The sequence below is a fragment of the Haliotis asinina genome, chromosome 11, assembly GCF_037392515.1.
Source record: "Haliotis asinina isolate JCU_RB_2024 chromosome 11, JCU_Hal_asi_v2, whole genome shotgun sequence".
Classification (NCBI taxonomy): Eukaryota; Metazoa; Mollusca; class Gastropoda; order Lepetellida; family Haliotidae; genus Haliotis; species Haliotis asinina.
This window is the reverse complement of record NC_090290.1, coordinates 33,509,247-33,797,604: the sequence shown is the minus strand read 5'-3', so window position 1 is coordinate 33,797,604 and position 288,358 is coordinate 33,509,247. Positions and strand designations below refer to the sequence as shown.

Below are 288,358 nucleotides of genomic sequence, written 5' to 3'. Positions count from 1 at the left end.
ATCGATTTGCATTTCTACAACATCGGTAATTTCCGTGGATTATGCGTGATTCAGTGTTATTCGAGAATAAGAAGTACTACTTCGGAGTACCGAATGAGTTGCCACTGGCAGCGGGGTACATAGTAGTGTACCTCGCTTGTAAGTGTGGTACTTTGAAAATAATGTAAGAGCGATTAGCCAATCAGAAAACGACATTTATTTGTGAAGTAAGGTAAATTTTAGCACGCCAGTTAGTCCGTTACGCTTTGTCAGTGTGGTGAGGTGAGGGTTCCAAAACAGGCGTCTTGATCAAAGAGGGTATAGATAATGAAACCAGCTTTATCCAAATGCTGCCTTGTTGGTTGTTTGTTAACAGTTTGTTTGACGCAGTTTTCAAGTTGCATAGGTAGCGATCTATAAGTAATTGAATAATTCTAGTGATTCACATCATGAACATTCATCAACGCATTCCAATCAGTAACCTGACGAAGCAGTCCCGTTAACTACTTCTTTTTCGCATGGATGGAATGCTGGCGACTAACCCCGAACGGTGCTGGTGTACCGTAATGAACGTTGTTATATTTGTTCCCTTCTACAGTAAAGTTTCCTGATGACCATTTATTATGCAGTTTTAATAATAATGCATTTCATCATGTTACTTTTCCATGTTGATAGTGTCCAATGTTCCTGTTGTTGTTGTTTTTTTGTTGTTGTTGTGTTTTTATAGGGTTTTGTTTGTTGTTGTTTTGTTTGTTTGTTTGTTTTTTTGGGGGGTTTCTTGTTGTTTTTTGTCTTTTTTTTTGGTTTTGGGTTTGCGTTGGTGTGTGTGTGTGTGTGTGTGTGTGTGTGTGTGTGTGTGTGTGTGTGTGTGTGTGTGTGTGTGTGTGTGTGTGTGTGTGTGTTTGTTTGTTTGGGGTTTTGTTTTTTGTTTGCGTGTTTGTTTGTTGTGTCGGCGGGTGATTAGTAAAGGTGAGTAATGTCTATCAATATCAACATCCCAAGAAAACATAGCTTCAATAACAGTTATGCGTTCCTTTGCACTGTTCATAATTGGAGTCATCTAGTCACTCAAGGCATTCGTGCCTACATGTGACATCCTTCACTAAAGTCTTCCATAGCAGAGTATGCCTGTCACCTTGCACTGCAGTGATTGACATTTGGATCAAGAACAGTATTTTCGTGCGTTGTCAATGACTGTTTGGATAAATAAAGGCATGGAACTCTGTAAGACATACAAGTCTAATTATACAAACCTGCGTTCAGCTGCCTGTCAACTCCTACATGTCCTATAACAGTGTGTGAGGTATCTTGCATTCACATGTGTTATGCACACGGAACGGCACTATGAGCTACTATTTAGGTGAGTATAAACATTTTGATCATCGGGTTATTTTCTGTTCGACTTACACATTGATAAATATATGAAAGTACGAGTATTTACATCGGGATTGCAGTAATGATAGTAATTTAATTTTCATATTACAGATACATTGTACTTGTTAGTCATCAAATACTCGGGAAAAGATGCTTACGAAAAAGCTTTACCACGCAGCTAAGCGTTGTTGTAAGTTAAATGAATGGAAATTTTGAAGTTATTTTTCACTTTAATATTAATAAACGAGACAACATTATTTATGTGGTAACTATCATATCATGTGTACCCCAATGGTTGAAGTTTGCGAACTAATGGGCGAATGAAAGAGCTCAAGTCACATTACGTTATTTGAATTGCTTCTTCCGGCTGGTATCTTTCAGCAGAATCATATGTGAGACATTGGGGAAAAATAAACGGACCTTTAAATATACTGTATCTACATATAGAACTTTTCGTTCATTAATCACACGGTTGGTCGTTACTGTCTGTGTATTTCTCTTGTAAAGTCTAAATGCCACCATTGTCACGTGACTGCCTTTCTTACTAACCAAAACCAATGTTACATCTAACGTAGTACAAAGTTATCGTGCAGACTTATCTGCTCTCCAGTCAATACATTGTCATCATGTTGACATTGACAGTTAGTTGTGTGAAAGATTAATGGAAAAGATGTCAGGGTGAGTGAGTTAATGTTTATCGTCACATCGGCAGTATTGCAGTCATATCGTGACGAGAACAAGCAATAATGACCTTGTAGGTCAGGAATATTAGAAACTAAAACCCTGTTGACAAAGAGAGTAAAACCGCCAGTATATTTCACAGATATACTTTTAAGACTAGTGATTAAATACAAAACGTTTAACCATGCAGGACAATATAATACAAAAATGGGCTATAGATTGTGAACAACTGAAGGTAGACCACTACACTAGGGACCATGGTAGCTTAAAATTTCTTTTGCTACCTGCACTGACCCTAGTTGGATTTACACCATCCCCTCAGCTACTGGCTTTTTTATGCAGAGAATTAACCATACATTAAAATTACAAAAATACTACAATAAAAAACCTGGAAAATGTAAATTTACATCAAATGCTTTGGGACTTACGTACCGTCTCAGTCAGTAATTTCACAGTACTTCCCACCGGTAATCTATAAGATATAAACGATGTTGTGAGCACAAACACTCATACCAAAGATCATTAGATCATTCATTGGAGTATTAAATATATAATAACAGAGTTTCCATTTCGCAAAACGATGATGACTCTCCGTTGACTTGTTTAACAATTCCATTCTGTTCAGTCCTGCATTGGGTGGACCCTACAACTTGTGAATAAGTTATGAAATTCGAATACGAAGTATCATGTGAACCTCGTATAGGTTTGATGAGATCCGTTAAATCCCCAGGCAAATTACATGTATATATTATTCGAACGAGTTGCAGGTACTTGGACAACTTTGATCACTTCTTGACAGGTAGTGAATTTGCAAAATTTGTTGCGTAAATAATCATTTCCTGAATGTATACTGGGAATAATATGCCGCCATACCCATTAAAACACAGATGCCTTAGTCCTCTTTTTTTCAGTATAACCTGCAAAAGTAGTATGTGTTAATTTGGAGAAGATAAAACCTTTCAGGAGTTTTCACTGTCTGGCAATGGTAGTATTTGTTGTATAGTAAATAATATGTTGTAGCCGTCATTCATTCAGAAGTATCACCAACCTCAAGTGTAATCAGTTTGTTATTTTACGCTCCTGTGACTAATATCCAACATGGACCCGACAATTCTGTGCAACAGGTGTACGAGTGAGTGAGTTTAAGTTTATAATCACATCGGCAGTATTTCAGCCATGTCGTGACTAAAACTAGTTATAAGATCGTGATAGATACAGTTAAATCATAAACCATCAGCAACAAGAATGCGTTGACAATCAAAAAGCAGAATTATACTAAATGACATAACACCATTTTTACGCCGAAAATGAGCATACATCGAATTCATACTTACGTTAAAAAGACCTGCACGACGTCGACATATATATGTTCCTGTCTAGATTCAAAGTATCGATACAGTACACTATGATTTATGATGATTTTTCCGTTCAGCTCATGATCCAAGGCGTCATGGCAAATGATGCTTTCAAATATCTATGGAATAGACTCAAATACAACCGGAAAAGCATTCCAGACCTGATCTTGTCCTTTTTAGAATGTATTTATATCATTGAATGTCCTGTCCTTTTTGACAGCAATGTGATTGACAAGATTCAGGAAAAGCATTATGGATATGCGGACCTCGTCTTTGAAATGTCGTATTTGCACCTCAGGTGCACTGTTGTCAGACTCCCCATTGTTCTCGGTGCCCTTGGTTTGGCACCTTCTGATCTTTTGGCGCAGATCAGGAAAGTGTCCGGGTTCTCCACCGGGAGCACAGCCCTCCTGACGCCTTTGGTAATGCAGAAGACTGCAGTGTTGGGGAGTCTGCGTATTCTCCGGAAAGTGTTACTAGGCAGCGTTTCCTGGGAGAAGTCCCATTCGCTGTATGGGCTGCGTGTATAGGGGGGCAAGGGCCCTGATCTGATGATGAACCTCACCAGCCTGACTGTGTCAGGATCACCCGAACCCTCTCTGCTGCATTTTCATTTTAATCTTTAAAAACATAATAATAATGCTATTTTTTTGGGCCTAAGATCCAACTGGATGGTGTTTTCAGGTGTGTCATTACTAACCTTGCGGAAATGAACTTTTAAAGCCACCAGTAGGTGCTTCGCGTGACCCTACCTCCTCTTTTCAGGTACCCTGGACGAAAAGTAGACGAAGTGACTTAGCCAGGGACACAACACAGTATGAGACCCAGGGCACACCAGGTGACTCTACCGGGATTCGAACCCGGGCCTTTGGCGTGAGAGGTTAGCATCCTAACGACTACACCACTGTAGAGTAAAGAGTTTTGGGAAGTCGTGATATTTAAATAATTGTTTGTGTAAAAACTTTCTGTTGGCTAATTCCAGAAAGAAGACAGCTAAATTAGTCAAACTCAACCAGACGATTAATTTTGGGTAGGGTGTACAACCTCACTTATGATGGTATGCTAAATAGGTCAGTTGGAAAGAGATTTTTCGTTGACGCCTCCATAATTACGTCTTTATGCGTAACGTCACCAAGTAACGTCGTTCGAGACAGGACACAGACAAAGTAAGTGTCCAGCGTGAGATCTAACTTTCATGTTGTGCAGCAAATGTTAATCTGGCACTGTTTGTTTAAATTCACATCCAGTCAGGAAATACTACGTGAATGAGTAGAGTCTCCTTTATTTGCTTGGATATTGATCAAACGTTTGAGTGGAGTATGATTAGATGTAATCAGTAGATGCAGTGGTATATAGCCGGTAGGTGTATACCGGTTGATAAACAATTGAATTGTCAGTGATGCCATTAAATGTTTTTGTAAACATGTTAGCATGCTGCAAATAACACAATACATTCAGTACATTTCAGTACATCATTTTCATTCCATGTCATCTATTCTTCTGTACGGGGTTACATTGAATGGGGAGTAGCAGCTAGGATATTGTGTTCGGCCGTTTGGACTCGCTGAATTAGTCGATACATGCCATCGCATATAACATTGACAAAATGTCACACTTGAAGTTTGGATGTGATTTTGTTGATTGTGTGATGTTAAACATGTCAGCTTGTTATATTAAGCATACATTTGATACGTATCTGTCATAAAAAGACTCATCACAACTCGTTTTACAATCTTCATTATGTAAAACTATTCAAAGTAGTTCAAGCTCGAAATCTAACGACTGTTATATTGTCAGTTCTGATATATGTCATGACAATTCTCTACGGCAAGTACTGTTTGATGGCTAGTTCTTACTTAAAGACAAGAATGGATTGCGATGCACTGAATAAATATAAAATAAATACAAAATAAATATAATGACCCTTACTACGGTTTTACTACCACACACAACTAGCCTTCCAGTGGGATCCATTACAGATCGAGCGTGTATGCTTTTACAGCAGAGAGTGACCGTTTATTCTTTGCTGTACTAATCTATTACATACACGTTTGAAAGCAGTGCAATATGAAAATGAAATCAGGCATACTATTGTCAAATGTGTTTATATTCCGTACTTTGCTGAATAGTACAAAATGCACGTTTTTTATCAAAACAATATTGCAAATATCTCAAAGTAAAAATTTGGGACACCATTTGTATGTGTTATTGTCAATTTAATTCTCGACATTTTCATCTCACATACGACGAAATATTTGTGTGTGCCTCATATGTACACTGGTAAAAAAATAATGCAAACGTTTTATTAAATAAATGTGAGGACGTGTTTCCTAAGACAAAATTGTGCACAGGTACACGGAGTTCCACACACACACACACCAGTGTGATCTGGTGGTTAATTTCTACTAAACCAATTCAATAAACACTTATCCAACTATGAGATGCACACCATTCGAGTCCCAGTGGAACTGATATAGGCTTAATGGATTCTGTTGAGCATTTTTATTTCACCAGAGAGAAATGCCACATTTTTTTTCATCTTTGTTTAAATGTCTGTAAACATATGTAAACCTAAAATTACGAAAAGAAAATATGAGATGCACGCCTTTGGAGCCTCTGTAAAAGACACATGTAGGTAAAATGGGTTTTGTACAGGTTTTTTTTAGAAGTGGACAAAGTACACCCCGTGTTGCATGGAACGAACAAGGTGAATAGTACAGCAGCGCTCAGTAAAATCCAAAGCATTTAAATCTATATTGTCGATGCTGCTATACACACTGAGTGAGTGATTAACGTCTCGCTACGAGGAACTAGATCGAATGTGTAAGTTAAAAGTTTATAGTCACACCGGCAGTATTGCAGCCATATCGTGACTTAAAACAGCTATAAATTCACGATAAATACGTAGATTATAAAATCCATTTGACGAAGGGCAGTAAATCCAACTAGTATATCACAATAAAAAGTATTAAAACTCGCATCTATCTCAAAACAGAATTATACATTAGGACAAGGCAATATAGATAAATGACTGAGTACGAGGGAGATGTGGAACTTGTTCCAGAACGATGAATACATCATGTTGTTTTGACTTCTGCACTAAACAAGATTGAGTGGAGTTAAACGAGTTTAGTTTTCTACCCTTTAAAAGGTTCTTTGGTGACTGTAAATTTCGAACTAACAACTGGGTAATTCCGGGGTGGGTTGGGTTGGGGGTGGGGGGTGGGGGGTGGGGGTGGGGGTGGGGGGTGGGGTGGGGGGGCAAATCCAAACATTCATCAACAAAAACGCCAATAGAAATATTTGATGTCACAATAACATATGCCTTTGAGTATGTGTAGAACCATTTATATGAAATGGTTTAACTGATATCCGTTTATGTTGAAATCACAAGCGACTAGTACTTTAAGGTTATGTACATGTAATTCTTTTCTTTCAAATCAAAATCTTAATATTCTGCCATGTACATTGTACTGTAACGCCAGTGTCAATGATGACATTTTCAATATTTCATATTTATTCAATGTTTCCTGAATTTTTTATCAACGCGTATACTTTTGCCATCATGGTAAAAACAGGTGACGTTCATATCGCTAAGGGTATTTTAATCATTAGGAATATTACCGTATGTACATGACCAGATGAATCTCTTGACAGATTTCATATGTCAGATCTCATTTTTTTTATATTTATCGGGTGATTCTAGTCGTTCTAAACATATACTGAGTCAAAAAAGAATCTTCACATATTTGATGGTTAAATTGATATTATTTCAATGCTGAGATCTGCGTGATGTACTCGATACACTGACAGTGCCACAATCAGTTCCACTAGTCTACAAAAACATTCCAAAACAATGGGTATACAGAATGTCAAGTCACAAGAAGAAAAATTCGAATCGAGATTGACAGCCAGCAACAGATTTCGCATGGTCTGTAAGGACAGTCGATGCGAAGATCACGTGATCGACTGCACGTGCAAAAAGATAGAGATCCCATTTCGGATACATAGATGTATCATCAGAGAAAAATTATTCATTATTTTTTAAAATTACTTTTGTGAAGTTTCTTTTTTGACTCAGTATACATTTCAGTGCTGTGTGGGACACCTTGTGACTGTCATAGATGGATGGATGTAGTTTGAAAAACAGACAACAGCGACAAGATCAAGGGTCATGATGGTCCTTTGAAATTAGACCACCAATAAAGCAGACTCGCCAGTGTCAGAAGAACAAAATCTGGTAATTGAACAGAAATTAGTTTATTCAGCTATTTTCAATGCTAGACAAGAGATACTAGAGTAGCATAGGAGACAGCTACAGAGACGCCATAACAATATATCTAAGTGTCAGCTTTTGACCGTAATCTATAAATGTCACTTTCAACAGAAACTGTGTTGGGAAAATGCAGTATGTTCCAAATAGCTTCTGAAGAAAAACCTTCAACTGGTTTTCTCCCCGTAGGAAAATGTTAAAAAAAGCGAAACCGGTTTATGATGATAACCTCCGATTCTTTGCAAGGTTTACAGGGTTTACAAGGTTTACAACCCCAATTTACAGGGTAAAGTAAATTCTAACATCAAAAGGAACCAACTCATGTTTAGTAACTGATTTCTTAACATGACGTTCAAGTACTGGTTTACAAGACAACAGTAAAGAGCCAGTACAAAAAGTGTATCACGTGGGAACAAGCCTCAGTCCTTGTATATGAAACAATTATTCTTTATCTCCTGTGCGGCTTATACGAAAGTACATAATGCATTATGTAATATATACACTGTACCTCGTACCTCTTTATTTTCCTAAGATGCCTTTAGCAAAGATGAACGCCTTTCTACTTGTGGCTAGATCGTGTGTGTCAGTCATAATCTCGCCATAATGCCGTTCTTGCAATTCTGAGTTATCTGTGTTGATTCCGAGTGAGAATAATTACATGTTGAGATTCCCAGCAAAACACACATGTGCATGCTGAAAAAGGCCGCCAAATTGAGCGTACAATCAAACTTGGTGATTCGGGTAATGCTATCTCAACTGCATGAAACAACAATCAGTCAATGGAAGGCGTCAGTTCCTGACACATATCATTTGCAGACCGTTGTCATATGGGTAGACTTATTTTAGTTCGGCGTTAAACAAAAGCAAACACATTATTCATTGCTATGTCATATCATTTTATATTTCGCATCAATTAATTTCTTTTTTATCCAAATTACGTTAGATAGGAGTGAAACACTTAAACATACAAACGCAAGATACTGTTTCAGCCATCTTATAATTGCAGTTTATTTGATGATGTTCCACTGAGGTGAAAAGGATGCTGCAAAATATACCAACACAAAGGTCACAAATAACAACCACTTTACGTAAATTCCATGTATGTTTATTAACATTTGATATGTGAAATGCAGGAAAGAATAACCACAGACATAGAAACATGATATTCTTCCCATGATTATTACTCACTGAAAACCTTTTCTCCTTATATGTGTTTTTATGTTTTTTAAGTGAAAAAGAGAAAACCATATTGCCGACAACAATGAAGTCAATACGTGTCACCATTACATATATTACCATTGTAAGTAATGTCAGTTCATATAAATGGAAATTAGGTTAAAAGAAATCATTGCAATTTCACATGGGTCACTTGGGAGTCTTAGATCATAACGTGTACAATGAGGCACAGAGCGTGTCTTAGCTTTCTTCCTTTATCAAATTATAACCAGATTTTTCACATCCTGAAACCTAGTAGACATATTTTAAAACACCAGCTATTCCGTTTTGGTCTGTCAATGGCGTGAGTTGATTCCAAAATAGAACTTAGATCGGTGTGTATTTTTAATGAAACCAAATTTATCCTGGCGGAGGTTCGAAAGGATCCTTTTGGGCACATTTTTTTCCAACTTTATGGGGGCGATGTGAGTAACGGACCATGGACCAAACAATTCAGTGACTGGCATTATTAGCATTTATCTACAAAATTAGACACAATGACATGCATCAACTATGTCAGTGACCTGACGACCCAATCCCATTATCAGATTCTTTTTCACATGGATGGGGTGCTGGCGACCTTCGTAGTATGTATACTTGTTCTCCAGGAATGATCACCAATTCAATACCGGATCTTTACAGCTTCAAATGATGCATTTTATGAGATCCAAATCAATGTTGATAGTATTCAGTGGTGTCAGCTTTTAATTATATCTGATCACAACTTGCAAATTATCTCGAAACTGAAAGAATAATTTGTCCAGACAAAATATGTTATACTTGATTGAGTGTGTATAAGTGTATAAGAGATAGTTATCTGCCATATTTTCTGTGCTCAACAGCCATTTACTTTACATTAACCCGAAGACGACATCTTGTCATTAAGTCGAAATATTTTTCAAAATTTGGAATGTTCCAATATATTAAATCTCTTCGTCGATCCATCAGCTATTTATCGCGTAAATGTAAGTGATACCAAGTGAGACGATGTTAGAAGAGGTGCTGTGACGACGGGAACATTGAACACTGAAATGGAATATATCTGTGTTATTAAAACCTGTCGACGAAAACATGGTTTAGATCGCCAACAACTGAAGGTAGATCACCATATTAGAGACTATCGGGACTTACAATACTTAAAGGACCATAAATGATTTGACGGGTGAATAGTAAACTGGATGACTTAGCAAGTGAACAAGGCCTATCAACATTCCAAGAAAAGTAGCTTCAATAACAGTTATGGAGTTCCTTTGTTTATAACTGGAGTCAAAGGAACTAATAACACGAGGCATTCATGCCTACATGTGACATCCTTCACTGCTGTGTTCCGTATCAGAGCATACCTGTCCGTCCTGCGCAGCAGTGATTGACACTTGGACCAAGAACAGTATTCCCATGACTTGTCAGTGACTGTGTGAATAAATAATGGGATGGATCTCTGTAAGACGTACAAGTCTAATTATATAAACTTGCGTACAGCTGTCCGTCAACTCCTTTATGTCCTATTGCATTAACAGTGAGTAAGGTGTATTGCATTCAAATGTGTCATGCACTAGGATCTGCTTTAAGACCTATTTAGGTGAGTAAAAATATTTTGATCATATGGTTATTCATATGTATAAATATTCTTAAAATTGCTTATTAAAAGTCTTTTTCCCACCGTGTTATAAGTGTTCTATAAGTGAAGTGAATGTAGATGTTCACCTCTTCTTCACCTCTTTATATTGCAAAGCGAGGCAATACTTTCCATCAACATGTTTTAGCCCAATCGTTGAACATATGAGATATGAAAGTGTCCAAAACGCAACATGTTATTTCAGTTGCTTCATCCTATCATGAATGGAGACTGGCATGTTTCAGCACAACCATGAATGAGACATTTGAGAACCTTCTTAGCAAACTTATAGAACCACTTATCTACACACGTACTCCGCATTTGTTAATTAATAAGACAATTGATCGTTACTGCCTGTGTCTCTTGTATCCAGCGTTGTGAAAGGCATCTAAGTGTCAGGATTGCCTGAATCACATGGTGATTGACATTTTATAGAATCAAAAGAACAACCGCAGTACAGTGTTATCGGACCTATTCAAACAATACATTGTCAACAAGATGATATTGATTCCTGTGAAATATTCCTCGAAAAGTTGTAAGGGGGCAACTCCATTCTGGAGGAGGTTCAGAACACATTTCACCAAATCACTCACTCACTCACTCACCCACTCACTCACTTAAAAACCATTCATTGTGCATCTGAAATAACGACGGCGTTTGCTTTTTCCAAAATCACGATGAGTCTTCGTTGGCTTCTTTCCCTATTACACTTTGCCTAGAAGTGCACCATATGGGTGCAAGCTATGGGTGAAACCCCGCACAGGTTTGAAGACATCAAGACTAATCATAACATATTCTCGGTCACTGTAAAATTCCCAAATGAATTCCATTTAATGCATGTATATATATCAGCAGGTTCTCGGACAGCAGGTACATGGACAACATTGACCCCTTCTTGATAGATTTCAATTTGTAGCGTCAATTATCATTGTATATGCTATAAATATATACTAGTATATAAATACGCACGAGGAGTGAGACTATAATCGGACACAGATAGTATCTGAGGTTCCAACAGGATCCTAATTAGATCTAAACAGAACAGCATACAGTTAGCTTCTTCATTAAAGGTCCCCAAGCTAACTACTAAATCAAGCTGGGAAGAAGGAACGCCCTGTATTCAACGATTAAACTATTTGTGAACAGTATACTATATTTACTCACAAGACAAACATCATGAATACGTACTGCAATGTTTTTATAACTTACAATTTGTTGTCAGAAGACAGAAGAAGAAAGGCTGTTAAACGGTACATTCAGAGAAATAATAAACTGCAGAGATTGTTCCTCAGCCTGTTTTGGAACCAAAGCAAATGATAAACATTAAATATGAACAACGCTTTTTTCACGAGTCCGTCTATAGCACCAAAGCAGTGTCAACGCATGACAATTATTTTAATTGCATTTAAGACGTCATTCCATTGTCTGCTCGTTCTATTATTTCATATATATGTTCCAGTTTCAGTTGTAAGACCTCGACAGTTCGTACCCATTACATTTGAATTATAAAATCACTAATACTTTGGCTTTAATTTAACTTGCCACAAACTTTACATACCTTAAAACTAATATACCTCGGGCCCTTTGGAGAGGTACTTGGACATTAAACGTAGAGAACTGTCTTCCTTATTCATCTCTCAAATTCACATTGTTTTCCATCTTGCTATGCTGGAGGATCTCAATCGGTACCTACTGTGCGCATGATCCCCGCCTACAGCGTGGGTGTAACAAGGTGTTTGACGTGTGTGGGGATGGTGCAATGTATACCTACTATCAGGACATTTCTTGAACATTGATTGGACAGTTGTCATGTTTAGAACCGTCCTTCACTGGAATCAAATAAACATCACTATACAAACTAAACCTGTGTAGTTCTGACTAGCTATGTGTATGTCTACCTTATCCCCTTTGAATATGCCTAAACCATTTCTTGTCCTGCTATCAGCCTCATGGGAGTGGAAGACTGAAAGGTAACGATTTCTTTTCAATCAAACGTTGACCTGTCTACATTCTGTAATTAGCGTATTAATTGCATTGTGTTTTTACAACAACTGCATCACAATCTCTCTAAAGATACATGTTGGAAATACAAGCATTCTGTTTGCATTCATGACTTAACACCTGTAATGTTTGGGTTTTTTCCGTTTTGTACGTACCTACCTATCTGCATACCTACCTACCTACCTACCTACCTACCTACCTACCCACCTACGTCAATGTACATACATACATACGTACATACCGAAAGCTGAATCTGATATCCAGATTCGGGATTCAAATGCCGAAAACCGAATATGAAGAACAGTCCAACTTGAGACTGAAATATGGCAAAATGTAGGTTTGGGTGTTCATGTATTTAAGATACCCAGGTTTACCACAAGCACGCACGCACGCACATACGCACGTACGCACGCACACACACACACGCGAAAAGCTAAAGACCTGTGCTCGTGCATTTACTTTGGCATAACAGTTTGATAAAATACAGTACGCATCCAAGAGAATCTGTGAACATGTAGCGAAAAGGAATGTAAGTATTTACACATTAAACAGATGAATAGTGTCTTCCGTAGTTATCTTATTGCTTCTGTTTTAAATAACTATTTCGTCTGGTGGTCACACTAATTATTGACTTCAGCTCCACCACACGTCGAGTATATTATATTTTGGAAGAACAGTCAGAGCTCTGTTTTACATAGAAATTTCCGTGTCTCGAGAAAGTTACAGAGTGTTCTTCAACAATATGTTAGCATGTTCCACAGTTATTTCTGTAAATTTTGCTTTGGTTAGGATCTTTTTAAGAATCTGATTTTGTCTTTTGCTACTTATTATTTTTCTTTGTCTTGTTTTTCTTGATTTCCAAATCAATTTTGAAATCTAGAAATGTACATTACACAATGCCATTTTAGAAAGTGGTCAAATGTAACTTGTGCCATATTTGAGGTTAAGCGGCTGACCTTGTGTGCTGGCGATTAGGTGTCTGACTCTGAGGGTGCAGATTCGAATCCCGGATACTACAATTTGTACTTTAATAAGAAGGTGTAATCCAACATATGACATATGTGAAAACTAAAATGCTTCAACCACAGACAAAACTCAGTATCTGTTTTATTGACACCTATGTGTTTGCCTGCCTGTCTGCTAATGACAATATGCAGACCAGAACTTCACTCACTGACCCCACGCAATTTGAATATTCAGATTCGTGATTCAAATGCCGAAACCCGAATATGAAGAAAAGTCAAACTTCAGGTTGAAATATGGAAAAATTTAGGTTTTTATCTTCATGATTTTAAGATACCCTGTACTGCATACACACACACACACACACACACACACACACACACACACACACACACACACACACACACACACACACACACACACACACACACACACACACACATACATACATGCAGTGCAATGCAATTCAGATTCGGGATTCGAATTAAACTTTGAAACAGGAATGCCTTGTGATGGAATATTCGACACAGTCAAGCAAGACATGCTTGAGGGGAGTTTAAGTAACACTATAGGGTGACTACATGTATCTGACTACACCGGGTAATAAAAGAAAAAACAACCTTAAGAGTGACTTTACCTATCTATCTATCTATCTATCTATCTATCTATCTATCTATCTAACTGTCTGTCTGTCTGTGTCGGCGTGTGAGAGAGAGTGAGAGAGATAGAGAATGCCTGGTGTCCCCTAAAAGGAACCGCTTTTTGACAAGTATTTTTTCAGTGGTAGAGAAACTAAATTTACCTTAAAAAGTCACAGTCCCCTAGGGTATCATCAGCAGACATACAGAATAGCTAAGAGATTGCTTGCAAATCATGCGAATATTGTCAAATTCAAAACAGCATGTCCAAAAATGAAATATGGGACTCACATGGGACTCTCCAAAGGAGAAAGTTTACCGAAGAGTGACAGACAAATTGACAGCGAGAGCGTTAAAGGACAGGATAATTATGTCATGGGATATCGGTGGAAGAAATACGTAAAAGCATTTCTGCTTGAAAGAAACGTACGGCCTCGTTTAGTTGTGGAGGAAGGTGGGGTCACATTGAACATAGACTGCAATAAGTGAATTTCCCCTTGAAATAATTACTTTTATTGACATATTGTCTTGAATTCGCATAATTTGCAACCAATCTCTTAGATATTTTGTAGACTCGTTGATGATACGCTAGAGTTACAATGTGAAATATGCACACACTATAAAATATTCACAAGTTCCCGTGTTCAGTCTTGACATTAAAAGGTAACCTCTGTAAAAAAACTATAACAATCTAACAGGATAATTTATTGATATACACGGAAAAAATTACAAATCTCATGATGTCATTACAAGGAACTAAAGCAGGTGGAAGTCCAACATCAACCTTTTGCTTCCCAAAGAAACCGCACTATCAATTCAGACATCGCCATCTCACTGAATTAGTATGCCATTGGATACTGGTAGCTAGTCACTGAACAGAAAACGAGAAACAGTAACCGTAAGCACTAGGGCTCAGTGCTTCAATGTCCTAAGTCGTTTTGTGCAAGGGCGCCAAGATTTATGATTGTCATTAATGATTTGGCATTATTTTTATCTGAACCTTTGTCAAAGCTTTGGGGGAGATTTTTTACAACGTGCTATTTATGGACAATATTTATTGTGGACTGGATGCTTTCAATTAAAGATTCTGTCAAATGAACATACATCATCGAACAGATTTACCAGAGCTAAGGGCTTGTCTGTTTTCTATATATACACGACTGCTCATTAGTGATGAAGGAAACAAAGTTCTACATATAGTCAAGCAAGTGATAACGGTGTTAGAACCTACGCCGTAACTTCGCACTCAGTGCAAACAAGCAGTGGATTAACTATAGACATTGGTTTCTGTCATCTTCACAACTTCTAAAGTGCCCTCCAAAGAAAATCAGCGCTGCAGTCAAACACAGTTGGTAGAGATGAAGTACCCCAAGTACATTATTCGACTTAATTGCGGGTTTCATAGAAACGGAAGACAAATGACAAAGGGAAGATTAGAGGGGAAACAAGCTTGACTTCGACACCAAAGTTCGACACAATTCTGTTTGACTGTAGTATTAGGCTCATTGCCCCTTACCCTAGCATACAGATTCCACTCACTGAAAATGTGAAGTACGCTGTGCACACGAATGGTTCATTCCATTCGTATAGAAACTTCATCCCTTCGGTCACAAAGAGATCATCCTTGTCTTCAGTTTAACATTAGTATTTGAAGAAAAGGAAGAATATAATGTTCGTTCCTACCTATTGTGTGATAATGTATTTTAGAAAATAGTAATATTTGTAATCATTTTACAGTCAGCTTCCTCATTAAACATTCATCATGGAACAAGATGTCACTGGAAATTGTGTAGTCAACATTATCAAACACATATGTTGGTTTACCAGTTTTATGGATTCTAGCCAACACTATCAAGAAAGTCAACAAAATGTACTGTCTTTACAAATAGTTGTTACAAAATGCTGAACGGAAATCCTGGAACCTTTGAATTCGACCAGCAAGGTCAGTTACTGATATTACATTTTCAGCAAGCAGGATTATATATAATACGTATTATCAAATTGACAACCAAAAACAGGAGGGCGAAGACTTACAAATCTGCTATTTTTACAGCATTCATGAACAAATAATATCCATTTCATGCTTCCTCACATAACCACAGTTTATTTAATAGAAACAACAACGTCGTTATTCTCTGTTTTCGCACGCAAAAACACTTTTCCAGACTCCTTGATAATAATGTGAAATGACATCGCGAAGACATTTCGTACACATGACAAACTGCACCACTGCCACTGTACTTCGAGGACACAACATACAAGGCTTGGGACTATCTGCAGTAACTTTAATACCGATATGTGTCATCTCCAGTTGTGCAGACTTGAGCCCTCTCAACGCAGATGTCTGTACCACAAGTCCAATATGGGTGAAATGGAAAGATGTAGGCAACAATTTCTGTAATAAAAATACATATCTACTGAGAACATTGTAACACTCTGACTTTTCCGGGACCATGTGTTCATGAATCCCTGTCGGTTATGATTACAATTCCGAAGGGCATCCATCCTTCGCAGTACAGTGGCCTTAATAAGGCGAAGATGTGACACCCATATGTTCATCAGGGCACAAGGTAACGTTCGAAACTAACTAACTCTAAATCAGTTCGGTTCCAGTGCCTGACATTATGAGCATCGGTTGTATTTTGGGATACGTTTACGTGAAGGAACCAAGTTACCGAGTCCATTTGCAAGAGCATCTGAGGGTCAGTTCTAACCCGCAAAAGCTCGGTTAACCTGCGTACATTGTTCTTTCATTATAATTACACGGAAGTATTTTCACATACCAGATTTCAGTTGGTTTTTATGTTTTGGGGGTTTTGTTAGTTCGTTTGTTTGTTTGTTTGTCATGATAAGTGTTTCTTATGAGCCCAACTTTCTACAAACCATAAAGTTTCACGTCCATATTTTGTGTATTTTACAACAATTATTACCAGTGCTTATTGAACTCTTCAAGACATTCATTACATTCTCAACGTACACAGACTGATTGAAGGGGCGAAACGTCCATGACAAGTGCAAACACATTTTACACAAAATCTTATAATAAGAAATGGTGGAGGGTGTTTTTCTGCATCTCAACAGAACACTGTCCATCGACTTGCTGTTTTTCAGTAATATACTGGTTCCTCCGCATCCCCTACCAATCAACTAGGCCTGGCTTTCATCACGAGGCAGGTCGCGTCACACCTCAGCTAATCCGCTCAGACTTGTCAGTCACGGGACATGGAAGCTTCTCCAAGAGCAAATTAGTGTGTCGAAAAGTGCAAATAATAAGATGAACTTTATCCATGCATATATTCAGGCTCCTGTGACTGTGTAGCTACGAGACAACGTTGAAAAAACTTACCATAATCCTGATTGTGTTCATTTTCGTCTATACCTGTATCAAAACAGCTAGGATCTACTCCAGAAACAGAACCCCGGACTACATTAAAGAATTAAAAAACAATATACCAGGTTTCCAGAATGTGTTTTACAAATAGTAATCAGACATACCCGTAGATGCATACGCTTTTTCAGACGTAGTATGTGTATAACTTAAGGCAGAAGTGGAGGGGTGATAAAACATTTCAGAAATGTTCACCGGCTTGCAATGTGATTTGAACTTGAATGGTAAATAACATGCTTTGTTTGTGAATCCATGTTCAGGTGGGGACATGGAGGCAAGGACCTAGGTAATTCCTTGCCCGTTAAGAGCAAAATACGTGAATACACATGTGCATACCAAGCAAAGTTTAGAGAGAATTTTTTCACAATTTTCATTCAAACATTCACGCTTGACCAAAAAATATGACAGACATACCAAACATTTTCACATAACATTATGAAACATTGTCATGGCTGGACTTTTGTAGTGAACGGAAAGGACGACTGTAATCTGAAGTCAGTTAACCTGAGTCTTGAAAACAGGAGTGTAGGACATCTATCGCCAGTTTATTTTGTTCACATTTATGAGTAAGGAATAAAATATTAACTACAAATTGCGTGCTTTGACAGATGGAGTAAGAAGTCACGATGACTTTCATTCATTCAGATATTTCATCAACCACAAGTTAAATCTGTCTGTTTGTTGTGGCTGAGCAATGCCACCCTCTAAATAATCCAGCATGCACCAGACAATCCAGTGATTGATATTCTGCGCAATAGGTGTCTGAGTGAATGAGTCACATCGGCAATGTTCCAGCCATACCGCGACTAAAACTAGATATTAATTCTAAATAATTCTAATTCTAGATGCTAGATACAGTTATATGAAATACCTGTCGACGAAGGGCAGTAAAACCAGCTAGAATATCACATCAACAAGAATCAAAACTAGCAAAAACTCTCTGAAATTGGATTTCAATCAAGGCAACTCAAAATAAACGTGTGCTGCGTATCACTTGCAACTGTAGGTAGATCGCCATACTAGACACCATGGAGACTTACAATACTTTTCCTACCTGCATGGAAACTATCTTGGATTTCCACCACCCTTCCAGCTTGACGAAACTTCTCCAGCAAAAACTAAAACATGAATCAGTCTTTGAAGTTATTAATTCAAATGAACATGTGTTCTACGATTAAACACGTGGTCACTAACTTACGTACTTTCACTTCTGCACAACAATCCACGCAGTCGGATTAGGTAGACATACAAGTGACAAGCCTCATTGTGAACAGGGGTCTAGTTTCTAAACTCGAATGCCCTTACAGGACAAGGTTTTCACGGCCAGTAACAGAATTATACAAAATCATATAGCACCATCTTTGCGCCGAAAATATGCATAAACTGTATTTATAGTTACTTTACAAATGGTCTGGACGACGTCGTCCACATTCGTTACAGTACACTGTAACCTATGATCAGCTCTCGATCGACTTTTAATGTGATTTTAATATGGTCATGTCAAGCCAAAGTGAAAGTACGCCAGACTCCATACAAAACTAAACTTCTCTGACGAAACGTGTCTGGGTAAAAAGCACAAAGCACAATCGTTCGTTAAGGATTCTCTGCGTAAATAGATATACTTAAGACATCAGATACAGCTAATTAAAATCCGTACGTTTTAACTACTTCGAAAAGGCCAATCATTTTTGACCTAACGACCCTATTTCTGCCACTCTGCTTTGTGCATGACATTAATTGTTGTATGTATGCTCCTTCTGGAACACTGAAATACATGCAGTACCGTATGACATAAACCTGGTAATATGTAAAATAATCCAAAGTAAGCTCTTTACAATCCAGCGTTATATTATAGCTCCTTACAAACTCACATTATGCTATATTTCCTCAACATTGTTCAGCGCTGTTAAACATGTTCTCTTTGTCGTACCTCAATGTACCATTCACCTGATGAAGAAGCAAACATACACCTCGAAACGTCGTCTCTGTTCACAATAAACAAGAAGTTGACATCCACAAATCATCTGTAGGCTTACAAACTGACAGGTATGTTCTGTCCTTAGTAGACATTTGCTTAAAATTACGATCCTCGGGGAAATCAATGACGAAAAAAAACAATCGATAATTTGGGACAAGAAAATAAACTTGATCGAACAAAATATAGTTCGAAACGGTTGAAAATAACTTTACAGACGACTGAATGCTACCAGTGGCTCTGATGAGAAAAGACCCACTTTGGATTCATGCTGAACGTTTGGGTTGCAGTTGTGATTTATAGCCGGCAACTGCCACGTCGATGAACCGTGCATAGAGAACTAGAACGATGAAAGGTCGCCATTTATGTGTTTGATTACACCAGATTTCCAGAATTGATAAGGTAACTGTCAGGTCCGGCTCTGACGGTATTCGATACCAGTAATGAACACTTCCCATGAGTCTTAACGCAATGAGTTGTCAATAGTGAGGAAGGACAATGGCTAAAAGAATAATGTGATTTTGCTTAGTATTCCGATTATTTTACAGTGTGCTTGCTGAAGATTGGAGCAAACTCAAGAAACCCCGCAGAGACACCATTTGATTTGGGCGATCTTGACCTTATCTTCAAGGTCACCTCGCCTCTTTGACCACTTTTCAAACTCTTCTTAACGCGATATCTCATGAACTGTTGTACTCAGTGTCTTCAAATTTAGTGACAGCCAAGCGTTGGGAATGACGCAGATACAAGTCGATTTTAGTGACCTTAACTTTATGTGAGCACAACACTTTGTCCCTTTTTCAAACTTTGTTGCAGCGACATCTCATAAAACCTTGCAACCGATGTCTTCAGTTTTGTCGACAGCCTCCAGTGGATCAATATGCAGGTACGAGTCATTTCATGCATGTTGTGTGTGACCAAGAAGTAAAAAGTAGTGATATGCTATAAATATTTGATTCTTCTTTAGCGGCGGGGAACATTGCCATATCAGTGGCAAACGCCTGTTGACGCTTTTACATTGTTTTTTTTTCTTCGTAGTCTAGCACTGCGTGGTTAAAATACCCAAAGCGCTCTCGAACGAGAATGCAACACACAGACACAGCAAGTGTCCCACACGGGCCCTAGCATTGTTGTTGTAGAATTAGGATGTTAAGCTGGCACTGCTTTCTGACATTCACATCCACTCCTTGAGTTGCGTGGGAAGACATAAACTGTACGACGTGTGGGGAACGAGCGGGGTAGTGTATGATTTGTTGTAAATTATACATACAGTGGTGTATTCATAGACTGATAGCCAACTGAATTGTCATTAAATTTTGCCATAAATAATTTTGGGCAACAGGTTAGCGTCATATAAGTAACACCAATGTTAGTGCTCTCCAGTTTCGATACATCATTTCCATATCATGTCAACTATTTTCTGCTCAGGATTACATTATTTGGGTAGTATTTGCGTTCGATCGCTTGGATTCACTTAATTAGTCGCATGTAACACAAGATGTCACACGAGTTGCGATGTGAATTTGTTGATTAATTCATGTTGAACCTGTCACATAGTTATATTCAGCACACATTTGATAATCATCAGTCATAGAAGACTCATTGCAAATTATTTTACAACCTTCATTACCGTAAAAAAATTTAAAGTACTTCAAGCTAATGATTTAACGAATCGGTTATCTTATCAGTTGTGAAATATGTTTTGGTAATATTGTGATACACAGAATACAAATTAAATATACTGACTATCACAAAGGCACTACTACCCCCACACAATTTAACTTCCAGTGGAATCCATTACAGATCGATAGCATGTATTTTACAGAGGAGTGTGACCGTCAGTTCTTCGTTGAGCTAATCTATTACGTCAGTGTTCGCAACACAATGCAATGTGAAAACGAAATCAGCATATTCTTGCCACATGTCTTCACATTCCTTAATCTGATAATACAAGATTAATGTGTTTCGTGATAAAAAAAAATATTGCAAACATATACATTCTGTCAGTTTGAAGGAGCACCATGTTTATCTATTGTCTTCAAATATTTTCATCATATTTACAGTCGTCGAAATATTTTTCTGTGCCCCATAGTGTATTCTGTTAAAAAATGACATTTTATTTTTAAAAAATAAATATGAGAATGTGCATGAATATAACTAGCATTTAAATTCAGTGCTTATAAACATTCAGGATGAGGTACCCATGCATGCCCGGGTGTTTTATATGGGTGCCCGTTATACCGAAGGCCAAGTTTTGATACCACGTGGGTCCATTGTGTGGTGTCCACTCCCGATTTCCCTTAATAGTGACCTGAGACCCCACTGACTAACTGACTAACTGACTAACTGACCAACTCGGCAGAAGTTAAAATAAACATGGTCTTACGTTCGCCAGCACACCACTGTGATTTAAAACCATGGAACTGATCTGCGGTAATTCGAAATAATCAATGCCCAAAAAAGAATGCCTACCAACCCGAAAGACGTGAAAAGCCTTTGCTAATGTCAAAATATCAAACTACTGTTACTTCAGGGAGTAAATGTGATCCCAAACACAACATTTGTCGACTGCTGTCTTAAAGGTGTTGTGTATCTCCCTTAACGGTGTATAATTATCTGTCATTGATGAAAAGACTTGAAAGAAAGATTGTCAACATCACTCCAGACTGGAAGACTGGGATAACAATACAGGATGAAAAAGTGACATTTCTACCGATGCCCTGCCTTATTGTATGTGCATAATTTTGGCCTCGTGTTTTTACCTGTTTGATTAAAACATGCATCTCCCTTCATAGTAATTTATTTGGATAACAACAGTTCATGCTAAACCACGTCAGTTCTCCCAGACATGAACGTGTTTGTAGACTGTGTTGTAGACTGTTTAACCTCTCTTAGAAAGGCTGATGAACACCATTTCCATACCGGTATCTTTACAAATTCAAAGGATGCAGTTTATTTAGGTACGAGATCAAAACCTAGGTTGACAGTATTTATGGTGTAAGTTTTTACTTAAATCTCAAAGTAACTCGCATCTTCCCGCGAAACTGAAAAGCTGACAATAATAAGTTGCCACTGTGTATGACGTGGTGTGGGTAGATGGATTCATGATGTTCCTCTGTCATATTTTATGAACTTTTTTTTTTCACTCAGAACAAAAGAACATAATCGTCATCTTTTCATTAGTCTTGTTCAAGAGAAACAACGTGCCGGTCAATAAAGTTAGGAACCTCTACAAAACAAACACAAATGGCCCATCAGGAAATGATTAGGCGAGTGATTTCATAGAAATCATTTTTCGAGTTCCTTTGTTCATAATTAGAACCAAAGAATCATGGGCATTGTGATACTCATATTGATCATCGTTTGTTTCTGTTTTCTGTTTCCACGCTGAACATGAATACATGTATTTGCAACGAGATGATACCTTTTAGTATTGTGAACATCAGTTTAATTTATATTGCTCCTATCTGTTCACCATACCACTCGCTATGTCATGCCATAGTATAGATTGGGAGGTGGAGGTAGCCTAGTGCTTATAGAGCTCGCCCTTCGTCACGCCGCAGGCTTTGGTTCTATTCCACGTGCGGTGCATTTCTAGTGTCCCTGTCGTACTATTGCTGGAATATCGCTAAAGATAATGTAAAACCCAACTCACTCACTCACAAACTCATACTATAGATAATATTGACCCGTGTAAAGTAGATCCTAAATGTTAAGAAAATGCTTTTAACCATAACTCTTCGTATCTCTCGTAAAACATACCTACATTAACTTTTCCTGTATTTCTGTCCACCTAATATCCAGACTGTTGTTTTCATACTGTATGCATTATGCGTTTGTTGGTCATCACATTTCGGTGGGAAATGCTTCCACAAAAAACTTTCTGCACACAGGTAAGTGTCGTTATAAGTTAAAGGCATGCACGTTTTCAGTTCTTCTTCGCTTTTATGTTTAAAAGGGATTCAATGATTTCTATATGTTAACTGTTATGATTTGTATATCGTTGAACTATGCGAACTAATAAAAGGGTCCAGTTCACACCGCGTTAATTGATTTGCTTCATCCTATTTCAAGGGATGCTGGTATCTTTCATCGCAAATATGTGTGAGACATTTGAGAGCCTGCTCAGCAGACATATAATCTACTGTATCTACATGGTACGTCACTTCTAGCGTAGACATGAAATGTGTGTTGCATTGGAAACCACCGGACGACAGAGCATTCTAACAATAAATTATTTATAAAAGATGAGGTGATATTTATTGACGGAATTACAGTTTTGATAATCTACTGACACGCAATAATGTCCATGATAATCTTTTGCGCTAAAACTCCGAAAACACGTTACACCATGGTAAAAGTACCGTGCATGCGTATCTCCTGGTCAAGGAAGCTAACTCTTGACTCTCACCTGTCCAATTCGGACTCCTCGTAATTCGGAAACAAAAGTCGGTCCCAGTCGAGTCCGAATTAGACAGCTTCCACTGTATAGACCGTATTTTTTATTAATCAGACAATTGGTCGTTACTGTCTTTTTCTCATATAGCCAGTATAGTGAAGTCAGTGAATGTCACTATTTTCAACAATCAAAACCCAAGTTACAACTGCCGTGTTGGAATGTAATCGTACAGATTTATTCAGTCAATGTAGTGTCAGCTTGATATTCCTGTGAAAGATTCGTTGAAAGGATCTCAGTAGTGACAAAGTCTGCTTCTTAACGTGTTTGCTGGTCACGACCTCTGCTTTTCACTGGGCGCTCAGTCCATTCCTAATGAGGTGAAAAACACTGTGTCACTAGCTCACACACTCAGGCCAATGATCATTCATTGTGCTATGAAAACCTTGATGAGACTCCCATGAATTACTACACTGGTACATTGTGTCTAGTACTTTATTGTATGGGTCCTACAATTTGTGAATTAGGTACGAAATCAGAAAATAATAAATGTAATGTAAATATCATAGATGATTGATGGGATCAAGTCTTAACATATTAATGCTTGTGATTACAATGAAATTATTCTTAAACTACTACATGACTGTCGGATCCCTCAAGACCTGAATATCAGCATAAATCCGGTGGTACATACAAGCGTAAATACATACGAAATCACTGATTACAAGTTAGTTCAAGTAACACTAAAACACTGTTTTCATTTGAACAATGTTCAGAAATGAAATTCTGACAGGTAATGAGACAAATCACTCTCATGTATATGATCTGTTTGAAATATGAAAATATTTCACAGAAGTAAATCCTGTGTCACCTTCCAAAGGCAAAATGTAGCCCTACAATCCCTGGTAATAACACTGTGCGATAACCTTTGTGTTAGTGATGCTTGGCAAGAAATGGGAATATAGGAAATTAGACAGATATATATAAAGTCAGCTGAAATTGATAAGTGCAAAATAGAGTAGCCCAGATACCCGGGACGGGTGGGTAATGGGTTGTACCCGTGTACCCTCTTAATACCCGGATCCGCTTTGACCACGTTTTGACTAATTTATGAACAATTGATTGACAGCCAAGAATGACGCAGATACAAGTCGATTTAGTGACCTTAACTTTATGTGAGCACAACACTTTGCCCCTTTTTCAAACTTTGTTACAGCGACATCTCATAAAACCTTGCCACCGATGTCTTCAGTTTTGTCGACAGCCTACAGTGGGTCATTATGCAGGTACGAGTCATTTCATGCATGTTGTGTGTGACCAAAAAGTAAAAAGTAGTGAGTGAGTGAGTTTAGTTTTACGCAGCACTCAGGAATATTCCAGTTATATGGCGGAGGTCTGTAAATAATCGAGTTTGGACCAGACAATCTAGTGATCAACAACATGAGCATCGATCTGCGCAACTGGGAACTGATGACTGGAGTCAACCAAGTCAGCGAGCCTGACCACCCAATCCCGTTAGTCGCCTGTTACGACAAGCATGGTCGCCTTTTATGGCAAGCATGGGTTGCTGAAGACCTATTCTAACACCGGGACCTTCACGGGTTCCTATGTTTGAGATTGTGGACAAAACCTTGCACTGATAACTAACATGATATAAACTGTTGCAAGTAGTTAATCGTTTATTTTTAGTTAATTTTAAAGGACTCATGAACGCAGACATCCGCTTCCAATAGAGTCTGAACAGAGGAAATGCCCAGCGCTCAAATACCTTATTCAATATTATCAATCTATCAGGTTCAACATGCCTACAGAGACATTTACTCAATTAACATAATTGGGTTAGAGACGAAACTAAACCATTTTGAAACATAACCAAGAAGACAAAGTAATCAATATACCCAGCAATGGCAAATTTCTCTTCATGAATACGTCAAATATAGTTATGGCAATTCACTTATAGTATATTGTTCTTAACACTGATCTAACGAAACCATGCATATGTAAACTATTCATATATTAGCATATTTGTATCAACAACAGACTGCATGGATGTTTCCATTTTTTCAAGTACATGAATAATGTTAATACAGGATATAGAGTGGCACTATACCCACGAAACAGAAGGAGAGTATTGAAAGGTTTAAACGTTATGCCCAAGACAGTAGCACTACCAACAATTTCAGTTAAAGTAAATGTGTTCCCATGGAAATGCAACATAAATATAAAATATTCGGTTCAGAATCCAAAACTTTCAAATTTGGTGAGGAAGCACTGAACGGTTTTGAAGTTCTGCTCCGGAAAAGACTAATTTGCAAGCACGGATGGATTAGTCCAAAATTAAATTCTCCGTCAAACACGTTGCGGTGGATAACAATAGTGCAAATAGGCGCTGTAGTTAACGTTGTCCGTTGAATTCAGTCAAAAACAACGATTGTCTTTGAAACCGATTTTCGTTAAAACATGTGATTGATTTATGACGTTCACGATATCAGTTTCAGTGTCTGTCACTATATATATATCCTGATAAAATAGTATGAATATAAAGAAAAACATAAATTTATTCGATATACAGGAGTGTGCACCTGATGTCAACACTGCTTTCTATGTTTAACCCAGTACTCTTTTCAAAGAATGAGAAATAACATGATATCATTAATACGATAGTGTGCATTGTGTAGTACTTCTTTTCATTACTTTGTTTCTTGTAAGTTAAATGGTATACACGATTTATTTGTACTGTCCATTATATTTTGGCTGTCGGTTGTTAGAATGGTTGTTTGTAGCCCCTTGTTTCTTACAAAGGGATGTTTATCCGGATCTCTCCACATCGATAACGTATCCCATCCATTGTGACTAAGCTGCACTGGGCACAAAATGCATTTTGACTTTGTGACTAAAGAAATATATCCAGACGCCGCTCTTAATCTTGGCCATGACTGGTTTAGTCAAAAAGTTAAGAAGTCACCGAGATATTTCAGTCAAATCGTGACTAAAAGTTCTAAATCCATACATATATAAAACCCTGTCAACGAAGGAGAATTCAACACAGGGCACACTTGACCGTGACTCAATCATCACAAGGGATACATAACGGAAGCAGGAACCCTTTTAACAAGTCTTTGTGGGTATAACGCATATGGTGTATGAGACATCGTCGAATGATGACCTCCTCAAATCTTAGACTGACAATCCAAGTAGGTGAAGACAATATAGGTGGCTTGTATATTGAAGGGAATAACTCGCAGTTAGTGTTATAATATAATGTACCCGGGTCGAGTTGGTTAATAGGGAGTCGGGTATACGGGGAGGAAGTTTGGACCCGTCCAGCCCTATCACTGAAAGTGATAGTCTCACAAAGACTGTTTAGAAATGAAATTGTATATCTGACAAATTGTCTGCTCTAGGTAATGGGAAAAAACAACGGTAAAACTCTTAGTTATGTCAGATTGACCAGCTGACATGTGATCAACTGGTAAAAGATAGTTTGGGTGCACTAAGCGCACTTTCAATGCGTGAAAACTCGTAGGCTATAAAATATTCTCCGGTCTCCGTTTCCATTGTTGACACTGAAAGGCACCCAATACAAAGGCTATAAAATGAAACAGGATAGTTTACTGAGGTACAAGAATACAATTACACATCTCATAGAGTCATTACAAGAAAATGAAACTGGTGGACAATATGAACAATTACCTTCTCACAGAAATTGCAATATCAAGTTCAACATCACTGGCTCATTAAAGGAATCTGTCATTAGACACTGTTAGCTTCTCATAGAACAAGAAACAGTAAAAGCCACCAGGGCTCAGCGCTTTAGATACGGTAGGTTTATGTTAAAACATGGGACTTAGGGTCAAGTAAGTAATAAGATCATTTTGAGCTACTGTGTCGAAGTTGGAGTGACCTAATTCAGTCATTTGCGTTCGACATTACCAGAAACTGAAATCAAATGCAAAGGGAACAATATTTTACATCGAGGAAAACGCACGTCTCACCCATTTAAGTTAGACACAGCATTGCTCAGCTGTATTACTAGGCTGTTTTGCTGATCTTACATTTGCATTTATATTTTAGGAAGGGAAGTTTTTTGCTATATGTCCGTTGTGTGATCATGTATTCCATAAAAATGCAATATTATTTATATTTTACAAACAGTTTCAGAAACGTTGTCTTCATCAAATATTGCCTACACAATCCGTCTCTTGAACAGTCAAATGTCCGTGAAGGATGAACGGTCGTGTTCTCTCCTGACCACGAATCACACCCCATACCAATCTCTGCGACGCCAGTCTGTGGATACTTGAGTCTGTTCCAGGGACTGTCATTATGAACAACGATCTACGTAACTGGGCTAAACCAAGCCTGATCACGCCATCCCATTTGTCGATCCTAACGATAAGCAAGAGTTCCTGAAGGTTAGCTCTATCCCGGAACTTCACGGACAACATTGTTATTTCAGAGGAAGCTATTTCCACGACCATATTTTCATGCCCGATGCTCTTTTTTTTGGTGTTTTTATGTCACAATGTATGCAAAGATCACTGCAATATTCTAGATGTATAACCTGTGAATATAACCTAGACTAGACAATGATCACTGTAAACCACCATTTTCGGAGCAATAACGTTATCACGTGCAAGACAACAACATTCATTAACACGTCTCTTTATTAACCTGATTGTAATTCAAAACTCCTGGCAGGTTATATATATATATATATATATATATATATATATATATATATATATATATGCCACATGCCACCCATCACCACTGTTTGCTCTATTCCTGAAGCGATTCAACATTCACACACAAGGACTGATTGAGGGGAAGCACGTAACATGTACAAACACTTTTCCACACCTTCTTTTAATAAGGAATTGTGGAGAGGGATATTTCTGTATCCTAAGTGAACACTGTCCAACGACATGCTCTGCTTTTCAGCTATATACTGAATTCTCCACATCCCCTGCTAATCACCTGGGCCTGGTTTGCATCGGGAGGCAGGTCGCGTCACATCTCGGCTAATCGGCAGACTTGTCAGTCACGTGACATGTAAGCTTCGCCAACAGCCAATTAGTGCACTGATAATAAGATGAACTTCATCCTTGCATAAATTCAGGCACCTATAACTGTATTTTATGGCTGCTCCGAGACAATGTTGAAAAGACGCGCCCTAATCTCCGTTGGTTGTATTCGTCTTTGTCTATACATCTGTACCTGTCTCAACACAACTAGTATCTTCTCTTGAATTAGAACACCAGACTGCATTAGGAATAACAATCTGACAGGCCGATTAAAAACATAGATATTTACGCTTTAACCGTCAGTCTAAACAGAAGCCAGTAAATGTTTACTCTCTGAGAATGTGACTTTGCGGAATGACAAATTACAGGCTCTGGACTGGTTGTGAAGTTATGATAGCGATTATTCATTCTGAAATATCACCGACCGAACGTTGGTGCATCTGTTTGTTTTATCTGAAAAAAGACAATATCCGCTCTATAGCCTTTAACAGCTTTGGTCGACAGATCAGCGTTGTGCTAATGACATCCTACAAGTTTTGTCCTTAACAATATCAATACACCATTTCCATGTCACTTAGAAGCAGACATGATTTCTTTACATTGAAAAGATTGTACCATTTAGCATCCGCGTCAAGTGTTTTACCAGAGAGTATTCACATAAGACTTAAAATCGATGTTTGCTGCAAAAGTGAAATCTCATCCCCTCAGATGTTTCTGTAGTTAGGATCCAAGTTAGAAATGTTCTTCATTACACTGTGTCAAAGCAGGCACTAACGGTTTCGGCCGGTTGAACTCGATGAATTTTACGATCCTTACGGGATGTCACACTTTTTAGTTGTTGGTTTGTTCTTTGTATCTTTTTGTAAACATTTGAAAAGACTTAATAAATGAAAATATGAAACATTTGACCTTCAACTCTGTGGATACCTTTACCTCCATATTGGCCTCTGTTGTCATTAAATCTCTTCAGGAGGGTATGATGCCGTATACATTGAAAACTGGAATTTTAACTCCACTCCTGAAGAAGAAAATTGTAAACATTATCGGCCCGTCACAATGCGTGTGGTCAGAACACAATTTAAGGAACACATGACCGTAAATGGGTGTTTCGTAGTTATGCAATCAGCTTTCCGGAATTTCCACTCCACGGAAACAGCACTCGTTAAAGTGCACAATGACATACTGAAAGCTGTTGATAAACATGGTGCTGCAGTTATTGGTTCTACTGGATCTGAGTAATGCCTTCGATACTAGTGACCATACTATTCCCATGCATACACTTGAAACCAGAATGGGTATGTGAGGCACAGCTCTTCAGTGGTTTGAGTCCTACATATCACGCAGGCATTAATCAGTGATCACTGATGGTAACATCTGCAGTCCTAAGGATCGTGCTTACTGTGTGCCCTAGGGATCAGTTCTTGAATCTTTACTTTTCAACATTAATATTTCCCCTCTAGGTGATATCTACAAATAGCAATACAGGCTTATACTATAAATTCTACAGGGCGAGTGCTTGATCCCATGTAGTTCAAAGATGGATCCGTAAACGAAAAGGTTCCTTCCATTTGATAAATTTGCATAGCGTCCAAAGTGATTCTGCAAACCTTACCTGATTGAAACCGTTTCCTTTTCTTCCGGAATTACACCTACATTTAGTTTTTCTTCTCATACAACATTGACAATATCTTGGCCTCAGAAAACGGTTTATATGTTAATGGAATAGAGTCTGGTGTGTATAAGTCTTTGTCAACACCGTTCGATTTTCTATGCAAAGATGTACACCTTATCCGTGCTGAGCACACCTCAAGTAATCTAAAATCTGATAAAGTTTTTTATCGTTCGTAGCATTTATTTTGTTTGTAATCCTTTCCACATAAATGTTTGATGTTTTGTCACTGATTGTCCTAAAGAATGATATTTCAAACAAAATTTGGTTTGGAGCAGTTTTTTCTTTTAATGATTTTGTACATTTCCTTTCAAAAGGTTTGACTCGCCAGTGTGGATAATAGCCACTTAGTTCGGCAACTACTACTGTTGTAACTACATTTTGCAAAATATTGTTTACTGTGTAAAGGTACATTTTATACAAGAACTGTTGTATTGTAAATCACATTTGTGAGGTTGAAAATTTTATTGTCATGAGTTCAGTAAATAAAATCAGAGAAAATTAGCGAATTCTCAAACTCTACACTAAATCGCAGCTATTCATATGCACGGCATTTAAAAGAGTGTTAACATTTAAAAGGAAGTATATGTCATCTCATTTTTGCCAGTGGGAACTTTATGAATTTCTTCCAGTGTTCGAGCAGCGGTATACACGCAACAGCTGATGCCATGCACCGAGCACTGTACACTGAATGTGGAAGGAATGAGAGAATTTGACTTGTGCAGTTCACTATGTAGAAATGATTCATTAAATTGTTTGTCAAAAAAAAAAAATCGGTAAGTAGCAAGTGTAATGGTAAAATGCCATGAACCAAATTTATGGAATCATCGCAAAAGATGGGTCAGAATTGATAGGGAAACATGGCACATGTACGGACCTCTTGTACGAAATGTCAAATTGTCCGACTCTCCATTGTCCTTTGGTGCCTTAGGCGGAGTATCGTCCCGTCTCGTGGCTGAGCAGAGTCTGCTGCAAACAACATAGCCGTTCTACCACGCTGGGAAATGCGAAAGGATGTTGGGAGCTTTCACATTCTCCAAAAATCCGCGGAGGCTTCGGCTTGGCCGTACCTCCTTTGTTTCCCTCGGGAGTGTCGCACAAAACCTGTTTGATGCATGCATCTATTGTAATCTGTATATAGTAATGCTTGTTATTAATGTTTCGTGATATTCAAATTTCAAATTATGTAATTACATGTAATACGGTATATTATTAGAAAAGAGTTCACGACGCCGTGGTGACTGACGAAATACATGATCACAGTTTGACATTTAGTCCGTATTCCGCCAGGTATGTGCATGTGCATTATCTGCACCTGCAGCATCACGTAACATTCTTCATTTCCTCAAGCTACTATTCATCAATATCACTGATTCAATTACTAAGCGGTTTTGGGAAACAAGAGGACGTCGTCTTACATCTATCGGTATCTTTGCCTTCCTATTAATATACGTCGATAGACGACTTTCTTGACATTTATTTACATTTGGATGTCTATGATCAGACAACTTAGAAAGACAGCGGGCTATCATAAAGGATAGATCAACTCTCAATAAAACGACATGTTATTACGTCTTTGGTGTAAATATATAATGGAAATGTTGATTATATCAGTACTCATGACATAATCAGTAGACACACAAATGCCCGCAGTTGTTTCTTCCTGATATAAAGGATTGTCATGATGTGCATGGATGTCATGCAGCACGAATATCAGTTACTCACGTGTAAAGCATGAGTACAGCATGTGACGATCTTTGCAAGTACTGTACACGAAAATGGGAGTCTCAAACAATTTCGACAAACGACCGTCCAAGATCCAGAAGACCTATAGTCACCACACCCGCCCAAGATCGGTACATCCGGGTAACCCACCTTCGTGGCCGCCATCGTACCGCCCGGGACACAGCACAAGAACAGTTGGGAACCCGAAGAGTATCCGATCAGACAATCAGGAACCATCTGCGAGATGTAGGAACACGTTCTGAACGTCCAAAAGTTGCTCCCTCCATGACGCGACTACATCGACGTCGACGAGTGAGATTGTGTAACACGGTGCTGCCATGGAACCTGGCAAACTGGAGACGCATATGGTTTAGCGATGAATCCCGCTATCTCGTCAGGCGCCGTGATGGTAGAGACCGTGTCTACAGACGACGTCATGAACGTTTTGCTCCTAACTGCATCAGACAGTTGGACAGATTCGATGAAGGTGTGTTATGGTGTGGGGGGAGATCTCATACACCCGCAGATCGGAACTTGCGCTTCTCCAAGGCAATCCGACGGCCAATCGTACATCGACCAGATTCTCCGTCCGCACGCCCTTCACGCTGTTGACCGTTAACGGCAGTCATTCCAACGGGAAAACGCCAGGCCCCACACAGCACGTCCAACAGTGGACTACCTGGCCAATAACAACATCAGTACCCTCCCCTGGCCCCCAATCTAAACCTAGTCGAAAACCTTTGGGATCAAATCGATCGATATATTTATGTGATTTACTGGCCTTTTCGAAGAAGGGAAAACGTGTGGCATTTGACGTATCTGATCTCAGCTCTGTCTCCGTTGAAAGCCATCCCTACAACCACAGCTGTACCTTAAGCCTTCAAGCCAGATCATGAATGAACAAAGTACTTACAGGTATTCAAATAACATGTTGAAAAAAGGCTGGAAGGAGAACGTCATTGTATAATCACAGTGTGGTCTGACGAGATTTTGTGGGTAATGCTAACCCAGAGGTAACATTCGAGAAATCTAGTATATTTTGTTACATTATTTAATGTCTGGCTTTCTATTTCAAGAGAAAATACGATTCGTCTTGAGATATATGTCTAAATCACGATATACAATTAACGAGAATTGCAGTGCGTCTTCCCTAGATGGTCGTGTAACTACGATGAAACCCAGTTATAGAAGCCTGAATACACACAAGGGTGAAGTTCGTATTATTATCCGAACTTTTCAACGAATTAATTCGCATTTGGGGAAAAGCTTCCTTGTCATGTGATTGACAACTTTGAGCAGAGTTGTGGCGCGGCCGGCTCCCGACGAAAACCAGGTCTAGTTGATGTAGAAAGATCCCGAACATTGCTGAAAAGCGGGGAAAGTGGACAGTGTTCAGTAGATACAGAAATACCACCTTCCATCATTCCTCATTATAAGAGGGTATGAAAATGTGTTTGTACTTGTCGTGGACGTTTCTTCCTTTCAGTCAATCCTTGTACCTTGTGAAAAAGGTATTTGTAATTCTTATGAAAGTTTTTCACTTCAGTCAATACCTATACGGTCAGAATGTCTTAAACCTCTTGAGCCAAACAATAGCGTTGACCGATGCTCAAGATGAGTGGATTGTCTGATCTCGACCAGCGGGAAATTGCGACACATTTTGTTGTGCGGCGACAACACCAACAACAACAACAAACATAAATCATTACTGTAAGGAGCGTCTTCTATATTTCATCTTCTCAAGAAGTTCAGAAGGAAAAACGTAATATCGATTTCATCGGGTAAATATTTCTCTTTCAGAAAATATTTTCTACATGTCTCTGTTTACTCAGTACATATGAATGCGATAATGATCCCGTGGATCAGTGGGAGTTGGAGGGTTTTGCGTGTGTATGTTTATGTGTGTTTCAAAATATCCACAAACGTTCCTGTGCACATGCAAACAGTCGTGTAACATGGCATATCCCATTAGATAAAGTCAAAGAACTATGTATTATTGACCAATTTCAATTTACTGATTCGGACAAAGTAATTTCACCTATAATGTGCAGTTGTAGACACAAGTGATATGGGAATGGTCTGTTTATTTTAATGCTTGTAATAATTGTGTTAATGAAGATTGAAAGAATGTTATCGTGCATCTATTTTTGTTTCAAAATATCCCGGCCCTCTTTATTTGTATGCGTTTAAATTTCTATGTGTCAAATCTTGGCGACCATCGAAAAGCGGGTGAGGTTGTCGACATTTGCTCCGCCTCATTGACGAACAAGTCACTTGTACATCCACGCCTAGCGAATATACACTGCACTGCGTATTGGTCCCTGCAGGTAAATATGGGAATGTTGATTAGTATGTGACGCAGTGGTTGTTTGTTCTGAGCTGGGCGTGTAAACATGTTGTTTGATAGGAGTTGAATATGATTTTATAACGAAGATGAAATACTACCATCAGAGGTTTGGAGACACGTACGTCGTAGAAATGAAACACAAATCCTCAACGCCGTTAGACGCCAGTGGATAATGAAATGTAAGCCCTATCTCTAGTTCGTTTTCTGTAGCATAATGTCTATAATCTTTCACTTATGATTACGATACTACTGACTAAAGTGGAAACTCGTGATCTTAATATAACAATCATTGATATAGTCGGCACATTTACATTACGAAGGATCTTATGGTTACATCCAATGGCAACACAATTTTACGTCTTGCAATAACGGCACACACAACACGACGTATGTACACTTATACGAGAATTCACAATCACTACATTAACTGAGCTTTGAATACCCTTGAACATGTTCCCGAGATTCCCTGTGCTCAGATAAGACACCCCATTCGGGGATAGGACGGAGTGAAGGAGGCGTGAATGGGAGGTAAGAATGTCGATATCACAAGCTGCTATCGTGTTATTCAAGTCAAGAAGTGTAATTTTTCTACACTGGGACAAGTACTGTCAGGGGAGTGGGGAACCTGAACAGGTCTAAACCACCCACTCCTGGACACGAACATTTCATGTAGGCGAACATCTGCCCTTTAAGACCTGAAAGCAAGATGTCTGAAGAAGCGTCTGACCCAGCAGTGTTTCACAGGGCATGTTTTCACCCGCCAGCACGACACAGATTGAAGAACAGTGCAAGTGGAGTGACAAGAAAGTATCTCCATACGTCATGGGCTACATACTGAGTTACTCACCCTAAATGAATTTTACAGACATTTGCAATAACGCCTTCACATACATTTCATCAGTTTATGTGTAGTTATAATTTAAAATGAGCAGGGTATGAATGGGTTCTGATTGCTTGTTGATTCGCTATACAAACACAAACGACTGGCAAGCCTCTGATTGGTTTACGATTTGACGTTCAGGTGCAAACAAGTGGATTAATTAGCTATGTATCTCTGGAGTGTGTTGTCTGAGTGAATCCGGTTGTGGAAAGGAAACGTTCAGTTGTCCTGACATGACAGAGACATATTTCTTATTCTCTTCTTTGACTGGAAAGTATCCTAACCTTAATATTTCAAATTACAACGGCATGATTATATTCGTAATTTGAACCTAGTTTTACCATTCTGACTGAATCCTGCACATTAATTCAAAATCAGTTTATTTAATCATACCAGAGGTTCGCTAAAACGTCATCATATCATATATGTTAGTGCGACGTATATACTGTAAGTTACTGAGGCAATGAGCGTTATAATCTGAGGACAAAATAACATAGAATCCCCAAAACAAACATGAACCAAATGATGAATAAATATAACGTTTTATGAAGCCTTGGATGGTACAAGGATAATCTGAACAAATGTTTCGTATTTCTTCTCATTCACGTGATAGAAATAATACTGACCCCACTATTCTTGATTTGAAAGACTCTTTAATATTTATGGTATAAAAATATAAAGATCGGCAAAGCACTCTTGAATTGATAAAAATTGGTTCAGTCCACACGGTTAAAAGCTCGTATATAGACAACGCAGTGTAATGCAAGCGGAAGGCTTAAAAGTACAAGAACATTTGAAACATAAATTGCTTTGTGGCTTGGTGCAAATTTGTTATATATGTTATTCATTATATTCATTAATTTTACAGTCTTCAAGAATCTTTCCTTCACACTTTGGAGTATATGACGTGACTTTTGGAAGCTTTAACGTAGCCTCGGTAAGGGGTCTTATAACATAACATTTAACAGTTGCTCAAATACTCATGTTTTGTTGAAAAGTTATCGCATTATTCATTACTCACTGTTTTACTATGTGAGATAAATTAATTGTTGAGAAGTACCGTTTTCTTCGATGGAAATAACAAAGAACAGAAAGGTAACTGATGAACATGTAGTGTCACCTTGGTCGTAAAATCCAATTTAGAAGGGTCAACATGAACGTCACGTCACAGTGGCAGCTGATACCCCTGACACTTTCTATATTACGTTGCCAGCTTCTGTAACCAGTTTAACTCAATGAAATCACATTCCACCAACATGTATGAAAATGCATGTATTGGGAAATAAGAACGCTTTCCTTAGGACATCTTACACATGGTGAACCTTGCATGAATCAAGTGTAATCAAGTGTTGAATGTGATAGTATAAAAACGTGTGAGAGATATCCGGTTGCCAGAACTGTGATGTTGCCTTGTGTGCTTGGGGCGGAATAATTCGCCTTCTTGTTTACAGATGGGATGAAATAGTGAATTGATTTAAGAAGCATGCATCTTTGCTTAAGTCAGTTTATTTGATTAAATACAGGTTAAGGACACTCTTTATCTCTGTAGACGTCACCGTATAAGAAGTGAGATATTTACCGCATCAGAAATTGTATGGGTCGCCTCGTGGTAAGTGTATTCAAATTAACACACGAAGCAACCGTTCAATTTACATACGGCCGATTCTGTTTTCAAATTGTACACAGACTTGACGAGTTGGCGTACGATGACTTTGAGTTCATACTTAGGACTTCAGTCGAAAAGTGAATAGTGAGGTGTGTACATAGAAGGAATGCCTGCCAATGGGCACGACCTGTGTAGATGCCAGTTAAAACTATTCTCAGCGACCCATGTCTGCCAGGTGCTCATATTTCCTGACATATATTGGCGCCCATCATGTTAATCGTTAACTTGTCGATTATTTACAGAAAGATGAATATTGGAATGTTGCTGAGCACAGCGTGAAACAACAGACAAATGCAAATTAAATTTCTTTTTTTCGAAACTAATTTCCAAATGCGTACTCAGTTAATAATCTAATGCAGAACAGTTACAAGTAAGCTGCTCAACCTAATGCAAGATAATAAAACCAAGCAACTGTTTGACACAGTAATCCTCCAGACTGTGAAAACCTTTATTGTTCACGACGCTACGGTCGTGCAGTAATAGGAACAAGTTTTAATTGTATTTGCTAATGAAGAACTACCAGAAGCGTGTTACGTTTGTTTTTGTTGATTGATGTTTTGAGTGAGTGAGTGAGTAGTGAGTGAGTTGTAGGTGTACGTCCGCTTTTAGCAATATTCCAGCAATATCACGGCAAGGGGACACCAAGTTGGTGTTTGGAGATAAATCTGTTAGGAGTGGCCGTGTGTCTCTTTGAAATCTCAATTTGTAGTGAATTACGAGCAATGTATTTTAACTGGTAATAGGTAATCATGTGCAATGTATTGCACCTTTACTCACCAAGCAGATTCTGTTCTGTGGCATGCAAATGTCATAAAGATGTCGATGAAACCCTCACAATGATATGTTTAAAGGGTCAGCAAATTGGAGGAACAAGTAGCAATAAGCTATGGTTGTGGTGAATGTTCTGGTGTTTCGAGTTCTTGTCACAACTCAGTTGAAGTTAAACAGCGTTGCCTTGTTTGGCAGCTTACCTCTGGGGAGTTTCTAGGATTTCAGTCCTACCACACAACGAAGCACACGTGATACATGTGGTCTTACCTCAGACAAGTGGGTTTGTTCAAAATCTCCTCTGTTCATTGTGCAGTAAAAGGGTACCCGGTGGGATAAGTCATATGACTTATAACCTAGCGTCTCACTGGCAGGTGGGTTATCCCTAATAATAGTCAGATTGTTAGCACTATGAGTGTTCACGTAGTGAATGGAGTTTAGCGCACTATAAATGCACATTTATTTTTTACAGATTAAAATAGTATGGAGCAGGGAGGGTTTGGGTTATTGTCTTATTATTTTAGGTTCGCTGAATGCTTGCTATATCGAACGTCAAAAAAGATTGGAAGGCCACATCTCCAATTACAGATTCGGAATGCTGAATGTAGCTTTCATCGGATTCGAGCCAAACATGTGTTGCTGTTGTGAAACGTTGGATACGTCGCGACAGAAAGCTTTAAGGATCTGATTACATGCCACACACACGCACGTGTAACAAGATGTCGAGAGAAACCCTAGCATTGATATGTTTAAATGATCAGCAAATTGGAGGAACACGCAACGATTAGCCATATGTAAGTATTTCACCAAGTAAACATAGAATACAAGGCATTGTGGCATTTTGGCTTTGAGGCGCCCCCAGATGGCCCAGGGGCTGACAGAATGGCAAGGTCCACTGGGTCCTGATAATGGCGTTACACATACTTGAGTCCCCGAAGAGCCAGGGCTTAATCGGATCTGGGTAACTGCCACACACTCACAGGACAATCCTTTAACTCAAAATGTCCAAACCGATATTGTCGTATGTCATGGTATGTTGGGTTTATTTTCTGTCAGACATATGACAGTAATTGATACTACAACCATATCTGAATGTTTCCAGAACGGTGTGATATATGTCTCCGTACACCGATACAGAATCTGTGTCAAGAAAATATTAATCACAGAAAGAACGATGTTTCTAAAGAGTAAATGTATTATTATGCATCGTTTGTGCTGCATGATTCAGGTTGGATGAGAGAAGCGTTAACCGTTTATACGAATGATTGGAACATACGGATTTTGACATATGAAATTATCCTTTCACACTGCACACATATATGGTGGGACATTACATAAAGACACAAAAAGAAACCTGCACTAAATGTACGTACAGAGGTACATCATTCCACAAGTCCAGAATTACAGACTGGGCAATGTTTTTCATTCACTGGGATATCAAAATACCTGCCAGTTTTAATTCCTGGGACCTGCAGCGAAACTGTGCAGGTATCGTTCTAAATTTATTTATGGTTATAACAGAAAAGAAAACCTCAGGTTTGGAAACCGTCTTAAACAAAGAGAAGTTATATCATTTATTATTTAAGTTATAGAATTTATGGTTGTTAACGATATTGTCCTGTTTGTTTGAACATTTTTAGCGTGTGGGAAAACTCGTTGTCTTTCCCAAACGTAGCCAAGACCACGATTATAAAGTAGATATTTTAGGATGCATAAAAATTATGTTTCTCGGGCACTTTCTTGCAAAAGTGACGAGGGCGGTAGGACTTCCGTCACATTCGTTCTTACAGACACCCATTCTTATAGTGGACAAATGAATGACCGGGACGCGGCCAAGTTAAAATTAAGGCAATATAAATTGTTACGTGCTTAAATAAAAATGACGAGTCCATGCCCCAGAAATATTTCATTTTTCAGTCTTATTTCACATTCAATTGTAAAAGCATATTCTTATCACAACTGTTTGGGGATAGCGGTAATCGGACATACTAGTAAGTTTTAAACAATACCTAATGCAGTGATACAGGTTGTGACATAAAGAGGGTATCTGCCCCATTCCGCGTGGGTTTTGTGGATAACTTTTAAAGGGAAATCGGCTGAAGCAAGTTTAAGAACGCTTTATTCAGGTCGTTGTAACACTAATTCATTTTCTGTGATATCAAACCATGATGTGTTTGATTCTGTTCAGAATCTAGAATCTAGACAATGTCTCAGTTGCAACAATGCACCACCAGCAGCGTTACGTGTAACCGGATACACTTCCATTACCCGTTTGGCATACAGACTCTGACGAATGAAGATCCAACATAAATATATCTACGATATATGACCCCAGGATTCGTGAAGATCCGGGTTGGTAATGGCCTTCAGTAACCCTTGTCGTAACAGGAGGGATCTGGTGGTCAGGCTTGCTGACTTATTGACACATGTCACCGTATCTCATGTCATGCTCCTGCTTTTAATCACTGGATTTTCTGGTCCATACTCTAGCATTTACCATAAAGCGGGAATATTACTATATATTGTTGAGTAACAATCCAACCAACCAACCAAAGTGACTCCAGGTCAAATTGCATATTATTAGGATACTGTGTTTCGCCAAATGATTTATGTAGTTAATTAATCTTTATTTGGGACAGTTTCACTTTTAATTAGCGTCACTTTTATGTATTTATGTTTACATACGTCGAACGTGTTCTCTGCAAACCAGCCTTAGCCAAATATTCTGGGAGGTTTTCTTTGTGTCTTAACGACATACCTCACGTAATACTGCTACAGATCCGATTCAATTGTTGACATCAACAGTATTTTGAAATCATATCTTTCAGATTGGAAGACATTGTTTTTAGCGACTGATTCTTTCGAATAAGCGCAAATGGGTTCCACCGGGTTCACGTCACAGTGAGTGACATGCGTTTTACGCCGCACTCAGCAATATTCCAGCTATATGGCGGCGGTCTGTAAATAATCAAGTCTGGACCAGACGATCCAGTGATCAACAACATGAGCATCGATCTGCGCAATTGGGAACCGATGACATGTGTCAACCAAGTCAGCGAGCCTGACCACCCGATCCCGTTAGTCGCCTCTTACGACAAGCGTAGTCGAACTAAAGACATATAGAGGACAAGAAAGTAGTATAAGAAAAACAGATACAGAATAATGTCCATATGCTACTCTAATCGTTTTGTCTCTCTAAGGAACGATTGCACTATGTTGAATACATTTGTTTTTTCACATGAGGGTGCGTTTCCTTCTTTCCTTGTCTAATTTCAATCGAGTATTTTCATAGGGGACTCCAAGGCTGTCATGGTTTGATGTCAATCATAACTGTACTCGTACATGAGAGTGCAGGAAGAAACTGTTTCATAACATATTCAGTGAGTGAGTCAAGTGGGTTTTACACCACCTTTAGCAATATTGCAGCAATAACATGGGTTGGGGAAGGGGGTGGTGACACAAGACATGCATGGATCTGACATATGTGGGGAACAGAACCGTCGAGTTCTAATCTTCCCCCACATGCGTAGTTTCTGTAAACTGAATGTTTTATGAGTGTTCAATAAAGTGTTTCAATTGGATTTTACTTAGATATGCAAACATTTCTTCATCTGTAAGCATGATAAAAATAGAATGATTTTTTTTCAAGGCGTTAAACAAAGTCGGTACATCCTTTTGACACGAATTTTAACATATTCGGCTTAAAGTGATAATTTTCATGAAACAAATCATATTTAGCGCTTTAAAATAAGTTAAACGAAACATTGATCAAATGTCATCACTTGCAAGTGGCGCAATGGACATTGTAAAACTAACAACACCTAGGTTTCTAAAAAGAAATTCAAGGTAATCATAAGTTTTATTTCATTTTGATGATAACGTTTTCATTTTGCTTTTCTGTTTTAATGTAATATCAGCGATGAAGTGACGGACACTCCCAGCTGAAATAATACACGTCATGATCTGTAATGGTTTTCACTCGTGTGTGGGTGCTACTGGTTTTATGTATATTTGACTGCATTTGTATTCTGTGTATCGCAATTCATGCTTGTATTAAGCAAGACCTGACCGCCAAACACTACTTGCTGTAGAGATATACTAGTAAGTTAACTTTATAAAAGTAGGCATTTTCGACGATCATCTGTCACCGCATACCAACTCGTCACACAGTTCTAACAATTTCGACTGAATCAACTGTGAGTGGTGGCGCCGTGTGTTTATTTAAATATAGTTACCAGGAGGCGACCTACACAATTTTTGTTGTGGTAAATATCTCACTTCTTTCACCGTGGCGTCTGCGGAGATTACGATCGTCCTTAACCTGTATTTAATCAAATAAAGTTACTTTGCAAGCTTCTCAACCGAAACCCGTTGCTTTTATTTGCGTCCAATACGACATAAGAATCAATTCACTATTTCATCCCTTCTCTAAACAAGAAGGCGAATTATTCCGCCCCAAGCACACAAGGCAACACCACAGTTCTGACAACCGGATATCTCTTATGTTTCTTTATACTATCACATTCAACATTTGATTGACATGATCAGTGTAAGGTTCGCCATGTGTAAAATATCATAAGAAAAGTGTTCTTATTTTCTAATACGCGCATTTTGCTTCCCATTTCATACACGTCGGTGAAATATGTTTTCATTGAGTTAAACTGGTTACAGATACAGACAATGTAATATTGAAAGTGCCATGGGTGTGGGCTGTAAAATGAAGACGTTTGCCATGGTGACATGACGTCCATGTTCACACATGAAAATTGAATTTTACCACCAAGGGAAAACTAAATGTGAATCTATTCCCTTTCCGTTCTGTGTGATTTCCACCAGAGATAAATGATTATCTCATATAGCACAACACAAAAGCGGTTAAAATATACTTTTTAGTGCGGCATGTGTATGATAATGATTAATAATCCAGTGTAATCAAGTGTGTGTAAGGTATATTCTTAAAGACTGCAAATGAATAACATTAATAACACTTTATGACAAATTTTCAAGTGTTCTTGTATATTAAAGAGTCTCCCTTTCATTGTCCATATACCTTTAAACTATGCTTACAAAAATGAGAAAGGATATTTTGTGATTCACGTGTATCCAATCATTTAAACTGAACCAATGTTTTTTATCAATTCCAGTGTGTATTGCTGAAATTTATCTTATTTAACTAAATGCTCCTTTTTAAGAGCAGTTCCTTAAAGTCAGGAGCGGTTGGGTCATTGTTATTTCTAACACATGAACATAAAGAAAAACGAAATAGTTTTTCCTGATTATACTTGTAGCGTCCAAGACAGCTTTAATTCAGCTGTTATTTCTCTACGTGTCATTCATCATTTTGTTTAGGGGATTTTATGAAATCTTAGTGTAATTTCGTCTCCTCATTACAGCATCTATGGCATCACTGACTCATGGTTATGTGTTGCAATATCATGGAGATGATGACCTTTACGCCAATCCCTGGTCTAGTACATAAAGTGATTTTAAACTCATGTTGAAGTCAGATTCATATGATCGGCTCCAATTACGGACATGCTAATGCCGCTTTTTTTAGGAATATTTGGTTGCCGTGTGTGTTCTGGATATTTCCGCCATGGGGTCATTAACAGATATGCAAATTATGCCTCAGTTTTACAGTTGTAGACTGTAATCATTTTGCCTTTGCCACCTGATTTAATCACATGGCATACTCCTCAGAAACATACCAGTTACACCTTTGCTTTTTAAGTGGTCTGTACAGCGACAGTGTAACAACAGATGTTAAACTTCGCTCTTTTTTATTATACGTTAAAAGAAGAATTACACATATTGTCTTTAGTAAATTATATTATGACGCGTTCTTATCTGGATGTGGGAGGGCAAGGGTCGCCCAGATAGCCCAGAATGTTTGCCAGTACGTATCACAGGGTCGTTTAATTACTTTCTGGCAACATGGGATTGTGATATCAGTGCCTCCCACCCCCAACCCTCCGCTGTTTTCAAGTCAGTTGTACGTTAAATTAGTGATTGTGAATTCCCAGAATAACCTACAAACTTTGGTTTCTGTATTCTGTTGATGAAAGACGTGAAATGTCACTGTGATAAGATTCTTCGTATTTTAAATGTACCGTCTATATCAATGACTGCTATAGTAAGATCATGAGTTTCCATTTTGGTCAGTAGTGTCGAATTTATAAGTGAAAGATTATAGACATTATGTTACAGAAAACGAACTAGAGATAGGGCTTCCGTTTCATTACCCACTGGCGTCTAACGGCGTTGAGGATTTATGTTTTATTTCTACGACGTACGTGTCTCCAACCCTCTGATGGCAGAATTACATCTTCGTTTTAAAATCACATTCAACTCCTATCAAACAACATGTTTACATGCCCAGCTCAGATCAAACAACCACTGCGTCACATGCGTACCCACATTCCATATCGTCCTGCAATGGTCACTGAGCGTGTATTCCGTAGGCGAGCACGTGAGTTGTCAGCCTTGAGTAAATATCGACAACCTCGCCTCCTTCAGAAAGGACTTAGAACATTCTTGATATGTTTTCTGTGTTTAGGCCATCAAGTGCTTCAACGCATTCTGTCCTTACAAATATTGACTGAAGGGAAGAAATTTCCGTAATAATCACACATACCTTTTACATGGAATACTATAATTTGTTAGACATTGTGAAAGGCGTTATATCTGTATCTTAACTGAACTCTGTCCAACGACTTTCTCGCTTTTCAGTAATATTGTGGATCCTCCACATTTGCCAATCAAAGTGGCTTGGTTTATGTCGGGAGGAAGGTCGCGTCATATCTCAGCTAATCCGATCTGACTTGTCAGTCACGTGACATGGAAGCTTCGCCAACAGCCAATTAGTATGTTGAAAAGTGCGGAAAATAAGATGGACTTTATCCTTGCATATATTCAGGCGCCTATACAACAGTGTTTTCTATCAGTTCCGCGACAATCTTCCGCGAGAAGACGCACTATAATCCCGGTTGATTATATTCATCTTTGTCTACACCTGTCTCCAACTACTGGGATGTTAGTTGCGTGACGAAGCACTGTAATCTTCTTTGATTGTATATAGTTTTGAAGACATTTATCTCCAGACACTCAGATCTTCTGTTGAAACAAAAGACCAGACGACGTTTAAGAATGTGGCAAATATATAATAATAGATTATAATAGATTTCTCGAATGTATTCTCTGATTAATAATCCGACATTCTCACCAACAAGCATGTACGTAGACGCTTTACCTCTTTTAAACGTAACTATCAAAAACCCAGTTCACTGTGATTTTACAATAATTGTTTCTTTAAGCCTGTGGTCTACAACGTTCATCACATGTACATTGGCTGTCTGAAGATATACCTTCTTCAGAAAGGGCCCAAACCCAGAAGAATACTGATCTGGGACAAAGTAGAATCGTTGTTGTAGAATTCGCTGTACACGGCGGTTCCCAATTGTGCAGATTGATGCTCATGTTGTTGCTCACTGGATTGTCTGGTCCAGACGTGATTATTTACAGACCGCCGCCATATATGGCTGAGTGCGGCGTAAAACAGAACTCACCCACTCACTCGCTGTAAACGAAATACAGAGTTCGAAATACAGACATCAGTCATGTCACACTTCGCACATTATTCCTTCTTCGAAAAGCCTAATAACTGATATAAAAACATATTATATTCTTATCCAGTTTCTTAGTCTCGTTTAGTGATTACAGTATTTATACCATTTGCTATGTGGTATAGAAAAATGTGTAGGAATATATTTTGAAGGGACTGTGATCCTAGTCAACTCATTAAATTCACTGCTACTATCACAGTTAAAATAGATCATACTGAGAACAAAGATTTGTTATGCAGCTTTGTGGTGTCTTTTGATTGTGTGTGCGTACACTGATTACATTACATGACGAAATAGAGGGGGTAAGTAATTCCAACTGAGAGGGAGCAAGTATTACAGATTTTGAAACATTTGCCAGTGCTGTTAACTCATGGAAGCATGCAGACGCTAGCAGTGAAACGACAAAGACACTTCCCTTTTCTATTGAGTACGGGATTAACTCTCTCAAAAGACCGACAATTTGTGGGAAAAGGAACGATCAAGTGATTGATGGGAGCGCCCCGTAAGACATAATTTCACAGGTGATGACTGGAGAGAAAATATCATGATGACAAAAGCAACATTTATGCTTGTTGTGAGGAACTGAGACCAGTTTTGGAAACTACAGAGAAGCCTGTAAGGCAAAGTTTGAAGATGGAGCATAAGGTCGGAATAGCAATATACTGACATTATGTCGGTTTAATGTGTCAATCATATTGTATGAACTCAAATGATCACAAAACCATTTTTACTTACAGTTAAAGTCTGACATTTAAAACTATATTGTCAACAATGTCAACTCAAAATGGAATTGTAACACACCACATATGTTTCCTAATAAAAGTGTTCAGAAGAAAAGAACAAATGTATGCAACTGAATATGTTTTCAAAATAAAGCAAACATCTATTTTGCGTGATGAATCAGTTATGCAACCGACATACATGAAATCATGTAAAGAAAAAATATATCAAACTACAAACTTCCAGAACAATGAACATATTCAGCTCTGATAATCTGAACAATTGCCAACAGTTACTACAGTTTGTAGTATGTTGGGTCCTCACTACAGTTTGCACAAGCTGGTTGTGGAGAAGTGGCAGAACGTGAATATGCATCGCAAGGGGGGCCCCGTCTGCTTGGATCTTGTGGATGTCCAATGGGTGGTCCAGATGGTGGACGAACTTACCCAAGAATCATTTCCATCGTTTTAAACTGATGCTCTCGCTCCTCTCTCTTTTGTCTTTCCTCGGAGTCAATGCGATGTCGTTCCAGCTCAATCCTCTTCGGCTCTGCCTCAGCTTTCATGCCTTCAACCTTCAAAAACATGCCTTCAAACTTTTCATTACCCTCCGAATAAGCCTTCATTATTGAACCAACTGTACTTTCTAAGTTTGATTTCCGCACTGGCTTCTTTTTTCTCTCCTTTCTTCCTCTGTACGCTGTTTCTGCATCGTTCTTCTATCTGACTGTACACTTGAATCCTCGTCTGGAATGACATCATGTTTGGGGAGATCATCACTGCCTTCAGTTGGTAAAGGCACGATGGTGTCCTCAATATTTTCGTCATCATCCGTTGATAACTCTGATTGATCAGAATCCCTGCTTCTCTTATGACCCATGCAGGTCTATTACCTAATATTTCATCAACCTTCTCATAAAATTTACAAAGCTGTCGACCTTTGCCACGTTTTCCAAGTTGTTTTTCGCAGGATCTGTCATTTCTTTTCAAAGTGTGCATTCTAACTGGAGACTCGACTTTTCAAAACCATTCTTTCTTATCTCGTCAGAAATCATCTTATAGATTGATAGATTATTCTTTTTGGGGTCATCTGTTTGCTCTTCCAGAGTTTCTTCGGTCCAGATTGCAAGAAGGTGGCTGGTTTCATCATCACTCCAAGCTTGGCCTCGCTTTTTCTGTCCTGCCATGACTGCTATGAGACAGGCTTATACGAAATACACACTGCTGGTTTATAACTGGGAATGATGAAATACCTTTCCCGCCCAAATCGATGCTAAATTTAGCAATGATGAAATTCTCTATCTGTTTTCTTAGAATATACTCACATGTGCATTTATAATAGCGTTTCCATGACAACATTACTTACGTGTGCAGAAATACATGTATGCAAATATACTTTTACATGACATCCAGAGGTAATGTGTATATACTCCTAGTGTATATTTATTCACATATATAATTGTGTTTATATGCACAATATACATATATACTGGGAGAAATTATACACATGTGAGTATATTTATACACACGTATGTATAAGGCTGCATGTACACGGGGTATTATTAATTTAAACGTATATATCAACATTTACACCAATGACGTAATAACATCTCGTTTCATTGCTAAAATGATCTATGCTTTATGATATCCAGCTGCCTTTGGTAATTGTCTGAACAGGGGAAATCTTATGATTAAATGTTAATAGAGAACATCACCTATTAATAGGAAGCTAAGGAGTCCAATACAAGTAACATGATGTCCTTTCTTTCCAATTCTCGTGTGATATCTCACTCAATAAAATTAATTAACTCTGCCATCAATCACCATATGGATTTATTTCATCTTCATTATTTTCAGACCCATGAACATCTGGTGTTAAAAGTTGTCTTCAGGAACTCATGCTTGGAATAAGAGGCAGCTAACGGGATCTGGTTGACAAATGTCATCGTAACACAACAGCGTAGATGTATGCTGGAAACGCCTTTTCCCTTTTTTCAGGTACGGCCATTTTTCTAATCTGTTTCCATCTGCCACTCTACTTCATCATTTTCTATAAAAAGTGTGAAATGTTCTTGAAATAATAAAAGTACAACAATAAAAGTAATATTTAATTGATAATTATATACATTAAGTTGAATATATCAGTTAAAAACCTGGTGTAAAATTTAAACAATTTAAACTGCTTACAGTTTGTTTCAAATTGCAGTATCTGTTACCTGGTATTTGAATTAATAACATGTTTTAGATAACATATCTTAGCATTATTTACTGTCATATTTAAGCCTATTCAATATTTGTAAAAATTATTTACTTTATTAACTATTTTACCACTCCGCTTGCTGTAGTTGAGCTGGAGACACCTTTTCCCTTTCTCAGGCTTGGCTCAACAACACCTTCATCCTTCAATTCAATAAAACGATCTTGTGTTACGAGATTGTATTTTCTGTATTATTAATCAAGTAATACGTATTATTGGATCACAACGTTTATTGTTTTGAATAATAATTATTATGGATCACATTTCATATCATAAATGTTCATTACTTTATCGGCATGCACTGAAGGTAGTTCTCTAGAGTTACCTCCCTTTTTAAAAAGGTAAACACTAGACTTACTGTACTAGAGCATTCCACGTTTGTGGAAACATACGATGGTCGTATGTGCTCAAACTTTCAAGAAATGACTGAATGTATATATATATAGGCTAGTTGTCGACACGGAAATACACGGAAAATACACACAGACAATTGGAGTATATATCTTCCTACCTCCGTCAACGCTTGATCTTCATAACCGCTGCCTGAACGCTCGCCGTGTTACATTCTCCAGAACTGTTTCTGACTCTCACATCAAGACTTCGGTGAGTTGACATTATATTTTCTGACCCATTAGCCATTACTTTAGAACTGACTCAGTTGTATTGTACATGAAACCTCTCTTGTGAATCTATATATTTTTTACTTTGATTGCGGAATACAAAAATATTGAAAACCTTAGACTTGTCAGTGTTATATTTTGCTGGTTCTGTGGGGATTTCTTACACCTTTTGTCACGGCAGATTTATAACCGCAACACTTGTCATCTTGAGAGGGAGCCCAGATCCGAACCATAAACACACGGGTACAGTTGGTTAATCTTCCTTTGGAACAATGTTCCTTTCATTAATTTTTAAACTAATTGAATGTCACGTAATCATGTTTACATACGTCAAACGTGTTTGTGTTCTCTGCAGACCAGCCTTAGCCTAATATCCGTTTTGTGTCTTGAACGACATGACTTGCATAATGCTGCCACATGTGTCATCGGATCCTAAATACGTGGATCGACGCTCTTGCTTTTGATCACTGCATTACCTGGTCAGGACACAATTATTTACAGACCGCCGCCATATAGATGGAACATTGTTGAGTGAAGCGTTAAACAACAAACACAACGACAATCATAAAGTTACATAATTCGAAAACTGGGTGATAGCATATCAGTAAATACAGGGAAGCAAAGAGGGTTGGGTGATCCTGGCTAACCAACGTGACAGTTCGTCATGTGTCCCACCTCTATATTGCCAATGAGCTCTTTCAGGATACAAGTTTAATTGTCATGTTATAATAAAGCCACTGATTATCAATGTATAGAAGGTCAGATAAGCAATTTAACACACAATGTTTTATACAGAACTAACTACAAAATCATATTACGGTATTCCTTCCACTTTCAGTGGCGAGTGCTCGGTGCATGGCATTGTTTTGCATGTATGCTGCTGCTCGAATACTGCATGCAGTGCTCACTGAGAAAAAGCAGGTAATATACAAAATCATCCAAAGAAAAACCTGTTCCAAACTAAACTGCTAACAAACTAAAATGTTTCAAATAACATTCCTCCGGGCAATCAGTGACAAAACGTGAAAAATCGATGTGGAAAGGATTCAAAACAAACACCACGAACGATAAAAAATTCAACTAATCAAATATTGGATTCCTTGAAGTACATCTTTGCATGGAATTGATCAATATTGACAAAGATATACTAGCATAATGTATCAGTTTTATATAAGGCAATGGTAGCATATATCTTTACAGGAAATAGTTAAGTCCCTTCCCACACTCCCACCATCTTCACCTCATGCTTGAACACTCTCCTTCTTGAATCTATAGTATAGATCCTTGTAATGTTTATGCTTGCTGTTGGAACGACCACAACAGCTCCTGCAATTTTATGCACATTCCGCTCTCTTCCATTAACATATAAACCACTTTTGAAGCCGATATATTGTCAAAATTGTTTAAGAAAAAAAAACTGTCAGTTGCTTTAATCCCGGAAGAAAACAGACAACAAATAGAGAAAGTGTCAGACTATTACCTTTGGATAAGGTTTGCAACCTCAATTTGTACTCATCAAATGAAAATAGGCTTTCCGTTGACGCATCCATCTTTCGTGTTTTTACATGTTGATTAATTAGCATTAACTGATCCACTGTACGAGGCTGCAGGAACCAGACACAGCAGGTGCTTCACAAGGGATCAAGCACTGGCACTGTTTCTTTTGTCAGTTCCCTTTGTTTTTCATCCTACACGTATAATATAGGCTGAACTCTAAGGGTATAGACAGACTGTTCGAAGCTTACGTATGCATGATAAGATTGTGTGGATACAGAGGCGATGAAACAGTTGAATAGTTGAAATATCACAAGTGCTCTCAATCAAGAAAATATTTTAGTCAACACCTGATGAAAACACAAAACTGCAATATTTGTCTTCTAATGGATCCATATACTCTGCCAATTTCAGTTAGAAGAAACTTTCTGCTCGGGATTTATTAAATGGGTAATATCAGGTACAGAGAGCTCATTTCTATGATAAATTGTAAAATGTACACAAACGAGGTTTATTTGTGAGCAGACTTTTATCTTTCTTAGGTAAAAATAATCAGATCACTCTGACACAAGTACGTTATCGTTAGAAAAAGGAGAGAGATGTATTTTCATCATTATTATATTTATTATTGTTTTTGTTTGTTTGTTTGTGTGTGTTTTGGGGGGGTTGTTGTTGTTTTGTTTGGTTGGTTGGTTGGGTTTTTTTGGGGGGGGACTGTGTGTTTGTTTTGTCTTTTGGCGTGTGGGGTTTTTGTTTGGGTTTTGGGGGGTTTTGTTTGTGGTGCATTTTGTTGATATGTGAACGTCAGTCATTGTACCAAGTCTTGAAGTCTTTGTACAGTTTGAAAACATTGTGAATTAAGTGGTTAATAGGTGTGTTAACTTAAGCACATTTACTAAGAAGCGACCCACACAATTTCTGATGGGATACATATATCCCTGCTTTTACTGTGACGTCTACAGAGATAAAGAGTGTCCGTGACATGCATGCAATAAAAAAAAATTACTTTACCGAGTATGCAATCTTCTCAAAGCCCTTGCTTCAATTTACATCTAATACGATAGTTAAATCAGTTCACTCTATCGTCTCATCTGTAAATGGAAAGGAGAATGAAGCAAACGAAACAACCTCTCTGTTCTGACAACCGGATATCTGTAACGCTTCTTTCACTTACATCACATTCAACACTTGCAACAAGGTGCACCATGTGTAAGATATCCTAAGAAAAGCGTTTTTATGTCCGATAAATGTAATTTTATTCAATTTGCCTTTTCATACATGTTGGTGAAATGTTTTCGTTAAGTCAAACTGCTTACAGAGGCGGGCAATGTAATATAGAAAGTGCTATGGGTATCAACTGTACAATCAAGACGCTGCCCCTGTAAAATGACGCCCATATTGTCCCTTATGAATTTTACGACCAAAGGGACACTGTATGTTCATCAGTTACCTTCTGTTCTCTGTGATTTCTTTCTAAAAAACACGGCAACAATCTTCGTTTATCTCACTATGTATAGGACATTGGGGTAAAAGAATACTTTAAAGAACGAATAAACTTACATTTTTGTATTTTTTTCAGCATTAAATATGAAAGACTTGGGTTTATTCATAAGCGGAACATCAATTGTCCCAGGTGTCAGGTAATGGTGTCACCATTTACAAATTTCTACCGTACCCCTCAGTTCGTGTTAAATATATGGTTGTGAGTGCGAAGCGAGCGTTGTGAAAGCCTGTAGTATTAAATCGGATAGTTCGACACCTACCCCGCTTCAAAGATAAAAGGTACTCTTTACATTTGTTTTCATCGACTTAAATAAAATCAAAATTACTTACTAGTTGTAGTAAATGATTGATGACCAAAAGGATTTTGCATGACACCGCTTGTAACACAACTACAAAACCTTTCTTAGCCATTATGACAACATGCGATTTTGACAGAAGTGTCTATAACAACAAGTTGTATCTCGGAAAACAAGTAAAGCAGATGCCAAAATTAAATGACAGTGGATTGTGAAAATCCAGAGCTTTCATGTTTCTAAACAAAATTGTCATGATTGCAGGTTTAGACAAACCTATAAACAAGATAATCTAACCCCGGAAATGTACAGGAATGCTACAGCAGCCCACATAGGTATACCTCACATTACGTCATGAAAGCACTCCTCTCTGATTGGTTGAAAAATGTTTGCGGGAGAGAATTATGCACTGTTGTAAAAAGGTCGATTTAAGGTAATTAAATGTCGAAATGAGCAGCTGTAATGACGGGCTTTCATGTATAACGATGTGTACCCCCTACAGTACGTGTGATCTCTAATAACCTGTCAATAAGACATGTGCATTGTAGCAATTATTCAAACCTTATTGAGTTTGGGTTAAAGTTTCCAAAAGTCACAAGTCATGTACTCCAAAGTGTGAATAAAATATTCTTGAAGTCTGTAAATGAATATAATGAAACAGATATTACAAATTAGCACCAAAATCACAAAGCTGCTTATGTTTCAAATGTCCTTGTGCATTTAAACCTGTCACAAAGACTAGTTTACAAATATTGTCTTGTCTGTTAACCTTGCAGCTATGCATGTATAGCTTATGACGTAACGAATCACTTGCACTGAACCTATTTTTAACAATTCAAGTGTGTATTGCTGACGTTTCATCAACTAAATGTCACATTCAAAGCGTCTTTGGTGTTAGGAGCAGTGGAGTCAATGTTATTTTCTAACGAAGCAAATTATTCCTCTGTAATGGCCGAACAACTGAAGATTAAAAACATTTCCATCCACAACCTGCTTCGCTCAGACAACACACTCCTGAGTAAAAAACAGTTATTGCACTTGTTTGCCCAATTAAGTGAGTCAACAAACAATCAGATGATGTGTAACATGTGGGACGTGTAGTACAGCATGTGGTATGAGCATGACACCTGGTGATACATGCATGGTACCATCGTTGCACGCTGTTCATTAATTTGAGTATGGTTGCTCTTCAAAAAATGTTTTCTCCCATCTGTGAATGGTACGAAAAACCTCGATTTTCACAACAAATGCCAATTTTTGCACTCCATGAAAAGCTATCAGGCTCTAAGGGTAGATGTTAAAATTCCTTCCTATTATGCTACGATAGGAGCAGTTTTGAATATACTGTCTTCAGCAATTAATGTAGTGAGATCTTGTATAGGTTCATGTTGGAGGTTTAGACCTCCTCTGATAATGATGGCGGCTGTGCTTTGAAAAGCTGTCATAATCTCGCTTTCAAGCGTTCTGTATCGTTAGATGCTACAATTCGGTTTCCTGTTATTCTACGTAAGAAGCAAGCAAGAAGTAGTTTCGAACATAGTGCGGTTATGTAGTAAGACCGGTCTATTTATGTGACTGATTTTTTAAAATCCTGCCATGGTCTCATTGCAACCTTTACCCTAGTACCAGGGTTGGTAAATGACACTTCTGGACGTGCATAACATCCTGGCAACTTTTAATGATGACATCACTAGCTCCACTCACCCCACTTCACTCGATCGGTGTCTGTTCATTGAGATTCTCTCGTGGAGGTATGTTTTAACCTTTTGCGTCACTCAGCTGCCTGTACTGATTGTGAATTCCCGAATAAGTGTACAAAGTTCGTGCTGTTACATCGTGTTGTTTAAATTTACACATCAATGATAGCTATCTTAAAATCATACCTTTCCTTTTTTTCTGTAGCATTCAAAGTGAAATATTATAGCAAGAAAGTTACACAAATCGACTTGTGATATTATTTCCACTTGATTAAGCCCTGTTGTTTATCTGCGCTGAGGATTTGTGTTACAGTTATATTTTTTATTTAAGAATCCATGGTAGTATTTCAGCGTTGTACGTAACACGTTTCAAGAGACAACATGTTCGTACCTCCTCAGAACAATCATCATGCAACAATTTCTGGTAACCTTGGTTGCCGGATCTCCCAGTGATACAATACTCAATCCAGTGTGTGTAGGCGGGCAACCTACAGGCGGAGCATCTATCTAATTCTCGCCTCGTACTAGATGGCATGACTTGACGCAGAGAAAGCCTATCACAAAGAGCAATAGGACTGAGTCATCTTGAAAAGTGCATTCTTAAATACATTGTGATGTTACGAGATCGTTTATGTAAAAACTAATAATTGTATGTGACGAAGCTTGTATCCCAATGATACAATAAAATGGACACAAGTATTCCGAAACCCTTTTTAGCTCAGTGTCCACAGGTCCGTCCATCTACAATGTTATCTATTAATGTACATATTTCTTTAGTGATAATGATATGGGGTACGTTATGTAATATAGAGTATACAGGATGATGGACATTTTTACACACACACACACACACACACACACACACACACACACACACACTCACATGAACACGCGTTTCTATCACTAAACCAATAAAGACTTCTGAAAAAAAGCTTGATTTCAAACATGAGACTTTTCAGGGATAACGTTCTACTTCTGACCCCTTCATTGGGTGCTCAACAGAACTCATATACTACTAGTATATTACATCGCTATCACGTATACATATTTCGTAAAACTCATGCAGTAACATATTTCACAGGGAAAGCGTCCAACCCTTACATAAATAGCCCATGGAAGCTAAGGTATGAATGCTGTGTTACTGAACTTGAAATTTACTACTCTGTACACTGAACGGCAGTTTATTCATATCTGCATGTATATAAATGGTAGTTCGTTGTTTAACACCATGGAGAATTATGAACAGACTCTCTTCGAATTTTGTATGTCGATTTTGTTTCTGCGTTTCTATGGGTTTTTTGGGGTTTTTTTTTGTTTGTTTGTTTTTTTTCCGCCATTATTTATTAGAAATGCCTTTGTGTTAGTTTTGATGAATGTTTATCCCCCGCAACAACGACGTTATCCACGGGCCCCTAACACTTTGTCCGGGGCTTATCTCCTAAACTATTCGTGGTAGCTTAACCAACTAGGTACACATGTCAACAATAATCCATAGATGTGCCTTTTGGGGGTTAGACACAGGTATTAATTTTATATTTTGTGGTTTCCATGGTAAACGTGACTTAGGTTGTGCATATGAAGATGTCAACTTGTCCGTTACCCGTGAAGGTCCCGGGGTAGAATAGGCCTTCAGCAACCCAGGCTTGCCATAAAAGGCGACTATGCTTGTCGCAAAAGACGACTAAAGAGATAGGTTGGCCAGGCTCGCTGACTTGGTTGACAAATGTCATCGGTTCCCAATTGCGTAGATCGATGCTCATGTTGTTGATCACTGGATTTTCTAATTATTTACAGACCTCCGCCATATGGCTGGAATATTGCAGCGTGCGGCGTAAAACTAAACTCACTCACTCACTCATCCTGTCCGCAGCAGATCTCATATATCAAACATGATCCATAGATCCGTTTTTTCCGGAGCAGAACTTAAAATTCTTTCAGTACCTCCCCTCCACTTTTTCACCATCATCGTATCCCATTTGTGTAGATCGATGTTCATGCTGTTGATTCTGTTATTTACAGACAGCTGAAATATCGTTGAGTGTGGCATAAAGCTTAACTCACTCACTGTTGTATACGCGCCAAAGGATTTGACATAGTCATAACTAACTTAAGTGTATCGTGCCATTAAGGAAGAGATTGATGACTTTGTCATCTTCTGTTAATTAAAAGACCGTTTTTATGACTGACCATGGTCAGCTAGTTATGGAAAACATGTTTCGCATATGAAATCCCCACGAACATAGCCACAGTATGGACATGTGTCGCTTAATATGAGAATACGTAGGGTGATTGAAGAAGTTATGAGTTTCACCTTTCAGGGCCTGAACTCAACATATCAAGACTATAGTTCAACCATAATAACCGTCACTTTATCGTCTGGTTCAGACTCCATTATTTGCAGACTGCCTTCATAAAGCTGGAATATTGCTGAGTGCGGTGTAAAACTCACTATGCGCTGTACTTGGTGACCATACGTTGTGGAGCTCACCGGTCGTCTTTCGCTATCAGCTTCAAACAGTGGCGAGTTACCAGACATATTGGTGCGTTTTTGATCAACTGTCATAAGCATAAATTTGGAACACAACGAGCTAATACTCTGTCTACTACAAATGTTTTAGAGGTAATGGAACATACTCTCTCCTGAGAAATGCCTACTGAACAAACAATATGAAGCCAATTTCTGGGGACCACAGGGATTCCATGAAATGTGACCTAAACCCGAAGTCATCCACTCAAATTTAGCTTATCTTCTTATACGAGTAACGCTTATGTTATTCATCCCTGCTGGGATTTCGGGTCAAATAGATATCCGGTTAGTTTTTCGTTAGACCCATATGGTCGGGATCTGTAAAGTGGCTTCGGTGAGTTATCGTGTGGGGAATGGTACCAGCATTGCATCAGAGTGAGGAATCGAACCCTGTGTCTTCCGCGTAAGGAGCGAACGCTTTAACCATTAGACTATTCATCCGCCCCTATATTGCATTAGAACTGCAGAATCTTTGCCGTTTTTCCTGCAAGAGTCATCACGAACGCTTTATCTACACAGTGGACAAGGCTATTTTATCATACGGATGAAGGAGACATCATAAACAACCTGTTTGCAATGTCGGTGTATGTACTTCGTCTTTTATCTACAAGTAATCCTTACTTCTCTGTCCTCTATAGCAATGGTTACAGTGGCTTTCTTGTGTGTTCAACCCACATCTATTGACCCACATCATTGACCCTCACAGTACAATGGAATAACAAATCTAAGCACAAAATGTACACAGAAACATATACTGGGTCAAAAAAGAAACTTAATGTTCTTTCTTCAGGGCACTATAAAAGAACAAGAGATGTTAACATGGTTAAATTGTTATTACTTCATTGCTGAGATCTGTGTGATCTATTCGATACACTGACAGTGCCACAATCAGTTCCATTAGGCTACACTGCCGTTCCAAAACATGGGTATACAGAATGTCAAGTCACAAGAATAAAAATTCGAAATTTCTCAGTTCAGTATTGTGCATGGCCAAACCGCGCATTCACCACTGCCAAACACCGTCTCCTCATCGACTGCCTGATGGTTGTGAACACGTGGTTGGGGATTCTGCGCCATTACTCTTGCAAGTTCCTGCAAATTCTGAGTTTGGTTCCTAAGACCACGAAGCCTTCTCCCAAGCGCATCCTAAACGTGCTGTATTGGATTAAGGTCAGGAGACCTCGATAGCCAGTCCATGACGTTGATTCCAGCAACACGGTTGATTCAACACGGTATGCGACCGAGCATTATCATGCTGGAACTGAAGACCTGGGCCATGAGCCGCCATGAAAGGAACGAGTTCAAGGGTGAGCACCTGGTCGCGGTATGCAGCAGCTGTGAGGTTTCCACGGATGACCAGAAATTGGGAACGTTTGTTCCCACAAAAAGCAACCCACACCATGCAACTTCTGCCCCCGAATCTGTCGACGTACACAACATTGGGCATACCGTTCACGACGTCGTCTCCAGACATTATGTCTGCCGTCCGCGGTAAACCTGGATTCATCGCTAAAGACGACTCAGTCTCTCTGGGTCTATCGGAGGTGACATTGGGCCCACAGCAGACGCTGACATTAATGAAACGGCGTCAGTATTGGCCCACGATATTGACATCGATAATGGAGATTGGCAGTCCGTAACCGATTTCGAATGGTCTGTGAATGTTCAGCCCTGGTTCGTGTAGCCGGCAGAAGTTTGTCACGTAGGTGACGTAGGACGATTTGACGGTCTTCTGCTCGTGACGTCACACGTGGAAGTGGTGCCTGTTTGTTGTAGACGACCTCGCAAGTCATACACAGTACGACGTCTGCATCCCATTGCTCTTGCGACGTCAATAGCTGATCTACCCGCTTGCAACGTTGCACATTTGACAATCGTGACATTTAAAGTAGCGTTAGAACTGTGGTTTTACACTGTTCTTTCAATTCTTGAGGCTAATGCAAAACACATCTAAATAAGGAAAACTTCGATGCGAAGATCACATGATCGACTGCACATGCAAAACTTGATTTGGCACTAACGTCATTTGCACGACGGATGGATGGGTTTGAGTGTTTCTAGAGTCGAAAGATAGGGATCCCATATCGGATACATAGATGTATCATCAGTGAAAAATTATTCATTATTTTTTAAAAATATATTTTGTGAAGTTTCATTTTCTGACTCAGTATAGTTTATTCATAGAAGGAAGCATGGCAAATGAGATTTTGGTACGAATAACTGTGGTTGTATAATACCCCTGATCCTCCTCTTTGACTGTATTGGATGACGAAGTTGACGTCAAGATATTGCGTTCTTTACGGAGGACTTGTTCCAGTACATCAAGAGTTTGTGCTACCTCTCGCCTATTCTGAAACCCAAAGTATATTCTATTGAACTGAGATCTGGACTAAAGTTGCCACCGCCTCTTGACATGTGCACGACGTAGCTTTGCATTGTCATCCATGAGGACTGACCTTCCTCGGACGGAACCAACAGGTCCTCCGCCATGACTGGCTGTTCTGTTTCTGCGGTTTCACCCCGCCGCGACAGATAACAAGGTTTGCGTTTTCAGTGACGATAGTTTCTTAAACAACGTTTTTGGTGGAGTCCGGAAAATGTTCAAATATAAGAAAGGTGTTGGGTATTAGTGGATGATAAACATGTGTACTATTTATAGTTACGTGGCAATTTTTACAATGATAAAATTTGCTATTCACCAGTCAGTTTCTCACTGAAACGGTCTATATGAAGAAGCACCTGTAAACCTGTTCAAAATTTATGTCCGTGATTTTACAGACGCTTCATACTTTACTTATTGGGGATGTGGCTGTCAACCCATGTAGCTACAAAAAGAACGTGTTTATATTCTGTGTCAAGTCCATCTTTCAAGTATCAGAAAACTGTTGGGTAGAAGTAAATGATAAACATGTGTGCTATGTATATTTATGTGGCAATTTTTGTACAATGATAAGTTTTGCAATTCACTCTCCGGTTACAATTGCTGATCCTCTACTTCGTGAATCAATTGCTCCAAAATCTGCTTTAAATTATTGACGATTTGTATTAGTAACCAAAAATATTAGTGAGTTTAGTTTTACGCCGCAAAATTCCAGCTATATGAAATATATAAAAAAGAATATGTAAGGAATCGAGTCTGGATCAGACAATAAAGTGATAAACAGCATGAGCATCCATCCACGCAATTGAGATTACGTAAGTCATGGCGTTAAAGACAAAAAAGGATATTCGGCTAAGACTGGTCTGCAAGAGAACACGAACAGGTTTGGCGTATGCAAACATGATTACATGAAAATGAAGTAGTTTCAAAATACATGAAAAGAACATCATCCCAATGGAAGATAAATTAACCATAAAATCATGTGGGGAAATATACTACTGCTATAAAATAACAAGCAATTGCTTTATTTGCCCTTTGTTAAAATCTGAGCGACCCCGGTAACTATAGTGGTATATCCAGGTGGCGCAATGGGAAATCGATGACATGCGTCAACCAATGGGTTGATACGTCCTCCATCATTGGCGTGGTTGTCAATGTTCCGTGAGAACAAAGATCAGGTACATAATAAGGAGTACCAGAGTTAGGCAATTAAACAATGCCGACGACAAATGATATGAAAAACAAATTTAGTGTTATCTCCCTTCCATCGATTGGTTATATTATTTGTTTTATTAAATTTGACAAATATTATATTATTGTTATATCCCTTCCATCATACATGACACAGTTATTCGAAATGTAGAATTGCTAACACGAAGTACCCAGCTTGTAACAGCTTGACAGCGAGGTGGTACATTGGAAATAATAGAAGAGTGCCAATCAGAAAATTACTTTTATGTGTGGGGTTACATAAGGTATACTGAACATGATGCCGGTGGTATGATATAATAAAATGTGAAATGAGTTTAGTTTTTCACCGCTTTTAGCAATATCAAAACTAGGTATACCGAAAACGGGCGTCACACATTGCACCTATGTTAGGAATCGAACCAGGGTCTTTCGCGAAGGCTTTATTATGATAAAGAATTATCATGATGGCCGTGATATGATAGAATAAAATAATAAATAATGATCATTGCAGAATAATATCGATGTGGTCAATATTTTTACCCCACATTGAAGTCAATTAAATAAAGGCTTATATTTCACAGACATTAACTGTTCCTATAACAAAGTCTTTGAATGAAATCAGACACCTTAGAAAACGCTTGACACCTTGCTTATGACGTTTAACTCGCTACCACTTGGTATTTAAATGTTTAAGTCATAGCATGTAAATACTTGTCATCGGTATGTAACAACATATTTGTGTTTTCCTGTATTCGCGTTAGAGTTATGATATAAATCAATGTGCAACAGTACCGTAATGAGTCTAACAGAATCACGTTGAATATGTTTGATCTTCCTGCGAGCCTGTTGTTGACCGACACATTTGGCACCTCGTAGCACACCGAGGGAATCTACTCTTTTCGTAGTAGACGAACAAGTCACGTATTTATTTTGGATCGTTACTGTACATGTGTTCACAAATTATTTTACATTTTGATGTGTAGGCTAAATTGCTCAAATCGGTTCACTTTTCTTTATAAAAACACACAGGGCAAGTGACTTTCAGAAAGTATCTTGTCGTGTCTACGTAATTATGAGAGAATACGTCAGCGTGGTATTTGATGTTATTGTTTACTGCTACTGCCTGTTTATCGAAATGTGATAAACAGCAAAGAAAGATAACCCTACTAAATCATCATTGCGAAATTTAATAACTGCATTGAAATGCTGCATACAATGAAATCCAAGTTTGATACCATAAGTAGAAATTATCTAGTAACCTAAGGACCATTATTTGATTCCATCATCACTATTTTTACAAGATACCATTGCATGTATGTGATTGCCCGAAATGAAAAAAATGACTTGTCCCGGGCGTCAGGCGATGGAATTTTTGTACCCCTGCAAATCTTTAGATTTCTTAGACGATGACCACAGTGGATCGATGAGAGGTTCAGTATTGACGTAAATAGCAGTCACCAGTTGCTGTTATCTATCGCCCGTTTTTACGTTGTGTTGTTGTTTATTATCTAATCTTATAAATGCTATCGACTAGATGTAAGTTATAACTTTGACAGTCTAGTTATTCAGTTCCCATTGATGTCATTTTCTTTATCCGTTATGTATTTAGTATTCAGATTCAAATTCTCATCACGTTATTGGTGAAATATTGTCGATTTGACGCTAACTTTTAACTCACTCACTCCTGAATACACACTGTCATGGCAAACCCTCAGATATTAGTGTAGTATAAAGGATTAATGTCCAGCTGTGCAAACTTTCATTGTTGATGGTTGAAGAGATTTTCGCTGAGTGTTTCCACAACTGTGTCTACGATGCAGTACACATTAGTCCAGAAATATAACCATGAGCATAGGACCCAGCTCGAGCAAGTGGGCGATGTGTTAGAAGCAATCGTAAAATCCTATCCTCAGTCTCAACGCTTCACCGTATTCCGACGTTTCTCATGTTGCCTCTACTTCACCCTTAACGAGAACAGAAGATGGGTTATATTTATACTGTTCTGGTATGTATATATAGCACAAAGTAATAGGAATGGTTCTAATAACCTGGCATCTTTAAAATTAATTGCCTGACAAATCCTGGAACCCTTGTTCGACGATAACTCGATCCCGAACTTACTTCATAATGAGGGATCTGCTCAATGTTTTGTAGTTCACCATGTGTTTATTTAGAAGTGGGTGGACATATTCGTAAATCTGCATTAGCCTCATTCAGTGCCGTGACCCGTGAAGGTCCCGGGATAGAATAGGCCTTCAGCAACCCATGCTTGCCATAAAAGGCCTCTGTGCTTGTCGTAAGAGGCGACTCGCTGACTTGGTTGACAAAGATCGATGCTCATGTTGTTGCCGGTGTCTAGATTGTCTGGTCCAGACTCGATTATTTACAGACCTCCGCCATATAGTTGGAATATTGCTGGGTGCGGCATAAAACTCAACTCACTCACTCACTCACTCACTCACTCACCCTTCAAATCAAGTGGCAATATTGTCTCCAGACGTAATTTGTCTGAGTTCAGGTGTGGCAGCCGCCACGGGGTAGTCGTTTCCTTCGGCTTGGTCTGATGTTGGAGGTGAGGTGAGGTAAAATTGGAATAAACGCACCTATTGATTGTTTCAATCAAATAGCGACGTGCAAACCCATGTATGCGTGAGACTGACTACATCAAGGTCGCATGGGTATTAAATCAACCCAGAGGTACGACAATGTATCTGGTCCTAATGCTTGTCACCAGGTTAAGATTTATTGGTTGGTTGATGGCTTGGGTGTTTGGTTGCTTGTTGTTTAACGTCACACTCGGCAATGTTCCATCTGCCGGTATATGGTGACTGTCTCTTAATGATCGAATCTGAACTAGGCAACACAGTGATTAGTAGCATGAGCATCGATCTACGCAACTGGGACTCGATGACATGTGTCAGCGAGTTTGACCACCCGGTCCCTTTAGCCGACCCATGGTTGCTGAAGACAACCCGGGTCCACTTCATTACGTCAGTTAGTCGACTAAAGATATCGTTGTTATATGTTATAGTCATAAAATCCTATTTCGAGAATGAGAATGGGTTACTGAAGATCAATGTTAACCTGGATCTTCACAGGTCCAGAGTGCTGCAAACTGGTCATGGTACACACGTAATAGTTTGTATGACTGATGAGTTGTAAAGCCTAGTAAGAAATCAGCATGTGTAATTGTCAATATATCAATATCAAAATGGCTTTCTTTGTCTGAGCACGTTTGGACTTGTCATGAGAGGACATCTTCTCGATAGATACTTGTCTAAATATAATGTTCATGTTTTGGATTTGTAATCTTGATGTCAAGATTTCAACCCACAAACTTATTGTGAAAGTAGCAATATAAGTCAAAGGACTTTACAATGTGTGAAAGCTCACGTCATGTATGCTGATAGTATGTATGCTGTTATGTATTCATCAGCCTATTAGATGGAATTAGACTTAAAGGAAGGACATTCTCTTCCCAATTGCTTGTTTTGTCTTTGTGAAGAGCTTGTGAGCTGACTGCGCCGTTTTGTTAGTTGACTGAAAGTAGTAATCTTATCGAGCATTTAAGACACCATTGCTTGTGAAAGAGGTTCATGTGTGGATGACGATATGTGAAAAAACGGGGGTGTCATATTTGCATTTTTATTCTAAAGAATCATAATTTTCCCATCTCTGCGTGAATCATGTCCAAGTGAGTGAGTGAGTTGGGTTTATGCCACTTTTAGCAACATTCCAGCAATATTACGGAAATGGGTTTCACATGTTGTATCCATATGGAGAACCGAACCCGGGTGTTCGGCGTGACCACTGGGCCACCTCCATATCTTGTACCACTGTCGATACTAAGAAACTGGGACTGTGTTAATAGTCATGTACTATTGTGAACTAATGATGGTGAATGTCATCTGTGTACTAGTAATGCGCATGCCATGTTGCTTTGTGTTTGCTCATTAGTGCTAGGATTACCTATTGCGCCATCAGTGTGCCAGTATTGTGTTTAATAAAGTGTTATTTGTGTAGCATTAATAATTATCTTTAGCTGTTGACACATACTAATATTTGTGTTATTCTTATAATTGAGTGACTGGATTTGAGGTAGGCCAATTCAAAGCCACTCGTAACACTCATAAGCATACATATACAAGATAATTTCAGGAGGTTTATGTGTAAACGGATTCATCAGTATGTGTTCAAGATATCAGGTGCTTCATTTGTGCTGAAGATATATGTAATGTGATATCAATATATTTATGGATCCTAGCCTAAACGAGATCTGAGAGATCGCATCGTTAATTTTACTAACATTCTTCAAGAGTCAGAGTTGTACCAAATCACCAGAATCGAGCGCTTTACTCTCATTAGTTTAGTGCTTTGTTCATGAAAACTCTATGAGGCGTGCTTATAATGTCCCAGATTTCCACACATTCTGTCTAAATGATGGCGGTGTGCGAATAATCGAGTCATGAAGTCAGGAACAGATAGATTGGGTGAATGACATAATGACATGCATCGTGTGTGTGTGTGTGTGTGTGTGTGTGTGTGTGTGTGTGTGCGTGCGTGTGTGTGTGTCTGTGTGTGCGTGCGTGAGCGTGTGGGGGAGAGAGAGGGGTCTGAGGGAAATGAAAAGACATATCTGAATATTCAAGGGGATATATGGATGCTCGTGGACAGCCATGAGCGTTACTTACTTCAGCACTGACCTTCACGATTAAGCCAGTGATAACGGCATTAAGAAATGCCTAAAAAATCTACTTTGAGTTAATCGAGAAATTATTTCCAGGTTGTATGGATGATGCTGTCAGTGGATGGTGAGATGGAGATATCTCCAGGTTGTATGGATGATGCTGTCAGTGGATGGTGAGGTAGAGATATCTCCAGGTTGTATGCGTGATGTCGTCAGTGGGTGGTGGGATGGAGATATCTCCATGTTGTATGGGTGATGCTGTCAGTGGATAGTGAGATGGAGATATCTCCATGTTGTATGGGTGATGCTGTCAGTGGATGGTGAGATGGAGATATCTCCAGGTTGTATGGGTGATGTCTTCAGTGGATGGTGAGGTAGAGATATCTCCAGGTTGTATGGGTGATGTCGTCAGTGGGTGGTGACGTGAATATATCCCATGGGAGTTGGAAGGTGATGTCAGTAGACGGTGAAATGGGTGACTCATCGTCATCTCGTGGGGTATTTCAGCCATATCACGACGAAAGAACCATATACATCAATACAATAGTGTATGAAACATACAACAACTAGTACATCACATTTTATTAAAAAATAGTTTAGGAACATGGAAAAGAATAAACTGTTAATTGACAACATCGTCATTATAAACCTGGACTATAGGTGGCCAGTAACTGGTGATGAAATGAAGACTAGCCCTATCAAGAAGACATTGTTAATGTACATCATGAATGTCATCAATTCGTTGAGATTATTCTTACCTATAACGTACCTGTCAGGGGTGTTGTTTGAAGGGCGTTCATGCTTTTGAATTTATGGGACAAAGTAGTTTTTAGATGAATAGAAAATGTGTTTTTGTCTACTTTCATCAATACCAACAATTCCTGCAATACCTACTCGGAAGGCATAAGATATGGGTTCTCACACTGGAACCAGCATAAGACACGACACGTCTTGTAACTGAACCAAACGCACCAACAAATGCTTATCACCTTCTTGCGCTCCAAAGTGTATATATCGAATGTCAGTGGTGTGTTTTATAGAAATAGTTAACACGCCGTGTATTTACGGCGGCAAAGAAACAAAGAAATACGACATTTATTTACATCGTGTATGTGCTTGGATCCGCGCCAAAGTCTTGACAGAAAACCGTCTTGAAATATAAATTGAATTGAAACAAGAAGAAAAATCTTAGGAAAATGTTTTCATGAACTTCAATGTAAAACAAGAATTTCAATTATACAGTTACATTTTTTCACGTGTTTGGTGATGTCTAGATTGCGTTCGAGATGCTCTGACGGGAACATCACGACATACCTCCACGTCCTCCAAGTGGCTGTGTGTCTGCCCTGATACACACCTTACACTCATTAGTCGTGGCTTGGAAATGTTTTTTTCTGTGAACAGTATGTATTGTTGTAAGTTAGGGCTGTCATGTTTTGAATTTGTCATCATGTCGATATGAAACAACCACTTCCAACACTTAAATTTGTGGAAGGTCCGTAAAGTGGGGTTCTCTCTATCGCCTTTTAGTTTCACATTGATTTATTGTTTTGTTTTGAAGAATTGCAACGTTGGCTATTTGTTGGGAAGTACATAAGAGACGTTTGTAGCAGGCAAGTGACTGGAAGGTACCTAAACCAATGCACCAACGCAGTGTGACAACTTGGGGCAGTGCTTTGGATGCCACACTGATATAATGTGCCATGGGTCTCCTAGAGCATGTGCAGTCACAAACCTCTTCTGTCACTGATCAATTGCAAGAGTTTCTTCGAGTATTAAAAGTTAGGCCATTACGTACCAGTGATATTTATCTGTTTACCTTTTCAAGGTCTCATACGCCCTGTACATCCGAGTGGGACAACCTTTTACCTACATGTACATGCCGGTATTCTGGTATGACACGAATACACTTCAGTAAGATCGAAGATTTGTTTATGTTTTGTGTGCTGTCTGTTTGCTATGGAACGAACCATGTTTTCAAAAGATGTCCAGTGGTACTCTACAAACATATATTCTACCAAATCACATTTACACAACTAAGTGGTATTGATTCTGGTGTTTACTTGATATAGACCCTCAGGACCAGCGGTTGTGTAGTTCCAGGGTCTGTTTGTCAATACAAACATATTAATTTGGGTCGATTCGTTCCCCTCGGTATCTTGCGTGCCCTTGTAACCAGAGGACATGAGAAGTTGTTCATGATATCGATCACTTGTTTGAGCTATCTAGATTCGATCATTTACAGGCCGTCGTGATACAGCTGGAAAAGAGCTGACATCAAGACAAAAAAACATCATCGACACATATTGATACATATTGATACATATTGATACGTACTGATGTTGGATCAAGAACCTACATAAATGAGTGAGTTAGTGCGCTAATGTTACATCGGCAATTTTTCAGACATATCGTGACGAGAATACACTGGACATTTATAAACAATATGTGTATATTATGAAACCTGTCGTCAAAGGACTACCACAGACACAGAAACTAAAACTAGCATCTATCGCTAAAAGTGGTTTTCAATTTAGGACAGCACAATTAAAAACTGGTTATAGATCGAGCACCCTCAGGTATTTGGCTTTTATATGTTTCATTTGTGGCAGAACAGTTAAATGCGAGTCAAAGATGAGACAGTTGAATCACTTAAAACCTTTGAAAGTCTGTTTATTTTGATACTGAATAGCGCGTCAGACAGAAAAGATGCCTCCCTGCGGAACACCCTGATCCTGTTTTTTAGCATTTTTACAAAGGATTCTAAACATATCGATTTTTCCTGAAACCACATTAAATATTTCTTATGAGGTTATTGGTTTCAAGATATCAGATTAATATATTATATGATATTCGTTCCATAGCCATAGAAACACAATTAGACATATGGGTCTGTAATCCGATGGATCAGTATGATCCCGGCCAGGCATTGGATGGAATCATCACCTGCAGTATCATGAGCTTGCGCAAGCGCTGTGTGAAGCTCGTGTAATGAAAACACTTCAGTGTAATCTTCACTGTTATATGAATCAAACTTAAAGGTCACAGGCAACGCAAAACACAACTTTGCAGATTCTGATACCTTTCGGTACAGAAACAAACCAAAAATGCAAATTCAGCTTATATAGCTGAACAATAACGCGATGAAAAAAGCCCACGAAATCGCATTTCTCTAATTTTCCCCCAACGCTGGCGGAGAAGTATCACGCATAAGTCATAATTGTGTTTCAGTTATGTTTATGGTTATCTTGGTTGAATGGGAGCTATGTTTGTCTTTTCCTATTGTTTCTGATAACTTTGAAACTCAGGGACATTATTTTTATAAAGCATTTTTGGCAATAGTTTCGCCAATTTTATTTGCAAAGTTACATTTGTCGGTATTAAGTTGTCACCATCTTTAAGATGATGAACAGCCGATTTTGAGCCTTTGTCTTTTATACTCTGAGTCATGTTCCACATGGGTGTGCGCGATTTAATTGTGGGGACATAGTTTCACCAAGATTAGTGCTAGTTTTGCTAATTTGCCCATCGTACTTTGGCACTGATAATTGTAACATTACGGAAGTGATTAACAAAAATATTTTCCTACCTTCTTCCTGCTGTTTCAGGCTTGTTTGCATTCATTGTTAGATCATGACGCGTTCCAGAGGAACTGTTTCTTCAGCAATTTCAGTCAGTTAAGTGGGGGACAACTGTTTTGGATCTGCTACATTCTGAAAATTGTCCGGTATTATATTTTCCACACTGATGACCGTGGGGAAATTCCACCGTGATGAAGGTGGATCATCATCCGGTTTTATAGCTTTCAGGAAAGTAGAGAAGTGATGGCTTCCACAAAGATCAGTATGAACACACCATTCAAATTCTTTGTAAACATTCGAATCTGCCAAGGGCAGATCCAGTGCAGAATAGTTTCCTGTTGCAGGGTGTAAATAGGCGTTTGACTCATTTCCTAGCACACCTGTACTTCCTCGTAGAGGTTTGTGCCCGGTCAAATCACCCATCATTATACAAGGCTTAGGTAGTTGATCATACAGATTCTGAAGACCAGATTGTAAAAGGGCAGATGAAGGTGGAATGGACAGCGAGCATAGGGTAAATGCTATGTGCAAAGTAATGCGGATCGCTACGGCTTGAAGATTAGTACGCATGTGTGTGCCACTATGGATGACATTATTTCAGACTAATATAGAAGCACTTCCAGTTGTTCAGAAAATGAGCGATGATCAAATGTATCAGTATGTTTAAGATACGTCTCTTGTAGACATAATGGTGAAGGTTTAAAGTATTGAGCTATCAACTATATCTCATTAAAAGTCCTTCTGAGTCCTCTGCAGTTCCACTGAATTATATTGGATGAATGACTCATGGTGATTATAGAGGTGACGATGAAACACTCTCACAGAACTCTGGCGATGGAGAAATGTTCATGTCCAGTACACTAACAGAGGTCAGGACAGGCACCTCTGGCTGCGTGAAATTCCTGAGGGAATGTTTTCTATTTAACTTTTTTCTTTCTTTCCTTGTGCAAGATTTGTCGTGGATACTTGCTCAGAGATTGTCTTACTGTTGACGCTTATGTTGAAGATGATGTGCTAGATCAAGTTCGATGCCTAGCGCAACTGACAAGGGTGGAAGAGATTTGATCCATATCAGCTCAGTCTGACATGACACAGATGAAGTCTGGGGTGACCTTGAAACAACAACAGAATGAGTACTACAAAGGCCACAGGCCTATATTACTTTTATAAACACAACATTAACAACTGAGAAGCAGAAAAACATATGTCTGATATTTACAGATTACAAAATTAAAGCAGAATAAGTATATCTAGGTCAAGTAGTCGACTGAGAGTTTATGACTTTTCTTGCTTCTCCAAATGTGATATTTCTTTCACAGGACAGAGTTTAGTTTATGCTGGCCCTCACAGTTGTCACTTTTCATGACTTGTCAGCAATCAGGATTGTCATGGTTGTCACCACAACATTAACAAACCATAGAACGGGAACTGTTCTTAACACTATAGCCAATTTCGTTTCCATTTAAAACATCGGCGTGGATTAGGGGACATACACCCCCACTCTGATGTTACAAATCCAATTTTGACTCATACTGGTAATTCAGCGCAAAGATGAACAGGTAAGTGTTTGTTGGTTCAATAGTTGAATCCTCATTTTATTCTTATGAAACGTTTCACAGATGAAACTCGTTGATTTTGTAACTCTCCTTGAATTTCTTGTCCCGACGTGTCTGAAAAGGAATGGGTTCTGACCTCTGCAGAAGTCAAGTGTCCGGTGTCCTGGAACAACAACCTCAACATTGACAAAGTGGTGGATTGATAATGGAATGTTGTTTCTTCACACACTCTACAAAGAGGGCACCACAATAACTATGAGTAGCATTAGCAAATGGATTTAGTCAAATAGGAAGATGATCATCAGAAATCGAGCCCAGGAATCCACATTTGGACTAGTGCTATCAGGAGAGTTGATTCTAAATGTCTTCTATTTTAACCAGATTGATTGTAAGCCATGGTGAAAGAAGAACCATTCAGCAAGCCTGGTCCCAACTACTATCCGTCTAGGTGAAGTGAGGGCCAAAGTGGTGTGTTGGGCAAACCCAAGCACAGTTCCAGGCTCCCATTGCCCTCAACTACCAGAGTCCCGTCCTCCACCGACACAGGGGTGCAACCCATGGCAGACAGGTTGCCCAATTTGTGGGCAAATATGCCCCAGGGTCCAGGCGAGGGGTTGAAAAGCTATATACCTATCTAACCACATATGATCCATCTTTCTCTCAAGTCCACAATCCATCGGGTCTAGGCTAACTGCCCCCCGGACAACTGCCCTCCGCCAATTGTCTCCAGGCTATCTGCCCCCGTCCATTGTGCAGCATGGACAACTGCCCCCTAGGCTAATAGCCCCCTGGGACAAGTACTCCCCTTAATAACAACACACCAACTAATACATGTAATTGATAGCCCTATATACCACACAATATATCAGTCTTCAGATTCACTTAGAGTTCATATGTTCAAAATGTTTATAAATCTCATGTTCTCTTGGAGAAGGTTAATCTTGGAGAAGGTAATGTGGCCTTTGCTAGATGAGCTGAAATCATTAATTGCTGTGAAAACTTTCACTTAATCTGAAGTCACATCTTGAAAACCACAAGATATCATAGAAAAAAACATAAATAAAAATAACATCTTAACATATATTTTTTGTGGTTTGTTATGATGGGGCAGTTGCCCGGTTGGAGGGGGGGCAGATAGCCAGGGGGCAGTTGTCGGGGGGGCAGATAGCCAGGGGGCAGTTGTCGGGGGGGCAGATAGCCAGGGGCAGTTGTCGGGGGGGGGGGGGGGGGGGCAGATAGCCAGGGGGCAGTTAGTCTGATACCAATCCATCTTACTCCTCTATGGGTCCTGCACATATATGTACATGTACATGCATGAGTGTATACTTCATGGGCGACAGCGGTTCTCGTTTTTAATTAACGTTGCTGAATAAAGAATACTTCATTCCTATTCAGGGTTCATTGTCTGCTTTTCCTGATCGAAAATCAACATGGCCCTTTACGAGCATTTTGACTTTTGGTCCTTGATGTCCCAGGACGATCAGCAAACAGGCATGAATGATGGGGATTTAGTTTGCTGTTGACAATATATTTCGAAATACATTCTTACTCCCACTGAATGACGCTACATTATGTACACGTCAGGATTCAAACACGATACAATCGACGAAAGTTACACCCGGATGCACCTAACAGTGAAAAAAGGTGCGCCTTTTATAGGATTCTAACAAGCACAGAGAAACTCGTCCATACTACATTTCACCACTGCAATGTGAAACTCATTTCTGAAATATCTGAAGATTTCTGCTTCATACCCTATGAGAACGATTCTCTCGTTTAAACATGCATGTCAATATTTCTTTCATACTTCACAATCCATAACTCTTGTGTACCTCACTTCAGAAACGGGGTACTTCGATTCCCCACATGAGCACAATGTGTGAAGCCCATTTCTGGTGTCCCTCGCCGTGATGTTGCTGTAATATTGTTAAAAGCGGCGTAAATCATTATCCACTCACTCACTTCAAAGTGTGCGGTTAAACTGGGTGCGTCTTTACGTAACGCAACTTCTGGTTCGCGTTAAAAGAAAAGTAACTGACCAACGCATGGGTGGTCCTTCCGTTGAGTACAATTTGTTAACATTATGTGTCCGAATTGTATAAACAACTGCAATACCAGTCCAAAACTACCGTTAAATGTATGAACTGAGTTAAGATTAAATCAATTTCAACAGGAACAGGCTACCACCAACAACGTTGTTAGTGATCATATTACATGTTTCTAGAAGTGTAGAGAGTGTAGACAGCTTGTTAGCTTGATAGCATGTTTTGCCGAACAGAAGCTTTAACTCTTTAAGCATGCACATGGCGGCATTGTGTTGTCTGAAGAGCCCATGACAACACATCGATCATAAATTCTTTTAAAAACAACGAAATCGTTACATCTTCCAAAACTAGGCCACCCTTATCCGCGAAAGTAAATTAGGAGCCAAAATACACCTAAATGAGATTTTAATCTAAACCTACGAACACACATTCATTTCAAAGAACTAACATATACATGTGCGTCTCTGTGATGACTGCTTGCAGATTAAAAAGGTCGAAATAGCTTTGAGCCCACGTCAAGATGCATAATAAATTGTCTCATTTTAACTCAATTTTGCCGTAACCACTTTATCATACAATGTTGGCGTGTTGCTTAATGTCAGCGATATGATGTCTGTGTACCTGATGACACACCCATCACCTCGTTCTCGTCCAAAAATAGATTCAAAAGTCGACTTGACATAAACATCCGGGTCAGGATGACAAGGGAACAAGTTTGCGAGATGTCCAAACGCATGAGCATCGATCAACATTCAAATGCTTATTGCCCTAAAACATGCAACCTCCAAGGTGCAGACAGTCCGCCTATGATGTTGTGTGACAGATTGAATCTGTCTACAAAGACGAGGCTATCAGAAATAATTACCCATATCGGTTGTCTGGACAAGTCATCTGAAGAAAAGAGTGTTCAATGTTTAACAAACGGAACGCCCACACTGGGGAACCTCCGATTTTGTGAAAATATACTGTCATTCCTAGCCTATAGTAAATGGGAGATCATTCGGAAATGCCGACTTAAAAATGACATTCAAATGCAGAGTGACACAATTTTTAAGAGCGTACATGAACATAAGGCTTCAGTGACGCCATCCATTGTGTCAGTGTTTTTGTTTGTTTGTTTTTTCATGCGGGCGTGTTGATATTATTGATTTTTTTTATCTGAATTATGTAATGAATGAGATTATTGTGTCCGTAAAGTCGTTTTAAGCAGAAATGCCTTATTGAAATGTATGCGTTACAAAAATATGCGAAGAGCGTAGAGATCCTTTCTCGCAATCTACCCAGGAATCTGGCACGAAACGTTTTACTTTGCACATTACCTGTAAGTGTGAAATTGCATAAATCAATGCTACTTCATGCTTAAACTAGCTTTTATTTGTATTCATATGAGTAAGTAAACTCTTTTTGTTGACTTGAGTGTCTGATAATAGACGCAGCAATGTTACTCACAGAGAGTTAGACCCAGGAGCGTCAGTTAGCAGGGAGTGCCGACAGGTGAGGGAGTGGCCCAGCTTGACGGAAGTGTGAAGAACCTTATGTTTAAATATGGAGACTAAACCATGATACACATCTCTAGTGACTAACGTGCTAGAGATATACCACTTTAGCTGATACAAGAAAGTAGTAAACTTCTCTTCCCTGTTATATTGAATAAACAACAAGAGAAGTTATCAATACATATAATGGAGCATAAATATATATGAGGAAGCTGGAATGTTACAATCACTGATCACTGTTTATCCGTGCCATAGGAAAATGTTGAATAGTAAATGACAGTAAACAGTCAAAATGTAAGTATGCAGAAACAATAGCTATTGCAACTGAGCTTCAAAGGTTGAGTTAATTAAGTTTAAGGAACATTGATATTTCGTTGAGAGCAATTCAAGATACAGGAATAGCTTTGCGTTGCTATTATGTAGAAAAGACAAAACATCAGAATTGTTCTGCCTATGACCAACAGGTCAATTAAATGCATCACTTCTAGAGAAAAATGAAAAGAACGTTAAATATCGTTCTTTAAGAGATACACAATTACATGCCTTTAGTGCCAGTGCTGAAACACGTGTCATCATTGGTTGCCTACAGCAATGCATACAAGGTCATATGAACTAATTATAACAACCTATCGCTTCAGTTACCCTGGCGGAAAACAGCCGTGACCTCTCCAGTGAACCCTTCCTGTACCGCTGGCACGTTGACTAGGAATGAAGCACACATCAGATGTACACTTATGATTTATTTCTCTATTTATTCATTAACTTATGTTACACTCTGTTTCCCATATGTCAGAAATGTGTACAACAGTTAATGGACCACTAAATTCAATTTTTGGTACTCTTTTTATCACTGCATATGAAAGACTTCTGGTTAGTCATAAACGAAACACCATTTTTTTTAAAATAAACCTTGTGGTTAATTAATACCAAGCTAAAGTAAAGTTGCTAAAACACCGTCTGCTTCTCTCTCGCCCGCAAACGAAACCACAGACACCGTTACGTAACACTGTCGCCAGAGAACCGGACGTGACATAATAGAAGGAACGATTTCCAATTAACTGTATAGAAAATGTGTATCAAGCTCGTCATTTTGCTGATTTCTTGACATCACCAAAGACATGCCGAATTGTTGTGTTGCCGTCAGCTGTTCCTTGGGGTCAGGTGATGGTGACACTATGCACAGATTTCCACCGGACCCCGTAGTTTGTGCTTAAATTGGTTGTTTGTGTGTTCGAAGCGAGCGTGTGGAAGCCTGTGGTAAATGGATGGTTCGCCCCCTACGACGCTTCCAGGACAGAAAATGGGAGTTCAAGTTTCATCCAGTTTATATAAAATAAAGACTGCTTACCACACACTGCTGACCAAAAGGATTTTGCATGAATATAACGCTTTTTTTCCTCGGACTCGAGGTTGTAGTCGAAGTGCCAATATTATCGTAAATAATGTTATATCGGCCACCGCCTCGATTCACTCGAAGAGTGAAATTGTTATGTTATAAGCAATGTCATGTAAACTCGTAATGTCCATCAATAAAATACATATATTACTACCAGTGAAAAGTAATTTTGATTTTGTAAGTCGGTGAAAAGAAACTTAAATAGCATTTATCTTCAGACAGGGCGCCGCCATTTTTGAAAATGGCACGGGCTAAATGGTTAGAATTATTGAGATTATGATTTGTTCTCATCAAGTTAGAAAATCGAAACTACTTTTTACCAGTAGTTAAATGTGTATTTGAATCATGGCCAAAAGGATTTTGCATGACACAACTTGTAACATAACGATTTCTTCCAAGGAAGCAAGGTGAGGGTCGAAGTGACATTATTATTGCTAATTATCCTGCCCTCCATGTCGCTTCCAAGAGTGAAATTGTTATGTTATAAGCAATGTCATGCAAAATCCTATTGTCCATCAATAAAATGCATTTTTTACTACCAGCAGAAAGTAATTTTGATTTTGTAAGTCTATGAAAACAAACTTAGCATTCATTCTCAGGGCGCCGCCATTTTTGAAAATCGTGAAGTCACGGAGTAAAGTCCATTTGAATTAATGAGATTATGGTTTGTTTTCATCAAGTTAGAAAATCGAAACTACTTTCTATTGGTAGTTAAATATGTTTTTGAATCATGGCCAAAAGGATTTTGCATGCCATAACTTGTAACGTAACATAAGCGAGGTCGGGGTCGAAGTGAAAATACTGCGCGATAAATTTCTTCACTTGCTAAATTTACTTGGTTTGTAAAAGTTCACTCACCAGTATGTAGACACTTGTCAATATACGTCTTTATATTTGGTTTCATGATCCTAATTACTTTATAATCATAGTTGTATGGATTTTGAAACTTAACAGAAAGAAGTGATCTGCGAATGTATAACAGGAATGTAATATCTAGACATTTTATAGTTTGCCTAGATGAATCATAATTCGCACGCACGCCCTAGTGTATGTCGTCTGTATCATTACAACTTCACGACGAAAACAATGATTCTGTTGAAAGTTAAGACAACTTAATAAAAACAAAATGCAAATATCAAAATTAAAACAAATTAAAGTTATAGGAGCAATGTCAGGCTATTACCTTGTTAGAGGAATGTGTCCATCAATATCCACAAAACGAGTGATATATAAATCATCTGCAGATTTCCCAAGTGATGTGTCTCATTGGTCACTCAAGATAGCACACCTGGCAACTAATTGCATAATGTGCGTCATTCTTTTAAAAAAGTAATTAGTCAGCCAATAGTCAATCAATGTATTGGCGGTTAATCCTTTGAAAGATGGGTGTTGTTTTTACATAGACACAGATACGACAGAGTGTATTCAGTATACATTAGTAGATGTACATACATAAACACTACCTTTCGACAAATCCCCCATTTAAATCCCCATAAATTAATTAATCAATCAGCGTGTTATCGGTTAATCCATTGATCGATCCAGACACAAGAAATGCCAAATGGGGGCCTTTGTCGGGTAATCTAAGTGGCGTTACCACTAATTATACCTGTTATAAATTCATTAACTGACCATCAAGTGAATGATGACAAATAACGTGTAGGTTTATACCACCTAACACGGATTACAACCTACCGACACCAAGTGATTTTGACAGAATCGCCTATGAAAACAAGGGTTGTAACTCGAAAACTAGGCAAAGCAGGAGACAAAAGTAAGTCATAGTAGATTGTGAGAACATATAGCTTTTATTTTCACAACAGGTTTCACGATTTCAGGTTTGTACAAACCTGTAAACGAAATAATTTACCCCCCGAAATGTAGATGAATTCTGCACAGACCCTCATTTCTATACCCACTATTACGTCACCTAGACGCGCTGCTCTGATTGGTTGAAATTTCGTTTGCGTCTGAGAATGGTGCACTGTTGACAAAAAGGTCGCTTTAAGATAATTAAAGATCGAAATGAGCAGTTTTAATGGCGGGATCATTTATAACGATGTCAGCAAGTGATTTTGCATTTGTACCCTATTAGAGTATATGTGACCTCTCATAAATCATTAATTTGTCAAGTTGGATACATTGTGTATGAACAAGAAACCAATGTATGTTGATAACATTAACGCGATTGTTGTAACATCAAAATATGCATTATCGTAATATGTACTCATACTTTACAAACATATTTATAAATCCCAGAGAGAGACAAAAGTGACCTTTATAGTCATAAATGACAGCGTCAAGTTTTATGGGTCATATTTTACCTAAACGAATATCGTATTGGCTGTAGAAGCATTCATTTTGCAGCCATTTAAAAAGTATCACGATTTTGTTACTGTGTCTGGCTCTTAGTAATATGTAACATATTTGGTCTGCGTAATTCATGAACCCATGAATGCATACATCGACGATGTATCAGGAAAATATATACACCCACAGGTGAACCCATGAATGCATACATCGACAGCGTATCAAGGAAATATATATACCCGAAGGTGAACCAATGAATGTATACATCAACGATATATCAGGAAAATATATACACCCACAGGTGAACCCATGAATGCATACATCGACAGCGTATCAAGGAAATAAACATACCCGAAGGTGAACCCATGAATATATTCATTAACAATGTATCAGGGAAATATATACACCCAAAGGTGAACCCATGAATATATTCATTGACGATGTATCAGGGAAATATATACAGATGAGCCCATGAATGTATACCGGCCAGCAAATGAAGATCAGCCAGCAAAGACACACATATAGGAACATACACAGACAATAGTGCACACAGGAATATATACAGACAATGGTCTATACAGGAATACATACACAAATGACGCACCCATAAATGGAAACAGACAATGATGCATCCAAAAATATATACAGATTATGGTGTACACAGCAATAAACACAAACAATGATGTACCACGAATATATACAGACAATGGTGTACACAGAAATATATACACATATGCTGCACCCAAGAATTCATGCAGAAAATGCTGTACACAGGAATATGCACAGACAAAGATTAGGAATATATACAGGCTAATTAGCAATGGAAGCGCTTTAACGACATATATTCCTTTTCTAATTGGACAGATGAGAATGCAAGCCACCGCGAAAGCCGTCAATTCTTGAATGTGTGTGTGCAGTATGGTGTGTTTCTCGCAAATGGCTTGGGATGTCTGACGTGCCTCAACCACTAGCACTAAGTAAAAAACAAACACATAGCGAAAGCTTACTTTTCCGGGTTGGAATTGATGTTTACATTCAGGGGACGTAATGGCACACTGCCAGAAATATCAAACATGTACCCCCTAAATGAAAAAAATACGCCCAGTGGTTAGTGAGTGAATGATCTGGGGTTTACGTCGCTTTAAGCAATACTTCAGCACTGTTACGGCAGGGGACAGCTACGATGGGCCGTGTGGAAAATCGAACCCGGGCGTGACGAGCGAGTTTCGCGCTTTAACCACTTCGGGGTATCTGGAATCATTGATCTGTTCGAAATATGCCAACTTAGTCAAACAAATACTAATGATTCACTGCTCAATTCCAGTGTACAAGGGAATTATGCTTTTGATGACGAGCGGACGCTTTAACCACTAGACTACCCACTGTTACTAACAACTCACAGGCGGACTTAGGATAATTGGGCGTTAGAGGGGATAAATATGGATATACAAAGACGAGCGTACGGAAGGTCAAATACGGGGACAGATCCCAGGGAGATAGACGGGTTAGTTGAGTAATGGGCATAAAGAAATCAACAAGTAAAAGAACATGTGTCAGTAAATCAGGAGACTTCGTGTTGGATGAAGTGTGCCAGTGAAAATGGAGGAGAACACATACAGATATCGCGCTGTCAGCTAATCAGATGCTGTAATACAGCAGTAAGTGTGAATGTATTTCATACATACAGTCTACGTGTAGTCATGCTAGACCAAGGGAATCCACAATGTATACAATCATCATATATATTCCCGTGATTCATCAAATGCGTTGAAATAACGCATCGTTCTCTGAATCAGTCTCCGGTAAAGCAACTTTGACTTCGTTGCCCCCCTACAACTGGTTACATTAACCAATACAGCGATCATGTATGATATGGGAGCGTGACTGACGACCATCAGCACCAAGTACCCAACATCCCAAGTTATATGTCTCTGTCCGGTAAGGTGTATTCATCGCACCGCTGCATCCGTTATAGCTGCAGATCAACGAACGAGGATACAACACTGTCAGACGAGCGAACACAATCTCACCGCTTGAATGACTAGATGGCATGCAATTCTTCTTAGAATGATAAGAGATCCACATTTCTACCCAGCAGAGTTGTCATAGACAGCGTCGATAACTTCAATTTTCACAGTGTACTGCTAACATGTGTCATGAGTACTAAGTATATATTATCTTTACTGACATAATACTTGCTGTTTAGGTACATGTAATGGTTTCATCTATGGTAGAAATCATTTTTGTTATGTTCCCTTTGTACTCAAGACAGTCCTCAACCAACAAAATGGAAGGGCCTGATCTTCAGTTATCCTCCTCTTTGAAATAAGGGTTCTGTGACTGCTTGTCTTCCTACGTGTATGCACACAAGTTTGTATCAGAATAGACATTACAGTAACATGTATACATAAGTATGTCATAATAACTGTCCAGCGTTAAAGCATTTCTGTCTGTCGTCCCGTCGGTCCAGGATGTTGTTTTTCAGCTGTCAATTTTGTTAAGGCGACACAAATTACTGACAGTGTGTTACCATTGTTGCAACCGTTACCATGAGAAATCTGGGAGTCAAGTTAGACAAAAACATGACGGTGAAGGACCATATCAAGTCAACATGCAGATCTGCTTACGTCCTGCTCTTTGCGATCAAGATCAAGAAATACTTTGACAGTGACAGTCTGAGGACAGTTAAAGCCCTCCTTAACTGAAATCCACGAACATCAAACTACTGCAACAAGTGCAGATCAGTGCTCGATGATGGCCGGTAGCAGGAGAACCGGCTTTATCACCGCCGTCCTGAAATCACACTACCGGCTACCCGTAGAGCACCGTATCACTTTCAAGACTCTTGGCATGTATTCAAAACTAAATAATTGTTACGGTTAATAATTTGCCGTGACAAGAGGTATAAGAAATCCCCTGTGCCACCACATCGCCATGAACTTAGAACTTTCTCGTTCGGCCTCGTGTCAAACAGTCAAACCAAATACTGATATATAGAAGACCGCCCAAAGGGAGGCAAATCTAAAGGCGTGCCGCTAAAATACTATGGCCGTGATACGAAACGTGAACTATAAGAACTATCACTCAGAACACTAAACATTGTGACCGAATGATAACGTTCACTTAAACCATAATAATACAAATTACAAATTATGTGGGGATTTTATGGACAAGATGTTCATATGCTAAAATATTTGAGTTTCCTTGGTGATGCAGTTTGTATATAAATATTTAAATAAGTATTAAAGTAAGTATTTAAATATCTCTAGAGACAATATGCACCGTTTAGTGCAATTCCAGTTTGATTACCTGCTTTTGAAGTGGAATCTTGCATACATGTTCAGTTGAAGATGATCTTCAGTTTGGTGAATTTTGGCTTCATACGTTTGTATCAAACACTTACCAAACATAGAAGATCATATGACCAGCGTGTAAAGTAATGGCGAGTAACTGCGGCAGTATACACGTATGTCCGATAAAGGTGAATCATTCCTGTATTGTGGGAACAGGTGTGCTTTTCGGTTTGTCGGTCGGTTGGTTGGTTTTCACCGCACTCAGAAATATTTTCATTGGTCTTTCATTAGTTCCCCATTGCAGTAACTGATCCTGCTAGAATGATCATCTGCTCATCTTACTGCAAGGGGTCACTACATTATGTGATTGTGCGTAACAGGATGTTTGTTAGTTGGTTTGCAATATTCCCACTTTATGGAAACGATCTGTAGATAGTCGAGTCTAGACCAGTCCGGTGACCAACATCATGAGCATCTATCTGAGCATTTGGAATACGATGACGAGCCGACCAAATCAGGAAGCCTGCCCAACCTATCTAGTTAGTAATCGCACATGACAAGTAAGTGTTACTAAAGACCATTTATAGCATAGCATAGCATCGGGGATGGTAACAGGTTTATACGTTTAGAGTGTAAAATGTCCTGAATTTAATATTCTTAAACGTGCTGCACTGTGTTTCTGTCTGTTTTGTTTTCACCTTTCTATGTAGTTATTGCTTTCAGTGCACACTGCTAGTCGGAGTTTTGTTGACTGGATATGGTTTCGATATAACGTATGTATTTAAGCACATACCTGGTGTATAGTTACGCATTATCCTTCTGTTTTGTCTACTGCGAGTGCAGTTTGACAATGTTGTTTATTTTGTACGTGAATATGCACAGTATGGTAATATGTGTTCGCATATCGTGACAACTGTGAACAGCCTGAATAACAAACTTTTTTAAAATGAAACACACAGGCGAAACATAAGGAATGTATTAAACATGTTTAAGTGTAAGTAAGTCAGTTGAGCTTGACACTACATGATAAAAAGGTAGCTCACGGGTGAACGTATGTTTTGTTTTCATAGTCAGCATTAATTCAGTCCACCCACTGTACTTGGGGAAACAGAAGGGGGCGTTCAAGTCAGTACCTGGTGACACCACGCCTTACAGCCGTCACTTGTATCATGCAACGGCTATATCGAAGACAAGCAGTCACAGAATCCTTATATTAAAGAGGAGAATGATACATTGCACGTGCAATTCATGGAAAACGTTTTACGCGTCATGTATCATTTTCCTTTTTTAAGACAAACGTTTGCAAGCACAATTTGGGACGCTCGCTTTTGCGCGCAAGATGCAGCAACCATGACATGGTCAACGGAATTCAAGCATAGGAATTGTCTTAATGACGAATGCTGTCAAAATATGTCGAAATGAACTACTAAAACGTCGGAACGTTAACCGTTTGTTTTTGTGAACAGTGTACGCTAGTGGCCAGTTTTTTCTGTTTTCTGTTATTATGACAAGTATGAATTGGTGTTAATTTTATAATTTAGCTCACAGTGTTCGGTTGTATAACAAGTCTGATATAGTATTCATTTCATTTAGAGCTCAATGTTCTGTTCTATCGACTAGTCTATAATAGGGCCCATGCCATACGTTTCCTCCACAGTATTCTGTTGTAATGACAAGCACGAAAGAGCTTTCATGTGGTACACTTACATCACATTGTTTTGTTGTAATGACATGCTTGAAATAGCGTTCATATCATGCATTTACATCACACTGTTTTGTTGTAATGACATGTGTGAAACAACGCTCATGTCACATGCATTTGCAGCACAGTGTCCTGTTGTAATGCCAAGTTTAAAATAGCGCTCATGTCATTCATCTATATAACGGTTTCTGTTGTAATGACAAGTGTGAAATAGCTTGTTATTCGTGAAAGTTTAGTATCCTATCCCTTGTACCTAGTACCGTGTATAGTGTATACCTGTGCTATTTAACGTTGGTATTTGGTGTGTACTGTCGCTCATACAATGCTGTTTGAAAATTAGGAACCCGAGTAACTGTTTACAGTGTTACATCAGTATTCTCGTCAGAGTACGGTGTTATATGCAACGTTCGTCTGTACACCTGTGCATCGTGATTTGAATTTGTAATTGGATCACGAACAGTCTGCCATGTTTATTAAAACACGAATGACAATCAGATATAAATGTCCTCAGGTTTTGAAACCAACTGTGACAATCTAGGTCTGTGTGACCTCCCACCCTGGTCGGTGTGACCTACTACCTGATCTCTCGCTCTGCTTGTTGGGTGAATATTAGATCGGTGTGGTTGTCGCACATTAGTCTTTCTTCCCGTCATAATTACTTCCAATGGTATTCCGACAAAACGTTGTGTACGTTCACTTATACTGAAATGTTAATGTGGAAAATATCTGTTTGTAACTGAAAAGTATCACACTTTATACAGAAGCTCTTACATTCACTGTGCAGTTATCGTTTCATCGTGTTATCGTGTGTGTGTGTGTGTCGGTATAGACACATACACACACACCTTTTTAGTTTAACAACAATCTGACTCATTTTACATTTGTGTGTAAACGGTAACTCTAAACAGTACTATAAGTAACTTGTGACATTCCTTGTTATGTTTGTTTGTTTATGTTAACTGAATTAAGTATGAGTTAAAATAGCTTAAGAACGACGGCTTCGGGTGTGTTACCTTCTTTCAAAGTAACAACATGCTCTGAATCCTCTCAGTTCCCCCACTGAGGACTATGATGTTACATTCTCTCACTCATATGCTCCACTATCGATAGGTGCGATGACATAGCTTAGTGGGTACAAGCGTTAGCTCGTCACGATAACCTTGGTTCGATTCCTCACACGCATACAATCACCACATACAATCAACTAACCGTGGTCATCCATACACCGTCACTACTACCAGTCATACCATCATACTGTTACCATGGTGTAGTCACAAAATATCACCATGATACAGTCTCACAGAGTCACCATAGTACAGTCACAGAGTCACCATAATACAGTAACAGTGTCACCATAACACAATCACACAGTGTCACCATGATACCGTCACACAGTGGCATCATAATACATTCACACATTGTCATCATGATGCACTGACACATTGTTGCCATGATACAGCCACACAGTGTCATCATAATACATTCACACATTGTCACCACGATACAGCCACACAGTCTGACCATGATACAGTCTCACAGTGTCACCATGACACAGTGACACACTGTCACCATGATACAGTCTCACAGTGTCACCATGATACAGCCGCACGGTATCACAGTGTCACCATGACACCGTCACACGGTGTCACCATGATAAAGTCACACAATGGTATAATGTACCTCTTCAACCATTAGGTATACAACAATTACATGTGCACACCTGAATGAAACTCGTCAACCATTGTACAGTTATATATATATATTACATTGTACACTTATATTGAATTGTATTCGAATTATTGTACTCATTAGTGCGGATAGGACAACGTATTCATAGTAATTGCTAGCATTGTGAATCTCCATGGTTTATTTATCACATATGTATGAGATGCCACTAGGGTTATGTAGATGTGCCGAACATTCACCTTAAATCACATAACAGAAGTAACGTGATTCTTTGATTATCAGGAGTTAATTCACAAAAAAAGAGTGGGCGAGTGAGTAAAAACAATTGCATCGCTTTGGCAATATTATAGCCATGTCGCGATGAGAAAAAGTTGACTATAATTAAATGTCTGTCGACAAAGGACACTGAAGCAATATTTCAAAATCGCAGTTTATATACCTATAAAATGAACCAAGTCGATATTAAGATATTATATATGTATATTAATAATATTATCTCAGAATATCATTATCAGAGGGTAGTGCTGCATAATGAGTACGTGTTGCATTGATTCACTCTGCACTGAAACTGAGTAGAACTCTTCTGTGAGTGAGTGAGTTTAGTTTTAAGTTGCTTTCAGCAATGTTCCAGCAATATCACGGTGGGGGAATGTACCCATGTGGGAAATGAACCCGTGTCGTCGGCGTAACGGGCGAACACTTTAACCACTAGGCTATCCCACCGCCTCTAGAACGCTTAAATAACCAAGGGCCTAATGAAAGTTTGTGACTTGTCATTGTTGTCATGTCTCACCGGGGAAATAAGCCACCGAGGTATCAGAAATCACTGATCTGTTCGAAATACATGCAGTCAGCTTTGTTAAACGCATGCTATGGATTCACTGCCTAGTCGTACTCAAGGGAATTTTGTTTCATTATACTTATGTAGCGATTATTATATTTATGTATTTCTCTAGATACATTCTGTATGTACTTTTTTAGTAAAGTAGAGATACCAGCACTTTTGTTGGACTAAGTTCCAACAAGGATTCGACCTCACCCTCTGAGTCAGGCACCTAATCGCCAGCGCACACAGTCATTAATTTACGGTAGACTCCAGCTTGCGCTCCTCTGACAAGATCAAAATAGCGTTACGCAAGTTTACTATTTGTGCCGACAAAAGCGGGGATCTGTTTATGAGTCAAGGGTCATTACGTATCATTTACACAGTACAGTAGATTTGAACTCTTGACCGAGAGAGCTATTTAACCTAAAAAGGACTGTCCAAAAACACTCAATAAATATGTTGTGGTCTTGTTAAGACAACAGTAGACACCTCATTTGGTAATCCGAGATCTAATTATCCTAAGGTGTGTGACCGTACATGTGATGTAACCAGAATGTTGTAATACGCGAACTGAAAGTCCCGTTATTGTCCGTCTGGCTCAACAGGCATGTGTGCCAGAAAGGATCGAGATGGCACAGCACAGGTTTATGAATAAACAATTTTGTCAGCACTTGTGCATGTGCTTCTCGGACACCTGGCTGTCCCTTTCTCTGCGCTCCTCCCTCGTAATAAACAGTGAACTGTGTCAATATTTTAATAATAGTTTGTTAAACAACATTTTCATTTCATAGTGCAAGAATTCTGAAAAAAAAACTCACAGAGTTGGTCTGATGATCGGATTATGATCAGCGTTTCATTGAGTATGTTATGTTTATTAGTTTTCGGGTTAGACTGCAAATCATCGGTCCGCCTTTGAGCTAAAAGGACTATAGCTAATCGAAATGCCCGTATTACAGAACTATATATTCCCTTGTCAATGCACAGGGTCTTTTGACATATTCATTCTCATGTCAATATAGTAGAATATACGGTTTTGTTTGTTTTATATCTGCTGTCAACCGTATTGTTTCTTGTAGCAACATGGCCTCGGTAACTTGGCAATCCCATTCTCCTTTTGACGTAAAAAGCACGTGCAGTTCACGCGTGTATACTTTTGGTAGTCGGATGGTAAACAGTGAATGCTGTTTGACGTTGTATCCTGACTTGAACAAATGGAATGAACGAAAACAATTCAAATACACATCCCGTTAGCCGTGAGCATACAGTTACATGAACAAATATCAGAATGTATTTAGTTAACGAATCGATATACAGTTACATGTATATAAACACCATTATCTCGTTAACCATTTGCTATACAGTTACATAAATATTCATGATCACCAGAATGTATCTCGTTAACCATTCGATACACATTTATCTATTCGACATTTGTCATATATAAGCGATTATATAAATCCTGGACGGCTTTGAATTGTTTATATAATTATGATAATTAATTAAATTGTCAAACTTTACAGTTCAACAGTGTGTCCTGATACCCTCCTCGACAAACATACACGTCATAGACACGCAGGATCTATGACTGATTCATTGTCTTACGTCACTGCAGGTCAGGTTCCGGTCAACGGATTACACACTCAGACTGCTTCTCATTTATTCCCAACGAGAACAGAAAGCAATTAGTGAAGGTGTAAATACAAGAATACTTATAGAAACTGAGAAACAAGTTATGCCACCCTCGGCCGTCTGGGAAATAAATAATAATCAGTTGTTTTCCACAAGAAAAATCATATTTAACTAAAGGTATGGTCAGTCCCAATTTGATTCTTACATAATTCTTCATTTCAATGACATTCTTTCTCATTCTTCTTCTGTCGTTCACTTGCTTGACAAAGACATTATAACTTATGTCGAAATTCCGCCTTTCACAGTATAAAGTAAGTGTACATCCATTAAGTAATATAATAATAATAATAGCATTTTTTTTTGTAATGCACATATATCCACGCTTAAGCATCATTCTTAGACTTTTGCTCTCGAAGAAATGGGAACAGACCGAAGATATATTATTTCTGTTGTCGCCCCAGAAAATATTCAGTATCGGACAACAGTTTCGTGAAGGAAAAACAACTTATCTCTGCATGGTGCTAGCAAACCAATTGTAGCGTATCATAATCAGGGCTAATCTTGTTTTCCATTATGCGACAGCATGTTCCTGCCTCGTTTAAGTTACGTAACTCTTACCCATGTCCCTGCGGACAAACGAGAGGGTCGCGTGAAGCTGACGTCACCTGGTTAACGTACAGTGTGACCGACTTCATGACCGCCTAGCCGTTACATGACCACACGACGCGAGATGAGTGTCATTACCCGACTTTACACTGTTAGGTTGGTATTTTCGGTCGTGTTTTCCTTCAGTTTGTATATCGGTCATTTATGTAACGGTCTTGGTGGACGGACCCTACTCTGCTTGAACGCCATTGACCTTTCTTCACCTACTCACAGCACATACACACAAACAAAAAGTTCCAAACTATTCAAACACATACACGGTCGTGTTTTTCTGATTACTATCAGTCAATATGATGTCGTATCATGTCAATCTTTCACTCAGCAGCATAGACCATTCATATGCGTATCCAGGAATTTTCAGGGGAATTTGTGTTTAATCTTAAGTGAAACAGATCAGGATTTTATGACCGTTTGTCATCGCTAAGAGTACAACAAACTTACAATGCCACAGATATCAACAAGTCTAAAACACTCTCAAATGTGGTAAAAAAAGCTAAATTTAACACATATATTTTCTTCCACTTGAATCAGTGAAAAAAATATCCAAGCGGAAAGTATACTGTCGACAAAAAGGACAAATAGAAACCTTTTCTATGGGTTTTACAAACTGAACTCGCTTTACAATGATTGAATATGGTGATGACAAAAATTTGTTGTCGTGATATTTTGTTTAGGAAATAAAAATATTTATAGTTTCTCTTTGTAGCACTTAATCAACTCATCAATTGAAAGAAAGAAAGAACTCCCATTGGATCTTTTACCGTCGCAGAGATTATCATTGTTTGTTATAGATTTGTTTAATACAGCACCAGGCAACATTCAAATTATATGATGGCTGTCTGTAAATAATTGCATCATTCAGTCCAGTGACTGGTGTCATGATCAGCAATCTTTGCTTTTGGGATACGATGTCATGCAACAGAGAGTCTGCAGACTTTATCTTGTCAATCATACTCCTATCATCACATGTCTCATACCCTTGTCCGTCACGAATACTGTGCTAAGGCGTAAAGTGCAATAACACGGTATGATGTAAAAGATGGGTCTTTGTGGTAAATGATTGAGCAGAATCAGGTTTTATCTCTGCTATCAGTAGCATGTCATGCGCGTCTGCTCCATGTGGGATGAACACCCGAGTCAACGTAGATCGATTCTGGAACTCGTTCACCCTTGATGAGTGGCGCTGGGCCGGGCAGACTCATGGTTAAGGCTATCACTCGTCACGCCGATGACATGGGTATTATGTGAGGAACCCTGAGGAACCAGTGCCTAACACAGGAATACGTTCATTCCTAAGCAGAAAATTAACTGAGAATCAGTCCGTAATTGTAGTAGTTATGAAACCAACAAACAAATAACAATGTGCTGTAATAAACCATTGTATTTTAAAATTAACTGAGTTCACAACCCAATATAAATGCCAACAAAGGTATTACTACCTTACAAACTACATTGGAAGTGCACATTCAAAGGTGTTATAATTCCAAAGCAGTAAATTACAGCAATAATCAGAAACAATAATCCAATAATCCAATAATCCAATAATCATGTGCTATAGTGATCATCACATACAATGCTTGTTTTCGTGTAACTCGAGATGCAATGTGACATGAGAGATAACACCTAGATACCCATATATGCAAACGAAAACGTAAGAGAAGATATAGCTTCATTATCCTTTATGATATCAAAACGGCCTGAATATGAATGTATACAAAATTCACACAATAATTACATACACCAAATGAATGCTGGTGATTCCATACAATTAACCACAAAGCTAAAGAGGCTGAGTTAGAAGCTATTACTATAGGATGACTATTCAAAACATTTGTTGTATCAATAACACGAATACTGGATGATATAGCGACTGACGAGCTCTTGTTTCAAGGGAAGGTAATCAAGAAATTTTAGAGAATTGTGCTCTTCGAGGCACAATACTCACACTGTCCATGGATCAGAATACAGTGAAAGCCTCGAGAATGCTGTATAAAAATAGAACACATCACTGCCCCTTCTAATGTCTAAAGCTACAATGTATTACACTAGGAACATTGTATCACAGTAACAATATTGCCTCACAACACAAGTCACCATTATGGATAACGACGTCTTTGTCTTTCTTTATCAAGACGTTTCATGGATAATGCTTGTTCTTTCATCAAGCGAATACTCTTTAAGTTAACGTATAAGCATACCGAGAAGTCTGCTCACTCACACAAGTTTAACATGGAGTAGTAGCAACAATAATATGGGTTAAGAATGGATCTAATATGATGAGGTTTGAAATACACTTATAAACATCTTAACAGTTTATACACCCAAACACAATGCAACTAGCACCCACTGTCACGCTTGAAACCCTTCACTCACATCGTTTCCAAACATACCTTAGGCTGATCTAACTTACTCTCTAAAGTGATTAAGGGAAAGTAGATGTGTTCCTTTACAGACCTCCAGATGAGGCGCGGATTTGCATATTTTACTCAATACAAATCACATTACTCAATTAATTACAAATCTGGGCGAACAAAAGCGTGCCAAAATCTTTTAAAACCCAATAGGTCTATAATATCTTGGGTTCATTGTTCAATTAACTGAATTGGTTTGCGTATGATTCGTCGCGGCGCACAAACTCTACAACAGCATTAGCTAATGATAGGCGATGTCTATATGTGTCTATTATACATATACTATTATAGCCGTAGCCACTGTCCGGAGTTTACTATAATAGTCACATGACTCCCCATGATAAGTATTCTGAAATGGCGGCCAAATGATTAATAATTATGACAATTAATCACTAAGAACTTTTAGTCTGTTCAGATGCATTTAGATATATATAATTAGAAGAGAACCCAATAGGGACAAGAATGTCTGTTTAAAAGTACTCAATTCTTTTAACTAGAGGGAGTATACAAAAAGGCTAGTTACTCCTCAAAAATGCAATTACGCATACACAAAGAGACATGGGAGTAAGTAGCCAATGGCTTGAAAAATTATCTGGAGCTCTGTACTTAACTGTCTTCCATAATTCCAAACCTTGTGAAGAACTTGTTAAATAATAAAGCAACAATTGTACTTTCAGATATTCCCCTATTCGTTTCCATGAGTATATCTACGTTTACATGAACACATTAAACCATCAACACCAGAACGTCAGTATATCAAGTGCATTGTCTCACGCAAATCACTCATCTGTTTCTCATATGTAGCCAATGTACTAAAAGTCACTTTTACATGAAGCTGTTTCCATCATTGCTGTACAAAGAACATTGCTCACTTGTGACGTGAACCCCGCATACGTTATCTATGAAATACAGACGTCATTTTTTGATGCACTTGGCTGTCTGTTGACCTAAGGCTGGCTTCGTAACATCAGTGACAGCGTCAGAACCCACACGTGTGACCCCTCCAAGCTCCTGGTCAATATCTAACCAAAGGCTACATGTCAACATGGTGGTCGAGATGAGACATCACTTTATCACCTTGAATAACAATCGCTACAAAGTGGTAGTATGACAACATTTGATTTAAACATATTTTATTCAAAATGTCTGATTCAAAGGTCTGATGGCAAGCTATATAAAACAAATCCCCTCCCAAATATACACCATTACAAGGGACAGCTACTTCAAATCACGAACTATGAAGGATCTTTGTAGTATTACCAGTTCTCACTTAATTATTGCATTTTAAAAGAATTAAATTTGTTAACTGATTTGTTAACTGATAAATATTCTGGAAATTGGAAGTTTGAATTGGTAACTCAATTGTTAGTGGCTGTACCCTCAAAGGTGGTTAAAGTACTGTGCAATTATTGTGCCCGTGGGAGGGTACGTAAGTCCAAAAACATTTCAGTTTTATGTTTCCCAGATTTGTAATCGTCGTATTTTGGTGATTATAATGTACGGCTAATTATCTGCATAAAAGCCAATGACTGATGGTGTAAATCCAGTTAGGGTCTATGCAGGTAGTAAAAGTAATGTAAGTCCCTATGAGCCCTAGTATGGCGATCTACCTTCATGTTTTTGGCAATAACTAGTCCATTTTTATTTTGTATTGTCCCAAAAATAGTTTTCTACTTTTGAAGTTACGTGCTAGGTAGTTTTAAATCAGTAAGTGATAATCTATTAGTTTTTCTGTCCTTGGTTGTCAGGATTTTGCAAATAATATGTATCTATTCATATTTTAAAACTAGTTTTAGTCGAGATATGGCTGAAATATTGCCGATGTCACTTTAAATCTTAACTCACTCATTCAAATATTTACGTGAGTGCGTTTTCAATATTACACCTGTTAGGAAGCAATAGAAAGAAAGTATTGGAAGTTACACGGTTATCTAAAATAACATATTGTACAGCAATAACAGCACAAACAATATTTTTTTTAAAAAAGATTAAACTCATGACATAAGACCTATTTAAAAAACGACCAAAGAATGCTCATTTGATGTCTGAATGTAACTCACGTTAAATACCCATTCAACCACACAACTCACATAACAAAAGACATTCACTTCTGACTCCAACAATCTTTCACATCTTTCATGTTCACAACGTACATACAGTCAAACCGTTTTGTATGTAATGTTTACAATGTGACCTAAAAGTCACAATTTAACACCACACTTCTCAAAAAATAGACTTCTCCCAATAATACTATCAGCCTTCAGGGAAGCTACCGTATAATGTATTCCAAAAATAAGTACGTAATTACATTACAATATCAAATTCAAAAGTTAAAATACATTAATGCAACTTTGCATTTAATCGATTCTCGCTCTCTCTATTGGTCGAACATTACTGCAAGAGAACCCCTTAGAGTTATGTCCCTTGGAGTATTCTTTACAGATATCCTACGCACAATCTGAGATTGAAACCAGTTCAGGAAACACCGACAACACCTCGACAGTTTTCGATGTACGGACCAATTGCTTACATTCCATATATGACAAGTTTTATCTGTTTGAAAGCTGTTCGCCTCGAAATTTCATTTATCGATTTCAGGCAAGTCGAAAGGGATAATAAGTCTTTTAAATTGTGATGTTTAATGAGTAATGCCTCTTCTCAATAATGGAACCGTGTCGCGTAATATAATCTTGTAAGTCTTTGATACCCAGATACAATCAATTGTATTACAGGGTTCTGAAGTGTGGACATTTCAACGTTGAGAGTGTTTTGAAAAGGTTCACAAATGAACATGTGAAACATTCCTGCGTGCTGGGTCCACTAAACTAAATCGTAACACTTCTGGTAAATGAGGTGCTGTAGATACCATCATGAACTAATTCCCATATCCAGTCAGTAAAATACTGGTTTAAAATGAACAATGTCTCCTTACAATAGCTTACAACATGTTTCTACAGAATATCTATCTAAGAATTTCGTACATACGATTTTGAGTATATTACAATTAGAAATTGGTTAATAAATATCTAATACCATGATTGGCATTTCGCTTTAGAAGGTACTTCATGATATGAATCATGACAAAATTTGCAAGACCTGACACCAACCGGTGAAAATTTAATTGTCTAGAAATAACATTATCAAATATAATGTCAAGGACATGTTCTATGCAAGTGTAGCGGCCACAAAATTTCCGAGTCCCGTGCTGGGATTCGAATGACGGACCTTCCGATCCGAAGTCGGACGCCTTGTCCACATGACCAAAAAGGTTAACCTCGGCAGCAAGCTGACAAGGTAAGGATGTCATCTGTGGGATGACTCCACGCCCTGCTACATACTCCCCCGTCAACAGAAGGCACCTCCCGGGCCGCATAGTTGGGTACTGAGGCTTATTTTGTTCAAATATGATATGAACGTGCTCAGCCCCACGTTGGGCGCCAATGTAGCGGCCACAAAATTTCCGAGTCCCGTGCTGGGATTCGAACGACGGACCTTCTGATCCGAAGTCAGACGCCTTGTCCACATGACCAAAGAGGTTAACTCCGTCAGCAAGCTGACAAGGTAAGGATGTCATCTGTGGGATGACTCCACGCCCTGCTACACAAGCAAGATATTTATGGTTATAATCCCTTCCTGTCTGAAATGACCTCTAGAATATCTGATGGTGAAATCCAGCAAATACTGCACAGTGGTGCAGAAATATGAGTAACAAGTACCACGATGCAGAATTCTAATTGTTGAACATTTGGTCTGCTACAAACGCTATTCCCTGTGAAAGTGTAAGATTTCCAAGTATTAATTATACATCAGAGATATCATACTAGATACGTCTTCTTCGACAATCATATACACGATATTCAAAACGCTAGTGTGCTGAACGTTTCGATGACACAGGAGATGTTAACTGGAAATTGGTGATGCGACAGTTATTTGTAAGTGTGGACTTCTCGTGCCTGGATACGCCAAGATGTTGGGAATCGAAAAATGTTCATGAATCTTTTCGAATTACATTTCTTTTTTAAATTCAAGTTATATGTTACCAGGAGGTGGTCATAAGTGCAGTTAATTTCAAAATGTTTCAGTAAAAGTTTAGCTCTAAAAATAAGCTTTAGTTCCAAGAAATGTCAAGAAATCTTACCTAAACAGGTTTATCTGTAATCCCGAACAACAAAATCTGTGAGTTGAAACTGATATTGCTTTTTAACTGGGTTTTCCAAACATTGGCATCAGTGTGTGTATAAAAACTAATGCCAACACTATCAGCCAATATATTCGGTACTTTAAGAAAGACAATAAAACATAGAACGATGTACATAGACATATTTCCAAACAGGGAAAATATTCTATTATCCTACTATTCTTCAGCCCAGCCTGAGTTAAAACAGTACTAATCTCGAATATTTCCCCTTACTGGGAAATAAAAGATATTGGAAACTAAACTGGAAGCCACTTGCTGGGGGAACCAGTACGTACTGGGTGCCCTCTCCATCAGTTTAGCTAGAGCAGAACGACCTAACCAAACTACAAACTAGTCGTAGAAAAACTCTTGAAATGAAGTTTCTTGGGAAAGTGCAATTAAGTCACGACGCTATCGTTAGGGCCGGAACGTGTAAGTTTAAAAAAACACAGAAACATTTTGTGAAGTGGTTTGCCCAAGAAAACGCCCATCTTCACTTCACAAATGAGTTACATACAGAGTGCTCTTGCTCGGACGTTTTATAGTAAGCACAGTTAATGAACTGGTCAGATATTCAAATGTGATCAGCAACTTTAAAACGAGAACATGCATGGGCATATGACGTACATGAATCTCGATTACATGCGATGGCTCTAATACGTTTAAAAGAGGTTAAGTGTAAGTGTTTTGAAACCTTCTACCCAATGCGAAATGTTCAAGGTTAAACGACATAGAGTCATGTCATTTTACCATGTGAATGTCATTGTTTCCACACTGTGGAAAGTAAATAAGGAGATATAGCCAGAAACTGTTGAAATAATCCGACAATGTTTGCTTTCAATCGAAAAAGGTTATGTTTGGTCATTATTACAATTGGGGGGTTACTGTGAGATGATGAATAAAAAGAAAAGGGCAAAGAGAAGAAAACACCATGCTAGGTGTAACGTAACCTGCCAGAAACACATACAAAAGCATATCACCTATTCATCTGAAAGAATCAAGGGTGCATAACTATGCAACAACTCGATATAAGGAATTACAGCTTCCATCATTTATGCTATTGATTCGTCAGTTTTACGAATGTCCCCCCCCCCCCCCCCTAACGTGGACACCAAATGCAGGATCTGCTAGAATGTTCGCGACATGAAGGATGACAATATGAAGTCTGTTTTCATGTCATAGTTGAGGAGACCGTTTCGTCTTTCTGAGTCTACGCACAGATCTCAAGACAGGATATATGAGTTTTTTTCACTTCTAATACACATATCATATCAGTAAATCGGCATGTTAACCAGTGAATAAAAAGCCCGTGGAATTACAGGTGAAACAGTCAATTCTCTATCCCAAGCGAAATACGTGTAGAAATGTTTCATTAAATAAAACGTACCTCTAAAAGACTTTATTGAATATTTCGCAACTGAGAAAGTGTCCTTGGCGGAACATTAAGCCACAATTTCTAGAAGGAAAAACATAATATACACTGCTGAAACATGTATAGATGTGCCTGGAGAGTGTGCTCCGCTTAAACAAAGAAGAACTATTACGTTAAAACAACCACTCCAAAGCTCAATGCTTTTGAACAGCTGCAAGTGGTTAGTTATGATGAAATATGGCAACACAATTTAGCAACAGCTATCCTATGAAGTAGGAATTTCGACTGAGTATGTTAAGGCCAACATCTTCAATAACCTAAACTTATGTCACTAGATTAAACATAAGTTTGAGCGACTACAACAGAAGCAAACAACTGGCGACAACCACATGATTAGACAGCAGAGGTTTATACTGATATAACGAGGAGGCAGAATTGGTTTCGTGAGAGCTTGATGAGTTTAACAACCAGACCAACATTCAACCTCTCACGAAGTTAAGTACTGGTATCAAACAGGGATATGACCTGGCTAACCATGGGGGTTAGAATTGCAGTTTCAGAAGTTTCTGTAAATTGTAAGTCTCTTTGACCTAGACACATACATATTAGCAATGCCAGTATAATTTCTCAACGAATTTAGATGACGTAAACTTCCTATACACATGAGCGTGAAACAGGGCAGTCCTGCGTTGTAGTACTTGAGTGAAATGCCTACAATATCCACGTCCACTTGTCGTGTTGTGACGTGGTAGGGTATATCTGATGGTCACCACCGTGGTAACATTGGAATTCATTCCAAAACGGCGAAAACCATTCTCACTGTAGAGGCGATGTCATATAATCCACAAAATATCCCTGAACAATCCATCCTGCATGAATCCTTCAAGTGGAGAGGCATGACACTTTGTCAATCATGCTGGTACGTGGTAGTCAAATACCCCGCCACCGTGACGTCCCAGTTTGTTTGTCTCGCATGGAAACAATACGTGATCCTATCGTTGAGCCCCTGCTATGTCAAGACGTAAATGCTGCTAACAGCGCGATAAACGGGACTTCTTTTCGTAAGTTTTTCATATGGTTATTTAACGCTGCAAGATAGAACTTTCTGTCTTCCTTGATAAACTTCTTTGACACTGTTTCAATGGGATTTGGCAATGGCAAACCAATGTTCACACTTAATTATTTCTATATTCATTGTCATCACATTCACCATCTTCTGGTTATTGCTTACCATCATTCTGGCACTAAAGTAGAAACGAATTTATAAAGTATAAACGTATAAAAGTTTAAATATATATTGCTCGACCGAACGTAGGTATTTGCTTATATTTTCGAAAACATTTTGCCTTATTTGGAAATAATATTACTCTCTTTTGTTTAAAAATGGAATGCATTTGTGATGTATTCTCTTATCAATACTCTCCCCAACAATAGAGCAAATAACCTCAGAACAATGAACAAAATAGTCTTAATGTGATTACCGAAAAGATAAAGCAATACCATCAAGATTTGAATCGACTCATTTGTAAACAATATGTACAACGTTGGAAAAGAACCACGACCAAATTGTGTCAAGTCAAGTTTTTCATTCACCTTCTATAGTCCAGGAGGAGACAGGTGAAAAATCTGATGTCGTAGCCTCCCAAGTACTGATTTGCTTTGACACTGTTTTCAGTTAGTATGATGTCTTGGACTCATGAAAATTACTGTAGTACTCTCAGATTGTGGTATCAGTTTTTTCTTCACAGGCAATTTTATGTGATGGGGGTCTGTGAGCATTTTCATGACATTTGGTTTGCTACCCGACAACAGCTCAAAGTTAATCATGGATAGTTTTACTACTATCAATCTGATCACTTTCATTTTGAGTTTTGTGTATTGGTAAAGGATGTATAACTTTTTAAATATATTTTTGCTTTCAAAAATAATCAAAATGGCCGCCATTTTGCCCGCCATCTTGAATTGTAGTGTGTTGCCTCCTCGGCAGTTAAATTTACGTAAAAATAAACACCGAATGTGTCCAATTTACATCCAATGTTGATAATTTGATGTTTTTGACACTTGTCTCTTCTAGATTGGTGGCTTGGGCACAAAACAAGTAATTGTGTATGGTCATGTCGTGGCAATATAACGCTTATTCAGCTTATATAATATACAGCTTATTCTTTGAGACAGGGGGTTTTCCGATTCTCATGTTAATGTGTGGTGGTGATTTATTTATTGAAAGTTTACATTATTCTTGTAACTAGAATCAGTTGTTTTTGTTTCCTGTTTACTTTTAGAGTGACAGCACGTTATATGCAATTATTTCATATTATCCAGAGTTAGAATTCAAAATGGCTGCCAAGATGGCCGCCAAATTAGTTGTACTAATTTATACATAGCAGAGGACTAAATTTGTACTGATCTATAAAACAAATAATTCATTTGGTGTTACATGTTTAACACAGTATAGAAAAAAATAAATTTTAATGTTATGGTTAATGAAAGCTTCGCATTCCTAAAATATTTGATGAAATAACATTATCAAAAGTGTTAGAAAACTATGCTTTACGATCGATAACTGTGTCTAAGATCTTGTTGTAGCTATTCAAATGGTCTGTCACATAACTCTTAATCACTTTTGGTACGTTCAGAAGCTTACAATTAACTCTTCTCTTCACTGTCTTTCATACCATTTGTTACATCATGTCAGAATTGGGGTCATCTACGAGGCAAAGCTGTTCGGGCAACAATCACCTGCCATACTAAAAGACAGGTCTCTGTGCACAATTAATCAGTTCATCTGCATTGACATAGATCTCTCTGCTGGCATACTGACTTATGTCAATTCAACTAATTCACGGGGAGCAGAATCTCTCGACATCAGAACACCAGAAAAAGGATACGCTGACCACCACAAATGCTCCAACCATGGTCAAGTGGTGAAGGAATATGATTGGCTGCAGATACTGTTTCAAAACATGCAGTTGGTAGTTTACTTGCTCAATATGATATTTTAGACTGTTAGTCCGAGCTTTTCATTTAATATCTTGTCTCATCTACAGACATCGCTGGATTCGTTGGTACACACATTGAACTAAAAGTCTCTGAGATGTGATCTGGTAATGTTGATAAGCTTTCGTATTGTTCTGGTGTGTAGATATTATACTACGCCCGTGTACTGATGTTGGACTTGTTTCTTGATGTGTTTCTGTGTTGGCAGAGTTCAGCAGTATATAGCAGAGTATGGCAAACAAGCACTCCTACACGGGACAAAAACAGTTCTTCTGGAGTTCACAACTTTCAGAAACAAAACAACAAAACAAACAGGTACAACTGGACCAGCTGTGTGGATTACGTTTTTAATGTCATCATTCCCAACATGGAACAGTACCAAATCCTTGAACACAAACACCAAAGTTGTTGCCCAGAATGTGTGTCTAAACTGACCATGTTCAAATTTGAGATTTGAACAAGGACAAGGTAACTGAAGCCCGACACGTAAAACCAGAGATAAAAATACTTTTTTTGAGAAAAAAAACACTCTGGAACTGTGTTCCCTCAACGTATGCAACGGTACCCATTCTACTGGAGGATTTACAGTAGTAGACACGCATAGTACATTGTCACAAACTGTACGAAAAGTAAAACATTCACATCCACATCCATGGAATGTCTTCTTGACAGTCGTCCTGCCTCGGGGGGGACTTCAGGGTCCATTTCCGCCCCTGGGACGATGGTATGCCTGCTCCTAATAGTAACGTGAATATATTTTACATCATTGGTACTAACTGTGTATTTAAGCGAAAGTTATATGTCTATACGTGAAAAAATCTCAAACATGAAACTCAAGTTGTAACTTTGCAGTAGACGTCATGGTAAACAAGTTGGCAATGCATTTTATGTTTTCTTCAAAAGAGTGTTTGAAAGAAATAGTTGCTTGCGTAAGCGACGGTTCTAGTAAAAAGGGCAAAGAACATTCTACATAATTCATGCTTCCAACACAAATTATGACTGCGTGAGTGTACTTTTTACAGCGCTTTTAGCAATATACCAGCTATATCACGGTGAGGAAGAACAAATATATGCTTCACACATCATTCCCATATGGGAAATCGAATTAGGGTTGTTTGGAGCGTCATGAGCGAACGCTTTAACCATTCGGTTATTCGACGAACCCCATAGATTTATATACAAAAGAAATATGTCGGGGCGTGAAAACAAAATTTAATCTAAATATTAAATTGAAATATTGAAATACTTTACCAGTAGGTGGCCGCGCAGTCAGCCAGTACACTGACTCTCAAAGTGTCCATCCGGGACTTACTTTGTCTCGAGCTACCTACTGAAGGACGGAATGGTGGGTTAAAACTAAGTTATGCCATCTATAGATAGCATCGTACAGGGCATGCACGAAGGGTCCCTATCTACACTACCACCTAAATCTACCAGTCACGTGCAGTCAGCATTGGGCCTACTGGGGATGCTGAAAAGACCCCTAAACTAGCTGGGTTGTTGTAACAACCATCCTGACTGTACAATCAGGCCCTAACACCGAACCTACTCCATGTACAATCGGCGAGGGGCTACGCGGAGAGCGGACGTACTATGGAGCCACCATGAGACAAAAGCTCATCCTATCGGTCCCTCGGAAAGTCAGGGTACTAAAGTCCATGTGGAAGGGTTTAGAGTGACACAACACCAAATCCAGAGTGTGCCAGGGTTCCTGTGTCTGAAAGAAACGAGTCATGCATAAACATCAGGAATCACATTTCTCGCGTACGTAGATTGGTTTGACAACAGCGAGTAAGTGTGGTTTTATGCCGCTTTGGCAATATTTCAACGACGGGTATTTAAGTGGGGACTCGAACACTGGCACTGAACGTGGCGTGCCAACACTTGAAAACTAGGCTACACTACCACTCCGTTAACATGCAGACACCAATATCAACCTTTCGTATCTATACCTAGATGGTTATATACTATGAGAGAATGAGTGCGCTCTGTATATTAAACAAACATTCATGAAGACGCATATTTTCTTCAAAATATATTTGGAACCACCTGCCTGTCTGGTCCTCTGTAGCCCTTCCGTAGAATATTTGAAGTCGTCCTAGCTCTACAGGATCTCAAGACGTTCTGTCCCCACGACGAATATTTCACATCATTGTGAGTCGGTGCTCAGACTCCAAGCGGACTGTGGTCGCTCGCTTTGTTCGTTCACTTAAAGTGTGGAGCTGGAAACGACAATGGGCAAACCAGCCACCTAACGTAACCTAATCCTAGTCGCCGAACCCGAAACAAAGGGTTAAAGCTATTGAAAACACATGTGTTCTGATTTAGCGTGAGCCAAGAAAGACCTGGTAAAATGTTTTTGAAACAAAACGAAACAAACACTTCTTTCATTATTTACAGACGTTATTTATGTAAGACAATATAATTAAAACATAATCAACGGCTAATGCGATGCAGGTATGTAAATTTAAAATTACAAGTTAAACCCCAAGTGACATAGGTCTATGGATCATTCAATACAAATGAATTAAAACAAACTGTCGTCCGTGGGTGGGAATGTTGAAAACTGTGATGTGCTTATCACTGCTCATCGCATTCGTTCCTCACTCGTGTTATTATGCGGTTACAGCCTGTACCGATGAATGTCTCTTTAAACAAAAAGTAAATCGAATAAAGTGAAATTAAGATTGCAAATTCTTATAATTTTACCTAGCCAGTTGAACATTCAATTCTCAGAATTTTATTCATCTGTTAACAAACGATCGTAATTCAAATCACTCTCTTTGTTTGTACTACAAGGGGGTATGTACATTAAATAAAACGCCGAGAAGAAGTTGGGTTGGTCTAAGTTATCGCTTATCACGTACCGCACGTACACTTGTTTCACTGATCTAACTGTTGCACTTACCCCCTTGCAATACAAACCAGTAATGACGATTTGATTCTATGATCGTTTGTCAAACAACTTTTATCCTAACTTGAATAAAATTCGAAGACATAAATTTTACAATTGGCAAGATAAAATTACGTGGATTCGAAATATTAATTTCACTATGTCTAGTTTACTTTTTTTGTAAAGTCATGGTCATCTCAACATCGGACACAACCATACATGTACATGAGACACCACCATCACATTCACCAATACGTGGCGCACCACCACCGGCATTACATGGGTACACCACAACATCCACCAATGCATGGGGCACCACCACCACATGCACCAATACATATAGACACCACGGCCACCGACACAACATGGGACGCAACACACTCAACACTAATTACGACACAACTACATCCACCACTACACCACTGGAACACCCGAACCACATCTATTACTGTATGCATGTCATCATCAAGATATGGTGCTATGGTGGGCATTGAATTGTTTTAGCCCATCATGTTTAGTGGTGGGTTTGTTCATCCTTTCCTAAGATCTAAAGATGTGTTGTGATGCGACATGCATCCTAGAAAGACAAAGTAGGATAATACATTTTGAATGAATTAAATCTCTCGATCTGGATGAATTTGACGTTATCCAGACGTTATCTGACCAACCTGTCCCTTCTTGCAACACTTTTACGGGGATATCTGGGAGTCCTAGGCAGCTTAATGGTTTTAGCTCTCCTGAATTTGACGGAAGTCCTTGTTTTCCTGTTCCTTTTACCATGGACACCACGTAGGACTGCTTTCTTTGCTTTCAGAGCCTTGTTCTTGGCACTTTTAGGTGGTGGTGCTGCAGCCTTTTTGGCAGGTTCAGCTTTTGGCTTGTCAGCCTTTGCCGCTGGCTTCTTCTTAGCAGCCATGTCAGTTAAAGGGCGTATTCGGTAGACTGGATCAACTGCACAAAATGAGGACATAATAATGTAGGACTTCACTAAACGTGAGAATCCTTGAGAATGGCTTTAAAACTAACACTTTGGGGATCGAACCTACACTAATCGTCAAAACGCTTCACTCACTCACTCACCCAGCTATTAAGGATTTGATGGCTGCTTTGTATGCGTATACAATCTGGAACATTCTCTGACATTGTCTGATATTACACTGAAGTGTTTTGACCTGTTTCCGAAGTGTGTTAATAAGACGCTGATGTCGAGAGATCATGCTCCTCGTGGATTGGTTGAACTGACCTCGAGTAGATGCAAAAGGTCAGCATGCCAGCAGAGATCTATGTCAATGCAGATGAACTGATTTATTGTGCACAGAGACCTGTCTTTTTGTATGGCAGGTGATTGTTGCCCGAACAGCTTTGGCTTGTAGATGACTCCAATTCTGACATGATGCAACATATGATATGAAGGAAAGTGAAGAGGGGAGTAAAGTGTAAGCTTCTGAATGTATCAAAAGTGATTAAGAGTTATGTGACAGACCACTTTGAAAAGCTTTGAAGTTATTTCTCAGTCAAGGGAGCGTTATCAATATTAAAAGAGTGTTATATCAATACGTTTATGCATAGACAGTTACCTGTAAAAAGCTGTACCCTGCTTCCCCGACCCTGTACAGCCAGAGCTTAGACGCAGTTATCGGCCTTGAAGCATAGTTTTCTAATACTTTGGAAGATAATATTTCATCAACTATTTCAGGCAAATGACGCTTTCATAAACCATACCATTGAACTTTTGTTCTTTTTCGATACTGTATAAAGTATTTGACATCAAATGAATTGTTTGTTTACATATCAATACAAATTACCAAGTTACTTGTCTTGTGCCCAAGCCCCCACTCTAGAAGGGACAAGTGTAAAAAAACATCAAAAGTATCAAACATTGGATGTAAATTGGACACATTCGGTGTTTATTTTTATGTAAATTTAACTGCCGAGAAGGCAACACACGACAATTCAAGATGGCGGCCATTTTGATTATTTTTGAAAGCAAAAATATGTAAAAAAAAGTTATACATCCTTTACCAATACACAAAACTCAAAATGAAAGTGATCAGATTGATAGTAGTAAAACTATACATGATTAACTTTAAGTTGTTGTCGGGTAGCAAGCCAAATGTCATGAAAATGCTCACAGAACCCCATCACATATAATTGCCTATGAAAAAAACTGATACTACAATCTGAGAGTATTACAGTCCTTTTCATGAGCCCACGACGTCATACTAACTGAAAGTAGTGTCAAACCAAGCCAGTACTTGGAAGGCTACGAAATCCTATTTCCAGGGCCCTTTTGAAATTCTTCTCCTGGACTACTAGGCCACAGGTCAATATTGTGAACCAAAGAACTGCTGTCTTTTCCCATATGACCGCTTCCGTTGTGTCGTGGGTACAGCAAGGACTGGTCGGCTCGGAGTCAGTATAATATATTTGAATGGGGTGTTCATGCTTAACAGAGGCGAGGTATCTCAGTATGCTAGCGTTACATAATCAGCTCTGGGTCAATACAAACAGTCACATATACACACACATGCACCTCGTCATATGAGCGAAACATTCTCAAGTATGACGTTAAACTCCATGTCGCGACATCTCATCTCCCATATGCTTGCTATAAGCATTCAAATAACGTTCTTAATACTGATATAATATTGTTTGAACTTAACAGTGGTTTTACCGTTTAGTATTTTTTAAATTATTATAATGTACCCGTGATAAATAATAAATTTATTATAACACTATCGTGAACCTTAATGTAAGGTACAATTCTAGGTTTGAAAGAACAGCTTCAGGGTTAAATAGCTTACACATACATCATAAATGATCATTTACGTCTGAAAGCTTGAAAGATTTATATATATATATAACAGATACCATGTGAGAAAAGGATACTAGCAATATTTGCTGAGTATATGTCACATCCACAGCCATTAAAGCACATTTGTATTTTGTAGATTTTGACCCAGACACAATCCCCATTCATTTCAACATGCTTTAATAAATAGGTAAAGCCATGAGCATGACGTTACATCGACGGAGATATCGACTACATTCACCATTGGTAATAACATTCGGTGTTTGAGGATAAAGGCTAAAGAATCTTTCAAAAGAAGAATTTTCTTTCAAGCTGCACATGTGAGCCACGGCGGCCTCATTTAGAGACTGAGAAAACGGATGTCACCAAAGCAGGTAAACGTGACAGTACATTTCCGGTAACAACTGTTCTGAGCAATAGCAGAGCTCCGTTTTAGAAATTCGTTGGTTTATCAAAGTTGTCCTACCAGCGAAGTCTGTCCCTCGTTCATAGCTTTTTCACTGCTTACGCCTTTCAAATATAATAGTACAGAGAATTAGTGTCCTTTAACACCGGGTTCATGTGTTTCTCTCTCCTGTTATAACATTTTACCTGATGGTACTATCTTGGTATTTAACAAAGAATAAAACATATTTAAATATACGTGGAATATAGATCCGGATTAGAATCGATCCTCAGTAACCCATAAGAGGCGGGATGGTCAGGCTCGCTAACTTGGTTGGCTTATGTCATCGTATCTCAATTATGTAGATCCATGCTCATGGTGCTGATCACAAGATTATCTGGTCCTCACTCGATTACTTATAGATCGTCGCCATATAGCTCGTTGCTGAGTGCGGCGTAAAACTAAATTCACTCACTATTCATACATGTTCAAAATCAAAGTGCACCCGTTACGCGGGCTTAAAATCACATCCTCGCAGTGGTTCGAGTCGCTTTACATATACCTCTCAAGTAATCATATGACATTGCTAGTTTCTCTTTTTTCTTTCTAATTTAAACAATTGTATCTCAGAATTTATAATTAATGTTGAGTGCTTACACTTCTTTATTGAGAAACAGTTTATGAAGAATTCTACAGTACATATATCAAAGAAAGAAAAAATTCAAATTCAAAGAAAGATATTAGAATCTATCATGTAGTGGGTGAATACCAAATAGAATATTTATTTAAAATATTTTTTCGGAAAACAAAACATTTACATTTTCGCCAAAACATGAGTGTTGAGCGTTTGGTAAGACCGTATCCCCCCTAAATTTTAACAACGAGGAAACATTTGCTCTAGTGGTATTTCAGAATGTTAAAATGCATTTGAAGAAACGTGTAAAAACTCACTATTATCAGAGGAGGAATATAATTCATATTCAGGTGAAATGATTTGACTAGACTAACATTTACGGGAGCGTACGGGCGGAAGTCTTTCTTGCCTTCTTAACGTGTGTTTGTTACCTACCTGAAGTAAATGTCGTCACATTTTTCTGACCCATCCCCAACTTAACGCTCACCCAAACAACGTCAACGTGAGATAGCATTTACGATAGAAGCGAGATAGCAAACTGAGAGGACATCGCGTTCGTTTGGCCTATCCTTGTCTAAATTGATGAAAACAAACCTGTATAAACATTACATATATACTTAACTGTTATAAACTATCATCTGTATTATGTTGGAATACATACATGTTCATGCTATTCTGGATTATATATTTTCAGTTTGGATTGTGATCCCAGCCCAGTCGTTAGAGCATAGACCACTGTCAGGCATTCTAAATCTACCACCTAAGGATTCTCAGCAGTTTCTGTCTGCCCTGAAGTATTTTCCATGTGACAAAAACACACTTCAGGTCAACTCTAACTCACTACTGAAATACCATAAAAACCTAAGATGGCAGGATTATGATCTTATCAATATCTTAAACATACTTTTAATGTCCAGAAGATATCGACGTTATTCCATAACACAAGCACGCGTATAAGGAGCATCTTGAACCTAACTCTCTGACTCTCTGTCTCCTTGCGCTAGAGTATGAGGTACAATATAACTCGTTTCATTGACCATTAAATTTTGCAAGAACCCCTCCTGCCACTGTGGAGAGGCTGTAAAGCGATTCATATTTCTATTCGAGTCATATCCTGTTGTACACAATTCCATTCGCAACGTCAAAACTTGTACTGCGTGAACCCAGTTCATGTTTCCTTTGTTCCGTGACTGTTGTTGTACATTCGTAAACGACGAGGTTAAATCACCCCATAACGTCAGCTGTTACAACAGATCTTTTCGTTTCCAGAGATTGTACGGAACAGCCTTTCTTCCTGTGATGTAAATCATCGGTCCTAACTGTTGAGTTAAATATGCTGGAAGCCTTGAAGTGGCAAGGTTGTTTTGCACCCTAATTTATTTATTCTTTTGTTTTTGACATATCATTCTTTACGAAACACGGGTGTGTAAGGGTTGCAAGGTGGGGCATTCTGGATTAGAGCATAATGTACGAGATTACTAGCAGGTCACAAGAATGAGTTATGACGTTTAACACATACCATCTCCCTCTCAATACAATACCAGGTAAAAGGTGCTCACCATTACGCAGCTAATTAAACTCACAAACTGTCTTGTTCCCATTTCACTAGTTTAATTTATTTGTTTGTTTTCTGTCTTGCTGCTTGTTTGTTTTTGTGTGCGTGTGTTTCTTTTCTGTTTTTGTTTTTGGTTGTTCTTGTTGTTTTCTCTTATGTAATTTTTCACCATCTGTTATTTGTTGGCCTTAGACATCATTCTTTTCCACACCATTCATCTGCCAATTGTGTACGGGTATATGTATGACACTGGTGCAGGTGATGTTCCATATCAATTTGACAAGACCTGAATTTAAAAATCGGTCAGCCGAAGAAAACACGGTCACACGATTGTCTGATCGTTACGCAATGGGCGCAATGAAAAATTTGCCAGAAGAGGAAAAGTCTTCCTCCACATAATTATCTTTGAAATACAGGAAATACAGTGGAGAAAACATGAGAACATGAAGGGTTAGGCGGGAAGCCTCATATCAACAGCATATGTATGCACGGTATGCGCTCGCCGCCTATCTCGCTGTATCAGAGCGACCTGACATCAAAACATGCCAGGCGTTGACTGATTATTGTATTGAAATTTATTCAAATAGTCCACTTGTGTTCGGTCATCAACCGAAGGTCAATGTCGTATTGTAAGTGCACACTGTAAATGTAGACCTGTCTGCAAGTACTTCGGTAATTTAAATGTCATAACTGTTCAGCTTGTACTTCTGAAAGAATTAACTAAAGGATGTTCTAACTCAAGGAACTATGTTATGGAAGGCGCATTTATCGTTAGAGAAAAACTAGGAACATGCAAAGCATTGAAAAAGGTTCAAATGACTCATTGTCATGTCAAAATGTCAGCGTCTTGAAAATCATGGCTAATGAACGACTGTGTCACAAAGCACAGGAACATGTTATACAAATGAACTAGTTTCCCTTGTGCATTCCATTTTCCGACAAATGGAGAAACTACATTGAGAGTGTACCTGCCGAGGTGTTGTAGCTCTCTGTCACATGAAAGGAAACATTTCACAGATCCGAAGAGAACTACAAGCCTATCAAACAACCGTTAAATTCTGGATTAGAGGATTTCCGAGATGTGTGCAGGTGACAGAAATAACGCTATCAGTTTAAGAAAGCAGGTGGAGGCACACAGACTGTTTTCAGGAAAAGTCGAGTTATTTCAATACTAACAAGTGGCTTACAGTCTATGATAAGTAGCTGAGAGTATATGATAATGTTTTGTAGACATATACATATGACATGAAAGATTAGATCTAATTAGGATGCCATAAAATCTCCCAATCTAAGATTGCGTGGAAGTATCATTTGCCTTTCTCCGTGACTTGCGTCTTATCAACTTTTTCGGTGCGGACGGGAAACCTGTTGGAAAACTACGACATTTGGAGAATGCTACAAATGAAATTACTTCCTTTAAAGACACGTCCCTTTCAGTGTTCTCAAATTCGTACAAAGAATTAAATGTGTAATCTTTGTCATCACGATTCGTTAAACTAAATGGATGACCTTCACCCAAGGCCGGGATTTCCCGGCACTGACACAAACACCGAAGGCAAATGAATTGGAATGATTTAGCGTTTATTGAACCGAACCAAATTAATTCTGTTGATACGGCATATATTGTGTGATCAGCCTCGACAACATGGTTGCTGCAGAGATCATTCTTTTATGACTGGATTCGAGCGTCAGTGTTACGGTACTTGCGTTTTTTGGTATGTTCTGTCTTGTGTATATCGATGTTCTAACATGAGTTATCCCTTGCCAACACACTTCAGTAACCATGCTTGTCGTAAAAGGCAACTAACGGGGATCGGGTGGACATAGTTGACTCATGTCATCGAATCCAATTTGCGTAGATCGATGCTCATGATGTTGATCACTGGATTGTCTGGTCCACGCTCAATTATTTACAGACTGTCGCCATGTAGCTGTAATACTGCTGAGTGTGGCGTAAAACTAAACTCACATACACGCTGTAACAGATACATTCAAGTTTTAAAACGTACTTTAAAAAGATGATTTGGTAATAATTAGTAGAGTATATGAGAGAGAGAGAGAGAGAGAGAGAGAGAGAGAGAGAGAGAGAGAGAGAGAAATTATATGCTCTCTCTGCAGGGAAAGATTGAGATGACTTGTTGCTTCCCTTTTGAGGTGAGGATGTATTGATATATGTATTTGGAAAGCCATGAATAATGTAAATGTACCGTTTGTTGTTTCTTTTTCAAAACATAACATCTCCCTAATTAAGAGGGGCCAGTGTGGTACACTTAAGTGTTCGGGGGACACTCTGTCAAGGGTCGTAACAGGGCGTGAAAACTCAGGGGCCACTGTGGCAAGGGCCACACCGGAAATGCATCAAAAACAACGTCGTTCCTGCAAAAGGCTAACCGCTAATAAGTAATTTCTCATTATTGGCTAACTTAATTGCTTTTGTTATTAATGGGAAATATGTGTGTTATCTTGGGTGATCAATGAAACAACACACCAAAATGTGAGAAACCTGAAACTATATCTCACTTTTCGCACATTAAACTGTTAAAAGACACCAAACATGGAACAGGATTCTTTATTAGCTATAGATGAACGGCATATCGTCCTTTTATGTGGATAATGATGGATACATACCTCGAACAAGGTAACAGGTTGTCATTGTTGCTATAACAATGGTCTGTTGTGATTTTAATATTGCATTCATTTTGTTTTTATTCATTTGTTGTAGCATTCAGCAGAACAGTTTTTTCCCCGAGGTGAAGTGAAATGAGATAGACAACATAGACTTGGTTGCAGTGTGTTTGAATGATAATTCACGCTGGTAAACATTAAATTGTTATAGATTTATTACATACATACATACATACATACATACATACATACATACATACATACATACATACATACATACATACATACATACATACATACATACATACATACATAGCTTTATATGAAATGCATGCACATATGAGTCATATATACTAGTCGGGACTCTACGACAAATTATAAAGACGTACATTGACTTCGATATTTATTAGTCCTAACATTTTTTACCAGTGACAGATGATTAAACTTCAAAATGTTTCATTTGTTATCATAATGATGAAGATGGAAATGTTATCGAGTGAAAACGATTCCGTCTTTGTTGATCAATTTATGGTTATACTTCTAATAGTGCATGCGGGTGGCACAGCAGATCACGAAACAGTTAAGCATGTCATCCGGGTACTCATGGGAGAAAAACAATAAAAAAAGCAACAACCAGTCCACGGAAATTGCTCTTGATCAGAGCCCCTCTCAGTTAAGTACAAAACGAATTTAGATTCATCAACATGTTACCTTTCTTGTGGATTGCATGCGTTGTCTATATAAATGCAAATTGTCCACGTATTTTTTTTTATTCAGTATTTTTTTAGTCTTCGGTATTATTTTTCCTCCTATGTCAGTAAGACATACGAGGCATTTCTTCAAAATCAATCTCACGACGCCTTGTACAACCCCAATATGTAAAATCAAGACAAAACGTAAAACAATTTCTCACTTTATGTGTAAAAAAGTAACGCAATATGTAAAATCTAGAGTCTCACTGTTCCCCTGCTCGGGACATTTTTCTGTCCCACTGTCGCCATGCTCTGGAAAACTTTTTGTCTCACTGTCCCTCTGCTCTGGACCACTTTTTCTCACTGTCCCATTGCTCTGGCCAACCTTCTTGTGTTACGGTTAAGAATTTACCGTGACAACAATTTAAGAAATCCCCCGTGAACCAGCAAAACAGAACAAAGAAAAGTTTAAAATATTCAGATATTATTATTATGCAACGAGAGCAAGGTATACAAAGTTACAAGTCAATATAACAATGCAGATTTCAGGTACGATTCAAGAGAGACAAAATCTAAGTCAGTGGGTCACAAAATACAATATAGCAAACTCACCAAAGTCTTGGTGTGAGAGAGAATCAAATATGGCAGAATGTCAACACAGCGATGGGTGCGACAGCAGATAATGTAGATTCAGGCGTTGACGGGATTTCAAGCGTTGGCGGTATCCCCAGCAAATATGAATGAGTGTGAGCGTCGCCCTCAACACGGCAACCAGCCTTTTTATATATATATACAGTCATTTCCCGAAAGTTCGGGCACAAACGAACATCGTCAACACTGTAGAATGCCCTAGAATAAGTCTCCCGGAAGTAAACATTGAAAACTAGGAGCATATAAATTCCGAAAACCAGAATATTAAAACGAAATGTGACCCATCAATATTAATATTCAAAACACTAAACATTGTGACCCAATGATAATTAATACTGAATTAATAACAAAATATACAGAAAATACACACTCGTAACACTTGTCACACCTGAACTGTGCCACCTCTGTCTTTGCCCATTCCACCTGTTCTACTCTTAAATTGGTCTACTCTCTAACTGGATTTAGACTCGTGTAGTGTTACCTTTCATTTTCAAAGTAGCCAAGATATATAACAGGACGCTGTCCAGGTAAAATTTAGTTAAGTAGAACTTTGAGGGAATTAGTTAATAAGGTTAAATACCCTTTCATTAATTATTCAGCTATCAAGACGTTAAGTGCACTGAGATGTTTAGATAAACAATAGAATAATTGGTTCTCTTTGTACAAATGTTTGATATAGGGTCAATTCATCACATGGATTTTACAACTCAGCGGATGGAAATCTATATGATTAAATGGTTAATTATAAATATTATTTCATAGGCGTTGTTTCAGATTTGTAGCTATGCAGGTACCAATGATCTTGGCAATGGTATTGGTATTTTGTATGGATTCAGCCTTCTGAAACCATGAACAGCGAATCCTCTTACCTATTTACATCCATATTCCATATCACATAAACTAAATCAAATGCAATAACTTCATATTTCACTGATTCTGAGCTATCAACATCGGATCCAATCTCAGAGATCTCTAGCATTGTTCGATTTCATTGTAGCCATATGAGCTGTGGCTTGATTGCAGGAAATCAGATATGATTGGAATGGAAATACACGAATCACTGCGTTGCATCCTGAATGTCCATTATACCTAAAACTGCTTGATGCGTTTACCATTACTAAATCAAAAATATTTGTGACCAGCGACACGTTTATGCTTGAATAGTAATTTCCACAGTTTGGAGTTATATAATGTATGTAAATACATCATGATAATATTTTTACTCAAATTGATTGAAAGTATTTCTGAAACAAAGTACCAAGTGTCTCGTATTTCCTATGGGATGGTTCAATTTTTTATCAGGATTTGTTCCATTTCATTTGTGTATTTTGAGGTTAGATTAAACAAAAAATGTATTTGTCTCTCTATCTGAAAAGTAAGTAATACATTCACCACTAAACAGAACAAATATGAACAGAAAAGGTTTCTACTAAAAATGCATAGAAAATATAATTAAAAAATATCAACAAATTGTCACAACGTGAATGAGCAGTTAAACATCCAAAAACATCCCATGAAACAGGACATGATAGCCCAGCTACGTTGCTCGTACAAAATCCAGCTATCATTTCCTGATATCCAAAAAGCAATACACCTGGGACACATAGCCACACACAAAACAGATATGCAATACACCTGGGGCACATAGCCACACACAAAACAGACGCTCATCATCATAAAAAACATCCTTTGTTCTCCAATTTAAACCACAGAGATGATCCTTGCGTACATCAGTTACGAGCTTTCTTAGGAATAAATCATAGAAGCAATCTGGATCAAGTCACGCGAACCATTGCACATAGCTGTTGAAACCACTTTTCACAACAGTGCTGGGATGAAATTAGTGAATCGCTTGAACTCCGACTTCGCGGGGATTTTTTCCTCATAGGGGTATATTTCAAAGTTATCTGTTGAATTCGAATTTTTGATGATTTGTTTCCATAAGTCCATATCAAAAGGTATCATAATTTCTAAAGCTGCATTTTCCGTTGCATGACACCTTCAATATTTCACATCATTGATACTCACTACATATATATTAAATGCCAAAAGTACATGCATGTGATCGTTTGTGACAAACCCTGTAACCTGAAACACAGTTTGTAACTTGCACATGAGGTCTTCGTGAACAAGAATATCTTTCCTTTTCCTCAAAAGATTGTTTGAAAAATCTTCCCTCTCTGGTCCTCTGTCGTCTTCGTGGGAGTCGTCATTGGTCCTCTTCTGTCCATGGAATGTCTTCTTGGCACTCGTCCTGCCTCTGGGGGACTTCAAGGTCGAATTCTGCCCCCAGGATGATGGCGTCCATCGTCCTAATTGAAAAAGTATATATATTGTTTTACATTACTGGTACTTAATGTGTTTATTCATGCAAGATATATGCTAACGCGTGAAAAAAAACCTCAAAACTGAAACACAAGTTGTAACTTTGCAGCTCACCTATGGTAAACAAGGATGCATTTTGTTGTCTTCAGAAGAATGTTTGAATAAAAACAGTTGCTTGCCTGTGCGACGGTCCTACCAATATAGGTAAAATATAGTTTACATCATTTACTCTTCACACACGGATTATGACTGGGCGAGTGTAGTTTTACACTGCTTTTAGCATATTCCAGCAATATCAAAGCGGGGAACACCAAATATTGGCTTCAAACATTGTACCCATATGGGAAATCGAATCAGGGTTGTTTGGAGCGTCACGAGCGGACGCTTTAACCTCTAGGTTATTCGACGATCCCCACAGATTTAAATGCAAAACAACTGTGTCGGGTCGTGAAAACAAGATTTAATCTGAATATTATACTGAAATATTGAAATACTTTACCAGCAGGCGATCGCAGTCGGCCAGTACACTGTCCCTCAAAGTGACCATGCGGGACTTGCTTTGTCTGGGAACTACTTACATAAGGACGGAATGGTGGGTAAGCACTAAATTATGCCATCTCTAGACAGCGTCATGCTGGGCACGCACGAGTGGGACCTATCTACATTACCGCCTAAATCTACTTTTGTTCTGATAATGATTTATGTATTTATAATGATGGCTCCAATACATATTTACATCCTGGTACAGGGACCTAGTCTGCTCTAGACTTGTCACTCACAAATTCAGAACTATTCAGTCCACGTTGACCTCTGTTGAAGTGACCATTTTCCGACTGTACTAAGATCTGTAACTCCATCTGATGTTCCTCCATCATCAAGGCGGAATTTTAAAAAGGCTAACTGGGCTTTATCTGAAACAAAATGTGCAGCAAAACTTAAACCTGAACGTTTTATTGACGTTCCTGATGCTGTTAAATGTTTTTCTGATGAATTGAATTCCATAGCTGATGAGTGTATACCAAATTCCTCTGCAGTTCCACACATTCGAAAACCATGGTTCAACGATGACTGCAAACAAGCTAGGAAGGCTAGGAAAAAAGCAGAACATTATTTCCGTCTCCATCCTATGGTGCATAATTTAAATAAATTTAACATTTTAAATGCTAAAGTGCGGCGTACGTCAAAACAAACGCCAATCTTGGCAAAATTATGTATTCAAAATAAATGCTCGGACACCCATGTCCAAGGTATGGAACATTTTCCAGAAAATTAAAGGGAAAGGTACTAAATCTGGTGTCAATCATCTTAAACATGGAGATCAATTAATTACAGATAAATCAGATATTGCGAATAAACTGGGTGAAACCCTCGCTAAACACTCTTCCTCTGATAATTATGTGCCTAAATTCCAACAATACAAAAACAACAAGAAAGGAAAAGTACTAACCTCAGTTCTGATAATGGGGAAGACTATAATGAAATATTTTCTATTCATGAGCTCTATACCGCTCTTGACCAAGCCCACGATACTGATACAGGAGTTGATAACATACACTATCAAATCCTGAAGCACTTACCGGAATCCTGTCTTCAAACTCTGTTGACTATTTTTGATGATACTCGGACATCGGGTAACATTCCTCCCTCATGGCGTGACGCCATAGTAATGCCAATACCTAAACCTGGATCATACGGATCCATCAAATTATCGGCCAATTTCACTAACTAGCTGTGTTTGCAAAACCATGGAACGCATGATAAATAATCGACTTGTTTGGTACTTGGAAACAAATAACCTTATAACAGATACAGAATGTGGTTTCCGTAAAAACAGAAGTACTGTCGATCACTTAGTGCTTTTAGAATCATTTGTATACACGATTTAATCAATAAACAAACAATCTTTTTTGACCTTGAGAAGGCATATGATACAACCTTGAAATATGGCATTTTAAGAGATTTACATGACTTCGGCTTGCGAGGTCGTTTGTCAGAATTTGTAGTCAACTTTTTAAATAACAGACAATTCCAGGTGCGTGTGGGTTCTACCCCATCATTACAATCAGGATCAGGGTGTTCCACAAGGCAGTATTTTGTCTGTCGCTCTTTTTAGCATCATGATCAACAGTTTAACTAAAGTTTTAAACGATTTAATAGATGAATTTGTGGATGATTTTAATATTTCTTGTCGAGGGACAAATATACATACTATTGAACGGCAACTACAATTGTGTTTAAACAAAATAGATAAACGGTGTCTTGAAAACGGCTGTGAATTCTCTAAATCAAAAACCAATTGTATACACTTCTATCGTAAATACAAACCCCATAAAGACCCAGAACTATTTCTAAGTGGTACCCCAATCAAAGTGGTTAAGGAGGACAGGTTCTTGGGACTTATTTTCGATTCACATTTGATAATTTTGCCGCATCTTAAATCCCTTAAAGCAAAATACTTGAAGGCACTCGATTTATGAAAAGTTGTTTCTAATTCAAAATGAGGAGGGGATCACACTACCCTTCTTCACTTATATAGATCACTGGTACGATCTAAACTTGATTACGGCTCCATCCTATATGGTTGAGCCTGCCAAAGCAACCTTAAACTTCTTGATTCTTTCCATCACCAAGGTTTAAGACTTTGTCTTGGGTCTTTTAGAACTTCACCTATTGACGGTCTCTACGTTGAGGCTGATGAACCATCTCTTGAGCAGCGCCGTATAAAGTTAGCTTAACAGTGCATTACCAAATTGTACTCTGGTGAATCTAACCCTGCCTATAACTGTGTTTTCAATCCCCTTTATGAGGATTTATACAACAAAAAATCTTCAGATCTGTTGTTCCACCTCTAGGACAAAGAATTAAACCATTTCTTTCTTCGGCCGTCATTGAGCTGGAAAACATAGCTCCATCCGGTCTTCTTTCTTCTCCTCCTTGGCAGTTGGTCAGGCCCCAAGTGGACCTAACATTGACCACATTTAAAAAAAATTAAAAACTAATGAATTACAATATAAACAAGAATATAATCAATTAAAACATAAATATAGCAATTATAAATCCTTATTTACAGATGGGTCCAAGGACGGTGGCGCAGTGACCTGTGCCACTTTCATTGAATCCAGGACAATATCTTCTAGATTACCAGACAACACTTCTATTTTTACAGCTGAATCTAACGCCATACTACCGGCTCTAAACATAAACAGTATATAATCTATTCCGACTCTCTTTCTTGCCTTCACGCTATTAAAACTATTTCTTGTAATCATCCACTTTTAATAGAAATTATTGAATTGTATAATGATCTTGCTGCTGGCCAATACCACATCGCCTTTTGTTGACAAAGCCATGTGGGTAGCACAATGGCAGATTTCCAAGGCAGCACTCAACAAATCTGTGACACAACTTCTTATCCCATACGCTGACTACAGAGCTAGCATTATAGCGTACACTCGTGATCTGATGCAAAAGAAGTGGGACAAACAGGTAGGTGTAAACAAATTAGATAAAATAAAACCGCATATTGGTTACACCTACTTGGGCTGTCAGTCCAGATTGGAAGAGGTTATTTTACGACAATGTCGTATTGGCCATACTAGATATACTCATGCACACCTGTTAAAAGGTGAGGATGCTCCATTTTGTATCCCTTGTGATGAAAGAGTCACGGTCAAGCATATTCTGCTTAACTGTGATGAATTCTCCATCACAAGGGATAAGTATTTTACACTTAAAACAATTAAGGATCTTTTTACCAGCGTTAGTTCTCATTTAATTATTGTTTTTTTTTAAAGAAATTGATATCTTGGTTGAATTTTTAATAATATGTTCTGTAAATAGATGTATTTTAATTATTGGTAGTTTGGATTAGTAACTTGAATTGTTGATGGCTAAACATTCCAAGGGGGTTGAAGTATTGTAAAATTTTTGTCCTCCGGAGAGGGTACGTAAGTCCAAAAACTTTCAGGTCTTTGTGAACTTTTCGGGCTTTTAAAATGTAGAATTCTTGTTGTTTTAATTTTGGCTAACTTTTCCTACAATCGCCAGCAGCTGAAGGGATCGTGTAAGTCCAACTGGGATCAATGTAGGTAGCAAAGGTACTGTAATTCCCCATGGTCCCTAGTGTGGTGATCTACCTTCTGTTGTGGGTGATCTATAGCCTGTTTTTGTATTGCATTGTCTAAATAGTGATATTAGTTTTAACTTTCCATGCTAGTTTTAATTCAAATTGTGAAATTCTAGTTGTTTTACTGTCCTTCGTTGACAGATTTTACCACAAGCATATATTTCATTTAAATGTTAAATGTTCTCGTCACGATATGGCTGAGATATTGCCGATGTGACGTTAAATATTAACTCAATCACTCACTTCCACGCATGGATAATTACACTTATAAAGATTCAATGTGGAATGAGTGTAATTGTGCAGGGAATTAGTGAGACCAAGCAACTGAGAAGTGTCATGGCTTGGCCAGTTAGTCGGTGTGGCCATGCTCTAAAGCTTAATCCTTAACCTGCCTAATAATAATACAGCTAAAAAAAGGAGAGAAGGAGAATAATTAAGAGAATAAGACTAAAATAATATATTTACACTAAAATACGCCTGTCACATCAACATCTACCTCAACATGGGACACCACAACTACATCCACAACCACACCCCCAACGTGGCACAGCACCATAACTGGGACACCACCTCCTCAATTTGACACCACAACCACATCCGCGATATGGGACAAGACCACCACTACACTAGGCACTGCAACTTCCACCACTGCATGGAATACCACAACCATATCCACTACAAAATGGGGCACCACCACAGACACAAAATGGGACTCCGCCACCACTGACACTGCATGGGACTCCACCACCACTGACACTACATGGGACTCCACCACCACTGACACTACATGGGACTCCACCACCACTGACACTGCATGGGACTCCACCACCACTGACACTACATGGGACTCCACCACCACAGACACTACATGGGACTCCACCACCACTGACACTACATGGGACTCCACCACCACTGACACTGCATGGGACTCCACCACCACTGACACTGCATGGGACTCCACCACCACTGACACTACATGGGACTCCACCACCACTGACACTACATGGGACTCCACCACCACTGACACTACATGGGACTCCACCACCACTGACACTACATGGGACTCCACCACCACTGACACTGCATGGGACTCCACCACCACAGACACTACATGGGACTCCACCACCACCACAGACACTACATGGGACTCCACCACCACTGACACTGCATGGGGCTCCACCACCACAGACACTACATGGGACTCCACCACCACTGACACTGCATGGGACTCCACCACCACAGACACTACATGGGACTCCACCACCACTGACACTACATGGGACTCCACCACCACTGACACTACATGGGACTCCACCACCACGGACACTGCATGGGAGTCAACCACTATCGATACTATATGGAACACCATCACATCCACGAGTAGATGGGACACCACAACCGCATCCACCACTAAATGGGACACTGCAACCACATCCACAACTATATGGGACACAACCACCACATCCTCCAGTCCGTTACCACTTCGGGTAAAGCCACCAAAACATGAAACACCGCAACCACATCCTCCACTATGTGGTACATTGTTACCACTGCAGGGTACACCACCACAACATATAACACCGCAACCACATCCTCCACTATGTGGTACACTGTTATCACTGCAGGGTACACCACCACAACATATAACAACGCAGCCACAAGTTACACAATCGCAACTGCATGAGAACCACAACCACCACCTTAATCACTACATGGGACACCACCTTTACCACCACTACGAGAGACACCACAACCATTACAACCACTACATAGAACACTACCACAACCACTAGATGGAACACCAGCACCACATCCATGACTACATATGAGACCAATCCCACTTCCACCACTACATGGGACACCGCCATAACTATATTAGGAAACACAACCACCGACACTACATCCATCACAACACGGGACAATACCACATCTACCACTGTATGGGACACCACCATATCCACCATTATCTGGGACGACACTACCATCACTACAAGGGACACCAACACTACAGACACTGCAAGGGACACCACAATCACATCACTACAGCTACATCCACAAGTACATGGGACATCACAACTAACACCACAATCACATCCAGAACTATAAGGGACACCATCACATCCACTATGTACACTACATGGGACACCAAACCCACACCACCACTACAAGGGACACCGCAACCACATGCATCACTACATGGGACACCACAACCACATGCATCACTACATGGGACACTACACACAACCACATCCACCACTACATGGGACACCAATACCACATCCACCACTACATGGGACACTACACACAACCACATCCACCACTACATGGGACACCACTACCACATCCACCACTACATGGGACACCACACACAACCTCATCCACCACTACATGGGACACCACAGCCACATCCACCACTACATGGGACACCACAACCACCTCCTCCACTACATGGGACACCATCACATCCAACACTACATGGGACACTACAACCACATCCACTACTGCATGGGACACCACTACCTCATCCACCACTACATCTGACACTATAACCACATCCACCACTACATGGGACACTACAACCACAGCCACCACTACATGGGACACCACATCCACTACTACATTGGACACCACCACCACCGGTTCTACATTGGACAACGTCACCTCATCCACCACTACACAGTATAATGCCACCACTACACAGCATAATGCCACCACTACATGGGACACCGCAACCACAACATTACATGGAACACCACCATATCCACCACTGCATGGTGCAACGCCACCACTACAGGGGACTCAAACACAACATGGGACATCGCGACAACTACAATGGAAATCATCACAGCAACATGAGACTCGACCAGGTCCACCGCTACATGGAACAACACCACCACCGTATGGACAACACCACATCATCAACATTAGACACCACCACATCCACCACTACATGGAACAACTACCTCCACATGGAACACTACAACTACACCCACAACCACACGGAACACTACAACTACACCCACAACCACACGGAACACTACAACTACACCCACAACCACACGGAACACTACAACTACACCCACAACCACATGGAACAGCACCACCACTACATGGGTCACAACCACACCCATCACTTCATGGGACACCACCATCGACACAACATGGAACAACAACACCATTACCACTACATGGGACACCAAAACAACTACCACCACAACATGCATATGGGATTCCACAACCACAACCACAACCACAACCACAACCACAACCACAACCACTACACGGGGCAGTACAACCACAACCACAACCACAACCACAACCACAACCACTACACGGGGCAGTACAACCACATCTATGACTAGACATGACACCAATCCCCATCCACCACTACACATCACTGTATGGGACCATGTAGATCTGGTCTCTGCACTCTGTGTCTTGTCATTCAGCTTGAACGCATAGAGCTGAAGGCCCAGAGAAAGCTGTTATTGCAGGGGCCTAGACATAACGGTATTACAACATGGGTGTGTAAGATTACCAATAACTTTGTTTTGAAAGTTGGTTTTGAAAGAGATGGTCGGTTTGTTAGTGGTTAGTGGTTCGTTTGCCTTAAACAACTTCAGTACGTGTGTCTGCAATAGATCAAAGGGACGTATGACCTGTGCAACGTTGTTTGACATGCGGTTTGATCTGTCCGTACACTCTGTGTGTTGTTATATGCATTGTATTGACTCTTGTGGGACACTATAGTTTACCATTTCTTACCTATGTATATTTGTTAGGTATTCCGTTATTTTTGGAAACCGATGCAAGATTATGCATCAGATTATCAGCAGTGTCCTTAATCTAAAACTATGTGTTTATGGGAAGATATCATACACTGTACATTTACCTTGTTGGTGTTGCTGTTTGGATATATCTGTCCCAATTTGTTCGCTTATTCCATTCAAATTATTCCATTCAGAAGAACGAAATACTGACAAGTAATATGACTCATGTCAAACCTTTGCACTGATCGTTTTCAGATAATCGGGATCACCATGGCAGCCTGTCTGTGCAAGCAAGGAGGGAAAGAAGCATAATCAGACTTTCGACGTTTCCTTTGCAGATCGGTGATTGTACAGACAGAATATCATAATCAGTCACAAACATATTCAGTTGATTGTGTATACTTTACAATCTAGGTAAATGTAAAATTAGGAGCAAATATGATCGGCGGTTTAGGATTTTTTTTGTCTGTTGTGTTACTAAACCCAAACTATGTACATATCTCAAATCAGTTTTGGACAATGATTATGGAACGCTGAATATATGTTGTTATTCATAAACCCAGTAACCTTTATCGGGACACGGGTCAAGACTCACGTATCTGTTAACCCGAGGTCCGTATGGACCCCAGCACCACTCCGTCACCACAACACTCAGTTTCAATGAAATACTTCTCTGACCTTAAACAGTTACGAGGCTATGGTGTATATAATAATTTATTTTCAAGGCGATACGAACAAGTAAAAACATAAATAAGACTTTGTTTTCGCATAAAATTGCATTACTTTAAAGTGTGGGAATAGGAATCGTCATATTATGGCACTTTATGGCAGAAAAATAGAACAAGTAAAGGAAAGTTGAAGTTGTTATGCATTTATTTGTAGTATTTTTGCAAAGCTCCGGGCTCCGGGCTCCGGGCTCCGGGCTCCAGTACCCCATCTTTATAACTTGAAGCAAAACGAAACTTTAAGCCTCAGGAGCACCTGAATTTGGTGGAGTGCATTTGACATCATTTAGACACATTCATCATGACAAGCACTAACAGAAGAATGTTTTTTGCATCCTATATCAGGGGCCAGAAACTGTGCTTGCCGTCGCGTGGACGTTGAATATGCATAACCTATTAACATGTTGCACATCGACGCGAAGCTAGTCCCTTGAGCTAACAGGTGGTATCATCAGAAGTGATCCGTCTTTAACAGGTTAGATGTCAGGGGGCCTTTAAGCCTGATTTAACCCCAAGTCCACAGGATCGATGCCGCCAATGTATATTTTTTGGGGGGCGTGGTATTTAGAAATTGGTATGATGCACACAGAGAAGAGTTGTCATCACTTGCTTGTTAACGGTGTTATTACGATTAGACTGAAGCGTCGCTCATATTACCAGTAAAGAAGTTGTATATCCATAGGGCTCTCCTCGTTGCTCAAATTAAGAATCGTCTAGTTTATTCATGCCAAGCTGTAACGCATGGAAACAAGGACTGATACGTTTGTCACACATAAAAAACCCATTCATCGCTACTTTTCGATAGATCGATGTCTGATGAGCGTGTTCTTTGACTATGAAACCATTGTGGTCGTGTGCTTACACTTTGCATAATAATAATAATAATAATAATAAAATCTTTCATTTCCGCAGCCCAGTCAGCCTTCCTCCGGTAGCCAAACCAACCTTACTGGAGATGGGACTTGCCCCAGGGGAAGGCACAGAACCCGACCAAGAATATCTTGGTCACAACATCTAAAATCCACGCTACTTGAGTGTGCGATGGCGACTGGATGGCCTGATAATCCACGCATAAATGGCAAGTCGCTTAAGCTGCATTGGGACAATGCCATGCCCATGTATGCTTACCTGACGGAGCAAAATCTCCGAGATCAACTCCGGCGGCTAAAACACCTTACGCCCCGTGAGACAGTTCAGCCCACAACTGGTGCCCGTCAGGAACCTTTGCAAGAGCAAAATGCTCAAGTGGCAGCAGACCCAAAACTTCTGATGGACGTCCGCGTCAACCTCTTCCCTCTTCCTGGTGGAAACTCTTCCGAGAAAGAGCCAATTGGCCCCGAAATTTTGGACCCTCACTCTTCCTCTTCTTCAGTTGCAGACCTTACCGAAAATCCTGTTTATATTTTGTTTACATCTATTTATGAGGAAATTTGTAATTTACCTTTAGAGAAACGGAGCCCAATTAACCAACTAAACGTGTCTTTTCCCAAAAAGGAAATTGATTTACTTAATGAAATTATCTCTTTAAAACTTCCTGCGGACTGTTCGTTACATGAAGTAAATTGTTGTGTCTATGCTGCCGCTCGAACTTTGGAGGAACTTCACACAGTTTTCAAAGAACAATCTCCCAATACTAAGAACAATAAACGAAAGAAAAACCGGTTTCAAGTTAAACTAACAGAAACAAGAAAACATATTTCCTGGATAGAGCTGTGCCTGAAATTAAGATCATTAGGGAATCCCATGTCTAAACGACAAAAGGCAATTTGGAGAAAATTAAAATTACAGTACAAAACAACAAAAGAAAAGGTACTGCTCCAAATTGTCGATTCCCTTAAGGCAAAAATAAAAGTTTGGACTGAAAGAAAGAAAAAATGGGAAAAGAAAAACAAATTTATCAAACAAAATAAACTTTTCAAAAATAATGAAAAGCAATTCTATAGGCAACTTAAAACAGGTGGTGATGGTGAGCATGATAAACGGCCTCCCATGGCTGCCAATGAAAGGTTCTGGAAACAGTTGTGGTCTGTACCCGGCGACTGTAACCTGGAGGCACCATGGGTTAGTGATTATGACCATGCAATGCATGAGAAAGTAACTAGGTCGTTTGTCTGTTACATCTCACCAGATTGCCTGAAAAGTGTCATTACAAAGTCCAAATCTAATACAGCTCCAGGGCCTGATGGCATTCGAAACCGGTACTGGAAACTGTTCCCTTGTGTCCAAACACCATTACTTCAATGATTTAACTCTCTTGTGGACACAGGTGATGTTCCTCCATGGTTCTGCAAAGGTCGCACAATACTCCTCCCCAAAAAGGGAGACTTGACTGATCCCCAAAACTTCCGCCCTATCACGTGTTTGAATACTCAATATAAATTATTCACAGGGTGTTTGACAAACCTCGTGTCATCTTACTGCTCGTCCAATGAGATAATTTACAGAGAGCAGAAGGGGGCGAGAAAAGGATGTTGGGGGTGCAAGGATCAACTTCTTGTACAGAAAATGATTTTGGAAGAGGCTAAGACATACCACCGCAACCTCTCCATGTGCTGGATAGACTACAAAAAGGCATACGACTCTGTCCCTCACGAATGGATTCTGAAGTCTCTTCAGTGTATTGACCTCCCTGAGCGACTACTTCATTTACTCAAGTCTTTAATGAGTTGCTGGTCGACTCAACTTGAGATGTACTCGCAAGGAGAGGTGCAGACTTCGGAATCTATTCCAATCAGAAGGGGAATATTTCAGGGGGACTCCTTCAGTCCATTGCTTTTTTGTCTGTCTCTAAATCCTTTGAGTTTCCTGCTCAACGGGGAGGAAGGGTACCATCCCGGACCTCCTCAGCACAGATCCCCAACACCTCTTACTCATCTCCTCTACATGGATGACATCGAGCTCCTTGCCAAAGGAGAGACCAATTTGAAAGAACAGGTTCTCCTTGTCGAGTCCTTCTCTAATGATATTGGCATGACATTTGGACTCGAGAAATGTAATACTCTTCATCTGAAACGTGGCAAGGTAACTAATGATGGATCGGTCATGTTACAAGGGGGAGGAGTTATTGAGCATCTTGTGGAAGATCAGGCCTACACCTTTCTTGGAATGCAAGTTCGAGACAAGCTCCAGAATGCCCAGATTCAAGATAAACTTCGGGCCGAGTATAAATCTCGTTTAAAGAAAATCTGGAGTTCAGAGCTAAATGCTCGAAACAAAGTCAAAGCCACCAATACCTTTGCTGTGCCAGTCCTCTCCTATTCCTTTGGAGTAGTGGATTGGACAAAACAAGACATCCAGAATCTTGACCGCCTGACCAGAAGGATCATGTCTGATAACAGAGCACACCACCCTCGTTCCTCTCTTAATCGTTTATATATGCCAATCAATTCTGGAGGTCGGGGTTTGATTAATGTGGAAGCTCTTCATGACAGAATGTTATTGTGTACTTTTGCACATATTTATTTGTCAGATGATCCTCTGGTGATGCACGTCAAGATTCATGATGAAAGCAAGGAATTCCACAGCTACTTTAAGCGTGCCAAGGTTGTTGGACACAATTTGAAATTTGAAGTTGATTTTGTTGATGGCGATGTACTGCTGGACGGTACAGTGATGGGAGTAAACCAGGTGAAGTCTTTCACCAAGTCTGCCCAGAGTCGGTCCTTTGTGGAGAAGCTGTCTGAGAAGCCATTGCATCGTGTGTATATGCAGTGTGTGGAACAGAACAGCAATCCAACCGACTCCTTCGCCTGGATGAAGTCGGCTGGTCTCAAATGTGAAACTGAGGGCTTCCTTTTTGCTGCTCAGGACCAGTCACTTCCCACTCGCAATCGCCAGAATGTGATTCTTAAAGAAAATGTCAATATGAAATGTCGTCTTTGCAATGAATTTACAGAGACTGTCCAACACCTTGTCAGTGGATGCCCTTCCTTGGCACAAACAGCATATCTTAAAAGACATGATGGCATGGCTCGCTGCTTTTATTATCGTCTCCGCCATGCCTGTGGCTTTGACTCTGAGGTCCATCCATGGTACGACCCTGAACATGTTCAGGGCGTCCTGGAAAATGATGCTTTTAAACTTCTCTGGAATAGGCCAATATACAGCCTGAGACGAATTCCAGCCAACAAACCTGATCTTGTCCTTTTTGATAAAGCCAATGAAATTATTTATATCATAGAATTTTCTGTCCCTTTTGACAGCAATGTGATTGGCAAGATTCAGGAAAAGCATGATAAATATGCGGACCTCGCCTTTGAAATGTCTCGCTTGCATCCCAAGTACACTGTCGTCAGGCTCCCCATTGTTCTCGGTGCCCTTGGTTTGGTACCTCCTGATCTCTTGGCGCAGATGAGGAGAGTGCCCGGGTTCTCCACCGGGAGCACAGCCCTTCTGACAATCTGGGTAATGCAGAAGGCTGCAGTGTTGGGGAGCCTCCATATTCTCCGGAAAGTTCTTGGTGGGTTCGACTAGGCAGTGTTTCCTGGGAGAAGTCCCATTCGCTGTCTGGGCTGCGTGTAGAGGGGGCGAGGGCCCTGAGCTGATGATGAGCTTGACCAGCCTGACTGTGCCAGGATCACCCAAACCCTCTCTGCTGCATTTCTATCTCAATCTGTAAAATAATAATAATAATAATAATAATAATAATAAGAAGAAGAATTTACAGAGACTGTCCAACACCTTGTCAGTGGATGCCCTTCCTTGGCACAAACTGCATATCTCAAAAGACATGATGGCATGGCTCGCTGTTTTTATTATCGTCTCCGCCATGCCTGTGGCTTTGACTCCGAGGTCCATCCATGGTATGACCCTGAACATGTCCAGGGCGTCCTGGAAAATGATGCTTTTAAACTTCTCTGGAATAGGCCAATATACAGCCTGAGACGAATTCCAGCCAACAAACCTGATCTTGTCCTTTTTGATAAAGCCAATGAAATTATTTATATCATTGAATTTTCTGTCCCTTTTGACAGCAATGTGATTGGCAAGATTCAGGAAAAGCATGATAAATATGCGGACCTCGCCTTTGAAATGTCTCGCTTGCATCCCAGGTACACTGTTGTCAGGCTCCCCATTGTTCTCGGTGCCCTTGGTTTGGTACCTCCTGATCTCTTGGCGCAGATCAGGAGAGTGCCCGGGTTCTCCACCGGGAGCACAGCCCTTCTGACAATCTGGGTAATGCAGAAGGCTGCAGTGTTGGGGAGCCTCCATATTCTCCGGAAAGTTCTTGGTGGGTTCGACTAGGCAGTGTTTCCTGGGAGAAGTCCCATTCGCTGTCTGGGCTGCGTGTAGAGGGGGCGAGGGCCCTGGGCTGATGATGAGCTTGACCAGCCTGACTGTGCCAGGATCACCCGAACCCTCTCTGCTGCATTTTCATTCTAATCTGTAAATAATAATAATAATAATAATAAGATTTTATTATCGTCTCCGCCATGCCTGTGGCTTTGACTCCGAGGTCCATCCATGGTACGACCCTGAGCATGTCCAGGGCGTCCTGGAAAATGACAGCTACAAACTTCTCTGGAATAGGCCAATATACAGTCTGAGACGAATTCCAGCCAACAAACCTGATCTTGTCCTTTTTGATAAAGCCAATGGAATTATTTATATCATAGAATTTTCTGTCCCTTTTGACAGCAATGTGATTGGCAAGATTCAGGAAAAGCATGATAAATATGCGGACCTCGCCTTTGAAATGTCTCGCTTGCATCCCAAGTACACTGTCGTCAGGCTCCCCATTGTTCTCGGTGCCCTTGGTTTGGTACCTCCTGATCTCTTGGCGCAGATCAGGAGAGTGCCCGGGTTCTCCACCGGGAGCACAGCCCTTCTGACAATCTGGGTAATGCAGAAGGCTGCAGTGTTGGGGAGCCTCCATATTCTCCGGAAAGTTCTTGGTGGGTTCGACTAGGCAGTGTTTCCTGGGAGAAGTCCCATTCGCTGTCTGGGCTGCGTGTAGAGGGGGCGAGGGCCCTGAGCTGATGATGAGCTTGACCAGCCTGACTGTGCCAGGATCACCCGAACCCTCTCTGCTGCATTTTCATTCTAATCTGTAAAATAATAATAATAATAATAATATACCAGCCTGACTGTGCCAGGATCACCCGAACCCTCTCTGCTGCATTTTCATTCTAATCTGTAAAAAATAATAATCTACACCGCAACATTCATGTGTTGAAAACAAGGCTTGTGATAACTGGTTGATCGGTATTCTAGAAGTAGAACTTCTTGTTCATTGCTGTTTACACACTGTTACCGAGCTTTCTACTCTCTCTTTGCAATAAACAAGAAGTTGTCATCCATGAAGGTGTAGGCGTCATTTTTTAGACTTTTGTTCATCGACGTCAAATTTTTGTTTACAATGCTTTGTAGATCTAAATGCTTTACAGAAAACATGTTAATATATATTAATACCAGTAGAAATGATCGACATGTATTTATTGAATTTCATACAAGTATAAATGTGTAATTCAAAAAGTGTATGTTGGTTGCAGTGTACCATAAGTTGTACTGACCCTGGCCTACATCCATGTTGAATGAAGACGCTCATGTCATTTCGTGATGCCGATGCTGTAACGCGGTTGCAATTACGAAGGTCAGTGGACAAAATCCTGCCCATGGCCATCTGTCCATTTCATGCCAGTCCGACAATATTATATAGTGTGTTTCACAAACATTGTCAATGAGTGATGATACCATTAGACGATGGGAATATCCTGTGCTACCAGTGTCACAAACATGTAAAGGCAAGTCAAGTATTCACCCAAGAAACACGGAAACAGATGGTGTACCAATGCAGCCTTTCTGAAACACTGTGACTGTGTTGCAATAGTTAGGAGTTACGAACGTACAGAAATTGTGTCGTTTTCGGACAGATAAAGCGTTCACTTCATATACAGTTAACGTATTTTACTAAGTTAAACGAAATGACATATTTATGCAAAAGAGTTGAACACGTTCCGATTTCCGCCTGTTCATCTACAATATAACCGGAGCGCCGAAGTTAAGGAGTATGCCTCACCGCAAAAGCACACTGGTGCCTTATCCTCTTCCTTTTGACAGTTAAATCGAACGGTTGCCATAAAAAAATGCTCAGCAAGAAGTTAAACACAGATGATGCAAACAGGTGAATGTCTACAATAAAACTTGTCTCACGACGGAGTGAAAAAAAATACTCATTAGTTCATCAATGCCAAAGAACGGTGAAAAACAAGCGTGTTACTGGAGTGGCTTCGATTCCTGGTTGTCTGGTAGGTTGATAAGTACATGTTCTTCAGGTTATAACTGAATAGAGTATGTAATACCCTTTGAGCACTAGGAGAAGTTGTTATACTATCCCCCAAAAGAAACGCATAGGCCAGAAATCCTTTGCGAAAATGTGTTTTCAAACATGTATAACTCGTCCAAAAATAGACTTTAGTGCATGATTTTTACATTAGTTTTTAAGAAGGTAATGTCTATACAACAAGTGGATACATTTAGATAACGGAAACTTTGAGCGCGACGGTGACGACGTCGCACGCGCCCGACGTCGGGTCTCCTGTCTCAAACCAGTCTCTTTCAACCTGTTCCGTTCCGTTTGACCGGATATCCTCGGAAGTCAAGGTACCCTGGCTGTTGTGCTCTCACCTATGGCAGTACGATCACGCAAATGTAGTACCCGGATGTACTAATCTTCGGCAGCAGTGGTAACGCGAGGTCTGTTCGCACGAGGACGGTCATTTGTTGCAGAGAGTTGCTTGGTTGCTTGGTTGGAAAGAGCTCCAAGCCGTAATATCTTGCTCAGATTAACTAATATTCAGACTTCTGGCAACAGAATCTCCGGCGTGCATTCTTTCAATGACGATGTTCCTGTCGCCGAGTCAAGACGTGGCGTAATGATTTCACCTTGAAACTCCTTCAGAACGAATGCCAGATTCCAAGAGTAATCTGGATTGAATGACAGCGCCTGAGGTTTGCCTCACAAATTCAAGTGGGAGGTGATTTCTGTTGCAGTTTGCCTTTTTAATCCTTGTAAGAATTTGTAATCCTTTTGTCACATATTTTGACGGTTGTTTGAACACAGCAGGTAATGAATAGATTTTAAAATACAAATCGCCTTTTGCGTTTCTTTGTTTTTGTTAGTATATAGTATATTCGAATTTAGTCCTGTGTCTTCATCAAATTTACTTTTAACCTGTGTTGATAGAAAACACAAATCATAATGAAATACACTACATGCTCTATTTATCCATCAATTTATGTATATATATACTACCCATCACATCTTTCAGACTCACCAGTGTAAATAGCCGCATGGTTCAGTCCGTCAGTCAACAGTTCTAAACTAGATTTTGTAAAATCCTCCATTCCGTTTCAAGGTACTATTTACACATGCAGTGATGTATTGTAGACAATGAAAAGGTCATTGTCATGACGTCAAGAGAAAATCAATGAAAATTGGCAAATTATTAACACATCTTTACACCAGTTTGTGTGTGTGTGTGCGTGTGTGTGTGTGTGTGTGTGTGTGTGTGTGTGTGTGTGTGTGTGTGTGTGTGTGTGTGTGTGTGTGTGTTACTTTTGAAACCATCATAGTTGTGTCACGTGACAACGATTCTACGGCAATGTCCTTCAGGCAGACATTAAGAGGAGAAAATACCACGAGGTTCATAGCCTATTTCCGAGGGGTGGTACATAAAACACTAAAGCAACCGGTTGTAAATTGAGAAACTAATCACAACAACATTACAAAAAAACGTCCAGTGTATTGCAGAAAGAATATGCATTATGTTACCACTTTTGAAGTGACCATAGAGAACATTCTTACTTAATTCTCAGGGATGCCCAGACCTCAAATCCCAATAACATACCACTCACTCAAAAGAAAACTGAGTACTCGACATTACAGAGTGACATAAACGATTGATGTGACATAGTGGTTGATTTAAAGATTTTCAACATATGATCAAAAGCTAAGGCATGACGTCTTGATTGAATGCATACAACAGTCTCATGATTAATCTCTGAAAATATGCAAATTCTTTTTTTTTCATAAATCTTAATACCAGTGTGACCAATGAGTGTTACTTAGATGTTATAATTGCAACTCTCCTTTCCTTTTGAGACCATTTTTCTTGGAATTTGTAAAGTACCCATACTCAGAATAAAACAACTGCCTTTAACATCGGCACCACGGGATCCAGGGTTAGATTGCTTATGTTTGTAGTCAGAGGCGATAGAATGAACCAATCAATGGTCCATCGTGTTTATTGTTTTAAGACTTTTTACATATACTGAACAGCAAAGGAAACGCAAGTTTCGAAAATATGAAATCTCATGAAAGTAAGCGTTCGTGTTTATGTCCTCTATTTAAAGGCTTGATAAAAAGCCAGAGTTGCGTTTCTTTTGTTGTTGAATATAGATCATGGAATATTGCTAAATGCGGTGTAATCAACACAGGACGAAAAATACTCAAATATCTGTATCAAATCATTTTTGTTTCCTTTCACAATATATATGTCGGAAGCATTCATTTTGCCATAAACTGGTTTGGCTGTAATCCACCGAAGAGTGAAATGACGAATGCTCTTGATCAGTTAATTGAAACTGTGACTTCACTCATTCAATCATTTCAAGATATATATACATTGTTAATTTTGCTATATTAATCTCCTCTTGCTAGATACTCGGTACTGGTCTGTGATCAACTTTGACTATTTCTCTCGGGTTGGCAAGGATAGCCCCTGGTTTCAGCTTTGTAGGATCTGGGACAAGGTTGTGGATGGTGTTCCTATAGGTAGTGATGAGGGTGTTGGCAGCGTTGATTGTGGCAGGACATCACTTGCAACACTTTCAGTGCACAGTCTCTCGTCTTCTGGTTTTCACTCGGAACTTGCATCTGCCATATAGTAAACTCTCACCACCTCGAGAATTCGAGATGCAGGTGTGCTGAACGAGAGCGTTTGTCACAACGCAATGGTTTAAACGTTAGTTTAATTTCTCGCACGTATTAGCGTCATTTTATGGGGTTTTTTGCGGGTTGGAGGGCGGGGGTGTAGTTACTCCTGCCCATCCGATCTTTTACATGTTTGCTTTTAGGGATGAGAAACACATTAAAATGCGGGTCGTCGTCTAACTTGTCACACGGATTGTTTTGCGGCAAGACTTTTCAATGATCAAGTAACCACGTCACAATCTTTGCTATGAGATAACTGGTGCATACTTGCTAGATACCGTTAACGTGTAAGGAAATCTGTAGGTGCCAGACAAACGGTTAAAAAAATGGGGGTGGGGGGAGGTTGTGTATTTTTTGGAAAAGGGATTTATGGAAATGATTAAAGACACACATGCCTTCTACTTTTATATTTATACTTTGAAGAACCTGACCTAAATCTACTGATTTTTGGTGAATCAAATTCTTTGTTGCCTTGGTTTATTGAACATGCGTCGTCATAACCAATGGATCTTACAGGAAACATACCGCCAAACGCTTTTAGAGGAAACCATGGTTACATAACATAATGTAACATTTCGCAGTATGAACATATTTGTCCAGTTGCGTCCTTATTAAACCTGCTGAAGGTAGATATGAGCTGTATGCCAGCCGGTTGCCTTCTATTGGCAGAGTAGCGACGCGCGAGCTGTGTGCTGACGACAGGTAGTGTTTGGTTTGTTGCCCAGACATTCAACAGACGGGCAGGTAGCAGATCTGACATAAGCTGGTCAAGGCTACTGCCGCTGACAGGAAGGGCATAGTGGCCAGCACAGGGTAAGGTAGGCTTTGTAGGTGTCTCTGTGTGCGTGTCTGTGTCTGGATGTGTGCCAGCGTTACCGTCTAACGTCTCTGACTGCAATGATTTTTTTAGCAATTCGTCAATTTGAGTATTAGGGATTGTTTGTTTACTGTTGTTTTGTTGTTGGTATTTTGTGTGAATATTTGTATGTGTTTATTTTTTTTATTTTTTTTAGGTTTAGTTGGTTTTTGGTTTTTGTCGTTGTTGTTTGCCTTTGTACGACTATTTCTGTGTTTCATCTGTTAGCGCGAACATTTGATTGAAAATTTGCCATGTCTTTCTCTGTATCAAACTGCCCGTGGCCCTAGCAGTATATTTGTCTGTCTGTCCGTCAATCCATTCATTCCTCTCACCCATGCATCCTTCCGACTCCCTTTCTGTCTTTTAATGCTATTCTCTCAACGTGTCGATGCGCATATATATGTGTGTGTGTGTCAGAGTGTCTGTCCGCGCATCTTTCCGTATCTTTTGTCCTAAACATGTCTGTTTGTAACACGTCTATGAGAATTCCTACGGTATATTCATGTCTCTGAATAGATGTGTATGGGAGACAGTGTGAGCATGCCTATATGTCTGTCTGTCTGTCTGTCCGCGTTTATGTATCAGTGTCTGGGTATATTCTGTATTAATGATTTTGTCTCTCTAGGGGTGTGTGTTTGTGTGTCTGTCTGTGATTCCACGTGTTTATGTATCCGTGCCTGAGTGTATTCTGCATTAGTGACGTTGTCTCTGTATGGGCGGTTTGGTGTCTGTCTCACTTTGTCTTTGTACGCACGTGGGTGAGTCTGTGTGCCTGTCTGTGACTCCACGTGTGTATGTATGATAATCTGAGTGTATTCTACATTGTGACTCTGTGAGTGAGTTAAGATGTAACGTCACATCGGCAATATTTCAGCCATATCGTGACGAGAACAAATTTGACATTGAAATGAATTATATGCTTTATACAAAAACCTGTCGTCAAAGGACAGTAAAACAACTAGAATATCACAACTGCAACTAAAACTAGCATGGGCAGTTAAAACTGATAGCACTATTTGACCAGTACGGTATAACGGCTGGCTATGGATCGCAACAACAGATATTATGTGACTGTCTCTGGGTCGGTGTCTGTCTGTCTGTCTGTCCACGTGGTTATATATCTGTGTCTGAGTGTATTCTATATTAGTCTAGATGTCTCTGTTTATGTGTGTGTGCACCTGTCTGCGTTTCTGTATTTCTGTCTGTCTGTCAGTGATTTGGCTTGTCTATGTATCTTGGTGTATTCCATATTTATGACTTTGTGTCTCTGTATGAGTGGGTGCTTGTGTGCCTGTGCGTCTGTCTGTATGTATGTCTGATAATCTGTGTCTGGGTGTATTCTGTATTCAACGTTGGCTCTGTATTGCTGTTTGTGTATGCCTGTCTGTCTGTGTGTGTTTATTTATCTGTATCTGTGTGTATTCTGTATTAGTCTCGTTGTCTCTGTTTTGGTATGGTTGGGTGCATGTGTGTGTGTCTGTGATTCCGCTTGTTTCTGTGTCTGAGTGTATTGTATATTAATGACGTTGTCTCTGTTTGGGTGAGCGTGTGCCTGTCTGTGTTTCTATTTGTCTGTCGGTCTGTCTGTCTGTGGCTCTGTCAGTGATTCCACTTGTTTATGTACCTGTGTCTGAGTGTATTCTATATTGGTGACGTTGTCTGTATGAGCTGCGGTGTGCCTGTGTGCCTGTAACCGTATAGGTTTGTCTGGTCACCAAAAATGTATCTGTATATATCAGTATTAATTTTAGAACGTGTCAAAGGCACTGAATATAATGCTCAGTTCATGTTTTAGTAAAAGTCCTCATGAAAGAATTATGAGTTGTCTAAAATGTGTAACCCTTTTAGGGATTTCCTTACAACAGAAGGCAGCTGCTCTGAACTTCAACTTTAACCTGTGGTGTGTTAAACATGCACAGTGTCAGGTCGTTTTTCTTGCGACTGATTTTTGTAATGTCTGTTTGTTTGTGTTTGGCTTTATTTGGTGGTTATAGAGTACCATGTGGTGTTGTGTATGTACACGCGCGTGTGTGAGACAGAAAGAAAGACCTGTTAAAGTTTTTGTAAAGCAGTATTATGTACATGCAAATGTAACATTTTCTGTATCAACCTGTATCGGAGATGTCACTGAAAATGAAGATTTAAGGAGTGCTTTCAGTCATGCTGACCTCGCACTCCTTTGGGGAATAGAAATGTAGCTATTTCAAGTATAATAAGTTCATCTGGAAATATGCAAACTGTTGCAATTATCTCAGGTTATAAATAAATAACTGATCCTTTGGCACTACATCACTGGTGACAGGTACTCCAGAAGTTTAAGAAAGGAGTACATTTTACACTGGAGCTCGCTCGTGAGATAATTCAGACAAACAGCACTTAATTTACATCGTCCAATTTCAGTCAACGAAAGGTTCGAGAACGTGTTAATGTTCTGGGACCGACAACTAGGGTGAATGAGTTTGGTTTTAGGCGTTTTTAGCAATATCCCAGCAACATCACAGAGGACACCAGATATGGACTTTACACATTACATTCATGTGAAGAATCGAACACGGACCTCAGCGTGTCGAGCAGACGTTCTATCCATATGACTATCCCACTAGCCTTGTGCATCAAATGATCTTTGACGATGACTGAAAAGGGGCAAAGCAGCAGATTAGCAAGTACGGTTGTTTCTTGTTGGACCAAATATCTGACAGCATTTTCAAGAACTGGAGTCACTGGTCTCTTATAGTTAATAGATCAGTCGATCGTCGCAGTCTTTTTCATTTCATTCAACGACACTGTGACTTCCTCTTACTTTGTGCAGTTCCAGTAGTGTCTGATGGATAAGCGGCAGGGCCCCTTGTCACAAAACTCTCGTAAGCCTAAGATCTCGTAACCTTTCGTAGCATTTGCACCTCCTATGTTACAGTAGATCAGGTACAAATGCTACGAGAAAAGTTACGAGATCTTAGGCTTTTGAGAATTTTGTGAAACGGGCTCCTGGCCTGTGATATGACGAGACGTTCATCCTTTTAGCGTGTAACTGCATTCTCATAACATTTCCGTATTATATCACGGTCGAGTCAAATTGTTTATGTGCACGTACTGTATCTTCGGAAGCATAAAGGGGTCTTAAACAGATGGTAATACGTTCTCTACTATACTAACGTGACATATCCTTAAAACCCAATATCCTAAGGAAATATTCTTAGGCAGAACTGATATGTTTTGTTGATACATGATAGACTCGTGTCAATGCTTTCTGTTAATTTTCTTTAACATAAAACAATTAACAAAATGTATGTTCAGTAATATTAATGACTTTTATGTTTTACATGAATGGTTTTCAGAATGTTTTCTGCGGTATGTATAAGCCGTACGATATGAACTTAAACACAAACATTGCACAGAGAGGTTCGAGAGAAAACGCCGTTCGGTTTCAAGATACTTTGTAGGTGACGGTAGAAAATTAAACTTTTGCTTGTTTGTTTGTTTGTTTGTTGTCTAAATTGAAGTTACCCTCACGTTGAACATAGTTCATGTCATGCAGAATGCTCATATGAGGACTGCTGTGAAAGCCATAGCACCAGTCCCACCTCACAGAAAGCAGTAAACTACAATGACTACCAAGTTACGATGAGTATGATGAGAATACACTAAGGGGTAGATGACCTAGATAAATAGGCTGGGCAATGTTTGCGTACAGACCCAAACCCGACGTTTGCTGGTCAGATCGTCCAGCATACTAATAACCATGTTTAAGAGACATAACCTAAAATAACATCACATCCATAATGACCTAGACAAATTTTCCCTTTTGACTTGATGGCTGAAACGACATGCCAGAACAAACAATTTGAAACAGACAGTTTTATAGTCGAAGAACCTCTTTGGACCTTATTTTTTAATAAAATAACTTGAGATAGAATTATTTCTCTGCTTTTGCCTTGGAATGGTCGACTCCGCTTTTATCGGACGTGGTTTCCGAAACTGGTGTGTGGATGAACGTTTTTGACTTGCAGTTGGACGAGACTCTTTCTTCATCCGAGCACGCCCGAAACAAAGACGACTGTGTTCTTATGGGTGACAATGCCAGACCAAAGAAGAACATCATTGGAAAACAATGATCACATGGTTTGGTAACTAAATTCCAAACAGACTTGATTTAATACCTGTGATAATATGGGCAAGGGGCCAGCTATAGACCCGCCACGAGCTTCCTTAGAGGTCAAATGTAATGTCATTCCTTGAACTTTGTTTACTGGTAAGCCTTTCAAGAAGTTTCTAAAGTGTGAGTTTATTCCCGGTTTGAACTCTTGCTTGTTTGGGTCATCAGATTAGCATGAGCATGGTGACAAGTCATTTCATGGCGTCTTTCCAACTTCAAACCCTTGTTCCGAGTTAGGGTGAGTGTGAGATAAAATAATTAATACTACCAGTGCCGCGGTGCGGGTATAAGATACTTATCTGTTTGTCTGTTTGTACCGATTGGTTGTCTGTTGGGGTGCAGTGCAGTGTCTTGGTCCGTTCACGTTAAGGCTGAACAAACACGTCGCTGAGTTGTCAGATACCCACTGGGCATAACAACGTAGCCCTAGGTCTCTACACTACATTGTCCTTCCTGCAACGCCCTGTCACCGTTGTGACCAGGTCCCAGTCGTTCTGTTTACTGAGAATAATATATACACACATCAGGGAAACAAATACAGTTGTCATTTGTGCTTTTCATTTCTTCTTTAACCTCAACATATCATTGTATCACGCTTAGGGCAATCTTTGTCAAGGTGAAACGCTGATGAATGTCAGTTTGGAAAAAAATAATAATCATTTCCTTGCCGTGCGGTAAACATGTCCCACTGGCTATGACATGACAGATTCTTGTTTGGACCATGATGTAACATGTCAAGCTGACAATTCCTAGGTCATACCACACTTTGTTAACCAAGGTCTCTGTGCCCTGACTGAAGTTCTGAGTTCTTGTCCATGCACTGAGAAAATAGCAACAACTAGAACTGATAAGATGTCCTTCCTTCAAAATGAATTTGCATTTTAGTCTATTGTTATAATCGTCATGATGTTTCTGAGCCTAACGGACTCATTTAGATAATTTAAACGCAATACAATTTGACATCACCAGGCAAGAAGCAGTAGTAACGACATGTTCACTTCTACATCAATGACGATAAAACCTATTTCAGGTTTCATTTGGTAGCAGACCACAGAGTTTATTATCACAGAATAGTTGCTGGACATTCTGAGCGGGCTGGACAGACAAAGTGAGAATGACAGGTTATTCAGATGACCGGTTCTGATCATGATCAATATACATGGCCATCGTGTTCTATTCATGATCGATCAGTGAATTTATAAATGTATGACGTTCACTGAGCATGATCGACCTATCGATCAGTGGATTCACACATCACACACGTCCTGGTGATGACTACTCCGACCTCATAAATATATAGTGGAAGCTGACATACAGATACCCATGGCATTCAGATGTTGAACAATATCGTCGCGAAGGATGTCACAGAAACCCTGACGACATGCAGCGAAGAAATATTACCCGGGATTAATTTGATAATTTAATGGATAATTTGACTGCCAGAGAAGTAGGCCAGACTCACTCAAATCACTATTTGGAGCCTCATACAGAGTCTATTTCGCACAGTAGATGGACGTTTGACAAATAGTGCTGGATTCCTGTGCTTGAATGTAAATGGTTTGAAAAGTGAAGTCATAGATTCAGACTTCACTGACTATCTCTGGAAATTCAAAATTGTATGCCTAGTAGAGACATTTGTTGAGAATTTAGATACGAACTGGCAAGATGAATACATATTCTGCTGTTAAACTGTCCAAATTTGGTCGTCTATCCGGTGGAGTATGAATGCATTCATGAATTTCACATATGTACGTTGTCAAAATTGCATATTGATATTTCAACTAAACTGTGGAAAAACAGCTGGTCCTGATGGTATCATTATTGAAATGCTTAAATTTTTTGTTGCAGAAATTCTTCCATTTCTCAATAAATGCTTTAACAGTTTGTTCGCAAAAGGAGTATTTCCCCGCAGTTGATCGTCTTCTATTATTGTCCCAATTCACAAGAAAGGTGACTTTAATAATCCCGATAATCATAGGGGAATATCACTTATGAGTATTCACGGGAAAGTCTTCACTCTACTCTAAATAGCCGACTGTCTAAATAGGCAAACATGAGGGAGGATATTCCTGAGACTCAAGCTGGGTTTCGTAAGCAATACTCCACAACTGATCATATTTTTACTTTGTATCCCGTCAAAAACACAAAACGTATGTAGCTATTGTCGATTTAAAAAAAAGCTTTCGATTCTGTAGATAGAAAGAAACTATGGTATTGCTTACGTAATGCAGGGTTAGGTGGGAAAATGTATGGCATGTTAAAAGCAATGTATTGAAATGTAAAACCCTGTGTGCGATGTGGCTCTGATGTAACATATTATTTTGACTGTCCAAACCTGTTGCTGTTGTCAATCAATATAAACACCTGGGAATAATCTTTTCGCATACGATGAATTTAAAGTGTTGTGTCCATGACTTGGTTCGACGTGCAAAGAAAGATACTATTTCAATTTTATCTATCTCCCAGGAATGTGGAATGTTTACTCCAAGTATATTTTTCAAACTATTTGATGCCCAGATACAACCCATTTTATTATTTGGATCGGAAGTGTGGGGATTTCAACGCTACGATTACTTGGAGAGACTACATCTTATGGCTTGCAAAAAGATTTTATGTGTTGGACCTGCCACTCCAAATTGTATGGTTTACGGTGAATGCGGGAGACACCCCAAGTATATTAATTCCCAAATACGATGCCTTAACTACTGGTTTAAAATTCTAGTGATGCCTGAAAGTCGTCTACCAAAAGTATCGTATAGTTTGATTGTTCATCTGGATAATATGGGTAAAACATCTTGGACATCACATATAAGAAATCTTCTTTTTTCTCATGGGTATCCTTTGGTATGGATAAGCCAGGGTGTTGGGGATATCTTTGTTTTTAACAGAATTTCGTGATCAAGCGGTAAATAAGTTTTTTCAGGAATGGCATTTCACTCTAGAATGTAGCTCTCGTTATGAATTATATAGAACATTTAAAACTCTAAAACGACCTGAATTGTATTTATCCAAACTAACTTTTAACTGTAATAGAAACATATTTGCCAAATACAGGACAGGCTTGTTGGACGTAATGGTAAATAGAGGTAGAAAACTGTCCATCCCAAAATCGGAAAGAATGTGTCCTTTATGCAGTTCTTCAGTTGAAGATAAAATAATACATTTTACCCTTGATTGTCCGGTTTATGAAGATTCACGTTACAACTATATCCCAGAATAATATCTACCGAAACCATCATTGACAGCCTTTACTAGTATATTAACAACTAATAATGAATCCACCCTTCATAACCTAGCTCTCTGTGTCAAGTATGCATTTATTCGTCATAACGAGCACTTACAATTAGTCATGTCCTAATGTATATACCTACAACATGTATCACAACGCTGTAAGCAACTCTCTTGTATAAGGGCCGGTCGTCTACAATAAACGATTGCCTTGCCTTGCCTTGCCTTGCCCTGCCCTGCCCTGCCCTGCCCTGCCCTGCCCTGCCCTGCCCTGCCCTGCCCTGCCCTGCCCTGCCCTGCCCTGCCCTGCCCTGCCCTGCCCTGCCCTGCCTTGCCTTGCCTTGCCTTGCCTTGCCTTGCCTTGCCTTGCCTTGCCTTGCCTTGCCTTGCCTTGCCTTGCCTTGCACCGGTATTAGCATCAGATTGGTATTTCCCATCTCACTCCTATCGTCCTTTTCGGGTCTTTGGTAATCATGATACACAATACCACACTTCCGGCTGTAATATGATAACCATTCGTTTATCATTGCCATAGAGGTAAATTACTGGACACTATTAAGTCTTTCCAATTTTGGAAATATTAAGTTGTTTCCAAGTAACAGTGCCTTTTTAGAGTATATCTAGCAACTGATCAACTATAAAAATACAGGTATTAAGGTTCTCTCTTAATCGGTGAGGCCAACTCCATCTTTATTTTCTCGATCTATACTTTTAGTACTGAATGTACTGTAAGAAGATATGCGTCTGATTTTGTTATTTTTATGTGAAAATGAAAATTTAAGTACACTAACACGAAACACTCTTCTTCAGAACTGCCGGAAGAACATGAACAAAGTAACAGATACTTTATAGCAATTTTGTGGCAATAAGTGAACTGAGATCTACAATGGTGCGATGCATACGAGTGCAAAACAGGTACTTATGTTAATCAGCATATCATTTCATGACAGCATACATTGTTATAACAGTTATAATATATACAGCCTGTGTCATGGCGTGCTTTCCTGAAACATAAACAGACAACCCAGTTATGTGGCTGACCCATAATCAAGCAAGCACTCGTACTTAAAGCACACGTCCTGGCTGTTGAACACAGTTTTGGGTGCCTTTAATCTTAATGACGCAGAGTCTGGCTTATTATGTTTAAACAGCAAAATCGTTACTCTGGCCGTAACAAAACGCTTCGCTACATGCAGGAAACCCCCATGAATCTAATTTCGCCTACATCACATGTATCGAAGGGCCCCCATTCTTGCAGGAACACTCATTTGGCTGTGTCAGGTCATCACAAACTGCAAGCAGCCTCTGTGTATGCCGATAATGCATGCGTCTGGGCGATACCGTTTATGGCGTTGTCCAAGAGCGTCCGTTGTGGTTGCTCTCGGATGGCAGTTCAGGATGGTGGAGAAGAGACGGAGGGAAGACAAGAGTAGACGGTAGAGATGACAAATCTGTGTCGATACGTCGCTCTCACGACATAAAAGAAGTTATTATCCATAAAGTTTGTTCTATATTGTATTTCCCAACTTCTAAAATGAAACTCAAAGAAACAAAACAGGTGGTTTACGACCTGCCGTCCCCTCCAGCTTAACACAGCATTATTTTCCACGGTAGATCTTACAAGAGAAAATATTGACGTCAGTTTATTATATATCCACTATGGACAACCATTCATCTTCCACTTTGGGCAAAATGTTTGATACTATAATGCTTGTAAGAGGATATTCATAACATCGTCTATTTGATTGTCTTCATTCCTGGGAGCAAGCGCAATTGATTAATAGGACTGGGTGCACTTCGCTAAACTGACCTATCATCCGTTGGCACACCAAGGTAATAGAATGTCTATATTGTGGACTTATCTCAGTAAAGAATTCCTCCTAACCTTGTCCATGGATATTTCTTTTTTATCAGTGTGTTCGCGATAACTGAGTGTCTTAATTCAACTTCAAGATGTTCATCCGTTACCCAGTGATGAGCAATAGTTCAGGCACCGCTTTCTATGCAGCGTTTAGCAATATTTCTCAATATCACTGCGGGGGACACCAGGATGGGTTTACACGATATAACCATGTGAGGAATCGAAACCGAACCGAAAGGACAAACAGACACTTTCACAACTAGCCTATGCCACCGACTCACTTAAAATCTGGGCCCTGATTTTCGAAGTTCTCTTAGCGCTAAGATTGCCGTAGTGGCATGCATTAACATTAACTTACGACTATCTTAGCGCCAAGAGTGCTTCGAAAATCTGGGCCCTGGGCAGTTACAGATACGTGCACAGCTGGGCAGAGAGAGCAGCAATGAGTCAAGTCCATACTAACATGATTGAATATACCAGTATATTGAGAAGATAGCCTGTGTATACGATCACATATATCATGTATTTCGCAAGCACTGGATAATGACAATCATCACGAGTAATGTCATCCAGTACATGTGGATAATTGATTTGATATGTGCATCAGCATTCGTAACGGAAATAAGTAAAACGTTATCCATTTATTGACAGTGCCGGCTCTTTGGTGGAACAAAGGAATTCATCGGTAGACTGATGAAACCTTAGAATGTTGTCCACGCTCACTGTCTGGGGACACAAGATGGCATGTCACTTCCCGCTGAGGTGACAATATGATAATATTACGGTGTTTTTCAAGAAAAATCGGCAAAATCAGCGAACTATTTTTTTACCTAGCCTTTTCCTTCACCTTTGTAAATTCACAGTCATAGGAAAACTGCAAGATTAGGTGATGTGATAGCCACGTTTACTAATCGCCCGTTGAACATATAACTGTGTAATGGATCTGCAATGTTATTCCTCACTGTATAATAACATCGCGTGCTGCCGGAACTATTTGCAGTCGGTCACGTGACAAAGTCCCACCTGTGCTGGCGTACTGCGCTCGATGAATGTTTAGGAGAGAAGATTCAACTTTCTTTGCTCGGGTGTGTGTGATATCATTTATTATGCCCACCTTTCATTCCCCATCTCGATATATAGAGTTGCAGAGACTAATGTTGACAATCATAAATGTATTCATACGCGGAGCTCCCGTTATGACGGCGAAATGCACTCCTATTCTAATTTGAATTCTGAGATGCTATTTTACCTATGTTGGGTGAGTCATAAATAAAATACTGACCGATATCACGAGTAATACCATTCCCTGTACACTTCATGTGTGAATATCTTATCTTGTCGTACATCTCTCGGAAGGTGACAACATTGTATTATAGCGCATATAACGTATGTGGAAGACATAGACATATGGTGGTCTAGTCTGGAGATGTTTCATTTAATTCATTAGTCTAGACTATTTTCATTTAGTTTCTTTAAAATCTTCTTGAATGTTGCAATTTTAGTAACTTCAGCGTCACCTACGCGACCATTGTCCTTAGTAACACAGGCGTGACATTCTTTACATGAAACGATACAGACAGTATATTAGATCCGTTATATTGTTCAGTCTCTAATAATATTTTCTTTAATATTTTCTCGTCCAACTGCGCATTTAGACTGTCTGGCTCTTCATATGACACGCATATATTGCTTCACAGACGATACGTGCGATTACAGAAATACCTTCCAGTTCTTTCTCATTTTTCATGAAAATGTTAAGGGTGTCCTTGTGTTACATCTTCACTAAACTCATGTCAATTTCGAAAAGGAAATAATCGTTAGGTAACTGTGACTGGTGACTCATTACTCAAAATACGTGAAAGGTCATTGATTCTTTGAAACTTATAGTAAATACATAAGTCTGATTCTGTTTTATCTCCATCCCCTCCTCCTGACAATGAATTCCTGACATCCCACGATAACCTTAACGCCCTTCCAGCCTCAAGCCTCACCAGCTCACAATCCTTAACATCACCACCGCCCTTCTACCCACAAGCCTCACCCATTCACAATCCTTAACATCACCACCCCTCTTCCAACCACAAGCCTCACCCATTCACAATCCTTAGCATCACCAACGCCCCTTCCAGCCACAAGCCCCATTCACTAATAACCCTTAACATCGCCCTTCTACCCACAAACTTCACCCACTCACAATCCTTAACATCACCACCACCCTTCTACCCACAAACTTCACCCACTCACAATCCTTAACATCAATTTCGCCCTTCTACCCACAAGCTTCACTCACTCACAATCCTTAACATTAACCTTGCCCCTGCAGCCACAAACCTCACCAAAGTCAGCACTCTCCTTCCATCTCTCTCTTCCTCTCATCCACCCTTATCAGTGTCCATACCTTCTCCCCACCAAACTATTTTCACCAATGCCAGGTTCGTATCGATTTTATTGCGAAATGAGCGTGTTGTTTAATTTTAAGTCGTCATACTTAAATATTTATGTCTTCCTGCGACGTTAATATCCAAATCCACAGAAGACCAAAGCAGACAAGACAAATATCGTTTACCGATAATCAACTGGTTTCCATGTAAAGGTCGGAATGACATTATAACAGAATGTCTCAGAGCATTACGGAATTAGTCCTGATCTCTCAGTGTCTGAATTACGTATCAGATATATACTTCCAGTAAATGTATTCGCGTGAAACCAGTTCAAAATCAGGCCTCATATGGGAAATCTCACCTGAGGTCTAATTTATTATTAGGACGGGTCTCTTTCTAAACAGTTGGTGCTGATGCATTTTAAACGTCACCTTTTCATTGTGTTTTTCTTATGGTGTTTTTTTTTTTTGTTGTTATTTTATTTGATGCTGTTTTTGCTGTTGTTGATTTCTGTCACAGTTACTTATTCAAACGCAATACTTTGTCTCTAACAATGCTTTGCTCAAGCAAAGAAATTTGCCAATCCATGTTGAACATCGCAAACAACGCGTTCAGACCCCTTTTCAACTTGAACAGGATCCATTGCAATCTGTATTATCAAAATCTAAAGTAAATGTTTTACCTCGTTCTTAATTATAACGTTTGCCACTCGATATGATGTGCGAATGTAAAACCTGAGTCCCCGTGAGGATAACACGTATATGAATGATCCAATGGTGTAAAATGTCAAAGAGTGGTGAAATAGATTACTGACATTTGGCGGTGACACCAGGTGTGCGAGGAAATTTATGTTTTCTTCCTCTACGTCAAGACAAAAAGGTAGACAGGCCCTGAAGACTTAGTGTGAAACTAGTGAAATTGTCTTCAAACATTTCATTTTCGGAAATTCTTTACCACGATTAAGGATTGCCAAAATGATATCACATTATTGATATCGCCGTCTATCAAGTAGGAAAAGAAATCCAAACTGACCGAGTGTAACGGGCAGCAAGTGGGAAGGGCCTGTTAGAAAACAAAGACACATATACCAAATCCGTATTTACTAAATATAATCTTGACAAGTATCTACCGGAATACATATACGCGCAAACATGCTAATACATACGGTCCACCTTTACGGTTTCCATGGTTACGGCTCGTGTTTCTATTCCAGGTAGCGATCATTTCCAGTCTGTATACTTTTAAAAAATTCATACTTTAAAATTGTCAGTCATGGGCTAAGATTAATTCATTGAAATGTGTGAATAATTCAAAGACAATTGTATTCACAGACCACGGTATTTTTCGCCATTTGTAACGTTACTGATTCCTTCTAAAATGCGTATACATTTTATGTCATTCTTTCCTTTCCAAACCATTTATTACGTTCAAGTTTCGCGTGCAAATGTATATGACGGTCGGAAATACTGCTGTGGAAGGGAAACCTCATTACAAACTGACACTTGTCTTTAGAACGACCATCTATTGACAAAATTAAACTTGAAATATATTTTCGTAAGAGAACAGTTTGACTTACGTTTGTCGCTAAAATTAAAGAAACTTTTTTTGTGCGGGTTCAGTATCTGTGGTGTGTGATATCTTCGTGTGATGTGTAACATCCAGGTTCCACGTGCCCACAGCTATAGTCCACAGTGAGCTGCAGTCCCTCATCCTATCACTAGGTCCAACACCTAACAGAGTAGCAAACACACTGAAGTCATTTCTGGGCGTATTAAGATGATAGGAAACAAAGCTGACCAACAATTAGATCGTCATGCACATAGTTTTCACATACCGACATATACTGCTCAAACACAGTTAAAGATCATCCGATTCCTTCAATACTGCTTCATAAATATGAAAGAATCTGGTGGTTGAATTATTCTGAATAGCATAATTGCTTCTCTCTTACATAGCTATTTGTCGTTCGGTTGGCGATGTGGAGCTACAGCAAAGGCATGGTTTAGACAACCTTCGAGAAAGGATTGCATTAAGTCATTTTGCAGTTTGTGACAGCGTGTTCTGCTCAGTTTAGATCATCAGATTACCGTCCTCGTCTGCCGCTTAATTAAAGTCGGACATGCTGATATTTCTTTCTGATCCACTCAAGGTTGAACAGCTTCACAAAGTTCAAATCAGTGCTCAACAAATAGATTCAAGATTAGTGTGGCTAGGGATTTTTAGAATACCCGGAAAGCTTTAGTCTTTGGACACTTTGCATATGATACTGTCGTAATTATATTATCCTTTTCGATACATTGTGGAATGTAACATTTGGTACCTAACGAACTCGAAATTTGGTATATTGGCATCAAAACAACCCATCCAAAACATGCGTGACGCTGATGGTTTGCTGCAGTTATTCCTCGGAATCAAAGTGCCCATCCAGTCTTCATGAAGCTCAGGCGACACAGGAAACCCTCACAGCACTCAATCCTCTTACAATACCGATCTGGGTCAATTTATTTGTTAATCAACAGTATTGCGTTAATCTCAGCAGAAATTCAGTTGTGGAAGTTAATTTGGCAGAAAAGAGAATTGAGAGAATAGAGACGAAGTGCAACTGTTCGCATTGTGAAAAAGAATATAAACGAGGGAGAATAAACAAACATTAACACTGGTGACATTGTTTCAATGTTACGTCACATATTACTGGGCAAACACGGTGCTGTAGACCACGTCAGCGACTGCGAGGTCGGACGAGTTGGTGAAATGTCGAACTGTAATACACACACCACAAACTACTTGATGATTATGATGGCTACTGGGAATCTGATTCCACAATTGGCAAGTAAAAATGTGTATAAAATTGCGATCTACTATAACCTTACTAGATATGCAGTTTAAACAAAATAGCCCGTTGTTTACTTGTGTGACAGAGACTTAAGGTTGAGAATGGAGGGGCAATTGATAGAGAACAGTTAGAAATTGATGTTAACTTAGAGAAGACAAACAGACATGGGCGGAAGAATAGTAAGCGATGTAGCCTATAAAACAGACCGGAAACAGTATATGGATTAATTAGAATTAGCCAAGAAGAATCAACAGAGCACTGACTATTTTGACAGAAAACATCCTTTAGCAGCTATCGTACATTTTGTAAAATAAAATTAAATTAAATGCTATTGATAGAATAAGGAATACGATCGAAGAATATCCAGTCCGGCACCCTTGTCACTTCAGCGTTTCACCCTTATAGGATGGGGATCGTGGAGGTTTATAAAGCAAGAAAAAAACATAATTAAGATAAGATAATAATGAAATTATTGACTTTAAGATTGTATGTAATCGCGTTTGGTGAGTCAGTCTGGGGAATCTATTGCTTGTTAAATGTTTCTGCATAATTAAATTGATGTATAACGACATTACATCACATGAATCTGTAAGTAGAATAAACGTAAAACGTCTTTCGTTTCGCCGCTGGAGATGGACAAGGAGTACATCTCTCACCTGCATTATTTATAATGATACTGGATCATATCTAACGGAACGCAGTTGCCATAGTTTACTACAGCTTCCATCTGTCTATCCCACTAAACCCTTCCAGGACAGATATTTTTTTACGCATATTACAAACTCCTACATGTAAGTGCAGGCGTTTGTTTTTGTGCAGTTGTGGAGGGGGAGAAAGGTGGGTGAGTTGTTTTTTCTTCTCTCAAGTCATGGTGAGTCTGAGCTGTCGTCCGAAGCGTTGCAGGTCACTGTTAAGAGTTGATGTCTTGGGCCCATCCGACTTTTTATCTTGTAAGTTCCACTTTTTACCTGTGGCTTCATTAAATCAAAAACCCACCTGCGTCGCCTACTATGCACCCATAACATGTCCTCGTCCTGAGGTGATTATACTTGTAACATTTGTTGTGCCAATCTTTGGATAGTTATATAGCCATCAAAATACCAAATATATACGATATCTTTATTGAGGAATTGAAAACCACTGACCAAAGATGCATGTTAAGCTGTAGACTGTAAATCCGTTTAAGTATAAAAGGACAAAACTGTTATATTCTACCTGTCCTACTGGATCTGCTGTCTTCACGTGCATTCAGTTGCATTCTGCTCTGAGAATCATAAAAGATAAAATCATGAGCAGTAAAGTTGTAAATCTAAGTTAAACTATAGTTCAGTGTATTAACAATAAACGTCGTAGAGCCGTGAGAGGAACCCTTGACTATAGTAAACGATAAATGCCTGGTTCAATTACATCTTGGGGGCGGGCACCCTACAAATCAAAGGCTTCCCAACGTGATGTGCAGATCAATATATGAATCCCTTACCTGCCAAGACTGGCTGTTCAAAGATACTAACAGCACTTCCGCTCTACATGTGACAGCACTGATATGCAGCACTACTTAGGTCTCAAGTCGTTCCGTGTGCGTCAGTGCCTCGATATAAAATACACCAAGCATCACAGACTCCCAATACCACTGTGAACCAGTGGTAAATATTGATGTAACCTGCACGTACTTCTTCATTCCCTGCCTCCTGATCCAATGTACTTACTGATTCGTGTTTTATTAAATATTCTGCTCCTATTCCATGTTCTGTTTCTTGTTCCACTTTACGTACTACTTCGTGTTCGACTAAATGCTCTCGTATATATTCTGTTTCACGTTCTGCAGCAGGTGTGTTGCAACGGAAATATTTCACAGGATCAATCCTATGTATGAAGACTTTTCTAAGACAGCAATATAGCACCTTGATGAATGTTACAATCATATCGGCAAAAGAAAGTGAACACTTTATATTTTGAATTTTTGGCAAAGTTGTTCAAGTTAGTAAAATCCTTATAGCCCGAAAAATTTCGCCCATGCACTCACTAATCGCGCTCAGAAACGCAGCATTTTGGTCATGTAGAAGCACGTGAATTTGCCTAAATTGGCAAAACGTGCATCTCGGCGATTTCGCAAAACTCTTGTCGAGAGCTGGTATGAAAAGGCAGGCCATACATCTCAACTGACAGAAAACCACCGAAAATATGCCTGGGTTAACAGAGCAAGAGAGAGGGTCCTAGGTATGAGGCAGATGAGGGCCAACAACGGCCATATTGAAAGGACTGTGAACTGTACACCTGGTACCATCATCAGGCTGTTCCGGCGAAACCAAGACGGGTTACGATCAGACACATCACGTCAGGCGACCCAAACAGGATTCTCGATGATGTCATTCGTCGGCTGACGATATCGAGTCTGGGCGTGTATTGCTGCCAGAGGTGGTCACACTCGTTAAGGATGTGTATGCTTGACGAGATACTTGAAATGACTGAGACATTCCATGACTGCCTCTTGTTGTATCTGTGAACTGTGCTGTCCCTAATCTCTGTCCATTACATAACACGTGCTCTTCATCTGTGATGAGTTGCTCATAGACACCGTTAGTGCATTGTCCCAAATGCTGCCTTCATTTAATACACTATGTACTTTAACTTAAAAACGTATGTTGTGCTTTGATTTAATCGATCATTAATAAGGGTGTCTACTTTCTTTTGCCCACTTTCTTAAATGGGCATAATAAAGCTATGCTCGTACTCTGCTTTCTTCATAACTCTCATGGCTAGTCACCTGTCTGTTCCCAGTGTCATGCCTTCCATATCTCATCATCGTAATGTTACATTCATGTCCACTCGATAACCACCATTGCCCCATCGGTCAGTGCACCCTTCTCCTTCAATGCCATGTGAATATTGATGACGCACCAAGACGATATTTGTGTCTCGACTAACGATTTCCTAGAGACGCTGATAAAACACAGACCGTAATCAATCAGTGTTCCCATGCTGGAATAACACCCACGAGAACAATAGCCGCTAGTAAATGCACGTAGTCATCTCATTAATGTATTGTCTGCATTGCATTACTGTTTCCCTACGCGTACAGATATAAAAGTAAGTTTGCAAATTCTGTTTGAAATGCTTAATGAGTCCGGATACGTCCGTATACCATCCCTGACAGTTTGGTCATTAATCCCCATCGAGTTGGTAAGGACACTCCCGCTACACTGTAGACACGTCTTCAGGAAAAGGCAATAGATATAGAAACCTCTTTCCTTGGTGGATAATATTCCTGATTCTTGCCTGCCCAACCCACACAACTGGGGACTCCAGGGTAAGTACGTGACATTTTCACTCTCACTCACTCACTCACTCACTCACTCACTCATGATCATAAGTTCTCTGAGCGAGATTGCTGAGACAGCCTGTGAAGGGATCTGAGGTTTGATTACCACGGATTGGCCAATTCATATGTAGTAAGGGAGTGAGTTAAAATATATAGTCACAGCAGCAATATTGCAGCCATATCGTGACTTAGAATATATACAAATTCATGATAAATACACAAATTCTGAAAATCTGTCGACGAAGGACAGTAAAACCATCTAATATATTACAGTAACAATAATTAAAACTAGCATCTATCTCTAAAATAAGATTTCAAATTAGGAGACTACAATGTAAAACACAGGCTGAGTATCCCCAACAACTTAAGGTAGATCACCATACCGATTATTTGCTCTTTAGTAGAACTGCAAAATAAGGTGAAACAATAATGATTGTCGTAAAAAATATTGCCATCAAAACGTAGGTTACTTCATAATGAATTGAATAATTATTCATGACATCAGGTATTTTCCTGGTAGACATCCAGGCATGGGAACAGACACATCAAATCCTCATTGTAGGTGGGTGTGCAAGGCTGAGGGAATAACAAAGTTCCAAATATTCTATTCTTCAACAGCTGTCATGAGTATTTTTTTTAATTGAATTGAAATAATTACTATTTATCATCTGTTGGATTGAGTCTAGCGTCGGCCTTGTGAAATGTGTTTAAAGATATGGTTTCTGAAATGGACCAACTGATTTAGATTGATTCAAAGTTTGAAAGCAAATGGCAGCTCAAACCATCTTGACACAAATGGGTCCAGAACACGAACCACAGGCGGATTGTTTTAGGTATGAAAGAAACGTCAGGGACCGACTGTTAACAGATTACCTGCCATTTTACACATTCACCATTTCAAAGTTCCATACCCCGCACAACCCAAAATACAGACTTGCACGAGTCCTCTCGGTAATAATTAATAATTTAAATGAACATTTATTTTCAAAATGTAAATAGCAGACTAGCATAATCAGACTTGTACTGTCCTCATATCTAGACTTTCAGCGCAGCTTGAAGCAAGGCTACCCAACATACTGTAGGTTTTGTGTTGCTTTTAGGGGACATGCCGGAACCTTCTATTATTTTTCAGTCCGTCATGTTTCAAACATCCTTGATTAGATGGGCTATCCAATATGTCGAGAATTTTCATTTGATCATAGAAATAGTAGTTCATCAAATTCTACAAAACAGTGAGTCCACTGACATATACGTGAATATAATTGCATACACACGTATACAGGATTCCCAATCTCATACTGTAAATTGTAAATGGTTCTCGGTCGTTGGTACGTTTGCTCGTGACAATGATAAAATTCAAAATGCTTAGGACAAACTATTGAATAGTAGGCAATGACATACCATTTCACTGTTCCGATATTTGTTGGAGTACGACTCTGACAGTCGTTCTTTGTTGTTTTTTGTAAAAGTCGCAATATGTGCTTGTTGTGTAGCATTAGTCCACTATGACCAAAGAAAGTATTACACATATCCTTGTTTGATTCCCGCTGTGTCCGTGAGAAGAGGGGTGGTGGGGTAGCTTAGTGGTTAAAGCGTTCGTCCGACCCGGGTTCGATTCCCACAGGAGTACAATATCTAAAGCCCATTTCTTGTGTCCCCCGCCGTAACGTCGATGGATTATTGCTAAACGAGACGTAACACCATATTCACACACGCCCGCGAGAAGAACCATCATCAAACGTCTCTTGGTTTCAGGAGACCCTGGGTTCTGACCGGATCAGCCGCTGTATCACGAAACCACGAAAGTTTCAGAAAATCAGATCAAACAACGAAATAGGCCTGTTGGAATACGCTATGCGATAGTCCACATCTTAATGCAATAACTGCGGCGGTACAAGAATGAACCGGCGTCGTAATAAATAAAGTCACAGGAGAGGACTTTGGTTGTAGCTGTTGTAATCTTTGACTAAAGCTACTATCAGTATACAAGTTATAGAAAACAAACATGACTACATCATATTAATCAATCAAATTTATATCAATCAGTCTTCATTATGGTACTCAAAATGGGTCCGGCCCATAGTTCATTTTTACAAGAATCTGTATCGAAACTTGGCACTCACGAAAGGTGTTATCCAGAAAGTTCGTCCGGTATAATACATCCCAACTTCTAAACTACCACTCAAAGAATGGATACATGGTTTATGTCCTGAACTTGCAGAATTGTTTAGTTCTCCGTTCACCGAAGACGGGTGAAACATAGTCGGTTTCTTGGAGCTTGTTACCAAGCGTATCCCTGACATCACTTTCTTGTGGCGACCACGGGCATGATGATTCTATTGCCAACAGTGACAACAAATTTCACTTACAACCAGACTTCCAGAACACCCATCTTAAGAAAATGTCTGAAATACATGAAACCCATTTCTTACGTTTATTCTCGAAACGTTCGTAGCCCTAAGTATTCTTATCTTTGATCTTAGCCAGTGTGTTAAGAATGGGCTTAAGAAGTCCGTAGAGCCAAGAACGTTTCGAGAATAGCTAGCCTGGTGAACATAATTACGATTTGTCATCAAAATGTCACTTGACTGAAACAGTGCAAGATCAGTGCACAAATGTGACACCCGTGGAGTGGGATTGCGATTTGTTGGTTGCTGAAAACTACGACATGTAGTAACAATACAGATCGCAACGATAAGGTATTTGTGTAGTGCACGACGCGTGGGATTCCGGGGATTCACATGAGTCTCTGAAGAAGAGGCGATTGCGTTAATGTCAGTGATGTGTGTGTATTTGAGGTCTTGCTGAAATATTGCTAAAGCGACGTAAAAACTGAGCTCACTCACTCACTCTTCATGGTCATCGCTAGTAAAGGGACGTACCTTACATAGACCAATGTGATTTCATTGGCACTACGACTTTGACTGCAACGTAGGCGTTAGGACAGGTTCCATGTCTTATAACCTATAGTGTGCTGCTTAAAATCGTGACGATCCCGCTGCTCCGACAGTGTAACTGCACAGCATGCTGCAGGTTGTTACTGAAGGCACGCCGTGAGAACGCGTCTTTACCAGTTTCCGCTTGATAAGTCATACACATTCACAGCCATTATTAAAAATTGCCACAACATGTACATTAGACCATGATAACGATTAACAAGAAAAGTATTATTTTTCTAGCGCGTTCTACTTGTTTTATCTGTTTGTTGCTTTAGTTACTGATTCTTTAATAAAATACTATTTCTACTTTCCATGTTGAGAATCATGATATGAGTATTTATGAAAGCAAACCAAACATCCGACAGATCTATTAGCAGCACATGTTCATGCATTCACAAACTGAATCATGGTATCTTAATAAAATCCACGTACAGTTAAGTGAGAGATAGAATAATACCAGACTGTGTTATCGTAATATTAGCAGCTTACACAGGCACTCTGGGTAGGAAATGAACACTGTATCAACGGGCCTGTGTAGAGCGGAAGATAACGGGCAGAAAAATTTCTTGTCAATTGGAAATTGAAAAATATGAGATTTCTTTATTATTATTGTTCAAACTTGTTCAAAAGCTGGGCCCAGTTACAATTCATTCATTCATTCATTCAAAAGCGCCACTATGTTTCAATTCGTTCAGTCAAAAGCGCCACTATGTTACAATTCGTTCAGTCAAAAGCGAGACCATGTTACAATTCGTTCAATCAAAAGCGAGACCATGTTACATTTCGTTCAGTCAAAAGCGCCACTATGTTACAATTCGTTTAGTCAAAATCGAGACCATGTTACAATTCGTTCAATCAAAAGCGAGACCATGTTACATTTCGTTCAGTCAAAAGCGCCACTATGTTACAATTCGTTTAGTCAAAAGCGAGACCATGTTACAATTCGTTCAATCAAAAGCGAGACCATGTTACATTTCGTTCAGTCAAAAGCGCCACTATGTTACAATTCGTTCAATCAAAAGCGCCGCTATGTTACAATTCGTTCAATCAAAAGCGTCACTGTTACAATTCGTTCAATCAAAAGCGAGACCATGTTACAATTCGTTCAGTCAAAAGCGCCACTATGTTACAATTCGTAAAAGCGGCACCATTCATTCATTCATTCATTTATTCATTCATTCATTGACTGGCGACGTGTCGTCTAAGGCGCCATTAAGCACGCCCCAAGCCTATGATCAATCAGGAACCCCGGATCGGCCCGGTTATAGTCCTGTGTTTGACATGACATCTCCCGGCTTTTACCTTCACTGCTGTGGATTTTCTACGCGCATTGATCTCAAGCGGCCACATATAAATACTTCCCAAAAGGGTCAATACACTTATTTAGGGGGTTCTCAAGGAAGCTGTGGATTATACATTCGGCGAACGATCTACAGTTTTTATCCTAACTGAACCTCACATGCGGTTTCACCGAGGACAAGATCGCTAAGTACTGCTTCCGGACATGTGAAGAGTAAACCGATGCTTGCGGCCAGGATTGAATTCGGCCAATTTCTCAGCACTATTCACGACGTCATTTCAAGGATAACCAGTTCACGTCTAATAAAGTGTTAAATACCATGCTGTTTCAATGATATTTAACGACAACGGTTATATAAATGTTTACTCATTCCACATGTTCACTGGAATTCCACCTGGATATTTTGCTCAGTAATGAGAAGATATTTTCAAAATAACTGTCATGACAGTTTGATCAAATCGCCATGGTGTGGTAACGTTACAGCCGCGCCACAGCGGGCTTCAAACAAAATGTATTACCCATGAAAATGTGCTGTTTAAGGAAAATGTAACAAAAACTGATAACACGGCCAAATACAAGTTTCGATGGTACCAACATGTTTGATAATCTGGTGGCAAGGTCAGTATGGCTACCAATGACATTATTTGTGTCGAGATTGAGGCAGTTGGATATTCCCGTGGTTTATGCTCTAAATATTGGCCTGGATAAAGCTATTATCCAATACTGAAGACAGAGTTGTTTATTAAGTCTAAAACCTGCTAACGCCACTTCGTCTTGGCATCATACATCCAGCAGCATCACCGTCGTTCCATTCTATGCTCTTACAATGACCAACAACGTTTCCTACAACGGTCAGCAACAACGACAGAGGCACGACACCATACGTCCACCTAGCCACAATGTCACCTCTAACCGTCATCACTTCAACCACTGCCACGAAAACCACATCGTGATACGACTACTACAACCAAAACGTCCAACATAAAAATAAATTGATATAGCCTACCATATTCAGAGTTGATTGTACTATCCCGACTAGATCATGAACTGACTGTATAAGTATCTTTGCGAACATATTTGCGTATCCTGTCGCCATGTTGTACACGTCAGAAATGCATGCAAAGACAAGTCAAATTTTCACTAGGAAAAAATTCAAACATATGATAAAAGTGAAAATATGGAATTCTACATGGCATTACTGCAAGTTACTGATGGGCCTGGGGCAAGGGGGTAGCATTGTGGTTAAAGTGTTTGTTCGTCACGCAGATGACACTGTTTCGATTCCCCCACATGGGTAAACGTCTGACGCCCATTTCTGGCGTCCCCTGCCGTGATATTGCTGGAATATTCCTAAAGCGGCGTAAAGCTAAATTCATTCACTCGCTGATGGGTGAAATTAAAAATGTATTCCACGTGTGTACCATGAAACGTTTTGAAAGCTTATTTCAAAACCATGGCACTCAACACGGCTAACAAATGCTCCCATCATAGTAACTACTGAAAATGAGATTTAAAAAAATAATAAACTTCCTGTGCATCGATACAGTTACAGAAGTTCAGCTTCAACAACAATCTGCACCAACGTACACCGATACATTGTTAGTTCCTAAATCAAAAGTGTGTTTTGTAATAAACTTGGCACTGTTTGTATGGCTGTAAAGAGACCCGTTTGCCATGTGTGACTTGTGCCCCAGGCGCTGTGCAGAGCTGTCATCTTGTTGGGCGTACTTGGATTAAGTCGCGATCACGTTTTGTCTGATTGCCCTCTGGTTCTGAATTTTTCACATTTCGTTTTTTTTAAATGTGCAGTTTATTTTCTGACGTCATAAAAACATTTCAACATCCTTTCAGTGTGATCTAATTATCCATGCTGCAGTTAGGTGTAGGAGGAAGCAGATTGGTGCGTATTCTGGGAGTTATTGCATAAAGCGTTAAATTTCCCCTCTTTCGGTATCTTTAGTTTTCATAGTATTCGGCTTGACATAAAAGTTACCTCCTATCCTTGCAACATGGTTCATGGCCTATTTGATGAATACGACCACAAGCACACCTACTGCGACTACACTGAAAACGGAGTATTTGTGGGCATCAGATTTCAACCAAGAACGATGCTGTGAAGCTGTAGGTAGGTTCATGAAGCGCGCGCGCACGCACGCACGCACGCACGCACGCACACACACACACACACGCACACACACATGCACACACACATGCACACACACCTCACTCTCCCTCTCTCTGTAGGTAGGTAGGTAGGTTCATGAAGCACACAGACACAGACACATGCACACACACACACACATGCACACACACATGCACACACACCTCACTCTCCCTCTCTCTGTAAGTAGGTAGGTTCATGAAGCCCACATATCTCTCTCTCTCTCTCTCTCTCTCTCTCTCTCTCTCTCTCCACACACACACACACTCACATCTACGACAACTGATGTGCATGCTTAGCTATGATCAGAAATGTTATCTTATCTTAACTCTCCTTTTATCCATTCAAAATGTATATTTGGTAATTTCAGCCTCACGAAGTAAGTGCGACGTCAGCTTGACATAGACTGTCGGTCGCTTACCGTGATCATTGATTCATCAACATGACAGCTATGAAGTGGCATACAGGTAAGTCAGACGTTTACCATTTATTTCTCATAACGGTGATGTTACCATTTATTTCACATAACGGTGATGTTACCTTTTATTTCACATTACAGTGATGTTACCATTCATTTTTATATAATTGGTGTCACCATTTGTTTTATGTAACAGTGTGGGTGGATTAGCCTCGTGGTTAAAGCGTTCGCTAAATTCCTCAGATGGGTACTATGTGTGAGGACCATATCTGGTGTCCCCCGCCGCCATACTGCTGGAATATTGCTGAAAGGGGCGTAAAACCAAACTCGTATAATAGTGATGTTACCATTGACTTTGTATAACAGTGATGTTACCACTGACTTCGTATAAAGGTGATGCTACCATTGACTTCGCATAAAGGTGATGCATCCATTGACTTCGTATAACAGTGAAGTTACCATTGATTTCGTATAAAAGTGATGTTACCATTGACTTCGTATAAAAATGATATAGCCATTAACTTCGCATAACAGTGATGCTACGATCGATTTCGTATGAGAGTGAAGGTACCTTTGACTTCGTATAACAGTGATATGCTACCATTGACTTCATATAACTGTGATGTTACCATTAACTTCGCATAACAGTGAAGTTACCATTGACTTCGTAAAACAGTGATGTTACCATTGACTTCGTATAAAGGTGATGCTACCATTTACTTCGTATAAAAGTGATGCTACGATTGATTTCGTATAAAAGTGATGTTACCATTGCCTTCGTATAAAAGTGATGTTACCATTGCCTTCGTATAACACTGATGCTACTATTGATTTCGCATGAGAGTGAAGTTACCTTTGACTCCGTATAACAGTGATATGCTACCATTGACTTCATATAACAGTGATGTTACCATTAACTTCGTATAACAGTAAAATCACCATTGACTTCATATGACAGTGAAGTTACCATTGACTTCGTATGGTGTCATATGACATTGATGTTACCATTAACTTCGTATAAAGGTGATGCTACCATTTACTCCGTATAACAGTGATGTTACCATTGACTTCGCATAACACTAAAATTACCATTTACCTCGTGTAACGGTGATGGTGACCACTGACTTCGTATAACACTGATGTTACCATTGACTTCGTATAACAGTGATGTTACCATTGACTTCGTATAACACTGATGTTACATTTGACTCCGTGTGACAGTGATGTTACCATTGACTTCGTATAACACTGATGTTACATGTGACTCCGTGTAACAGTGATGTTACCATTGACTTCGTATAACACTGATGTTACATGTGACTCCGTGTAACAGTGATGTTACCATTGACTTCGTATAACACTGATGTTACCATTGACTTCGTGTAGCAGTGATGTTACATGTGACTCCGTGTAACACTGATGTTACCATTGACTTCGTATAACACTGATGTTACATGTGACTCGGTGTAACAGTGATGTTACCATTGACTTCGTATAACACTGATGTTACCATTGACTTCGTATAACAGTGATGTTACCATTGACCTCGTATAACAGTGATGTTACCATTGACTTCGTATAACAGTGATGTTACATGTGACTCCGTGTAACACTGATGTTACCATTGACTTCGTATAACAGTGATGTTACCATTGACTTCGTATAACAGTGATGTTACATGTGACTCCGTGTAATAGTGATGCTACCATTGGCTTCGTAGAACAGTGAAGTTACCATTGACTCCGTATAAAAGTGATGTTACCATTGACTTCGTTTAACAAGGCAGTTATCGTTTACTGCGGATAACAATGCTGTTTACTTCTTAAAATTATGATTCTGCTATAAATTTTGTACATCAGTGATGTTACCCTTTACATCGCGTCGCAGCTCGTTTAACAGTGTATGTGCTCATAAACAAATGACAACAAACGAAGGGGCAACACATAATCTCACAATTACAAGGAAGGGGGAGGAAAAACGACATTCAGCTTTATTTGTGGTCTTGTTAATTATTTTGCTTGAAGCCGGCAGGAATTTTTGTCGGAAGGAGCCGGTGGCATAGGGGTTTGTATTCTGACTGGATTCCTGACTGCACTTCATTGACAGGTTCTTGGTGCTCCAGTCGAATTCACCATCGTCTTTGTTGGTTTTAGAATGTGCTATAACCTTTCTTCCACGATATTTGGTAACTACAACCATAGGTACCTTAACAATACGCACATAAGGTTGAAACTGGAGGACCACTTTGGGTACAGACAGTACACAGAACGTCACGGGGCATGGCTGGTTAAGGGGATGTGATAGTCCAGTGGTTAAGGCCTTGACTCATCTCTCTGAAGACCCGGGTTCGATTCCCCCGATGGGCAGGATGTATTAAGCCCATTTCTGGTGTCCCATTGCCGGAGTATTGTTAAAAGCGGCACAAAACTAGACTCACTCATTCATGGCTGTGAGAATAGACACAATCGGTATGGACTTGATTCTCCAGTAGCTGGTTTGTAAGGGCGTGAGAAACACCTCACTCACGTTTGTGATATATTATCTATCACATATCTCCTGGTTTCAGAACGTATCTACACGGCGTTCGTTTGTAAGATACTGTTTGAAGTAGCTCGTCAGATAAATGGCATTTTGTGACCCGTAAAGTAATCTCTGTTCAGTTTGTTTTTGATGTGTGGGCTACGCTCTCGGGACGCCCCATGTTGATAATACTCTACATTGGGAGTGTAACGGTTTTTATCATACACATATACCGATTTAGATAATATACGGCCAGGATACCTTCACCCAGTCCACATGATCTCATTAGGTGGCACCGTTATTTTGTCATGGCCTGGATCATGATTTCCGATTTTATGTAACAGTCCATCAATTACGGATGCGCTGAAGGGACCTGGTGAAATACTGCAGATACTAAGTTGAGAGCTCAGCAAACTATACATATGGAAATTAATTAAGCAACACCAAATTCAAAGACACATAAAAACTTAACAAAGTTTAACGAAGTAATTTTGATGATTGATTATTCAATTTTGATGTATTGACATACAGCATGAGCTTTTCATGGGTTGATATGACGCGCGTGAAGCTTGCACAGCGCACGTGCATTGCTTTAACCTCAACTTTCGAAAAATGCACTTTTTCCCTGGGGTGTTTACAAGCGCAGGTTGTCGATTGCATTCGGTTTTTCATTCATTTCAATGTCATGGCACGTAGGAAATTATCAGAGGCCACTCGTTGGCAAATAATCGGCATGAGGAATGCTGGTATGTCTCTAAGACAAATCGGGACTCAAATCGGACGACATCATTCCATAATTTCAAAACTTTTGAAAAAATACCGGGCCACTAATGAAGTTAAAGACCTGCCTAGACCAGGAAGACCCAGGAAGACCACAGTCCGGGAGGACAGAGCTTTACTGAGACTTGTACGGCGCAGGTCCTTCGACTCGAGCTCTCGGTTGAGACAGGAGTGGCTTCCAGGGAGACCCATCTCGAACAGGACTGTTCGGAATCGTCTGAAAGCTGCAGGATACCGGGCAAGGAGGCCAATCAAGCGACCCAGACTGTCTCCAGCCCATAAGGCAGCCCGACTGGCCTGGTGTAATGACCGTTTGCACTGGAACATTGCCTCTTGGAGGAAGGTCCATTTCTCAGATGAGAGCCGGTTCTTGCTGCACATGGTGGACGGTCGTACTCGGGTCTGGAGGCAGAGGAACACAGCAATGGCTCCACGGAACATCCAGGAGACTGTGGCCTTTGGGGGAGGTTCCGTTATGGTATGGGGGTGCATTTCCATGAACTGCAAGTTGGATATCATTACCATCCGTGGCAACCTTAACGGTGTTCGTTACCAACAGGAGGTTCTTGACAGGGCTGTGGTACCTCATTTTGAGAACCATCCTCTGGCAACGAGACCCATATTTATGGACGACAATGCTAGACCTCACAGGGCGCATGCTGTAAATGATTTTTTGCGGCAAAATGCAATTGACAGAATTCCATGGCCTGCCATGAGCCCTGACCTCAACCCCATTGAACATTTGTGGGACTTTATTGGCCGTCGTGTGAGGCAGAGAGACCCACCAGTCCATAATCTCAACGAATTGACGGCTGCCCTGCATGAGGAGTGGAACAGGATCCCCCAGAATCAGATCCGGAGACTCATCCAAGGAATGAGGAGGCGTCTGGAATCGGTGGTGCGTGCGCAGGGAGGACACACTAGATATTGATGAAAGTCGGTGTGCAGACTCTCAGATGACTGTTCTTTCTTTCCATGTGACATTTGTGTTAATACACCTGACAACAACGTCTGTGGATGAATAGTAAATTGTGTCCATTTTTTCATGAATTTAAGACAGTTTTAAGAATTTGGATTTCGTTGCAATAAAGCAAAGTCTTGATACTTTTTCCCTTTAAGTTGTTTGTCAGAGATCGTCTGTTGAATAAAAAAGTGTCAAACTATATCAACCCGGCATATTTTGATTGTCAGAACACTTCAAAGTTGCTCCAATAGAAAAAATTGGGGTGTTGCTTGATTAATTTCCAGGTGTATATATTGTGTGCTCAGGATAATCAATGATATGAATGTCCATGATAAATTTGGATATTTTTACATAGGCTCATCATAAGCACTAGTTACCTCCGACTTTTACATAGGCTCATCATAAGCACTAGTTACCTCCGACTTTTACATAGGCTCATCATAAGCACTAGTTACCTCCGACTTTTACATAGGCTCATCATAAGCACTAGTTACCTCCGACTTTTACATAGGCTCATCATAAGCACTAGTTACCTCCGACTTTTACATAGGCTCATCATAAGCACTAGTTACCTCCGACTTTTACATAGGCTCATCATAAGCACTAGTTACCTCCGACTTTTACATAGGCTCATCATAAGCACTAGTTACCTCCGACTTTTACATAGGCTCATCATAAGCACTAGTTACCTCCGACTTTTACATAGGCTCATCATAAGCACTAGTTACCTCCGACTTTGCATCGTTTCAATTATTCCAAAAGAGTTTGTCCATTTTAGCCAGCTGTCAAGCAAACATGTGTTGCAGTAATACCATAAGATGCTTAACACCATGTCGAGCGCTCAACATGCTAAGTTGTGCGCTCAAGATAACTGACTTGTCAAGATATACTAACTTGTGCGTTCAGTATATTAACTTGTGCATTCGAGACACAACAAGTGCGCTCAAGATAAATTATATACTGAGGGATCGCTAGTGGTCTCACATGATCCCTCATTTGTTTCCCTCAGTATATTTCATCAGTTATTAGACCCGTGGAGGTCCGGGGTAGAACAGGCCTTCACCAACCCATGCTTGCCATAAAAGGCGACTATGCTTGTCGAATTTCGGGAGCGACTGGTCTCAGGCTCTCTGACTTCGTTGACACGTCATCGGTTCCCAATTGCGCAGATCGATGCTCATGCCGTTGATCACTTAATTGTCTGGCCTTGACTCGATTATTTACAGACCGCCGCCATATAGCTGGATTATTGCTGAGTGCGGCGTAAAACTAAACTCACTCACTCATCAGTTATTAAGATGATTTTTTCATTTATCTACATTTATCTGCAGACTGTGGTACTGTGTAACCCTGGTACGCATGAGTCCATCAGACATCGGGGGTGGTAGGAGAGCCTAGTGGTTAAAGCGTTCGCCCCTCACGCCGAAGACCTGGGTTCAATTCCCCACATGGGTACAATGTGTCAGTGAGTTTGAGTGAATTTTAGTTTTACGCCGCTTTTAGCAATATTCCAGCAGTATCACGGCGGGGGACACCAGAAAATTGGCTTCACCCATGTGGGCAATCGAACCCGGGTCTTCGGCGTGAGGAGCGAACGCTTTAACCACTAGGCTACCCCACAGCCCTGGTACAATGTGTGAAGTCCATTTCTGGCGTGATACTTGCTTGAATACTGCGTAAAATCATACTCACTAACTCAGTCAACGGGCCTCTTTGGCATTGTTGTGTTTTATTGGTTTTGTTTGGCTGGCTGTGGGCTGGTTAGTGGGCTGGTTGGCTTGCTGGTTGAGTGGTTGTTGTTCCACCTTTAATGGGAAAGTGTAGAGTCTGCAGATAGAGGGAAATCTGTTCTGTGTGAACATGGATTATATACGAAGAAATCCAATTAATCCTAAAGATTGGGTTCCGACTAAAATATTCTTATTTATAAATACATATATACGTAATAATTGTCCGTGAAATCAGGGAGGGTGGGAATAACGAGGGTTTACCGAGTACAGAAGGAATGGAAGCCGACAGACATATCATTGTCAAGCGTAACCCGACTCCACTCCTGAGGGCGAGTTGCTGATCAAAACGATCGCTCGTGACGCCAAAGCCAAAGGCTAGGGTTTGATTCTCCACACAGGCACAATTTGTGAAGCTCACTTGGTCTGTCCCCCGCCATACAATTCAAGAAATGTTGCTGAAGACGGAAGAGTATTGTTTTCTGCGAACTTGGTAACCCCTCCTGACTTTGATGACGTTGATGCACATCTTACCCATTTGAGATTGTTTGCGAAAATAAAATGTCTAGAAAACTGAGATCCTGGAAAAGAAGGCTCTCATGTCGACAATATATTATTGTGTCTGTCTGGATTGAAAAGGGAAGCTTGAAAATCGAGATATACTCGACATAAGAGACCCACAGCTTTCTCAAAACTACTTTTGTCTGTATACAGTGCCTTTCCGCGCAGTATATAAGCAAAGTAATTTATCATTGGATTCTGTTTCTATCAGTTTTAAACACATTTCGACAACATCAATGACGAGACTCGAAATGTGAACACAGAGTAGACAAATGATTATTTTGTTTTCACTCCCTCGCCGCTTTGTTTTGCACGATATGGTAAAAGGGTTGTTTGTTGAAACCGTAGAATCTTGCTGCTGAGGTTATCATTTAATGGAAATTTCTTTTTTGATTAACAAATATAAAACAGCTCCAGATAGCGTGAGATAAGGCTTCACGGTCCTCCGAGTAAATATTACGTAAAATCTCCATACCGGTTTCCACTGTTGAGATATCGCGGGTTTTGATGTTTTAAATGTCAGAGCATACATGCTGAATCAGGAGATACAAGGTTGTTCTGACCTCTCATCTGAGTACAGTTGTCGTGCGGCAGGTGTGTTGGATGATAGGCTGGGGTGGGGATTGTGTTCTGACGCCTCATCTGAGTACAGTTATCAATGCGGCAGGTGTGTGTGGGGGTTGATAGGCTGGGGTGGGGAGTGTGTTCTGACCCCTCATCTGAGTACAGTTGTCATGCGGCAGGTGTGTGGGTTGGTAGGCTGGGGTGGGGAGTGTGTTCTGACCCCTCATCTGAGTACAGTTGTCTTGCGGCAGGTGTGTGGGGGGGTTGATAGGCTGGGGTGAGGAGTGTGTTCTGACCCTTCATCTGAGTACAGTTGTCATGCGGCAGGTGTGTGGGGGAGTAGGCTGGGGTGGGGAGTCTGTTCTGACCCCTCATCTGAGTACAGTTGTCTTGCGGCAGGTGTGTGGGTTGGTAGGCTGGGGTGGGGATTGTGTTCTGACCTCTCATCTGAGTACAGTTGTCATGCGGCAGGTGTGTGGGTGGGTAGGCTGGGGTGGAGAGTGTGTTCTGATCCCTCATCTGAGTACAGTTGTTAATGCGGCAGGTGTGTGGGTGAGTCGGCTGGGGTGGGGAGTGTGTTCTCACCCCTCATCTGAGTACAATTGCCATGCAGGGTGTGTTCTGCCCCCTCATCTGAGTACAGTTGGCAATGTGGCAGGTGTGTGAGTAGGACTGGCCCCGACGCCTGAGGCACCGGAGCTGGAGTTGATTTGTCTTAGAATTGGTCGTGTAGTCAGACTCGCTGGCTTTGCTGACTGTTGTCATCGTATCCTATGCGCGTGCGTATGTGTGGGACACGCCATGGGGGTAATTAAAAACTATAAATAGCGGTGTTAAACTACGTTTCCGTCACAACGTGACGGTGGGGATCGTTCGGGGAGAGTTACCGTAGTTCCAACCATCACACTTTGACACACTATCAATCTGGCGCGATATGAACAAACAGTCAACAACTTTCTGTCTTCCCTCACGTGGTGTTTCTGTCAATTAACACCCTCACTTATACCTGAAATCTTACGTCATACGACCAGTGATTCACGTTAGCCCGATCTAAATTGACATTTCCGTTCGCAAATACGACAATAGTTTGCTAACATATACGTTATTCATCTCATACATATTTACATTCAATACTTGAATAAAATGTCACTCCACACTTAATTGGTACAATTAATAAACAAACCATCTGCACCTTCTGTGGCTGATTCATGTACATGGAAATGTTATTGTCACCCAAGTTGTGCATGTAGGCATTGGCTTACCATGGCAGAAATTGCAGCGATATATTTGTATTATATATAACGTACTGTAATAGTAGTAGCAGTAGTAGTGTTTGTAGTAGTAATAGTAGTAGCAGCAGTAGTAGTAGTAATGTTTGTAGTAGTACTAGTAGTAGCAGTAGTTGTAGTGTTTGTAGTAGTAGTAGTAGCAGCAGCAGCAGCAGCAGTAGCAGTGTTTGTATTAGTAGTAGTAGTAGTTTTTGTAGAAGTAGTTTTTGTAGTAGTAGTTTTTGTTGTAGTAGTAGTAGTAGTAGTAGTAGTTGTCGTTGGTGAAGCAACAGCAGTAGTAATAGTAGTAGTTGTAGTAGCAGTAGTAGTAGTAGTTGTCGTTGGTGAAGCAACAGTAGTAGTAGTTGTCGTTGGTGAAGCAACAGTAGTAGTAGTTGTCGTTGGTGAAGCAACAGCAGTAGTAGTAGTAGTAGTAGTAGTAGTAGGAGGAGGAGGAGGAGGAGGAGGAGGAGGAGGAGGAGGAGGAGGATAACTTGTGCGGAGTCCAGAAAGTAGGTTTAGGGTACGACAACTGCACATATTTCAACTGAAATTGTCGTAATCGTACAGTTGCTGTGGAGAAAGGCCCTGAGCCAAGCGCTACGATAGATCAGATATAACATAAAACAGTATTATATATCTAGGTATAATATCTTGGTATTTGTTTAAAAGGGAAACTCTGACTTCACTGTATAAGGGAATGTAGAATGTGCTGCATCATCAGTTTTTGTCGTTGCAGTTAGAACATATCCGTCATAGGCGGATCTACAGGGGATGCTGGATTGCGAGCCCCTCTTTTTTGTCCTGAAATTTTTTTAAATGACCATTGAAACTCGGGTGAAAATGAAGTGTGCATCCCCTCCTCTCCCCCTCCCTTCTCAATTCTCAATAGTGTGCACCCATCTTTCTAAAAAGCTGTATCAGTCCATGTCCGTTTATCTATTTGTAAGTTCTCACACCTTCCAGTCTCTAATTTTAAGGGGAAAAACTCCACACCTAAAGAATGCAAATGGCTCATATTGCTTCACAAGTAACTTTCACACATACAGTCCAATTTATAAGTTCTGTATACTCGTAGTTTATTTCTTCCTATTTCGTTCTGTCTACTTTCTCTCTGTCATTGTTCCTTCCTTCCTGCCATTCTTATGTCTCTTCGCTTCACTGTGTCAAACACATATTTCTTTAACAATGCTTAGCATCAGTATCAAAATAATGGAATTTCTTATGCTCCCTCTTGTTCCAGTTCCACTTGTTCCTCTGTACAAGTTGTCTGCCTATAAAAATACAGCTCTGTTCGTTTTGATTTCTTTCATGATGTTTTCCACTATCTCACAGTCGGTAAGCTGCACGCTAGCTGTCGCTGTGTTGCTGCATTGGGCGGGTACCTCCCGACAACTAGAAAATATTATATCATGGCTCTGTGTTGAACTACATTCACGGGTGATCTGCAAGCTGAGTCCCATACTCCAGTGTAGGCCAGAGCTGCATTCGGCCTAGAGTCTCGACCCAGTGCCCTACTTGCAGCTTTAGCCATCTAATCGTAGTCTACAAACTCTGCAATCTAAAGGCCGATGTAGTTGTAACAGTTCGTTGTCTCCGCGGTTTTATTTCAGCAGGTGAATGCTACAGAATATTGTGGAAATGGGGGAATCGTAAATGCGCAATCTTTGATTATCTGCCCATACAGCATGTATGGAGAGTATCTCACGGTATCGAGAAATCTTCTTCTTCTTCTTCAGCTAATAGAACCACGTCATCTGCATAGGCTAGGATTCCGTTTTTTTCTCTTTCCATCTATAGATATCCCGATATCCAGATTTCTTATTACATTTATGGGGTGATTAATGCGCAGGTTAAAAAGGAGTGGAGATAAGACGCTGCCCTGTTTCAGTCCCGCATCTATAAAGTGACAGCTAGTCAGTCTTGTTACCATTTAACCGCACGCAATCTTTAATCTTAAAGTGAATGGCGAACAAAACTTGGAATGTCTTGCCGTTTAGTCTCAGGTCCCAGATCGGCCAATTTGTTCCATGGAATATTTCTGTCTATAGACTCAAATGTATCCGGGAGCGGTGGGGTAGACTAGAGGTTAAAGTGTTCGTTAGTCACGCCGAACACCCGGGTTCTATTCCCCATATGGCTAAAGTGTGTGAAGTCCATTTCTTGTGAAAGCAGTGAGTGTAGGTTTGCGCGAATCAATGTTGCGTCATGGTCCCCAAATCTTCAACCCAAGCACTAATTCCCTTGTTTAACACACCACAGTAGAGCTCATGTACTGAAAGACATGGGGTCCCCGGCGCGATCGTTGACGACTTGGGAATTGGGCTTACTATTCCTTTTCCCCATTTATGCGGTACAAGTCCTGCATTAAAACACACAATGAACAGTCTTTGTAGTAGAAGTTTAATATCCAAGGTGATATTGTCGTATCTGGTTACCTTGCCCTATACTGGGCCACGTCTGCTCATATAATGTCATTATTCAATGTGATCTCATCTCCACTCTCCCCAGTCTGCAGACTCCCATATTCATGTCTCCCTGAGCTGTCCATCACAGCACTGTTCAACTGTGACCCGGTCCTCAAAGCGTTCGTACCGCTAAAATGATCGTAACTCCCATACATTTACAGAGACTTACGACTGTCGTAGCACTCCGATTGCTTTGAGGAACGGGGCCCAGTGTACGCTATCTTCGGGGTTTTTATGACGACTTATCTTACCTCACACATAAATGCCGTTTTCTGATTGGCTAAGCGCCCTTCTATTATTTCTAATGTACCTCACTTACATTGAGGTACATTTGGAACAATGTGCCTCGGTTCCAATGGCAACTCATTCTGTACTTCGTGGTAGTACTGCTTTATCTCGAATAACATTGAATCACGCACGGTGCGGAGAAATTACCGATGTTTTGCGAATGCAAATCGATAGATGTGAGATAACTCTAAGTCTGTTTTTCTTGTGTCGTCTGCAAAATTTAGAGATGGCTACGAAGAGATTTGTCCCGCATTGCAATGAACAAAGCTTCACAAAACTTTCAAATGTAGCCCATGTGAATATTCAGTAAAAACCAGCAAGATGCAAAATTCGAATCGTTTGAATCACACAGGTTGGCTGTTGTGTACGATCTGATAACCATGCTTCAAACAGTTGAAAATTAACATTTAGGTGTTCGGTAAAATAAATACGGTGTTCACTGGTCCCTAGGAGCCCATGGATTGATGTACCCTCGGTGTTTGTTTGTGTCCCTGTAACTATGTGTGAATGCTTGCGCTTATATCTTCATCGTAGTTTCTCAGCATCCGACAAATTGTTCCAAAGCTTCGTCATTCGTTTAAAGTCGTCTCTGTATATGTGACTATTTTGTGTTTGTGTCCTCATCGCTGTTTCTCAGCCTCATACAAACTGATCCAAAGCTTCTTCATTTCACCATGCTTTCTTTACTCGTCTCTTGCTGTTGTTTTCTGAATTAAGTAAAATCGTTCTTTTTACCTGTTCCCTATGCATGTCATTGAGAAATATCTACTAACTCATCACACTTTATCATACTTATATGTCTTCCTGTGATCTTGCGCTGCTTTCCAGATCTTCAATGACATCTCATACTATAATCTCAAAATATATATATTTACATTTATTATATTCGTCGTTCTCGGGCCAGAAAAACGGGAGACGGGTGCTGCTGTGGTCAATGACGTCAAAGCCTCTCGTCAGTGCAAGGACCTCCATCGATTGTCGGTTCGAATGGCTCCTTAGATATGGCCCCGATTTCTCGAAACAAACTTAAGTCTGAGTTTTGACTTAAGTTCAAGTTTTTGCACAAATTTGAGAAAACACAGAAACATGGATTTTCCAGAATGAAATCAGTATCAAACTCAAACTTAGTAGACAATCTGGTGGACAGATTTCTTTAGTGGTTTGAACTGTTTTATTTTAAACAATGCCGCTGAGTTAAAAATACAGCTGTTTCAAATTGTCAACTCAGTTTGAGATTTGAGTGAAAACTTAAGTTTGCTTCGAGAAATTGGGGCCTGATTGTGAACCTTGTCTTGTGCCACGGCACACTACTTTAACGCGCAACGTGTATCATTGAGTATTAACGTCAACTCTCCGAACGTAGTTGCGCGTGTAAGTCGAAATTGTACACTGGTTGGTCAGTTCCACTTTTGAAGTATTATTTTTCTGGGAGTGTTCATTTATGAAGATGAAATGATAGTTCAAACTTATGAAACGTCGGTTTCCCAACTAACAAATTCTTACAACGTTGTCACAACGTCTTTCTGTACACTCTCATTTACGTTGTCACAACGTCTTCCTGTACACTCTCATTTACGTTGTCACAACGTCTTCCTGTACACTCTCATTTACGTTGTCACAACGTCTTCCTGTACACTCTCATTCACGTTGTCACAACGTCTTCCTGTACACTCTCATTTACGTTGTCACAACGTCTTCCTGTACACTCTCATTTACGTTGTCACAACGTCTTCCTGTACACTCTCATTTACGTTGTCACAACGTCTTTCTGTACACTCTCATTTACGTTGTCACAACGTCTTTCTGTACACTCTCATTTACGTTGTCACAACGTCTTTCTGTACACTCTCATTTACGTTGTCACAACGTCTTTCTGTACACTCTCATTTACGTTGTCACAACGTCTTTCTGTACACTCTCATTCACGTTGTCACAACGTCTTTCTGTACACTCTCATTTACGTTGTCACAACGTCTTTCTGTACACTCTCATTTACGTTGTCACAACGTCTTTCTGTACACTCTCATTCACGTTGTCACAACGTCTTTCTGTACACTCTCATTTACGTTGTCACAACGTCTTCCTGTACACTCTCATTCACGTTGTCACAACGTGGCCTGGCGTTGTGATGTGTAATTTCTACCTGGCCACAAGGTCAAAGTTATTTGATGCTAACGTATTTTACGATTGTCTCAACGTTTTGTTTAACGCTAGTAGTTGCACAGGTTTCCCACCGTTTTAGTGAACAGTATACGTACATATGAGACAAAGCAGACATTTATTTCAATGATCAATTAGCATTTTGTTGTGGTCGTGTGTTTTCCAACATGTAGCTGAATAGTAAAGAAATAATCTCAAAGTGAAACGTGTTACAGAAAACTCTATCGTGACACCAACTTATCATTCTCTTCCCACAGGGGTTACTTGTCATATCTTCCTACCTAACCTCTGTTCTAATACGACCCTTTCATGGTGAGCGTGTTCAAGACTCGTGATTGGAGGCAATCAGATTTAGTAGTGCAATCAGTGACCTTGTTTCAAAAGTGATCGTTCGCAAGATCTCGGTTATTTCCGAATGCATCGTGAAAACTAGAACCACTTCCAGAGCGCGATACTCAAATGTTTCACAGAACTCAGTCATGTCATATTTGTTTCTCCGCATTGCTTGCATTTGTCAAGTTGAATCTAGGTCAATGTAACACGTATTCTGATTGGACAGAAAAAAGGGAAATAAATATGCTGCCATTTTTTGCCGCTAGGGGATTTTATGAGAACCGCGAAATATGGCTGTATTGGAACAGAGGTTCATAGGAAGATATGACAAGTAACCTCTGTGGGAAGAGAATGAAACGTAGGTATAACGTAACGGAGCCCATAGCATAACGTTTCGGCAGCGTACATTTGCAACGCTGTTATTACGTTGTCAAGTAGCGTTATAAAGTGACCCAATACTAACTTTGAAGAATGATGACGTCAAAAATGCCCATCAGCAGTAACATTAACGTTGTCTCCAACTTGTGTCACAATGTTACCGATCTACGATCTTCCCACAACGTTGCTAGGTTAAGTGCACGGCGGCATAGTGATTTTATTACGCTTCGCTCAATTTCCACACGCCATTACTCAAATGGTCAGAGTCCCCGCTGCAAATTATAGCATCTTCCATCTTTCTGGTGTTGTCATGTAGGGAGAAGATACTTCGGCTACCTAGTTAAATAGACAGCCAACACGCAGTATTACTTGTACTTGTTGTTACTAATCTGAATGGGGGTGGACAAACCAAAACAACCCTGCCTGCAACGTAGTGTAGATGTTTCAGGTTATTTATCATAAATGGTGAGCTTTGCATTTGTGCTCGACAACAAAACCAGACTAATCCCGTCAATAGGAGGAGAATTGTTACGTTTGTATCATAAAACATAAAAAAGCGAGACACGCTGAATTTTCCTCGCGTGGTATTCCACGAAGTGTCATGTTGAGGCAAACTGACCACTGTCTTTGACAACCTCCAACCCCAAATCAATCCCTTTCCGATTTTTCGATATCAGTCTCTAAATCACTTCTCGCTTTGGTATATGAACACCTCTACAACTTTTTGGCCTTCGTGGCATCAGATACCCGTTATCCGGGTTTGACTGACTTTCTGATAGAATTTAGTTTTACGCCACACTCAGCTATAGTAGAGCTAAATTGGCGGTGGTCTGTACATACTAGAGTCGATCTTCAGTAATATATGCGACTAACGGGATCTGTGGTCAGACTCGCTGACCTGGTTAACACATCGTCTCCCAGTTATGTACATCGATGCTCATGCTGTTGATCATTAACTCCTGACTCGAATATTTGCACACATGTGCTGGGATATTGCTTAAAACTAGGCTCACTCACTGAATGGTGGTATTAGAATCCTGGTTTGAGGCAGATGTATGATATTGTGAAAGGCATACATGGGATTCGGGATCACGTGTGTCTACAACGTTGTGCAGCGGTATACAACACTCCGGTGATGACACATGTTGATCGTTGTTCAACTAATAGTTCGTACAGCTGTGTCGCCCTGTGTTGTAGTGTGGAGTAGAGGTGAGATTTTGATTGAGGTTGGAGTGTTTCACTTTGAGAGAATTGATAGAATAGATAGATAGAACCCACGAACTGTTTACTCTCAATATGATGCTAACGTGTATTCAGACACGCCTGTTTACATATACACACGCATACATACACATGCACACATCCATCCATCCACACACACACACACACACACACACACACATACATACATATATATGCACGCACACCTCACCCCACCCCGCCCCAAATTCATTATTACATCATGACGTCAATAACATATCCCTATTGACATCTTGCGGTATGTTAAGATGAATTAATGTCAGTCTAATGAAAATATATTTAGGCAAATGAATGTGATAAATGTTGTGTATTAATAGTGGCATATACAAAACCGTAAGAGATATTCCGAATTCAAAATTCCGATCCTGAGCCCTTCCATGTTACTAAAGCGTATGCAAGCTGACGCGCCCGACAAGTGATTGCTCTCTGACAGCTATTCACAACGATAACATGACGCTATGACATGTCGACCAATGGGATCACACATCTAGCGGTTATACAGCAGTGACACAACGGCTAATTGTATCTGTATACATATACTTATGACCTAAGACGTGTATTTGTTTTAAATCAACATTTTCTGTGTTGCTTTTTGAGCTACACATTTAGCTAGTTGTCAGTGTATTATTGACATATCGCTGCCCTATGGGTAGGAGGTGATGCATTGTCACACGCGTCGCTGAAGAGCTTTAATGAGTAACACGACTTGTGATATTTTTAGGTGAAGTGAGGTTAGGTAAAATAAGGTTTAATGTACCTATGAATATGTGGCTGCTTGGACTAGCCCAGACTTTTATGGTGCCAGCGTGCTGAGATGTCATGCCCATGCGCAGTGGTTCGATGTTGTTGTTTTTTCTCAATGCTCAGTTAAACGCATTATACTCGTTGGTGTACTTCTTTACTAACATAAAACAGGGTAAGGCTGATTTTCAGAACTGATACAGATAAGGTGTGTTAACTGATTGTGAACATGTCAGTTAAGAATAACTAACGCAACATAATTCAACTCATCCATTGTCATTCGACATGGCTGACCCTTCCAAACAAAGGCTAACTTTTTGGAGTATCACCGAGGTTCTTCTAAATGCACGTTGACTCTACTGAATGTTGGACAAGATTTCAGCTCAGCTACAGCTTAAAGTCTGTTCGGTTCTGTCAATGTGCTTGCATATGAGCGCATTAAGTATTAAGAGGTTCTGCATTCCTGTTACTAAGACAACCTCTCTTGTGAGATTTAGGAGACCTCGACCTTGAAGTCTCAATGTAGAACAGAATGGTGCAGCATGGCATGGCGATAGGCTATTGTCGTCTGAGGAATTTCAGTTATGCCAACCTTCAATGATTTGTTGCAAAATGTACACAAATTCCAACCTTGACATACAGCTATTGCGCCTGCGACTAATAACACAACTAACGGGATTTGTGACATAGCAACATCTGCGATTGCTCCCAACACCCACAACCTACCTCCACATCCCAAAAAATCAATCCTTCCTCCACATCCCAATAAACATCCCCACCCTCAACTCACCATCACTTTCAGCTCTCAGCTCTCATGAAAACGTAGATTGAATATAGAATATCATTTGTATCTTGCTCAGCTTGTTAATGCTACACACATATCCACTCATCACAAGACGATTGCAGTGGATAATGTTCAACAACGTGGAGTAATCATGTGAAGAGGATGTTTCACTATTTTCACACAACATCATCGATGGTCGATCGAGATATAGAGATAATTACATTGCATTAGCTTCCATATGTACATTAGTACGTATTGATTTCTCAAGAGTCACAAAAGGAACAGAACATCGACACCCAAGGCAACATCAAACCAAAATAATTCAATACAAGAGCGGGTAGACAAGGAGCAGTCATTAGGCCATGGTTATTTGTTTAAACACTCCCCAGAAACGGTATCAACGCATTCATGCAAGTCGAAACATTATTACACGCTGTTACTGATCACTGTGTGGACAGACAACAATATTTCCAGGACAAACAGATACGTCTCTACTACCCACGAAGTAAATTTCAATAGTGATGATGTGCAAATATTGATTTTCATGTATGATAACAATGTACCATTGATTTGGTCATTTCAGATGTGATTTTCCATAGTAAAACCTATTCCTTGAAGTGTATATGAGAAGTACCTACTTCTTTGTGGAATACAATATCATATTTTATCGGCCTTTATTAAAAGATAAAATACAATATCGAATTTAATCCGAAATATTAATAAATGCGAAACTAAGCTTTTCTCAGTTTTGTAAACATGCTGTCTAATCTGTTATTTTCAATAGTATAATGTGTCATACTTCACGGTATTCGATCAGATACATCTATAAACAAAATACTTATTTAAGCCCCCACTGATCTTAACCTGTAAAGAACCTGGCCCATTTTGAAGCTGCTTGACACGAAGACAAGTGACAGGCGGTATGAGGAGAAGGGCGCTGGCTGCCATACAGTCAAATGGAGGTTACACTCGATGGTGACCTTGAATCGTGTAAGACACGCAAAATGACATTCTTAAAATCAACGTGGATTCCAGTCATTGTGTCCTTTGCTTTAGTCAAAGGATCATACGTGTTTGAAAAATTCATGGATTTCCATTCTGGTCACCACGAGAAGTTTTATGTACTTGAGAGCATGATGCAAAAGTACAGGGGGTGCTTCATTGCGTTCTTTGTGTATATCTGAAAACATATTCCTCATGTTGTTCGGTGCAGTATTCTACTGAATCTTTCATTCAAACAACAAGGAACACACTCACTGAACCCGTGTCGCAAGGACGGCACATATAAGATTCTTTGATTGTTGCGTTATTACCATGTTGTTTTTGTAGCTCTCCGCGTGTATGTACTGCAGGACTGAGTTTCTCTTTGTCCTGGGATCTCATGTTTATACGTATTTATATCAGTGTTTTGGGTTTTTACCTCGAAGCATTGAACGTAAATCTATACACAGTTTTATTTTAACGGTTGGCGTCACTTTAACACTGGTGAACACAAAAACCTAACAAATAACCTGTGTGTGATGGAAAGAGACATGTACTCGAGCAGTGCTCATCAGTCATGTATCCCGTACTTTGTAGCTTCTTCACAAGAAACTCACAAGACACAATTTTGAATTGTCATTAAAACTGCATCATTAGATGAGAAAGGTCCGTCAAGAGCTTCCATCATACGTGACAATGGCGGAGGGTTGTCATACATTTTCCCCCACAAGACAAAACGTCAACATGGTGACACGATAAACATGAAAACATATGACAGATTTTAAGGATAATGTATTTTATTCTGTGAAACTAAATTTCAGAGCTGTCTCTCCTCTAAGTGAATTGTTCGTTACTGGTTAGGTTTATAAATTTGATATAAACTTGACGCGTAAAGTGTTAATCATTGATGACGTGGTCGGCCAGTAAATGGTTATTATAAAGATGGATCAAGATGCCAAATTATGATAAATGCTTAGGTTGCTATTGACGGTTATGAGACCGCCTCCGTGGTGTAGTGGTTAGAGCGTCCTTCCGGAGAGCGGAAGTTCGCGGGTTCGATCCCCGGCCGCGTCATACCTAAAGACGAAACGTTAAAATAACGTAACGTAGCCCCACATACACACACATGCCCGCCGTCATATGAACGAAATATTCTCAAGTATGACGTTAAATCTCACTTCACCACCCTCTAGGCTTTTGATTACAGTGATTGCTGAGTGTGGCGTATAACTAAACTCACTCTTTTTGTTCACTAGAATAACACTAACAAGAATATTCGTGAAAGACAAGGGGACAAAATGCCTCACTTTTGCAATGAGTCTTGGTAAAACGGGAGTTTCACACAATACTGCAATGTTATGCTGCCCACTAAAAAATATGACAAAATTATCCTGTTGTTACGTGCCGTTACGTTTCTTCATTTGGAAAAGGATAAAATATTCTCTCAATCGATCTCTCATCACTAGAATTAATGAAAAGTGTATTCTCCCGTGAGTTAGCACTCCACCCATACCATTACCCTTTGACCCTAAACTGACAACGTTTAGTAACAAGCCTTTGCTGAAAGTAGTTTCAGTAATTGAAGACGCTCGAAGGCTCTTGCAAGACCATTTGTGCCATGAGTTACCTGCCAGTGGTATACCGTTAAAGTCTTGTCTTCTCAAGCTCAGACGCTGTCCAGTCCTAAGTGTGCCTGACGTTTGCGTCACGTATAGTCTTTGATAAGTCCTAGAATACAAAGACGGATACTGTGTTTTTATGAACACATTTTTCTACCATACCAAATGTTTAAGTTTAAACTACTTTTTAAAAAGGACGTTTTTCATGAACCCTTGATAACTGAACACACGCGTGTCCAGTTCACGCTTAACAACTATGTGTGTGTGCGTGTGCGTGCGTGTGTGTATCATACTCCCCTCAAACATGCATGACCATGCCATATGTAACCGCAATTCTACATATGTGTCCGCTTGGATAAACACATGTGCAAAACTACCAATCACCGGTACCTATTGACAGAAGTCACAGGAAATTAACTGCCCAACACTCCAGTTGTAAACACATAAATTCAACACGTATTTTTAGTATCGCTCGTACTCGTCTCCGTGACAACCCCTAACGTTACAATGATAAACACATTAAAAATTATTATTAAAACACCAACCGTCCAGAAAAAAGTAAAGCAGATATGACTTGATAGAATGTGTGAAACACGAACCAGATAGTAACATGTTTTTGATGGTCAAAACAAAAAGGGTCTTGGAAAATTCTGTCAGAAAATTTATGGAGTAATATGTTGTTACTTTCAATCCCGATTACAGATGTTCAGACATAAATGAACATTAAAGATCTTGAGGTATCATGTCATCCAAAGCCATACAATATTCATCATCGAAAGTCATACAATACACATCATTCAAGGCCATATAATGTACATAATCCAAAGCTATACAATACACATTGTCCAAAGTCATACAATACACATAATCAAAAGTCATACAGTATATACATCATCAAAAGTCATACAATACACATCATCAAAAGTCATACAATACACATAATCAAAGGTCATACAATACACATCATCAAAAGTCATACAATACACATAATCAAAGGTCATACAATACACATCATCAAAGGTCATACAATACACATCATCAAAAGTCATACAATACACATCATCAAAAGTCATACAATACACATAATCCAAAGCAGTATAATACATACTATTTATTGCCTGCTCGGCATCGTCACGGCACACACTGGAGAAATCGACAAAGTCGCTTATGCGGAATTCTTCCCTACTCTTCTTCCAATGTGATGGCCAGCTGTGGAAGTGTCTGGGGCGTGTCTTGACGTTGACGTACTCGTCGATCGAGTTCGTTCCATTGGTGTTCCGTCGGGTTTAGATCTGGTGACCGGGTAGCCCATTGCAAGATGTGGGTGTTAAAACTTGCAAGACAGCCGACCGTGACACGAACTATATGTGTCGTATATATAGCTTTGTCATGCTGAAAGCACTCCCTCTGTTGGTATATAATCGGAAGTGCGTGACTTCGTTGACGTACTGATTTGCTGTTCAATACCTGTGAACCATAACTATATGAGATCTTTGTGAGCTGTATATCTCACCCCAAACCCTGACACTGTCTTCACCGAACCTGTCGACCTTTCCAATTCAAATAGGGTCAAAACGTTCAACGTTCTTCCATCTCGCTAGTGAAGAAGCAATGGTGACTTATTGAGGGACAAGACTCACCTCCGAATTCTAAAGCTTTAGTTCCGGACTCTACGACACGTCAACAACCGATTGAAGATCTCATAAAACAGGGGCGACAACTGGCCTTCTTGGTCGAATATGAGCTTCATGCAATCGATTCCCGACAGTTTGGTCTCAGCATCTTCTCAAACGGGAAATGCCTTGTGCATTGTCTCTTATACGTCGCATCTTAGGCGAATTGGAAACGACCCCACAGGCAAGACATGATGCTCTGTAGCCAGTAATGTTACAGTTATGTGATGGCGGTCTGTAGCCAGTAATGTTACCGTTATATGATGGCGGTCTGTAGCCAGTAATGTTACAGCTACGTGATGTCGGTCTGTAGCCAGTAATGTTACCGTTATGTGATGGCGGTCTGTAGCCAGTAATGTTACAGTTATATGATGGCGGTCTGTAGCCAGTCATGTTACAGTTATGTGATGGCGGTCTGTAGCCAGTAATGTTACAGTTATGTGATGGCGGTCTGTAGCCAGTAATGTTACAGTTATGTGATGGCGGTCTGTAGCCAGTAATGTTACAGTTATGTGATGGCGGTCTGTAGCCAGTAATGTTACAGTTATGTGATGGCGGTCTGTAGCCAGTAATGTTACAGCTATGTGATGGTGGTCTGTAGCTAGTAATGTTACAGTTATGTGATGGCGGTCTGTAGCCAGTAATGTTACAGCTATGTGATGGCGGTCTGTAGCCAGTAATGTTACAGCTATGTGATGGCGGTCTGTAGCCAGTAATGTTACAGCTATGTGATGGTGGTCTGTAGCCAGTAATGTTACAGTTATATCTTTGTGGTCTGTAGCCAGTCATGTTACAGCTATGTGATGGCGGTCTGTAGCCAGTATTGTAAATAGTGAAATGGTGTTGTGGACATTACAGAATCAGCATCATTAAAGACATTTTGATCAATACAGTTTTGCAAGTCAATGGCAAGTAAGGATATACCCCAGCCCTTAGAACTTTGGACTTCGTCGTCCTGCATACACATTACAAACGCCTGCACGCATGCACACACACACACACGCACACACGCACACACGCATTCATACACGCGCTCGCGTTTTACGATCTTACAGTTGCTCTAGTAACCGAGTGAAAGCGACATCTGTGGTGCAGCGTCTTTAACATTTCATTCCTAAACAGTCCAAAGTGCCCACACTTAGCTGGAAGTGGTTTTCTTTAGCTATAGCCATTTGCCCACTCTGACGGAGTTTCTTCTGCAGGTAAGTACCATTGTAGAGCCATTAAAGAGGAGCAACATACAAGGGGATACAAATTCCATATTAAATCAATCGAGGCCGCCATTCCGATCAATGAGCTCGTTTGATGTTTCATCGAGAACAATGACCCCCTCTGCTGACGTCACAGATAAATGTGTCAATCGAGCCCAGTATCTCACACCGGAATGTTGCTTACACAAGAGATGGTCTTCATGTCGGAAACGCTCCGTACTGATATAGGACACGAGGCTATAGTACAGCCTGCATGTTATCGGAACACGTCCACGTAGGGTTTCCTGATCGATAGAGAACTTTCGCTATTGGTGGATGACTAGCTGTATGTTCGATCCCATTCTCCTTGGTTAAGCTTCACTTATGGCCACACTGTGACTCATACTTCACCTTCTCCACACTGACACTCATAGTTCACCTTCTCCACACTGTCACTCATAGTTCACCTTCTCCACACTGTCACTCATAGTTCACCTTCTCCACACTGACACTCATAGTTCACCTTCTCCACACTGTCACTCATAGTTCACCTTTTACTCACTGTCACTTACAGTTCACCTTCTCCACACTGACACTCATACTTCACCTTTTACTCACTGTCACTTACAGTTCACCTTCTCCACACTGACACTCACAGTTCACCTTCTCCACACTGTCACTCACAGTTCACCTTCTCCACACTGTCACTCATAGTTCACCTTCTCCACACTGACACTCATAGTTCACCTTCTCCACACTGACACTCATAGTTCACCTTCTCCACACTGTCACTCATAGTTCACTTCCTCAACACTGACACTCATAGTTCACTTCCTCAACACTGTCACTCATACTTCACCGTCTCCTTACTGTCACTCATAGTTCACCTTCTACACACTGACACTCATAGTTCACCTTCTCCACACTGTCACTTATAGTTCACCTTCTCCACACTGACACTCATACTTCACCTTTTACTCACTGTCACTTACAGTTCACCTTCTCCACACTGACACTCACAGTTCACCTTCTCCACACTGTCACTTACAGTTCACTTCCTCAACACTGACACTCATAGTTCACTTCCTCAACACTGTCACTCATACTTCACCGTCTCCTTACTGTCACTCATAGTTCACCTTCTACACACTGACACTCATAGTTCACCTTCTCCACACTGTCACTTATAGTTCACCTTCTCCACACTGTCACTCACAGTTCACCTTCTACACACTGTCACTCATAGTTCACCTTCTCCACACTGTCACTTATAGTTCACCTTCTCCACACTGACACTCATACTTCACCTTTTACTCACTGTCACTTACAGTTCACCTTCTCCACACTGACACTCACAGTTCACCTTCTCCACACTGTCACTTACAGTTCACTTCCTCAACACTGACACTCATAGTTCACTTCCTCAACACTGTCACTCATACTTCACCGTCTCCTTACTGTCACTCATAGTTCACCTTCTACACACTGACACTCATAGTTCACCTTCTCCACACTGTCACTCATAGTTCACCTTCTCCACACTGTCACTCACAGTTCACCTTCTCCACACTGTCACTCATAGTTCACCTTCTCCACACTGTCACTTATAGTTCACCTTCTCCACACTGACACTCATACTTCACCTTTTACTCACTGTCACTTACAGTTCACCTTCTCCACACTGACACTCACAGTTCACCTTCTCCACACTGTCACTTACAGTTCACCTTCTCCACACTGACACTCATAGTTCACCTTCTCCACACTGTCACTTACAGTTCACCTTCTCCACACTGTCCCTTATAGTTCACCTTCTCCACGCTGACACTCATAGTTCACCTTTTACACACTGTCACTCATAGTTCACCTTTTACACACTGTCACTTATAGTTCACCTTCTACACACTGTCACTTATAGTTCACCTTCTACACACTGTCACTCATAGTTCACCTTCTCCACACTGTCACTCACAGTTCACCTTCTCCACACTGTCACGCATACTTCACCTTCTCCACACTGTCACGCATACTTCACCTTCTCCACACTGTCACTCATAGTTCACCTTCTCCACGCTGACACTCATAGTTCACCTTTTACACACTGTCACTCATAGTTCACCTTTTACACACTGTCACTTATAGTTCACCTTCTCCACACTGTCACTCACAGTTCACCTTCTCCACACTGTCACTCACAGTTCACCTTCTACACACTGTCACTCATAGTTCACCTTCTCCACACTGTCACTTATAGTTCACCTTCTCCACACTGTCACTTATAGTTCACCTTCTCCACACTGTCACTCATAGTTCACCTTCTCCACACTGACACTCATAGTTCACCTTCTCCACACTGTCACTCATAGTTCACCTTCTCCACACTGTCACTCATAGTTCACCTTCTCCACACTGTCACTCATAGTTCACCTTCTCCACACTGTCACTTATAGTTCACCTTCTCCACACTGACACTCACAGTTCACCTTCTCCACACTGTCACTCATAGTTCACCTTCTCCACACTGTCACTCACAGTTCACCTTCTCCACACTGTCACTCACAGTTCACCTTCTCCACACTGTCACTCATAGTTCACCTTCTCCACACTGTCACTCACAGTTCACCTTCTCCACACTGTCACTCATAGTTCACCTTCTCCACACTGTCACTCATAGTTCACCTTCTCCACACCGACACTCACAGTTCACCTTCTCCACACTGTCACTTATAGTTCACTTCCTCAACACTGTCACTCATAGTTCACCTTCTCCACACTGTCACTCACAGTTCACCTTCTCCACACTGTCACTCATAGTTCACCTTCTCCACACTGACACTCACAGTTCACCTTCTCCACACTGTCACTCATAGTTCACCTTCTCCACACTGACACTCACAGTTCACCTTCTCCACACTGTCACTCACAGTTCACCTTCTCCACACTGTCACTCATAGTTCACCTTCTCCACACTGTCACTTATAGTTCACCTTCTCCACACTGTCACTCACAGTTCACCTTCTCCACACTGTCACGCATACTTCACCTTCTCCACACTGTCACGCATACTTCACCTTCTCCACACTGTCACTTATAGTTCACCTTTTACACACTGTCACTCATAGTTCACCTTCTCCACACTGTCACTTATAGTTCACCTTCTCCACACTGTCACTCACAGTTCACCTTCTCCACACTGTCACTCACAGTTCACCTTCTCCACACTGTCACTCACAGTTCACCTTCTACACACTGACACTCATAGTTCACTTCCTCAACACTGACACTCATAGTTCACTTCCTCAACACTGTCACTCATACTTCACCGTCTCCTTACTGTCACTCATAGTTCACCTTCTCCACACTGTCACTCACAGTTCACCTTCTCCACACTGTCACTCACAGTTCACCTTCTCCACACTGTCACGCATACTTCACCTTCTCCACACTGTCACTTATAGTTCACCTTTTACACACTGTCACTCATAGTTCACCTTCTCCACACTGTCACTTACAGTTCACCTTCTCCACACTGTCACTCACAGTTCACCTTCTCCACACTGTCACTCACAGTTCACCTTCTCCACACTGTCACTCACAGTTCACCTTCTCCACACTGTCACTCACAGTTCACCTTCTCCACACTGTCACTCACAGTTCACCTTCTACACACTGACACTCATAGTTCACTTCCTCAACACTGACACTCATAGTTCACTTCCTCAACACTGTCACGCATACTTCACCTTCTCCACACTGTCACTTATAGTTCACCTTCTACACACTGACACTCATAGTTCACCTTCTCCACACTGTCACTTATAGTTCACCTTCTCCACACTGTCACTCACAGTTCACCTTCTCCACACTGTCACTCACAGTTCACCTTCTCCACACTGTCACTCACAGTTCACCTTCTACACACTGACACTCATAGTTCACCTTCTACACACTGACACTCATACTTCACCTTCTACACACTGACACTCATAGTTCACCTTCTACACACTGACACTCATAGTTCACTTCCTCAACACTGACACTCATAGTTCACCTTCTACACACTGTCACTCACAGTTCACCTTCTCCACACTGTCACTCATAGTTCACCTTCTCCACACTGTCACTTATAGTTCACCTTCTACACACTGTCACTCACAGTTCACCTTCTCCACACTGACACTCATAGTTCACCTTCTCCACACTGTCACTTATAGTTCACCTTCTCCACACTGTCACTCACAGTTCACCTTCTCCACACTGTCACTCACAGTTCACCTTCTCCACACTGTCACTCACAGTTCACCTTCTACACACTGACACTCATAGTTCACCTTCTACACACTGTCACTCATAGTTCACTTCCTCAACACTGTCACTCATACTTCACCTTCTACACACTGTCACTCACAGTTCACCTTCTCCACACTGACACTCATAGTTCACCTTCTACACACTGACACTCATAGTTCACTTCCTCAACACTGACACTCATAGTTCACCTTCTCCACACTGTCACTTATAGTTCACCTTTTCCACACTGTCACTCACAGTTCACCTTCTCCACACTGTCACTCACAGTTCACCTTCTCCACACTGTCACTCACAGTTCACCTTCTACACACTGACACTCATAGTTCACTTCCTCAACACTGACACTCATAGTTCACTTCCTCAACACTGTCACTCATACTTCACCGTCTCCTTACTGTCACTCATAGTTCACCTTCTCCACACTGTCACTCACAGTTCACCTTCTCCACACTGTCACTCACAGTTCACCTTCTCCACACTGTCACGCATACTTCACCTTCTCCACACTGTCACTTATAGTTCACCTTTTACACACTGTCACTCATACTTCACCTTCTCCACACTGTCACTTACAGTTCACCTTCTCCACACTGTCACTCACAGTTCACCTTCTCCACACTGTCACTCACAGTTCACCTTCTCCACACTGTCACTCACAGTTCACCTTCTCCACACTGTCACTCACAGTTCACCTTCTCCACACTGTCACTCACAGTTCACCTTCTCCACACTGTCACTCACAGTTCACCTTCTACACACTGACACTCATAGTTCACTTCCTCAACACTGACACTCATAGTTCACTTCCTCAACACTGTCACGCATACTTCACCTTCTCCACACTGTCACTTATAGTTCACCTTCTACACACTGACACTCATAGTTCACCTTCTCCACACTGTCACTTATAGTTCACCTTCTCCACACTGTCACTCACAGTTCACCTTCTCCACACTGTCACTCACAGTTCACCTTCTCCACACTGTCACTCACAGTTCACCTTCTCCACACTGTCACTCACAGTTCACCTTCTACACACTGACACTCATAGTTCACTTCCTCAACACTGACACTCATAGTTCACTTCCTCAACACTGTCACGCATACTTCACCTTCTCCACACTGTCACTTATAGTTCACCTTCTACACACTGACACTCATAGTTCACCTTCTCCACACTGTCACTTATAGTTCACCTTCTCCACACTGTCACTCACAGTTCACCTTCTCCACACTGTCACTCACAGTTCACCTTCTCCACACTGTCACTCACAGTTCACCTTCTACACACTGACACTCATAGTTCACTTCCTCAACACTGACACTCATAGTTCACTTCCTCAACACTGTCACGCATACTTCACCTTCTCCACACTGTCACTTATAGTTCACCTTCTACACACTGACACTCATAGTTCACCTTCTCCACACTGTCACTTATAGTTCACCTTCTCCACACTGTCACTCACAGTTCACCTTCTCCACACTGTCACTCACAGTTCACCTTCTCCACACTGTCACTCACAGTTCACCTTCTACACACTGACACTCATAGTTCACCTTCTACACACTGACACTCATACTTCACCTTCTACACACTGACACTCATAGTTCACCTTCTACACACTGACACTCATAGTTCACTTCCTCAACACTGACACTCATAGTTCACCTTCTACACACTGTCACTCACAGTTCACCTTCTCCACACTGTCACTCATAGTTCACCTTCTCCACACTGTCACTTATAGTTCACCTTCTACACACTGTCACTCACAGTTCACCTTCTCCACACTGACACTCATAGTTCACCTTCTCCACACTGTCACTTATAGTTCACCTTCTCCACACTGTCACTCACAGTTCACCTTCTCCACACTGTCACTCACAGTTCACCTTCTCCACACTGTCACTCACAGTTCACCTTCTACACACTGACACTCATAGTTCACCTTCTACACACTGTCACTCATAGTTCACTTCCTCAACACTGTCACTCATACTTCACCTTCTACACACTGTCACTCACAGTTCACCTTCTCCACACTGACACTCATAGTTCACCTTCTACACACTGACACTCATAGTTCACTTCCTCAACACTGACACTCATAGTTCACCTTCTCCACACTGTCACTTATAGTTCACCTTTTCCACACTGTCACTCACAGTTCACCTTCTCCACACTGTCACTCACAGTTCACCTTCTCCACACTGTCACTCACAGTTCACCTTCTACACACTGACACTCATAGTTCACTTCCTCAACACTGACACTCATAGTTCACTTCCTCAACACTGTCACTCATACTTCACCGTCTCCTTACTGTCACTCATAGTTCACCTTCTCCACACTGTCACTCACAGTTCACCTTCTCCACACTGTCACTCACAGTTCACCTTCTCCACACTGTCACGCATACTTCACCTTCTCCACACTGTCACTTATAGTTCACCTTTTACACACTGTCACTCATACTTCACCTTCTCCACACTGTCACTTACAGTTCACCTTCTCCACACTGTCACTCACAGTTCACCTTCTCCACACTGTCACTCACAGTTCACCTTCTCCACACTGTCACTCACAGTTCACCTTCTCCACACTGTCACTCACAGTTCACCTTCTCCACACTGTCACTCACAGTTCACCTTCTACACACTGACACTCATAGTTCACTTCCTCAACACTGACACTCATAGTTCACTTCCTCAACACTGTCACGCATACTTCACCTTCTCCACACTGTCACTTATAGTTCACCTTCTACACACTGACACTCATAGTTCACCTTCTCCACACTGTCACTTATAGTTCACCTTCTCCACACTGTCACTCACAGTTCACCTTCTCCACACTGTCACTCACAGTTCACCTTCTCCACACTGTCACTCACAGTTCACCTTCTACACACTGACACTCATAGTTCACCTTCTACACACTGACACTCATACTTCACCTTCTACACACTGACACTCATAGTTCACCTTCTACACACTGACACTCATAGTTCACTTCCTCAACACTGACACTCATAGTTCACCTTCTACACACTGTCACTCACAGTTCACCTTCTCCACACTGTCACTCATAGTTCACCTTCTCCACACTGTCACTTATAGTTCACCTTCTACACACTGTCACTCACAGTTCACCTTCTCCACACTGACACTCATAGTTCACCTTCTCCACACTGTCACTTATAGTTCACCTTCTCCACACTGTCACTCACAGTTCACCTTCTCCACACTGTCACTCACAGTTCACCTTCTCCACACTGTCACTCACAGTTCACCTTCTACACACTGACACTCATAGTTCACCTTCTACACACTGTCACTCATAGTTCACTTCCTCAACACTGTCACTCATACTTCACCTTCTACACACTGTCACTCACAGTTCACCTTCTCCACACTGACACTCATAGTTCACCTTCTACACACTGACACTCATAGTTCACTTCCTCAACACTGACACTCATAGTTCACCTTCTACACACTGTCACTCACAGTTCACCTTCTCCACACTGTCACTCATAGTTCACCTTCTCCACACTGTCACTCACAGTTCACCTTCTCCACACTGTCACTCACAGTTCACCTTCTCCACACTGTCACTCATAGTTCACCTTCTCCACACTGTCACTTATAGTTCACCTTCTACACACTGTCACTCACAGTTCACCTTCTCCACACTGTCACTCATAGTTCACCTTCTACACACTGTCACTCATAGTTCACCTTCTCCACACTGTCACTCACAGTTCACCTTCTACACACTGACACTCATAGTTCACCTTCTACACACTGACACTCATAGTTCACCTTCTCCACACTGACACTCATACTTCACCTTCTCCACACTGTCACTCATACTTCACCTTCTACACACTGTCACTCATAGTTCACCTCCTCAACACTGACACTCATAGTTCACCTTCTACACACTGTCACTCATAGTTCACCTTCTACACACTGTCACTCACAGTTCACCTTCTACACACTGTCACTCATAGTTCACCTTCTACACACTGTCACTCATAGTTCACCTTCTACACACTGTCACTCATAGTTCACCTTCTACACACTGTCACTCACAGTTCACCTTCTCCACACTGACACTCATAGTTCACCTCCTCAACACTGACACTCATAGTTCACTTCCTCAACACTGACACTCATTGTTCACCTCCTCAACACTGACACTCATAGTTCACTTCCTCAACACTGACACTCACAGTTCACCTTCTCCACACTGTCACTCACAGTTCACCTTCTACACACTGTCACTCATACTTCACCGTCTCCTTACTGTCACTCATAGTTCACCTTCTACACACTGACACTCACAGTTCACCTTCTACACACTGACACTCATAGTTCACCTCCTCAACACTGACACTCATAGTTCACCTTCTACACACTGACACTCATAGTTCACCTTCTACACACTGACACTCACAGTTCACCTTCTACACACTGACACTCATAGTTCACCTTCTACACACTGTCACTCACAGTTCACCTTCTCCACACTGACACTCATAGTTCACCTTCTACACACTGACACTCATAGTTCACTTCCTCAACACTGACACTCATAGTTCACCTTCTACACACTGTCACTCACAGTTCACCTTCTCCACACTGTCACTCATAGTTCACCTTCTCCACACTGTCACTCACAGTTCACCTTCTCCACACTGTCACTCACAGTTCACCTTCTCCACACTGTCACTCATAGTTCACCTTCTCCACACTGTCACTTATAGTTCACCTTCTACACACTGTCACTCACAGTTCACCTTCTCCACACTGTCACTCATAGTTCACCTTCTACACACTGTCACTCATAGTTCACCTTCTCCACACTGTCACTCATAGTTCACCTTCTACACACTGTCACTCACAGTTCACCTTCTCCACACTGTCACTCATAGTTCACCTTCTACACACTGTCACTCACAGTTCACCTTCTCCACACTGTCACTCACAGTTCACCTTCTCCACACTGTCACTCATAGTTCACCTTCTCCACACTGTCACTTATAGTTCACCTTCTCCACACTGTCACTCACAGTTCACCTTCTACACACTGTCACTTATAGTTCACCTTCTACACACTGTCACTCATAGTTCACCTTCTACACACTGTCACTCATAGTTCACCTTCTCCACACTGTCACTCACAGTTCACCTTCTACACACTGACACTCATAGTTCACCTTCTACACACTGACACTCATAGTTCACCTTCTCCACACTGACACTCATACTTCACCTTCTCCACACTGTCACTCATACTTCACCTTCTACACACTGTCACTCATAGTTCACCTCCTCAACACTGACACTCATAGTTCACCTTCTACACACTGTCACTCATAGTTCACCTTCTACACACTGTCACTCACAGTTCACCTTCTACACACTGTCACTCATAGTTCACCTTCTACACACTGTCACTCATAGTTCACCTTCTACACACTGTCACTCATAGTTCACCTTCTACACACTGTCACTCACAGTTCACCTTCTCCTTACTGTCACTCATAGTTCACTTCCTCAACACTGACACTCATAGTTCACCTCCTGAACACTGACACTCATAGTTCACTTCCTCAACACTGACACTCACAGTTCACCTTCTCCACACTGTCACTCACAGTTCACCTTCTCCACACTGTCACTCATAGTTCACCTCCTCAACACTGACACTCATAGTTCACCTTCTACACACTGACACTCACAGTTCACCTTCTACACACTGACACTCATAGTTCACCTCCTCAACACTGACACTCATAGTTCACCGTCTCCTTACTGTCACTCATAGTTCACCTCCTCAACACTGACACTCATACTTCACCGTCTCCTTACTGTCACTCATAGTTCACCTTCTACACATTGTCACTCATACTTCAACTTCTCCACTCTCTCACTCATAGTTCACCTCCTCAACACTGACACTCATAGTTCACCTTCTCGTATCTGTCACTCATAGTTCACCTTCTCCACGCTATCATTCATTGTTCACCTTCTCAAGCCTTTGGTTTTAATAGCAGGATTTCCACAGGGATCAGTGTTAGGTCCGTTTCTTTTCTTTGTGTATGTAAATGAGATAGCAGATAAACTACATCGTAAAACTCGGCTTGTCGCTGACGACACGTCACTGGAAGCTTTGTCAAAAGAAAAGCAGTTGATGGAAAGACGAATGAATGAAAATGTATATATATTATGTAATTGGGCAAAGGACTACCTAATTTCGTATAATCCGAACAAAACGGAAGTTATGCTGTTTACGATGAAAGATGGCGAAACAGCCATTAATTTGAAATTTGACAATTGTCATGTCAAAACAGTTGACTTTCATAAACATTTTGGACTAGCCTTTTCATGTAACGGGTGTTGGCACCATAATATTGAAAGTATTGTCAAAGAGACTTCTAAAATGGTTGGAGAATTTCGAAAGTTAAAGTTTCTCCTCAACAGAGCAACATTTATACTGTGTAACATTTATACTGTATTCATAAGACCACATTTCGAGTACGCAGCTGAAGTATGGGACGGTTGTTTTTTGTTTGTTTGGGTTTTTTTTGTTTGTTTGTTTTTTGTTTGTTGGTTGGTTGGTTGTTTGTTTGTTTGTTTGTTTTTGTTGTTTTTTGTTTGTTTGTTTTTTGGGGTTTTTTTTGTTGTTTTTTTTTGTTTTGTTTTTTTTTGGGGGGTGGGGGTGGGGTTAAGAATCTAATAGATTAGAAATGTTACAACTTGAAGCGACTCGTATAGTTACTGGTATGCTTTGAAACGGGATGGGAATTACTATCTAAGAGAAGTAGGATGAAAGAATTCTTGTTTTTTCCTAAGACACATACTGGCCTTTCTCCAAGTTTTCTCAATGACTTACTCCCTCCTGTAGTAGGTAATCGAACGAACTATGAATTAAGAAAATCAAGTAATTACACTCAACCCTGTACATGACTATGATATTCGAGTTTATCTTTTTTCATCAACTAAACTGTGGAATAACATTCCCTTAGCTATCAGAAATTGTATTTTTATTTATTTTTATTTTTTTCGTCTTGACACTTATTTATTGCTTGCCAACGAGTTATAGATAAGACGGAATAAGGATAATACTAAAAAGAAGTTAGGAATATCCTAGTCTTTTATTTACATAGGGCACTGCTCTTTGTTTGCTTGTTTGTTTTTGTTTTGGTTTTTTGTTGTTGTTGTTTTAATTCGTTTTTCTCATGCGAAAAAAAATAATTCTGTTGTGTCTTTTAAAACCACAGTTCATGTGAAACAAAATTGTGCGCCTTAATACTTCTCATACGGGAAAAGTAAGGTAAATGTTTTGCAGACTAAGATATGTCACAAGTACACTTAATAATGATTTATTTAGAATCAGTGTTAGAAGTGATGCACTTTGTCAGTGTGACCATATTTGTGAAAATGCTTTTCATTATTTTCTTGAATATCCATTGTATATAATTCAAAGAGAACAAATATAACTTCTTTCGAAAATATTGTGAATCATAGAGCATGTATTGATATTAATCTCGTCTTGACTGGCAATGCAGGTCTCTCGCTTGGTGAAAATCAGAATGTTTTTAAATCTGTAGATAGCTACATCCATAACACTAAACGATTTAAATAACTCTGTCTGTACATGTATAGCTCTACCCTTTGTCTGTCTCTTGTTCAACTTTGTTGTAGTAATATGCTGTTGTAGAGAGGGCTTACTTAAGTTGGATAACTTGTACCCAATCCGTTTCTCATTTGAATGAAGTATGTTTCAGTCAAACCTCGTAAGAGTTGAATTAACTTGGTGTGCCCAGAGGCTGCAAGAGTTGCAAGATCCCAGAGAGTTAAGATTGTTAGTATGATGTGTCGTTGAGACTGACATCCTATGATTAAGGAAAAACAAAGTGATACAGACTCTGGTAATGTTTGTTTTCTCATGCCAAGTGTTTAACATTGAAACTCCCTATGCGTGTGTATACGACACTTTAGATCACACGGTTATTGCTTGTTTGAAGCACTATGTGAACATATACATTGTACTGCATACAATCTTTTCATAAGTGGTGTTTTATTAATCAGTATCCTGCCTTGCAGTGGAAATAAAGGTGTTTGTGGTGAGTCAACTACAAAAGCGATGTTTGGTTGGAGGCGTTAGTTCAAACTGACCACCACTGTGTTACAAAACAAATCCCTCACACAGGTACAATGTGTGAAGTCATTTCTGATGTCCTTGCTGTGATATTCCTGGAACATTGTAAAAGCGGCGTAGACATAAACTCACTCACTATTAAACAATTCTTTCTCTCAACAGATTTTCTATGCTTTCAAGCATCGGAGTCTCGGCACTTCTTCACAACAATCGTAATGCATAATTTTTTAACTGTTTTGGGTGCTTTTCCGGTCCATCGATCACTTGTGTTTAATTTGTTTACAAGCAAGGCAGGAGTACTACTTAATGACGTCAAGCACATACAGACACGTTTTGTGAATGGCGGGTTCTACCGGATTGGCAGGATTTGCTAATCCTTTTCGCGAAATTCTGGGACCGTATCTATAAACATTCTCAGAATTAAAACTTACTCCTTAGTGTAGAATATACTGAGATTTTTTGTGAGAGTTCCTCGTCAGTCTAAAGCTGGTTATTCCTGAAGTACCATTTTACAACACGCCCAGACCGATTGGGATTGTGGTCGATAGTCTGTTCTCTATTAAGCGCGAGAAGGCATAAGTCACGTAAGTCAAGTAAGACATGTAAGACAAGTAAGTCAAATAAGACAGGTAAGGCCATTACCCCAAGACAAATTATTCAGGTAAGTCAAGTAAGAATAATTCTAAGAATAAGTAAGTCAAGTAAGACAAGTGAGTCATGTAAGACAAGTGAGTCAAGTAAATTAAGTGAGTCAAATAAGTCACGTAAGATAAGTAGGGTAAGTAAGACAAGTGACTCAAGTAAATCAAGTGAGTCAAGTAAGTCATGTAAGAGAAGTAAGACAAGTGAGTCATGTAAGACATGTAAGACAAGTGAGTCAAGTAAGACAAGTGAGTCATGTAACACATGTAAGACATGTAAGTCAAGTAAAACAAGTGAGTCAAGTAAGCTATGTAAGGCAAGTAAGTCAAGTAAGACAAGTGAGTCATGTAAGACAAGTAAGAAAATAAGACAAGTGAGTCAAGTAAGTCATGTAAGACAAGTAAGTCAAGTAAGACAAGTGAGTCATGTAAGACAAATAAGACAAGTGAGTCAAGTAAGTCAAGTCTGATATTCACTAATCCATCCACAACATTTTCACAACCATTTCTCTCTTTACGCCAAACGTAATTAGTTTCTGGGGAAAAGACTGGGTATTTTTCCGCACACTGACGGTTTCTAATATGATTAAGTCATGGGTCCAAGTGATCCCAGTAAAGCTATTTCAAACTTTGATCGTGTATTTATCATAGAAAAATAAACGAGTAGGTGTCTGTGAGATTTTTTTCAGTTTTCGCAATCTTTCTTCTGTTTTTCGATTCCCCGAACAGACCAATATCACAGTACCTTAAAACACAGATTTAAAGTAACGCGAATATTTATGTGGGTATAAAATCGCAAATGTCATGAAATATTACACCAAACAGTGAAACTGCACAAAGGGTAATGCATCTTCGAACAAGAACCTCAGTAAGCTATGATCAGTAACATTACCTCGTATGTCTAAACTGATCATTATGTCGAATAAAATGTATTCTGTAATAATAGTTCAGACGAGTGTGTGAGCTCTGGGAGCTAGTAGAGAACCCAAAGGTTTAAACTCGATCCAGTGCTTTTCGAAACTCCAAGCTTTCTCGTAACACATCTTTGTAAATTCTCTCGAAACAATATAAGGATAACAGTCGCTCAACTTTAACTTGCCAGTGGCTGGACAGTGGCTGAATAGTCGCTGGACAGAGGCTAAACAGAGGCCCGACTCTGGCTGGACAGAGGCTAAACAGAGGCCCGACTCGGCTGGACAGTGGCTAAACAGAGGCCCGACTCTGGCTGGACAGAGGCTGGACAGGTGTAAGCCCACAACAAACAATCCTATAACGTTCTCTTATTCTTAAAAAAACTTTAAGAATGAAAACACGTGTTCTTTCTTTCGTATCTTAGATCCATATACTTCTTTCCCATACTGCTTCGTTTTACACATGTCTAAAAAAAATATGGAGTGAGTAGACTTTTACGCCACGTTAGCAAAACTACAACAATATCATGGTGGGGGACACTAGAAATCGGCTTCATATACAATACTCTGTGGGAATTGAACCAGAGTCTTCGGCGCGATGAGCGGACGCATCAACCACTGGACTACAAATCAGCCCGACTATAGAGGAACAATTTTACTACGCTACTCCTTGGCATTTGTAAAGAATGTATATCTCAAATGAAGAAAAACACATGAAAAATAATTTTCTTTTAAATCAAAATCCATTCCTATTATATTCTTTCTTTAAGGTCAGGTGGACTATCTTTGACAATGGAACCACATTTAACATGCATAATATAAACTAGATGGTCGAACAGATCAGTAATGAAGAAGAATTATTTTGACCTAACATTACGTACTATTGGCGGCGTCTGTTGCCACCAGCGCAGCTTGCCACACCATCATTGACTGTATTTCGAGCGGTAAGGTTGCCAAGTGCACCTCGCTTAAAGCCTTGCGTGGTTCGTGGTCGGGCTGCGTGAAGCCCACGCAGTCATGTTGTCCTTACGTAATCGTGTCGTTATTTACAGCAGCGGAAAACGCGCTTCAAGTTGTAATTACACAGGTAGAAATTTGCACGGAAACGGCTGAATGAGCTTTGAATGTTCACTCATCTGTGAACTCATGTTTGGATTGATCTTTTGTCTGTTGAGACTTGAGACCAAATAGCGATACAAGTTTAATATTTCAAACAGTGACAATCACATTAGTTTTAAGAATATGTTTCGCACATTTGGAAAAATGGTGATTGTTCACGATTTTGGTGCAAAAGACCACTCTCGCCAAACCGCACTCAGACACTCTTTGTTGAAGTCGGTCCCAACGATTACAGTGAATCGTTCTGTTTTGTGGCAGTCAAATCAGTGGAATAGAAAAGCAAGTGATTCCACACGGCTTGACAAAACATGGCCAAGTGTGTGAGAGGAATGGTTATGAGGACACCCAATTGTTCGGGGGGGGGGGGGGGGGGGGGGGGAGGGGGGGCACTCTCGTAAATGTTAATTGTGTGTGTGTTTGTAAGGGGGGAGGGCGTCATTTACATTGTACATGTTTTCATATATTATCATCATCATTATATGTAACAGGTCTTTACCTGGAATACCACATTATAATAAGAAGAATATAATAAGAAGAAGGTGATGAGAAAATTATGGAATTTCAAAACTGCGGGTGCCAATTTACTTAATTTTAAGATTAGTATTTAAATGGCCCTCCAAACACACATTATACATTTTATGTTTCCAAAATTCATAGAATACAAAAAAAAGCAAAAATAAAAACAAACCAGTTTAGTTGCATTCAGAAAACAGATATAGATAAAGAGAGATAAAACGAACTTATGGGTAATTACGAATGATCAAGAAAGAAGAACAGATCTAGATCAGTATAACTGGATTTGATTGACAGAAATGTAGAAGTCACCACTATGGCGGCCTGTTGTCTATAGCTACAAGTATCATTCATTTACCTTTCAGTCGTGAAAATTTCGGCCAGAATTGGTCTTCAAACGTCCACACTTGTCGTAATAGGCGACGATAGGTATCTGGTGGTCATGTGCGCTGGCTTGATTGACACGTGTTATGTCATCGTACATCCCATTTGCGTAAAGATAGATGCACATGCCGGTGATCACTGGATTGTCTGGTCCAGGTTCAATTATTTCCAGACCGTCGCCATATAGCTGATCTTTTGCTGAGTGCGGCACTAACCAGAAATGAAAAAGCTTTCACCTTTATTGTATGTTGTAGTTTACAAATCCTTCGATATAACCTTCGATATATAATTAATTTGTCTGGTTGTAACAAATATTTGTAATAATTCTTGAGACATTTGCTGAATATTTTTATATGTAAATTGTTTACTTCAAATACCAGCCCTACACGTCAACCACCGCTTCTAAACTGGCCCAGTCCGGTGTGCAAATAGCTTACAACAACATAGCCGGTGGCAGTTCTACATTGCTTATATACTAGTAGACATAGACCGTATCTCCCACTCTCCAGATACCAACATTCCCTCAGGCCAATCACCAGCTACAACGGCTCTTTCGTGTCTGGCGTCGAGTTGAGGCAAGAACAAATATTAAGCGTCGGTTCATTATTCTTTCCCTTTCAAAGAACAAAATACACAGTCAGCCGCTTAAACGCCACTGGGCAATATTACGTCACGGTAGCGAATGTTACGTCATGTGACCCGAGCACGTATTGTTGACCGACAATAGCTCACGACTGTGTGATAATAACAGTACTGGCCAGTAATGACGTCACAAGCTGAGGCCGCCACAGGTACTCTATCATACCGTAAACAGTGTTGTTAAATTCACTGTACGATCAATAATATTATATGCTTAAATGTTTGTTGCACGAGTACTGACCAGACAGCTTACCTGTAGACCCACCTCGCGGACGAGTTTCTTTGCTTCAAAATGATTTATAAACAATGATAATTGAAATTAGTTCTTTAAACAAAATTAGATATGATAATACATGTATGTTTCTTCGTTAAATTAATGTATGATATAATGACAATCTATGAGTTTGGGGTGAGGTTTTCTTATAAATAATACCCAAGTAAGCTTTAAACATGATATTCCGAGTGACAACTATATATAGCCCATTATTTGAATAAATGACCCTGTTATGCCTATGAGCTTTAGGGACAATTTGTGTGTACAGTTCAATATACTGTTCGTTTAGTTTTGACTCATAAATGAACGTTTTAAATACCGAAATGATTCCCGGAAAAGTACAAGAGTTGAAAAACTCGGCTGCTACTGATAAACTGATGCACAAATAGAATATATCTACAATCTTACTGATTTAAACTGACTGCATAATACTACTGTAACTTTCATAACTGAAAAGAAGCAGAGTGTTTATTAAACCGTTTTTATTTTTTAAGAAAAGGTGTGTCGTTGATTGTAATATTTCACACAGTTAAATACGGTATTGGCGAAGCTTAGCGGTACCATGTGACTAAGGTGAGCCAGCGGGCAGGGTGAAGGTCGAATAGCGCCCTCTGCAAATGGAGTCGGGAATGTTGTGATCAACAAACTAGCCAACGTCATAGGTGGATATACCTTTTAATTACAACTTTTAAGATTCGGGTATGTATTATTCTTTTACACTGTGGTCTTGAGATGTATTATACCGCTGTATATTTATACAACATGCCTTGATCTTTGATGACACGTCAAATATTGTTGACGACGATGGGAAAATTGGCTACTCACGACGTTGGTGACCGAAATTTATGTACTTCAGTGTAGGAAATATTCACAACAGCCGCAGGTTTTGAGACAAACAGTGTACATGATATTTGTGGGTGGACATCTTTTAGCAAGACAGCTAGATAATGTGAGGCGAGACGACCTACTTTGGATATGATTCCGCAGAAAACATGGAAACGTATCATGTATGGAGCATGCAAGAAATCTATGTCTGTGACCACACATTTTGGGCCATGTATATCGTTTTATTTTGTAAGCATAACACAAGAGTTGCATGTTGTATATTGTATATATTGCGCGTCTATTGTAGGTCACTGGTGTATTTTGCAGATGATATCGGTGTTATATCCTCTTGCCAACATTGTTACAAGATCGTTTGTTCTCAGCTTGTTGCCAGTGTAGGGTCTTCAATTTGACAAATGCAACAGCACTATTGTAGTAATGTTTGTTTACTGTTCTTTCATATACAGTGTTTTTCTTATGTCTTCATTTCTACAGTGTGTTCTCACTACAAAAGTTATGACAGTGTACAGTTATGTAATAGCTGATAAATAACAGCATCAAAGAAAATATTTAAACAGCAATACTTTTACTTATGAATGTACAAGTAATTTCTATATGAAGTGTATATTATTGCTGTTTATATATCTCTGCTTTTTGTTTTTCACTCTATGACTAAAAACTAAATGGGGTGGTACCGGTTTGTGATCTGTCCCCCATAAAACTGGGAAACTGTAATTTCTATGAGTTCTGCCAATGCAGCTGACAAATGTTGGAAGAAGGCCCTCTGATGTCACAGCCAACTGCAGAATATCAGTTTTATCCTTCATAATGAAATCATTGAATGGGACAGACTTGGTAATGCCCTTAAAGTTTTGGCTTGAAACACAACAAACACCTCAACCATCATGTAGCTGTACCTGTCACTTGGAACGAAATGGAGCTTGTATTATCTGGGTATCCCCATTACACACTTTCTTACATTCACTCCATAGGTGCATTTGGTGGATTTATTGTTTTGTCTTGACGCTAAGTATATTAACATGTTTTGAACGTCAACCGAACACTGACTCTGTAGTTTTTACAAAAATCTGGTGAATTCTGTTTATTTCTGGTGTTTTGATTATTTTGTTTTACATATCTAATATTTGTGTACGATTCCAGAAGTACAAGGACGGTTGCATGTTTTTTTTTCAACCCTCCTTGTACTTCAGGATTCACTCTCGATTATTTGTGTAAGTCTCATAATGGTGTATAATTAACATCAAAGTACCCACTATAATTTTATTTAGCTCTGGAATTTCACGCTTTCCATGACATTAAATCAAATTTCAGGTACTGAAAGGTCTTACATCAAGGATGTCATGATGACCTAGATACACACACATGCAAGCACACAAGTAAATTTATGGCCATGTTAATTTGAGATGTAATTAGCTTGATTACAGCATAGGTGTCAGTTATCCCAGCACTACTGTAATGTACAGTTAGTTCACCTTGTTACATCATGTGAGGAGATAGGTACCACTCTCGTTGCACTGACTGGGACACAGGTGGTTTAGCCTAGGGGATCACAGGGATAGTTCAGGCCCATCTCACAGGCCCCCATGTTCTGGAGATCAGTTATCTGTTAACATATAGTGAGATGCCCCCATTTTCTGGAGATCAGTTATCTGTTAACATATATAGGATCACGCTGTTGGTGATCAATCAATCACGAATTGATGACTTAGATCTCAGTGAGTGGGTTTAGTTTTTCACCTCACTCAACATTATTCCAGCTATATGTCGTTGGGCTGTGAATACTCAAGTCTGAAACAGACAACCCAGTGATTATCATCATGAGCATCAATCCATGCAATTGGGAACGGATGACATATGTCAAGCAAGTCAGCAAGTCTGACCACTCGATCCTGTTAGTCCCCTCTTATGACAAGCATGTGTAACTGAAGATCATTTCTAGCCCAGAACTTCATGGGACCTATGATCACAGTACTGTCACATCATGTAGGACATAGGACTGCAGTGATACCACCATGTGGCCAACATCATATGTATCACAAATATTCGGTAATGAATATGTATATTTATTCATGAATACAGTACTATAGTTAAGTGATGTGTGCCCAATATAGAATGCCATTGTTGATAGTGTTAAGTTGGCCCATCAATTGCCATTTATCTCATGCCACACGAATTTGGTATTTACTAGTTATTGTCGACAGTAGCATGTGTTACCTTGGCAAACTAACATGACTTGCACTACTGCAAGGCCATTCTTGTGTATCTTGCTTTTGAAAAGGTCATAAGGGTTGAAGTAAAACACATTTCCTCCAAACAATCATAAATCATAAATATTCGTTAATATTCAATTCTGGTGACCACAAAACAACAAATTGAATTCATGAAGGGCTACGGTTCAATCTAACGAATACCCTTGTGAATTGTAACAGCCTTACTAAGATACTAAATACATGTATACAATTGTGGTAGAAATATACAACCACATACTTAAAATGAACCGATGGATCTAAGAAACAGTTGTTTGGCTCGTCAGTTACACACGTTTTAGTTGAAAATTCGTATGACGAACTAAACTTAGTGATCTACCTCACTTTGCTGTAATAATTGTTTACTGTTTACAGTATGTTTGAATTTAAAAAGAGCCCCAGTGAGATGGGATGACAATCGATGGTCACATATAATATCAATGTATCAATAGTTTTTCGTTTCTACCATCAATTAATTGTTATCAGAGCCTTAACATATGCAATCAATCAATAGTTCGATGCATCGTTACAGATTTAACTGTTTTATGCAAAAATAGCCAGGAGGTAGGCTGTTTAGATTGTTATTAAAAGGGAGGGTTTGGAAACAACCAATTTTTCCTTTACAAAATATTGATGAAAAATACTGAGGTTTTTAATTCCATGGTTACTACTCAGTGACATGTCAGACAATTTACTCTTGGATACAACATGGTTTACCTTAAGTTATAATTATTCATGATATTATACATGATATAATTTGGCGCCTAATATTCACTAACCTTCAGCCATCAGAATACTAGTATCTGGTACATTTCTAATCTTAGCCTTCAGGATTTTCCGTCAGTATGAGGTGCTTCGACAAGGTTGAGTTACACTGAGACAACATTAAGCAAGGATTTAATAGATGAACATTTTGCATGATTATTGTTGAAAAAAATACAAATCATTTAGTAAAATGTCTTAAGACATACAGATGTTAACACAAAAGCGACCATTTGATTTGAAACTTTGAAGTGTAATAGTTGAAGATTCTGTGATGCAAACCTACAAGTGTCGACCTTTGAAAATACTGCATTATTAGTTTCATGTCAAATATTACACATCCCTTTTCATCTGGTATATTTTTCTTTGATGTCAGGATCATTAGAATGCAGTATGTGTTATCTGAATTTAAACTACATGCATTTCTGCATATTTACCATGACCTACTTTTGGATATCATGTGTGGTACATTAATGGTCTGGAGGTCATCCTTGGAATATGTTGAAACTCTCTCGAGGATTTTCTGTAAGATTTCTGCAACAGTGAGTGAATATTACTTTCACAGCAGGTAAACAGGCAAAACTGTTTTCGGGGACTGTGTATTGGCACTAAATTGTATTGTAATATGTCATGAAGGAGGTATATGTATCCATATTCCATTTGGAGCTGAAGTGTTTGATGGTGGTATTCTTTGTTTTTCTTCATTCTAGGGCCCTTAAATATATCTTACTATTCTAATTCTAACAGGAATTTAGGTTTGATAATAAGTGATCTTTTCTTTGTTTTTTTCTGCAAAATATGGTATGCATTTTGTGAATTAATTATGGGTTAATTGTGAATGAAAGTCAGGGTAGATGTTAACTTAAATCACCAAGATGGTCATTATTGTGCAGAATATACCAGTTCTCAGAAAAAATAGTGCAACATGTGTCATTTGAAAAAACGATTGCAGTTAAGTGATTTGTCAATAATAACAGGCAGTCTAGTATTTTGTTCATGCAACTATATCCCCTGGACCTTGTTAACTCCTAGCAGAAAACTTGAAATTTACACTGAGAGAAAGAGCAGTGGGATAGCCTAGTGGTTAATGCATTCACTCATCATGCCGAAGGTCCAGGTTCAATTCCCCATGTCATTGTCATTCTCATCTCTTCTTTAAATTGTTTTTGGAAGAACATTTTGACAAGTCCATCAATTAATGAAGGTAACAGTGTAGTGAACTAACTATAACCTTTCTTGTTTTAACATGTCTAACTGTTGGGTCAATGAGAGGTCTAACTTTTGGGAGGACATCGTGGGTGCAATCTGTGAAGCCCATATATTGTTAGAATATTGCTAAAAGCGGCAAAAGACAACTAACTCAAAAAACATGGCCGACAGTGGATGATGCCTTGGTTTTATTGTGAAGTGTAAGAGAGAAGATTACCAAAAGACCTAGGTAAACTCACGACAGTGCGTGAAATTCTTGATGGTTTCACTCATATTGTCATTGTACATGGTGATTCTGTTTATCCTTTAATGTTGACACTATATGGAAACAAGCAGACAAATACTGAAGCTAAAATGATAATTTAGCACTAAAAATATGTCATCTTTAGCCCAGTTGTTGGATAGGCACGAAGGAAAAACACTCAGTTTTAAAATATTTAATGAATCTGCTTGTTTCGTATTTGCTGATACGTTAATTGCATTTCGACGTGTTTATCTATGCACATACAGAATAATATGTTCTATTAATGTTTGATGTACATGTCATTATATTTCTGATTTGATGGTTGTGCTTAAATATGTAATCAGTGACTCCTATAATGTCAAGAGAAAACTAAATATAAAAAACTCTCAGTCAGTCTCTTTTACCAGAGTTTTAATGATGCAAAGGACTTAAATAAGGTTTTCTTAGGCCAAATGACTTTTGACTTACTAGCCCCCTAACAATTGTTCAAAAGGTGATCTGCTGAAGTATTATTTATTTATAGTTATTAGGGTGTTTTTAAATCAAATACATGAAACATACAAATTTCTGTGGGCAAACATGTCTTTGAGAAACTTTTCTTGCATTAACTTGTGAATTTACAAGTGGCAATGAGATAGCTCAGTGGTATAAACTTCATCTCATTATGCAGAAGCCTGGATTCGATTCCCGACATGGAGCCCTTTTCTTGTCTCCCTTGCCATGATATTGCTGGACTTTTCTAAAAGCATTGCAAAACCCCACTCACTCACTGTCAACTTATGTTATTGTTAAGCTTGTTAGACTGAAGAAATTGTACAAGACTCCCGGTTTTGGTCAAGCATCTGAACTCTGGAACATGGCTGACCTCAATACATGGGTCCAGACTGACCTATGGGTCATTTTCCATATCATGCATAATTAGTCTTCAGAATTACCTTGACCTTGTTCAGTTAGGGTCACAGAGTCATTGGGAGATGGTCTTCGCCTTGGTCATCAGAGAAGTATATGTTGACAAGTTGCTTGGGGCAGTGTTTCATCTGGTCATAGCCTCACGGTCACACAGGGAAAAGTCATCTGTGTTTAGTTATGATGAATACGCATGTTTTTACAGGTCATCCTCTGGTTAATGGCATACATGGGACATTGATGGAAGTGGTCATAATTTCAGATTTAATCCCAGATTGTTTGTAAAGTTCATCTTGTAAGCTGGCGACCAGACTGAAAGTAGACCTTGGGTAGGTTACAAGTTCAAGGATGTACCATGTGATAGCAGTTTCAGTCGTAACATGGCCCTTCTTCTAATGTTTCAAAAGTAATTCTATAATGGACTAATCTAAGTGTTTTTTGTCATGATATCCCAGCTGCAAATACAATGTTCACTCCCCTCAAACATGCTTCACATGAAAAGTCCTGACTTTTCCAGTCTACAAAGTGCTGACTGTGGTGGATTATTATATCTGAACACTTTACACACTTCAGACATATGTCTTAGTTTCTTGTCTACCTCCTTTGTTCCCATGGTTACAGACAAGATAATCAGGTGATTTTTCATTTAGGTTCAGCCATGACGCAGTGACTGCAGACAGAATTTATGTGTCTAATGCCACTTGCCTGTTTCAAAGCTATTTGATGAAAGTCAATTTCAGCATTTTTTTAAGAACTTGAGCTGTTGTGAGAGTAACACACTGGATAACACAAGTCACCATTTGTCATATCAGTACAAGTTTTAAGGCTGCTCAGGTATCAATTTTCATGACAATGTCGTATACTTGATGTGATAATACAGTTTTGAAAGAACATCTTTTCCTGTCAGTTGTCATTCCCATGTTTCTTATGATGTTTTTTGTCAATCCAATCTGTCTTGCTGTCTGTATATGAAGTGGATTTCCTCACGCCACTGAATATCTTCATCGCTGGAGTCTGGTCATAATCCACTATGGATCAGTAGTGATCGGTAATGGAGATTTCAAGCAATATGGATTCATCAATTACTGACTGAGCTGGAAGGAATCTCTTGAATAAACGTGTGACTTCCTTCACTTTTGTTTTATATAAGGATTAAATGTCATCTCACCAGCACTGTGATTTCTTAGAAATATGTTGGGAATCACTGGAAAAGGGGAATACTCAGACTTCCAGTATTGTGGAAGCCGTAGGGCCTGAGTGGGTTAGGTGGCTCACTTTATGTGCTGGCATTCAGGTGTTTAACTCTGAGAGTGTGAATTCAAATCACGGATAGGACTCAACTTAATACAAGTACCAGAATCTGTATTTAATGAAAAATTGTAATCTCAAAATACTTTCTTAAAGGCATTGTGTATTTTTATTTTTAGTGTCTTTGTTTCTCTGTTGTAAAATTTTAAAGCTGTTATTCATCCTAAAATCATACTTATTATACTTTATGTTTCTGACAGACATTTTAAAGTTTGAAATCATCAGCTAATGGTGGTGATCCCAAGTTTTTTAGAGTCAAGCCAGGAATGACTGACAAATTAGCATAAATAAGATTATTAAGAATCAACATTTGTGTAATGTACGGATGGGATGGACATCATGTGACGTGACCTTCCACACCTCGCCTGTCTGACCTCAGCATGTCTCGCTATCAATATGTTTATGAGGCAACGAGGACCACGTGGCCCTGGTTACCTGTACTTGTAACAGAGAAATAGCTTCAACAACAAGCTTCAGGTCCTGGGGAGGAGGTGCGAGACACAACTCTGTCACTAAGTTACATGATTGATAGCATTCTTGTCTGAACAGGATGTTGTTCTCTATGTTTATCGGGAAGAAAACTAGTTTATTACATCAGCAGTTGCTTGTGGAAGAATGGGATGATGACAAGTCAGTTTTATATGGTGGGATCATTTCCATATCCACAAGTAGAATGTTTGGGGTTTTTGTAGCACCTTATATCAACAGTATTCACAGACAGGTCCTTATTCAAAGACACAGACTTAACAGTGCTGAAAAATCCCATCGCCCAGTGCCCGAGACAAGTCAGGTTTACATTTCAGGCAATCAAATAATGGTATCTTACTTGTACATCGGTTACTAGATAATTGCTGCTTACTGTTTCAATCTGCAAATAAATTTGGATTTCATTTCATGTCTGCACATAATATAGCTATTTAATTTCACAATGGTATCAAAGTAGGGTTATGTTTTTTGGCTATTTATCACTTCTCAGTAAGCATGGTAAATAGTCCACTAAACATTAACATCATATGCCATGTTGATTTATTCTTTCATGACAACATCACCATGATTATGTCATAAAAATCAGGGAAAGTGGAAAATTAGTCCCTGTAGCATATTTTCTGTTTAAATATGTGTATATGTAGACATTTTGTTTTAATTTAGAGAAAGTATAACTTGTCAAGGAACAGCTTCAACACAGAAGCCTACTTAAGTAAGTCTGTGTCCAACAAGCAAGTCAAGGATGGCATTTCCTTGTTTCTGTGTAGGACTAAAGTTAACCGTAGTTAGCAAATCTCAAGTCAAGTGTGAAGTACTTCATTTTACCCCTCCTTACATCTTATTGCGTTAAGGGCTTGTGCAGGGTTTTGCCACATACATTGTGAACACACATTGCATCCATTGCATCCATCTGGGGCCGCTGATACAGTGAATCGATACAAAGTTGTACATTGTCATATGTCCCCATACCATAGTTCAATTAGGCCATGTTCCATCAGTGTTTAACTTTGAATATTAGCTGAATTGCGATATCTGTCAAGAAAAAAGACTTACTTTTATGATAATTAAAATATGTCCTTACTTATTTTCCATTTGTAAGTAAATGTTTTCTTGGAAATTCTAAGAAGAGTCAGCCATAATGCTCACATGATTATCATTCACAAAGTCTGTGTATAAACCTAATCTCAATATATCTCATTTCAGAAAGAAAATGAAAAAACCTGTTACTAAACGCAACCTGTCCATGCACTAGTGATGAAAGTTCTAAAGCTTAAACAGAAATGTGTTAAAGATTAACGTGTGATTTCATTTCTGCAGTTGAAACAGTGCGTTGACAGTTCATGTGAGATTTTCTTTGTTTCAGTTGAAACAATAAAATTCTCATCCATAATTAGCATAAAGCATTCCTCATATAGTTTCTCGGCTTGCTGTTGATACACTGGGCTCTTTGGGCCACCATTTTAGATGTCTTGCAGTTGCACAAAATGAGAGACTTTTTCTTTTTCCAGAAATATCACGATAGGTGACATTAGATATGGACTTCATGCACTGTGCTTATGTGGGGAATTGACCTGGGTCTTGGGCATGATGCGCATGAACCACTGGGCTAACCCCACCACCCCACCTTGCACTGAGAGTCCTGTAAACAGATAGGAGGGTCAAGGTCTTGCACGGTCCCTCACTGTGAAACATGAAGTACCCTACTGACCAGTTTGATTTTCCCGAGATTTTGTTCATGCCTTTCAGTTTTGAGTTGAATAGGAATACAATGGTGTTTACTGTACAGACCTACCACTGTGTATTAGAAGAAGCATTTCTCCCATGACATCTTTACTGGCCTTGTTGTTGGGATAAATCTGAGTCATATATGTACCATAAATTATGCATAGAATTCTTGTTGACTCCACAGATAGTGGTAGATGTTATTAATCACACGTGTTTTAACAGTGAAACGGATGCTGGTTGTGTTTCTACACTACCTCTGTGAACTGCTGTATTCAGATCTAATCATGCCTTGTGATGCAGGGTCTGGTGAAAGATAAGTCAGAAAACTGATAACTTGAATGTGCCCACTTGTGCTGTGTGGATTGTGTGAAGGTGTGTTGTGAAGTGGAAATGTTTTGTTATCCTTCTTAGCTTGTGAAACAAGGTCTTCTGTTGTCATTATGTGAACTCAGATGGGTATTTGTTTCTTGTCTTTACATTGCATGGGGCTTGTTCTAACGTTACCATGGTTCTGTATAGTTGCTGTGCAGACATAGTTTAGTTTCACTACTGACTCTATCAGGTTGTACAGTGGTGGAAATAACTTAAAAGTTGCTAGTGTACTCACATACAGCGACACATGTAAAATCACTTGCCCTGATAATTTTTCTCTATACCATCTGATTTTCTTGTTTATGTTTCATAACAAAGAACATGATCAACAGTGGAAAGTCAAATGGACACGGGTACAGCATGATATACAAATTTGCTTGCCCAACAGAAATAAGCACTGGCCTGAGACGTCAGCCAATAGGGTATTTCCACCCCTTTGTAAGACATAAGATAAGGATTCACTGATCTAAAAGTATCATGTCGTAAGATGTGAAATAAATATGGTAAGGATTCACTGATCTGAAAGTGTCATGTAAGATATGAAATAAATATGGTAAGGATTCACTGATCTGAAAGTGTCATGTAAGATATGAAATAAATATGGTAAGGATTCACTGATCTGAAAGTGTCATGTTGTAAGATATGAAATATATATGGTAAGGATTCACTGATCTGAAAGTGTCATGTTGTAAGATATGAAATAAATATGGTAAGGATTCACTGATTTGAAAGTGTCATGTTGTAAGATGTGAAATAAATATGGTAAGGATTCACTGATCTGAGAGTGTCAGTATTTTGGAACAGATTCTGCTGACTACACAATATTTGAAGAATGATGATAATTTTATGGATAAAATGTTTCTTCGCCAGTCGTGGCAGATAGATGGATGTTGTGATCAACTGGTACTTATGGATGTTTTTGTTTTTCAAATTATTTTTCAAGTTTCCATGGCAACTTTTATATGTTTATTCTTTGCAAATATTTACCAATATTGGTGGCTGGATGTCCCCTGAGTTTTAATCACTAATGAGTGGTACACTCAATATTGAAAACTTCCAGTGAGTAGTTCAGACATTTTCAATTTACTGTCATCATGGCCGTTGTTGGAAAATATTTCAGTGTTTTCTTTTCTCTTGTGCTAAAGCACAGACTGTACCATCCAAGCAATCTTTGCATAATGACGCAATATGTTACTAAGTGTTTTCCAAGTAGGGCGAAGGCAAGCAGTAAGTGTCAAGATGACTCTAGGTTTTGTCTTCCAGCTAATTAGTTTGACTTGCATACATGACAAAGATAACCTCTATGGTGTAAGTGCAAACATCAAAACTATTTTCAGCCACCCGATGGCAGATTGTATTTGCTAAGAGATAAATCACACTACAGCTGCAGAGGGATAGTGTCAAAAACTCTTGCTTCCATATGTTATTTATACTTTTGGATGAACTATATAGTTATATGAACTCCTGAAACACGAACAAGACAAAACAGTATGTAACAACATAACACCCTACCCTCCTCAGCTGGCAGTTTCAGCAGGTAGGAGCTATTTGACATGGAAGTTATGTAATCCTCCCTGGCTGCCATGTTTGTTGGTGGTACATGTGATCAGAGGTGCAGTGGGAGTAAGCTGACAAGGTTCAATGTCCTCTAGTGAAAACATTCCACGCACACGCAAAACTTCCATACATCACACTACAGCACAACACACGGGACACCCAAATGGACATCTCCTGTAATTGTTTATTCCATATCTTAAGTATATTGATAGGAAATGAATAAAATTTCCATTAGAACTTTTATCCTGTTGGCAGTTTTGATGTCAGTAATATTTCCAGTGTTTGGGATTGAACAGAGATCCTTGAGACCTGTGGCATTTGAATATTTGACATTCAACATTAGAGTTCTGACACAGACGAACTGACATTCGTGAATAAATTTGAACAATGGTTTAGTATATATATGCTTAAGAATTCTATGCACACAAGGTTGATGGCATTGGTTAAGGCAGAGGTTTAAGATGACATTCACTTGCACTTGCGTACTCGCTTTTTCAAGGTCATTCAAGTTCATTCGTCACTGGTATTTGACAGTGATGTAGTAATATGTGCATGTAGATAAATTAGGCAAATATAGATTGAACTGAAATAATAAAAAAAACTTGTTTAATTACCATAGACATCTTTCAATGAATCAGTTCGATAAATACTTTGTGGTCCCAGAATTAAGTTTTTCAATGACTGTTTTCATTATCTATGCAGATAGTATGTAAATATCAGTTCCTCTTGCAACCTTTAAGTTGATATTTAATCTGCTAACTACATTTCAAGGTGATCTAAAATGATAAAGAACTTTTAGACTGTGGCCAAGTGAGTTTAAAAACTGACACCTTAAAGTCAATTTTCTTTTATCAGGCCCACTTACTGGGCTTAGATACCACAGTAGGAACTAAATAATAACATGGCTGCTGCTTTAACCCACACATACTTGCATACCATCTAAATTATTAATATTTCTCAATGTTTCAGCAAACTGTATTATCTAGTCTGAACCTTTATTGCTCACAACAACTTGCTGAACTTTCTGCAAGTGTAGCTCATCAGTGGCTGTTCCCATCTTAAAGAGGCAGTGCTCAGTCAGAGGTATAGTTCTTGATTTTCCTGAGGCCATTACTTAAATCACTTGTTGGCAACAACTTGTGCCTCTGTGGTGAAACAGGAATATCTCAAACTGTAAGTTCAGTTTTCAGCCATTGCTGATTATTCAGTGAGTTTGTTGAGAGTCATTGATTAATCACCAACTTCCATCCAGGCTTAAACCCAACTACTTACTGAGTGCTTCTTTAAGTAATGTACGTCAAAGTTTGACATTGGTTTGAACAATACTCAATTGGATGTTAAACCATATGCAATGTTGAAATTTTATGGGGAATTAAACCTAGGACTTTCGTCCAACAAGCTATCACTTCAAACACATACCTCCCTGTACACCCCTTTAATGTCTCATTAAACTAACGTGGGATGAAACAGAAACTATATAATGTGTTCACTTAAAAGCTTAATGGTTAATGTTGAGCATTGGCAGGGTTGAGAATTTGCACTACTGGTTGTTGCCCTGAATATTCATATCATGGTCGGAAATCAATATTCATTTGGAATGACAGTTTTCTCTCATGATAACATACAGCAAGGTGGGCACCAAGGTACTTTTGACTAAACTGGTGAAGACAGCACAGGACTATGCTTGTTAATTATAAGTTAAACCTCAAATAAAAGAAAAAAAATGTATTCACTACATTTTAATCACCTGTCTCACAATGAAACATCTATCTTTGCATTCCAGCTAAAAATCCATTTTGCGATAGTATATCTGCTGCACTTGCGTTATCTGACAACAAGTGTACCATTTACATAGTCCTCTGCAAACATCCATAATTTGTCTAATGGTAAAAGTGATCAATACGACTACACTCTCAATGTCTTCGTCTTACAATATGTAGTTCTTATAGAAAGAAATTGCTCTATTTATAGTGGTATTGTTTAGAGTCTGAGTGAGGCAGGAGATGGTGCACCTGAACCAGTAGAAAATCCAGACTTGCCTCATTTGGGGTTTTGCATTTCAGATTTGACTAGGCAGACAGAAAAACAATATGGTTCATGGACTGTGACACTGCCATCATCAAATGTCACTATCTTGCCTCATACATAAATGTCACATTCTGATTGGTTGAGCGCTCATCTACCTTGTTCCATGTACCCCACTTACAAGGGAGTAATGTTTACCATGTACCCCGCTCGAAATGCTGAACTCATTTGGTTCTTCATGCTAGTAATTGTTTTATCTCCGATAACATTGAATGACATATGATGTACGGTAATTACTGATGTTTTGTAAATGCAAATTTGTGGAAGGGAGATAATCTGTTTTCTTGTCATCTGTAAAATCAAGCGATGACTAAAAAAATTTGTAACGGTGCTCCAAACAATTCACAATTAACACTGAGGTGTTCGTGAATACATTGTTCACTTGTCCATTGGGGTCCATTGGATGTCCATCATGTACCTTCATGACCTGTGAACAATTTATATTATTAATCTGTCATCTTTTGACGGAATGAGAGCAAACACTACTGATAGTAATACATGCCCTGCAACAATGCAGCTTGGTATTTGTACAGTGTTGAGATTGGTTGTGTTTAAAGTGATATTTGCCGAAACAACGTTCTCTATAATTTCTGGAAATACTTAAAATGGTGGCTGTAATGAGTAACAAGGCAATGGTTAATTTGTGGTATTTACTCTTGTACTTCCTGCATTTGATACTTATCAAGAGTGAGTGAGTATAGTTTTTCACCTCACTCCGCAATATTCAAGCTATAGTCTGTAAATTATCGACTCATGACCAAGCAATCTTGTGATCAACAGCATGAGCATTGATCTACTTAAGAACTCCTATCCAAATGCAAAGTGTTACTGGTGTGTGTGTTTGTTTACATTAAAGGTTTGACAGGTGACTTTTTCTGGGAGATGAATTCTACAGATTTGTAGAGACTGAAGAAAGATGTCATTGCACATGACAACTTTATTTTGGATATTCAGCCATGAGGTATAGTTTTTGCAACACAAGTCCAGAATATTGAGTATCGTATCATTATGTATGTCTTCTGATCCTGCTTGATATACAAATATTAACAGTTGGTGTTCTCTGTCAGTATATTCATTTTTTGTAGCCAAATCAAGTCACTTCAAAATATTTTTGTCCATTGGTTCTATTCAATGAGTACTTTTACTATTACATTCTTACCTGTCTTCATGATTTGGTAGGATGAATTTTAAGGATGGATGTATAAAAAATCTGAAATCTTTGTATGGATTTTGATCATTATTCTTCAAATCTTTCCATTGCATTTATTTTCATAGTGAACGATAGAACAGATTTACATTCTGCTGGCATTTCTGCCATGGCTGTCATCAACAGAATTACCATAGTATAAAAGACTGATACAATTCCTGCCATTTCAAAACCAGTGCTATATAAACAAGACACTACACAAGTGTGGATGGATAGGGAATGGGCGGGAAAGATACCCAGAGATTGATCCTGTTGCTGCTTTATCACAGATGTATACAAAGATCTCAACCTCTGCGATGTTATCGTAACTACACCAGTACAGTTGCACTAGAAATTCTACGAAGAAATTTCATTAAAATTCAGATACATAAGCAAGTACATATATACACAACGACCAAATGCATTTTCACCCAAAAAAGACAAGAAGAAATGTAATGCTGATAATTTGGGAGTCCGCTGGTGGAGGTAAAAGTTGCACTCTTGATTAGTGTCATAATCTTTCTCAGAATTCATCATGATGTTAAGGATATAGCTGACTACTAAGTTTATGGTCAAATGTCTAATTTTGATCCTTGAAACTACTATTATGCAACACTTCGGAGGTGGGCATCTGTGGAGATATCAAACAACAATAGAAAAGAACAAACGAGGGAGAATCAAATATTTTTATTAATGACAATCACTTCTTGTCAGACAGTTTTTAGCCACTCTAAAAACAGATCCATCAGGATGGTTTAATCAATTTGTGTGTGGCCTTTTAACTGTGACAAACTTTTTCACATTAATGGTGTTCATTTTCAGTGTGATTTTTCCATTATTGAATAAATTGGCCAACTTATTGTTATTCTTTTGCAGCTGTCTGAAATGCTTGTCAGATAATTAATGTGATGGTGTAACATATTGGTTTAGATAGCATCTTTATCTGGTGTCATTTGGAGACCATGCTGCATTCATATTTACATTATAATGCACAGGGTGCACCAGGTGTTTGATCAAATCTGCCAACAATGGGAAGATCAGTTTTGCTGTTTGGTAATCAAGACCTATGTGACATGCGGGAAAGTCAGACTGACAAGAAGGAATCAACAAAGGGATTGCATATACACACAAAGCAGACATCACGCAATACAATGAGTATGAAGATAGACAGATTTATCTATGTGAGGGAGTTTTGTCTTACGCCACATTCAGCAATATTTCAGTAGTCTGTATAATATTATGTGGATAAGCCCATCCACTGATCAACAGCATGAGTATTCGGATACATTGACATCTTAACATACAGACTCTAGGCTTGATATGGCTGAAATATTGCTAATGTGATGATAAATATTACCTCACTCATGCACAGACAGAAGTTGACACACTAAGCATGGATCGATATGTTTGTTCACAGACTGAAGACTAAAGGGGACTTAAAGCAGGTTCAGACAAATATTGTCTTAGGCATCATATGATGACCTCCTACAGAAGAGAGGCCAGTAGTAAATTAATGCAGGATTTCTGCATTTATTTTATCATTGAAGTATTCAAATCAAATGCCTTTAGGACACATACACCCTTTCTTATGCTGCCATATCAGTTTGCATAACAAGCTTGAGTCAGGAAGGCAGCTTCAGTCAAAACATTGACATAAGCTACTGAAAATGAGGCTTTCTAACACTCGCAGCATGGCATGTGCACCATTATACAATCACTCAGAGCTGATGGGTGTTCTGCTGATCCATGTATGGAGTTTGTTTGCAGTTGGGCTAATCACGAGAAGAAGTAGCTGCTTGTTTAGTTTTTGATATAACTGATTTGTTTGGGGTTGAGGGGGTTTTTTGGTCCCTTTTTTGGTATAGCAGGGGTTCAAAAATCCCATCGCCCAACTCCTGGGACAAGTCAGTTTTCATTTCGGGCTATCAAAAAATGGTATGTTATTTCTCTGTGGACTAGTAGATAATCTCCACTCATTGTTCAAGTGGTTTCAAACTGCAAATAATCTTGGATTTCATTTCATATCTTCTCATAATGAAGCTGTTAAAGTTTACAATAATAATGAAGTAGAGCTTGTAGAGAGTGAAATTATCACTCTTCAATAAATAGTCCAGTAAACAGTAACATCCAGCATTGTGTCATAAAATCAGGGCAAGTGGAAAATTAGTCAGAACAAGTTACCTTCTTGAAGTCACTTGACTTGTGGCAAGTGGCTTTTCAAAATATTTTTGAACCCCTGTATAGTTTTTTTCATACTTATATCAATACTACAGGCATAAGCTGAGGTAAATGTGGTACAAAATAGTAATGGAATATTCATTTGTCCCTCTGTGTTTTCTAGATTCTTTTTCATTTTTAGGTAATCCAAACTAGAAGATGCTGGCAAGTACAGTGTTCCCAGAAATTATTGAGAAAATCTTTGTTTTTTTTTTCTAATGATGCTAAGATTGGAAAAAGGGCTTTCACAATGCACTAAGCCTACTAAATAAGGGAGACAACTCTTGAAGGCTTAGAAGGAAGCTCATTATGTCAAGAGTTATCTCCCTTGTCTGAGCAGACGGCTTCCTGTGTTGACATGGCAGAATTTACAGCAAGAGAGAAAAGAAAGCTCATTCTAGATGATTTTGAAAGGGGTGAGGCTGATGCTAAAGTGTTAGCTTGTAGACATGGTATTCCTCTGTCTACAGTATACAGAACTTTGAAGAATATTCAAACAGGAACCGGGATAGAGCCTAAAGCAGGGGCAGGTCGGCCTAGGAAATTCAGTGTTGTGGATCGCCGAAGACTTGGGCAGATTGTGAGTAGGGGCAAATTGAAAAGTGTTGAGAACATCAGAAATGAAATGATTAGCAGAGGAAGTCCTCAGGTATGCAATGAAACAGTTAGGCAGGAATTACAGAGACTTAATTGGGTGAAAAAACGTGGAATTCCCTCGCCGTTGATGAAAGATGCACAAAAGGAAAAACGTTTAAACTGGTGTCGGGCTCATGAAAATCAAGATTGGGATAATGTTTTCTTTTCGGATGAAAGTCCTGTTTGGCTTTTCCCTAATTGTGTGAAAATTTGGACCAAAGATACTGTCAAACCTCTCTACCAGCAACCAAAACATAGCCCGAAGTTTCACATGTGGGGAGGCATATCGGCTCGCGGAGTGACGCCATTGTGTGTTTTCACGGGAAACTTGACAAAAGAAAGATACGTTGACATTCTAAATGGTCACCTTCTTCCGACAGCACAAACATTGTATGAAGATGATTGGATTTTCCAGCATGATAATGACCCAAAACACACTGCGCGCTACACAAAACAGTGGTTGTCGGGCGAAAATGTTCAAGTTTTAGACTGGCCCAGTTACAACCCAGACCTAAACCCAATTGAGAATGTGTGGGGAGTCATGAAGGACAGAATAAACCAAAAGGGACTGAGAAATATTGAAGATATGAAGGCCGAGGTGGTCCAATATTGGGATACCCTGTCACACGATTACCTACAAACTTTGATGGGTAGTGTGCCTAGGCGTATTCAGGCATGCATTGCTGAGCGAGGAGGTCTAACAAAGTACTAAAATAAGACTGAGACTGTAAAAGGATGATGTTTTAACATGTTTATGTAAGTAAAACGCCAGAAGTTAATAAACGTAATGAGTTACATGACGCAACATGATTCTCAATAATTTCTGGGAATACTATAATATAGTGTGGACGAAGTATGTGCACAAACCTAAATTGAAAGTTAAAACTGCATGATATTGAAGGATTCATGTATGAGACCTACTCGTACATGAAACACACATTGTAAACAGATACAGACACACAGACATGCTGACTTATGGTGGCCAACTGGGAATTGTCAAACATAACAGGGATTATGCACAAAATGCAAACACAAGGAATTGCCATTGTTCCTTTTTTAATGTTGCACACCTTTTTGGTGTATTGCTGAAATATTGCTGATGTGGCGATAAATTTAATCTCACTCACTCACTCTCTCACTTGGTTTATTAACTGATGAAAAATTCATTATCACTTACAGTCAGAAACAATTAACGTATCTAAATTTTGCCAATGTTATTACTTGACTGTTTTTTTTTCTTCAGATGTGTTGATTATCTAGGAAAATGACTGATTGTCATAAAAATATATGCAATATATTTTTCAAGTTTGGTAATGGAGTAATATGTGCTACAGATCAAAAAGTGAAAAAATCCTGAAAATATCCATTTGTCTCTGGAAGATAAACTAGAAGAAGGAAAAGGTTTGTTTTGTTCCTACCGGAATCAAAGTCATGAGTAGACTTCTGCTCACAATGCTCTGTCAGTTCTGCTCACAATGCTCTGTCAGTTCTGCTCACAATGCTCTGTCAGTTCTGCTCACAATGCTCTGTCAGTTCGTTTTAGCGTCTTCCCTATGTAGACATAGTTTGCTGTAATTGTTTATGCACACGTTGTGTGACTATTTGATGCCTGATTCTGTTGCTTCTGTCTGCCCTTACTAAACATAATTTTAAATGGAAAGTAAATAACAGGTGTGTGTGTGAAGTCATACTTTATCATTTTTCATGAATAGCATCAGACAAATCTGGCAGAATTGCCCATAGTCTACAACCCACCAGCCCCAGTATCGGACTGTGTATTTCACAATGACTTCGAATGAAGTTGTGATGTTTGACACGTCACACTTGTTCTCTATTAAATTTTACCCTTCTTAATAATTTCAATGCCAATCATTAGATACATTAAATCTCAAATGAGTCAACCAGACATCTGAAATTTACAGGTCCCAGTGTCTTGTTACACTGGAACATTATTCATGAACACTGCTATATTCAACATTGCACCGGTAATTTGGTTTGTTCAAAGTCAGAATGTAGTTGTATTTGTGCCTACATCATGAAGAAGGGCGATTGAGTAACCTGCTGGTTATAGCATTCCTTTAAGAAAAGAATTCGCTTCCTCACAATGTGTCCCCTGTCATGATAGTGTTGGAATATTGCGAAAAGCGGCAAAAACATTATGCTTTCACTACACACTACAGCCGGAAATATGGGTGTTGGTAATAATAAATGGAGCGGAGTAGTGTACAGGAGCTGTGCTATACCTGTAACATTTCTGTAGTCAGAACAGTTGCTTGCTTGCTTGCTTGCTTGCTTGCTTGCTTGCTTGCTTGCTTACTTCATCTACACCAATACAATTGCACTACAAAATGTGAAGAAAATCCATTTATGTTTGGATGTATGGACAAAAAACATTTTTTGATGAATTAAACACATTTTCACCAAAACAAGAAGACAAGAAGAAGAAATGTAGTGCTCTTGATTAGTGTCATATTATCTTTCTCATAATCCATCCTGATTATAAGTGTTTAGTTGACAACTAATTTTGTGGTCAAACTACTAATTTTGATCCTTGAAACTACTGTCTGCAACATATTGGGTTTTGCATCTTTAACTGATCTATGTAAGTGGGATACAAAAACATATGTCGACCAGGTCAGCGAGCGGGACCACCTGCCCCGATTTCTCGAAACAAACTGAAGTCTGAGTTCAAGTTTTTGCTCAAATTTGAGCAAATGCAGGAACATGCATTTTCCAGGATGAAAGGAAATTGTTACCCTGCTCAAACATAGTAGACAATCTGACTGACAGATTTCTTTAGTTGTTTGGACATTTTTAGTCTAAAAAATGCAGTTGAGATAAAAATTCAGCTGTTTCAAATTGTCAAACTCAGTTTGAGATTTGAGTTGAAACTTAAGTTTGTTTCGAGAAATCGGGTCCCGATCTTGTTGGTCACCTTCATGACAAATACGTGTTGCTGAAGACCAATTCTAACCTAGATCTGGATCGGTCTAGATCAGATGGGAGAATTTCATGCATACTCTTTCACAGATGCATTTTCCGCAGCCGTTGTGCATGTTTGTGTTGCATGGACAGACATGCTTTCCAATGAGCGTGCTGATGCACATTTTGAACTGTTGAATTTGCATATGGACGATTAAATGGTAATCATGCATGTTGCAAGTAGATTTGGTTGAATTACTAGTGGCAATACATGTCAGCTTATTCATTGCAGACACACAGTAGGTTGGAATAAATGCAAAAAAATAGTTTAAATGGATGAATACTAATGACATTATGGCTAGACAGCATATTCATTCAGTGGTATATAATGTCGTAACAAGGAATTTATGATATACTGAAGGAAGCAAATAAGGGAACATCACTTGATGGCAGTGTTAATTTATCTATTTCCAAATGTTCACCCACAGTGCAATACATGGACCACTTGTAATTTAATCTGTTCCCTTGTTTGTTTCCTTCAGTATTTTTAAACATCATGACATTAAAAGCAAACTAAATTCTGTTTTCAGATAACTATGGTAACATTTGATTTTCACAAGATTTGGAAAAAAGGAGTTCATGTGCTTATGTTTTATAAATGTACCTTCATTCCTGTTCTTGGGATTGAATACTGTCCATTCATACTATTAAACCAACATTGAGCAATAGTGCTGCTTCAAATCTCTGCTTTAATCTTATTGTGTAATACAAGTCTTGATGTGCATGTGCTAAGTGAAAGTGGACTATTTCATGATTTTAAGGATATTTCTTTCACAGACGGACACTTGTCAAGGGTTCAGATTGGTTTCTACTCTCTAGGACATGTGTATGTAACCTGAAGACTGACAGGTTGTTGTTAGTCAAGGGTTCAGATTGATTTCTACTCTCTAGGACATGTGTATGTAACCTGAAGACTGACAGGTTGTTGTTAGTCAAGGGTTCAGATTGATTTCTACTCTCTAGGACATGTGTATGTAACCTGAAGACTGACAGGTTGTTGTTAGTCAAGGGTTCAGATTGATTTCTACTCTCTAGGACATGTGTATGTAACCTGAAGACTGACAGGTTGTTGTTAGTCAAGGGTTCAGATTGATTTCTACTCTCTAGGACATGTGTATGTAACCTGAAGACTGACAGGTTGTTGTTAGTCAAGGGTTCAGATTGATTTCTACTCTCTAGGACATGTGTATGTAACCTGAAGACTGACAGGTTGTTGTTAGTCAAGGGTTCAGATTGATTTCTACTCTCTAGGACATGTGTATGTAACCTGAAGACTGACAGGTTGTTGTTAGTCAAGGGTTCAGATTGATTTCTACTCTCAAGGAGATGTGTATGTAACCTGAAGACTGACAGGTTGTTGTTAGTCAAGGGTTCAGATTGATTTCTACTCTCAAGGAGATGTGTATGTAACCTGAAGACTGACAGGTTGTTGTTAGTCAAGGGTACAGATTCATTTCTGTCCTCAAAGACACATCTCTATGTAACCTGAAGATTGAAGTGTGCTCGTCTATGAAGGTACAGTGTTAGTCTGACAGACACATAGCCATGTTTGTGTTACATGTTTCAACAACTTGTATCTGAGGAAGAGTAATTTTATATATGGGAGGTTAGGACACAAATTGTTTTGTTTTTGTCTACTTGTCAATGTAACATCAGGGAGTGTTACATCTGTCATAAACCGACTTGTCACATGAAGCTCTCACCTTACCGTAACAAGAGGTAGGAAGGTATCCAACAAATTGCATATGTCAGGCTTCGTAGTGTCAATAACAATGTTCTTACTCTGTGGGCACAGCATTGATTAATGCCAGGATCATAATGAACAAGGTTTACAACAGTGTGTATGAATAATACCACAGACATTGATCATACAACACTCCCAGGAAATGGAGGTCGCATTGGTAGTAAAATATTGGTAAAGCTCTTGAAAGGAAATGGTCATGATAAAATAATCTTTACAGCTTCAGGATCTTCATATTGTCCTATGCTCTCCTTATATCAGTCTCGTCAGTGGAATGGAAATTCTCTCAAGAAATGGACCTCTGACACAAAGAGTAATGATGGAATGTTGTGTTTCTAAATGAATAGATTTAGGAACCAATGATGGGTCATATTTCTTTTCGTAACTGAAAATGTGACCCCAAACAAAGTCTATGTTATGTAGATATGACCAAGAGAGAATGTTAGGAGCCATTATGATTTCAAAAACAGTTTACAGTTCTGATAATAGGTTTTTCTTCTTCCACCACTGATTCTAACAAACCCTAGTAGAAGGGTGCGAGACAATTAAATATATGTAACCAATCAGACAGCGGCTACCACTTAAGGATCGGAGGGACTTACAAAATATTCATGTCACTGACACAGAGCTCTCCACAAACCAAAATCCGCATATAACACAGTTGATTGACCTTCAGTATATACTCTTTTGAGTTTCTGTTGACATGGTTACCATTAGCTAATATTTCCGACAGGTGACATCCTTGAATATGGCCCAAAACACTATTTTCAGTGACTGTTTTACTCACCGTTGTCATGGTTGTAACGTGCGTCTTGTGCTTCCCCCGGAAGCGAGCGTACGCTAAATAACATTCGGAATCATTCGGGTACAAACCTTTTCGACATAAAAAGTTCAGGAGGTATGTGCGAATGTCCACTTTTGCTATTTGGTAAGCTGTATTCTGATTGGTCAATCTCAAAGGTTACCTGACGCGACCTCCCATATGGTTCTGTTAGACTCAATAGTGTAATGAGAAGTTCTGATCCACAATTTAGTGAGACTGATGGATACCATACATTCACTGGCCAGCAGTATCTTATTTTCACTGGCCAACAGTCTTTTATGTTCACTGGCCAACAGTATCTTTCAACTGAAGGCGACTTTTTCTTCTGATCTTATCATCTTCTATGCAATCTTCTGGGCTTATCTCTACAAAAGCACAACTGCTTCTAGGTCACTTTGACAAAGGTACACTGGCCCACAGATAATGTATATGTGTCATTAAATCACCAACTAATTTCTAGTGGTGAATTCATGGCTTCCCTGTCAACATCAGTCAGAAGATTGTCATGTTAGACTGGAATTTATATAGATTTTTATAAAAAAGCTGGAGTATTACTGAGCTAGACCTTTAACAGAAAAAAAACTTTAACACTCCGTATATCATCACATCTGAGATAGGAAACTGGAGCTTATCTAATCTCAATGGAAAGACAGACTGCCATAAATCCTGGAACACTATAAGGGTCAAGAGAAGCTCGGATACCGATAGAAATAAATGCCAGCCCTGATTGAAGGCATGGTCAAATGTCAGAAAAAAAGACATCATAATGCTTCATTTTCACCATCTGAGCATTATTTAAGGGCATAGGTCATTAGATTATTGATGGGGAGGGGTTAGGGCTGAAATGAATTAACAGTGTTTATCCCAAAGTGGACCTTGTCAAACATAAAAATAACCTCAGTTAGTTCAAACCCATCTTTGAAAGAATATCAGCGCCACATTGTCCGAAACAGGCCTTTTTCATCTGTTTGTTGAAGTAGTAACTAGTTTTCTGGCTTACACTTCACAGTAAAACCAAGGCCTCATTCACAGTTGTCCATGTTTTTGAGTGAGTGAATTATATTATTTTACACTGCTTTTAGCAATATTCCAGCAATATTACAGCAGGGACACCAGAAATGAGCTTCAGACATTGTACCCTTGTGGGAAATTAAACTCCTGTGTTCGGTATGATGAGAAACATGTTAAACTTATCTGCAATAACAACCTCAATAGGAAAGTCTGAAAAATGACATCAATGTCTTTTTATAATTTTTCGTTGGTAATGAGCCAGTCATGAATTGTGATATTTCAAATGCCTGCTTGTGCATATATGATTATGTGCAGTGTTAGAAGTTTTTAGGTATCATTGAAGGTCTGTTGATGAGTGAGTAAGGAAATATGGTTTTATTCTTAAAACTTTAAGCAATACTCCTGCAATGTCAAATATTTGACACCGGCAATTAGCTTTACATATTGTACCCATTTGGGAACTGAACCAAGGTCTTCAGTGTGATGAGCAAATGCTTTAACCACTAGGCTTCCTGAACGCCCTAGTCATTTCATGAAGCAAGTTTATAGCTCAAACTAGGACAACATTTTCTACTGTCCTTGTTACAGTAGCACAAAACCTCCTTGACTCTAAGTGTGAAATTAAAGCTTAGTCAGGAAATTCTACAATGTGGGCATTCTGTGTGCTTTTGAAGGTCAAATTAAGTGGTATGTTTTGCTGACAGATATTTGTAACCCAGGATGCGTGTAGGTGGAGTCTTTTGTTCCGGAATTTCAAGCAATCATTGGCACCAACGGGCGTGATCTGTGTGGGGAACAGAAGTTGTGTCAAGTATAATTCATACAGATGTCAGGATGTTTCCAGAACAGGGCAGAGACGGAATTTTCATATTTTCTGGCAGTGGGCCATAATCAACTACATTTCGTGTAATGAATGGAAATTGTGGTAATCTGTATTTTGTTCACTGTCACATGTATGTATATTGTCTGTAATGATTATATTGATTGCCCATACTATGCATGACATAATAATGATTAACTCTTCTAGGATTTCTTCAATACCAGACACTTACACTGGCTATCATTATGATTGTGGCAAAGATATGGATGGTCGTGAACATCTCAGTGTTTTTACAAATTTTGGTTAAGACGATTCTCTCCCCTGAAGATCTGGGTAACATTTGGTCTTCATGCTGTTCATAAGAGGCAACTAAGAAGTTCGGTTCAGTGACTTGGTTAACACACTTCATTGTATGCCAATATCGTAGATCAATGCTCCTGATGTTGATCACTGGATTGTCTGGTCTAGACTTGATTATTTACAGACCAGGTGGTCAGACTCAGTGACTTGACTGACACATATCAACCAATCTCAGTTGCGTAGATTGATGCTCATGATGTTGATCACTAGATTGTCTGGTCCAGACTTATTATTTACAGACTGCCGCCATATGACTTGAAAGTTGCAGCTTTAAGAAACAAAAAATACAGTTCTATTGTATTTCACAGATTCAACATGATATAAAAATACCTGAGCAGTTTGTCAAGGGATTGTTTTGTTAGAAAGTGACAAGCAATCTTTAACGCATGTCACATTGTGTGTTGTCACTATGTGTATGAGTCAGTTGAATGTCTGTAGGAGGTGGACATATGAATCATACATGGGTGTATTATTGACAACAAGAATATCTCCCAGGAACTGATATGAAATCCGATGCAAGCAATAGGGCAGAAGCTTCAGTTCATGATACTTTATTGCCTCTATTTCACTTGAATCTAGACGTAATATTATACAATGTATGAGTATAACTGAGATATCACATGATAAACAGTGTCTGGAAACATGGTCAATTGTCAGCAATATTCCAATCAGTTGTTTAACTCTTGTTGTGTTTCTTGGATATACAAGCTATGTCTGCTTTCATGGAGATATGAGAGGTTCAGTTCAGTAAAAGACATTGTGACACTTTGTACAAGCTTTTAACCATGGCATTTACACCTCACTTATACCTTGAAGAACTGTGTGTCATGAAAATGTTGCCATGGATATACAAAGTACTAAGCAGTAAGGCCAGACCAGTTATATTTCTTGTTTAATGGATCTGCCAGTCATATTTTATAACAATCAGAAAACATTTATAAACTTATTTTTCCTGCTTAAAAAAATATAATCCTAATATTTTCATTGGCCAAAAACGTAACCTTGCTAAAAAAATAATTAGATTGTTTTTAGCCTCCTACACATTTCATAAATTGCCAGCTGTGAAATATGTTTAGTATTTAAAAGGAACATTGCTTTGACATTTTTTATTCTTTTTTCCCCTCTTTCCTTTAGTTTTCTGAGGACAAAAATCTATAAAACAAGAAATAAAATTGGTCTGGCCTAAAATAATGTTTAAAAAAAATATTGTCATAGTTGATGGCACTATTTATGAAACTTTATTACTTGAAGTTGTGAATAATAAACGACAAACTTATACCCTACAAGAAGATAGAAATGTTATGAAGGATATACGAAGTACTAAGTGTCAAAATAATGTTAAAAATAATGTCATAGTTGATGGCACTATTTATAAAACTGTATTACTTGAAGTTGTGAATAATAAATGACAAAAGTATTAGAGGTGTGACAATACAGAAAATTCATGATACAATACGTATCGCGATATCTTGGAACGATACAATACAATTCGATACATATCATGATATACAATTTTCAGTTATTTTTTGTAGAAACGTATATTTTGATTTCAAGTAACAGTGTAAATATTGACATAACCCTCAGTTTCTTGTGACAATTAACAATTTTGAGGTCAACGATACGTCTCACGATATGAAAAAAGTATCGATATATTTATCGTTTGATAAAGTATCACGATTATCGATACTACAATATATCGTCACAACTCTAATAATTAGATTTTACAGGAAAATAGAAATGTTATGAAGGATATACAAAGTACTAAGTGGCAAAATAGTGTTAAAAATAAAGTCAGAGTTGATGGCACTATTTGAAAAGTACATTAAATGAAGTTGGAAAAATTCATTGCGAAATATTTGTGTTGGAAATGTTATGCTTATTTATACTTAGAAGACAGTGTCAGCTGATGAATGATTCTTGGGAACAAGATTCATAAAGATCCTGTTTAGTAATGATCTTCAGCACCCCATGCTTGTTGTAAGGGGCAAGTAATGGGGTGTAATAGTGTCTTGATTACCTAGACTGATGTTCATGAAGTCAATCACTGGATTATCTGGTCCAGACCACATTATTTTCAGACTGCCCTTGTGTAGCTGGAATATTGTTGAGGGCAGCATTTAAAAACAAAGATATTCTTCAGAAAAAGATTTCCTAGCCAGTTGGGCTAGTGGTGCCTGGAAAATGCTAACGCACAAAATAATTCACCATCCCGAAATTTGAATGTAGATATGTATCATCTTAACATGATTAAGCTGCAAATATGATGAACATTTTTACCAGACCAAAATCTTACATGATTTAGAAGTATGTAATATCTTAGGATGTCTGAGAGAGGATGACCCCATAAAAATTCACTCGCCAAACAGGCAAGTGACTGTGGAGAATTACAGGTCCGACTGGATTTTTGCTAGCCACAGGCTAGTAGGCCAGTTGCTATTTGGCTCATTGATGCTTACAGCATTGTGTAGGTCCAGATCCACAACATATTTGCATCTGTAGAGTTACTACATATTAGAACTCTATTCCTCGTCATAAGCTTATAAATGATGTGCTGCTGCAAATGCTTGGTAGATAATCTCCATGAATATTGCTTACTTAGACCATATATATTTTCATTTAGTTTACTAGATCAAGCCATTAATAAAACACATTAACTTATTTCCTGTCATTGTCAATTGTCTTATCATGTGGATTTGTTCTCGACCATCAAACATGCACAAGATGCAAATGGCAAAAGCGTAAACACCAGAAATATCAAGTATAACAAGCTTACACATTATGGATTAGAATTTTTATTTTTGTCAGTCATGTCAGAGTGTTGCCACTCACTAACAGTGTGCTTTGTCCTTATTGAGGGATGTTGCAATGTATTCAGCTGTAGGTGTTGCAGTTGTTCATCGATTGCATTAAATGTCAGTAATATCAATGTGCATTATCAAAAATACCACAAATATTTACATTATCATTTGTTTGCTTGCCACACCTAGGTTGAGGAGACACCATATCCATTCCTTGATGATTCAAACTCAATGTCGGACAACACTAGGAGTTACTTCCCTTAGCTCTCCTCCATCTTGACAAGTAATCTACTGAACTGAAGAAATTGAGGGTGTGTTAGGTTATGTCATGTCGAACCGGAGAAATGTGCATATGTTAAACATGTCATCTCAAACTACGCTAGGGAGGGTGCAATTATATTTAAGGTTTGCAGTCCTACATACATCTGTTAAATGGACATTTCTGAAATACTAATGGATGACAGATGACAGATCCAACTATATTGTGTTTATTTTGAATTCTGCGGTACTTGCGATTAGTGCTGGGAACTGGAAACCAAATCCATTATTGGATTGGATATTGGTGAACGATTATTGAGTATAATATACATTTTTAATTTCACAATTTTAAGGGTTTTCCCCACGTTTTTCTCTAATTAATATCTTTTCTAACAAAGACTGTCATGCATTGAAATGCATGCATGCAAGAAAGACACTGGAATTATAATAAGTGGTTAATTTTTTACAATGGACATAGCCTTACACAGTTGAGCACATGTTTGCTCATGAATATTCATCAAATTTAATGGTTAGTTTACTTCATTCAGGTGTGTTATACTAAAACACCAAAATGCCAGTTAAGCGAAAATAACATTTTCTCAGCAATTTTCATCAGTTTTTCAATTGATAATTGATTGTTAATCCTTCTTTTGATCGATTTTCAATTATTTTCCGTCATCAGAAAAACACTACTCATGACAGCCCATCTGTTGATGTCTCTTCATCTCTGTAATGTTCAGTATTCATTGATAAGACACACACCATAACATGCAATAATGAGGAACAACAGAAGGTTTATCAGCCAAACTTTCTTTGTCATTAAACCTCTCACGTTTTTCATCCAACATTGAAACCCTTCTAAGTTAGATTACACCAGGTTATGTGAGGGCTGGAGACGATTTGCTCCAGACGTTGTCCACGTCTACTCTGTTGGCATGTCAAGCTGACTTTATATGATTGGATGGTACTTCATGTGGATATACTGAATCAGTATGAGGGTAAAGACTGTAGATATGGACACTCAGTTTTGTTTCATAAGTCACGTTTCGTGAATCACAGCAGTGTATACTGAAACTCATATGTGAGTTTTATTGTGATGATTCTTGAAAATACATTTCGTTCTGAGACCAGATGGTCTCCATGCAATTTGTGCTCATCCTAACTTTCTGTTTTAGACATTTTTATTATCTGTGTCAGTTGAAACATGTGGACTAACATTATCAGAGACCAAATGGCATTTTGTTTGACTTCCCAGGTAGCATTTGTAAGATTGGCCCAATGTTTGTCAGTGTTGGGCCAACATCTGCCAACACTGGGCCAACTGCCAAAGAAGAACTTTGTTTCTCCTTTATCTTGACATTTGAAATCTGTGAAGCAGTTTAGGAATACTGATGACTATACCTCAGAAGTACAGTTCTTGCATTTTTAGTGAAATTTAAAACGTGCAATACTCTGTACAATAGTGATATATGTATTAATAAATAACATTCTCTATGTCATGTAGATTCAATGAAGTAAATATTTTCTTGATATGTTATCTGCCAAGCACTGTACAAATAGTGATATATATGTATATGAATAAATAACATACTATTTATCATGTAAATGCACTGCCGTATGGAACTTGAGCCTAGAATTTAGATTTAGTAGATATGTAACAACTTAGAAAAGTGGAAGAAATTGGTATAAATTGTTCTTTAGGAAATGGTGTTGCTTACTCTGTAGATAAATCACATATGTCATTTGGAATACGTCATTTAAATTATTTTTTGAGAAAATACTCTTGATATCACCGTTCAGTTGTAATCCGATGATCAAAAATAATCGAAACACGATCGAAGAAGGAGTAAAAATTTTTGATTAAAAAAAAACATATTTTCAGTTAATCAAAATTTTGTTGTTTTTAGTATGACACATTTGAATGAAGTGTTTTGTGGGAGAATGTCAACTAAGTTACAAGTAGTTAGGATTGTGTTACAAAGAGAAAGACTAGTTACACTTTGGAAGGGTCAGATAATTTACAGCGTCAGCATTTAAAATAACAGAACAATGAAACAATTATATTTAAAAAAATATAGCTGCCCAAGTGCAATACTGTAATCAATGCTTTTGTACCAAGGTATGTTAGTCAGTCAGAAGTCAGTGCAAATATATTGAGCTCAGTGATGCGTGAAGTTTTGAGTTTCACACTCTGCATAAAGCTGTGGGGGATAATTGTAAGGAGTCAGCCAGTTTGAGAGCCTGTGATCACATGTATCTCATACTTGTCTCCTCTACTACTAGGATCAGACCCTCCTCCTTTGTCTGTCTGTACATCTGTTAAGGAGAGTTCCAACTGTGAGTTTTGTTTTAATCAATGGGACAGGCGATCTAGACACACAGATTTACTCTGTCAGTAGTGGTAGATGTCACAGTGACTTAGAAAACAACCAATCAGAAAGTCCCATCCAGAAATGCAGTTTCCAAATATGGCTGCCTTGACCTCAATTGGTGACCTTAGGAAGTACAAGTAGGCTGAGAGCCATGGCTACAGTTGGAACTGCCCAGGAAGGCAGGCGTTTCCTGATACACTGATCAATGGAAGGCGTTGTTGTGTGTGGGAGGGTGTGTAGTCTAGCACTGGGAATGTCTGAACTGAACGCTGGCTAAGCAAAGACGGAATATTTGTGATTGTAAGCAAGAATGATGCCATCACGCAGTGTCACCTGCCTAACTTGATAGTACACGGACTATATTGTGAGTATGTCATCATTGTATTTACCTGAGGATGGTGTAAGGAGTTAAACACCTGTCAGTCCACAGGCTTGCTTGTCAAAAATTGTCCTGGATTTGTGGCTAAGGGTGATTTAGATGGCTGCTCGAAGGTATTTTTTTGTGGTCTTTGAGGTGTAGTATGTTGCTTGGCAAGGGGATCATTGCTTTGCCCCACGTAAAAGGTGCTGAACCTCCCAGATGCCAAGAATATAATCTTTGATTAACACAACTCTGGAATCGGTTTGGATGTGTGTTCCTCTGCTGTGCTGTTCCTGTTGATAGCTTGCACCGATCCTTACAGCACATGCTTACCGTTTACAGTTTACAAACAAGCCATGTGCCTACAGCATCCAACAGTGTCTACACCTGCTCAAACTGTGACAGCAGTGACGTAAACTGTTCTCTTTATGGTAGGGACATTGGATGTAATCAGAAGAAAATGGAATGTAGATTTCTTTGTAGATTGATGAATATTTTTATCACTCCTTCTCTCCTTGTGTAGATTATTGCTCTGTTTTGAGTCTTTTTTTAAAATCATATCATTTTTAAGTGATATATAATTAGGGGAATAAGTCTGTCATAACTCATAGTGCTGTAATTTAACTGCAGTGCACAAAATGTGCTATTTTGCTTTTTGAACTATGCTCTTTTGTTTCAGTCTTCTCGCTCTCAGTTACATTGCATATCATTACATTTATGTGCTCTCTCTAACCAGTAGTGAGTGATTCACTAGTTGGATCAGATAATCTATAACTATCAGTGAATGATTCATCAGTTGGATCAGATAATCTCCAACCAGTAGTGAGTGATTCACTAGTTGGATCAGATATTCTGTAACCAGTAGTGAGTGATTCATCAGTTGGATTAGATATTTTCTAACCAGCAGTGAGTTATTCACTAGGTGGATCAGATAATCTCTAACCAGTAGTGAATGATTCACTAGGTGGATGAGATAATCTCTAACCAGTAATGAATGATTCACTAGTTGGATCAGATATTCTCCAACCAGTAGTGAGTGATTCATCAGATGGATCAGATAATCTCTAACCAGCAGTGAATGATTTATCAGTTGGATCAGATAATCTCTAACCAGTAGTGAGTGATTCACTAGTTGGATCAGATAATCTCTAACTATCAGTGAATGATTCATCAGTTAGATCAGATAATCTCCAACCAGTAGTGAGTGATTCACTAGTTGGATCAGATATTCTGTAACCAGTAGTGAGTGATTCATCAGTTGGATCAGATATTTTCTAACCAGCAGTGAGTTATTCACTAGGTGGATCAGATAATCTCTAACCAGTAGTGAATGATTCACTAGGTGGATCAGATAATCTCTAACCAGTAATGAATGATTCACTAGTTGGATCAGATATTCTCTAACCAGTAGTGAGTGATTTATCAGTTGGATCAGATAATCTCTAACCTGTACTAAATGATTCACTAGTTAGATCAGATAATCTCTAACCAGTAGTGAATGGTTCATCAGCTAGATCAGGTTTTCTCTCAATCTACCACAATAGTTATATTAATTATGTAGTACTTGACTTGAAGTCACACTTGTGTGTGATGATATTGCTGCTAGCATAGGACAGTTACTGACTTCTGGTTACAGTGTACTCCCAGTTCCAGTGAGTTCTGTTCGTTGGAAATGTATGTAATCTTTCTTAAAGCATGAAAGTTGAATGTCATTATATCTGTTTGTAATATTGGACAGACTGTTGGGCAGCAATTCATGTTAACATGGTAGCTCATGACGCTAATGTTAAACGTATTACATGTCCTTCAGTTTCCATGTCTTGCCTGTCAGAATTGTATTTGTGCCAGCTTAGGACCATATCAGATAGATGACGTTATGTTAGTGTCTCCCTTGAACTGTTGTCAAGGCATGCAATGATTACGTTTTTAGTGTGAAATATGAAGACTTTTGTTTGTTCATACTTTGACACAATGTCGAAGATGAGGGCCTTAGTTTGCCCTGCTAATGTGAGGATCGAATTAGAACCCATATTACAAGTGTCCTTACATACATGTGAGGGTGTTGTAGCATAATGAAATACAGTACTGTTATGTTTTGTACTGTAGGATGTAATGAGTACATGTATTTCCTATAGAGAATGTGTCACGGTGGATTTTCTTGTGCATCCCTCTTGAAATAATGCATATTTTTTCTGCTTCCTTTCTCTGTGTGCATACATTTCTGAGTCGCCTAGAACCCTGATGCACTATGACAGATATGTTTACTCATGATACCACCTGACATCATTTCATCTGTAACTAAACATGCGTGTGAATATTATGTTCATATGGCTAGTAGGATAAACCAAACTCACTCCCTCACTAACTCACTATCATATAAATTTACACTTCCTATTCTACCAAGTACCAGCAAATTCAAACCAACTTGTAGACCAAACCTATATGTTTTTCTGTCTGGTATGCATGTTTTAGAAAAGAGCAATGTAAGCTGTCATAATCTCATCCTTTTGTACAATTCATACAAGGAATTTGATTATTGTCCAAGTCCTACATAAGACTATCTCACAGAGACGAATTATTTCCAGCAACACTGACACACCAGACTGGATCTATTAAAGCCTTGACTCATTAACCACAAGTGCATGAATTGACTAACTGTATAACACCCAGTGTTCAGATGTGCTTTTACATCAATTTGTTGTGATTTCTCTGCTTGCCATTATTGATGAGCTTCTTTAAGCTGTGGTGGCTGTCTGACAGGAATTGTAGAAGACAAGTCTATTTTAACATCAACCAAGTTTCAAACTCATCACTTACCTTGTCTGCTGTATGTGGGGCTGAGATGTGCTTTTATGTAATTGTTGTATTTGTCAAAAGTAGATCAAATAAAGTCATTCGTGTCATTTCCATTCAGATGTTTAAGGAGCTTGTGTGTACATTATGTGTTGATTTGCTTATTTATTACAATCTTCTACAGTACCAGATATTTATGTAATGTAAATCAGTGCTCTGTGATATTTTATGTGTCTAGTGAAATCTGATATATCTGTCATCATGTGACATTAAAATATGATGGTCTTTCATGTTGCAATATTTCACTTGACACATGGAATATTCTGTATAATGTTTGATTCCAATCCTGTTTAATTATGTTTAAACATTATTAATTTCAGAAAATTTTGTTTATGAACTCCAGTTTCTCTGAACTGTAAAAAGACAAGACATAAAATGAAAACTGAGACAACATATTTCTGTAAACTTGGTGCTAGCTTATGAACACATTAGGAATATGAAACATCGGACACATCTTGTTACCCTATCAATCATCATTTCTCCTAAGTTTCTGTTCACTTTAAGTAATTTTCACTGTTTCTGTGTAGTTTTAGTTGTCGTATTTCATTTACTATTTTCATTTTATTATGTTTCCATGGTGAATCATTGTAATAGGCTCTACTCCGATCAGAGTAAAGTTTCTGTAAGTAGGACATCATGGTTACAGAGGAAACATGCTGGAATTTTGTCAGTCATAAATCATTTTATGAAGTTGAACTTCTGTACCTTGAATGCAGACATATTGTCCATTTGCAAGTTGATATGTTCAGAGAGGCATTTCCACACCTTGGTTGATGCATTGACATATCAGTTGAAATTCAACCCAAGCCAATGGAAGCGGCATAAAAATATTGATTTTGATATTTCTGTAAGATATTGTTTACAGATGTGATTGCAAGTTTGTCCTTTGGAAAGAATGTTTGGATGATGGCGACACCCTTATTCTGTTTCCAGCAGGTGGCGGCAGGTGGCGTTTTCTTAAAATAGTGATATGATCTGGTTTGTGTTCTTCATGAAAGTACACATTGCATGGATTTTAACATCATACACAGAAGGATAATGCCTCTGTTCAAATGTTCAGATGATGTAAAGTGTAAAGTGTGAATTTTTCTCCGAGGAGTAGGAGCATTGGTGTAGCCAACTGGTTAAAGCGTCCCCTCGTCACGTTGAAGGCAAAGGTTCAATGGCTCACATTGGTACAATGTTTGAAGCCCATTTCTGGTGTTCTATGCTGTGCCATTGCAGGAACACAGCTAGAACAAAAAACTGCGTAAAACTAACTCACTCACTGAAAGAGGTGCAGGTTTTATTTGTAAGGCATTGAGTTTAAAATGTGAGGTAGATCTTTTTTTCATCGTTCAGATGTGAAATCTTTGACCTCATCTACTTCTGAATCTGAATAGACTTACATATTACATTGGGGCAGGTGGGGTAGCCTAGTGGTTAAAGCATTTGATTGTCTCTCCAAATACCCAGGTTCGTTTCTCCACATGGGTACAATGTGTGAATGCCATTTCTTTGTCCTGTATTGTAAGATCACAGTAATATTGGTAAAGTGGCATTAAACTAAGCCCACTCACTAAATAGTGCATTGAAGTCCTCTCAAATAGTTCCTGATCCATTCAAGCAGTGATTTATCAACTGAAAGACTGGTGCTCAGTTGTCTGGTAGACAGGCTTTCCACTACTTGAAGAGGTTGATATTCAATACATGTGAATCGTCACTCAGCTACCATTGTGGCCAAGGTTCCAGTCATGTATCGCTTTGTGTAAGTCAGAGATCAGACTGACTGACTCCAAAAGTAGGACACACTAGGCCACGCCATAAGCTGTTTGACGAGAAACATCAGTTGATGCAACAGGTAGAATGACAAGAAGTGTTGTGATTTGTTTCTATGGAAATTCTGGTCTTTCATCATCAGCAGACTTTGTTCAGTTTATGGCTTTATGACGAGAAAAACAGGATTAGCCTAGGGACACGTATCAAGTGAAGCGACACCTGGCAGATTTATGTTGTAATTCCACACCTGAATAATATGTTCTGGGGCCTGTTTCCTTGACAGTATTGCCTGTTTCATGTGCTCTTTTCTTTCATTGAAGTCATTGATACATGATATTAATCAGATTTGTCTTTGATAGAAAATGATGGTAGAGCAAATCATTATAAAAATGAAAATAGAAATGAAATGAAATGTAAACTTATAACTTATAACCTTGTTGTCTCACTCATTCCCACTCATTCATTTGTCCACTCACTCGCTCACAAAACCATCCATCTTTTCACATACCAGCTCGCCCATACACTCACTCACTCACCAGCTCACAAGAACACCTACCCACCAACTCGCTCACTCATCCACTCACTCACTCACCAACACACTTACTCACCCAGCCAGCCAGCCACTTGCACGTAAGTCAGACAGTCATCTAAATCACCCCTGACTGCTGGAAAAACCTGCAGATCCTACTAAATCTGTAACTACTTATACTGAACACTCAAGGGGGTAGCATTGTCAACTTGTGGGACGTATAAACAAGTATAATTTCTAAAGTAATAACAAAGTGTGGTTTTCTTAGCCCTGCAGTGATGATGAACTGAGATCTGAGCCTTGGTGTGGAAATCAGTTCAGGCAGAACTAGTGAACAGTAGACTTAGTTCAGGGGGATTTATTCAGTGTTAAAACCATGCCGTTTAAAGTATTGTGTTCTTAATTCTTTGTCACAAAAGTCTCCAATATTGACACGCAACACAACACTACTGGGTGTAAATAGTCATTTCGCCTATTAATAGCCTTTTCCCAGACAATGAGCAGTGTTTCATTTCAGCCTTGTTCTCTGCCTGCATTCACATATAATTTAAATTTTTCAAATAGCAGTATTATTTTCAAGTTACCAGACAGCCATTGTATTTGCACACATTCAGCTGCTGGAAGTAGAAGGTGAACCTTTCTCCTTTTTTCTGTATTCAGTAAGCTCGTATCATCAAAGACTTACATGTGATTGTACCAGGAACCGACTTTACTAATGAGTGAGAGAGATTTGTTTTATTCCATTTTTAGCAATATTCCAGCAATATCATGGCGGGGTCACCAGAAATGGGCTTTGCGCATTTTAACCATGTGGGGAATCGAACCTGGGTGTTTGTTCGTGACAAGCAAATGCTTCAACCTATGGGCAACCCCACTGCCCCACTTGACATGTGACAATGTATAGAAACAATGTCATGAGCAAGTGTTTTGACAACCCTATCCATTTCCACTTGACATACTACCGAAATGTAGATTTGTACAAAACCAGCAGTTCTCCTTTACCAGCTAGATCTGTATGAGACATGTCAAGGCCAAAAAGATGTATGTTTCCTCTCAATTCAAAAATTGGTTTAGATTGGTCAGTTATTATTTTTCTTTATTTTGGGGGCTCTTTAAGTTTATATGAATTGTAACTTGCTGCCTTATTGTCAAGTAAACATCACCATGGGGATAGTCAATATCAACTAGTTTAAACATAGTGAAGTGGAGCAAGTGTATGCTAGAGACATGATCAGCTTGAGGAGAAAGATTATGGTTGGTTAGGAAACTGTCTTTGTGTATGACCTATTTCCATAGGATCCCTTTCTCTCTCCTCAATTTATCGGCTAGAAAATGTTACACCCATGCGTCCATTAAGATTGTGAATGAGCATTGAAAGATTTCATTTTTGGTTATAGGTCTCATGCCAGCGTATGTTTACAATGTTTCTTCTTAGCCTAAGTTATATCTGTTTTGACGTACACATCGACAAACGATTAAGTGCCATTATTGACTAGCCAATTGCTCTTTGTCAGCCCCATTGGACGTCTCCTTCAGAGCCATGCTGCAATCTGATTGGTCTGCATGTTGGTCAAGGACATCCATTAAGGATCTTGAACAAAGCCCTAAAGATCTGTTATCATCAATCACTGGTCATATAATATGAAACTAGAAACAGAAATTAAGACTGATATTATGTGTTTTCGGATTTGCTAGATTTAGTGAGGGTTTCATCAGCGGTTTCAAAAACCAGGTTTAAAAAAAGACAGCACAAAATAATGGTACCCCACCGCCCCATGAATGTGCGAATATGTTATCAATGCTGCCATGCATTTATTACACATTTTGCAAGTTAGAACAAAAGGTAAATAATTGGGTTAGTCTTTCAGTCCCATTATTGTATCCTATTCTGCTAAAATAAAAAAGCATCTCAACAGACAGAAGTGTAAAGTTGCATCTTGTAATTTCAGCAATATGTTCTAATGGAAAAGAATAATAAAACACATGAAAGAGCAAGTGTTATACATTCACACTTTATTTTCGCACAGTGCACTACAAAGCAGGCATAGAAACCTTGAAAAGGGTATGGGATTACGTGAACATTTCCTTGATCTGTTTCTAACTCTTTGTGATAAATTAAACAAGGTCTGAACAGCTTATGAGCCAATGACTAGATGGAAAGATGTCTGCCTAATCCGATGACATTTGCCGCAGCTTGCAATGTTAATGAGGCTGTTATGGTTGCCAAGTGCTTTATGCATATTATGTGTGACATAAAGATTATTTTGAGTACATCTCATGGGTAAACTGGAGTGCAGTAGGTCATATGTCAGTATGTATTTGAAAGTGCATAGGTATGATGTGGGTACAGTGTAGTTCAATGTAAGTCATCCAAGGAATAGCATTGAGAAAGAGCAACCATTAGTTGTGGCCTTGTCATTGTAATGGATGAGTTTAGTTTACGTCGCCTTTAGCAATATTCTGGCAATATCATTTCAGGGAACACCGCTTCATACATTGTGCCCATGTGCTGAATCAAACCTGGGTCTTTAGTGTGATGAGTGAATGCATTAACCACTGAGCTACCCCACTGCCCTTGTCATTATAATGTTCAGTTGACTTTGAGTTGCATAAGTCGTTAAGCTGGTGTATGAAGGTGTACAAGCTGGATACACAATGAGACCAAAGACTGAGTTCATACATGAATGTTTAGATCATAAAATCCCCTTCTTCTGTTTATGGCTTATTGTAAAGTTATTGTAAACAAACTACAAAGTTAACTGCAAGTGAAATAATTCTGTAGAACAGTGAAATCTGTCAAGTAGCAGTCATGAAACTCATCCGTGAAGATCCAGGTTAGAATGATCTTCAATAACCCACGCTTATCCTAAGAGATAGTTACAGGGAACTGGTACAGTGCTTGTCTGAGGCTTGCAGCCTTTCTTGACACATGTCATCGCATCCCAGTTGTCTAGATCGATACTCAAGTTGTTGATCACTGGATTGGCTGGCCCAGACTTCATTATGCTCAGACGAGCTGAAACTCTGCTGTGTGTGGTGTTAAACAACGTTACCATCTGCAGCTACATCTGATGTGGTGATATATACATTAGCCAGTCAGTACTGATCAAAGTCTGTCAAGAATAGTGCAGTCTACAACTTAAGCCAGACTGTATTAAGACTTCAGATAGACATGTTAGCTGAGCTTGTCATAGCCTGTATTTACTATGCTAACAGCCATAATAAAAAACTTTGGCTGAGTAAACTCAAATTTATTTGGTTCAAGATGGCTATGTTGAATTCTTTAACTGCTTATTTGGATTCCAGTTGTGTAGGTTGTTGCTCATGCAGTTGATCATTGGGTATCTGGTCCAGACTCAAACATTTGAAGACCGCCACCATATAGCTGAAAAGTATGTTGAGTACAGCATAAAACTAAACTCACGCACTTATAATGGCATTAATTACAACTTTATTCTACTGACACCAATGTCTTTGTGGTATGGGACAAAGGAAGGAGACTGATAAAAGGGAAAAAGACTTTTGCAGTGTGTGACAGTTAATATTTTTAATGTGTAGTACCAGTGTCCAGCATGAAATGGTAGAGATCTATCAATTTTATGATGATCTAGGGTGATGGGGTAGCCTAGTTGTATAAAATGTTTAAGTATTCATTTATCACTGCCAAGACCTGATTCGATTCTCTACATGGGTTCATTCATCGAAGACCATGTCGTGTGTTTAGAATTAGCATTTTGCTGGAATACCGCTGAAAGCAGTGTAAAACCATACTCACTCACTATGACAATCTACCCACACCTTGCCGAAACCACAAGTTTATATGGCTCACACTTTAGATCTGCAGGCTATGATGATATCACCGAATAAAGCAAGAAACATCCTAAATTGGTAAAAAACCATCAAGAGTTTTTCAAACATTTAAAGTCAAACATTTGTTTGGTGTTCAAAGATGCCCCCAGTTCGTCATCCCATCTGACAGATATCTAATGTGACCTGACCTGATTGTATATGGGATTGCAGCTGATTAATGACTTCCTGTGTCAAATGTGACCAGCATTGCGGAACTGTTGTGTATATGTTAGCATGGCATCACTTCAGCAGAATGCCTGATAAACATCTTTTCATTTCATTTTGAAACTTTGCATAAACATCCATTTGAAATGGCAAAACTGGTGTCTTTTGCTGTTCTTACAGATTTAACTCCTATTTCTTAGAGAGTATTGGGATATGGAATAGTTAAAATGAGAATCTTATTTTGTGGAGCAAAATTCATAAACCACTAAATTATGTCAAGGTACCCTTTCTGAATTTGAATTAAAAATAGGCTGGCAGTAATCTGTGCTTGTTTTGACTAGTGACAAACTGATGTGTTTGGCTGGCTTGGTGACTTCCGTCACTATGTGTCATTGTTTGTACTGACGTCAGAGTCACACCTTTGTCATCATATGTAAATAGCAGTCTCAGACTTTCACATTCTTGTTCATATCTTTTACTGGATTTAACAGCTTTTTGATAACTCCCTAGTTGATAATAATGCTTATTGCATACATGTCCTCTTAGGATTTTACATGTTTGAAAAGGATGGTGATATACAAATAGATGATTTTGTCTTCTTTTCCTCTTTCCAGTAACTGTGACTACAAAAGCATTGATCAATGTGATATATAAAATAATTCCTTAAATGTAGGTGAGATTATGACTTACCCAGATGAATGCGTCTTTGCAAACTGTCTCGAAGCTTTGATTGATGTGATGGGTTGGGTCATTGTTAAGCAGTTTTGCTATGAATTTCTATAATCTTTGAGCAGGGGGAACAGATTGTCAATAAGGATTGGCATGAGTTGGGAAAGGAAGAATGTTTAACTTGCAGCTGTAGAGGCTAGGGTTTATGTAAGGGTTAAGCTGGAGTAGGATGATTTCAAAATGGTATTGTCGTAACCTTTCGATTGATAGCATATATTTTGTAATGACAATTAAAACTACTGGGGAGAAGAGGCTATAACCTCAAACCAGTGGAAAAGGGAATATTGTCTTCTCCATCTGAAAGGTGTTGTTACCCCAGTCCAGTATACAAGTCGTCTCCAGTGTCCAGTGCATGAAAGGAGTGGTGCCCTTGTCCAGTATATAAAAGGAGTTGTTTTCCCTGTCCAGTATATGGGTGGTCTCCCCTGTCTAGTATACAAGTTGTCTTAAGTGTCCAGTACATGAGAGGAGTGGTCCCCCTGTCCAGTATATGACAGGAGGTGTTTCCCCTGGCCATTATATGAGTGGTCTCCCCTGTCCAGTACATGAGAGGAAGGGCTTTCCTAGCCCAGACCTTTGATTAGCTGAGCATGTCACCAGTGATTGTCTCCACAATGTTTACAAAGGCACTTAACTGCTGCCTTTTGATGATTTTGAAATTTTTCAGTTTTGTTTTTATGTCATCAAAGCATAACAATGAGTATGAACCATTCAAAATTTTACTTGTTGAAACATGCTATACAGATCCATCATGTGCACTCTTGCATTATGAAATAGTCTGGAACAAGTACACCTATCAGTATACAGAGCCAACTGAATTAACTTCCTGTTTGATGACTTTATTTGCATAATTGTCAGATTGTTTTTGCTCAATTTTACCAGAAACCTTTATGTGATAAAATCATTTTCTCCTGTAATGAGAAATACAGCTGCTGTTTACAAATATCATAGCAACAAGTCCTGATCCTGCATGCAGATATGGTTGCAACCTGGTATTAATTGGTGTATCAAGCTTAGCTTTAAAATGTTACTGCAAACTTCTTAGCTTTAATTATTTTAGTCTTTTAAACAATTTTCAATATTTACAGAATGCTGGTTGAAGAGTGTTGTATGATTTACACACTCCTGTCACATTACATATACTTTATTCACTGTGAAGTTTTACGCTGTTTTCAGCAATGTTCCAGCAATTTCAGGATGGGAGGACACTAGAAGTGGGCTCCACACATTATGCCAATGCGAGGAATTGAACCTGGATCCTAAGCTTGACGAGCCATCATGAATAACATTAGGCTACCCCACTACCTTTGTGTCCATATGAACACGGTCATTGTTCTATTTCTATATCTGTAATGATGATCATTGATTATATATTCTTATCAGTAGCATAAATTTTTCTGAGTAAGAAAGTTTAGTTTTACGCCGTTAAGCAGTTATCACTGTGGGGACACCAGAAACTGGCTTCACAAATTGTACCCATATGGGCGTGTGAACCCAGGTCTTCCACAATACAAGCAGACACTGTAACAGGTAGAGCTATTCGTTCAAGAATATCCATGTCATGTGCACACGTGGAAGCTATGTGGTTGTGTGGTTACTAAGCTTTGCTGATCAAAGTTGACTGGTAAATAAAGGGAAGTGTAATGATGTACATCTATGGAGGGCCAGGTCACTGATATAAGTGGGTAAATCCAGCAGGAGGTATTGTGCCCTACTTGATGATATAGGTCATCAAGATAAGTCTGGGAGTTATCTGCCCTTGGGTGTAGTGTACTTGAACTGTAATGAACAAGCCTCGGCAAAACACTATCAAACTCATGATGATCACAGTTTGACTAGTATTCACCTCCTAATCTGTTTACAAGGGTTTGTTGTTGATTCAGTGGGACCCTGATGACGGCTGAATACGAAATCTATTGAGACACCTGATAATGGTTAAATGAGACGTGGTGATGATAATTCTGGTACTCTTGTAACATGTGTGGTAACCATTAAGATTTTAGTCCCACAGACATAAACAGGTAAATGATAGTTCCATGGTTGTTTTGACTGTCGGTGGATGTAGGTTAGCTTTTTATCAGTCATTCTATTACAAGTGACAATACAGTGATTTTAGAGCCTTGTCATTTGGATGCAAATCACGCAAATCATATCACCTAATATTGTCTGGAAAGCATCCTGAACATGTTTTGCCAAGAACAGTAGGGTGTATTAAAAATGACAGATGATGACAGAAATATATAACGTAATAGAGAGACATAAATGGACAGATGCAGCCTGATATGCAGAACCTGACAATCAGCACATTGTCGGTGTTACTGTAAGCTATGAACAACTATGAAAGATGACATAGGTTGTAAGAAGCATCTTCCTGGTCATCAGAGTGATCCCACCCTGTATCCCTGACCCTTTATCACGTCTGTCATGTAGTCTGCCGACAACATTCACATGACACCTCCAAACACACAACCAGCACCCACATCGTCTAGATAATAGAATATTGTTAAAAGCCTCATAATCTCAGCTCACACAGTCCAGTGTGAACCTGGACTATACCATACATTGCATTATTTCATCAGTGATGGCAGAGTGTCTGTTCTCTAAGCACCATAAGAGAGAAATGATGCTTTTCCAATGACAACTTTTTCATTTGATACAATGCAGTGTTTGAGCCCGGTAACATAGTGGTTAAGGCATTTGCTCTTCTCATTGAAGGCACAGGTTTGATTCTCTACATAGATGCAATGTGTGAATCCCTTTTCTGGTGTTCTGTGCTGGAATTTTGCTAAAGACGATGTGAAACTAAACACGCTCACTCACTCACTCACTCACTCACTCACTCACTCACTCACTCACTCACTCATTGTTACACCATTGTGACAGATCTGAAATCAGTGTGTAGTAACTGTAAAGTGCTTAACTGTAACTGTGGACAATAAAAATCTACAATGCTAAAGGCACAGAATTATGTTATTAACCCTTCCAAGAAGCTCAGAAATATTCACTTTTATGAGAAAACTATGAAATATTGAGTGTGATGAACATAAATAGAAACAGATGTTGCATAGCATAGCTTATTCCTGAAGTGAAGCTACCAAAACCATCAATTTCACGACAGCTTTCTGCAAAATATCATGTCAGTTAGTTCAGTTAGCTGTCAAGTTTTATGTTTGAAACATTTTGACATAATGGGAAGCCTAGTAGTTAAGGTGTTTACTTATCATGCCAAAGACCTGAGTTTGATTCCACTCATGGCTTCATTGTGTCAAGTCCACTTCTGGTATTCCCCCCTTGATACTGCTGGAATATTGGTGAACGACTAAACTCACTCATTAAAGTCATCTGTCAGCACTGAACACATAGTGATTGCTTTCACCATACACATAAATGTATGCGATTAATTTTTCAAGGCATTCAGTTCAGTAAAAAATCTTCAACTTGCACTCTCGCTCATCTCAGTGTTAACAGAGCTCGGATGTTTTCTGCTTTAGTGAACTACATAGGTCTGGTGCACACAAACCATTGATAATCATTGTAAATCTAGGTTTCGAAGCCATGAAGAAAGGATTATGGCACTCCTGCAACAAGAGCTGAATTTCTCCATTTATTTCTTATAATGAAGACAGATAACCAAGGGTTTCAAAGAACATCTTGGGGCCGTGGGGTTGCAAAGAAGTTGAAGCATTCACTTACCACAGTGAAAGCTCAGGTTCAATTCCAAGCATTTTTGGGGGAATCCATTGTTGTATGTCTCTTGAATTTTGTTAGAACTGGTGTAAAACCAACCTTACATACTCATTCAAAGAAGTCATCCCAGCACAAGTGTGAAGTCACAGCTGAAGTTTGGATCAATCCAAGATAATACTGTGACGCCATTATAGTGCAGGCAGGAGTATGCTGACATCAGTTGCACATTTAACCTCAATGAATTAATTATTAACTCCATCCTTTTTATCTTCTCGACATTCGATGATTGTTTTTTTAGCTTCAGCCATACTTCTGATCTTCAGCCATACTTCTGATCTTCAGCCATACTTCTGATCTTCAGCCATACTTCTGATCCTGATAAGATCATCTTGGTGCAGTCTGAAGAATAACTGCAAACATAACATGATGTTCACAAGGGCTGGGATGTCCTTGTGATTATAGGTGGCATAATCATGATAATCATAATCATGAAAATGTAACCCAACTAGTTCAGTTGATGAAAACGATGACAAGAATGTCAGTAGTAAGATTGCTGAATCAGTTTTGAAATTGTGTCGCAGTGACTTGGTACGAGAGACTACATGATATAGATAATGGCCTGAAAAGACTACATTCATTCGTCAATTCTGTTAATGCAGCATGAACAGACGCAGGTCTGCAGAGAAGCAGTAAGATAGCCTGATGGCTAGTGTGGTCACCATCATGCCAAAGGTTTATTACCCACACGGTGCAATGTGCCAGGTGATCTGGTGTCCCCTTCTCCAAGGATATTGCTGGAACAGTGGCATAAAACTAAACTGACGAACCCAATCCACACCAGACGACCAAGAACTGACCATCAAGGTCAACTCATTTGAGAAGCATAGGCTACCACATCACCCTTGGACTCCAGTGTGGTGTATTCATCAGAATTTAGCTTCACAAGCTGTAAGAATTTGTATGAGCATGCAAAACATGTGGAACTGTATAAAAATTTAGCCGTTTCTCTAACTGTACCTTGAAGAGAAAAGTAACTTCCGTTGCTAAATGATTATTACACGTGTGAACCATAAATTTGTGTTGTCTACATCTCTGAGATGTGTTATTTTGCAACAGTCACTGACAGAAGCATTTGGTTTCATCCTGTGGATCTTGGGTAATTTGAAAATAATAAGTCATGCTTTTTGTATCTGGCGGCAGCAGATGATATGTATTTTAACAGAGTGAAACATCTTGACATCTTTTCATGTTTTGACATAATGTAATTCTTCATGTGTGTTGTTTAGTCCTGTGACATCACATGTATGCGGGTTGCAGTGGGATGATGTGACTGAGTGAGAGTGTTACAGTATGACTGACTGTGGTCTGGCTTGTGCTGACTCACATTGGTAGTGCAGATTGTCTGTGGCCATGTCTACCTCTTGTCTATGCCATTTTTTCAGTTACAAACTTGAGGCATTCTTACTAGAGTAGTAGACACATTGGGGCCTTCATTATACTGTCATTGGGGCCTTCATTATACGTAGTTATGTATACATATTTTACAGTTCAGACTGTTCTCGGTTGATTTTGCTAGTATACATTTCAGCGACAATTTGTATTCAAGACATGATTATAGGTCACAGATACGTGCACATCGAGAGCACCTGTTTGTGCATATTTTTGATAGGTAATAGCATGCAGTTACTTTCTCGATGTTCATACATAATTGTCAGTTAAGTTTCTTCTTTGGTTACGTTCATACAGTCTCGGACGTGAAGGTCTAGGTTGAGGTAATGGCCTGCAGTAACCTATGAGTGTCATAAGAGAGGACTAATGGGATCGGTGGGCAGACTTGCTGACTTCGTTGACACTTGTCATTGGTTCAAAATTGCGCAGATTCATGCTCATGCTGTTGATCCCTGGAGTGTCTCGGCCTGAAATTAAAATTAATTACAAATGTGATTTGTTGTAGTTGAAAAGTGGAAAATGTTATGCTTATTTATACTTGAAAGACAATGTCAGCTGATGAAATAGTCTTTGTTAACGGACTCATTTAGTTCCTGTTAAGAAATGATCTTAGACTGATGTTTATGAAGTCAATCACTGGACTGTCTGGTTCAGACCAAATTATTTACAGTCCACCATATAGCTGAAATATTGCTGAGTACGTCATAAAAGTAAACTCACTCTCTTATCGAAAAAAAAGGTTTCTGCATGAAGAATAATTTTTATCGATGAAGTTTATTCAGAAGCATCTGTCACAAGAAGAATGATGGATGAAAAGGTGCATGCTGCTTTGGCTGCCAAATGAAAATTACTGTGTGATTATGGATTTGTCTCATAACCTTACAAATTTTGATTTATCATTTCAGATACAACTGTTGCAGATTCTGGATGTGTCTTGACTCAGGATGTGGTGTGGTGCTGGGTAGATATCAAGCAGAAGTAGAATGACATTAACACCAGCGCCATCTGCCTTTCACTATGCATGGACAACATCTAGAAGATTATCTTAACTCTGCTTGTTGCAGTCCGGAAATGGGTAAAGGTAAGTCAAGGTCACATCGACCCATATTATGACGAGTAGACTAATGTTTAAATTTATTTTTATGGAGCAAGTTTTTGGTCAAGGAAATGGCTCGTGTATATATAAAATACTGTTAACCAATGTTTAATGTTATTTTATGATGCCTAACTTTGGTGGAGGGTTTGACTTGTTTCTCGTTGTGGGTCCCTGCGCATGATAGTTCAGTCAGCAGGCCCAGATAGGCTGCATATCATTGTGAAATATGTCCAATTATGTATTGAAAAATACTTGTGGGTTAAAGTTACACATTTAAAATGTTAGATACACAAAAATGTAAAATCATATGCGTACGGGATAAAATTATGAAAATCACTTCTGTAATGAGAAAGACATCAGTTGCTATTAAGTTGTACAGTACAGGACGAGTGGTGTTATATATGATAATTTCCATTATATTTAAGCTGGTTCTGATTAGGTATGACCTAAGGCAGAATACCTGCTTAGTAAGCGTACTTGGTGATATATACATGTACTTAGCTGAGTACTCACTAGCTGAGTAAATCACTGGAGTACCCACATATCTGAAAGCAGTGGGTAACGGAAATGAAATACCCACTCAACATTCATAATACCCACTCCAAAGAAATACAGTGGGTACAGACCCACGTGAGCTTAATATTATCTGGAGCTCTGTAGCAGGTTGTAGGAACTCCTTAATGCCAAAGAGCTGAGACTTTCTGCTTCTTATGAGGTCTTCAGTCACGTCTGCACAGTACATTCAGTCATTAATAATGCATGGTGGCTCGTGCAAACTTGTATGAAACAGTGACGATTTTAGCATAAATAAAGCTGTTCACAAACGGGTTAGAACAAAGGACAAACATCCTGCTGATTGAAACAAACTTATTGTTGATTTTCTGTCCATCTTCCCTGATTTATTTCCTGAATGCATTCATGGTAACTATATAATCAGTGGACATTGCTGTGCACAGCTGATGGGAATGGGAAATATTGACATGGCTACCAGTCACAGTGATTTGGAAAAAATGATTAAGTTTCTGTCAAGTTTTGTGAATGTTAAATTTTTTATTTGAAAAGTCATTTCCCCACTTGAAATTCCCCTGAATGCACAGTGTTAATTTTATAAGGGACAGTGCTAAACCTTCATAGACAAAAAGTACCGGGAGTCAAACTTTTGTCTGTGCAGATTATTTCAAACTCATCAATTCTGTCATTGATTGAGACCAGCTTTGCAGTAACGTCATCTAGGTCGAACCGACCACTGAATAAATGTCATTGCATAAATTCATACACCAAAACCTAATATGTAATGTATTTCATCTATGATATTATTTATTAGGACAAGTGCCGCAAGAGCAAAAAATGAAAGAATGCATTGTATATACTCACATTGGAATTATTCTACGTGAGGAAGATACTCTGAACCCATTGGTATGGTGTCCCAAATAAGACATAGTTGCAAACATTGGCAAGTTCAAATCCCTGTTTGCAGTGCTAGTATAGAGGCTTGTCCGCACAGTTCCCATACTCACTGGTAGACATCTGAAACCTCTGTTACCACAGGGTTTTCCGAAACCTTGAACTCATACAACTGGATAAGCTAAAATAACACCCACTTACATTTTCAGTTGACTTTAAGAATGAAAACCAATGCAAGGTACTTGTATTTACTCATTTATTAATATCCTAAGTTTTAAACATCCTATATTCATATACTGTAACCTAAAATGCTTTAGCCATTTAGGTCTGGTAAAATATGCAAGAACATTTGCCTGCCAGTGGGTTAGTAGATCTTAGTGTTCATTGACAGGACAGTTCAGTGGCTGTGTCTTGAACGGACACATGGAAAGAAATTTCCCACTAGACCAAGTGGCCTATGCTTCACCGATCCAAACTAACTTTTAACTATCAATACAAAATTCAGCGTAAATTTCACAAGCTGGTACATGATGATGTGGTCATCATCCCATTTCATGATGAAATGTCTTTGTATGGCTAGGTCAAACCGACCTGTAAAGATGTTTTGGTATCATTGACTCTGTTAGATCAGTGTGAGGTAGTCAAAATGAAGAACTGTTACTTTTAAACATCCCAGTGACCAGTTATAATCAGTGTGGCTTAATAAGGTGACATTCTTTAGGACAGGGTCACAGTGACCTTAGAATATACTGTAACTGTGACCCAGCAGTAAGAACTATCTATGTCAAGGTCACAGTGACTTGACAACAGCAACACTAACATATGTAACATTATTCATGGTAAGGTCATCATGATCTCAGAACTTATTGTAATCCTGGTCCCGGAAGTAGTCATTCTGCATTGCTTTGTTACTGTGGCAATGGAGCACAAAAGAACCTTCGCCTTTAGTACATGATAAAAGAAACTGGCCCAGAAAGAACAACAACCTATTACAAGATCACAGGGACTTTTGATGTATGACATAGTAGGATTCTGTATGACTGGGTCACAGCGACCATACTGTGAACATACTGGAACACTGTTCCAGGAAGCCAACTTTCAGTGTACCTGGGTCGCAGTGACTGTACACTGTAAGAACTTGTGTGGTTAGGTCAAAGTGATCTTGAAACATAATGTTACACTGACCTAGGCATTCAACACTCTGTGTGGCTTGGTCACAGAGACTGTAGAGAATGTTGTAATAATTACCTTGAAAACAAACATTCTTTTGCTATGTCACAGTGACCGAAGTGCTGACATTGACCCAAGAAGCAGTAACTCCCTGTAAGGCTAGGTCACAGCGACCTTTGAATGTGCTGTAATACAGTTCCAATAGGTAAAAAGTCTGTACAGCAGGGTCACAGTGAAGATTGAGCTGTGATACCCAAGAGTTGACCCAAAAAGCAGTAACTCCCTGTAAGGCTTGGTCACAGCGACCTTTGAATGTGCTGTAATACAGTTCCAATAGGTAAAAAGTCTGTACAGCAGGGTCACAGTGAAGATTGAGCTGTGATACCCAAGAGTTGACCCAAAAAGCAGTAACTCCCTGTAAGGCTTGGTCACAGCGACCTTTGAATGTGCTGTAATACAGTTCCAATAGGTAAAAAGTCTGTACAGCAGGGTCACAGTGAAGATTGAGCTGTGATACCCAAGAGTTGACCCAAAAAGCAGTAACTCCCTGTAAGGCTTGGTCACAGCGACCTTTGAATGTGCTGTAATACAGTTCCAATAGGTAAAAAGTCTGTACAGCAGGGTCACAGTGAAGATTGAGCTGTGATACCCAAGAGTTGACCCAAAAAGCAGTAACTCCCTGTAAGGCTTGGTCACAGCGACCTTTGAATGTGCTGTAATACAGTTCCAATAGGTAAAAAGTCTGTACAGCAGGGTCACAGTGAAGATTGAGCTGTGATACCCAAGAGTTGACCCAAAAAGCAGTAACTCCCTGTAAGACTTGGTCACCGCAACCTTTGATTGTACTGTAGCACTGATCTAATAGGTAAAACTATGGGTCACAGTGAAGACTGAGCAGTGATACTGACCCAAGAGAGCAGTAACTGCTTTTAAGGCTAGGTCACAGCGACCTATGAATGTTCTGTAACACAGAAAGTGGAAGCAGAAACATTCAGTTCAGGTAGACTTAGTGATAGAAACCCATAACAATCTTTAATGACCCAATTGTTTTAAAATTGGCCAACACTTTTTGAAAGTTCTGAGGAGCACTCTTTCACTGACCAGGATGCCTACATCACTCTATGTATGTCTCTTAGTCTCTTATCTTGGATCAGTTACAAGTTGTTCTTGATCAGCTTTCTCACTCATTTGGTTACCTGTTGACAGTTCGTTGTCGAGGTCCGCTGAATTTGTCATGTCGGAAAGATAGGCTCAAGGCAGAACTTTTTCAGCAGAATCTTTGTTCCACGACAAGACTACAGATGTTCAGATAAAGAGGGACCGAGATACGCTACTCCAGGTCTCTGTGGAGTTACTCAAAATGCAGAAATCCCATCTATAAACTTCTATGACTCAGCAAAGTACTCCAAGATTCGTCCCAACCCATCCAGAACTATGCCAGGGGATTTCATAGCCTTGCTTCCAGAACAAGGGCAGCAGATCCCCCAAGGTTCCTCTTCCCACCTAACTGTCGTATTCCAGGGCTGGGAGTGAAGCCCCTAAACAGTGACTAATTGGCGCCAGTGCGCAGCTGGAAACTTCCACAGCTGTTTCCCAACCCCGACACTGTAGTAGGAGGGAGATTCACTCCAGCTGGAACATTCTCAACTATCGATTTGTGCCCGATCTCCTCAGGAAGGGTTACCAACTACCGATCATCAGACAGCCACCATTGACTCTACATCCAGTCCATCACAGCTACCCAACAGACCAGATCCAAGTTCTTCGATCCACTATGGGTACGTTAAGAAATGTGCAGTTCAGCCTCTCGGTCCAACACCCAGTTTCCAGGGTTCTATTCCCCCATATTCCTGATTCCCAGGAAAAAGTCCAGAAAACCCAGACTCATTTTCATATTCAGTGCCCATTATCTCCAGTGCCCACATCACGATGAGGTGATGATATCTATCGCCTTTCTTTGGATGATTTTGAAGAAAGGGGATTTCCTCATCAGTGGACCGTTCTACCTTTTGGAATTTCTACGGCCCCGTGGCTTTTTACCAGGATTGCCAAGCAGATTACCAGGTTTCATCATCTCCAAGGGGTCATAATCAAGAGCTACATAGACGACTGCATTCACTCTCAGAATGATCCAGGCACTCTCTTGCATTAGTCGGAGTTCAGTATGAGGCTCCTCTGACAACTGGGCTGGCTGTTTCACACTGTAAAGTTGGAACTAGCACCGCATCAGTCTCTTCAATTCATCAGGGCAACATTCAAAACATTACAAGGCATGATGTTCATTCTCCAGATCAGGTGGTTGAAGTTTCAACGTTTTGTTCCGCTAGTTCTGTGGCAGGTCAGGACTTAAAAGCAGTGGCAGGAACTTCAGGTCTACTGACTTCGGCTCAGGCTTTGACACGGAGAGGTCAGCTGCAACTTCGACCATTGCAATGCTTCCAGTGACCATATCTCGTGTTGGAGAACCCTCCAGGAATTGATTATCTGCCCGAATATCATCATCTGTTTCTTCAGTAGTGGCTGGAAGAACAGAATGTTAGCAGGGGAGTTTATTTGAGGCCTTCACACCTACGCATCACTTGTTCATCACTCACAGGATGTAGGGGCCCACTTTTTTCCAATCCTCACAAGGCTCAGGTGTTGGCATCCACCTTGGCTCTTCACAGCAACTGTTCCCTTCATTCCAATATGGAGGGATGCACTTGGCATGCTTAATGGGATGCTACGTGCGCGACCTCTCAGTCAAAGATGTTCACTGCCTGCACCAGTTTGGTCCTCTTGTCCTTTGCACAGACTGCAAGGACAAGTTCCTTGCTGTTATTTATCTCCTTGTAATTTCCAGAATAAAAGTCTGAACTGTTTGCTTGCCTCATAGGTTAGCATTCCTTCAATTTGTTTGACACTATGACATGGATACACTAGCACAATTCTGTATGATGATTCAACTGAAAAAAATCACGTTTCCTGACCTCTACTTTTGAAGCAATTATGTCAGTGAAGTGTGTCATTTTCAGTCTACACAGTTATACTGTTCGTGCTATCAAGACACGGGACATCTGTTTTCCCACAGTTCAGCCATGGAGTAAGTGCATACCATGAAATATGAAAAGTTTAAAAATTTGAAAATTTGAATATAAACTGTATATTTATATACATATCCTATCTCACATTATGCATTCCACTCTTCCTCTCGGCTGTGCAGATATCCACGATGGATTTTCAGTGACTCCAAGAAAGAGAATGATAATTCGGAGATAGTCACATTGGTACTTATACATGCTTCCCACGAGTTGTGAAGCTGTCTCATAATGAGGATAGCATGGAGTGCTTGGGCGAATTGACAAGAGAGGCCTAGAGAGAAAAGTTTACATCGAACCACTCAGTGTCGAAACAAGAGACAGAAGTGCATACCATTATGTAGAATAAGTATATAAATATACGATTCATATTAAAATTTTCAAGATCAGTCAAAGGCAACCAAACTTGTTTAGCGAGAAATTCCTCCCTAATTATGGAACTTATTGGATGTATTGTACTGGGTTATGTCTGAGACAAAATGCTTTATGCAATAAACATCATGTCCAAGCGTGAAGATTTAGGTGATCAAATATTATATGATCACACAAAACGATAGAAACAATAATTTTTTATCTACCTTTGACAATTTTTAGGAATGCTGCTGTTGATTTTATTCATTAGTTCATTCAATTTATTTAATGATTTCCTTGAAACATCGTTAGTTTGCTCTTTGACAATTTCATCCTGGAGCCACTACCAATAATTTCCGAGAATTGTTGTTTTCAAAAACATTGCTGAAAATTGTTTATAATTTTAATCCTGCCAATTATATGTGATAAACTGAAATGTAATAAGTATTTTCAGAAAAACCATTGATTTAATATATGAATAATAAGTTAGGTAAGTTTCTAAAATTAATCTCATTTTTACAAGACTACTGCCTGGCCCCAGGTGGCATACCTTCATAAAGACTGTCATAGTCATCATGTAAACAAGATGCATTCTCATTTGCTACTGGACACCATTTAAGCAAATCAAATGCAGGCTTACTTCATTGCCTGCCTGGAAGTAGATACAGTGATAGGGCTTGCAACTCACATGTGTTCCAATGTGAAAAGATATTCCTGATTTATACATGCAATTGACAAGTGATCTAATCATGATTACAATGATATAATGGATATAGTTTTTTAGAAGTGGTGCTCATCCAGTTCCTGTTTGACTGGCAACAAACGTTCCCATTATTTCAAAAGTAACTCACGACAATGCACATTCAGTCGCACTTGGTGATCTGGCAACTGGTAGTTTCTATCACTGTACATTACAGCGATTATTGAACGTACTAACCATGACCAACTAGGTTTGTTGCAGTACTCAGTTTATCTAGGTCACGGTGAACATGCCCTAGAACACATTGACCCATCCTGCAATGTCACACTGCACTGTGTGGCTAGGTGACAGCAACCTCCAGAAAATTTTATATCGAATGTTGGGGATTTTAACAAGAAATTTGTTATTGGTTAATGATGATGCTGGGTTTCACCCATGGACACTGAGATCAGTGTTTTGTTGAAGGATCAGTGACCTGGGGAAATGTTCCTTACAACCAACGGGGATGTTGCAGCTGATCCTAAGTGATTTAATATAAACTTGAATTTCCATTTTGTTTCAGAATTTCTTCACCTACATGTTTTTCCTTACAACTGCCTGTAGGTAATCATATTGGTATCAGAAACAACAGTGTTGATAGCACAAGCAAATAAAACTGTATAATGTCAAAACCGTCACATTGTCACAGCCAAATTTGTTCTTATATGAAAGTTGAAGTAAACTTTCTGCAGACGGGTCATATTGAGTGCCTACACCATCTCCACAGTTACGCTATACTTCTGTGTGCCCAGCTACACATAATGCATAACAGCAACACAGCCTTAGCTCTTAAGTCGGTTCTAACTCCCCAGTTGTGTAATTGATGCACCCATACTTTTGTCTATAACCTGAAACATGACTCCAACAGCTCCTTGTACTGTAACAGAAACTAAGCTTAAATTTTTAGCTTTCTTTTTGTGACAAATATGCTTATTTATGGCTTTTTGGGTCAACAGATCCTTACGAAAAATACATGTGACCTGTTTTAAGGACAGTAAGTAGTTTGTGGTTTCTATCCTCATAGGATGCTTTCTAGCTTTAAGGATGCCAGGACCAAAGGTCAAGGTGAGCTTCTATATGTGTCTCCGCCATCTTTTGTCTACCTGGTAACTTATACTGTAATCCTTATGCCTATAATGTTAGAATGCCACTCTGCAGGTTAGTGGAATGAGGTTTGATAATGACATTCAAAGAAAGCGTTTTCTGATTAATATCCGAGAATTACATCACCATGATTATGCCAATAATATCAGGGCAAGTGGAAACTTGGTCAGGACAAGTTACTTTAGTGAAGCGGCCCTGTGGCAAGTGGCTTTTAATAAAAAATTGAACCCTTGCTCAAAGAAGCAGTTTTGTGATAAAGATAGGTAAACAATGGCAGATAATGGCCTTCAAAGGAGCACTTTTATGATGAACATCGACAATTTTAGGAGAACAAGCTGTGTTTTCTTGATTGTTCAGTGACACATTATTCCTGAATGATGTCGAGTTCTTTGTTCGAACATTGATTTTCTCAGCACTTGCATTAGGTGAGCAACAGTGCATATGCACTCTTACCTGCACTCTTCACATATATTTTGTATATATCCTTGAAATGTTTCCACCATCTATCTGCTGCTTAAACTATAGCTTGAAATACTCCAACTACTAAATGTGTACAGCTAGCCGAAAGATTTCTCTTGACTCACACAGTATAGCACTGACAATCTCAGTACAGACTGAAAAATGCCATTAATATCTTTGATGCAGTTGATTGTCTCAAGGATATTGTTATCAGTATCTTCAGCATAACTTACTTTTTTCTGTACTAATGATAATGGTATCTTCAGAAAGATTATCTCATCATTACTGATGTAGCTATCTTTAGCAGTAAATGATTTTCTCAGTATTGTTGATGCTAATATCTTCAGTGTAAATGATTGTCTCATTATTATTGATACAAGTATCTATGATTTTAAGGTGTTAGTATTATTGATATTAGAGTCTTTGATTTAATTGTCTCAGTATTATTGATATTAGGGTCTTTCATTTTATTGTCTCAGTATTATTGATATTAGTATCTCAGATTTAAATGTCTCAGTATTATTGATATTAGTATCTCAGATTTAATTGTCTCAGTATTATTGATATTAGTATCTCAGATTTAATTGTCTCAGTATTATTGATATTAGTATCTCAGATTTAATTGTTTCAGTATATTGTTTCAAAGTGTCTTGGATTTTAATGTCTCAGGATTATTGATATTAGTATCTTTGATTTAATTGTCTCAGTATTTTGACATCAGTGTCTCTGATTTAATTATCTAAGTATTAGCCACACTAGTATTTAGATTTGATTGAATATGAAACATCTTGATGTGTATATAATACATAGAAGTAGGTTCAAGCCAATATCATCTTGACCCCATCAGAATAACTGACCTTGACTTACACTACTACCTTCACAAAGTATATCACTCTCAAATGTCAAACTAAGAGACACAAATCATAATTTCTCTTGTAAATAAATCTTGCAAATATTAAAGCCTTCAGTAGATATTATTCATAAATTTAGTCTGTTTACTTTTTTCCCTCACGTAAAGTTTACGCTGTGTTGAACACAGGCTATTTGATGGCAAAGTATAATCTATGCATGACGTCTTTAGACCAATACATCATTCAGCTCATAGTATTCATCATACCAACAGATTGACTGACACCATTGTGTAACTTCCCTGTTCTGTCTGTAAATAAGCATATTTCTGTATCATATTTCACTGCCTCTGAATATATATTTAGGTTTCTCGGTTTATTTATAAGCATCAGCAAGTCTTTGTGAAATATTTTTGTAATCAGGTGTTAAGCAATGCTTTTGTCATAGTGGCCACTTGAGCAAGACGTCAGTCAACTTAAGGTATTAAGCCTTAACAGATTTGGTGGAATATCTTAAGTAATACTGTCAGATAATGTTCATTCCTAGAAGGGGCAATGGATTAGCTGATCTGACAGTTAACAAAAGCATTCTCTCGTCTGGCTGACAACCTAGGCTTGATTCCCCACATGGATACAGTGTGTGAAGCCCATTCCTGGTGTCCCCTACAACGCAGATGGAATATTGCTAAAAGCAGTGTAAAACTGAACTCACTTGTCATTTATGCAAATATCCACTAACAACATGTAGCATGTCGGCTTTTTCCTGACTTCATATTTTTGCTCAAAATTACTTCTCTGATTTTTATTTATAATCAATAGCTATGTATGATTATCAGTCTGAATCACTTGTTGTTAGCCAGCCATATTATGTCTACGGAACGAATACAACTGACACATTCACAGCGTAAGTCATGTTTTGTATCCACTTCCTATTTTAAAACTGAAATAAATGACAGTTCAGTCAAACACAGTGCACCTGATTCTGTGTCGAACAGGGTTCAGAGTTCTGTAGGAGATGAAGATTGTAGCAATGGACGAGATAAAGTTGAAGGTGGAACAGTGGCAGAAACTAGACAAGGGATCTCATAGTATCCTGTGTACCGATCCACAAAGCGTTCATAGAGCTACAACATTCTTATGTCTACAGTAGACTATAGAGTTATGACAGAAGTTCCTGGGCAAAGCAATCATAAGACCTAGACGATTGTAACTCCCATAATTTGAAAAAGACTTGCAACAATGGAAGCTCTGTGATCGCTTGGAGGAAAGAGGCCCTGAACCTTGGACTCCTTTCCCAGCTGTGTGAGTAGTCATGTGTGAAGCTACATCATTTGTCAACCATTTTTCAATTGGCCCTGGATAGTTCACCTTCAAGTGGCCTTAAATATCAGCATTTAAGGGTGTTCTTGAGAGAGCTTCACACGGTTCCGATTTAAAGTGAGATCTTGTAGCAAAGGTGTAAGCTTGGGTGCACTTTGAGAATACTGAGATTTCAGTTGAAGACAGAACTGCCTTGTACAATACTGTTCAAAATGGCAGAAATCTTATATCCTGCACTGGAAGAAAGACCTTCAGAGTCACTTACAATCCCGGATTTAACACATGATTTGAAATTGTGCTAGAATGAACTTGAATGTCTGTTTGAGGGGATAACAATGATGACCTTTTTTTGCGTCAAGTGGACCGGTTGTGTTCTCAGTGTATACACATGCTGATCTGTAGTAACAGTAGAAACTGGGCTGGTATATGTGGGAGCAAGTGCAGGAGAGTCTGTCAGACTTCACACTTGAGTGTACACAGACATTTTATCCCTGAAATGCGGTTATCTTATTAGCAATTATTAAAAATACTTTCTTCTCCAAAAATAAATCCAAAATAGAATAATCTTTACTTTAGTCTAGAGCTGTTACTGTCTGTACTTTAGACATTGTTGTTGGACTACTATTTTTGATCTATTCTTTAGGAAGTGGAAGACTAATCAGTATGATACTGCATTGTATCATACAGTCAAGGTAGTCATTAATATTGCCACTGTTTCCAGTCCGTGAAAGTTTGCTCAAAGGCGCTCTGTGAAGCTTTGACACAAACCTGCTAGTTGTATGCCATTTCAGAGAAGTGAGTAATTAACCTTATAATACTTTAAGTCACTTAGTGTCTGAATGTTCCTGAGATTTCCTGGGATTGAATTCCACAGTACGGCACCATCCTTGGAGAACCTTCTGTCTCGATGAGACCTGGTGCATGTCTTTGAAGGAACTGAAGATTCTGAGAACCTGAACGTAAAGATTGAGATGGATCAAGACTGCAGAAGTATGGTGGTGCTAGGCCATGTTTTGGCTTGAAGATGACAATTAGAATCTTGAACTGATCACACTGGCAAGTAGCGAAGTTCTTTGAGCATAGGAGTAATGTGGTCATATTTGTTATCCCTTGGCATGTAATGGGGGGGATGTAGTCGACGCCTCTGTCTGTCTGTTTGTCTGTCTGTCTGTCTGTGTCTGTAATCATTTTGTTTCCGGAGCCTAACTCAAAAAAGGTTCAATATTTTTAGACCAAACTTGATAGATATAATGATCTCAACATATAATTGTGCCTTTTGCTATTTACAGAGTTTCGGCATTTTTAATTTTTTTTGTTTTTCCATGGAACATTTTGGTGTTAGTCTAGTGGTGGAGCAGGCTTCGTTTCCGGAGCATAACTCAAAAACCGCTCAATATCTTTCTGCAAAACTTGGTAGATATATGTGGCAGACCCCAAAGTGGTGCCTTTTGCTATTTACAGGTTTATGTGATTTATTATTTTCTCAGTTTCCATGGAAACGGTTCGGACTTAGTCTCCAAATGGAGGGATGTCCTTCGTTTCCGGAGCAGAACTTAAAAACCATTCAATATTTTTCTGCAAAACTTGGTAGATATATCAGTCGGAACCTAACATGGTGCCTTTTGCTACTTACAGGCTTTTGTGATTTTTTAGTTTCTCAGTTTCCATAGAAGCGTTTTGTACTTAGTCTCAAAAGTGAGAGGAGTGTTTGGTTTCCGGAGCAGAACTCAAAAACTTCTTAATATCTGTCAGTGTTACTTGGTAGATATGTGTGGCATACCCCAAAGTGGTGCCTTTTGCTATTTACAGGTTTTTATGATGTATTATTTTCTCCGTTTTTATGGAAACATTTCTGACTTAGTTTCAAATTGGAGGTATGGGCTTCGTTTCCGGAGCAGAACCCAAAAACCGTTCAATATTTTTCTGCAAAACTTGGTAGATATATCAGTCGGAACCTAAAGTGGTGTCTTTTGCTACTTACAGATTTTGTGATTTATTATTTTCTTAGTCTCCATGGAAACATTTTGGACTTACTGTCAAAAGTGAGAGGAGTGTTTGGTTTCCGGAGCAGAACTCAAAAACATCTTAATATCTGTCAGTGTTACTTGGTAGATATGTGTGGCAGATTCCAAAGTGGTGCCTTTTGCTATTTACAGGTTTTTATGATGTATTATTTTCTCGGCTCCATGAACACGTTGCTGACTTCGTTTCCGGAGCACAGCTCGAAAGCCATTTCATATCTTTCAAAAGATCTAGGCACTTATATGAGATAGATCTTGAAATGGTGACTTTTTTTTATTACAGATGTGTGGCATTTATATTTTTCGTGAATTCCATGGAAACAATTCAGATTTGGTCTAAAAACACAATAAGTAACTGTCAGATGATTTGACCTTTCAGATATGTTGGGGCCGGGGGGATATGTCATCTTCTGATGACTCTTGTTCGTGATTTCCACAGAAACGATTCAAACTTATGATCAAGTAACTGTCAGATGATTTGTCCTTCCAAATATATTGGGGCCAGGGGGATATGTCATCTTCTGATGACTGACAGCCCATGCAGTACTGTACTCTCTGTTATCGATGCTGCAGTATAGTTATACAGTTATGAAGATGTTTAGTGTGCTTGTTGTGAGGTTTCACTCCTGCTTCATATGAGTCAGTAAAATCTTGAAAGGCAAGACTCCAAATCTTGTCGCGTACTAAAAGCTGCTGCAAAAAAAGACGCAAGGTGACATCACAAGTGATCATCAAGCCTGCACAGTCAAGTTAAACCTGAAAATACCCCTTGAGTTGAATGCTGTTGTGTCATTTAAATCATGTATGACAGATAGCTAACCAATCAGTAGAGGTTTTTCATTCATGCAACTGTACTGCATGAGTTGAAGTGTGATATTTAAAAACTAACTGCCTCGTTGTGATATGCTTGGCTATGCTTCAACAAACAAGTGGCACATGACATGTCGCTGACATTGAGCACTGAGGTAGACAATGTGCTGTTGGTTCAGTCCGTGACGGCACCATGGTGAGGGCAATCAATGATGATATGATGTGAAGTTGATTTTAGGGTAGATTCTGTTTGTTCTGTTTTCTATAGGAAACTATAGTGACATACAGGTTGAGTGGCTTCATGAATTGATGCAGCAAGTTTGTCGGCACATCTGTTACCAGCACTGTGTCACTTCCTGGTCTAGGCGGCTGACATACTGGCGTTATAATAACCATGAGATGTGTACCTGCAGCATGCATGGTATGGTTGTCCTGAATGTGGCACACAGATACAAGCCAGTTGCCAATGAAGAGTATAGTCATGTGTGGTCAGGCCAGCAGGGTCCTTCTGCTGTCTAGTCAAATGCGGGGATTCTGTACAGGTAGGGCATATTAGTTCTGTACAGGTAGGGCACTTTGGTTCTATACAGATAAGGTGCACTGGTTCTGTGCAGGTAGGGTGCATGGGTTCTGTACAGGTAAGGTGTGTTGGTTCAGTGCAGGTAGGACGCATTGGTTCTGTACAGGAAGTGTGCACTGGTTCTGCACAGGTAAGGTACATTGGTTCTGTACTGGTAGAGTGCATTGGTTCTGTACAGTTAGGATGCATTGGTTCTGTACAGATAAGGTGCATTGTTCTATACAGGTAAGGTGCAGTGCTTCTGTGCAGGTAGAGCACATTTGTTCTATACAGGGAATACACTTAAGTTCTGTACAGGTAAGGTGAGAATTGGTTCTGTAAGGCACTTTAGTTCTGTACAGGTATGGTGCATTGTTCAATATGGATAAGGCACATGTTCTGTACATGTAAGGTCCATTGGTTCTGTACAGGTAACTTCCATTACCTTCAGGACGGGAGTTTCACTGGTAGGTTAAATCTATCATTGGGTGTGATGTTTGCATCATGGCAAACATGTATCATTGATGCATGCATAGATATTTATCTTTAGTCTAAACTTTTTGTGGTAACTGCAGACAGGTATTAGCTAAAACAGTCACGTGTGATCCATGGTCACAGTTAATGGGATTATTCTGTGGTTGTCTACCGAATCACAGCACAAAGGTGTGTCCTAAGTGGAAGGTCATCAAACCATTGCCTGTATATATGCGAGTCAAAGGAGGTCAACATGTGACAGTTGTTGTGTGGCAATGTTTTCTTCATATAGTACACATTAGAACCTGGTGGTGCAGGTCGGAGTGACATTTCACCAGGTCAAAGCAGTATACCTGATCACTGAAGGAAAATGCTGTAGTAACTACAACAGGTACTCTGCTTCATACATTTCAGTTTTACGTTTTGTTACATACATTCATTTTGTAGTAAGACCCTGACCCATGACTATTATTCTTCAGTATGTATTTGCAAGAGGTCTGTATCATTGTCGCTTGAAAGTGAGAATCTCATTTCCTATTTTTGTCGGAGGAAATAGACATCCCTGTGATGTCACATAAAGCAGCTTGAGTAGTTTAAGACAAAGATCTCATTAAAGTATCAAGGGTGTTTTTATTTCAAGAAAGTAACTTGTCCTGACTAATTTTCCACTTGCCCTGATTTTATGACACAATGCTTGATGTTAGTGTTTACTGGACTCCCTATCAAAGGGTGATAATTTCAGTCTCTACCAGCTCTACTTAGTTATTATTGCAAACTTTAACAGCTTCATTATGAGAAGATATGAAATGAAATCCAAGATTATTTGCAGTTTGAAACCATAAGTGGAAATTATCTAGTAGTCCACAAACATGTAAGATACCATTATTTGATAGACCAAGATGAAAACTGACATGTCCCGGGGGTTGGGCAATGGATTTTTTAACCCCTGTGTGACATGGAATAATGTTTCAAACAATGTTTTTGTCTATCCCTAAGCCCAAAGTCAAAACTGCAGTCTAAACAAGGCTGTCGAACATGATTCCAAGAGTACAAAGCAGCCTGCCACTTCACATTTTGAAGGTCAAAAACAATTGCATAGAACTCCAGTGCAACTGCATGAATGCTATTCATGAACATGATGAATGTTTCATGTTTTCAATCCTCATCATAACATATATCCTACAATATTTTGTGAGTACCCACAAGTGTGAGTAGGAAGTAATTTCCAGGGACGTTTTGGGTTTGTATCACCATCTCTATGGTAATGGTAGTAAGGTAAACTGTGATGAAGAAGGAGATACACTGTCATGTAGACGGAGAAAAAGCTTGGTACAGAAGTCGTGGCATGCTTCAGATGAGACTAGTGTATGTATGTGTGTCTAAGCCATGTATCATGGCTCCCCCATCTGTTCACACTACAGCCAGACTGCCTCTCATTACGGCAGACTAGGAGTGATGTATAACATAGATAGCATGATGTCATCTGCACACTCAGTGTGATGTTCAGGAAATTGTCAGTCTGCCTCAGGTCATATCCTATCCTGCTCCTTTGCCCAGACACTGGTGACTAAACTGGGTTCCAACAAGTCTGGACTGATTGGCCAAGTGTCATTAAACATTGTTGTGGGGCCTTATTCACAAATCAGTCATTTCTGTTATGACCTCTTGCAACTTGGTAGTTTATTATGAGCTTATGAATGTTGTAGCCGCCACAAACACTTTGTGCATTGGAACTCTGATCTCTTTGGATTTTTTTTGAGGGGCGGGGTCACTATGATAATTTCATTTTGGGGACTACAGGGGGTTCAAATATCCCATCGCCCGATGCCCAGGACTAGTCAACTTTCATTTCAGGCAAACAAATAATGGTGCCTTACTTGTCCATGGGCTACTACATACTAAGTACATACGGTTTCAAACTGCAAGTAAACTTTAATTTCATTTCATATCTGCTCATAATGTTACTATTGAATTTCACAATAATAATAAAGTAGAGCTATCGTTCTTTGATATTTATCACTCTTTGGTAAATAGTCCAGTAAACATTAACATCAAACATTGTGTTTTAAAATCAGGACAAGTGGGAATTAGTCAGGACAAGTTACTTTCCTGAAGTCACTTGCCTTATGGCAAGTGGTTTTTTAAAGAAATTTTTTAACCCCGGGTCTATAAGTGAGTTTTTCTCTGATTTAACTGGAGAGAATGGCTACAGCGTGTGACCCACCATAGAGGTGATGTTCATACTATCAATGCTCAGTTGGCTGGGACTGAATTTGACATGAAGTTGATGCTCAGGCTTGTTTGTCTTGAGTAATCATTTTAGTATTCATTTTTGGGCTTTGTGTTCAGAAGAAACAAATGTGGAAAGGATGTGTGTTGTAACGAAACACCTTTGTCGCATGGTGGAATATGGCGTGTTAAGAATAATGTCTGATGCATTATTTGTTTTCCTTTTAAATGAATGTGATGTTAGGCCTCGTTGTTTTGCCTACCTAAGAGCTCATTTTCTGTAACTCAGTTACCCAAGACTAGTAAGGCAGGCAACAGAATGGAGCAGTTGGTTTAATTGAATCAGTGTCGAGGCGGACATGGAAGACAGTTGCAACTGAACCATCAATTCTAATTCACAGGGCTATGTCTTGTCGCTGATTTTAATTAAAATTTGAACTTCAAAATGAATGAATAATGGCCTGTGTGGGGTTAAAATGAGCATTTTCAATTATTTCATGACAAAAAGTGAATCTCTCAACGGTTGGGAAGTAATGTCCGTTTGGTTAGACTGATGACATGCAATACCCCATCTGCCATCAATTTCCCCACAACAGACTCCATTTAGAGGATTTAGCCCCTGTAGTCACAGTGAAGAAATAGTGCCAGGACAATTAATTTGTTGTGGACAGTTACCTCATGCTTTGTTGATGGTACATGGATAGGGAGCACTAGGGAGAATACACTTAGAGCAAAAGACTGAACATGCAGACCCAAGCAAAAAGCATTCGGACACTTTACACAATTTTATGGACTTAAACGTTAATTTAGCATAGCGTAAATGATTTTCTTGAATTTGATTTTTGTAAGACCTTGGCGTGAACTCCTTTAACATGGTGGCCTATGTCAGTGTGCATTGTGGGAACAATACGTAAGCTGATAAATGGAAAATTGAACAGAAATTATGAATGATAGCAGGGCAGAGATGATTTCCAATTTGCCAGTCAAAAGGCACACTTCCTTTATTTTACATCAGTTTATCAATGTTGGCATAGATTTATTAATGTTGGCATAGGCACACTTCCTGTATGTTACATCAGTTTATCAATGTTGGCATAGATGCGCTTCCTGTATGTTACATCAGTTTATCAATGTTGGCATAGATTTATTAATGTTGGCATAGGCACACTTCCTGTATGTTACATCAGTTTATCAATGTTGGCTTAGGCACACTTCCTGTACTTTGGGTGGGATAGTCATGTGAATAAATCATTGCCTTGTCATGCTGAAGGCTGGATTTGATTCCCCACATTGGTTTAATATGTGAAGCCCAGTTTTGGTGTCCACTGTTGTGATATTGCTGGAATATTGCTAAAAGTGGCTTAAAGCCATATTCACTCACATCCGTACTTTGTGACAGGGTTGAATATACTGTAGGCTACTGTAGAGGCTTCATGGAATGATTGGCTAGTGAGTAGAATGCAGATGTTACCACATACTGTTTGTGTTTGGTGCTATCACAGGGTGACCTGCTTGCAGTGCATCTCACTCTGCGGGGTAATACTATAACATTTAATTGAGCAGAAAGTTGAAGTGCACACAGGCGTGGCAATGACTGGCATGTGGTGCATTTCCGTTCAGACCTTCGCATGCACATCAATTGCTGCATCTTGTGCACACCGGGCAGGTGCTTGCTGGGTCATCTGACATATACACAACAGGTCATGTGATCAACACATTTCTTTGTCTGATGTGAAGTGGTTTGCTGTGTGTTTTCCTGACTGTGGCACAAAATAGTTCTAACTATTCATGGGGTACATTTTATAACAATGGTCCAAGGGACGTAATTTAGGTTTTACACTGTGCCAGGCAGGTTTAGCATTCACGACATCAAAGTATCTGTATGGATTATTGGCCCTGCTTGTCATACAAGGCATCAGATTGTCAGACTTGCTGACTGGGTTGACGCTTGTTATTGTATCCCATTTGTTTAGATTGATGCTCATCCTTTTGATTGTTCGATTATCTAGTCCAGACTTGATTATTTACAGACTACCGCCATATAGCTGGAATATTGCTAAGTGCGGCAAACCAACAGCAAACCATCAGATAGGTTTGGGCATTAGAAAAGGGCGTTCTCACCATGGTATTTTATTACATACAAAATCTATATTCACAATTTATAATCTGTCCAGCTTCTTATGAAAGGATAAATACTGTACAAGACAAAATAAACTGGGGATATTGGTATTTTTATGATTGATATTTCATCAGTGTGTCAGTGAATAAATATATCATTATATATCCCTAACTATTTTTCTCCAGTATATGTGTTTATCTGTTTCCTCACTACACTACTGAAAGAACTGTATCCCAGCTCTATTGTCCAACAGCTATAACTGTCATTGAAACATGGTTGAATGATGGTGGCACGTGGTACTGTGCATAGAGCTCAGGTCACAAATCAGGTGAGGTTGAGCAACATTGGGTTCAGAATGTCCTTGTATGGGTGACTGTGTTTGGCAGCTTGATTCCTGAGAGTGTCTAGGACTTAACCCACAACAAAGCACATGTGCCACATGTGGTCGTACCTTGGGCAAGCAAGTTTGTTCAAAATTGCCTCTGTCAGAAAATTGCCTCTGTCACCGGTACCTGGTAGGATAAAGTCATGTGACTATAACTGATGTAGTAAATACCTGCTAAACTAAATTTGGCCTAACTACAGTTCCAGTGGTAAAGAGATACGAAACGTAATAATGGACTTTGCCCAATTTTCCATGATAAATGAACTGTTATTGTTATTAAACCTCACAACATCAGGAGAAATAGTTCAGGTATATTTGTGGGTGTCACCAAAAGACATTCATCCTTGAACCTATTGATGCTGGATGTATCGTTGCATGTCGGAATGTGGACTAAAGCACTGTGGATGTAAACACCACAGCGATATTGTGTCCTTACAAGGACTTGCAGGTCAGCTGACCATGGCATATTAAACATTGAACACATACAGGTGGATTGAGAACAGGAATAATCTGCGCGATTAGTTTCCTACATGCTTCAACAGACATGCACAACTGACAGCCGTGTTTGTGATGGTTTAACCAACATATTGTAGCCAGGGGTAGAGGTTAAATGTGGACCTGTTGACTTCAGTTACTGTGTATAGGGTGGGCGTGCTGTAACTAGAAAATGAACTTGCTCCAGGCTGCTTGAGTTCAAAGTCAGACCCCTCCTCCCACATTGTAACCCTGTCTCCCTGCCCTATATTCTGATGCTGTGGCTGTCTCCCTGCCCTGTGTTCTGATGCTGTAGCTGTCTCCCTTCCCTATATTCTGATGCTGTAGCTGTCTCCCTGCCCTATATTCTGATGCTGTAGCTGTCTCCCTGCCCTGTGTTCTGATGCTTTAACCCTATCTCCCTGCCCTGTGTTCTGATGCTGTAGCTGTCTCCCTACCCTGTATTCTGATGCTGTAGCTGTCTCCCTGCCCTGTATTCTGATGCTGTAGCTGTCTCCCTGCCCTATATTCTGATGCTGTAGCCCTGTCTCCCTGCCCTATATTCTGATGCTGTAGCTGTCTTCCTGCCCTGCATTCTGATGCTTTAACCCTATCTCCCTGCCCTGTATTCTGATGCTGTAGCTGTCTCCCTGCCTTATATTCTGATGCTGTAGCTGTCTCCCTGCCCTATATTCTGATGCTGTAGCCGTATCTCCCTGCCCTGTATTCTGATGCTTTAACCCTATCTCCCTGCCCTATATTCTGATGCTGTAGCTGTCTCCCTGCCCTGTATTCCGATGCTTTAACCCTATCTCCCTGCCCTGTATTCTGATGCTTTAACCCTGTCTCCCTGCCCTGTATTCTGATGCTGTAGCCCTATCTCCCTGCCCTGTATTCTGATGCTGTAGCCCTGTTTCCCTGCCCTGTATTCAGATGCTGTAGCCCTATCTCCCTGCCCTGTATTCTAATGCTGTAGCCCTATCTCCCTGCCCTTATTCTGATGCTGTAGCCCTATCTCCCTGCCCTTATTCTGATGCTGTAGCTGTCTCCCTGCCCTGTATTCTGATGCTGTAGCCCTATCTCCCTGCCCTGTATTCTGATGCTGTAGCCCTGTCTCCCTGCCCTGTATTCAGATGCTGTAGCCCTATCTCCCTGCCCTGTATTCTGATGCTGTAGCCGTGTCTCCCTGCCCTTATTCTGATGCTGTAGCCCTATCTCCCTGCCCTTATTCTGATGCTGTAGCCCTATCTCCCTGCCCTGTATTCAGATGCTGTAGCCCTATCTCCCTGCCCTTATTCTGATGCTGTAGCCCTATCGACATGCCCTTATTCTGATGCTGTAGCCCTATCTCCCTGCCCTGTATTCTGATGCTGTAGCTGTCAACCTGCCTTATATTCTGATGCTGTAGCTGTCTCCCTGCCCTATATTCTGATGCTGTAGCCCTGTCTCCCTGCCCTGTATTCAGATGCTGTAGCCCTATCTCCCTGCCCTGTATTCTGATGCTTTAACCCTATCTCCCTGCCCTGTATTCTGATGCTGTAGCTGTCTCCCTGCCCTGTATTCTGATGCTGTAGCTGTCAACCTGCCTTATATTCTGATGCTGTAGCTGTCTCCCTGCCCTATATTCTGATGCTGTAGCCCTGTCTCCCTGCCCTGTATTCAGATGCTGTAGCCCTATCTCCCTGCCCTGTATTCTGATGCTTTAACCCTATCTCCCTGCCCTGTATTCTGATGCTGTAGCTGTCTCCCTGCCCTGTATTCCGATGCTTTAACCCTATCTCCCTGCCCTGTATTCAGATGCTGTAGCTGTTTCCCTGCCCTGTATTCTGATGCTGTAGCCGTATCTCCCTGCCCTGTATTCTGATGCTGTAGCTGTCTCCCTGCCCTGTATTCTGATGCTTTAACCCTGTCTCCCTGCCCTGTATTCAGATGCTGTAGCCGTATCTCCCTGCCCTGTATTCTGATGCTGTAGCTGTCTCCCTGCCCTGTATTCTGATGCTGTAGCCCTATCTCCCTGCCCTGTATTCTGATGCTGTAGCCCTATCTCCCTGCTCTGTATTCTGATGCTTTAACCCTATCTCCCTGCCCTATATTCTGATGCTGTAGCCCTATCTCCCTGCCCTGTATTCTGATGCTGTAGCCCTGTCTCCCTGCCCTGTATTCAGATGCTGTAGCCCTATCTCCCTGCCCTGTATTCTGATGCTTTAACCCTATCTCCCTGCCCTGTATTCTGATGCTGTAGCCCTATCTCCATGCCCTTATTCAGATGCTGTAGCCCTATCTCCCTGCCCTATATTCCGATGCTTTAACCCTATCTCCCTGCCCTGTATTCTGATGCTGTAGCTGTCTCCCTGCCCTGTATTCCGATGCTTTAACCCTATCTCCCTGCCCTGTATTCTGATGCTGTATCTCCCTGCCCTGTATTCTGATGCTGTAACCCTATCGACATGCCCTTATTCTGATGCTGTAGCCCTATCTCCCTGCCCTGTATTCTGATGCTGTAGCTGTCAACCTGCCTTATATTCTGATGCTGTAGCCGTATCTCCCTGCCCTGTATTCTGATGCTTTAACCCTATCTCCCTGCCCTATATTCTGATGCTGTAGCTGTCTCCCTGCCCTGTATTCCGATGCTTTAACCCTATCTCCCTGCCCTGTATTCTGATGCTTTAACCCTGTCTCCCTGCCCTGTATTCTGATGCTGTAGCCCTATCTCCCTGCCCTGTATTCTGATGCTGTAGCCCTGTTTCCCTGCCCTGTATTCAGATGCTGTAGCCCTATCTCCCTGCCCTGTATTCTAATGCTGTAGCCCTATCTCCCTGCCCTTATTCTGATGCTGTAGCCCTATCTCCCTGCCCTTATTCTGATGCTGTAGCTGTCTCCCTGCCCTGTATTCTGATGCTGTAGCCCTATCTCCCTGCCCTGTATTCTGATGCTGTAGCCCTGTCTCCCTGCCCTGTATTCAGATGCTGTAGCCCTATCTCCCTGCCCTGTATTCTGATGCTGTAGCCGTGTCTCCCTGCCCTTATTCTGATGCTGTAGCCCTATCTCCCTGCCCTTATTCTGATGCTGTAGCCCTATCTCCCTGCCCTGTATTCAGATGCTGTAGCCCTATCTCCCTGCCCTTATTCTGATGCTGTAGCCCTATCGACATGCCCTTATTCTGATGCTGTAGCCCTATCTCCCTGCCCTGTATTCTGATGCTGTAGCTGTCAACCTGCCTTATATTCTGATGCTGTAGCTGTCTCCCTGCCCTATATTCTGATGCTGTAGCCCTGTCTCCCTGCCCTGTATTCAGATGCTGTAGCCCTATCTCCCTGCCCTGTATTCTGATGCTTTAACCCTATCTCCCTGCCCTGTATTCTGATGCTGTAGCTGTCTCCCTGCCCTGTATTCTGATGCTGTAGCTGTCAACCTGCCTTATATTCTGATGCTGTAGCTGTCTCCCTGCCCTATATTCTGATGCTGTAGCCCTGTCTCCCTGCCCTGTATTCAGATGCTGTAGCCCTATCTCCCTGCCCTGTATTCTGATGCTTTAACCCTATCTCCCTGCCCTGTATTCTGATGCTGTAGCTGTCTCCCTGCCCTGTATTCCGATGCTTTAACCCTATCTCCCTGCCCTGTATTCAGATGCTGTAGCTGTTTCCCTGCCCTGTATTCTGATGCTGTAGCCGTATCTCCCTGCCCTGTATTCTGATGCTGTAGCTGTCTCCCTGCCCTGTATTCTGATGCTTTAACCCTGTCTCCCTGCCCTGTATTCAGATGCTGTAGCCGTATCTCCCTGCCCTGTATTCTGATGCTGTAGCTGTCTCCCTGCCCTGTATTCTGATGCTGTAGCCCTATCTCCCTGCCCTGTATTCTGATGCTGTAGCCCTATCTCCCTGCCCTGTATTCTGATGCTTTAACCCTATCTCCCTGCCCTATATTCTGATGCTGTAGCCCTATCTCCCTGCCCTGTATTCTGATGCTGTAGCCCTGTCTCCCTGCCCTGTATTCAGATGCTGTAGCCCTATCTCCCTGCCCTGTATTCTGATGCTTTAACCCTATCTCCCTGCCCTGTATTCTGATGCTGTAGCCCTATCTCCATGCCCTTATTCAGATGCTGTAGCCCTATCTCCCTGCCCTATATTCCGATGCTTTAACCCTATCTCCCTGCCCTGTATTCTGATGCTGTAGCTGTCTCCCTGCCCTGTATTCCGATGCTTTAACCCTATCTCCCTGCCCTGTATTCTGATGCTGTATCTCCCTGCCCTGTATTCTGATGCTGTAACCCTAACTCCCTTTTGTTCCAGAAATTCTCCTCCTTCAGCCACATAACTTTTGTCCTCATTCTAAATCTATATATTCTGCCGGCTATTTTAGCTCTATTATCTCTGCTCCATATTCTCTTGATGTGGCCCATGCATCTGTTGTGTCTCTCAAGTTATTGTTTTTAAATCCCAGGCTATGGTAGTTTTTCAATGAACTAAAGTTTTGTATGTTTGAAGAGCATGCTATCAGAAATCAAGACCCTCTTTCAAAAAAGTTTACTAAGACACAGACCTAAGGAAATGGAATGCAGTGGAAATTCCACAAAAGGTGCTTCTTCTAGCTGTGACTTGCCATGATTCCAGCCTTGCTATGAGTAAAGCTATTGATGTAACACCAGTTTTCAACTTGAGGAAGAATCCCCCATGACGAAGACATTATGTAAAGTGTGGTTCCAGTGCCAAATGCTTGATGGTTCACGTGTGGCTTGTGTGATTATCTACCAACCTAATAAATATTCTCAGAGCTCTTTCCGCTGACGTTTCCTAGAGGTCAGGCAAGGAATTTAGACTGGTAGGTGAGACCAGGTCACCTGTAGCTTATCATCAAAGACGTGTATGACATGTTAGCTGCCGTCAGTGTGGTAGTGCTTAACCCAACTCCTGAATTTGGGACCCAGTCTCTGCTCCTGAACATCCATCAAGGGGTTTGAACATGGATATATATTTCAGTGTCTTGATAATTTTTTTCAGTAGGCTGTTTCATGTTCCAGACATGTTTATTAAAGAAGTATTTTCTTTGTAAAGAGTTTTATCTCTTAAAGAATTTTTTAATAAGATTCCTCTATTTGTCATACTTACTAAGCAAAATATAGAATTAAATAATAGATTTATTTTTGTGAGCAAATATTTGCATGTGCATATTTTTTAAATTATCTGAGTCAACAGGCTTACATCATGTTCTTTGTCATTTGAAATAGCCCAAGTTTTAAGATAAAGAAGATTAAAAGTAACATATTTTGTCCCTACTATAAACAGGTGCCCATATTGTAGTAATCCTGTCACCGAAAGTACTCTTCTATGGCCTAGCCTAGTTATATCAGTTTTTATTAATACAGACGGAGAAGTGAAATAGACCTGACTTCATTTAAAAATTCAAAATGCAGATATATATTACTGCTAAACATTTACCTCAAGTACAACTGAAAGTTCACGAAACAGTATGCTTACAGTACAGCTAACAGTATCTCAGATAATACAGCAAACAGTAGGCGGAAAGTAGTACGTGGACTGCAATTTGGTAGAATCGGAGATTCTACCAGTAGAAAATGCAGTCAGAATCTCTACCAGTAGAGATTGCAATTGGAATCTCTCCTGGTTGAGTCTCCAGTCCTACTAGCAGAGACTGCAATCGGAGTCTCTCCTGGTTGAGTCTCCAGTCCTACTAGCAGAGACTGCAATTGGAGTCTCTCCTGGTTGAGTCTCCAGTCCTACTAGCAGAGACTGCAATTGGAGTCTCTCCTGGTTGAGTCTCCAGTCATACTAGCAGAGACTGCAATCGGAGTCTCTACTGGTAGAATCTCTGATCCCACTAGTAAAAACTGCAATTGGAGTCTCCACTCAAATGTCAATTCCCAATTCAGCTGGTAGAAATGCTGATTTATGTGTGGGAATAATAATATGCATTTTACTCAGGTATAGACTGTTTCCAGTTACAGATACATATATTACAATATGCATATCACACTTACAAAACAGGTAACAATGAAGATAGCAACTGAACAAAAATATGCTTTTTGCTCAGGTATAGGCTGTTTCCAGTTTCCATTTATTATAATATTCACATATCTTTTTACACAGGTAACAATAAACATAGCAATAGTACTGAACTTTATTTTGACATACATTAGTTGTGGTTGTGTGACACTTTGTAGAACATTTACTCCTTGATTTTTATGATGACATCTGTTAGTTATGCAGGTGGTCGTACAAGCACATACATTTGACCCATTTGACATTTGTCCATACTGGGAGGACTGATGTAGGGCAAGTGCCCAATTGGTTATTACCCACCTAAGAATGTTATTGCCTTGTCATTTCCCCACCTCATTGGAAAGCAGTGTCTTTGTAATGATTACTGATCATTAGTTGAATTTCATCTAAATGAATTCAAACTTTCTATTTTTAAATGAGATGAAGGAGCTGGGGGGATAAAAGACAGCACGCATTTAACATCTCACTGTAAACAATATTAATATAGTAAATCGCTAAGTTTTACCTGACAACTAAAAGATCAAACAACAACCTAAAAAACTGGATTTTTCCTACAACCAACACCAGCATGTAAAGAAGGTGTGACATATTGTTTTATGTTTACATTTTACAATATATGAAAATAAATTTTCACTGGCTTGCATAACTGTAGAATTGCAATCTCTACCCTGACAGATTTGAGTTTCTACTTGTAGGGAGTGTGATTGTATAGGTTATTTTATATAATCAGAGTCTCCACTCTACCAGTAGAGACACCAATCGCAATCTCTACTGGTAGAATTCGACCAGATCGCAGTTTCTACCCTGACATATATACTTTTCACACAAATCTGAAGCCCAAGTTTAGAACTCATGTGCTTGGTCTTGTAGACTTAGCTGATAATAGTATATAGGTCCACATTTGAATGTGAAGGTGCTTGATAGTGCAAGTAAGTGTTCAGTATGAAACATGGAAATCAGTGGGTCTTTGTCCTAACCTCAGTATTCAATATCAAAGGGTATGTAATTGCATTCAAATACACTAGAACTAGTCTTGAAGTCTCTTGGCTGCTCTGTGGAACCACTGCTTTAAAGAAGATCCACAATCAAGAGAATGGCAAAAAGTTGAATGAATGTGTGTTAACTTAACTTGTGTATATACTGTTTGGATACCATGCTTCCACAGAACATGTTCTTTCCGTGAACTATTTTGTACTAGCCCGTTAAATGTAGTGATAATGAGGTGTGGGGTAGCCTCGTGATTCGACTCCCCATGTGGGTACAGTGTGGGGAGCCCATGTCCCCCCACCACCATATTGCTGAAGTAGGTGGCATATTAGTAGACTCATAGACTTTCTAGATGTCATACCTTATAATGGCACTAAGTATCATAATGGATACATATATTGGAGGATAATAACACAATTAAGGCCAGACACAGCGCCTTAAATTGACATTTTTGCTTCAATTTATCAAAATCGAGATTTTGATATTTTTCATTTATTTAACACATGTACTTCGCGATACAACACGTTTTTTGCGATATAATGTCTTTAAGATGGGAAATATTTTGTAGTTTAAGCATGGTAACACGAAAATTGGCTGATAATTATTTGTGATCACGATAACTGTGAGGATAGCTATAACAGATCAGACATTGTAGTGATATTCCTGTTTCAGTGCTGTCTGAGGGCGACATGCCTCCCGACACAAGTTCCCAACAGACGTCTCTGATGGAGAGAATAAACATCAGTAGCCCTCCTGGAACATTCCAGTTTGATGTGGACGACACCTCCCCGTCCCAGACCGACCAGTGTTTGCCACCCGATGCCAAGAAGGCCAAGAAAGGTGTGGGCATTGCTGGCAAGAGCATCGAGGAGGAGTTGTGCCGTATCTGTGGTGACCGAGCCTCTGGATACCATTATAACGCCCTTAGCTGTGAAGGATGTAAAGGTGAAGGTCAACTCATTTCAGTTCAGCAGAAATATGTAAATTAGAATATGTTTCATGTAGACTGCCCTTTACCTGGTGTATATTAGATATTCCAGTTGTGTTATAACTTTCAAACAAACTAGTTGCCATGCCTCGCTGTAATGTTGTCATCTTTGGCCAGAAGCTCCACTCAGTCTGGGCAGTGAGGTAGCCTCGTGGTTAAAGAGACCGCTTATCAAGCCAACGATTAGGTCAATGTGTGAAGGCCCAGACCCAAACATTCATGGAATATTTCTTAAAGAAGCATAAAACCAGGCTCACTACTTCAATCACTCTTTGTCTGTTTGAGGGGCATTGGGGAAGTCTGGTGGTTAAGGCGTTCACTTGTTATACTGTTGACCTGGTTTTGGTTCCCCTTATAGGTACAATGTGTAAAGCCCATTTCTTAAGTCAGTACAAACAGCCACACACACGCATGCAGATCATCATGTGAGCAAAATGTTCTTATGTGCAACTTTAAATTGTATTTCACCTCACCTCACCACACAAGCTCTGTATTAATGGTCAGCTTTTGAAATGTTACTTTAACCTCCCTGCTCTACCAGGTTTCTTCCGGCGCAGTATTACTCGGGGTGCTACCTATACATGTAAATATGGCGGGAACTGTGAGATGGACATGTGGATGCGGCGGAAATGTCAGTGTTGTCGTCTGCGGAGGTGCAAGGAAGTTGGGATGAAGGAAGAATGTAAGTGTAATGTCACTGTCACAAAGAAATAACAGCACATTAACAAACAGTTGGTCTATTTTTCCAGACTCTGGGTTTAATGAGTGAAGTCTGATTTTATTTGTAACAGATTACACTGATCACAGAAGGCTTAGTAGAGACGTCTGTTAAGGGATCACTGAATATCATTAATGACACTGTAGGTGTTCATAGAGAATGAAGAGAATTAATGAAAATCATTAGTCAAAGGACGCTTTCTATGTTAAGTTTCTAATCTGAAATTTGAATACACAATACCATTTAGAAAGTGGTCAAATGTAACATGTTATGTTTGGGATTGTACATTCTTGTTTAAGTAAAGATTCTAGTACTTTTGTTAGGTTGTTCCAGCAAGGATTCAAACCAACATACTCAGAGTCAGGCACCTAATCACCAGCATAAAAAGTCAGCTGCCTAACCTGATCAGCCTGGCTGACTTTGCTAGCAATCAGTTGTTGAGGGTGTAGATTCGAATCCTGGATGGGATTCAGCCCAACAAAGTGTATTCCCCAAAATAACATATGTTATGGAATTGTTGATATTTGAGACCGAATATCTCCCATGCCTACCTTTTTGTCATTCAGGCCTCTTGTCAGAAGAGCAGTGTAAGGCTCGCGATGCCCGACGCAAGGCCAAGTCACGAGTACCACAGATCCCCAAGAAGGCCGAGAGTCCAGATGGGAACAGTTTCTCCCCAGATTCAGATTCCCGATATCAGGAGTTCAAACCAGACGTCAACATTCTGCCTGGAACTGCCATCTTAATGGATAATCCTCTTACAAAGATTGGCAGTGATCAGCGCCTTTTAATTGAGAAAATGTGTCGGCTCCAGGATAAGTTCGAGTTTCCAGATGAAAAGGATGTTGTCAAGGCAACGGTAAGCTAAAGCAGGAGGTTAAGTTTGTATCTGGTGATGATCTTATATTACTGTCATTAACATATTCATGTATATTCCTCCAAAGAGAAACTAAGATCTATGGTTAGTCAATGTATTGATTGCACTGAGTGTGAAGTTTCCATGTAGGTCTTTTCGAGACCATTGTCAAAAGTTATCGCAAGACTGTTATCAAGCTAGTGATACAAGGAGTTGAAACTTTCCTCCAAAGTGGTGAAATATTAACAGTCCTTGATTAGAGTAAGATTGGCTTTCATACAAAAGTACCACTGATGGCAAGTATGAGAGATGTAATGCCTAGTATGGCCCATCTGATGATGCTTGTTGTCTTGTACAGATAATCGAGCAGGGCCAGAAGGAGGCAACACCTGACAGTATGATGGGAGAGATGGTACAGATGACGGTCCTTATCACGCACCTCATCGTGGAGTTTGCCAAGTGTCTCCCCGGCTTCACATCCCTTGACAAGGAAGATCAGATTGTCCTGCTGAAGGTGAGAGCAGTACCTGGGAACTAGCTATAACCAGGTTTAGTATCTGTGATAACTGTGTTATTAACTGTTTCGTTGGAACTGCTATACGTGGTTGTGTTTCAGCCATTGCAACCAGACTCTTAAATCATCCAGATTAATGCAAGGTCACTTCACACAGGGCCGGAGAAGTCGTCCAGGGGTCCTTTTAACTGTATACACCCTGCAGGACAATAACTGTTATCTTACCTCACGCATGAATGTCGCTTTCTGATTGGCTAAGCGCTATTCTATTATTTTCAATGTCTGCATGCATGTTGTAAAAGGCGACTAACGGGATCATACCAGTATGTATACCAGTTGCGTAGACAAGTGCCCATGTTGTTGATCCCTGGATTTTCTGGTCCAGACTTGACTTTGAGTGGGATGTTAAACAGCATACACTAACTCTTCTCACTCATGAAACACACTAACAATAGTACCCATGTTGACTTTCTAGGCGGCATCCTGTGAGTGTATGGCAATTAGGGCAGCCCGATGCTATGACGCAGAGTCCAAAGCCATAATCTTTGCCAATGGATTGCCCTGTACCCTGGAGAATATGAAGGCAACAGGGCTTGGTCGGTACGCTGAACTGATGTACGAGTTTTGTGACAACATGGCCATGCTGAAGACAGACAATGCTGAGTATGCTCTCATCACCGCCATTGCGATATTCTCAGGTATGGACGGTTTAACTCAATATTTCACATGTCTTCCAGTTAATTAGACAGTTATAGTAATTAGCTGGTAAAGTGATGATCTGTCTGTAGGAAATAAGAAAATGTAAATTAGCTTTTGTAATGCAGAGTAATTTCTTATTGAAATCCTTTCAATTTTTAACTCACTGGACTGAGTGTCAGGTGAGGTTATTGTGTGGAATGTTTGGTCAGAGCATCCTGTATGTCATCTGATTTAAGGAGGTTGGATACAAAATATCAAAATGTTAAGAAATTCCTAAATTTTGTATCATGTTGTAGAAAAACGTTTCACAAATAACAATGGCAAATCACCTCAGCATTTGTTTGACAAGTGCCCTCAACTTTGTGTCTCTGTCTATGAAAGAACAATATATCATTGAAAGTTCTCTTAGAAGTGAATGGTTCACTTTTATTATTCAGTATGTGTTTTTTTTAAAGATATTTCAGTATTGATAAGGAATAAAGCAGGAAAATCAATTTTCAAGACAGTAAGATAGTATGTAGGATTTGACACAGAAATTTACCTCTGAAAAAAACAGGAAATCAATCAAATATTGATTCATCAATAAAAAATGGATATGAATATGATTAATATAAAAAAATTAAAACATATGTTACTAGAGGGTATCAAATTTTTTTCCAGTTAAAACAGGATACCCAAAGTAAATTGGATAAGGGGAGATAACTCTTGTCCAGGTTTACCTCAGGATAAATGTTTGTGTAGCTTTCTTTGTAGGTGTTAAATAACCAAAATGTCATGGAAACTGCTCTGTTTCTTTTGTAAAATTATATTCTGTGCAGTATGATCCCTTTTCACTAAATTGAAATTACATGGGTAATTTTTGGTTCATCTATTCAAATTGGGAAATTATCATAAAGGGTAATAACTGTGTAACATAACCAGATACATGCTGAAACTGTCACATCCCTTTGTCGCATGTGGTATGCACACAGAGGTATCCAACCTCTTTAAAGATCTGCTTGTCATCTCCTCAACTGCATTCACAACTTTTCCCACCATCAAAAACACATAAAAAAACCGAGTCCACATGCATTTCATGCCAAACTATAGTCAAGTGAAGTTAGAATTGGAGATTGATGTGTCCTTTACTTTTCACTAAATCTAAGGTGAGGTGACCTTGATCCAAAGTCTTTTAGTCTCATGCAGTCCATGATAAGATGGTCACATACATCCACATAGTGATCGCATCGTTATGGCCACCTTCATCATATCTGATCATATCCGTAGTCCTGGGTTTGATTCCCCACATGGGTACAATGTGTGAAGTCCATTTCTGGTGTCTCAGAAATGATATTGCTAGAATATTGTTAAAAGTGGCGTAAATCAAAACTCTCTCACTCATTCATATCATATTTTAAGTTCTTGTAGTAAGTGCATTGTTTGATATTCATTCAGAAATACACAGATATCATGGCTTGGTCCATGAAGGTCCGGCTTGAAAGGCAGTGGGGTAGCCCAGTGGTTAAAGCATTCACTCATCACACTGAAGACACAGCTTCAATTCCCCCCATGGGCACAATACGTGAAGCTCATTTCTGATGATATTGCAAGAATATAGTTAAACATGGCATAAAACCATTTTCACTCTCTCACACACACATATCATAGCATGCTAGTACTGTAGATCAGTACTTGTGATGCCAGTCACTGAATATGCAGTTGCTTCCCTATGTTGTGATCACCCAAGAAGGTCCCAGGGTAGAATAGGCCTTCAGAAACCCATGTTTGCCATAAAAGGTGACAATGCTTTCGTAAGAGGCGAGTAACAGGATCCGGTGGTCAGGCTCGCTGACTTGGTTGACACATGTCATCGGTTCATAATTGCGCAGATCAATGCTCATGTTGTTGACCACTGGATCGTCTGGTCCAGACTCAATTATTTACAGACCGCCACCGTATAGTTGGAATTTGGCTGAGTGCAACGTAAAACTAAACTCACTATGTTGAGATCCTTTCATCAAGTAGTGAGTGAGTTTAGTTTTACGCTGCACTCAGCAATCGATCTGCGCAATTGGGAACCGATGACACGCGTCAACCAAGTCAGCGAGCCTGACCACCCGATCCCGTTAGTTGCCTCTTACGACAAGCTGAGTCGCCTTTTATGTCAAGCATGGGTTGCTGAAGGCCTATTCTACCCTGGGACCTTCACGGGTCTCCTTTCATCAAGAGTTCAAATCTTATGTTATCATGCTTGACCCTATTGCAAAGTATGCTTTAATCAGTTGACTGTATTTCAGGGGTTTTGTACCTTGATGAATTTGCTCTATGTTGCAGAGAGGCCCGGTCTAAAGGACAAACAGAAAGTTGAAGAGATTCAATCTCACTATGTAGAAACACTGCAGTCATATGAAAACGCCAAAAGACTTCGTGGTGGGAGTGCACTTGCCAAATTTCTGACCCGCATGTCAGATCTCCGAACAATCAGTGTGGAGCACTCCAACCTGCTGCTGGATATGGAGATGGATGGAGCACAGTTCCCGTCCTTGATGATGGAGACATACGCGACCCAGCCAGACCCATAGTGGCCTACAGAGGTCGTGAGACTCTATGTCCAGTCCTGCGAGTGCATCTGGCATGCTTGCTAACTGGTCACCATCATCCTGGCTTCCTTGTGAATGTTGTCATATATCGAAATATAATTGCTGTTGAGGTTTATTCACTTTGGAGGATGCTTTCTGTGGGATGGTTCATCAGAACTGATATGGAATGGACGAGTGGCTCGAGGAACGGTCTGTTAGAAGGAATGGCAGAACCATGTCTTGCAGATTGTCCTCATCATGTAAAGATATTTGCCTGTCAATGTGTTCCCTCATATGCATAATCAAGTCTCGTCGGCCATGTTCATTGTTCTTGTTACTGATATTAAGATGATTACTGTGCAAAACATACAACAGATATTTTAGAATGAGAGTGAGCAGCTACAAACAGGAGTCTTCACTTAATAAAGAACTTCATAGTGATGATTTTGGACAAGTCATGGTCTTTCATTGGTAGTTCAGAAAGGAGGATTTTTGAGATGGTGATTCATGTGTACCAACCTTTTCAGTACTTCTCTCCTAGATCAGTCATGTTGCCTATCTGTGTGAGTTCATGGGAGCTGATCTCATCACACAGAAAACATCAGTAATGGTTCCTCTTTCAAAGAAAACTGCACCATACCAAAAACACAGGCCTTGATCAGTCCCCAGTGAAATGAAGAGGGTCCCGCATCAAACAGTAGTTGGATGAGACCAACTGGATGCTGGTGTTATTGAGAGTATGATGAAGGCATTGGTGAGAATTGCTGATCAGAAAAGATGTTTATGGGGTTATATGGGTGCAAAATTTCAAGTGGATATATACAATTTGAGACTATAACTTTATACTTTGTAAATATGTTCCTCGCGCCATACCAAGGAAGATGACAAGTGTGTCTTGAGGTATGTTTGCAAGTTGAATTTTCAGCCAGATTGACCATCGATGGATCTGTACATACTCTGTGAAATAGCTAGCTAGCTCCAAGTGTGTTCACTTTGCAGTATGGACTTCAGGAGTGTTCCTTTCAGATGACAATACCGCTACATTGAAATTCAATACTTACAAAAAAGTGGAGAAGATTTTGTGGTCTGCATCAGGACAGCAGAGGGACTTTACAGTTGTTGTGACATGGGTGTGGGCAAGCTAGGCGTTATCCTAATACCTTGTTATGAGACGATGTGTGGTTTAGTAGCCGAGGCAAGGGATGCGACAGGATGTGGGCAAGCTAGATGTAGTCACAGGACCTTGTTATGAGATGATGTGTGGTTTGGTGGCCGAGGCAAGGGATGCGACAGGATGTGGGCAAGCTAGATGTAGTCACAGGACCTTGTTATGAGACGATGTGTGGTTTGGTGACCGAGGCAAGGGGTGACATGACGTGGCCATCAATTGTGAAGTGAGTTCCATCTAATGGAGAGCACCCTGCAGAGTGTTGTATAGTGTTGTACAGAGAGATGTATATAGTGAAACTGAGACGACAAACAATATTGACGTCAATAAATGTATATGTAACATGTAAGTATATAGACACAAGTGTTTCCGAGTGATCATGTAAACTGACTCTTCATGCGTGTCTACACACAAAGACAAGGATCGTTTGATGTCATGAAATTTGATTTTAACTATGACACGTCATTCAAATTTTGCATCCCGCTCAGCGATTAAGACATTTAGCGGGAGTAAATGTGAAACAATCTTTCATCAAAGTGGATTTAGGTGCATGTTGTGCCAGTACAAGAGGTGATGTTGAAAGATTGATTTCTTTTAATTATGCTTTTTTGAAGAGAAATTTTATTGTTGACAGTCTGGTTTTAAAAATGAAGGTGTTGACAGATTGTTGAAAGCAAATTACATGTGTCACACTGGATTATCATGGACAACATGGAGGTGTATCATGTGACTGTCATATGACTGTCATGTGACTCCATGATTTAAAGACATGGAGCTAGGCAATGGAAAGACACGGTTACTAGCTTATGAGACAATGGACTTGTGTGTGGATTTGTCAGGAAGCATTATGTATTCGACATCGTCCATTTGTTTCAAGATTGATGAACTTTATAAAAGGCAGCTTAGTTTCTTATGACCATTGTAACTCTTCAATTCATTTCTCCTGCCTGTCACCTGGTTTCAGTTGTTTTCTTTTGTTGTTTTGTTTTGTGGAAATATATATATATACACACACACATATATATTTATGAATGGAGATTGCATTTTAATCAGCTTTAATGCTTCATGTTACTTTCGGAAGACATTTTTATGGCAATGACAAGGGTTGTTTAAGAGGAGGAAGAACATTATCAATCAAGATGGGATTTTTCAGTTAACATAGTTATTTTTCTCTTCAAAGTTTCAAGACTAACCTCTAAAACAACCTGTTGCCTTTGACCTGTATGGAGCTGTTGATTTCTGGGAGGGCTTACACTGCAAGAAAGTTTTAGATACAAGCTGAACATTTGTCTGAGTTTTAGTACACTGAAAATTTAGTTAATTTGAGCTTCAAATTTGAGTGAGCTATCTGGTAACACCTTGTTGTATCAGGTTAGATCTCGTCAGATCTCATCAGTCAAATTTGTCTTCTTGGAAGATGCAGAATTGAATTGTGCCATTTACTAAAACTATTGCCTCTGAAAACAAGGTGACTTACACTGCCAGTTTACCAACCTGAGTTTACATCAACATACATATCCGATCATATCCATGTCTGGTTACTCTTTTTATCACCATAAAGGTACGCTTTGGCAATGGCTTGTGATAGACAGGGAAAGAAATAATTATTTTTCAAGGCAAGTATAATCAACAGCAAAATTCATTATTGATCTGTAAAAGTATTTTGCAAGGCATAAACATTGAATTTCACTCATTGTTTTTATCAACCTTCATTGTATTAAATAAATTGTTTGACACTTTGACCAGATACAGCTGCCCTCTTTAGAATATGCTTTTTGTTATTTCTTGCAAAGACTTATTCTTAACTCATGAGTATTCAACTCGTTCTTCATTTGAACAAGGAAAGGAACTGGTCTCCTTGATATTTACAGATGAGAAATATGAATGACTAAAGCTTACACCAACAAAAACCTACCTTAAGAATCGCCAACTTTTGACTTAAAGTAACATTAAATGATGGTGATTGAAAAAAATGTGAGCTGAGTGATCAAGACATGGGATAGCTGCAGATGATACACTGTAAAAAAGGGCAACTTCCTCTCATTGCACAGGTTTTCACAGGAGAGGGAGATGATCAGTGTTGCCGAAACATCTTTGAGGAAACAATGTGATGCAGGATTGTGATCTTAAGGATCTATAGATTTTAGGCTGAAACTGGCAGCTGTAACAAATGTGGCCATATTCCTAAAACTAAGCACTTTTGGTTTTCATTCTACAGACATGCAGAACCTCAAAGTGTGAGGGTAAAAAGAAATTTGAAGCAAAAATAAAAGATGATATCATTTTCATTTAAAATACAAGGGTAGCATGTCTCTTAAGTGACACAGTTTTCTATTAAACATTTATGAATCTATTGAGAGCAAGAAACTCATTAATGTTTTCATGTTTTGGACTGGGCTGGGCAAGGTAATGTTCAGGGCCCTGTTCCCCAAAGCAATCATATTGCTATGTCAGTCATAAGTCTGTGTTAGAGTATGTGAGTTATGATCATCTTAACTCCTTGATCACCTTGAGGAACGGAATCCAGGATATGTTCCCTTGCTATGAAGGCCAGAAGGGTCGAATGCTGGGTCTGGATGGCGGACGTTGTAGATGACTACAAAGAAAGTGCAGATTTTATTACTAAGCTCTCCTTGTGGTAGGGCCATAACTTGCACTTGAATAAATTGTGCCTTCAATTTGTAATGATTTCTAAGTCGGGAATTTTGGCTTTAACTCCTCAGGGGAACTGGGGCAGCAACTATATGACTGTAAAATGGCTTTTAATGTACACCATGTGATTCAGTGTTGTGTCCATGCTGTGTGACAATTGTGAGCACCCCTTTGTGTCCGTGCATCCTCTGATTAAAGTTGAGCAGATGTTGATTGAACAAACACTTACCATTGTTCAATACTCAGGCATAATTCTGTATCACATCACAAGACATAGTGGTTCAAGTGTCACGCCATTACTCTGGAGAGCATCGGATTCATCTGCATTAACTCCAGTAAGAGGACTCTTCCTCAGTGCAGTTAAGACAACAATCCTTATTCTTGGACTAGTCACCAGTTATTTGTTCCTTGGTGTAGTCCACGGATTTTAATGAATTTTTTGGTTCTGATATTGTGATATGGTCATACTCAGTACTTCTGATGTGGAAAGGTATTAATATTGATAGCGATCACTTCAATATCATTTCCTTACTTGGTAAATTTGTGAAAAGAATTTAAAGAGGAACACACGTATGATAGAGGTACTCACAGTTGAGCATGTAACAGTGTATATCACACTGACTGGTTACTTGTAACTGTAATGTATGCAAGGTTCAGGATTCAGTGTTGTTCTTGTTGGGATCATGTTACCTCTATGTCTGCACAGCTTTCAACAGCCGCTTGTCATACCCACAAGTGTTACTGCTTGCAGTCACTGTGAAACAGCTTCATCAGCATCTTTACACTTGGTTATCTTATGGGAGTCTCTGTATCCTTTACTAAAGTAGATGTTTAACTGAGGAGTTCAACCCGTGCATTTTCCCCCAAGTCATTTGAGTATTTGGCAAAAAAAATGACAGTTGTTTAGCTTATTACCTTAGTTTAAAGGGGGAATTCAAAATAAAATTGTCCCTTTAAAAATAACTATATTATCTGCCTCAGTTTATCCCTCAGCTGTTTAACGCACTGAATCACCAATCTCTAGAGTAGTTGCTCCAATATTAATTTTAGGTATCAAAAGGTTCATTCATCTGTGGGTTAATTATGACTGTTATGTTTTTTCATAGTGTAATTACATCATGTTGATATGCATCATGTCACCATTGTAAACATATACTTCAACTCAGCAATAAATGAAACATATTGTGTGTTCAGTCTCATCAGTAACAATACCAAGACCAGGCCAATATCTATATATAGACCCTGTGTTTCAATGTATCACTTGGTTTAATGACAGTTACTGCTGGTTTTAGTTTCCAAAATGAACTTGAATCAAATTGCATAGCTGATAATATAATGAAACTGAATCTGACCTCATTACAATGGTGTATGACCTCATTTTTATGTATGACCTGTAATTTTATTGTTGGTGAATGAAGTGTCTGGTAATCTGCGAAAATGTTCATGACTGTTTTTATGGATTGCAACAATGTTGCATGTTATGTGACTGGTGTAATTTGAAATCACCTTTCATGTGACAGTGTTCATGGCCTGGAACAGTGTGGTTACACATGACTGTTCATGATTTGGAACAATGTTGTTAAACGTGACAGTGTTCTTGGCCTGGAACAATGTTGTTACACATGACAGTGTTCTTGGCCTGTAACAATGTTGTTACACATGACAGTGTTCATGATTTTTGAAAGTGTTGGATATTAATCATTGCCCGATTCATAAAGTATATAGAAACCTGAAACAAACTTTTGTTCACTCTGGTTTTGCACATGTTTTAAGAATATACAAACTGAAACAATCCTGTCTGCTCCTTGTGGCCTTCTTCTGCCCAGCAACACTGTTGCTTGACTCCAGACTTATTCATGAATATACCTCCAACTCTGTCGTATGTTACCCTTGTGTCTAAAGCTGCTTATGTAGACTGTCCCAGTGAAGGATTCTCTTTGCAGTTTTGTACATACCATTTTAAATGCTTATCACAAATTTCATGTGCTTTTGCTGTGAAATAATCCCAGTTAAGACATATTCAACAACAGCTGTAGCTTCCTGTGGCCAGTCGTGTCCTCATATATACATGTGCATATCAATTCAAACTGGAACCCCAGTATATGCAACTGGCATCCCAGACACCTGGTGTCGAAGCCTCACAATATGAAGCTGTCATCCTACTACCTGGCTTTGTACATACTGCAAGTATGGTGTAGATGTAGACAGCAAGAATGGTGTAGAATGTAGCTGCTGACGACTTGTATGTCCTCTGATGTATGGATAGTCTGTATGCACCCAGTTACACTGTGCTGTAGACACTGAAATGTGAAACTTTACAAGTCAGTGTACTTCATTCAGGATATTAACCGCTGTATACACTATTCAGGACATGTACAAAACTGTATACATTGTTTAGGGTGATCAGGGCTGTGTATACAGTGCATCAAATGTGTCCTCTTCAGTATACATGTTTTCAGGACTCCACAGAAAGGTTGCATTGTTTTGGCATGTTCAACTATGAATGCATTGTTCAGGAATGTACAACAGTGTAATCAAGTTTGGGGACACATACAACAATGGTAACAGTTTTCAGAAACTGTATATGTTCGTCATGGTGTGAATACATAGCTTCTTTTCAACATCATGGCTATTCAGCCATATCTGCTACAATTACTATGTAGAACACAGTGCCACTGTACAATGTCTGGCTAAGGACTGAGTGTTATGATCACCTTTAGGTCTTGGTGACCTTGTACAACAGCACCTATGGAGACATGTAAATTGATGAATCACAAAGATACCCAGATACTCATTTTCAGCTGTCTAACTGAGAAAGAATTTATTGGTTATGATTTACGATTTAGTGGACTTGAAAGCCTACATTTTTCAGTCTTGCAGGAAATTTGAGTTCAAACTGTATTTGTTTATTCTGGCACAAAGACTGACAAAATGCTGAAACTAAAACTAAACCCGCTCTCATATTGTAGATTTTGTGATCATTTTAAAATGGCTCTGATGTTACGGGTTTGTTGCTGAGTATGGCCAAACCAACTACCCTGTCTGGCAAGGATTATCTATGTCCAGTTTGTACCATTCATCAAGTGCTGTCAATCACTGCTATGTCACCATAGCAGTATCCTTATTGGAGAAATATGGAAGAGGTCTTGACCAGTCACTTCATTCAGAATTAAGCCTGATAGCTTCAAATCAATCGTTCAACTGTTAGCATACATTTGAAGCTCTTATTAGATATGTCTTGTACCCATATATTATCTGCAAACAGTTGTCGCTTACTTCATGCCATTAATACTGACAAACACAAGATACATATCATACACTCAAAACGTCTTTGCAAACTGTTTTGTTTTTACATCACTGATCTTGTTCTGTACTAGATATTGCTCCTATCACCACTTTCATGTTATTTTCACTTACTTGTATTTTGGGTTTTTTCTTGTTATTTGTAGGAAGATGTATTATGAAAATGTTAAAAAAAAAAGACAAATCCTTGATTTCTGAAGTCTGTACATTTACCTAAACTTTTACTTGGATAATTCATAACCCATGTATTTGACATTCTGACTTGGAAAATCTCTATGGTCGGACTAATTTGTTTATTCTTAAACAGACAAGCTAACTCCATATTTGACATAAAATTATTTATGTTAATTTGGTATTTTGATAATATCATATTTTATTATTTCTTCAAGAAGAAGCAAACATATTGAGATCAGCTTGGATAATATACAAGGATATTGTTTGGGTCGCTACAGTCTCTTGGAATATTTTCCAAGAAAACATGCCAAACCACAAAAATAGATTCATCCGGTTTTACCGGAAATAATATGCGTTTTCATTTCCCATTAGCATCTGTATATCACCATTAAATGGCTCCAGTCAACAGCTTGGGTTTCTTGGAGTGATTTCTTTTATTATTCAGAAAATTGTTTGTAAATGGCTTGTGTGACGTTGGTAGCTTGAATTTCAGTGTTTCACCATGTCGCCAAAATATTTTTATTTGATTGCCAAATACTATTTTATTTCGTGTGAAGTATGCATCCTCATCAGTTGTCCCTAGCAGGTTTAGATTTCCCATCACCCAACATTCTCCTACTTGAATACACAGAGACCACAATATTTTCCTCCAACTATCAGTTTAAAATTTCCCCATCTGACAAGATTAAAATGTATGCAGATGAACAAATATTTTTTTTATATATTGCTTTGTTTCCACAGTAAATTCCATTTTGGTTTTGTAAGAAAAAAAATAATCACATGATAAAATATTTTTCTACTTTTCCGAAATGACAGCAAGCTAACTTAACCAAAGATTATGTCTGAATCTTTGTGAGCAGTGATCAACATGTGTGGATCAGTTTTCATATATGGTCATTTATTGAAAATAAGGACAGAAAAATTATGTTTCATATTTTAGTGTTAATGTATCATTGCTTTGATTTGACAGTGAGAAGATTCTATATTTGTGCATCTTAAATAGGTTATACAAACTTCAGGATTTGATTGATTTTTAGATTTTTTTAATCAATTCCATGATCATTTATTGTCAAAAAGAGCATTTTGACATATCAGTAATATTTTAACCTACAAAATGGCTTGTCATTGATTGGCAGGAAGTTATTTTAAGGTAAACCACTTTCATGAAACTTGTCAAAAATGAAGCTACACTAAATTTTTGTGATGGAAAAACAAACACAACACAACAAGGTCAATGACTGTAAAATTGTACAGGCATGAAAAACAATTTGCCAACTGTAGAAGATTAAAGTTGTTGATCAGTTGGTTGGTTCTTGCATCTCCATCAGTGAGGGGGACACACCTAATCATCTTCAGTGCGATGGCAGAGAAGCAATTGGGTACCAAAAGGGATCATACCATCCTCGATATCTGCAGCGTAAACATTCTGATATGTCTCCACTATACCCTGGACGCATCTACGGCTTGGCCAGATAAATTTATTACCTCCCTTGGCTGGTTTTTCATCCAATCAGGTGTCTACACTGGTAAGGTGAGCAAACCAATCACAACTCACTCTCACTTTTTAAATTATCTAACCAATTAAACTTGACAACACTAATCATGCAGAGGTTCTCTGAAAGAGGTAGAAGGAGTTCTTGCATATATTATTTTCAAGGACCTATACATTTGTCTGTATGATTTCCCCCAAAATCTCAGTCACACTGCAAGCAAACCCTCACAGTTGCAACTGCTACCTTTGTTGGCACTGGCAAGCTCGGTTGTAATGGTGGCCTAGCTGATTGGCTACTGTGAGAATGCGGCGCCAGCAAAAGGAGGTAATAAAATTATTAGGCCAATCCATTGATGCATCCAGGGTATAATGGAGACTTGACAGAACGTATACACTTGAGATATCGAGGCTGGGATGAGGCAGGTTTGTGTTATTGGAAAATGGCAACTTCATGTTTGAGTTACTTTTACTTCAGCTAGACCAATCTTTTTCTTGTCTTGTAAAAATCCTGCTTAATTTAACAAGCCAAAGACATTGTTTTATGAATAGAAATTAGAAATTGGTCTAATGTTATATTTGAGATTACACTTCAGAGAGGGGGTGGGGGAGTTGAGAATTTTTTTAAAAATCTGGTAAGTACTGGAATCTTTATTCTCTAAGTGTAATCCCAAATACAACATATGTTACCTTTATTTATGCTTCGACTGGGTTTAAGCAAGCAATTAATAATATGTTTATGTTTTGATTGTAAATCAGTAGTATCTTGTGTCAACTTTGGACACCAGGTGTCACGTTCTGTTTGGGAAATTAAGCTCAAGTCAAACCCAGCATTTTATGACTTGTCATTTTTCACCACTTTTATCGTGGCTTATCAGCTAAAAAACATCTTATTTACTTTGCCTGGAACTTATGTGATGTAATAGTTAGGTATGTATCTTTGTGAATGTGGAGAGTTACGTGATATTGATCCCATACATGAATAAGAATAATTTACCATCACCAACCATCTGTATGTTAGATGTAAGAAGGTACTTATATATTAGAAAAGAGAAAAGATCTTCTCCTCGAGTTTATGAAGAGTCAACTCGCTTCATGTTTTTATTATTAGACTAAGCATTTATTATTCTGCTTCATGGCTAATGTTACGTCACACTCACACACAGACATGTATGCCAAGTTAAGCTGAATACCAAACCTTGTTTTCTCTCCAAACAAGGTGTTGTTAATGTATGCAGACAAGAAGTGGTATCGACTTGGTCTGTTTACATTGTTCTGTTAAGCATAATGACAGCTTGTGTAAATTTGGTTCAGTCTCTTAATTGACCAGATGTCTTGAAGTATACTATTTGCTCAATGTAGATTAAGAGTGGTCTCTCTTGGAGCCTGCTGTGATTTGATTGGTCAGCATATGCTGGTTGTGCCCTCTATAAATGGCGGAAATAAATATATTGAAATACATTACAATATGGGGTTTTTTTTAATCTTTTGTCTGTTATTCACTCACCTACTCTTACAGATAGTAAGAGCTGTTATTTGGACACAGATCCAGTGTTCTTTCAAGGAACAGAGTTATTCACTCTCAATCATGGCATTTAAACTCTCATATTGATTTCACAATTATTGAGCAAGTATGGTTTTACACTGCTTTCAGACACATTACAGCAATATCATGGGGTTGGTTTCACATTAATTTCAGGCTCACTATCGGTAAACGTACGACCAAAGCGAAAATTGACCAGTAGATATTTTTTACACGATCTGCGCATGCGCACAGCGAGTCTGTAAATAATGTGAAACCAACGATACTGGTAGGGGGGACACCAGAAGTGGGCTTCACACAATGCATCCATGTTGGGAATGGAACCTGGGCCTGTGGTCAAAGCGTGCACTCGTCACACCACAGACACGGCTACCCTACTTCAAACCACTGATTGATATCACACACAACATCCCAATCAGTTAATACGGGGATGGCCTAAAAGTCGCGCCAAGAAAAGCCGGGCCGGGCCGGGACACCGGGTACTACTAAAACGGATTGCAGAATATTAAAACGAAATCTGCGCATTTAGGTAGATAGAATTCCAGGTATGGTTTGGTTGAAAATGTGTAATTAACTATGAAAAACCAACATTGATAACATACCGAGAGTTCCAGAGGAAAGACATTGTCTTGTTGTTATGTGTTGTCCTTGTTATGTATATGTGAGAAGGTTACTTACTTCTCTAAGTGTGTGAGGTGTGACATCCCGGGGTCCTGGGCAGGAATTGACAGTGCTTTACAGCTTTTCTCTCCTTAATTAAAACAATTGGGGTTTCCTAATTGACCTTTATTGTCTCATGCTGAAGCAGCACGGGATGTTTATGTTAAAGAGGAGTGGCCATTGGCGAGAGCCAGTGGGCAACTGTGACATGATTATAGATATGTGTTAAAAGCAATATAATAAATCACAACATTTTGTTATATCTTATATAGGATCAAACCAAGTATGCATTCGCACGCACAAAAATCGTATGTATTTCCACTGTATTTTAAAAAGCATAAATCCATCCCAAATCCGATTGTTGTAATCCTGCTACAACGTCCGATAGCCCGTGTGTAGGCAAATGCTTAAATTTACTAGTACACATGAGAGACAAAATGCAATTATATCTATCTAAATAACACTTAGTAGAGCATGTGCAAACACGTTTGCTCAAAGCGAAGCACACTTTTCTATAGTTTCAACAGACACTGCATTACAACCGTTCGGTCTGGCTTGGCACGTTCCATCAGAAGCATCTTTCACCTCTCAAATGTATCTTAAAGTGTATTTAAATCCATAGACTTGTATCATATATACATAGACATCACTTTGTAGTGTTACAAAATGCAACATGTAAAGAAAACCGGTCCGTTAAAGTGAAGCACCTGTCTGTCACAATTTCCAACATAGCCTGGACCAAAAGTGTGAAGTCTCTGTTCCCCCCGACTTGGCCCGAGCTCTCAAAAGCACCTTACGCCTCACAGATGTATCTTAAATTCTATTTACATCCATAGTTTAGTATCATATCTACCTAAATCCGGCTTTACACAGTTTCAATGCGTTGTATTTGAAACAAACACGTTGCTTAAAGTCAACCCTACTTTCTATACATTCTCAATAAAGGCACAGTATCACAAGCTTTCGGTCCGGCTTGGCCCGAGCTCTCTAAAGCAGCTTAAACTTAACCCATGCATCTTGAATTGTAATTTAATCCATAGATTAGGTCAACATGTACCTAAATATCACCTTTTAATGTTACAAAATGCAACATGTAAAGATAACCGGTCCCTTAAAGTGAAGCCCTTTTCCCTCTCCACTCACAACATAGCCCGACTTAGCCCGAGCTTTCAAAAACAGCTTAACCCCC

At 39.4% G+C, this 288,358-nt stretch overlaps 3 protein-coding genes across 9 annotated transcripts; 2 read left to right on the top strand and 1 right to left on the bottom strand.

The window, feature by feature from the left end:
• Window positions 1-117,340: 117,340 nt before the first annotated feature.
• Window positions 117,341-119,226, bottom strand: LOC137255378 (uncharacterized). Its single transcript, XM_067792820.1, has 3 exons — window positions 119,106-119,226; window positions 118,433-118,780; window positions 117,341-118,188 (listed from the first exon to the last, which is right to left on the bottom strand). Exons 1-3 carry the CDS (start codon window positions 119,224-119,226, stop codon window positions 117,341-117,343), a joined length of 1,317 nt encoding a protein of 438 aa, XP_067648921.1.
• Window positions 119,227-119,471: 245 nt separating this feature from the next.
• LOC137255377 (probable serine/threonine-protein kinase fhkB) lies at window positions 119,472-120,128 on the top strand. Its single transcript, XM_067792819.1, has one exon. It carries the CDS (start codon window positions 119,472-119,474, stop codon window positions 120,126-120,128), a length of 657 nt encoding a protein of 218 aa, XP_067648920.1.
• Window positions 120,129-156,630: 36,502 nt separating this feature from the next.
• On the top strand, window positions 156,631-286,433 carry LOC137256600 (ecdysone receptor-like). Of its 7 annotated transcripts, none has more exons than XM_067794481.1 (9): window positions 196,474-196,573; window positions 243,110-243,285; window positions 250,998-251,035; window positions 270,520-270,792; window positions 271,377-271,517; window positions 272,120-272,412; window positions 272,768-272,923; window positions 273,399-273,621; window positions 275,936-286,433. In XM_067794481.1, coding segments are annotated over exons 3-9 (1,335 nt in total). In that variant the 5' UTR covers window positions 196,474-196,573; window positions 243,110-243,285; window positions 250,998-251,034; the 3' UTR covers window positions 276,184-286,433. The 7 variants fall into 7 exon arrangements, with proteins under 7 accessions (XP_067650579.1, XP_067650582.1, XP_067650577.1 ...); XM_067794482.1 differs by lacking the exon at window positions 196,474-196,573 and adding an exon at window positions 227,048-227,188; XM_067794478.1 differs by lacking the exons at window positions 196,474-196,573; window positions 250,998-251,035 and adding an exon at window positions 156,631-156,696.
• The last annotated feature ends 1,925 nt before the right edge of the window (window positions 286,434-288,358 follow it).

What these genes read in the sequence shown, in the direction of transcription:
- LOC137255377 (XM_067792819.1), top strand. Translation starts at nt 119,472, where the DNA reads ATGCCACCACTACATGGGACACCGCAACCACAACATTACATGGAACAC.
- LOC137256600 (XM_067794475.1), top strand. Translation starts at nt 257,040, where the DNA reads ATGTGGCACACAGATACAAGCCAGTTGCCAATGAAGAGTATAGTCATG. An exon ending in AGTTGGGATGAAGGAAGAAT is followed by an intron (nt 271,518 to 272,119) that starts GTAAGTGTAATG and finishes TTTGTCATTCAG; the next exon opens with GCCTCTTGTCAGAAGAGCAG. An exon ending in CGCCATTGCGATATTCTCAG is followed by an intron (nt 273,622 to 275,935) that starts GTATGGACGGTT and finishes TCTATGTTGCAG; the next exon opens with AGAGGCCCGGTCTAAAGGAC.
- LOC137255378 (XM_067792820.1), bottom strand. Translation starts at nt 119,226, where the DNA reads ATGGTGTCCCATGTAGTGGAGGAGGTGGTTGTGGTGTCCCATGTAGTG. An exon ending in CCCATGTAGTGGTGGATGTG is followed by an intron (nt 118,781 to 119,105) that starts GTAGTGGTGTCC and finishes TGTCCCTTGCAG; the next exon opens with TGTCTGTAGTGTTGGTGTCC. An exon ending in TCTCATGCAGTTGCGATTGT is followed by an intron (nt 118,189 to 118,432) that starts GTAACTTGTGGC and finishes ATGTGGTTGCAG; the next exon opens with TGTCCCATTTAGTGGTGGAT.